At 39.4% G+C, this 231,102-nt stretch overlaps 11 protein-coding genes and 1 long non-coding RNA gene across 16 annotated transcripts; 7 read left to right on the top strand and 5 right to left on the bottom strand.

The window, feature by feature from the left end:
• Positions 1-3,675: 3,675 nt before the first annotated feature.
• LOC144016050 (uncharacterized) lies at positions 3,676-12,145 on the bottom strand. Its single transcript, XM_077516690.1, has 3 exons — positions 11,716-12,145; positions 9,480-10,921; positions 3,676-6,357 (listed from the first exon to the last, which is right to left on the bottom strand). Exons 1-3 carry the CDS (start codon positions 11,837-11,839, stop codon positions 5,107-5,109), a joined length of 2,817 nt encoding a protein of 938 aa, XP_077372816.1. The 5' UTR covers positions 11,840-12,145; the 3' UTR covers positions 3,676-5,106.
• A 1,356-nt stretch (positions 12,146-13,501) lies between these two features.
• LOC144016034 (uncharacterized) lies at positions 13,502-16,700 on the bottom strand. Its single transcript, XM_077516663.1, has 2 exons — positions 16,230-16,700; positions 13,502-15,502 (listed from the first exon to the last, which is right to left on the bottom strand). The coding sequence occupies exons 1-2, from the start codon at positions 16,348-16,350 to the stop codon at positions 13,977-13,979; spliced, it is 1,647 nt and encodes a 548-aa protein (XP_077372789.1). The 5' UTR covers positions 16,351-16,700; the 3' UTR covers positions 13,502-13,976.
• A 4,000-nt stretch (positions 16,701-20,700) lies between these two features.
• On the bottom strand, positions 20,701-26,796 carry LOC144016048 (dihydrofolate reductase). Its single transcript, XM_077516686.1, has 7 exons — positions 26,545-26,796; positions 24,984-25,033; positions 24,284-24,389; positions 24,046-24,172; positions 23,657-23,772; positions 23,123-23,180; positions 20,701-21,289 (listed from the first exon to the last, which is right to left on the bottom strand). The coding sequence occupies exons 1-7, from the start codon at positions 26,649-26,651 to the stop codon at positions 21,233-21,235; spliced, it is 621 nt and encodes a 206-aa protein (XP_077372812.1). The 5' UTR covers positions 26,652-26,796; the 3' UTR covers positions 20,701-21,232.
• Positions 26,797-27,011: 215 nt separating this feature from the next.
• Positions 27,012-36,741, bottom strand: cry1b (cryptochrome circadian regulator 1b). Its single transcript, XM_077516661.1, has 11 exons — positions 36,015-36,741; positions 35,310-35,418; positions 34,899-35,041; positions 34,621-34,805; positions 34,190-34,278; positions 33,247-33,387; positions 32,857-33,168; positions 32,619-32,770; positions 30,736-30,938; positions 30,238-30,372; positions 27,012-28,474 (listed from the first exon to the last, which is right to left on the bottom strand). The coding sequence occupies exons 1-11, from the start codon at positions 36,170-36,172 to the stop codon at positions 28,380-28,382; spliced, it is 1,722 nt and encodes a 573-aa protein (XP_077372787.1). The 5' UTR covers positions 36,173-36,741; the 3' UTR covers positions 27,012-28,379.
• A 2,839-nt stretch (positions 36,742-39,580) lies between these two features.
• btbd11b (BTB (POZ) domain containing 11b) lies at positions 39,581-130,464 on the top strand. Of its 2 annotated transcripts, XM_077516635.1 has the most exons (17): positions 39,582-40,772; positions 102,560-102,700; positions 107,137-107,341; positions 116,436-116,588; positions 117,673-117,838; positions 119,302-119,391; positions 121,478-121,579; positions 123,565-123,658; positions 123,862-123,997; positions 124,591-124,811; positions 124,923-125,101; positions 127,314-127,419; positions 127,687-127,789; positions 127,929-128,010; positions 128,104-128,172; positions 128,374-128,487; positions 129,353-130,464. In XM_077516635.1, the coding sequence occupies exons 1-17, from the start codon at positions 39,917-39,919 to the stop codon at positions 129,560-129,562; spliced, it is 3,027 nt and encodes a 1,008-aa protein (XP_077372761.1). In that variant the 5' UTR covers positions 39,582-39,916; the 3' UTR covers positions 129,563-130,464. The 2 variants fall into 2 exon arrangements, with proteins under 2 accessions (XP_077372762.1, XP_077372761.1); XM_077516636.1 differs by lacking the exon at positions 121,478-121,579 and having other exon boundaries at positions 39,581-40,772.
• Positions 130,465-132,042: 1,578 nt separating this feature from the next.
• mlc1 (modulator of VRAC current 1) lies at positions 132,043-142,849 on the top strand. The gene is made up of 12 exons (XM_077516681.1): positions 132,043-132,411; positions 135,344-135,612; positions 136,787-136,876; positions 136,991-137,044; positions 137,504-137,605; positions 137,713-137,814; positions 137,913-137,984; positions 138,060-138,176; positions 140,905-140,961; positions 141,613-141,735; positions 141,836-142,000; positions 142,237-142,849. The coding sequence occupies exons 2-12, from the start codon at positions 135,355-135,357 to the stop codon at positions 142,312-142,314; spliced, it is 1,218 nt and encodes a 405-aa protein (XP_077372807.1). The 5' UTR covers positions 132,043-132,411; positions 135,344-135,354; the 3' UTR covers positions 142,315-142,849.
• A 1,579-nt stretch (positions 142,850-144,428) lies between these two features.
• On the top strand, positions 144,429-155,277 carry panx2 (pannexin 2). Its single transcript, XM_077516656.1, has 6 exons — positions 144,429-144,525; positions 146,760-147,386; positions 149,860-150,974; positions 151,112-151,247; positions 152,159-152,344; positions 153,446-155,277. Exons 2-6 carry the CDS (start codon positions 147,158-147,160, stop codon positions 153,763-153,765), a joined length of 1,986 nt encoding a protein of 661 aa, XP_077372782.1. The 5' UTR covers positions 144,429-144,525; positions 146,760-147,157; the 3' UTR covers positions 153,766-155,277.
• Positions 155,278-155,347: 70 nt separating this feature from the next.
• Positions 155,348-161,231, top strand: trabd (TraB domain containing). Its single transcript, XM_077516682.1, has 10 exons — positions 155,348-155,423; positions 155,826-155,906; positions 156,104-156,170; positions 156,559-156,725; positions 156,870-157,010; positions 157,481-157,591; positions 157,693-157,832; positions 158,383-158,555; positions 160,384-160,480; positions 160,798-161,231. Exons 2-10 carry the CDS (start codon positions 155,883-155,885, stop codon positions 160,967-160,969), a joined length of 1,092 nt encoding a protein of 363 aa, XP_077372808.1. The 5' UTR covers positions 155,348-155,423; positions 155,826-155,882; the 3' UTR covers positions 160,970-161,231.
• A 3,101-nt stretch (positions 161,232-164,332) lies between these two features.
• On the top strand, positions 164,333-174,297 carry selenoo1 (selenoprotein O1). The gene is made up of 9 exons (XM_077516653.1): positions 164,333-165,026; positions 165,960-166,163; positions 166,247-166,424; positions 166,722-166,852; positions 166,993-167,270; positions 168,151-168,319; positions 169,889-170,074; positions 170,300-170,456; positions 171,919-174,297. Exons 1-9 carry the CDS (start codon positions 164,467-164,469, stop codon positions 172,141-172,143), a joined length of 2,088 nt encoding a protein of 695 aa, XP_077372779.1. The 5' UTR covers positions 164,333-164,466; the 3' UTR covers positions 172,144-174,297.
• Positions 174,298-174,598: 301 nt separating this feature from the next.
• Positions 174,599-180,337, top strand: mapk12a (mitogen-activated protein kinase 12a). The gene is made up of 12 exons (XM_077516683.1): positions 174,599-175,009; positions 175,777-175,906; positions 176,021-176,079; positions 176,165-176,276; positions 176,375-176,404; positions 176,543-176,590; positions 177,189-177,303; positions 178,251-178,322; positions 178,426-178,505; positions 179,359-179,437; positions 179,536-179,709; positions 179,802-180,337. Exons 1-12 carry the CDS (start codon positions 174,891-174,893, stop codon positions 179,867-179,869), a joined length of 1,086 nt encoding a protein of 361 aa, XP_077372809.1. The 5' UTR covers positions 174,599-174,890; the 3' UTR covers positions 179,870-180,337.
• Positions 180,338-190,234: 9,897 nt separating this feature from the next.
• On the top strand, positions 190,235-222,276 carry mtss1la (MTSS I-BAR domain containing 2a). 4 transcript variants are annotated; one of them, XM_077516645.1, is made up of 15 exons: positions 190,235-190,730; positions 195,707-195,768; positions 195,838-195,911; positions 210,510-210,594; positions 210,766-210,857; positions 210,949-211,023; positions 213,734-213,891; positions 213,989-214,096; positions 214,977-215,074; positions 217,158-217,290; positions 217,520-217,594; positions 217,771-217,926; positions 218,218-218,394; positions 219,271-219,436; positions 220,945-222,276. In XM_077516645.1, exons 1-15 carry the CDS (start codon positions 190,662-190,664, stop codon positions 221,733-221,735), a joined length of 2,319 nt encoding a protein of 772 aa, XP_077372771.1. In that variant the 5' UTR covers positions 190,235-190,661; the 3' UTR covers positions 221,736-222,276. The 4 variants fall into 4 exon arrangements, with proteins under 4 accessions (XP_077372771.1, XP_077372772.1, XP_077372773.1 ...); XM_077516646.1 differs by lacking the exon at positions 217,771-217,926; XM_077516647.1 differs by lacking the exons at positions 217,520-217,594; positions 217,771-217,926.
• On the bottom strand, positions 206,198-213,511 carry LOC144016052 (uncharacterized). The gene is made up of 3 exons (XR_013282830.1): positions 213,250-213,511; positions 210,631-210,699; positions 206,198-206,442 (listed from the first exon to the last, which is right to left on the bottom strand). It is a non-coding gene; the product is annotated as an uncharacterized LOC144016052 (long non-coding RNA).
• Positions 222,277-231,102: the final 8,826 nt, after the last annotated feature.

Here is a 231,102-nt window from a genome sequence, read left to right as displayed (position 1 = left end):
AATAAAATAAAAATGTAGGTTTTGGGCTGTTTCATATTTTTGCATGATCCCTGCTAAAATCTGTCCCAAAATTTCAAAATGTCATGTCAATAAATGTTGACATTTTGCCTTTTGTTACTGATTAAAAAAAGGGGTCCTCAAAGTGGACATACTGTCCACTGACTTGTTAATTTTGTATTTATTTTGTACTTGTTAAAAAATAGTGACCACCCTATATTAACTGCCTACGAGCTATGTATGTCTGATCTGTACATATTCCGTATAGTTTTTAGTGTAGGAGCAAGATGGCCGCCCTGTCACTTCAACGACTTGCATGGGCAGGTATGGACTAGTATCCGCTATCCGGTCATATATACAGGTCAGAGTGCTCGTGCTACACTGTAATAGTGCCCCCTTGCAGTCTACGGGTACGCTGATGGGCCAAATTGTGCATTGACTCGCCACTCATGATCAGTTGCGTTTAATTTTTATTTTTTTTATTTTTTTGAAGCACTAACTTGTGCATAATTAATTAACCTAGATTAACGTGTTAAACGTGTATGTAAGGCCAACCACATATGAATGGACATTTACATGTAACATGACAGATTATAGCCGTCAGTTAAAATCTGCAGCTCCTTGTCAGGCTGATGTTACATTTTAATACAAATTCAATTTTAAAATAGGGTAAGACACATACAACACACAATACAAGTACACAGATCATTAATTCATTCATTCAGCAGTAGACATTTCTGCATCATTTTAACTGTAAATTCATAAATGAGATCATATCAAGCTTCATTCATCACTGCTTTTCCCATCAGCACACTTGTGCCTCTTTACTTTAGCGTTAGTTGGGAATCTTTGACCACAAACTGAGCAAGCAAAAGGCTTCTCTCCAGTGTGGATTCTTGTGTGTATTTTTAATTGTTCATTCTGAGCAAAATTTCGACCACAAACTGAGCAAGCAAAAGGCTTCTCTCCAGTGTGGATTCTTGTGTGTGTTTTTAAGCTTCCCTTTTGAGAAAAATTTTGCCCACAAACTGAGCAGGCAAAAGGCTTCTCTCCAGTGTGGATTCTTGTGTGCATTTTTAAATGTTCATTCTTAGCAAAGTTTTGCCCACAAACTGGGCAGGCAAAAGGCTTCTCTCCGGTGTGGATTCTTGTGTGTTGTTTTAAGCTTCCATTGTCAGAGAACCTTCGACCACAAACTGAGCAAGCAAAAGGCTTCTCTCCAGTGTGGGTTCCTGTGTGTAGTTTTAAGCTTCGCTTTTGAGCAAAATTTTGACCACAAACTGAGCAGGCAAAAGGCTTCTCTCCAGTGTGGATTCTTGTGTGTATTTTTAAATATTCATTCTGAGCAAAGTTTTTCCCACAAACTGGGCAGGCAAAAGGCCTCTCACCAGTGTGGGTTCTTGTGTGTGTTTTTAAGTTTCCCTTGTGAGCAAAGTTTTGCCCACAAACTGAGCAGGCAAAAGGCTTCTCTCCGGTGTGGATTCTTGTGTGCCTTTTTAAGCTTCCCTTCTCAGAGAAACTTCGACCACAAACTGAGCAAGCAAAAGGCTTCTCTCCAGTGTGGATTCTTGTGTGTATTTTTAATAGTTCATTCTGAGCAAAATTTTGCCCACAAACCGAGCAGGCAAAAGGCCTCTCTCCAGTGTGGGTTCTTTTGTGTGTTTTTAAGTTTCCCTTTTGAGCAAAATTTTGCCCACAAATTGAGCAGGCAAAAGGTTTATCACCAGTGTGGCCCATCGCATGTCTTCTCAAATGATACTTGGAGCCAAAAGTTTTTCCACACTGAGAACATTTCCACCGTTTGCCATCAGTGTGACATGTCACAATGTCACACTGTTCATCATCGTCAGTGTGAGAAGAGTGTGACGTGTCTTCACCATCTGACATTAGAGCTAACCAGCTGTCTGCTTGTGATCCTCCACGGTGGTCCTCATCATCTTCTGTTGTTATTTTTTGTCTTGAACTGCTGCTTAGAGACTCCGTCCCTTTGTTGTCTTCATATTGACATCCATCTTCAGTCTGCAAATGGACACCAATCACGGACAACTCTGTGAAGTCCTCCTCTTTAATGTATGGTGGCAGCTGCTCCTCTTTTTTTATGTTGGGAGGCTGTGGCTGCTCTGCTTCTTTAACTTGACAAGGCTCCAAGTCCTCCTCCTCTTTCACGCCAGGGAACTCTTGCTCCTGACGCTCAGGACAAAGATATTTTTCACTGACATCTGCGAGACACAAGATACACATGGTTTGGTAAAGTCAATTTATTGTGATGTTATGTATTTTATATTTAAGTTTTTTTTATTTATTTATTTCTATTTATTTATTTTTTAGTTTAGGTTTTGGGCCACATAAGTGAAAGAATGAAGAACAAATCTGGCAAACGTTATGTCTCATCTGCATTCTGTCCCAGAAATCACTTCACATAACTCTTTCACCCTGATTGTTCCGGACATAAAAATATTACATTGAATATTAGGAATGAAAACACAAATTTCAGAAAACAGGTTGCTCATTGGTTGAATTGATTTTTGATTAGTAAAAGTTAATATTTGCGTAGGGGGAAAAAAAAAAAAAAGTCTCCTGGGAATGTATAGAAATATGTTTGACGTATTGTTCAACCATGTTCTATGTTCATTAGCACATTATACAATGAAATAATGCAAAAATGTTGTGGAGTCAAGGTGTGAGACAAGGGTCAACTCAGAATACATTTTGATGAACATGACATAAGCAACTAATATTGTAGGAAACAACAAAATTGTACATAGTCATTTGTATCCAGCTTGTTTTTTTTATTTTATTTTATTTTTTAAAGGTCAAACTGTTTTATGCTGTGTCCAACTGACGTGAACATTGAACAAGTAGCTCTGAGAAAGAAATCCAATTCTCATCTGAGAAATGTACCAAAGCGACTGAGGAAAAACTGTAACTGTGTAACGTAACAAAGTGGTCCGGTGAAGAGTCCTTTCAAAATAAATACGGACATATTGTTGAAAAGTATTTATGAAACAAGTGACAAACCTGCTCTGTTCAAAACAACTCGAGGCTGCTTGTAAACAGCGTCCAGCAGTTGACGTTGTCGCTCGTTCTCCTCCTGTGCTCCACAAAACTGCTCTTCGTACTCGACTTTCGTTATTGTGATCATTTTGCCACGTTAATCACGACACTTTACGCTCACGATTGAAGTCTGCTGAGCCAATTTGTCGATAACAAACGCGTCTCTTATTTGGCGGCTAGCAAGCAAAGCTAAGCTAAACTAAGCTAAGACAACGAGAGCCGAGAGATGCCTGATACAATTTAACCAGACACGAAATGTAGCAAATCTGTTTGATTTCAATAAAGTAGTGACAGAGGCAAAGTGTTGATGTGTAAGTTCGTTCCGTGCGTATTCAGGAAGAATTATTATTTTCCGAAGACGAGCACGAGTGGCAATGGAAACGCTGCAGGAGCCTGGAATCTTCTTCTATCACGTGACGTAAAATCTACGGTATCTGCAGTTGGACAAAACTCGCGAATAATAACAATAAACACTTCTTCAAACCGAATTTGGACTTAGAAGAAACATCTTTATTGTTTACTTCCTGTACATATAAGCGCCAGTTATTTTTTTACGTCCGTGCTGTTTTTGAGTACGTCAGCCTGCGAATCCACCCCAGAGTCCTTTTTTTTTTTTTTTTTTAATAATAATAAATCTTTGAGCCAGGACAGAATTCTAACCTTGGGGCGGTAAATTATATTTCCATGCACTACACCTTTTCTTTTAAGGCATGGAAAGTAAATAAAATACACCTACTCACTACGGTCGCATTTTGTGTTTTCTTCCCACTTTTGTTTTTATTTTCATTGATTCATTGATTGATTGATTCATTCATTCGCCTTGACAAAAAGTCAGGCGGCTCAATTAGGACCATCAGCAGTCTCTTGTGGCCCTCCTCAGCTTTAGGTCCTCCCTGCATGAGAAGACAAAGCGCACACAGCAAGGCTGACGTTTCTTGGCGGCGGGGGGCGGGTTTCCTCTCGTTTGTTTCCATTACCCAAATTAACAAAAACAAAAAAACAAAACAAAAAAAAAACTAACCAATGCATGGGTGGGCATCGGACTACTGATTAAAACATTACATAATTCAACACCAACGCCATTAAAACAAACTAAAAATTGTGTCAATTCTTTCAAAAACAGAACAATACAAAATGTTATAAATGGTAAAAACGAATGGTGGGGCTACATTCACACATATAATTGACTTGTTTTCAACATTATGTGGTGCTTATTGTTCGGATTGTATTTGATGTGAGTTGAATTCATTAAAAAATACAAATAAAATAAAAAATGTAGGTTTTGGGCTGTTTCATATTTTTGCATGATCCCTGCTAAAATCTGTCCCAAAATTTCAAAATGTCATGTCAATAAATGTTGACATTTTGCCTTTTGTTACTGATTAAAAAAAGGGGTCCTCAAACTGGACATACTGTCCACTGACTTGTTAATTTTGTATTTATTTTGTACTTGTTAAAAAATAGTGACCACCCTATATTAACTGCCTACGAGCTATGTATGTCTGATCTGTACATATTCCGTATAGTTTTTAGTGTAGGAGCAAGATGGCCGCCCTGTCACTTCAACGACTTGCATGGGCAGGTATGGACTAGTATCCGCTATCTGGTCAGTGGTCATATATACAGGTCAGAGTGCTCGTGCTACACTGTAATAGTGCCCCCTTGCAGTCTACGGGTACGCCGATGGGCCAAATTGTGCATTGACTCGCCACTCATGATCAGTTGCGTTTAATTTATTATTTTTTTATTTTCATTTTTTTGAAGCACTAACTTGTGCATAATTAATTAACCTAGATTAACGTGTTAAACGTGTATGTAAGGCCAACCACATATGAATGGACATTTACATGTAAACATGACAGATTATAGCCGTCAGTTAAAATCTGCAGCTCCTTGTCAGGCTGATCTTACATTTTAATATAAATTCAATTTTAAAATAGGATAAGACACATACAACACACTACATAAGTACACAGATCATTAATTCATTCATTCAGCGGTAGAAATTTCTGCACCATTTTAACTGTAAATTCATAAATGAGATCATATCAAGCTTCATTCATCACTGCTTTTCCCATCAGCACACTTGTGCCTCATTACTTTAGCGTTAGTTGGGAATCTTTGACCACAAACTGAGCAAGCAAAAGGCTTCTCTCCGGTGTGGATTCTTGTGTGTTTTTTTAAGCTTCCCTTCTCAGAGAAACTTCGACCACAAACTGAGCAAGCAAAGGGCTTCTCTCCAGTGTGGATTCCTGTGTGTAGTTTTAAGCTTAGCTTTTGAGCAAAATTTTGACCACAAACTGAGCAGGCAAAAGGCTTCTCTCCAGTGTGGGTTGCTGTGTGTTTTTTTAAGCTTCCCTTTTGAGAAAAAATTTGCCCACAAACTGAGCAGGCAAAAGGCTTCTCTCCAGTGTGGGTTCTTTTGTGTGTTTTTAAGCTTCCCTTGCGAGCAAAATTTTGACCACAAACTGAGCAGGCAAAAGGCTTCTCTCCAGTGTGGGTTCTTGTGTGTGTTTTTAAGCTTCCCTTTTGAGAAAAATTTTGCCCACAAACTGAGCAGGCAAAAGGCTTCTCTCCGGTGTGGATTCTTGTGTGTTTTTTTAAGCTTCCCTTCTCAGAGAAACTTCGACCACAAACTGAGCAAGCAAAAGGCTTCTCTCCAGTGTGGATTCTTGTGTGTATTTTTAAATGTTCATTCTGAGCAAAGTTTTGCCCACAAACTGAGCAGGCAAAAGGCCTCTCTCCAGTGTGGGTTCTTGTGTGCATTTTTAAGCTTCCCTTGCGAGCAAAATTTTGACCACAAACTGAGCAGGCAAAAGGCTTCTCTCCGGTGTGGATTCTTGTGTGTTTTTTTAAGCTTCCCTTGCGAGCAAAATTTTGACCACAAACTGAGCAGGCAAAAGGCCTCTCTCCAGTGTGGGTTCTTTTGTGTGTTTTTAAGTTTCCCTTTTGAGAAAAATTTTGCCCACAAACTGAGCAGGCAAAAGGCTTCTCTCCAGTGTGGGTTCTTTTGTGTGTTTTTAAGCTTCCCTTGCGAGCAAAATTTTGACCACAAACTGAGCAGGCAAAAGGCTTCTCTCCAGTGTGGATTCTTGTGTGTATTTTTAATTGTTCATTCTGAGCAAAGTTTTGCCCACAAACTGGGCAGGCAAAAGGCCTCTCACCAGTGTGGGTTCTTGTGTGTGTTTTTAAGCTTCCCTTTTGAGAAAAATTTTGCCCACAAACTGAGCAGGAAAAAGGTTTATCACCAGTGTGGCCCATCGCATGTCTTCTCAAATGATACTTGGAGCCAAAAGTTTTTCCACACTGAGAACATTTCCACCGTTTGCCATCAGTGTGACATGTCACAATGTCACACTGTTCATCATCGTCAGTGTGAGAAGAGTGTGACGTGTCTTCACCATCTGACATTAGAGCTAACCAGCTGTCTGCTTGTGATCCTCCACGGTGGTCCTCATCATCTTCTGTTGTTATTTTTTGTCTTGAACTGCTGCTTAGAGACTCCGTCCCTTTGTTGTCTTCATATTGACATTCATCTTCAGTCTGCAAATGGACACCAATCACGGACAACTCTGTGAAGTCCTCCTCGTTAATGTATGGTGGCAGCTGCTCCTCTTTTTTTATGTTGGGAGGCTGTGGCTGCTCTGCTTCTTTAACTTGACAAGGCTCCAAGTCCTCCTCCTCTTTCACGCCAGGGAACTCTTGCTCCTGACGCTCAGGACAAAGATATTTTTCACTGACATCTGCGAGACACAAGATACACATGGTTTGGTAAAGTCAATTTATTGTGATGTTATGTATTTTATATTTAAGTTTATTTTTTATTTATTTCTATTTTATTTATTGTTTTTAGTTTAAGTTTTGGGCCACATAAGTGAAAGAATGAAGAACAAATCTGGCAAACGTTATGTCTCATCTGCATTCTGTCCCAGAAATCACTTCACATAACTCTTTCACCCTGATTGTTCCGGACATAAAAATATTACATTGAATATTAGGAATGAAAACACAAATTTCAGAAAACAGGTTGCTCATTGGTTGAAATGATTTTTGATTAGTAAAAGTTAATATTTGCGTAGGGAAAAAAAAAATGTCTCCTGGGAATGTATAGAAATACTCTTGACGTATTGTTCAACCATGTTCTATGTTCATTAGCACATTATACAATGAAATGATGCAAAAATGTTGTGGAGTCAAGGTGTGAGACAAGGGTAAACTCAGAATACATTTTGATGAACATGACATAAGCAACTAATATTGTAGGAAACAACAAAATTGTACATAGTCATTTGTATCCAGCTTTTTTTTGGTTTGTTTATTTTTTAAAAAGGTCAAACTGTTTTATGCTGTGTCCAACTGACGTGAACATTGAACAAGTAGCTCTGAGAAAGAAATCCAATTCTCATCTGAGAAATGTACCAAAGCGACTGAGGAAAAACTGTAACTGTGTAACGTAACAAAGTGGTCCGGTGAAGAGTCCTTTCAAAATAAATACGGACATATTGTTGAAAAGTATTTATTAAACAAGTGACAAACCTGCTCTGTTCAAAACAACTCGAGGCTGCTTGTAAACAGCGTCCAGCAGTTGACGTTGTCGCTCGTTCTCCTCCTGTGCTCCACAAAATTGCTCTTCGTACTCGACTTTCGTTATTGTGATCATTTTGCCACGTTAATCACGACACTTTAGGCTCACGATTGGCGTCTGCTGAGCCAATTTGTCGATAACAAACGCGTCTCCTTTTTGGCGCCTAGCAAGCAAAGCTAAGCTAAACTAAGCTAAGCTAAGACAACGAGGGCCGAGAGATGCCTGATACAATTTAACCAGACACGAAATGTAGCAAATCTGTTTGACTTCAATAAAGTAGTGACAGAGGCAAAGTGTTGATGTGTAAGTTCGTTCCGTGCGTATTCAGGAAGAATTATTATTTTCCGAAGACGAGCCCGAGTGGCAATGGAAACGCTGCAGCAACCTGGAATCTTCTTCTATCACGTGACGTGAAATCTACGGCATCTGCAGTTGGACAAAACTCGTGGATAATAACAATAAACACTTCTTCAAACTGAATTTGGACTTAGAAGAAACATCTTTATTGTTTACTTCCTGTACATATAAGCGCCAGTTATTTTTTTTACGTCCGTGCTGTTTTTGAGTACGTCAGTACGTTCCTCTCGTTTGTTTCCATGACCCAAACTAACAAAAACAAAAAAGCAAACAAAAAAACAAACAAACAAAAACAACCAAATCAATGCATGGGTGGGCATCGGACTGATTAAAACATTACATAATTCAACACCAACGCCATTAAAACAAAGTAAAAATTGTGTCAATTCTTTCAAAAACAGAACAATACAAAATGTTATAAATTGTAAAAACGAACGGTGGGGCTACATTCACACATATAATTGACTTGTTTGCAACATTATGCGGTGCTTATTGTTTGGATTGTATTTGATGTAAGTTGAATTCATTAAAAAATACAAATAAAATAAAAAATGTAGGTTTTGGGCTGTTTCATATTTTTGCATGATCCCTGCTAAAATCTGTCCCAAAATTTCAAAATGTCATGTCAATAAATGTTGACATTTTGCCTTTTGTTACTGATTAAAAAAAGGGGTCCTCAAACTGGACATACTGTCCACTGACTTGTTAATTTTGTATTTATTTTGTACTTGTTAAAAAATAGTGACCACCCTATATTAACTGCCTACGAGCTATGTATGTCTGATCTGTACATATTCCGTATAGTTTTTAGTGTAGGAGCAAGATGGCCGCCCTGTCACTTCAACGACTTGCATGGGCAGGTATGGACTAGTATCCGCTATCCGGTCATATATACAGGTCAGAGTGCTCGTGCTACACTGTAATAGTGCCCCCTTGCAGTCTACGGGTACGCCGATGGGACAAATTGTGCATTGACTCGCCACTCATAATCAGTTGCGTTTTATTTATTTTTTTATTTTTATTTTTTTTTGAAGCACTAACTTGTGCATAATTAATTAACCTAGATTAACGTGTTAAACGTGTATGTAAGGCCAACCACATATGAATGGACATTTACATGTAACATGACAGATTATAGCCGTCAGTTAAAATCTGCAGCTCCTTGTCAGGTTGATGTTACATTTTAATACAAATTCAATTTTAAAATAGGGTAAGACACATACAACACACAATACAAGTACATAGATCATTAATTCATTCATTCAGCGATAGAAATTTCTGCACCATTTTAACTGTAAATTCATAAATGAGATCATATCAAGCTTCATTCATCACTGCTTTTCCCATCAGCACACTTGTGCCTCTTTACTTTAGCGTTACTTGGGAATCTTTGACCACAAACTGAGCAAGCAAAAGGCTTCTCTCCAGTGTGGGTTCCTGTGTGTAGTTTTAAGCTTCGCTTTTGAGCAAAATTTTGACCACAAACTGAGCAGGCAAAAGGCCTCTCTCCAGTGTGGGTTCTTTTGTGTGTTTTTAAGTTTCCCTTTTGAGAAAAATTTTGCCCACAAACTGAGCAGGCAAAAGGCTTCTCTCCAGTGTGGATTCTTGTGTGGATTTTTAAATGTTCATTCTTAGCAAAGTTTTGCCCACAAACTGAGCAGGCAACAGGCCTCTCTCCAGTGTGGGTTCTTGTGTGCATTTTTAAGCTTCCCTTTTGAGAAAAATTTTGCCCACAAACTGAGCAGGCAAAAGGCTTCTCTCCGGTGTGGATTCTTGTGTGTGTTTTTAAGCTTCCCTTCTCAGAGAAACTTCGACCACAAACTGAGCAGGCAAAAGGCTTCTCTCCAGTGTGGATTCTTGTGTGTATTTTTAAGCTTCCCTTTTGAGAAAAATTTTGCCCACAAACTGAGCAGGCAAAAGGCTTCTCTCCGGTGTGAATTCTTGTGTGTTTTTTTAAGCTTCCCTTCTCAGAGTAACTTCGACCACAAACTGAGCAGGCAAAAGGCTTCTCTCCAGTGTGGATTCTTGTGTGTATTTTTAAATGTTCATTCTGAGCAAAGTTTTGCCCACAAACTGAGCAGGCAAAAGGCTTCTCTCCGGTGTGAATTCTTGTGTGTTTTTTTAAGCTTCCCTTCTCAGAGTAACTTCGACCACAAACTGAGCAGGCAAAAGGCTTCTCTCCAGTGTGGATTCTTGTGTGTATTTTTAAATGTTCATTCTGAGCAAAGTTTTGCCCACAAACTGAGCAGGCAAAAGGCCTCTCTCCAGTGTGGGTTCTTGTGTGTGTTTTTAAGCTTCCCTTTTGAGAAAAAATTTGCCCACAAACTGAGCAGACAAAAGGCTTCTCTCCAGTGTGGGTTCTTTTGTGTGTTTTTAAGCTTCCCTTGCGAGCAAAATTTTGACCACAAACTGAGCAGGCAAAAGGTTTATCACCAGTGTGGCCCATCGCATGTCTTCTCAAATGATACTTGGAGCCAAAAGTTTTTCCACACTGAGAACATTTCCACCGTTTGCCATCAGTGTGACATGTCACAATGTCACACTGTTCATCATCGTCAGTGTGAGAAGAGTGTGACGTGTCTTCACCATCTGACATTAGAGCTAACCAGCTGTCTGCTTGTGATCCTCCACGGTGGTCCTCATCATCTTCTGTTGTTATTTTTTGTCTTGAACTGCTGCTTAGAGACTCCGTCCCTTTGTTGTCTTCATATTGACATTCATCTTCAGTCTGCAAATGGACACCAATCACGGACAACTCTGTGAAGTCCTCCTCTTTAATGTATGGTGGCAGCTGCTCCTCTTTTTTTATGTTGGGAGGCTGTGGCTGCTCTGCTTCTTTAACTTGACAAGGCTCCAAGTCCTCCTCCTCTTTCACGCCAGGGAACTCTTGCTCCTGACGCTCAGGACAAAGATATTTTTCACTGACATCTGCGAGACACAAGATACACATGGTTTGGTAAAGTCAATTTATTGTGATGTTATGTATTTTATATTGAAGTTTTTTTTATTTATTTATTTCTATTTATTTATTTTTTAGTTTAGGTTTTGGGCCACATAAGTGAAAGAATGAAGAACAAATCTGGCAAACGTTATGTCTCATCTGCATTCTGTTCCAGAAATCACTTCACATAACTCTTTCACCCTGATTGTTCCGGACATAAAAATATTACATTGAATATTAGGGATGCAAACACAAATTTCAGAAAACTGGTTGCTCATTGGTTGAAATGATTTTTGATTAGTAAAAGTTAATATTTGCGTAGGGAAAAAAAAAATGTCTCCTGGGAATGTATAGAAATACTCTTGACGTATTGTTCAACCATGTTCTATGTTCATTAGCACATTATACAATGAAATAATGCAAAAATGTTGTGGAGTCAAGGTGTGAGACAAGGGTCAACTCAGAATACATTTTGATGAACATGACATAAGCAACTAATATTGTAGGAAACAACAAAATTGTACATAGTCATTTGTATCCAGCTTGTTTTTTTGTTTTGTTTGTTTTTTAAAAAGGTCAAACTGTTTTATGCTGTGTCCAAGTGACGTGAACATTGAACAAGTAGCTCTGAGAAAGAAATCCAATTCTCATCTGAGAAATGTACCAAAGCGACTGAGGAAAAACTGTTACTGTGTAACGTAACAAAGTGGTCCGGTGAAGAGTCCTTTCAAAATAAATACGGACATATTGTTGAAAAGTATTTATTAAACATGTGACAAACCTGCTCTGTTCAAAACAACTCGAGGCTGCTTGTAAACAGCGTCCAGCAGTTGACGTTGTCGCTCGTTCTCCTCCTGTGCTCCACAAAATTGCTCTTCGTACTCGACTTTCGTTATTGTGATCATTTTGCCACGTTATTCACGACACTTTACGCTCACGATTGAAGTCTGTTGAGCCAATTTGTCGATAACAAACGCGTCTCTTTTTTGGCGGCGAGCAAGCAAAGCTAAGCTAAACTAAGCTAAGCTAAGACAACGAGAGCCGAGAGATGCCTGATACAATTTAACCAGACACGAAATGTAGCAAATCTGTTTGACTTCAATAAAGTAGTGACAGAGGCAAAGTGTTGATGTGTAAGTTCGTTCCGTGCGTATTCAGTAGAATTATTATTTTCCGAAGACGAGCACGAGTGGCAATGGAAACGCTGCAGTAGCCTGGAATCTTCTTCTATCACGTGACGTGAAATCTACGGCATCTGCAGTTGGACAAAACTCGCGAATAATAACAATAAACACTTCTTCAAACTGAATTTGGACTTAGAAGAAACATCTTTATTGTTTACTTCCTGTACATATAAGCGCCAGTTATTTTTTTTACGCCCGTGCTGTTTTTGAGTACGTCAGCCTGCGAATCCACCCCAGAGTCCGTTTTTTTTTTTTTTTTTTTTTTTTTATAATAATAAATCTTTGAGCCAGGACAGAATTCTAACCTTGGGGCGGTGAATTATATTTCCATGTACTACACCTTTTCTTTTAAGGCATGGAAAGTAAATAAAATACACCTACTCACTACGGTCGCATTTTGTGTTTTCATCCCACTTTTGTTTTTATTTTCATTCATTCATTGATTGATTCATTGATTGATTCATTTATTCATTCATTCGCATTGACAAAAAGTCAGTCGGCTCAATTAGGACCATCAGCAGTCTCTTGTGGCCCTCCTCAGCTTTAGGTCCTCCCTGCATGAGAAGACAAAGCGCACACAGCTAAGGCTGACGTTTCTTGGCGGGGGGCGGGGGTCTCTCGTTTGTTTCCATTACCCAAATTAACAAAAACAAAAAAACAAAAACAAAAAAAATAAAAAATAATCAATGCATGGGTGGGCATCGGACTACTGATTAAAACATTACATAATTCAACACCAACGCCATTAAAACAAACTAAAAATTGTGTCAATTCTTTCAAAAACAGAACAATACAAAATGTTATAAATGGTAAAAACGAACGGTGGGGCTACATTCACACATATAATTGACTTGTTTGCAACATTATGCGGTGCTTATTGTTCGGATTGTATTTGATGTGAGTTGAATTCATTAAAAAATACAAATAAAATAAAAAATGTAGGTTTTGGGCTGTTTCATATTTTTGCATGATCCCTGCTAAAATCTGTCCCAAAATTTCAAAATGTCATGTCAATAAATGTTGACATTTTGCCTTTTGTTACTGATTAAAAAAAGGGGTCCTCAAAGTGGACATACTGTCCACTGACTTGTTAATTTTGTATTTATTTTGTACTTGTTAAAAAATAGTGACCACCCTATATTAACTGCCTACGAGCTATGTATGTCTGATCTGTACATATTCCGTATAGTTTTTAGTGTAGGAGCAAGATGGCCGCCCTGTCACTTCAACGACTTGCATGGGCAGGTATGGACTAGTATCCGCTATCCGGTCATATATACAGGTCAGAGTGCTCGTGCTACACTGTAATAGTGCCCCCTTGCAGTCTACGGGTACGCCGATGGGCCAAATTGTGCATTGACTCGCCACTCATAATCAGTTGCGTTTTCTTTTTTTCTTTTTTTTTTTGAAGCACTAACTTGTGCATAATTAATTAACCTAGATTAACGTGTTAAACGTGTATGTAAGGCCAACCACATATGAATGGACATTTACATGTAAACATGACAGATTATAGCCGTCAGTTAAAATCTGCAGCTCCTTGTCAGGTTGATGTTACATTTTAATACAAATTCAATTTTAAAATAGGGTAAGACACATACAACACACAATACAAGTACATAGATCATTAATTCATTCATTCAGCGGTAGAAATTTCTGCACCATTTTAACTGTAAATTCATAAATGAGATCATATCAAGCTTCATTCATCACTGCTTTTCCCATCAGCACACTTGTGCCTCATTACTTTAGCGTTACTTGGGAATCTTTGACCACAAGCTGAGCAAGTAAAAGGCTTCTCTCCAGTGTGGGTTCTTGTGTGTATTTTTAAGCTTCCCTTGAAAGCAAAATTTTGCCCTCAAACTGAGCAGGCAGAAGGCCTCTCTCCAGTGTGGGTTCTTTTGTGTGTTTTTAAGTTTCCCTTTTGAGAAAAATTTTGCCCACAAACTGAGCAGGCAAAAGGCTTCTCTCCAGTGTGGGTTCTTGTGTGATTTTTTAAGCTTCCCTTCTCAGAGAAACTTCGACCACAAACTGAGCAGGCAAAAGGCTTCTCTCCAGTGTGGATTCTTATGTGTATTTTTAAGTTTCCCTTGCAAGCAAAATTTTGCCCACAAACTGAGCAAGCAAAAGGCTTCTCTCCAGTGTGGGTTCTTGTGTGTATTTTTAAGCTTCCCTTGAAAGCAAAATTTTGCCCACAAACTGAGCAGGCAAAAGGCTTCTCTCCGGTGTGGGTTCTTGTGTGTGTTTTTAAGCTTCCATTGTCAGAGAAACTTCGACCACAAACTGAGCAGGCAAAAGGCTTCTCTCCAGTGTGGGTTCTTGTGTGTGTTTTTAAGCTTCGCTTTTGAGCAAAATTTTGCCCACAAACTGAGCAGGCAAAAGGCTTCTCTCCGGTGTGGGTTCTTGTGTGCCTTTTTAAGCTTCCCTTTTGAGCAAAATTTTGCCCACAAACTGAGCAGGAAAAAGGCTTCTCTCGAGTGTGGGTTCTTGTGTGATTTTTTAAGCTTCCCTTCTCAGAGAAACTTCGACCACAAACTGAGCAAGCAAAAGGCTTCTCTCCAGTGTGGATTCTTGTGTGTATTTTTAATAGTTCATTCTGAGCAAAGTTTTGCCCACAAACTGAGCAGGCAAAAGGCCTCTCTCCAGTGTGGGTTCTTTTGTGTTTGTTTAAGTTTCCCTTGTGAGCAAAGTTTTGCCCACAAACTGAGCAGGCAAAAGGCCTCTCTCCAGTGTGGGTTCTTTTGTGTTTGTTTAAGTTTCCCTTGTGAGCAAAGTTTTGACCACAAACTGAGCAAGCAAAAGGCTTCTCTCCAGTGTGGATTCTTATGTGCATTTTTAACTTTCCCTTCACAGAGAAACTTCGACCACAAACTGAGCAAGCAAAAGGTTTATCACCAGTGTGGCCCATCGCATGTCTTCTCAAATGATACTTGGTACCGAAGGTTTTTCCACACGGAGAACATTTCCCCCGTTTGCCATCAGTGTGACATGTCACATCATTGTCACACTGTTCATCATCATCAATGTGAGAAGTGTCTTCACCATCTGACATTCGAGCTAACCAGCTGTCTGCATGTGATCCTCCACGGTGGTCCTCATCATCTTCTGTTATTTGTTGTTTTGAGCTGCAGCTTGGAGACTCTGCCCCTTTGTTCTCTTCATATTGACATCCATCTTCAGTCTTCAAATGGACACCAGTCACAGGCAACTCTGTGAAGTTCTCCTCCTCTTTAATGTATGGTGGCAGCTGCTCCTCTTTTTTTATGTTGGGAGGCTGTGGATGCTCTTCTTCTTTATCTTGATGATGGTCCAAGTCCTCCTCCTCTTTCACGCCAGGGAACTCTTGCTCCTGCCGCTCAGGACAAAGATATTTTTCACTGACATCTGCGGGACACAAGATACACATAGTTTAGTAAAGTCAATTTATTGTGATGTATTTTATATTTAAGTTTATCACATGCGCCACATGAGTGAAAGAATGAATAACAAATCTGGCAAATGTTATGTCTCACATAACTCTATAACCCTGATTGTTCCGGACATAAAAAAATATGACATTGAATATTAGGAATGAAAACACAAATTTCAGAAAACGGGTTGCTCATTGGTTGAATTGATTTTTGATTAGTAAAAGTTAATATTTGCGTAGGAAAAAAAAAAAAAAAGTCTCCTGGGAATGTATAGAAATACATTTGACGTATTGTTCAACCATGTTCTATGTTCATTAGCACATTATACAATGAAATAATGCAAAAATGTTGTGGAGTCAAGGTGTGAGACAAGGGTAAACTCAGAATACATTTTGATGAACATGACATAAGCAATTAATATTGTAGGAAACAACAAAATTGTACATAGTCATTTGTATCCAGCTTGTTTTTTTTATTTTATTTTATTTTTTAAAGGTCAAACTGTTTTATGCTGTGTCCAACTGACGTGAACATTGAACAAGTAGCTCTGAGAAAGAAATCCAATTCTCATCTGAGAAATGTACCAAAGCGACTGAGGAAAAACTGTAACTGTGTAACGTAACAAAGTGGTCCGGTGAAGAGTCCTTTCAAAATAAATACGGACATATTGTTGTAAAGTATTTATTAAACAAGTGACAAACCTGCTCTGTTCAAAACAACTCGAGGCTGCTTGTAAACAGCGTCCAGCAGTTGACGTCGCTCGTTCTCCTCCTGTGCTCCACAAAACTGCTCTTCGTACTCGACTTTCGTTATTGTGATCATTTTGCCACGTTATTCACGACACTTTACGCTCACGATTGAAGTCTACTGAGCCAATTTGTCGATAACAAACGCATCTCCTTTTTGGCGGCTAGCAAGCAAAGCTAAGCTAAACTAAGCTAAGCTAAGACAACGAGAGCCGAGAGATGCCTGATACAATTTAACCAGACACGAAATGTAGCAAATGTGTTTGAGTTCAATAAAGTAGTGACAGAGGCAAAGTGTTGATGTGTAAGTTCGTTCCGTGCGTATTCAGGAAAAATTATTATTTTCCGAAGACGAGCACGAGTGGCAATGGAAACGCTGCAGCAGCCTGGAATCTTCTTCTATCACGTGACGTGTAATCTACGGCATCTGCAGTTGGACAAAACTCGCGAATAATAACAATAAACACTTCTTCAAACTGAATTTGGACTTAGAAGAAACATCTTTATTGTTTACTTCCTGTACATATAAGCGCCAGTTAATTTTTTTACGTGCTGTTTTTGAGTACGTCAACCTGCGAATCCACCCCAGAGTCCGTGATCTTTTCTTTCTTTTTTTTCTTTTCTTTTTTTTTTTTTTTAATAAATCTTTGAGCCAGGACAGAATTCTAGCCTTGGGGCGGTAAATTATATTTCCATGCACTACACCTTTTCTTTTAAGGCATGGAAAGTAAATAAAATACACCTACTCACTACGGTCGCATTTTGTGTTTTCTTCCCACTTTTGTTTTTATTTTCATTGATTCATTGATTGATTCATTCATTCATTCGCCTTGACAAAAAGTCAGGCGGCTCAATTAGGACCATCAGCAGTCTCTTGTGGCCCTCCTCAGCTTTAGGTCCTCCCTGCATGAGAAGACAAAGCGCACACAGCAAGGCTGACGTTTCTTGGCGGCGGGGGGCGGGTTTCCTCTCGTTTGTTTCCATTACCCAAATTAACAAAAACAAAAAACAAAAACAAAAAACAAACAAACAAAAAACAAACAAACAAAAACAACCAAATCAATGCATGGGTGGGCATCGGACTGATTAAAACATTACATAATTCAACACCAACGCCATTAAAACAAACAAAAAATTGTGTCAATTGTTTCAAAAACAGAACAATACAAAATGTTATAAATGGTAAAAACGAATGGTGGGGCTACATTCACACATATAATTGACTTTTTTTGCAACATTATGCGGTGCTTATTGTTCGGATTGTATTTGATGTGAGTTGAATTCATTAAAAAATACTAATAAAATAAAAAATGTAGGTTTTGGGCTGTTTCATATTTTTGCATGATCCCTGCTAAAATCTGTCCCAAAATTTCAAAATGTCATGTCAATAAATGTTGACATTTTGCTTTTTGTTACTGATTAAAAAAAGGGGTCCTCAAAGTGGACATACTGTCCACTGACTTGTTAATTTTGTATTTATTTTGTACTTGTTAAAAAATAGTGACCACCCTATATTAACTGCCTACGAGCTATGTATGTCTGATCTGTACATATTCCGTATAGTTTTTAGTGTAGGAGCAAGATGGCCGCCCTGTCACTTCAACGACTTGCATGGGCAGGTATGGACTAGTATCCGCTATCCGGTCATATATACAGGTCAGAGTGCTCGTGCTACACTGTAATAGTGCCCCCTTGCAGTCTACGGGTACGCCGATGGGCCAAATTGTGCTCGCTTTGCTGGACCGCGGTTGACGGCTTCTTTCTTTGGTGGTGGTCCTTATGCATGCCAGATCCATCGCGCCAGCATCTACTGAAACTCAAACAGAAGTTGCCTCTCCCTCCCACAGCCCCTTGAATCAGTGGGTGCTGGTGTTTGTTGATCTCACTTTGCTTTATCTATCCTTCCCTCCTTCCTCTCTTTAGTTTTTCCTCTGGTCACTTGAGATCTCAATTTATTGGAAGTTTAAGGTTTCTGGGGTTGGCATAAGACTCTGGTTTTGTAACCACGCAGGAGGGGTTTGGTTGGTGCTGGATTTCACTTTGATGGATTGGATGTACTGGCTTCTATGGATCTCACTCTACCTCATCGATCCTTTCCTCCTTCCTCTCTTTAGTTTTTCCTCTGGTCTCTTGAGATCTCGCTAATTTGCTGGAAATTAGAGGCTTCCGGGGTTGGCGTAAGACTTTGATTTTGTAACCATGGGAAAGGCAGGAAGTGTTTGGTCGGTGCTGGATTTCACTCTGATTTATCTTTCTTTTCTCTTTATTTTTTCTGACCTTTTCTCTGGTCTCCTGACCATTTGAACCTCACGACTCTGGCAAGATTCTGAAGTACCTGGTTAAGGCGAAGGGTAATGGGATATTTATAAGGTTTTAGGTGAATTAATGAGTATAAATTTATACGCATTTGCACGCACACGCACGCGCACGCACGCACGCAAACGCACACACGCAAACGCACACAAAAAAAAAAGAGCAATGATGATAAGACGTTGAATCTGTAAGAATACCGAATGAACAATTATGAGCTCTTAAAAAAAAAAAAAAAAAAAAAAAAAAAAAAAAAAAAAGGTTAGGCAAGTGACAAACCTGCTCTGTTCAACACAACTCGAGGCTGCTTGTAAACAGCGTCCAGCAGTTGACGTTGTCGCTCGTTCTCCTCCTGTGCTCCACAAAGCTTCTCTTCGTACTTGAATTTCGTTATTGTGAACATTTTCACACGATATTCACGACACTTTACGCTCACGATTGATGTCTGCTGAGCCAATTTGTCGATAACAAACGCGTCTCCTTTTTTTTGGCGACTAACAAGCCAAGCCAAGCCAAGCCAAGCCAAGCCAAGCAAAGCAAAGCAAAGCAAAGCAAAGCAAAGCAAAGCAAAGCAAAACTAAACTAAACTAAACTAAACTTAGATAAGCTAAAATAAGCTAAACTAAGATTAGACAAAATAAAGAGGGCCGAAATTTAACAATTATGTTTGACTTCAATAACGTAGTGACGGGGGCACAGTGTCGATGTATAAATTCGTTCCGTACGAATTCAGAATGGATTATTTTTATCGTGAAGCCGAACGCAAAGTCTGAAATGGAGTTTTTTTGTTTTGTTTTTTTTTTTCAGTCTGAAATGGAGGTTTTTGTTTTTTTTTTCAGTCTGAAATGGAGTATCTCCTTCTATCACGTGGAATCTACGGCAACAACAGCTGGACAAATCTCGTGTTGCGAAAAATATAGCAGAAATGGCAGAAAAAAAGTAGAAAACACGCTTAATTTTAGTTAATTAATGTATTAACAATAAGCAAATCTTCTAAGCTGCATTTGGACGAATAAGAAAAATGTTAAAATGTTTATTACTTCCTGTACATATGAGTAGCCCGTTTTTTTTTGTTTGTTTTTTTTCACTCACACGTTTCCCCCACAAAAAAAAGAGCTAAATACCATATGCTAATAATGTAAAACAAATACACTACTTGTCTCGTTTATGTTTTAAATGAATTTGAATGATTTTGAAGATGAGAAGCCTGTCCCCACCAATCCTCTATCATTAACTATTAATCGAAATCTCAACTGCACTTGACTTTCCCTCTCTTTTTAGATCTTTCTTGTGTCATTATCCACATCCTTTGCTTTACTTTGTCATTGACAAGGCGAGGACAAGTAGGACTCAGACGCAGGCGTAAGGTAGGCCACCAAGGCAGCAGGTTTATTTCCGGCCAACAAAGGTCTCCTCTCAAACTGAGAGGAGAACAGGGAGGGGAAAAAGTGGAGAACAAAAAGCGCTCCACTAGGGAGAAAAAAAACAGGCAAAAGGTACTGGGGACAACAGAAAGCGCTCCGCTAGGGAGGAAAAAGGGCACAAGGCAAAAGGGGTAACTAAAGGCGCTCCAAAAGGGAGGAAAAGGCACAAAAACAAGGCAACAACGCTAGGCAACATGAACAAGGTCATAAGGACTGTGGGACGCTTCCATGCACTGACGGTGACACTTCGGCACTGAGGGGAGAATGCAGGTGGCTTTTATTGCAGTAGGTGATTGGTGGCAGGTGGTGATAATCATGAGCGGGGACCGGTAATGAGTGAGCGGCAGGAAGGGCAAGTGACCTGGGGTGAGAGGAGAGTAAGGATTTCAAAGTAAAACGGGAAACAGAGACACAAAAATAAAAGCATGAACCGCCACGCCTGGTGGCGGCGTGACAGTCATGTTGCTAGGTTGAAGCCTCCGTTGTACACTCATGGAAAATAATCATACAGATCATCTTCAGAATTTAGTAGACTGTTATATAAATAACAATGACATATTTTTGCAACTGAGTCCCATTTTATATGAACATTTTTTATTTTTATTTTACAACATAGTGATATCTTAAAACATCAAACACATTTATACAGTTATAGCAAACCTAACATTTCAATCAATGACTACTTTGTTCTCCTGAGCACATTTTGGAGCTGCCAATGGAAGCTGGTGTGCAAGACCTATACGTCGGCTCCAAAACGGCAATTCCAGCTGTGTTCATTTGTCCTTTACTGACTGTCCCTTAATGGCAAAGTCTAGCCAGAGAGGTTAATAAGGGTGAGCATAAATTGTCCTTCATTTCCAACATGGCACAGGTGACATTAGTCGCGCTGAACTTATTGCCTTTATGGGGCATATCTCAACAGAAACAGATGACATCTCCAATTAAAAGCAATGAATTCCATCTGAAGTGCATGTACTGTGGTAATAAATCCCTCATATTTGAAGTCAGTTTAGGTCTTGTTATAACTTACTGTAAGTACAGTCTTCAAATACTGCAGTAAAATTGAATTTCAAATGTATTGAACCATATGCTGACCATTATAATACACTGTACTGTAGGAAGCGTAGAAAAAAAGTTGGTTGGTCCCCATTTGCAGGTATATCAAGCTCGACTCTTAACTTTCTGCAAATCATTGGAAGGTCTGCGAGAGTTGCTTTCCTTTCATCAGAAGAAAATTGTGAGGTCCGACGTCACTGATGTTGGACATGAGTTCCAGTGCATCTAAAAGGAATTAATAATGTTGGAAGTTGAACCATAAAATTGTCCTCAAGGTCTCGTTGAAGAGTTAAGATTAATTCCTCATTGATAAATTAGCATGTTAGTGTGTGTTATATATTGCATGTTTTCCAGTAGGAATTTGAATTTTATACTGGACTATTACTACGTACTGCTCCAACTACACGATGTAACAAAATACTGGAACATACAGAAAGAAACAACAATTTTATTTAATATTTATATTAAAAGTCATAATTTAAGCACATTTAAATCAAACACTCTGAGTCAAATACTTCCTTTGTGATTACATTTATTTCATTTGTTTTAGATTTTGAATGTGAGAATAATAAATGGAAATGGTTAAAGCAAGAAATTGAAACGTCTAACGGAATGTCGAGTCTAAGCATTCATCACTCTGAAACCTTTTTAAGGAGACACATGTAAAAGATGGGTGATGGGATGCAAAAGGGGGTTCTGCAATTCAGTTCATTTACACTTAAGTTTGTTTTTAATCACATAAATCAAGTTAAAGAAAAATAAATAAAAGATAAAGAAAAATAAATAATAAAAATAGAATAGTAATCAGTAAATGGTAATCAGTGTCTCATGAGTTTCATATTTAATTAATTAGAATAGTATATACACCGCATTTGGTTGAAAGCTATTGCTCTATGAAGCATTTTTTTTTTCATTATGATTTGTCCGGAATTCATTAGCGCAGATTTCAGTGTTTTAGTGCTTTCCCGCCCTCTTGTGGGGATGACGTTCAACTACAATTTCATTTAAATAACGGCACATCAAAATGTCACATTTGATTTGATATCGCATAAGTTTAAACTTTCCACATTGAAGCTATTACCACACTACTACACTTATCTAAACAAAAATTACTCCAACTTGTAACAAAACAAACCTATGTTGAGTCCCCTGGTGCCAAAGGTATAAGAAAAATAACATTGATAATCCGTTCCCACCATCTGTACCTTCAATTGACTAAACCAGAGCTCTCCAAGTTCGGTCCTCGAGAGCCCCTATCCAGCCTGTTTTCCAGGTTTCTCTCAACTAACACACCCGATTCATGATCGGGATCATTATGAGGCTTCTGCAAAGCTTGCTGATTAGCTGATCATTAGATTCAGCTGTGCTGAAGGACGGAGACATGGAAAACAGGCTGGATAGGGGTTCTCGAGGACCGAACTTGGAGACCCCTGGGCTAAACTGTTACCTCAATTTAGTAATACGTACTTTAAAATTAGCACATAAATGAGAACAACAACAACAAAAATCCATGAAGAAGAAGGGCAGTGTCATGTTAAATGGATAATATTTAAACAGCGCCTAGCTGTGCTAAATTGTAAATAAAGCAAAGCAAAGAAAACAAATACAGTACTGATGCCTGAGAATATCACAGTGACCAAACCCAAGTGTTTGGAATAGGTATAACAAACAGCGGCGACTGAAATGCTGTGAAACTTGACAATTTTTACCGGCGGCTCACACAAAGCAGCTAGCTGCTAATGCTAATGTATAGTAGCCAAGACCGTGAAGCATTTTGATCTTGCTGTGATCTGCAAACTTGTACAGTGTTTTGTTTAGCTTCCACAAACTCTTCAACTGCCAGGAGAAATGAGTAACGGTATTGTGAGGAGGGTGTTATTTGTTTTCGTAGCAGTCACAACTAACACGTAACATTTGTGTATAAAAACTGGAATGCTAAAGTTTCACAGTGAAATCAAAAAACGAAATGTTACACATTATTTAAAATGGTCAGTTAACATCGCCAAGTGTCATTTAAAACATTCTCTTCATTTCTTCTGTGTGCATCTTCTTGAATACCTGGAATTCATACTTAATGCCATTCTCCTCGTGGATTCCACTTGGTACTGCAGCAAATCTTATTTGGAGACAAAATAATAATCAAAGTCATCAATATATACAGCCGCTTATAAAAATCAATACATTTAGTTAGCAAGTGTACCTCCGCTGTCCCATGTATATGTCTTGATGGGGAAACAGAGCAAAATTATTAAGTTTTAGTATTTCTGTTGCTGTTTGTAAACACAACATTCAAAACTGACGCTCGAAATAGCTGAGGACAGCAGCCAATCAGGAACGAGCGTGAAACCAGTCCACCAATCAGAAGCAGAGGTTCGTACAGTAATGTTTGCATATGCCACTGATAGGAGAGCGTGCCTCCGCGGCTTGGCTGGGGGTAAAACATCCGAGTCTCCTTCCAAAAAACATCCCGGTCAGGCCAAAACAAATCCGACTATATCTTTTAATAGAATTTAACTAGTGTATATGAGAGCACACACTCATTCATGTGTTCAGGAAAAGTTGAAGAACAAGCAGGGATGAGGACGCACGCACCTTTCCTGTTTTTTGAAGACTTGTGGATCCATCTCAGGGAAGAAGACATCACATTCAAATTCAGCCATAATATTTGTCAGGAAAACCAAATCACACCAGGGATGATCTAGTGCATCCTGTAAAAAAAATAAAAATAAAATAATAATAAAATGACAGATTCAGATTAATGCACAATGATAGCAACATGTGGCAAGTGGTATATGAAATGTTTGCTCTCTGCCATCAATGCGTGTTTAACAAAATCTGGGGTTATCTTGATTAACTTAACATGGCCAGTTGTACACTATCACTACTGTTTTTGCTCCATTGACGGGGGTTTTGAGACAGGAAATATGCTTTCCATTCCAACACCTGGATTGGACTTGGCTCTCCTCTACCCTAAAATGTACCTTATAGACCCGAGTGCCTCCAACAATCCAAATGGTCTCAATCAAGTCTGCGAGCGGGTACTGCGCAGCCAAACGGACGGCGCTTTCCAGGTCCTGACACAGGAAGTGGGCATGATCTGGGACTGTCCTGTGAGACAGGTGGAAAAGGAGAGACACAAGGTACAGTAAATGAATATAACAGAAGGTCATAATGACTACCAGCAAGATGCATTTTGTATGAAGATGACGTTGCACTCACTCCAGTGTTTCACTCAGTATCGAATGTAAAACATTAGCCATTGGGAACATAGTTGGAGGGTTGGAGAACCAGCACAGTTTGCCCCACACCAACATGTTGAACTTTCCTGTTTACAAAATACATAAATAAATAAATTTTTAAAAAAAATTAAGAGGCATAACAATAACTCATTTTAAAGTGAAAACTTTTTTTCAGCGATTCAGGCATTCTATTCCTAATTTGTGGAATCTATGTCAAGATCAAATTCTGATATTATTATGCCCCCTATTATCTACAATATACACAGAAAGTACATTTGTAATAAATAATGGCAAACATATTGTACAATTGAATAATCATACTCATTCATAATAAGTCAGAATGAAGTCCAGCAATCTATTTTCTAAACCACTTTTCTTCACAAGGGTCGCGGGGGTGCTGGAGCCTATCCCAGCTGACTTTGGGCAGCTGAACTGGTTGCCAGCCAATCGCAGGGTCAGAATGAAGTATTTTAAACAAATTATAATAAACAAAAAAGAATTGGATCACTCAAACAGCAGGCACAATCTGCCTGTCCACATGGTCCAGACATGACCATTTTAGTAACTTGTAGTAGTACTATACAAAAATTACGTAAACATTTGAATGTAATGTAGCTGCATTGTCATGTAACCTATCTAGTTCAGGACACGTCAGAATTTTAGATTGAAGTTGACATTACCTGGTTTTGAGACTTGTGTAACACTGCGGAGAAAGTACTGGAATTCAGATCTGAAAATTTGATTGCAAGAAACATAAATACAAAAGGTCAGTTTCAGAGGCTCCAAGTTATTGCCGATAAACATGCCAATGTATAGCCATACTCAATTTTAAAATGACAAAATGATCATTTCTAACCAGTATGTGGTCTTATTTTTTTTTTTCAATTTGAAATATATGCACAATTTGCACACGTAGGCTATACGACTTGGTAGTGATTTAATAAAACAATGCCCCCACACTACAACTGGAATAATGTAGCTGGGGAAAATGTGGACATTGTACAATGAGTCACAGTTACCCAACAACCTCGGAACTTGGCTTTCAACTACAAACTTGTATTTCCCCATTGCATGTGAGAGCAAACTCATGACAAAGCCACAAGCGTTTAATGATTCAGGATCACTTTTTGAGGTCAGCGGGGACATGGTGGTTAGCACATCTACCTCAGGGTACACAAGTTTCCTCCCACAATCCCAAACCATGCTTCTTAGGTAAGTGAAAAACTTAAATGGGCCTGAGGTGAATGTAAATAGTTGTTTATGCAACCAGTGCAGGATGCACCCCACATCTTGCCTGAAGTTTGGGATACCTTAAGGAGACAAGTGGTACATAAAAATTGATGGATGGATAGGATTGCAGGGTATTTTATTTGTTTACATTTGAATGTACTGTATTTCTACAAAAACTACAATTAATTATCAAAAGTTGAGCCTGAGGTTTTGTAATAGGCCTTTGATTTTCAAGAGCAGCTTTAGCCTTATCTGCTGGTCAAATGTGAAAGAACCATAAAGCAAAAAAGTAACGGGCTCTTGTCATGAACCAGAAAGACCACTTAATACAAAACTGCCACACCTATGTTTAGACGACGACATTGTGTTAAATCGCCATGGGGGAAGTGTTAAAAAGCAACCATGAGATCAACATGCTAAGGAAAATATTGTAGGAGTTTTGCGTATGGTCATGAACTTGTTCTGTGAAGTCATTTTTCAAAGGTTGTGGTGCAGTTATGTATTGATAGAATATGATTACGGTACTCAAAATTAACTAATAATATGGTAATACTCATTATTCCCTATGTCAATGAGACAACATCAATTTCCAAACTGGACAGGTTTTTTTTAACAGCTGTGTGATAAGTTAGCCAGTTAATGGCATAAAAACAAACAACACCTGAACGTTGACACTGGATTCGTACAGCTTTCGCCTTTTTCTCCCTTAGTGTTGGATAAAAGTCACTATTAGCAACAATTTGCCCTGGAACTTTATATTTCTATTCTATAAACCCCATACTGCAATTTGCGTTTGCTTCCTAACAAATAAATCTATCTGGTCAAAAATTGTGCTCGAATGAAGCACTATTGCTTCATGGCATGACGTTGCAAAAGAATTTTTGTACGTTCCACCACATTGAATTTTAGAATTGTAATTGATAACACGTTTTCCTAAGTGTAAGTATTCTTAAAGTATTTAGTATTTCAGCGAAGTGTGTTCAATGTTCATGTGAGCCGAAAGAGTCTTACGGTAGATTCCAGGGCAGTGTGCCATTTTTCCCGATGCCGCGGTCTTTGCACATCGCCGCGATGACGCGGAGGGGTTTCTTCTGCACTTTTCGGTGACCCTCTTCCATCTCCAGAAAAGCCACACTACAAGTAGACTCCACCAAAAGCTCGGATCCTGATCCGATTTTATCCACCAGAAGAATGAACTCTTCTGACTGACACCGCCCACCTAGCCTCAGTTGCGATTGGGCTGATTTGCTAATGTGAGAGTGCTGTGGCATGTACAAAGCAGCCTTTGAGCATGCGCCCGGCTCGCACCTCTGCATAATCATCATGTCACGGGGTGGAATCCCGGAGGCATGTAGGCTAAATGATGCATTTAGCCTAGTTATTAAGGGTTATTAAAGTCTCTTATACATAGTTAATTGAATAAAGCAGTCCGATTAAAATACACAAAAATAAGCACGTTGCTGTATTCCTAAAACGGGTTACATCTGGTCATTCTTTATTTAAAAAATAAAATAAAATCATGTCATAAAACTGCAAATTAAGCTTGGTAATGACGAGCTACTTACAAAAGTAGTCGCGAAACACTAAATATACCCCCCCCCCCTTTTTTTTTTTTTAAACTAATCTTTTCTTGTTAAATAGGCGTGGTGGGATGCCGGGGGTGATGGCAAATTTTTATTTATTTATTTTTTGCCATATAATAATACTGTAAAATGAAATAGCATATCAACAATAGGAGGTGGCAGTGGCGCTCTCATTGTCAGAAAGTGCGCATGGGAGTTCCTAGGCAGAGGTGAACTTTCAACAATGTTTTTTTATTTTTTATTTTTATTTTTTTAAATAAAAAAAAAAAAGAACTTTCAACAATTTTATAGACACATAAAATTATTTATCGTCACAGAGTGGAGAGTTGGATGTGGGGCGGGGGTGAAAGATTTTCTTCTTCATGGGATGCAGGTCATAACAAAAAAAATAACAATTGAGTAGCACTGACGGAAGCAAATATTTACAACATGCATGATCCCATCTCATGGCCTCAGTATCTTTAAGTTTTCTTCACTTTATCAAAGAAAACATACATTTACCCTTTTATTACATATCTCTGGATTTGATCCTGTCGTTTTCCATAATATAATACAGTAATCCAAATTGAAAAAAATATATACATATTTAAAATATTTTGGTCAAACAGAATCAACATGCTTGTGTAAATTAGATGAAAGAATTCCATACAGCTCAAAAGGAATACAAAGTACAGTCAAATGACAGTAACATTAGTTACTTTGTTCAGGGTTATTGTACAGTATTATAATAATGTGTGTGAAACCAATGGAATATAAATGTTTTGATAGTTTAGCTTACTAATGGAAGTTGGTTTTTGAATTTTGACAGTGGTGGGTGTTTCAGATATTAAACAAGAACTTTTTACTTTGCTGCGTTTTTCATAGGCAGATGCGTACCTGACCATTTATAAACAAACAGTTGGGGAAGGAACAATATTGCTTCATTGTCTATTGACTATGCAAAAGGTTAGCCAGCCTTTGTGGGAAAAGGCAACCAGGGCAAATTCCCGGAATGTGTAACTTGGAGATTGGTTGAAGGTAATAACTGAATGTGCTGTAGTGCTTGTGCCTAAAACACATTATTTCAGATTGCAATTACAATGGTATTGGGTACTCATAACAAATTCAAAGTCGGTAATGCAGAGATCTGAATCCATCACTTCTTGGTGTGACACCACCAAGGCCAGTTTCAGTTCCAGTAAACTGAAATCAGCTGAAGGCACAATGGGAGAGGATGCCATTCTGGTTGACTGGGTGATTCTTTGTATCTTGTCTTTTGCAAAACTATTTGCTTGTCCTTAAGGATTTGGAGTTGCTCTCGGCTGGGCCTTCTTCACCCCGTCGCTTCTGCCTCGACTGTCTATCTGCATTCAAACCACCTAATGGGAACAAACACATTACACATGAGCAACAAAGGACATTTGGGTGATATGATCTTCCAATTTTGGTGTGTACTACAAAATGAGCTTTTGTAGGAGAGGATATGAAGAGAGAGGATAGGGATAGAGGACTCATATCTTCTGACACAGCACAGGTGCTGCTGTTAGTCTACTAATTTTTATCTTAAGATCATGATGTGATTTCAACTCTGTCCCAGCACTGAAACACAATATATCATTTAAGTGTTTATTATCCATTCATTATCCAAGGTGGATCACAATTGGCAAATTAAAACCGAGTAATGACTAACAGCGGCTACGTTTACATACCGTTAATATTCGGGTTGAAGTTAAACCTCCGGTGACTGAAATATTTGGAATAACCCGTTTTGTTTCTCAGTTTTGCGATTCAGTGCGTTTTGAAGAGGCGCAAAATGCAAACTGCGATGCAAAACCGCTTATTTCAAGCCTTGCATATGCAGAGGTGGGCCGTCCGTCGTAATGTCCGTCGGTACATCGCCGACGGACCCACGTTTTTCTGGCGAATGCTGAATGACGCAAGGGTGGAAAAAAATGGCAGACAAAGTAAAGACGGAAGTGGTTTTTCATGTCAGTGCAATCGTCATAGGTAGGCAGTCCGTCGGGTACGACGGTCGCTAGCTAGCAGCGGGGTTGCTTGCTTGTTTGCTTTCATTGCATTGCGTTGACTGTATACAGTTCTGTATATGGAAGGCTTTGTGCTGCCTGTACAGTAGGTGGCGGTCTATACATCAAAGAGCTGTAATCAGCCACTAAACTAGAAGAAGAAGAAGAAGAAAAAGAAGAAGAACGGAAGACGAAAAAGAAGAATGGAAGACGAAAAAGAAAGATGAAGGAGCTTGGTCCATACAGAGCGCAAAACTGGCGCCAGTATAACATTTGACGACAACGCCCTTAAATTTGTGCTGGAAGAGCCTCAGGACACGGGGAAGGAGGTGACTGCTAGTCACAGAGGCCATCAGGGACCTTAAGGGCGACCTGAGAAACTGCGAAATGTAAGTTGATCTTCTTGAATAATCATTTCTAGGCCTGCGTAATGCGACAATTGACTCGTTTCCACCAATACTGTTGACAGCATTACGGTGTGATTTTGTTACACAACCTTTGTCTGAGCTTCTCTCAGGAAATGCGCTCTGGTGGTTTAAAAATGTGATCTGTGTCTATTTTTTTAGTGATGACATAGTGGAATTTCCCCCTGTCGCTTCGTTTTTAACTTCATTTTCATGAAGTATTTCTTTCTATGCTTGTCGGCAGACTCGGCAGACTCAATAACTCCTCTTTCACCGCCCCAAAAGTGTTGAAAGCTGGCTTGTTTTATATCTCACCAATTTTTGAAGTATTTGAAGACATGTAGACGAAGTTGCTACAGTTAACTTGGTTTATAAACGCAGGGGAGTTTGCCGGCTTATGTTTTCTTCATAGTCACAGCTGATTGTATTCAGGGTGTAAGAAGGGGGAGTATCAGTGCTTATTTGTGTGACTGACACAGTACTGACGGAATGCCCACTTTTGGAGGTCGTTCCTCAAATAGCGGTGAAGACGGAAGGTGGGTAAAATAAAATGGCGGATCGATGATTACAGGTTGGTTCGACTTAAATAAATGGTGGACTGACAATGACGGAATGGGGTGCTAGACGCAAACAAATGACGGACTATAAAAAATATGTAAAATGCCCACCTCTGTGCATATATAACAGGGATGCTGTCAACGGCAACCACTCTACCTTGTTGAGATGTCCCCTTCTGGATTGATGCATCTTCAGAGCAGCCTGGTGGCCCCTGACAAGTTCCTGCGTTGACTCCTCCCACGTTATCGTTTGTCCCGCTGTTGGGATTATGTGGGACCGTTGCCAGCAGACCTGAATCCCATGCAATGTAGCAGAATTAAACCATAAAGCACAACACAATTTAACGAGGTCCACAATTCACTACACATTCAGATATAAAATCAATAAGTAATCTACTCGCTTGGAAAACAAGCAACACATTCAGAATCATCCACCCATTCATTTCCAAAAGTGCTTGTCCTCATTTTGAGTTTGAGCATAGAAAAGCGTTTAAAGTCTAACATCACTCATACAGTTAAACTCTTATAACCACATTTGAGATATGTAAATCAGATTATTTAGGAGTGCATTCCCATTACAACAGGATAACTTTGGCTGTGTGTAATTGAGTTGCTCATCCAAAACATCAGAATCAAGTGTGACAGTAGCTCTTACATAGTCCTCTGTAGCAGGAAAGCTGCTGATAAATTTGCTTCATCCGCTCTATGTTGACGCGGCTGGCCTCAGCATGGTTCACCATGGGCTTTGGGTAGTGGACTCCAATGATACACTTGGCAGCCTTCTGGAGTTCTTCTGGGGCATTCCACGGATCATAGATATATTTGGCTGGAAAGCCTCTCAATATTGGCAAGTAACGCCTAAAAAATAAAATAAAATAAAATAAAATAATTTAAAAAAAGATTACAAGATGAGGTATTTTGGTATTGCATTGAGAGAAAAATTGTAAAAAAATAAGTTTCAAATGTTGTAACAGTGGCTTCGCCACCGTCGGAACTTTTCAAATTTATCTTGGGAAAATTCAGTTTTGCCATTTCTCCACCAAAAGTGTCAATGTTTTGAAAATTTTAGACACATTTTGTGAAAATGCACAAAATGGACATGAGATTTATGCCCGTTTCCATCAGTACTTCTTTTGCAAATGTGCGCCGCTAGACGACATTGTAGTGAGGGATACATAATTCACCCACGGAACTTTGGGAAAATGGGGAGTTCCGGGTGGGAAGGTTGGTTTTGACAGACTGAACGGAAGTAGTTTGTCTTGTTGGCTTCCCTCACTCATGTAACTGAAGTGTGTCATTACATTGAGAGCTGATTTCAATAAAGCAATCTAAAATTGCAGTCATGTTTTTTTTTTTTCTTTAATTATAAAAACAATCGCGTTTCTTCGTCTCCCCAAATATATCTTACTTTATCATCCGCCATTTATTCTGACCGCAAACGTGCGTGTGACATAGTATTGGTGGTCATAACCTGCAACGTATATACGGTCTTGTAGTCGCTTATTCGCAAAAGCTGTTTCCATAACCAAAACGCACATTTTCCTTTTTTCGATACGCTTCAAAATCCACCCCCTCCAAGCATAAAAACTTTTTTTTGTGCAAATTTTAGGCCTTTTTCGAATTTCTGGCATTTCTATTCAGTTTCTTTTTCGCACTTCTTCAAAATTCAAATAAAAATATGTGGATGGAAATCCACCCAATTAATGCATTGTAAAAACATTTTGAAAAAGCGGCATCCTTACGTCATCGATACAGAACCATGCTCATCTGCACAGTAAATTACTCTATTGAGCAGGGGCAGCCATCGAGGACTGAAGTCCTGCAGGTTTTGGAGGTTTCCCTCTTCCAACACAAGCTGATTCCAATCAACAGATTTGTTATCAGGCTTATGCAGAGCTTGCTGATGAGCTGATCATATGTCAGCTGTGTTGGAGAATGGTAACATCCAAAACCTGCAGGGCTCCGGCCCTCGAGGACCGAGTTTGCCCAGCCCTGCTGTAGAGTAAATTTGGCTCTATTTAGAGTGGGACCTAATAGACTCAGTTTCAGAGTAATAATTACACTTGGAAGAGAGTAAAATAATAACTGAAATAAAATAAAAGTCACTCAAGGGTTGAGGAACGAACTCACGACCTGCACCCTGGGAGATAGACTATCTACTCCCTGAGTCACGCAGCTCCTGCTGTGTGTTAGTATATCGATCGTGTCAACTGGAATCTTCCTAACTCCAAGAAATGGCCAAAAATGTTTTGTTTTTTTCTTCTCTTGGAGCCAAGCAAACAGTAGGAAGGGCATAGCTCAGGTGGTAGTGTGATACACGCCCAAGCTGAAGGTTGTGAGTTTGTTCCTCAACCCTTGAGCAACTTTTCTTTTTCATTTCAATTCTTTATTTTACTCTCTCCTAAGTGTAAAAATGAGCCTACTCTAAAACTGAGTCTATTTGGTCCCACTCTAAATAGAGTCAAATTTACTCTACAGAATTTACTGTGTGTGTGCGGGGAATACAATTACAATTGTACATTTGAGAAATCTACACACCTAATGTAGTCGCCATTGGGGTCGGCACGTCGCCCAAATCCCACGGGGCAGTAGCAGTGGAAAAACTGCTGGAAAAAGGAACTGCAGGAAAGCCACATCCAGCTGCCAGCGTTTACACTCCAGTCCGCATCTAAAAGCAACTCTTCAAATACCTGCCGGGATGCGGACAAGGCTCATTAAGGAAAGAAGTAAGGCAGCATGCAGACAAGCGATTCCAAGTGAGCTTTTGTGTGCCTACCCTCACGCCTTCTTCCCAGCTGATCCAGAGGTCGCCCCTGGTGAGGAAGCAGGCCACAGCGCATCGGGCCAAATGGTGGATCCAACCCTCCTGCCGCAGCTGGGTCATAATCGCATCGATCCAAGGAAAGCCTGTCCGTCCTTCTGCCCATTTGGCCAGCGCCTCTGGATTTCGTTCCCAGGGGATCAAGACGCACACGGGGTTTCCCTCCATCTTATCAAAACACGGGTTGTTGGTTGCGGTCGTGTAGAAGAACTCCCTCCATAGCAGTTGGCCATACAAGGAAAGTGGTGGTGTGCTGTTCTTTTTAACCTATTTGACAGACAAAGTTTAAAAAATAATAATCTTCTGTAGTGATAGGTTCCATTTAAACAATAATTCCCCAATTACCTTAATGTACAAGTCAGTAAGCTTGAAATAAAAGAGTCGGCAAGACAGGCATCCGAAGCGAAGGTAGGGGCTGAGGCCTGTAGGACTTGCCAGGAGCGAGTTGGCGCTCATTCGAGGACGCTCAAAGTTTGCGACCCATGCCTATAAAAAGAAAAGAGGAAATAGCACACAAATGGTTTGCAAATTGCACCTGATATATTCTGTTCACCAAAAACATTTCATACACAACACTAGAATTGTTTCCAATTTGTCTCAAATGTACAAGGAGGGATTCACCAAATATCAACATGAAAATTGAAGCTGAACTATCCTTCCGACTGAATGACTGTTACATTTAATATAAGAATCAAATTTGAACCTTGCATGTGATAATCAGGCTGAAGGGAATATGACAAAAATATTTTGTGCATCCACACAAAAATTGACATTCTAAATATGATATGCACATATCTAGCCCCACTAAAAAGTAGTTTGACTTTTTAGTTTAAGGAAAACTGTATGGCATGGCCATTATAGTAAATGTGCTTTTGGACATCAGGTATTGTCCTTTATAGGGATGCACTGAAATGATTGTTTGTTTGTTTTTGGCTGAAACCGAAAATGAGAAACACTTGGCCAAAATCCGAAAAGACAGAAAAAATAAGCCAATTTTTTTTTTTTACTATCATTGCATTACTATCATTATATAACATAACACACTGTGAAACGCCAGCGAGTTTAGCAAGTTGGACACTCACCCCCGCATTTGCTGTTTAATTCAAACAGACGCTTACTTGCAGCGATTTTTTTTTTTTTTTTTTTTTTTGCTTGCGTCACTACAACATCCTATTTCGAACATTTTGTTTTGGCTTTAATTTTATTTTGGCCGGTTGCCGAAAATGCCCATTTTAGTCATTTCCGGCCAAATATTTTCGGTGGCCCAAAATTCGGTGCATCCTTGTACCTTTCTCTCAAGATGTCTCTCAAGTCTCAAGAGAGCTTCTGTTTCTCCACCTGGCCAAACTGCTGTTGTTAGGCCCTCAGTCTCAAAACCTGAGGAACAAGCAAACATGTATAAGCAGAGTCCCTGTTGCAGGGATTATTCACGTTTTCCTTATTTAAAAACTTGAAGCATTTAAAACACATTTCAAGTTATCTAACTATTCAAAGAGTTGCTAAATTATGCATATTAAAAGACTATTTACTAATAGTTATAGGATGAAGGAATCAAAGAACAGCACATTCAACATTTTCAACAGAAATTTCAAAAATAAATAAATATTTAAGCATCTATTGCAAAGCAAAGACTGTGATAACATATTTTTAAGTTACACCACCAGCATTTATTGTACATGCAGCATCAGCAGCGGACATTCATTAGGCTCAAAGTCTTACCAAGTTCCTCTAGTGACGGCACTGCAAACTTGTCGTCATGGTCCTCACTGATGGGTGTTGCGCAATTTTTGAGGTCTTCTGATGTGATGGTCTCCGCCGGAGAGCCCACAGCATCCATACAACTGATGAGAGCTTGGAAGCGCTTGTATGTAAGAGGAGGCTGGCCACCGTTAACTTCTATGATCCTTTTGGAAAGGAATTAAACACAACATACCTCATTAACTACTTCAAACCGGCAGACGCAAATGGAAAGTGACTACACTTGTTTGACCACTCACTTGTCTAGATCATAGAGGGTGTGCGAAATCCGCACCATGACCTCAACCCCTGCCTCGGTGGCGAGCTTTTGAATAGCAGCATCACGTTCCTTGCCAAAAGGCTCCGAGTCATATTCATAGGATAAATGAGTTATCTGCCATTCCTGAAGAGAAAATATAACAAAAATAAATTTTGCGACCTTAGACATGCCAAGGTTGACTAGAACTCCATGTTGGTTTGGAAGTCATGTTCATGGTTCCAAGGGCAGGATAATATACAAAAAAAACAACAACACAACAGAAGAAAACATTCTATCCACCCATCCATCCCTCTTCGAGACGCAGCTGTGTGCAACAATTAAAAAAACAAAATACATATTCAACTGTACCTAGAGAATTGCTACATTGTCTATCTCGTTTAGTCAATCCTACCTTAAACAGTCTGGGGAAAACATCTGTGGGTTGACCCCGAATGACAAAGAGGCGTGAGTTGAGTTTACGGAGACTGGCATCCAAGTCCTCTAAGCAATGTAACAAAAACCTGCAAACAATCAGACAGGATGCCTCATATGAAACCCCAATGACAAGCATTTTAGAAAATGGCTGACTGGAATGAATGGTAGGAAAGACTTGGGCTTTAAGAACCAGAAGTTTGAGTGCGGAATAGTGTTAAAAAAAATAAATAAAAAGTTGTTGAGGAGATACTAGTCTACTTCCTAACTACTGTTCAAGTGTCCTTGAGCAAAGCACCAATCCCCGACTCCAGTTTATGAGGTGCATCATTATTTGCGTGTATCATTCACTCTCACGTGGGTGATCTGGTTCCCAGAGTGCAAGATATATGCAGTAGAGTGAGCTGAATTTCCCATTTCCCATTAAATCGTTTATAAAATAATATAAGACATGTAAAAAAACCCCCAAAAAAAACACCTACAATGCCAAGAACCGTATATTGATTTGTCTATATACGGCTCAGCAAATAACACAACACGCACGCCCTCGTGTGGCTGTTCAGAATGACAAGCTTTGCTACAAGGAGGTAAAATTGTTTCAAGGCTGTAGAATGGCCATTCAGCAATCAGTGTTTTACCAACAGAATAAGCAGACTGTCCCGAAAGAACCTGTTTGTAAACTTACCTCCACCTGTTGATGCCCACGTTTGACGAGCCTGCAAACCAAGGATCCAGGATGTAGATGCAACGTAAACTGTGCGCCGCCCGGATAGCGTCCTTTAAAGACGGGTTGTCGTGCAGCCTCAGTCCCTTTCGGAACCAGTGGACTGCGTTGGCCACCATATTGACAACGCGCACTGTACGTATATTATATCGGGTGGGTTTTAGGACGGAAACGGGAGGCCCCGAACAGTCAACAGACGAACAAATCTCCCCCCCTGCGCTGTGTTTATTTAGGCAGCACAATCGCCTATACGGCCCGTTTAGCTCGTGTTAACGTTAACCTAGCTCCATTAACCTGTTAATTCTCCTGGACAGTTGTGGTCGCATGTGTGTGGACGGCAGAAAACCACAACACACGAGGAAAATAAAACGCCAAAACAAACCGTTTCCTGTCAGTGGCAGCGACGACGTATGCTGTAGAAATGTAATCCCAACATATGTGTCTAGTTTCTGAAGGCGAACATTAATCTTACATAAAACCTTCCATGATCCCCGAAACGGACGTCGTCTAAATTAGACGGCATGCACTTAATCTAACGACCTATTTGTGTATAAACGGATTGCGCGAAGCTGTCTGACCAACCATGCAAAGGAGGAGTCCTTTCCTTGTGTGTCATTGGAATATTCAGGCAACAACGGGGCACTGTGATTGGCCAGCGCAGGCCGTTATGCAACTCTTTCGCTGTCACGTTTCAGTAGTGTGCTTTTTGAGCACCGCTTACATCTTTTGTTCGAGTGACTTTTAACATCCACAGACGTTGACTTTGGGGGTTATTCGCGAAACAGCGTGACCCAAAGTAAAGTACTGGAGACCGCTGTAAAAATGAAAGATTTTAAAGCTACGCTAAAAGCAGCCAATCAGGAGGTTGGCGTAGCTTTAGGTGCTACGCCCAAAAGTACCCGGATGAGCAGATGTCGCCCGCGTTGGCTCGGATAGGGTGTGCTCGATTTGTAGTCCTGTTTTACGCTCGATTTTATAACCACACTATATTTACACAACCACCAATCGTCCCTAATGAGTTCCGTTACCTGTTGTGATTTCCTTATAAGTATTTACAAAATATCAGTTGGTGATCACTACTTTTGCATCATCTTTTAATTCATACACTGTGCTGAATTTGGTCACTTTTAATGATCTAATGTGACAATGGTTATTTATTTATTTATTTATTTATTTATTTATTTATTTCAAGGGTACAGAACACTGGCAAAGCGGCCAACTGGTTATGAGGATGGGGGATTGAAGCTGTGGCCTTCCTTTGTGGAGTTTGCATGTTATCCCCTTCTTGCATGTTTTCTCTATGTACTCCAGGTACTCCAGCTTCTTCTCACAACACCAAAACATGCATATTAGTAAATTAAATGTCTTCAGTGAGACACTAAATTCAATTGTCCATTGTAAAGTTGTGGAAAACAAAGTCTGGACACACTTTGAACTCAACACACTGCTGCACATTGGTTAAATCCACGTGACGTCACATGGACGTTACCAGCATTGTTTTCGTTGCCAGCATTACCTTTCAGCCTCAGCCTCAGATAGTTTTTCGCCTTTTTAAATGGACACTTGGTGATTTTGGGCAAAATTCCTGTTTTTGGGTTGTTCCTCTTCTCCCAGATCGTTGTCTTGGATGCACACTTGGTGACAACGGTGCCGTGCATGCCACTGCCCAGACTTTTTCTATCTGACTTAATTGGCTGTGCCTTGCCGAAGGGAACCACAGGAGTGGAACCTAATCCATGCAACTGTCCAGCCTCTACTTTTCTCTCTCAATTTTTTTTTCCAACAAAAAAGGACATGCCATGTTCACAATTTCCTTACCAAGCTATTTTATGTCAAAAAGTCAAGGATAAGTGACTGTAAAAGAGAACATTATTGGGGCATACAATGAGAACAACGGGCTCTAGTCCATTACCAAGGAGCAATTAAGTCAATGTACCGTAAAAGTCCTTGAAGGTAAGACAATGGTATCTTAACAGAACATGGCATCGCCCAGTCTGCTCAAAATGATTTTTTTTTAACACACTAAATTTAGTTACAATATCAATGTGTAACAGAACTCAGAAAATGACATAGTGAATCAAATGATCACTTCCAATCAGTACTAAACTGACAGTTTTTTTCTTCTTTTTAAAAAAAAAAAATCCTTTCTTAATATCTTCATTTACATTAGTCACCATGAAAAGGAGAAATGTTAATGTTTTGGCACTCCAAAGGAGATCTGAAAAAGCGAGTATTTGCTCCAACATCACCTTAAACCCCAAGAGTTTTTTTTTTTTTTTTTTTTTTTTTTTTTTTTAAACACAGGCTTCTTGATGTACTGTATATTCTCCATAAAGACTGCCTAGAACATGCAAAGCAATTCCATTAGGGTCAGTGGGTGGGCTGGCAGGATTCTACCTTTATTCCCAGAATCCTGACTTTAAAGAATGCTCAAAGTCAAAAGTCAGAATTTTGACAATAAAGTCAGAATTCTAAGATAAAAGTGAGAATATCATGCCAACCTATTTTTCTTCGTCTCTCTCCTCTTCCATACGATCCTAATTCTCTTCCACCTTCATTTGATCAAACTGGGTGAACATGTGATTTGCCTACCATACTAAAAAGTAGCCTACTTAATAAAAAACAAAATTAACCAGCAATGAAAAGTCTTCCTGATCATTTAAGGATAGATGTCATTGAATTAATGTTACTTTCTATTATTATCTGGCTGTATATTGCACGAAATCAAAAAAATTAAACGTCATATTGCAGTTCGTATATTAAATTGACAAGCAAGTTATTAATCACCCCTAAATCCGTATTTTTGGAGTACCGCTCCGTGCCATTGGAGGTCACTGTTGCTCCAGAAAGATTTTCATCACGTCCCTAATGGTGAATCTTGCTGCATGCAAAAAAGCTCTGAACTGTACTGCGATTCATTAATTTATATTATTTTTAATCCAGGTAATTTTTCTTAACATGACGTAATGTTTTAGTCACATAACTAAAGTAATGCAAGTTCTAATTTAAAACACAGTTGTATAAGCCTAGTCTAAAAACAAAAACTACAAATAATAAAATAACAGAGTAAGACGTATGCATGTTTATTTATTTATTCACGTTGTCAAGTCAAGTGAAATACACAACGCGAGTCAGACAGAGTCTACAAGTTACAAAACAAAGCATACAGGTTAGACCCTGAAAGTGATCCCAATGTTGCAAATGACCTTGGAAATACTTCTTCTCAGGAGGTAACATCCACACACAGACACAATGATACATTGTGCCTGTCATATATTATTAATGGCCTTGAATCATGTTACCATCAGGCATAGGCCTGGAAATATATATTGTTAAAGGCCTGATCCTTCTCAGCCAACCTGCCTTGTGTTAAATGAAAATAAATGAAATTAATTTGAAGCCATTTATGATCATGTATTTCAGCCTGAAAACGTAATGTGGCAATCGTTGATATTCCACTGCAAATGGATTTAATCCTACATTCACTTGCGACTGAGATGTGTATCAGATGGGAAACTGTTGTTTACAGCGCATTTTTATTAATAAGGCTCACGACGCACCTTATTAGTGACTTTCTATTGAGAGCTACGGTTCATCCAATCAAATATAGTTAATGCCTAGCATCGCGTGTCGATTGGCTGTCAGCTTGGCGCCATGACCCCGCCCCCAACTGTCAGGCACTGCGCTGGTCAAGCGGTTTGACGGCTGGTGCACTGAGCTCTGAGTCTGACTCTTTTAACTTTGTATTTTATCATCGGACTCACTTCATACCCGTCCAGAAAATACCATTTCCTGTGCATGGAGCGCGCCTATCTCCACTCGTCGATTCTCTCCACTTTTCCTTGTCGCTATGAAGCACAATTATGGCAAGGAGTAGCAAGTCAGCAGCAGCGAGGACCCTGGAGGATTTGACTCTCGACTCGGGTTATGGTGGAGCCGCCGACTCCTTCAGGTCTTCCAGTGCGTCGCTGTGCTGCTCGGAGGCACATGGGGGGAACTGCTGGCAACTAACGGACTCCATGCACAGTCGAAACAACAGCCTGGACACTGTCAACACCGTCCTGGTCGAAGACGCCGAGATCCTGGAGTGCACCGGCCAGTGCGCCAAACTACCCGAGCTTGAGGATGTGCCGTGGAGCCTCGGGGAGGTGGCGAGAAGCCTGCAGAGAGACGAGGGAATGAACGCGCCGAGCCCACCGCAGGACGTCCTGCTGCGGCTCTCGGCGCTGGCCAGCCGGGCCCTCGTCAGGGTCGCCAAGGAGGCGCAGCGGTTGAGTTTGCGCTACGCCAAATGCACCAAATACGAGATCCAAAGTGCCATAAAGATGGTCCTGTCGTGGGTCGTCTCCGCGAACTGCATCGGCGCTGCCCTCGGCGCCTTGTCCCTGTACAACATGAGCACGGAGGAGGACAAGTTCGGCCGCGGCAAGTCCGCGCGCTGCGGGCTCGTCTTTAACGTGGGGAAATTCTTCAGGTGGATGGTCGATAGCAGGCTCGCGGTCAGGATCCACGAGCACGCGGCCATCTATCTGGCGGCGTGCATGGAGAGCCTCTTCCGCGAGATACACGGGCGAGTGCTCCGCACTGCGCTGCTGGAGCGGGACAATAGTATCCCCAAGTTCAGCGTGGAGAGCCTGGAGCAGGCCGTCAGCAGTGATGCCGAGCTCTGGGGGTCACTGCAGCACTGGCAGCACCTCATGTGTGGGAAGAATGCGAGTGGTGAGTAACCGCTCTTCAAATGAAACTAGTGCATTTTGAGTTTGATTGATGGCTTGATAATCCACGAGGCCGTGTAGTGAAACCCTCAAAGGTTAATTGAGTTTATGTGCACACTGTCCTTTATTAGCGCTTGCAGTTTTTAAGTGATTTAATGTGTGTTTTTGCAGTTTATGTTTTACCATGACGTCACACGTACTTCCAGGTGGCAAAGGCCAACCTCACCAATAGTTCACCAATAGTAAACAAAGCATTTCACGTCATTTGAGCAAGGAAATTGAAATGGCTTGATGATATTAGTGTTCTTTACTACTGCTGTAGTTTATGTGTAGTGTCAGTCGAAAAAGATGTTACGGTGAAGTAAATGATTTCAAAGGCTGAATTTGTGTCAATAAACTAGAAGAAAAAAGCAGTTGACTGCCACATTTGTGTTTGTTAGGTATCAGCCATTGCAGGCAGCATGGATTCAGAGGGTCTGATTGGAAGTGTGAATGGTTGTTTCAAGAAGTTCCCTGCTAGGGACTTCATGGCGACCAGTCGTTGGCCCTGAGGATTCTCGATTTTGCCAAGGAACTTTTCTTCCCTATTTTTTCCTAGCGAGATGACCTGGAAGTATACTTGGAAGATAGGCCATTCAAATTCTAAAATGTTTAGGAAAAGTGCTTGTTGGCAACCATTAAGCCACTTTTAGCGAATGTTATTACTGATCCAACTTGAGTGCGCTGTGAACAGGCTTTCCTCCAGCGTTTTATTAGCCCAGCGACCTATCAGGCTTTTCTCGCTCCTAAACCCGGGATTTCTTTACATCTTTTTCAATAGTCTGTGGACCTAAACTACTTTGTAATTCACTTTCCATAATTAAATGAAGGGAATGTGCCTTAAATTGCACTTTTTCATTATTATTATAAAAAAAAAGATCAATAGAACAATAGACATTTTGAGTTTTTTTTTTTTAATTTAATGGGCAAAAGCTTTTACTAAATAAATGAAGACAAAGTACTAGGTATTTATCTTTTATTTATTTATTTATTTATTTATTTATTTATTTTGCTTTTTTTGCTGAAAATCGAACTGGTCTGTGATTCAAATCCGTGATCCAATCCGAACCTTTTATGATCCATTGTTAAGTATAACACTTTGCCGTTGTGAGTTCTGGGCATGTTCTATCTACCTGTTTTGCATATATATATTGTTCCCAGAATGCATTGTGTGGCACAGTTAAGGAAGTTCTAAGGATTTTAATCTTTGTCATATGTGTTTGTGTTACCAGTAATTCAATGTGTGTGGAATTGAGCACGTTTATTTTTGATTTATGTGTTGTTGTTTTTTTGTCATTTAAACAAACCGTAATTTTAGGTTGTGTGTAAAATAATTTCATCCAGCGCAATTTTGTGTACAAGTATTGCTTGTGAAATTTTTAATTTATATTTTGATTGTGGCCGGCTGATTAATACTCAATACTCATTTTTTTATTTTACAAAATCATCTCGTGGGCCGGATTAAACCCCTTTTGAGGGCCTGATCCGGCCCGCAGGCCGTACGTTTGACATCACTGCTCTAAAAATACTTGAGATGTCATGCCGTGCAGCTCGATGTACGTTTTAATCTTCCCAAATCAATGGCGGTACGTACATGACCACGTGCACGTGCTTATTGTGATACTGACAATAACCCCCCTTTGTAGTTTCTATCCTGGCTTTCTGGTTTCACTTTTTGTTCTTGTCCTTCATTGTATTCAGACTTTATTGCTGCGTAACTGGCAATACATCAAACACACCACTCTAGTACATAGTTGTTGTTTTGATGGATGCTGAAAAACTGCTACTGTGACTCGTCTTGCAACAGGTTTACATAATGAAAGACCCTGGGGGACCTATGTGCTATCATCCATTATGCAGAGCAGTGTGAATAAAAGTGGGTTTTATGAGGGAGGGAGATAAACAGAGTGAAAGAGAGAAAGTTTGAGAAGCTGACTGTATTGATGCATCACCAATGAAAGCCAGAAGCCCGAAAACATTATTTTTTTTTTGGTTCACCCTAGTTTGTTTAGCTTCTCTAAATTTGTTATATCAACCATGTTCACCACATTGGTGGCAGGGTTCGTTTCAGTACAGCTGAGCAGGGGCCACGGAAATTTGCTTTCGTTTGCAGTTTTCACACAATGTCGGCTATTCTGACTTCAACCTCCCAATGGAATACGTCCGTCTGAGTGGCAGAATATGCTGCAGTGTGTCAAAGCGTGTGTCATACAGCTTTGACACCCTGCATGTTTTGGCATGACGGTGGTGAGGATGGAAGCAACTGTCACCAGATTCTCTTTTTTTTTTTTGTCTTACGTAATGCAATCACAGTGTAAGAAGTGTATTTTCTAAGCATTAAGCATTTGTCATTCTAGTTTGAATGTACAGTAATTGCCTAATGGAGTCTAACAAAGCTTTCCAATTGTTGCGAATGGATTCTAGCTGAATGCTAATGCTTCAGCTAATTTCCTGCTATTACCCTTACAACTACTTCCAGATACATGATGCCACATGCTTAAAACCTCTTACAGTGTAAGCTCGTCACATATCTCCCACCTTTTGTCTGGGAAATTAGTACAAAGACTGAAGTGACATGCAATGTATCACTACACCAACATGATCTGTATTGCCCAATCAGACAGCAGATTGAGGAACTGTCTAATATTGGAAAGTACATTCTTGGCAGTTTTATTACAGAACACATAGTCCACAAAGTCGAAGGCAGGGTGACCATAAAACATCACACTGCACTGTATGACCGTATGTTTAATGCCAATATTGTGTCATATTGTGTATTCAGTCTATTTGGCATTGAGCGGGCCTCCAGCTGCATAAGAGGTGTGGCAAGTGTTTAGCAGAACATTACTCTGCCTAGAGTTATGAGGAAGAAGGTTGGAAAGCTGATGTAATGCATGCTGGAACACTAGCATGTTGTGTGGTTCTTTAACCGGTGATTAAACCTGACCGTAGTATCGTAAACTGGCTATGAGCTTCCAACTGGTGAAATCCTTACAAACTGTAGATTATCCATGTTGGGATTCTGGGAAGGATTTCATTTTTAGTTTGACATGAAAGATGGAAATCTCTTACGTAGAGGAGTGACAAGAACTACTTTCTGCTGCATTGAAATTGAATAATCTATTTTGTCCTCATGAATTTGGAGTAATTGAGGTGATTTTTATATTTTATTTTTACTTTTTTGCCAGCCTTTGTTAGAAGACCTACGAATATATTTATTATGTCCATTCCATCAACACTTGTTTCCCCCTATGTTTATCACAAATGCAATAAGGCAGTTGGACTGATTGTTTGTCTTTATTCCCAGCCAGGTACCTCTGCAATGAGTCATCATTTTTCCAAACATGAAAATGTTTCTACTTTGTGTTACCACAGTGACATTATATCATCATGACACACTGCAACATGCCAATTGACTATATGACAATGCATTTCGGTTGTACAGGCTCAGCCACTGTTATTATTTCCGCTCTATCGATCTTCAAGCGAAATGAATTGCATTCTTCACAAGAATCTTGGGAGATACTGAAAACTTTATTCAATGACGTGACATGATTAATAAAACAGATCTATCCATTTCAGTTGTCCGGAAGGACTAAGGCAGCTGTGTCCAAACTCAGTCCTTGAGGGCCTGAGTGCTGCAGGTTTTGGATATTTCCCTGCTCCAACGCACCTGTTTCCAATGAACAGATCGTTATCAGGCTTATGCAGAGCTTGCTTATGAGCTTCAGGTGTGTTGGAGAAGGGAATCATCCAAAACCTGTAGGACTTCGGCCCTTGAGGACCGAGTTTGGAAACCACTGGATTAAGGCTTTATCTTTGGGTCAAATTGTACTGTATTCATAAGTATGAATATACGCTCCATGATCGAGGTAACTCTTACAAGTTAAGAAACTCAACTCTGTTGTAACCGTTTTTTTATTTTTATTTTTATTTTTATGTAGATCAACTATTAGATGCATTAACTTTATGCGTTACTCATGTAAATTGTAGGGATGTAATGTAACAATAGCCAAACATCACAATATAATATTATCACGATATGAAGTTCATGATAACGATATTTATTACGAAATTGTGGGGAGGTCTGCGATATAAAAAAAACGTCACGTTGTAAAAAAATTAGCTCATACTAAACCAGAAAGCATAATATAGTGCTTTTGTACATAACAGCAAATTTGTACTCCTTACTGGTTGTCTGTGTTTTTGGGATCCACCTCTACGGAAACACAACAAAATTACAGCTCATTGGGTTTTTTTTGGTGTTTTTTATTTATTTATTTATTTTTTGTATAGGAAATGTTGTGTATCAGAAGTACTAGTGGAATCGGTGTTTGGTATTGGTGACTACTCAAGAGTTGCGTGAACGTACTGGTATTAGTCTTAAAAAAAAAGTGTTAACGGACATCCAAAGACACAAGACGATGAATGCTAAGCCTTCATTTTAATGACAGGTTCTTGATCTGCTGTCTCAGCTTGGGAATTTCCTCTCGGAGAATTGTGATTTCGTCTAGCCCCAGGTTGACAACGGTTGGATCAGGACACACGGCTGATTCGTGGTCCGTGCGGACATTCAATTGTTTGGCCAGATGTGTCTGTGCTGGCTTCTGTCTCTTCCTCCGGAAGCGATCTTGTTCTTCTTTCCCAAACACAAAATTATGAAGGGCAAGAGTCACATGGGTTGAGGAATCCTAGCCTCGAAAGTAAAAACCCTGAAACAGTTTGGCTTAGCCATTACCTGCCAGTTGAGTAGAGGCAACTGTGGCAAAAGCCAAACTGTTTCAACGTTTGTACTTTCGGGACGAGGATTCCTAACCGTGGAGAAGGAGCAGTTAGTCCATTCGAACAAGACGGGGACAGTATGTCCTTTTTAAAATGCCGGCTACACACCTGGGTGTGAGGTGTTATGGTAAATTTGTCTCTGCCAGTGGTGACAGTCTAATCTGGTTCACCTTTTATTCATGTTCTATTCATTTGTAACAATGGTTGTGGAGGCCCCTGAAGGCTAAAGGTTGCTGTGCTGTTTGTTATGTGTAGGAGGCTAAATTACTGAGTGTCTTCAAGCCTGAAAATGTATAGTTTTTTGTTTGTGGAGCAGTTTTTGCAAGTGAGTGACATCATTTAAGGAGAAACTTTCAATTTTTTTTTATTTTTTATTTTTAATTTTTTTTTTGCGGTTGGCCAACCAGTCAGAGTTTAAGAGTCACAATTTTTACTGCATAACCGCAAAAAGCCACATCATACACAGGTGCACACACAAACCGCTCCCATTGTCCCCGCACTCTCCTGCTTCCTGAAGTAACGTAGTTATTTTTTGTATGGCTTTCTATCCAATCTAATGATTCAAGCAAGTTGACAAGATGTAAGCATTTAGGTCTGAGTTTATTCATTTATTTATTTTGGAACAGCTTCTGCTTTTCTGACCTTTCAAAGTGACCAACTTGTACTCATGAAGTTGGAACTGAACTGAAGTGCCACTTGAAGATGCCTGTCATATAAGGCAGAATGGTGTTAAACAAACAAACAAACAAACAAACAAACAAACAAACAAACAAACAAACAAACCCTCTTCTACTCATTCAACATCTTTTCAAGGAATACAGTGAAGCACAAATAATGACAGCAAATTCAATACAACAGTGCTTCAAGTAACATTTAGGAATATACAATTTAACCAGAATTTTAGCAACATAAGTTTGTCATCATAATCTGCATCTTAATTGGTATATGAGAGGACTAACATGAACAGAAAAATTTTCTTTCATGCATGTCATTTCGTTCCTGATAGAAAAAGGCCACAAGATCGGCCACCATCGCGAGCACCCGATACCAGGATACAGATACTTGGTATCAGCAGGCTACTCGCCCACATTCCTACTTTTAAGTATTTCATACGTGGCGGCAACATAGTGAAGTTTAAGTCTATGGTAGTGTGTTGTGTTAAGAATTACTTTGCATCTCCCCTTTTCTGCTGACAGAATGGTGATGTTTTCATCTTTGCTCAGCAATGTCAGCTTTTCTTTCCTCGAGGGCAGGGGTCACCAACCTTTTTCCAACTGCTACTTCTTGACTACTGAATACTGATTCATGTGAACGAGATACCAATTTGAGACACAATTCTGAAATAACACATTTTCTCAAAGTACCTTTAACTGTATGTTATTGATAATGAATGATTCATCTATGTGACGATACTGATCATGTTAAGGATTTCTCGCAATAATTCGCAACAACATACTTCCTACTAGGGCTGGGCGATATGGCCAAAAAATAAAATCTTGATTTTTTTGCAGTCATTCAGGACGATTACGATTTTAATCGATTTTAACCTAATAAATCCGACAAACGTTTACTTAAAGGTTTCATTTATTCAAAAATAATTCTTGTGCAAAATGTTCAGACACCAGTAACGTATACTGATTCTAGATCAGTTTTAAGGCAAAATTACATCACATAAAATCATTTGGATGTAACAGAACATAAGAACAACATTTTTTAATCATCCAGAAGACAAAATTCGATTTCACGATTTAGCAAATTTTCAACAATTCGATTTTTTAAAATTTCGATGTATCGAATTAATTCGATTTATTGCCCAGCCCTACTTCCTACTAAGGTAGGAAAGGAAACATCCATTATTTCATATCAATACATCTCTGCAAGTGTTTTGATCACTTCTACAACATTCCTAGGAAATCACAATGTTCCATCGCTGCTAGACTCTGATTGTGAAAGAATATGGCAGTCTCTTCAGAGTGTATCAAAAAATAGAAAGTCAGTCGTGAGATATGCGTAATTCCCTGCAATTATTGGTGCAACTTTACCTCATATTGCATATTGGTTTGGAAGGATTCATTTATTTCTATAAGTGGTCCTTTTTATGTAACGCGTATCATTCTTGGTTCTTATGACCTGAACAAGCCTCAACAAAACTGTCACCCAATGCTTTCGTGTCTGTTCTCACCTGCTGCATCAGTTCTGCAATGGCTCGACTAGCATATGGTGAGCCTCCTACACACTGCCTCTCTCGTTCGCAGACGCGCACACACACATGCGCACGGATGCACACACTTACATCAAGATGTCAGCGGCTCCTCTCTCAATGTCTGACTCAGTGTTAGTTGCAGGTGGGTGTTGGGTTTCCCTTCTATGGTGGCGGCATCCTGTCAGAACAGGAAACTACTGTATATGCTGAAATATTTCTTACAATTCCCGCAAATCCCAGGAAAAACAAGGCTGTTTGCTTTTTAGCAATGGCAAAGGCGATGTTTTGTCAATCATGATATCCAGGGCTCAGGAATAAGCACCATTTTTTATTTTATTTATTTTTAATATACAGCTTTGTTTTAGTGATGGGCTCTTTAAATCTGGACAAACTTGCTTGGGCTTAAATATCTCATGAAAAATGTCACATTAAGCTTTAAAACTATATGTAGTCTATCTTGTATTTTCAGCTATTCAGATGGAGGGATAAAAAATTTGATCCCTGATCCTCACTGCTGCTACAGATTAATTGGATAATGGGCATATGTATCAGTGGCGGCTGCTGGAGTTTTCTCTGTGGGGCGCTAGTGTCAACAACGGCCTCTTGGTTTAACAGAAAATGATGTCCAGTCCACGTAAAACACCGTTTGTACAATAACTGTCAAAGTTTGTTAGGTGCAGGATTGGCTGCCATTTTATTTCACCGCCAGTAAATGACATTGTAACGCAATCGACAGACAAATACTATACTATAAATACTATAATAAATAAATACTATCCAAATAAGCATGTGTTTCCTGTTGTTCCGTTGTTGATGCAGTGATACAAGATCATAGGTCTCAAGAACTCAGGTCCTCGAGGGCCGCAGTCCTGCATTTTTAAGTGGTTTCCCTCCTCCAACGTACCTGAATGAAATTATCAGGATCGTAATCAGGTTTCTGAAGAGCTTGCTGCTTAGCTGAATCTTTGGATCAGGTGTGTTGGAGAGAAACCTCTAAAACATGCATGACTGTGACCCTTGAGAACCCAACTTTTCTTGACCTATGGACTGGATATACTTCAGCAGGCTCACAGTCATACCAAGTGGCAGCGATGTTGGCAGTGGTGACAGTCCTACTAAAGGCAATGCATTGATATGGCGGCCATGTTGGCTGACACACAGAAAAGCAATTGAAAGCATGAACATCGCCGTAGAAACCAGAGATTGGAAAAGTACTGACATTCTCTACTTGAGTAAAAGTACAATTAACTTGTGTAAAAAAACAACTTTGGTAAAAGTACTCACTCAAATAATTACTCAAGTAAAAGAAAAAAAAGGCTCTGAAATGTACTTGATGAGTAAAAGTCAAACAGAAGTTGAAGGGTATTTAGCTAATGGAGCAAGACTTGCCATTTTTTGGCATGGGTAGACATCGTCCAGTTGACTCGCTCCGCTGACTTGTCCAGCGTTGAGTCCACAGTGTTGAGTTAGTTGAGTTATGTTGTAATTATCCTCTGTAGGTGGCACGAATTGTGTTCATATTTCTGAGTCGTTCTAATCTAGCCAATTGCACATCATGTCATAGCTTGATGTGGAGCCAATCAAAAGCTGGCATGTAGAGGACCGGGTCTATGCAAAGTTTCATAAAAGTTGAATAAACTATCATCATAATTGTCTTTATTTTTAAAAGAAAATAATTCAGCATACGAGCAGTTTCTTGCTGGTGCAATATGCTGCGATTTGCACATGTGATTAGTCGACTAATCGCAGCACTCACATTACTCACAGTGACACAGCTTTTTCCAGGAAATGAGCCAGAAATGAAACAGATGATGTTGCACAAGCTAGCTTCTGGAGTTGCTTAATAAAATATGTCTCACATATAAAAGAGCTAAGAGCAAATGACTTGGAATCACTCCAAGTGATAATATGGTTATACTTTCAAACTCAGTTTTTTCTGGGAGTGCCCATGCAGACCCCTTTGAGAGCTGTAGCAACCTAGCTTGGTGCTAGCTAACTGATAGCCAGCAGGCGACCAAGTGCGTTTCCCACCTCGAACCAGGGAGGCGGTGTGGCTTCACAGCTTCTACTGGGCCAAAATCCACTAAGAATGCGCTGCGTCTGCTGATAGTGCCACAAAGTGCTCTTCATATGCACCTGCAGATTGCTCCGTTAACGTCCTATTCACCAATGATACTGTTCTAATCATATACCAAGACAAACACGCCTACCAAGTTTGACAGTTGAGTGCAGTTTGCACCTGATTTATCTCACATGACCATGGATTTGTGGGGGGTTACGTCATGTCTTGTAGCCCGACATCACACATGGACATGGGGAGTTGCTGGCTTGCTGGGTTCATCTTTTGTATACCTGCGTGGCTCCATCATTGCCGTTTTGGAACTGGGGTACGACACGTTACGATGGTATTAATATTACATACAGCACAGGTCCATAGAACCCCATGAATAGAGTCTTTATGTAAAGTTATAAGCACAACTCTTTGTGCATCATTCACTGTTTCAGGTCTTTTGTTCCCAAGTCAATAGTTAGCGTAGCTCTGTGAGTTTGGGGCCTGGTGCACACATGCTGTGGGGAGTCAGACAGGAATTAACAGGACATGCAATAGTACCACTCTGTACCGGGGGAGACCAGTATTCATTAATCCTGGCTAAGATATAATACACCATCACTCTGGGGGAAACCCTGTCACAGCAGCCTCTTAGCACTAGCAGGCAGTGATAGACATGAAGCGGCACGCGCATGCAGGCAAGGGTGCACATTTTCCGAGTCACACATTCTGTAACTTGGGAGCTTTGTGGGAATTATTTTAATTGTGGGATTTGGATGGAAATGTGGAAATGTGCCGATGTTACTTGGATTTGGGTATGGTGCAAAGTATATTTGATTTGAACACTATTTTCTGCAACCTGTGTTCCACTTTCGTTTCACTGACAGTTGTTTGCTGATAAAAACAATTAACTGTCTTGAAAGTAGGAGTAAATCTTGTGACGTTACACCTCTTGAGATTGTGAGTTTAGAAGAAGAGACACTTTTTAATTGTTGCTGCTTTTCTTTCATTGGCCAAGGTTTCATGTCCGGACGCTACAATCCATAGAAGTGTTGTCGAAAACATAAATAATCAAAGGGCTCTATCCTTATTGTTTTACTCTTGGGTTAAATTAGCTCGCAATTAATTGCAAATGTCTCTGGAGCTTATAGTTATTAAAAACAGCATGCAATTTCTTTTGACTTGAAATCACAGTTATTCATAACTCTGACTGGTGAACATGCCATGTAGCCCATATGACAGATTGTGTCACAAGTTCACAACAACTGCATAGGTGATTTGATGGAGGTTCTCTGTATTTTTTCTGAATTTTCTCATTTTTATGCATGACCTTTTACACTTACATGCAGTACTCCATAATAGCCTTGGTAATGTCAACACAGTAAGGGCACACTCATTATTGGACAATTTTTCTGCATAGTTTATTTGGTTTCCTGGCTATTAGGAAAACCCAAAGGTATTTGGCCATATCTGCTTTATTCAAAATTTAGTGAGCTGTATGAATTTACCAGGATATTAAATTAACATAATTTACAAAATACATATATTATAATTAGCAATTATTTCAAGTTTTGGTAGGAGCACTTTATTTTGGTCCACCTTGTGTCAGCACATCCCCGACTTCTTATTTCATAATTTACCCCTAACCTCAGAACAAACACTGTGTATTTTCATTGTTTGACTACAGGGACGTTAATAATAGATACATTCTAACTTATTTAATTTCCTGCTAAAATCCTTTTTTTTAATAGTTTGCTTTTCATATGAAATGGGGGTCTTTGTTGAGCATCAACTGTAGCTAATGTCATGATGTATAGACTGAATAAGCCATTCGGAAAATGGATGAATGGATGGATGCTATAAAGTGCACTATTAATCAATCTTTGTAATTAACATATTCATAGTCAGCAATCAGTTATCACTATCATGCAATAAGAACATGTCTTCATTTGGTTGCTAAAATGCTGGTAGAGATTCCAATTATTGGTTATCAGCTGAGTATTGGAATTGTTCAATCAATCAATCAATCAATCAATCAATCAATCAAACTTATTTCACTCTTTGAAAAACTGATGTCTGCCCCTAATCAACACACACACACACACACACACACACGCACCCCCCCCCCCCCCACACACACACAAAATTAACACAAAATGAATGACAGATGGTCAAGATGCTTTTAGTGTATACTACCAAATAATTTAAAAATAATTCAACTGTATGTCCTTGTGCTTTTATACATTTTTTAAAAATACAAATAGATTGAGAACATTTTGTTTTACAATCAAAATTGTTCCATAGACTGTCACCTTGAGTTGAAATACATTGTTCTTTTTGTTTTGTTCTGTATTTAGGTTTGTAAAAAATGTCTATTCCTCTTAATTTATACTCACTTTCCCTTTTTAGAAATCTGGTTTGTATATTAACTGGTAAAATTTCATGATGGACTTTATACATCATTTTAAGACGGTTAAACTCCATCAATTCATTGAATTTTTAAAGTTTTTAGTTGTATAAATAATGGAATACAGTAGTGTGGTCTCTGTAACCACAACCAAATATGACACGGATAGCACGTTTCTGTATAAGAAAAAGTGGTTCGCTGTAGGTTTTGCCAGCACATCCCCACACTTCGATGCAATAGTTCAGGTATGGAACAATCAATGAATCATCTAACAATAACAAATCATCCTTGTTCAATGATTCTTTAACCTTGTTTGTGTGAATGTTGCTGTTGAGACAAACTTGTTGCTTGAATGCAATAATTCAGCACCATTCTATTGCAGGGCAAATGAAGCATTGAGCAAAGTTAAAGTAATAACTGCCTACTCTACCTTCCTCTCATACAAACAAAAGAACATCTGCAATTCAACAATGTCTACATTCTTGGGTTACCTTACATTGTATAATGAATGAAATAAGGTGTAGAAATTGATGTCAATTGTCAAATATGACTTGCTTTCTAAATTAATTATTGGACTCTTTCACTAAGCTGCTGGGCTGCAAAATGTGTGGGAATTCACGACGGCATGAATCTGCACTACTTTTATTTCAGCCTTTTCAATACCAATGAGGTTTTCCTCGACACATGACTAAGTACACAATTCAGCTGGAGGCTATAAATACAGAGCGGATTTAGTGCGGAAATAAACAACCTCTTCTTTTGGCATTGCAGTCCTCCTATTGAATAATTAGAGGCCCAGACGTTCACTGGAAGACATCATTATCCTTGAAAATAAAGACATCAGTGGGCACCCGAGCAGTCTCTATTGTCATCATTGAATCTTGTGCTGCTTGGTGGTTTGGAATTAGGCCAAAATATAATGCTGCCCCACAAAATCCAACATAAATTCTAGCATGAAAAATATCCTAACACTTTATCACTACCCTACAATTGTTCTCTGTACCCACATTGTACCTAGCGAACTACTGATGTCTTTAAATCTATTTTTTAAGGCGGGATGTGCAGTACAAAAAAAATGGATGGATGGTGGACTCACTCCCACCCACCTTTTTTTTTTTTTTTTTTTTTTTAAAGCTTCTTAGAACTAGTATACTCTTCCCTCTGTCTTTCATTCACATATTAAGTTTTCAGCAAAAGTTATCCATAACGTGTGTTTTTGTTCTGTCACATTTAAATTTATTTATTTATTTATTTATTTTTGGTAGAACATGTGTTCCAATTTTTAAAAACCTAATTTATAGCTATAACTTAATGTGTACACGTACCAAATGTAAATATCTTAACCACAGAGTGACTCCGCAAATGACAAGAGAAAAAGAGAAAAAAAATACATTGTGTGTTCGTACTGCTTTTATTGTGCGTGGTGTTGTGAAAATGACTATCCCCGCACACCACACCCATAACGGTAACTTCACCAGCAATCATGAATTTCCTCCTCCAAACCACATGTTTATTCAAGTACTAAAGCTGCGTGATATGGCCTAAAAGATATCTCAGATTTGTTTCACAAAATAAATCGGTTTACATTTTTTGACTGCAAACAACATAGAATCCAATAACTACAAAAATAGAATCTAATAACTACAAAATATAATCGAATAACTGAAAAAGTTTTGCTTTTATTTAATCAAAAACAAAACAAAACTAAGCTCAATTTCTGTCCAGGAATAAAAGTGGTAAACTTCTGTCTAATAAAATACTGATGTAAACATAGCACAATGTAGGGGTGTTAAAAAAAAAAATCGATTCGGCGATATATCGCGATACTACATCGCGCGATTCTCGAATCGATTCAATAATCGGCAGAATCGATTTTTTTTAATTTTTTTTAATTTTTTTTAAATTTTTTTTAGGATTCACACCTTGAGCATGGAAGAATGTTATATGAATGCAACATTAAGCCTTAATATTTTATTTTAATGCTGTTCAAACATGAAACAGATTACAACCTCTATAAGACTGAAATTTCAGATAAATAAATAATACATTTTCATATAAATGTTACACTCTACAAGCTTACTGATTAGTATTTTCTAAATTTGAATGAAAAAAATCGCAACAATCGACTTATAAATTCGTATCGGGATTAATCGGTATCGAATCGAATCGTGACCTGTGAATCGTGATACGAATCGAATCGTCAGGTACTAGGCAATTCACACCCCTAGCACAATGTATGAAAATAAATAATCAAGTCACTAAGATTGATAAAGTAAACTTAAAACTTTTCTTAAGCTTTTGATTAGACAAGACAACAAACAAACAAACTTGTCATTTAGGTGCATGTGAGGTCTGTGCTTGTTGTCTATAACTTTAATATACTGTGTTTTTGGCAAGGAAGAGCAGTGAGCCACTAGAAAGTAGAGACAAATACTCCGCAGAGTCCAGTCATCGTTGATAAAGTGCACTGCCATACTCATAAAAAGACACTCCCTCTAGCGCTCTGCTGGTTTCCTCACGAGTACTGTTGTACTGAAAATGGTGTAAAGGCAACTTAAGCACAAACTTGCGTCAAAGTAGCAAATAGCTGGAGGCCACTCTAGCTTACACCGCCACTAAGAACCTTTTGGAAGTTCAGGATTGCTTTTGGGCGGCAGCTTGGGGCTTTAAAGAGCACAAATATAGACAGATAGGCATTAATAGGTACGTTTGAAGCACATCCTTGGGGTGTAGAGTTTTCAGCAAGTGGATAAAGTCAGTCTTTCAACTGCACATGGATGGCCATGAGTTTCCATATGTAGGGTATTTCTACTTATGATATCTACACTACAGTACATAGGGTATCTATCTAGGGTTATATGACTTTTGAGATACATTATACAAACACTCAACACAATCAGTTGCACATTTTTGGTGAAATCCAGAAACAAGGCAAGTTTCAGGTCACTTTATTGGTTGGCTATTAGGGGTGTGAATTGCCTAGTACCTGACGATTCGATCCGAATCACGATTCATAGTTCACGATTCGATTCATTACGATTAATCCCGGTATGAATTTACAAGTCGATTGTTGCAAATTTTTTTTTTTTACTCAAATTTAGAAATTACCATTCAGTAAACTTGTACATGTACACTGTAAGATTTGTATGAAAATGTATTATTTATTGATCTGAAACTTCAGTGTTATAACTGTGAGCTACTGTATTTAACAAACAGGTTGTAACATTTTTTCTTGTTTGAACAGCATTGAAATAAAGTATTAAGGCTCAATGTTCCATTAATATAACATTCTTCCATGCTTAAGGTGTGAAAGTTCGATGTTTTGTGGAATATTTTTCCATCAAAAATGGATGTTAAATAATCGATTCGGCTGCCAATTGAATCTATTCGAGAATTGCGTGCTATAGTATCGCGATATATTGCCGAATTGATTTTTTTTTAACACCCCTATTGGCTATCATTACATTTTATGTCTTGAAGTCCATCAACTTGACCACGCATAACAATTTGCTGTTGCAGGTCTCGGAGGGAAAAACCCCCCCACCTCACATCACAGGATAATCACTCAAGATAACCTGGAACATACAACAGATCATAATTTCGAGATCAACGCAGAATGTTGACAAACTTAATGCAGTTCGCATGGGACATGGAAGAGACTTCCACCATGATGTGCTTTTCACACTCTAAAGCATTTTTAGTTCAACAGGGACCGTTTTGACATTGCAAAAAAAAGACTGAAATGTTTACTAGGTCGTAGTCATGTACATAAATCTATCTTTCAATTAAGAAGTCAATGTCAGAGATTTTTTGCTTTATTTCCATTTTGCTTAGACACGTAAAAAATGTGTTAATATCTTAGTTTGCTTTGATACCATCACAGGAAAATACCACACAATACAGCAACAAGAATTTCTAATTACCTCAAACTATTGCCATTTTGTCAGAATCCTCCCTTGTGAATTGCAGAGTGAGCAAAGGCCTGAGCAATCAAATAAGCCCCGAAGAAGAAACCAATTGCGACTTAGAGAGCTCGAAGAAGCTGTGAATCCGCTCGTGCTAGTGATTCTTTTCCACTTGAGCGGGATTTCATTACCTCCACTGAGACTTCACCGCGCTGACCTTCAAACACGGGTCATTGCATGTATTTAGTGGATATACGCACATGTGAGTTGCTGTGAATAAGTAATTTCACCTCAGGGTGCAAATCCAGGACCTTAAATATTTAACAAGATCATTTTAGTACAATCGTCGCCATGTGAATAAATGGTGGACTGCTTTTCAGTGGTGTGTTTTTTTTTTTTACCTGTACAACCTACTGTCTTTGCACTTTATTTTTTTTAATCGCACAGCCGACACAAATCATTTGTGATCCCAAAACTCTAGCAGATGCAGCAACATAGATCAGCCGAATTGCTCAGACTGCTTGCTGCTAGGCAGAATGCATCAAGCGCAATCCTTCGTGCAGCACAGGCCAACGGAAAAATTGGCATATTTTAGTCATGCCCAGCACTACACTGTTTGAATGCTGAACTCGGAATTGACAACGTTATGCATCATAAATAAGGAACAGGAACACCCACACTACTAAGGAAGTCACTCCAAAGGTAACGTCAGGAATAGGAATTGTGATTTTCTTGCAGTAAGTCTACACTGAAGTTTTCTTTTCACTGTAACTGAATGTCTGGAAAGTAGTCGTTCCATTGGGCTAAAAATGGTGGACACCGCGAGACGGCACACACACTGCAGTCAAACATAAAGTATGTGTCCACCATGACAGATCACCTCCAGGTCGATCTGCAATTTGTGAAAGGGAAGTGCTGGGGGAACGTTACATGAGAGACAGTCATCAAGACAAGTGACTGCTCGAGTACATAAGCTTGCTGTCAGCAATGAGTGTTTGACGTCATCTCAATTTCTCCACTGCCCCATTGCTAGTCGAGTCCAACAATTTCGACATTTGTTTTGAAATAGTTGTGAGCTCCATCTGAGTGAGTTTGTGCAACCCTCGTCTGAACTTAGCATGTGGTGCAGATTACAACATGAGGAGGTATTTGGTATATAGGTTCATCACAATTTTTATTGCTAACATATGCTGCCTTTTGCCTGCCTTGTTTTTTTTCATGTGGCTCCATAACTGGCATAGAAAAAGCATAGTGGGAAAAGGTGCAGATGCAGATTGAATGGAATGTTTTGCCCTCACTTAAAAAAAAAAATGTCTCCACTACCTGAAATTAGTAAGGCGAATACTTTTTTACATATAAGTCAATGAAGGTGTAAATTTCCTGACAAAAACACCAACATGGCTTCACTTGTACACTGGCCCCAACCTTGTCATGTTGTACTAATAGACTTAATGTAAGAAGGCCCAGTGACTCATAGGAGTGAGCTGAGAGTTGCCAAAAACATAAATCCATTGCAAGTGCATCTATCGATTTTTGTACCTGTGATGTTAGATCCACACGGTGTTATACAGAACTCAAATTCACATGATCTCACAGGTAGAAAATTGTCTCATACGTTAAAACCACTGGGTGGATAATTCAGATGTTTTCATTGGTACAGTTCAGTTCTGTCATGCCAAACCAAAAAACAAAATATATACACAAAATTGATTTCCGATTCGTGTTACTAAAGTAAGTGTTAAAATAATGTTTTCTTTGAGGGCTGTACAATTAATCGAAATTTAGTTACAATTTCAATTATTACACTCCACAATTACAAAATCAGCATAATCGTAAAAAAAAAAGAAAAGATTATGAATAATAATTTTTGAGTTGTTTAAATTTATACATGTGCACATTTTTTTAAAATAACTTATTTAATAAAAATTGTTTCATTCAAAAGGGACTTTCATAATTATAGTTTTTCAAATAATTGTATTTTTCTTATTTATTTATGTATTAAAAATAAATGATCGTCCTACTGCACAGTGCACAAGCTGCACTCCAACTTCAAGTTTTTACCAACATAAATAAATAAATGAATAAATATATTATTATAAATATATATTGTCATAAATTCTGTTTGGTCTAAAAGGAATTTACATAATTATAATGTTTTTACTTTTTTAAATTGGTCTTATTATTATTATTATTATCATCATCATCATCATCATCATCATCATCATCATCATCATTATTATTATTATTATTATTATATTTTTAAATGCTTATTTTCTTGTGTTGTACCAAAAAATAATCTTTTGAATAATTGATTTCAATTATTGTCAAAATAATCATGATTATTATTTTTCCCATAATCGGGCAGCCCTATTTTCTTTACAGGAGAATACCTTTCCATGCACATTTTACGAAAAGGTATTCAGAAAGCAAAAATATGAAAAATCATCAATTTATTTTGTGCGATTATGATTTTATAGTAGGTACAGTAGTGGCTTACCTGTTTTCTGAAGTTGAGTCGTGATGGTCATTACTTGAGACCTGAGCAGCTGCGGTGTCATTTTAAGTCGACAGCAAGTGTTAAAATGGCCGCCACCTGAGATGGATAAAAACCGGTGGATTTTGTAGCTTAACTCATATTCCACAAATACAATATTAATCAGAATACTGTGTTTAGACTATATGGGTCACATACAATATTATTGTAAAGATTTTTTTTTTTTAAATTTTCTTGGTTGACTTCACTTTTATAAAATAGTGAACCAACCATATGACTAATAATAATAACTGAAATTATTGCTGGTCTGAGGTAATGCGATCAATAGTTGTTCATTCTTTTTTAGCACTTCCACTCGCATTTGTGTCGACACTATTAAGCTTTTAACTGATCCCAACAGCAAAGACAAGAGATAAAATTAATAGCCTTCCGAAAAGTTTCCTTACTTTCCCCAAAGCACCACTGCTGCAAGGCCTGTTTTATTAAGACGACTGACGATGACTTCTGACTCCTTGATTGCATCTTTGTAGTGAGGCAGTGTCATCTGTAACAAAAATGAATAGGAGAGGCCCTGAGATCAAGCCTGTGTCCTTTGCCCTCTCCTATCTCGCGGTTAGCAATAACAGAAGCAGAGCTCCTTGGGGCTGATGAGTGATGTTGACCGAAGTGTTACCCCCGGAGGGGGCAAAAAAAAAAAGATAATCATCACAGTGTCTGTGTCAGGGAAGCTGAGGGGAATGATGAGTAATAATGTACCTCGGGAAATGACTTAATCCATACAGGCAATGAGTCGACCGTTCATTGAGACTATCACATAACTGTCTTTCTGCTCGTCTTCATTATTTCTTGACGACCTGTCATCAATGAATATGAAACTAAGCAGTGAAATTCTCAGTGAATTCATTTTTAATTGGTAGAACGATAAGGTCATATTGCAACTTCTGACATCACCTTTAGAAAGTTTGAATAAGAGTGAAATAGAGTTGCACTTGAGTCATACTTTTATCGACCTTTGCATGTTTCACTGTATTTGCGATTCATAATGTACAGTAGGCTGCAGTGAAGGCAGCACAGCACCTTGCTTTCATGAGAGTCGACAGTTTATAAAGTGAGATCAGCCGCGGAGATAGCGCGCTCAAAGACGCTGTAGGCTTTGATTTTCCTCTGCGGCTCAAGATTACCACTCAATTTGAAACAGATTGAAGTCATTTGCATTTTCGTTATAGCGGGATGAGAGTTGACCTGCTCTGCCTAATTTAGTTCCAACGTACGGAATATTGCATTTCTGACTTGTCTGAAAAGAAATTTACCGAGATATCTATTTAGGTGGGACATTGTGAAGGTTAAGAGGGAACAGAAGAGTGATGCTTGACAGTCAGGAAGGGTCATTTGAAATTAAATTAAAGTTGCGAAACCTCCTGAGGTGTGCGTGTGGGATTCAAGCAGTCAACTTCTCACATGAGGTGTGCCTCGTACACCCTTAACAGGATGAAAATGAATAAGGCAAGCGGCAAAGTTGGCTTTTTTATGGAAGGTCACACCAATGAATTATGACAAAGCGTACGAGTATTTTGTTGACTAATATTGCAATACAAGTGAAGTATAAGATGAGTTCAATGAGAGTGAGGGGGATCTCCTGTTGCGGTATGATGAAGTTGATGATTGTGTTTATATGCACTGGCTGTTTGACACCACAAGTTCTCTACAAATGTGTTTGGTGAGCTACAAAATACTTTTATTATTCTTAGGATTCTTTCTGTGCTGCTTCCACAGGCTCAGCGGAAAATTAAGCATCATTAAAGAAGCATAAGAAAGTCACTGTAGGCCTTACTTGAAAGTATTCGGCTACGTAATGAACAGCAGGAGCTCCACTTTGCTGTACATGCCTGCCAGCATGAGCACAGCTTATGCTGAGTTACACGGAGGGGAAACCCAACAAGTCGTCTTCTTTTGGGTGTCTTACATTGTTGGAATGGTGGATGCTGGGAAAACTTAACAACGATTTGTATTGGAATTTACTCAAATGGCTTGGCATTGTACAGTCAGAAATGTTGCTTATAGGTCATCTTCTGTGTGCCTCCCAACACTGCAAAAAGGACAGTAGAAAAAAAAAAAAAAAAAAAAAAGTAAAATAAGAAAATTACTACTTCAAATAGGCAAAATTATCTGCCAACAGAATAAGAAAAAATGACTTAAATTTACCTGTAAGATTTAGAAAAATAAAAACAGCGGTCTTGAAAATTGTATTTTTATACAACAAAACAAATTATGTTGACTTTTTCCAAGCTGTAATAAATAAAAATTATTTTCTTTATTATTATTTTTTTTTTACTCTTGGATAACCTTTCCTGAGTGTCAAGCAGGGAAGTAACAGGTTACATTTTTAATATTCTTTGGTATGAACCCAGGCCGGGATTGAAACCACAACCTTCTAGTCTGAATATTGTGAAGATGATTAATGAGCTAAGTAAATATAATGAAGCCACAAACTTGCACTTTTGTCTGATTGTTCATACTTGTAATTTTTCCATTTATCTTATTTCTAGATTATGCAAAATCTTAAAATAGGAAAATTCATCTTATGAAACCCCAGTTCAGGGCCTTTGATGTTGGTTAGTTGTCATCTTAAAATGTGGAAAATGATTGTTTTTAGCCTTACAAGTACTAACTGGCTGTTAACACTCAAGGCTAAGACTGCTTGATCAAAAAAGATAAAAGTGTCTAAAAATAAGCACAATGATCTTGTCTTTCAACTTCATTTTAAGTAAAAAATAACTTGTCAAGACAAAATAAGCAAATTTAGATTAAATTTAGGAAATTATATCTTAGTTAAGATTTCGGTTTTTGCAGTGCATCCCACTAATTCATATTCTTAAAAAAATGAAATGGCCATTCTCTCCTCTAAAAGCAGCATCACTCTGCAGCGACGATATCGAAAAGGCTGCAGGAAGCAGTGGTCATTAATAATCATTAACTACATTGTCAGAACATGACAGAACGTTCACTGAGAACTTTGCTGATGTAAAGTATCCCATGACATCACAACAGAGAGGTCCATCCTTGGCCTGTTTGAATGAGAGCGCACGCTGAAATGAGAAAACCCTCATGGCTTGTGGTCACGCCGGTTTGTGGATTTTTCAGCTCAGATTGACATGAAGGTTAATGATCACATTGAGAAAATTCGATGATGGGAACAAAATTCCCTGACGCAATCGCAACTGATGATAGGCTGCCATATTGACAAACATGATCTTCAACACATCCATCTTTGGATCCATATCAGAGGAAGGCTGTGGTAGCCGGGGTTGGATTTAACACAGTCTGTGATGCTCTTCATTGCCAAGCTTCCTGCTAGTCAAAGTGCAGGAACAGGATGGACCAAGCACGCATTATTTTCATGTGGGGGGAGGATTTAGACAGTGATAGTTTACCAGTCCAGTGCTACCTTGATTTATGAGTGAGATATTTGGTTACCAAGCTTATCCATATTGCAAATATATTTTCCGCACTGAAATAAAGTGAAATTGTTTAAAAAAAAAAAAAAAAAAAAAGTGAGAGATAGCATTATTGTAAATTAGGGGTGTGAATTGCCTAGTACCTGACGATACGATCCGTATCACGATTCATAGGTCACGATTCGATTCAATACCGATTAATCCCGATATGAATTTACAAGTCGATTGTTGTGATTTTTTTTTACTCAATTTTAGAAAATACCATTCAGTAAACTTGTACATGTACACTGTAAGATTTGTATGAAAATGTATTATTTATTGATCTGAAACTTGAGTCTTATAACTGTGAGCTACTGTATTTAACAAACAGGTTGTAACATTTTTCAAGTTAGAACAGCATTGAAATAAAATAGTAAGGCTTAATGTTCCATTAATATAACATTCTTCCATGCTTAAGGTGTGAAAGTTTGACATTTTGTTGAATATTTTTTCATCAAAAATGGATGTTAAAAAATCGATTCGGCTGCCTATTGAATCGATTCGAGAATTGCGTGCTTTAGTATCGCGATATATTGCCGAATCGATTTTTTTTAACACCCCTATTGTAAATCTATATATTTTCTATTTTTGTTGCATTCGGGTATCATGAGTCTGAGTGTCACCAAGCGACCTCAGGTCCTTGTTCTTTCTGACCCGAATTTATCCGTCATGTCAGTGAGTGGATGAGCCAAAACTTCCTTCACGTCAATGCGGAAAAGAAGCAAGTCATTGTTTTTGGCTCTAAAACTTAAAGGCCAAAGGTTAGTGCTCAATTTGACTCTGTCAATGATGGCCACAAATCAACTGAGAAATTGTTGGTGCAAACCTGAATTTTAGAAGCCGTGACTAAAGCTCACTGAACACCACTAAAGGCAGTCAAGTATGTGCTAATTATCAGAAGCTAACGCTGTTTGCTAATGCTATCCTGTGCATCCAACAAACTCATTGCAGCTCTGCTTACCTTTTGGTTTCGGCTAGTTAGCAGGAGCGTCACGCCATGTGTTTCTGCTTGTAAGTGCTTCTGCTTTGTACTATTTACACAAAAACATATAGTCTGGCGGCCAGAATGTGGTTGCGGCTTTAAAGTGGTTCGACTTGATGTGGGTGGCAGTTATTATGTAAATTAGCATCCCTGTTATGTAACAGTGGGGCTGAAGTGAAGAACAGTTCCCTGACAGACACTTTTTCAGAACTAGGTAGATAACAATTGACTTGTTTAATTCCACCATTGATGAGTGGGCATGCACTCCAGAGAATCATCTACAGTATTTGTATACAAGTCATTAAATGCAAATGATACCACTACAACTTACCTTTGTTACATACAACTTCTATTAAACCACTGACAGTATACTTTGGGCATCAGTAGCAGGAAGATATTCGCGAAACACGTAACACGAAACTAATAATATATTAGTTAGGGGTGTGAATTGCCTAGTACCTGACGATTCGATTCGTATCACGATTCACAGGTCACGATTCGATTAGATACCGATTAATCCCGATACGAATTTATAAGTCGATTGTTGCGATTTTTTTTCATTCAAATTTAGAAAATACTAATCAGTACGCTTGTAGGATGTAAGATTTATATGAAAATGTATTATTTATTTATCTGAAATTTCAGTCTTATAGAGGTTGTAATCTGTTTCATGTTTGAACAGCATTAAAATAAAATATTAAGGCTTAATGTTCCGTTCATATAACATTCTTCCATGCTCAAGGTGTGAATCCTAACCCGAAGTCAGACGTTTTGTTGAATATTTTGCCATTAAAAATGGAAGTTTAAAAATCGATTCACACACACACACACACACACACACACAAAAAGGCAATGATGATAAGACGTTGAATCGGTAAGACTACCGAATGAACAATTCTGAGCTCTTAAAAAAAAAAAAAAAAAAAAAAAAAAAAAAAAAAAAAATCTATATATTTTTTTATTGAATCGATTCGAGAATCGCGCGATGTAGTATCGTGATATATCGCCGAATCGAGTTTTTTTAACACCCCTAATATTAGTGTACTATATTAGTGGTTACTAGACGTATGATTTATATATTTAAAAAAATGTAAGTTGATGTGATACAACTTTTTTTTCCCGCATATTATTAAAATCAATAGTGGGTTTTTAAAAATTGTTATTTCACCACTAAATGGCATTACACTAGATTACATACTGTCACTTTAAAAATTACTTGAAATTTATGGCAATTTTCTATTAGTTTTTTTCCCTTTTCAACTGTGGTGTCTCAGTCTGAACACTGAGCGGCACCGACGTAATGATGTACATGGCTAAGACAGAAGAATAAATACAGTTGTGCTTTTAAGTTTCCATACCCTAGGGCCTATAGGCATATGTAAAATTATGGGCGCACTGTATGGCGAGATGAAGGCTTAATGACCATAAAATCCAAAATACTGTGGCAATTGTTTTGATATTTTCAGAGGTTGACGTTGATATGAGATATGCATGTGAATGTTGGTGACGATTTATAGCATTTTTGTGTTATTAAGTAACATTTAGGTTTTGTTCATTTACAGTTGTGCTGCTAAATTTACAGGTATGTAAACTTTCAAGCACAACTGTAAGGCATGAAGAAGAAATCTGACATCATGCACAGTGTGCTGAGCTTTGCGCCGATCGATTGCTTCCACTTGCGGTGATCGGAGAACAGTGATGCTAGGTGCTGATGCTAATTGTGTGGACACGTTCTATTACGCCAATGATCGGCAAGCTATTATGTGTCACAAAGTCGCGCGCGCTTCAACTGCCATAATACGACAGGCAGGAGCAGCCTAGCTCAGCAATGATCCTCAAAGGCAACACATGTGCATTTAAACTAAGTAATAACTTCTGCATTTCTCAACCGATTTTCATGAATTTGCCTTTTTTTGGTCAATGCCAAAATGTGTGATGTCAATACAGAAATTGAATTTTTGATGTTAATGCCATTTGCTGTGAGTCATGGCTTACGCGCATCTACTGTTTGATCAAGATTTTTAGTAATCCACTTGAGTCTGTTCGTGCCTTTGAAGACTGCTTTAATCACCAACAAACAGACGTGTCTCCGCAGCACAATACTGCCTGAATGAGCTTTTTCCCCCCCCCTACAATGCCTTATATGAAAGCCCCTAGCTCGTCATAATATTAAACTGTCTAAAGAAAATACTACAAGGATATTACTGACATAAAACAATGACTGGACTTAGCTCTTACACTTTAACTTTCTTTTTTCTGTGACATCCACAAATATATGGTAATATTTTACCTGAACGAGCTTTAATATTGCCATAGCCGTGGTCATGCCATTTCTACCTATTGTTCATATTTATGGTAATGACATAGCCACTAGGTTCCCAGAATGCATTGCATGGCAACAATTCATTAATGACATTATAAGGACGTCACTCCTTGTCATGTGTTTGTGTTACTTATAGTTGAATGTGCCATATTGAACTGTCACATTTGTTTAATTTATCTTGCACTGTTTTTAGCTGTTTTTTAAAAATAAACTATGACTTTAGGTTGTGAAAATAAATAAATAAATAAATAAATAAATAAATACATAAGAAAATAATACAAATGGAATAAATAAATAAATAAATTTATTAATTAATTAATCTGCATAAATATAAACCTTATAAAAATACATACATACACTTACAGAAATGGCTGTGCGTCCCCATTATTTTACAAGAATGAAACCCAACGATTTCCACAAATTGTCATGTTTACATTATTTTATTCGAAGGGTTAAGTAAGTGCTGCGATTGGCTGGCAACCAGTTCAGGGTGTTACCCCGCCTGCTGCCCGAAGCCGGCTGGGATTGGCTCCAGCACCCCCGCGGCCCTTGTGAGGAGTAAGCGGTTAAGAAAATGGATGGATGGATGGATGGATGGATGGATGGATGGATGGATGGGTTAAGTAAGTGATAGCCAGTATGTTATTTGAATAAACAAAGGATCATATAGACTTTTTCAGCTCACCGATCATTCTTTATTGGGTAGTAAGTATTATGAATCATGTGATAGCAGCTCAGTCAAAGTGTTTGAATTATCTTCTCCCACCTGTTGTGTTCTATTGGTGTCAGATTCCTAGAAGGATGGAGATTAATGTGTCACACTGTGTCTCTGATCCTTTACCCTGTGTGCACTCGTCAAGCTTTGTTGCCTTTCGCCCGCAGTCACATCTCAATTGAATGAACTCTGCTTGTGCCGAGCAGAACTGGAGTTATAATATAACATAAGAAGCATAGTGTCAGGTATAGGAACTTTCGAATGAGCTTTTGTATTACATTTGTGAGTTTGAGCTCAAGCAGCAGGGAGTAATTTAAGATGAAAGACCAATTCAGCACAGTTTGTTTGCTTAGGAATCTACAATTGTCACTGAGAAAGCAAATGAATGAAACACCCTCCTTTTCAGTAAGCAGTACACAACTGTTTAATTAGTGCATTTGATATGAATGAGGAATGGTGCTATGAGTGTTCAGCTGTGTTGGGATCTTAATGTTGACAGGCTCAGCGAGGGCTGCAGCTAATGATTATTTCAGTTATCGATGAATCTGTCAGTTATGTTTTTCCTGATTTTTGCACCTTGCAGGTACCCTGTAATGTAGATGAGAATGTTGAACAAGCGCAACAGCACTATAACACAAATACCTTCCATCATAAACAATATAGAACAAAGCACAGACTGACCACAAAATGAACAGTTAATGGGCAGAAAAGACAAGTGAATTAATGATGTCTTTCGTCCACCAAGGCAAGCAAAACAACCAGTGCTCTCTCATGTCATTCACAAGCTAACGCTAACATACTTTTAACTTACGTGCTTGTTAAACTGGAACTATCTAATATACACCAGGACCAAGGCAGACTAACATTACTTCTGATTCCGTAGTGATTTACTCCATTGCTGGGCTTCTGTATTAACAGTGTGTAACAGCCGCTTAACTCATGTGCGCTCCGGGACGTTTGACGTAGCGCAACTGACGTAATCACGCGACACAATAGATAACAAAATTTGTTGTCAACTATTTTAAATATCAGTTTTTATTGTTATTATCAAGCCGCTGTTGTAGCCCTCCTGACAGCAGCCAATTAATGCACCTTGACAATGAGGCATTACTTTAAAAATGGAATTGTCTATTTAAATTGCGCTCGTCTAATTCTGTTTGCTTTTCACAGGCACTGGGGGCATGCGATATGGAAACTGTTATGTTACAACTGTGAAATATGAAGCAATCGTTAGGGTCAATTAATGTATTTATTTTGTAAGTCCTCACTACAAAAGCATTTTCAGCGTTTACGCACAATTTCGAGTTTCCCTGCTATTTTTTGTTTTGTCTCTTTGATGGGGACTCACTCGAGAGCGTCAGGACGGCTTGACAATTAAGTGAAATGAAGCATTGTGGAAAATCACAGACAACAAAGTGTGTGTGTTATATTGAATGATGTCACTGCACCTTTCCAGATCATGTCACTGTTGATTGTAGTACTATGTTTGTTTAAACTAATCTCATAACCTTCTTGATTTTCGTAATCAATCCCGACCTATCTCATTAAACATTCATTTTATATATGGTATGAATAGAATCCTTTTATCTTAGATATGATGTAGCTGCGTTCATTTAAGTTTGACAGGTGGTCATGTACATTTCCGGGGTACAAGCTGTTTATCATTCGAGTGGTAATTTTCAAGTGCTTCAACTTTAATTATGCAGATCAGCCTTGATTATGCAATGATGAGGATCTGTAGTTTTTACCACAGAAAGAGAAAGATGCAAACTTGATGCATCATCCTGCCTGCCCCCCGTAGCCAAGGCCTGTCGAGCATTTTGCCTTTTAAGTTTGATTAAGGGCAGGAGCTGCTCTTTACGCCCTTGGATGCCTGCGGGTCAGAACCTACGCCTATAAAGTGTCTTTGTGCAACCCTTTGACCTACTTTATTACCCCCCTTGTTCATCATTTACCTTCCTCTCTGCTCGATTATATTTCCGTTTTTTTGTCTTTACCGGTGTGTTCAGTGATGCTGAATCCTGCCGGGAGTAATAATGATTTCAATTATCATCTCCCCTGCTTCAGTTTCAACAATGCAAGTATTTAAATATCGACTCAGTAATCAGAATTCCTTTTCTATCTGCATTAGCCTAACTTCCATCCAAGGGTGTCAGTTCCAAACTCATTTCAGCTGCATTGCTTAATTTTCTCTGTTCATAAAAAATCGATGGCTGTTTGGTTAGTGATGAACAGAGTGATAGAGAAGACTATGAGGAGGAAGAGAGAGGGACAGGGGAGTGCTGTAACCTGCTGTATGGATGCTGTAGTCAGTGTGTGCGGTGGGGGGGTTTATTGCTTCCCACTCACGTTAAGTCAATCCAGCAAATGACTCTGCTGCCCTCACTCCTCTCTGTCCATGCACAACTGTTTTGTCTCTGCACAATCAGTGCAATGTTCTTGTTGGATTGAGCCAGTGGTTGTCAGCCATCTGGATGAGGCTGTTCAGTATCCCTGAGACAGCATGAGGGTGGAGCTGTTAATCTCGGATGGCTGCGAACCAGTGGCAAGGACAGCCTCAAGCTCGTGATGTCATTGGGGCTTTTGTGCTCGCAACACCCGAAGGATGTGTGCTGCCGATTAGTTGTTTGTCTCTATGGGGTAACAGTAAGTAAGTCCCCAAAGCTTGAACCCTTTTTCAAGGATTTTTGTTCATATCATTGCTGTCGGGCGGGATCCTTGCTTCTCCAAAAACATTACTTTTGAAGAAATAAAAAAAAACTATATTGTCTTTCCAGTTATTCAATATTGCATTGTTTAATGGCCAAGGCCTTCACATATGTTTTTTCTACCATCAACTTTATAATTCCGCTCTTTTATTATTTTTCGACATGCTACTCCATCCACATTTTTAAACCCATTCTCACCATTCCAACTTCAGTATATTCCAAAAATTAACAACAGACCTGCTTCCATTTTTCTCATTCCAATAATTCAGTTTTCCCCATATTCAAAGTTTTAAACCATTCACCATTCTTTCCCAATGGCAGATTCAACATTACACATTTTAATGGTTGCCATTTAAAATTCAAAACATTCAGCTCATTCTTTTCACCTTGGGAAGAATTTTAATATTCCAAAAATTACATATACCAAAATTTTTTACATTTTTCCAATTATCGTTACATCCCTACACGATACAGGGGTCACGATTAGATATGTATCACAATACATATGTATCCGAATACATGATCTTCAAGGCGATACGTATCCCGATATTTTACATTAATTGACTTGCGTTTTTATTATAACAGTCATATGTTTACGGAAATGATATGTTTATTATGCTGGATGGCAAAAATGTTTTTGTTAGCAGCTCTACTGGTTTACCACCAAGCGGCATGCCTGGTCTGAATGTGTGCGCACTGCAGAGCAAGGAGCAGCTTTCACAGACACACCGGGAAACTTTATAAATAGGCATGGGCCGGTATGAGTAAAAATGTCAAAATATTAAAATTACAGCTCTAAAATCTGCTTATTTGAAATATTTGGGGAAATAAAAACAGCATTTTTTCACTTAACACATTCTATTTTTTTTTTAAATGTAGAATAATTGGTACATTTAGAAACATGTACCATGTTAACTTTATAGTCAATAAATGTTGATATTCTTCCATCTTAGCAAGACACAGTATCCAATCACTGGTGGGCTATTTTTAAAACAGACTTTACACGTACATTAAAAAATCTGCTCCCCCACTCCGCTCCTCCGCTGGCTCATGCGATGTGGACTAATTGAAGGCAATTAACTTCAAAGACGCTTCTTGTTAAGTACAATTAAAGCTGCAAAGGCACCCGTGTCTCTTCTGCTCCCCACCGCATCTGCTGCCTACTGCATGAGGGAAACATCTGCTGTTCCTGCACAAGCAACCTTGCTTTAACTCGATTTAAAATTAATGAACAATATCGATTCTGACGCCTGCGTATCGATACGTGTATTGTAACGAGGCCCGCGATGATGTATTGCCGTAACGATTTTTTGAGCACACCCCTCTTGAAAACACAGGCAAAAGTGTACCCGTAGCTTTATTTATATCCTGTAGGCACAAGTTGTTTCTTGTGTTTGACAAATGACCAAAGGCCACTAAAGAAAATTGCCGCAGTCTTATATCTTTTAGTCAATCAAGGTTTTCGCCTCGACCTTGGGTAAATTTTGCATCAATTTAATCCCCTCGGGGCACGTATGACTTTCTTGCCAATCAGTTATTGGCAAATAAAAGATCTCTGGCCAATATAAACTTCCTGCAGGGGCTTAGTGGCCCCGATGTGGCACAATCTGCTACAAAATCCACAGACTATTTCCATTTACAGGATGATGATCTCTCATCACCATCACATAGAACCATTCTCCCATACTCAGCCATCTGAGCCTTCCAGTATTTATGATTCTCATGCTTCACAGTTAAATGTTTTTTTTGTTTTGTTGTTTTTTTAAATCATTGTGATATACTACAGAGCTGAAAAGGCAGTTACAAGGTTATACTCTTTATTTTTTGGATTTCGTCGTCTACTTATTCAGCTGTAAGCTGGACACTCTTTTCTGCCTGTGCCTGTTTGCTGAATAGCAAATTGTTTTCATTTGTTTTCTTTGTTCTGATTTGTATTGATAGCAGACTTTTTGTCAGTGCTGATGGCAGCTGTTATTGGGAGGAGGGACGGATGGGAGTGAAAAAGTGCAGAGTGGCTCATTGTCACAACAATTCTCTATAATTGGTATTTGTCAACATCCAATGCCTTTTTACTTTGAATGAGCAGAACTTAAAAAAAAAACAAAAAAACAAAAAAAAACATGCACGCACATGCACACACACACACACATACAATACAAAGATTTGAGTCCAATGGTTTGGTGATGATGTTGGATTAACTTGATATACAAATTGTCTAAATCAACAATACTGAACAGTAGTAGGACAAGTTCTAATTTTGTATGACACCATGTTACTGCATGTAAAAGTATGATTGTATACATGATGTGTCAGTAGGTTCACATTCGCAACCCATGTACAGCTTCAATTAATGTGGTCTGTTTCAAATTCTCTTGGTAAATAATCATGCTAATGCAAGATGTATATTAATATTTAGTCTGAAATTACAGTGGTCTTAATGGAATTGGATTCTCCAGTCACCACCGATCTTGCTCGATTGGATCCTAACCTGAATGCAATATCCAGTGTCACATTATTAACTGTAAGAAATCTTTTTTGCCGTTCTTTTAATATTATAAAGGCTCCCCTTTTAAACTGTATATATCTGTCTGTCCATCCAGCCTTCCATTTTCCTCCGCTTATCCTGTTCAGGATTAACAACTCACCATATAAAGTAGCAGCAATCCCTTTAAGAAATCCAAAATCATGGCAAAGAATCTCTCGAACCGACAGTGACGTCAGTACTTGTCTGAGATGTGGAGCCAAATAAAACAGCCCTCTTTGGAGCAATTATTGCAGGTGTTATCAATAAAAGAAAATAAATAATGTGGTATAATAAAGAGATAATAAAAAGGCTTGACAGCTAACTCAATGCAAAAAAAAAAAAGCAACATGTCACTAGCTAGTTATATAGATGCCTGTGTTGCAAACTGGGGACATGTGACGTCACTACTGTTTATGCGCTGATCTACACAGATCTATGTGGAATGAATGAATCATGCGTGAAATAATTCCTCCAGCCCACTTAGATCACATAATTATTTGTGCATTAAGTGAATGAAATCATTTCCTTTTTACCAGCCTGAACTTGTGCGGTGGTGCTTTCAGTCAAATGTGGGTGCAATTAATCTATGGCTGCAACTATGTTTGGTTTCATTTCAGTCTGTTGGTGTTGTCTCAATAATTGTTCAATCTGTAGTTTCACATTTCTTTTATGTATGCACGGTCAGAGCAGTGCGTAAGTTTACGCATGTCCTTGCATGCAACTACAAATCGATCAATCCCATAATTTGCATAGGAATGGTCGTACACATACACTTCATAATTGACGTCGATCACAGGTAACAGATAGAGGTAGATAGCGAATAGGTACGATAACAGCAATATGGCGATACAGCGATAATAAAATGGCCACAATATTGTCATCATCATGTTACGATATTAAAAGAAGCACATATGTTAAAAAAATGCCAGGTGTTTTTCCATTTGTGCAGTTGAAGCACAGTTTAATTTTAATTAGCCATATTTTAGCTACATACGTTTAAGACCCACGCTAATGGCCAGTAGGGAAAGCAACACGTTTGAGTTCCTCCACAAACTCGATTCACAACGTAGTGCGTGCATTAGCAAGTAAGTGCCTCAATACTAAGCACGACGAGGTCGTTGATGTACATTGCAGTAAATGTTACCATTTGAACTATATGTATAATTATAACCTCAGATAATTAGCACTGTATAGATGAGACATTGCACACCCCTTCACAAGAAAATTAAACACTACAAATGCCTGGTCTGATTTTTGATTACCTGGACAAAACTATCTTCTAACAAACATACTGCAGCAGTATAAATCAGACAAACTTTTTCAACATCTCTGTTAAAAAAACATTACTTTTTGACCGTTTCAGCCAAAACCAGCATTGTGAACTCCATAGGCCATGATACGTTGTGCCGCTGAGCCAATAGGAGCACGTTATACACACATATTTGTGACTTCTAGATACTCTTATGTACTGTACATCAAAGTCAGCATGTGGTACTGTAGGTATCAACATGATAGCCTACAATAAAATGTGTGACTATTAGATGTGTATGCAAACTGTAAACAAACCATCATTGCATCAGTTCTTACTTCATGATTTTTAAATGCTTTAAAGGCTTTTGTACCCTGCCAAAGCTTATAGACTCCCAATTGCTACCCCGTTCACATGAAGAGTTTCACAGTCATCGATTGCCTTTCATCTTCCAGTAAGGCTCTTAAACCAAGGAATTTGATCAACATTAAAATGGTTGATTGTCACACCACCTTCCGCTATACTCTCCCCATTGCTGCAGAAGTGCCCGACAAATTACAACACGTCTCTTCCAAACAGTAAACATGGCTCTGTGTGTATAATGTCATTTCCTCCAGCACAGACAATAACTTGAACCACAAACATATTCTAATTTCCCAAAACACGCACTTGCCAAAAATTCAATGTAATATCTTTCTCGAAGTGAACAAACTAATTTCTTGCAGCACATAGTCATACTTAAACAGGGCTACCAAAAACTAGGCCATGTCCCAACATACTGTAATACTTAATGAAATGTTGCATTTTCACACTGTTGTTGACATCTATAACTAATCAAGTTTGCTTCCCTCTCTCATGAAACCAGCCTGCTGTACTATTCCTCCACTTTCCTCTTTGGCCTCAACTTATGATGATCATGGTGACATGCAGAATGTACAATCGATCTTGTGCTGCTTCTCAATATGTATTTTTGACTGTATGTGTTGACATTGGGGAATCTCACCATTCACCAAGCAGCTGCTGTTCAAATTATACATATATGTAATGCGCCAAAAGTGGTTCTGTCCATAAAGCATCAGATGTGAACTAGTGTGATCTTTGCCACCCATATGAGGAATTGCACAAATGTTACTGTTCTAAACAATTAAAACGCCTAACCCTAACCCTAACCCATTTTAAGACAGTAAACAGATGTGTATATATTTCCATCATGAAAGATTCTGAATGGGGATCAAAGTAATCCATCCATACTGCAGCCCGTTTTGGCATCTTTTTTTTGGGGTCTGATCTGCGGCAAACTGAGTGGAGCTTGCTATACTGCGCTTGTGTAATTGTCTGGAAAAGGACGTAAAATAAAGTGGAATCAAAGTGGAAGAACACAAATGTGTTTTCTCACACTAACCTTGTCTCCTTGTAACAAGCTGCCACATTGTAAGAAGATGTAATATTGGTCCCTGTTGTTGTCATACAGTATAGCAGTGCAAACTTACTCGTCCTTGCTAGGCACAGATTTCACACAAATCACATTTTGCATCCAATCAGAATATTTTTCATCCATTTCCCACTTTATTGGCATTTGTGACGTTACCACTTGTTTTTTGGTGAATTTTAATTTTAATTCAGTAGTCATTAATCATCTTCATTCAAGTTTCGTAGCATCACTTGTAATTAAAAAGGAATTTAAAATATTAAATTCCATCCTTATTACTTTCACATTCATGTTTGCATTCTCATTCTCACCTGCATCTAATCGCGAGTAGGCGTATTTTTGTTATACTGGAACGAGAACTACTTGCTTCTGTGTCTAACAATCATGGGAAATGTAGTCCTACTAGCCTAGTGCCTCCGTCACCAGTCGGACCCAACGTGAGCTAAGATTTTCTGGCAGTTTATTTCCAACATTACATTGCGGGACCCGCACAAGGTAATCTGTGCAGCCAGCTTCCAACAGCGAGCAAAAAATATTGGGTAACAGTGATTACAATGACTAATTGTTTAGTGACACGAAGCGAGGAGGTAGGACTCAGACGCAGAGTGTAAGTTGGCCAACAAGGCTGCAGCTTTAATCCAATGAAACAAAAAACACCTCTCAAGGAGGGAAAAAAGGCAGAACAAAAAGAGCTCCAAACTGGAGATAAAACAAGGGCACTCAAAAACAGGGACAACTAAAGGCGCTCCGCTAGGGAGGAAAACAAGGGGCAAACTAAGGGCGCAAGACAAAGCAAGGCTAGACATCGAACGAGGACTGTGGAACAAGGACTGTGAGGACGCTTCCATGCACTGAGATGTGACACTTCGGCAACGGAGGGGAGAATGCAGGTGGCTTTTATGTCCGGGTTGATTGGGAACAGGTGGTGGTGATCATGGGCGTGGACCGGTAATCAGTGAGCTGCAGGAAGGGTAAGTGACCTGGGGTGAGAGGAGAGTTAATACTTTCAAAATAAAACGGGAACCTGACTTTGAAAACAAAAGCATGAACCGCCACTCTGGTGGCGGCGTGACAGTACCCCCCCCTCAACGGCCGGCTCTCGACGGCCCAGGAATGTCAGGGTGCTCTTCATAGAAATCGTCGATGAGGGAGGGGTCCACGATGAACCGGGCGGGCACCCACTGCCTCTCTTCTGGCCCGTAACCCTCCCAATCCACCAGGTATTGGTGTCCCCGGCCCCGCTTTCTGACGTCCAACAACTTTCTCACTTTATAGACCGGGCCCCCCTCCACCATCTCCGGAGGGGGCGGCGCGGGCTCGGGCGGGACCAGGGAACTGTCCTGGACTGGCTTGACCTGGCTCACGTGGAAGGTGGGGTGGGTGCGGAGGGATCGAGGCAGGCGAAGGCGCACGGCGGCAGGGCCTATAGTCTTTGCAACTGGGAATGGCCCCACGAATCTCGGGGCCAACTTTGGACAGGGAACTTTGAGATGAAGATTTTTTGTTGAAAGCCATACCTTCTGCCCTGGCTGGTACTGTGGCGCGACCCTCCTCCTCCGGTCAGCAGCTCTTTTCACCCTGTCGCCTTGACGTTGAAGTGCCAGTCGAGCTGCTGACCAGATTCGGCGACATCGGCGGATCATGGCGAGGACCGAGGGGACTGAGGCTTCCTCCTCCAGGTCCGCGAAGTACGGTGGATCGTATCCGTGAACACACTTGAACGGCGTGATTCCTGTGGCAGAGGTGGGTAAGGAGTTATGCGCCAGTTCAACCCAGACCAAGTTCTTGCTCCAGGAGGACGGATTTTGGGAGATCAAGCATCGTAGTCCGGTCTCCAGCTGTTGGTTGAGCCTCTCGGCCTGTCCATTGGCCTCTGGGTGGTAGCCTGAGGTCAAGTTCGCCTTTGCCCCTATGGCTCTGCAGAACTCCCTCCAAAAACGAGAAACAAACTGGGGACCGCGGTCCGACACTATGTGCCGCGGGAATCCATGGATCCTGAACACTTGGTCGATCATGACTTCGGCGGTTCTTTTGGCTGAGGGAAGCTTGGGTAATGGGATAAAGCGGGCCATCTTTGAAAAGCGGTCGACAACTGTGAGTATTGCGGTTTTACCATGTGAAGTGGGAAGTCCAGTCACAAAGTCCATAGAAATCTCTGCCCAGGGTCTTGAGGGGATCGGCAGTGGTTGGAGGAGACCCATCCGGGGTTGGTTTGATGTTTTATTTCGGGCACAGACTGGGCAGGCCTTGACATATTCATGTACCGAGGTCTCCATTGAAGGCCACCAAAATCTCCGGGCGACGACGTACAGGGTCCTGCGAGTACCTGGGTGGCAAGAAAGACGAGAGGTGTGTGCCCAATTGATCACCTGTGCTCGTAGACCCTCCGGGACGTAGAGCCGTCGTGGTGGACACTCCTTAGGAACGATCGTGTCTTGGAGGGCCTCCTTAACATCCTCTTCAACCTGCCAGGACATGGCTCCGATAATGCAGTCTCTAGGCAGGATGGGTTCAGGTTCGGTTGCTGTGGTTTCCGGGTCATGAATTCGGGACAGAGCATCTGCTTTGACGTTCTTGCTTCCGGGTCTGTAAGTTAGAGAAAACGAAAATCTGTTAAAAAACAATGACCACCTGGCCTGTCGTGGGTTCAGTCTTTTGGCGTGACGTAGGTATTCCAGGTTGCGGTGGTCTGTCCAGATGATGAAGGGGTGTTCTGCGCCCTCCAGCCAGTGCCTCCACTCTTCTAGGGCTACCTTGACCGCCAGGAGTTCCCGGTCTCCCACGCTGTAATTGCGCTCAGCCTTGGAGAGCTTTCGGGACAAAAATGCACAGGGGTGCACCTTCCCATCTTCCTGGCTCCTTTGGGATAGGACGGCCCCGATACCCAGATTGGAGGCATCCACCTCGACCACGAACTGGCGGGTAGGATCAGGAACTCTGAGTATCGGGGCCTCTGTGAATCGTTTCTTGAGTTCATTGAATGCAGTGTTGGCTTCCGGGGTCCAGTTGAAGCGTTGCTGTGGGGAGGTCAAGGCATGGAGTGGAGCTGCGATGGTGCTGAAGTTGCGGATGAAACGTCTGTAAAAGTTGGCGAATCCCAGGAATTGTTGCACCTTCTTCCTGGATTCAGGTGTGGGCCAGTCCCTGACTGCGCTGACCTTCTCTGACTCCATCTCAACCTTGCCCGGGGAGACAATGAATCCCAGAAATGAGATGGTGTCGGTGTGGAAAACGCTCTTCTCAGCCTTTACATAGAGTTGGTGGTCAAGCAGGCGTTTCAAAACTTGAGTGACATGATGCTGGTGGGTTTTTAAGTCCGGTGAGTAGATCAATATGTCGTCCAAATAAACATATACAAACTGGTCGATGAAGTCCTTGAGCACGTCGTTAATCATGGCCTGAAAAACTGCTGGCGCATTCGTGAGTCCAAAGGGCATGACTAAGTATTCATAGTGACCTCTGGGAGTATTGAAGCCGGTCTTCCACTCATCCCCTGCACGAATACGGACGAGATGATAGGCGTTTCGAAGATCTAGTTTGGTGAACACCTTGGCTTGCTGGAGCTGGTCAAATACTGAGGACATCAGAGGCAGAGGATAACGGTTCTTGACTGTGATTTCATTTAAGGGGCTGTAGTCAATACAAGGGCGTAACGAACCATCCTTCTTGCCCACAAAGAAAAAACCGGCTCCAGCTGGCGATGACGAGGGCCGAATAAGTCCGGCTTTCAAGGAAGTGTCTATGTACTCGTTTAGGGCCTTGCGTTCGGGACCCGAAACAGAGTACAATCTCCCCTTGGGGATGGTAGATCCAGGAATCAACTCGATCGCACAGTCATAGGATCGATGTGGGGGAAGCGACATGGCCTTGGTCTTGCTGAACACCTCCCTGAGAGGATGATAGCAGGTGGGAACGGTGTTCAGGTCCGGGTAATCCTGGTCATTCACGAGAGACACCTGTCGGATGGCAGCGGGAGGTGCCTCTGCCGCTGGCCGCTCCACCCCATGGTGTTCACAATCATCTCCCCAGTCCAGGACTCGCCCCGATCGCCAGTCGATGCGGGGGTTGTGCAACTGCAACCAGGGATGACCCAGGACCAGTGTGTGTGATGGGGAACGGAAGACATGGAAGCGAAGAAGTTCTCGGTGCTGTCCAATATGGATCTCAAGAGGCTCTGTGACATGTGTGATGAGGAATAAGTCTTTCCCATTGAGCGCCCTGGCCCTCATATGGGTGGAAAGTGGCTCCGTGCCTGCCTGCAATTTTTCCACCAGACCCCAATCCATGAGGCTCTCGTCCGCTCCGGAGTCAATGAGAGCTAGTAGGTCTGTGGAAATGGCATTGCAGGAAATCTTGACTTGCGTGAGTTTTCGGTCCTTGACCGGTTTATGAGTCTCGGACCTCACCGGAGGGCCTCGCTTGGTGGGACAAGCTACCACCAAATGTCCTCTTTCTCCACAATAGTAGCACCGCCCCTCTTGGCGACGTCGCTGGCGTTCATGGTGAGTCAGTCGGGCGCGGTCGAGCTGCATCGGCTCCTCGCCAATCTCGCTGGGCCTCCCCGCGGTGGACGACTGGAGAGGTGCCTCTTGTGGTGACTCCTTTGCTGCGGGGTGCCGAAAGAATTCGGAGCCGGACCCCCGATGGTGTCCGCTGGCCTGCATGAGATCTCGCCGTCGGTGATCGGTGCGGATGGCCAGCGAGATCAATGAGTCCAAGTCGCGAGGTAAGTCCACGGGCAGTAGGAGTTCTCGCATAGCGGCGGAGAGCCCCTTCAAAAAATGATCAAAGAGGGCTGTCTCATTCCAGCCACTCTTGGCCGCTAGAGTTCGGAATCGGATCGCATAGTCATTAACCGATTCTCGGCCTTGTCTGAGATTACTTAGCTCTCGAGTCTTTTCCCGATCCATGTTAGTGGGATCGAAAACAAGACGAAGTGCCCTGCTAAACCCGGCTGCAGTTGAGCAAGTCGGGGAGTGCCGTGCCCATTCTGCGGTGGCCCAGTCTCTGGCTCGTCCCGTCAGGTGGGAAATCATGAAGGCCACACGGGAACGGTCGGTGGGAAAAGCCTGTGGCGAGAGTTCAAAGTGTAAGTCGCATTCGGTCAGGAATGCCTGACATTGTCCTTGGTCTCCCGAGTATCGCTCCGGGGGAGCCAGTCTCAACCCAGCCCCGGTCAAGGCTGGAGTTGGGATCGGTGGTTCTGCGGTCTCTGGTTTCGTGACGGTCGGCTTGGAGAGTTGTAGGTAGCTCACCAGCTCCTGCACTTGTCCAGCAAGTTCCCCCATCCGGGTGTCCATGGCTTGCTGGACCTTCTCCTGGTGCGACATGCGAGTCTCTTGGGTCTGCAGCCAGATCTCCAACTTCTCCGCTGGGTCCATGCTGGCCGAAGTGTACTGACACGAAGCGAGGAGGTAGGACTCAGACGCAGAGTGTAAGTTGGCCAACAAGGCTGCAGCTTTAATCCAATGAAACAAAAAACACCTCTCAAGGAGGGAAAAAAGGCAGAACAAAAAGAGCTCCAAACTGGAGATAAAACAAGGGCACTCAAAAACAGGGACAACTAAAGGCGCTCCGCTAGGGAGGAAAACAAGGGGCAAACTAAGGGCGCAAGACAAAGCAAGGCTAGACATCGAACGAGGACTGTGGAACAAGGACTGTGAGGACGCTTCCATGCACTGAGATGTGACACTTCGGCAACGGAGGGGAGAATGCAGGTGGCTTTTATGTCCGGGTTGATTGGGAACAGGTGGTGGTGATCATGGGCGTGGACCGGTAATCAGTGAGCTGCAGGAAGGGTAAGTGACCTGGGGTGAGAGGAGAGTTAATACTTTCAAAATAAAACGGGAACCTGACTTTGAAAACAAAAGCATGAACCGCCACTCTGGTGGCGGCGTGACAGTTTAGCGCTGTTAAACTTTCTCACAAGATAGCATTTAGCATTAGCTACATTAATAACAGAACCACCGGCGGTCACTAGATTGAATAGTGACTACATTTCTTATAAATAATTCCTGGTGAGAATTTGTTGTATACTAGATTTTCAGCAACATTTTTAGTGTTCCGTTTTTGATTTTGAAAATCTTGTCGGCTAGCGGGAGAAGCTAGTGAAAAAAACAAAAAACTAGTAAAAGCTTGCGAGAGCAAAGCAGAAGGTGACAAGCGACAGTAGCCCGAATCACGGGACTCGGCGACAACCACCTGCAGGCCCCAGCTGTTTTCAGGTAAACGGCGGTTGACCCATTGTGCCCGACACTTGATGCACGCACCTCCTGGGCTAAATACTTTCGCGGAGTTGTCCTTTCGGCATCTGTAGCAGGACAATGGTGGTGAAACATGTCAGCCATGTGATGTAATTAGTGATTAGTGACCTAGAATTATCTAAAAAAAATGTACATTGATGTGCTAGAACATATGTTTTTGCTTATTATTGAAATTAATAGTGGGTTTTTAAACTGAATGAATTATTAGTTCACCACTAGATGGTGTTAATGATTAGACACTGGCTTTTAACTAGTGAAAATATTTTAAGGGGAGCCTTACATTATTTGTGGATTATTACTTTAAAGTAGGTGTTTTACTGTATTATGTTACTCCTTAGTTGTTGAACTAACTGGCAAGTGACACTCTATCCTACTTCATACTGCTTACACATCATGGTTGAAATACAAGCTGGATCAGGGCTGATTTTTTTTTTTTCCCATGAAGCCAAATCCATTAGTTGATTTTTTTTCACCTCATCAAAATACACAGCACAATTACATTTTATTTGATTATTCTAAGGTGTTGTAAAGTTTGACACAATCATCTCTCTCCTGAAAATATTCTGACATTTGAAGGCAGTCTGTCTTGTTCACATTTGTATAAGTTGACATGATGCATATAACCTTAGCCTTTAAAAACAGCTGATGTCATTGAGTGGTTCCATCTATATGGTTGTTGATGGTCCTTGACATGTTTAAAGGTAGCTAATGTGACATGGCATGACATGATTCATATAGACTACTACCACACTGCCGTGCTCATGTGATCTGAAAGGAGTCAAAGGGTGATTTACAGTGTTGTGTGGAGACAGGGTAATCTCTACTAAAGCAGAAAACATAGTAATGCTCACGGAGGATGCTCGCGTGCTCTGAGGCTCTTCGTCACCAGCGCACGCTTCACTGTCATCGCACACATGCACAAATATCAAACTTACACAAGGGCTGCCTACTACCTATAGGCACTGTACTCAGAAGGATACAGTGTTGGAGGAAATGAAGAGAAAACAAGTCTACATATCTAATGGAGGAAGCTCTTTGATCCACATTCTGATTTTAACAGCCAGCTGAATGTTTTGGAAAAGTCTAGAGGGTGGATTTCAGTTTGAGGCCTCTGTGCGCATGCCCTCCATCAAGACCTTGACTGTAATACCCCCGGCAGCTAAGTCAGCATTATATAATGCATACAAGAGTGTCTATTGTGAAAACAGAAGAGGCTGTTCTTGATGGCTTAGGGGCGCAAAGTAACATCAACGGTGGGAGAAAATCAATTATAGAACTCATTATTCTGAAATGTGGCAACACGAGACAAAAAAAAAAAAGAAGAATCAGGAACAGTTTGTACAAAAATCTCAAGCTTATTAAAACTCGGGGAGATGTAGACTTTTTGACAGCACAATATTAAACTGTGGCAGGCCAGTGGGCATTACCGCTCTCACTTTGCAGAACAAGGCACAGGACTCATAAGGATGGCACAAAGCGTACAAGTCCATGACTGTTCAAGTCATTTGCCTCCTCACGGCAAATTGCGCTCGCTGCCTAAAAGATGCAGTCATCAACATCACCAAACAGTCTTTGATTGAACAATCCTGGTTGGCGGCATTTATGCAGTAATCTTTACTGAAGCTCCCTGACTTGCATTAGGTGCTTTTAGGCTTTTTTGGAATCCAGAATTTTCCTTGAGGGGACAAATGAGACAAGCAGAACATTTGGAAAGCAAGTTAAAATGGCTCCCATTTGGGATCGTGCTTGATGTAATATAAGTCATGCTCACTTCACAGCTTCACTGTGCAGCACTGACATACCCAGAAGGAATGACACTGTTTCATACAAATAGTGCTGCAGTTGAGTTGAGGTAATAATGCATGCAGATAAGATAATGGACAGAACAAATTTTAAATGAGTTTTTTTTTAGAATAACAGGTCTGCAGGGTTTAAAAAATATTAGATGGTTTTAAATAAAAAAGTGCAACGTTTAAGGCCATTAAAAGATCAAGATGTTCAATATAACTCTATCACAATTTCACTGAGATTTTGATGGCAGTCAAGAAATTGAAATATACAATTTCTTGACTATCAATAGCTCAGTAAATGTAGTTGTCTTGACCAGCTCTGTTTATTTTTATAAAGTTGAAAAAAATAGAGATTAAGAGATTGTAATTCAATACATTAATGGCATTGACAAGCTAAAGGATATTAAAGTCTAATATATTTAATTTAAGGCGAAGTCAACGCTAAAATTTACTTGACAATATGTTATTTGCAGCCCCACTCGTCTAAACACGGCATTGTCTTTAATATTGTGTTTGTCGAATATTAAATGATGAAAAATCACCCATTTTTATCTATCTTAGGGGGGCAGCCATTTTGCCAACCATGATGTTGATTTTCACTCGACTGCAAGTGTCAAAATGGCTGAAATGGATAAAAACGTCTGGATATTGCTGTTTAACTCATATTCCACAAATGCAATATTAATCAGAATGCTGTGTTTCGACTAGTCGGGGCATGTACGCCATATTATTGTCGAGAAAATGTTTGAGTTGACTTCCCCTTTACGTATTTCTGAATACACTCTGGTTAATATGTGTAATCCTCTGAATGGCCTTATTTTAGAAAGACTTGTATTCTCTGCAACGATACTTGAATTTTCACACAAAATTTGACACTGCTTTTTGTAAGGTCATTTCTAAACATGAAGCTATTTGAAGCTGGCCATTTTCCAGCTCTGGCTATGCAGCCAAAATACGTCAGGCTGCACAGATGAAGTGCCACAGCCACCCAAGCAGAAAAATAACTTGTGTTTGCCCGGCCTACCACATGGTTTGGCCTTGGCTAAGTTTGGACTGCATCATGCCTTAGAACTCTCTTGAGCTCAGTTTGAGTACCGAGCTCATGATGGGATTAGGGTATAGTATATACTTTGTTCTTAATGGGGCACAACTTCACTGGATTGAACGCTGCTGCTGAATGATCACTCTGAGGATAGAATATAATCATTGTCATTAATAAATGCTGGTGGTTTCCAGATGTTTGCTGCTTCATGTCAGAAATGTTTGACACAGTTTTAGCAGTGTACAATTTTTTTTTTTTTTACTTTGAAAGGCTCCACTATTCCATTTTTGCTTTTTCAAAACTTGGAAGTGAACTCCACCTCAGGAGCTATGCAGAGGTTTTAACTTCAAACGGAACAATGACTCACTTATTGAATTTTCTCACAAGTGTGACGTAGTGCCATATTAATGCAAGACATTGCATGTATGTGTGTGTCCCCCCCCCCCCCAAAAAAAAAAAATGTATAAATTTGCAACTGTGTACAGTAACAGTAAGTAGTATATTATACAATGTGTGAGTATGGGTGTATACACCGTGAGACTGCCACAGTTTGTAACACCATATTTGGGTTGTGGAGCAAAGTGGATTATGCAGGGTTTTTCCCGGCCTGCCAGTCTTTCCCACCCACTGCGCTGTCACATAGAGCCTGTACGGCTGAAGGAAAACGTGCAAGGAAGGAGTTACGGGGGGTGTATGACTTAGCATGGAGAGAGATACTGGAAGTAGAGAGCTGGTGCTACGAGGGAAAGACCCAGCTGGAAGGAACTGTGCGGCTGCATGAAGAATTTCTTGCAGGAATAAAGTACCAAAGAGAAAATTATAGGAACAATAGTGGGTAAATTGTATTGTACACACTACTAGGGCTGTGTATTGCAGCCAACCTCACGATACGATACGTATCACGATACAGGGGTCACAATATGATACGTATCGCGATACATACGTATCCCAATACATGATCTTAAAGGCGATACGTATCCCGATATTTTACATTAATTTACTTGCATTTTATAATAACAGTCATATGTATACCTAAAGGATATGTTTATTATGCTGGATGACAACAATCTTTTTGTTAGTAGCTCTTCTGGTTTACCACCAAGCAGCATGCCTGGTCTAAATGTGTACATATTCCAGAGCAAGGAGCAGTTTTCACAGACACGCCAGGATATTTTACTAATAAGCATGAGCAAAAATATCAAAGTATTCAAATGACAGCTGTAAAATGTGCTTATTTAAAATATTTGGGGAAATAAAAACAGCATTTTTTTCATGTAACACATTCAATTTCATTTTTTTAAACAAAATATAGGAAAATTGGTGCATTAAGACACGTGCCATGTTAAGTTTATAAGTAAATAAATGTTGATATTTTTTCTCTGCTTTAATTTTTCTTAGCCAAGATAGTGTCCAATCACCGGTGAGCTATTTTTGCATTAATTGAAGGCAATTAACTTCAAAAACAATGCTGGTTTTTATTTTTTTGGTACAGTGCAAGCTGCAAAGGCAAACGTTAACTGGCTGTTTAAAGTTAACAAGCAATATCGATTCTGACGCCTGCGTATCGATACGTGTATTGTAATGAGGCCTGCAAAGATATATTGCCGGATCGATTTTTTTGGGCACACCCCTACACACTACTGTACTCATTTTAATCAAATCCATCCATCCGTCCGTCCGTCCGTACTATCCAGACAATACGTTGCTACTTTGTTCCTACGCTTTCAACACTGCAGCTTTAAATGTGATTTGGTTTATTTATAACTTTTTACGGACAAGCTTCACACTGCCAATAGTTTTACGCATAGTCTTGTCACATCTTACCAAATGAAATCACAAAAACGTCTCAGGGGACTAATGAGTCCACCTTCATACTGAATTTTCATATTTTGCGTTTGGAGGTGCGCATGCGTGAAGGAGATGCAGCCTGCCTGAGAGAGAAGAGCAGTGGGGCGGTGTGGTTCAGTGATAGAGTGGCCGTTTCCCAACCCAGAGATTGTGGGTTCGATCCCATAACATTGTGACCACGTCGAAGTATCCTTGAACAAGATACTGAACCCCAATTGCTCCTGATGCTGCATCATCAGTAGGTGAATGAGTAGTCGAATGTAAAGCACTTTGAGTGCCTTAAAATCTGTGTAGGAGCAATTGAGAGCAAAGTGAAGCATCTTGAGTTGAGATTCATGAGCATAGGGAATGAGTGCCAAAAGTAAAGCCATCTCTACAGTCTGTTACTCTGTTGGCTACCAAACTCGCACCATCGCTCGCAAATGGCCGCAACTCCGTCACTGGATTGACATCTACCCTACGTCTCCTGACCAGGAGAACCTTTCCTCATCAGGAAAGGTGAACAAACAGCCTTCCAAAATACTGCATTGCGGTGTGACGAAGACTGCACGAGCTCGTCGGCAAATTTGCCTCATGCGACAAGACAGTCTGAGAAATTAGCTGCGGTTGGCATTGTTTAGAAAAAAAGTGATTACCGGTGTTGAAGCTAATTAAATGTTTAAATAAATGCAATGTGTGACCTGTAGAGGTGGGCGTGTCAATGAATTTTGAGCCTCCGTCATTTGTCAATCGTCAACAACAGTCAGGACACGCTTAGTGCGAAAATTACAGTAATTATAGTGACAAGCCTCAGGGGCCAATAAGCGAAGTGCGCATTAAGTTCGCGCATGCGCGAGGGAAAAAAACGAGGCTACCAACTTCCCTATCGATTTGAATGGTGGAGATTAGAGTGATGACAATCTTTGCCTAACTGTACACTATAAAGCTTGCAAGTCAACTTCCCCGATATCAGTAAACCACATGCTATGCTATGCATGTTAACTGTTTGACTGCCAAAACCGTTTAATCACGATTAATAAAATCACGATGTATACCGCCATAAACGTTAAATGACGTCAACTACTTTTGTTATTTTTTTATTTTTTTTTATTTTTTTATTTATTTATTTTTAAAGCAATGGGCAGTGCAACATCTAAGTGCAGCGCTGCCTGGTCAATGGGTTGTAGAATCGAAAACACTCACTAACTATGGCCACCAGATGGCAGCATTGTGTCACTTCAATGGGCTGCCAAATTACAATGAAAGATGACGAAATCTGATGAAATAGAATGGTTTCAAGGATGGCGTGAATGATAACGTTTTGATAACGTGTGGCAGTAAAAGAGTTAATAAAAAAACAGCAACTTTCCACCCTTGAAACGTTTCTATCAGAGCCGATTCCATCGGATCCAATTCATTTTCAATGACCGTTTGGTAGTTTCGCCTACCCACAATGCACCACTCCGCTACCCATAATGCACCTTGAATTTGAGATGCGCACTTCGCTTATACTAGCAATACTCAGGTGCAGCAGCTGGGAAAAAAACCAACAACAAACTAAAATAGTACTTCAAATCCCCAAAACAAATCATCAATCACTCATTTACAAATCAAAGACAGTATATCTTCTGTGTAAAATACGAGAAAACGTCTTTCTCGTCAGATTTCATATTGAATGTTGGCATTCCAATTCAACTTTTCCCACATTGTCAAAGTGGCAAGGATATTTGCTAAAGTTGGCCCTGAACAATGAGAGTCCTTCCTCATGTGCTGGAGTCGTGGGGGAAGAAATAAGGAGCAGCACACGGCCACAAGCCTCATCAGTCTCTGCCAGGTATGGCCCACTTCCAGTCTGTTTGGACGCTCTGTACAGCGACTGCGCGCGGTCAGGATGATAGATTACTCTAGGTGAGTTAAACAATTATTGGGCAATTTGTAGCTCAATGCATCATATTTTGCGGGTCTCCCAACCTGAAACCACTCAAGGAGCAGCAGCATTTGAAGAAGAAAGTTCAATGAAGGTGTGAAACAAATTACTTGCTGTTAGGAATTGGAAAGGAGTACATGGACCATTGTTCTTACTGCCAACTTTGTTATAGCATACTACATGGTAATATATTGTGCAATACAAAAAAAAAAAAAATCCTACACATTAACACAAAGGCAAAAGAACACTCATATTTCAATGATGCATCCAAGCAAAAATATAGTGTTGTTTTTAAAACTGTGCCAGACAGGTGTGGGTTCATTTTTATGGTTATTTATTTATTTATTTATTTATTTATTTATTTATTTATCTGTTTAACTGTGCCAAGTAAAGTAGCTGAAAAACTGACGTTATGCACAGAAGCAGTAGAGAGGGGTAATAATTTACACTTTGCCTTCCCAGAGTGACTTCAAGAAAATGGCATGAAGACATTTTAAATGAGGAATGAGAGTGCAATCACATCTCAATAGTGATGCACGACTCAGCAAGCGTCTGTTTAGTCGGCTGGGCTGATATCTCACTGACCACAACAGATTGTTTCTGCCAATTTGCAGACGTCCAACCACGAGGAAGAGGAGGCAGGATTGAAAATCAATTCAGACTAATTTTATGCCATCCTTGGTGGGCTTTTGGTAGTCTGGCTTCAATCCAAAAACATACATGTTGGGTAATTGAAGACTGCAGATTAGGGTCGTGGTTAGCAAATAGTTTGGTGTGAGTGATGGGGTGAGGGTGGGGTGGGGTGTCTGTATGGGAGGTTGGGGATTAATCATCGCTAATGCTAAATGCTATCTTGGTTGATAATTCAACAGCGCTTAACAAGCAAGTCCATCATTATTCAACCTTTTTTGCTCTGTCCCGACATCTATTGGAAGCTGGCTGTGCTGTTTACCCCGCGCCGGTCATGCATTGTACTTCTAGTTTTGGTCAACGCCTACTGCCAGCTATGGATTATGCTGCATTCAAGGATGGTCGGAAGTCGGACTTTTCCGAGTTCAAACCGGGAAGTGTGTACGGAAACGCCCCCTTGAACTTGGAAATTCCACTTGCAAAGTCAGAAAAAAAAGGACCCCGACTTCATCGACGGACTACAAGTGACGTCACTTTACAATGGTGACGCCTTTCGAAACACAGTGAATGGTAAAACACAATTTACTTGAGTTTAAAACTTCATAGCTTTCTTCATTCATAAATATTCGACATAACTTCACGTAACACAACGTACGTGACAGTATACCGCTATCTCCCTGCATGAAATTATACGGTGAACTCTATGGAACAATAAATTACCACTTTCCACCATTTTGGTTGTTTACTTTCACCTCAAACGCTTTCAGGTCAGAACTGGGAAAAAAACAACTCGGATATTCGACTCCGATACTCGGACTTCCGACCATCCTCGAATGCAGCATAAGACTACAAACATTTCCCATGATTCTTAGATGTGAAAGCAGGAAGTACTTCTAGTTCTGGTCAATGCCTACTGCCCGCTATCGATTAAATGCGGATACGAATGACAACGCAAATGTGAATTTGGAAGTCAATAAGAAGGAATTTAACAGTTAAATGACCTTTTAATGGGTTTATCGTATGAATCGCTATGACAACTGTGTGATTGTCATACATAGCATGGCAAAAAAAACGGGACTCCGCGACAGGACATAACGGAATATCGGGACAGAACAATGAGGTTGGCAAAATCCACCGGGACATGGGACCCAATGCTCAATAACAGGACTGTCCCTGCCAAAATGGCGGGATGTCTGGTCACCTTCTACATGGGCCATTTGAGCGCTGCTAGCTGCTAACACTGAGAGTCGCTAACGCTGGGAACAGCCGCTAAACGCTGGAAACAGGTGCTATAAACATACAATGTCCTCATAATTGAGTATTTTATTAGCTCCCTTAATTAATTGGCAGTTGAACATGATTTCAGAACAATGTTGTGTTGTTGACATGGTTGACAACAGTTTGTGACGGCAATATAAATGCCCCAAACATCGGGAACAACTTCAACATAAAAGCATACCAAGGCAATTGCTGCTCATATAATTTGATAAGGAAACATTTATTTTGAAGGTGACGTTCTCAATGTGCTGGCGGCGTGTTACTGACATGCATACTGTGAACAATTGTTGTGTTTGGCTTGACTATTTCTCCTTTAGAGTGTACACGTAAATAAGCGGGTATACGAGGTAGAAAAAATTACTTGTGCATTTTTTTTTTAATTGAGGTACTTGAATTACTTGAGGATTCATTTCATCCCTACTCTAAATTCTCCATCGGCGGGTAAAGTAAACAACAAGGATCGACTCCAGCTCACTCATCACAACCCTACTAAAAACAAGTACAGTAGTTATAGGTTAAATGTTTTGTGACCGGTTGTTTTTAGACCTTGTCTTTGTGTTGTTGTTATTCTGCAGTTTAGATTTGTTTACATTGTCCACGTTTGTCATCACTTGTCACATCAAGTGCTCTGTTTTTCCTAGAAAACAATGAATCATACTTTTGTCTCTCTTTCTGGAAAAATGTTCCCCCTCTCATTCTTTTCTGCTTTTGTCAAAGTGTTAAAGTACAGCAATATTTTATTTAGACCTATTTGGTCTGATAAAAAGCAAAAAGTCAAACAGAAAATATATTTATTGTAGGCTCTCTTTATAGCAGCAAATGTTTTAGTGAACATTAGCATTAGTTGTTGTCCTTTGTAGTGGCTGCTATCACTTCCTCATTTCATATAAAGTATCATCACCCTCCTAATATAATAGCCTAAAAAATATGGAAAACTGAACCAAGTACTGGTTATATTATATGTATTAATAATTTAGTTTCTGGGGTCGTGATGGCCAATATCCAAATATTTTTAGTCAAAATAGTAAGGGCTATTATTTTAAGAGGGTGGCGATATGCAAATGTAGACAATCATAAAGACACAAAGTGACGCAGACACACAGACGTAAGAACCACGCGCCCGTTACGCACAGCCAGTGACTGTACCTTTTCTGCCTGGAGGCGTTACTGTCTTATCTGTTTTGCACTTTGCTTCGTGTTTGTGCTGCTGAGTTTTCATATCCACGAGTGGCTTCGTTTAAAAGCAGCCCGTGTTTACAAGCAGCTGGGTATGATGTCATCCCCGGCCTGGAGGAAAACATCCCCTCGTCGCAAAATCCCATTTTCATGGCATTAGTCATATTCTTTAATTACTGGAGTGCCCTCAGTGCTAAATGAGCAATTACATCAAAACATTGTTGCATTTAGCTGGAGTGCTGGGACCTTCTGTCAATAGAAGCCCTCCAAATTCACCATGTTTTGTCCTTTTGTTGACTGCAACAGACCACACAAAGCATGCGTCTTTTACAAATCTGACGACATGGGAGACATCTAGCAACACGGCCTTCATAGAAAGGTAGGCCTTGGTTTTGCATGGCTCTGTGACTTAGCAGTTCCCAACACCCCCCTTGTTGCTCGATTAATTTGCCAGTATTCTCTGCAAAGCATCCCACGGGAACCGCACTACTGGTGGGTACTACACACAGACCTATTACCCTTCGCGACAGAAAAGAGATGAAAAAGAATGAAATAATAGCAAGTGAGCTGCTACCTTGAGGCTGAGTAACACACACCCAAGAGGGAGACCGGTTTCCCTCTGATTGGATATGATTACGTAATAGTTGTGCCCTTGTTGTGCGCCGGTCACCCGTCACAAGTCATCTCTGTGTGTGCTTGCTCTATTGTGTGATGATGAACTGTGTTCTATTTATGTGTATTTTTTCCTTAACGTTACCATAACTGTCTTATTTTTAACCGCCCATTTTCTTTGTGTTTCTGAGCATATGCAGACAAGGCTGTAGCATTAGGTACAACGTTCTATTACATACAAGAACTACATGAAGAATTTTGTCTTTTCAAATTTGGATTTGTTAGAAAGAAAAATTTAAACATACAGGATGTTCCTTTTTTTGTAGATAATTTGGAAAATGAAAGCAACCAAATGTAATATGTGAACAAAGTTGGATGGGCTTCTTGTTGAAGGTTAAATAATGTTATTCCATCCATCCATCCATCCATCCATCCATCCATCCATCCATCCATCCATCCATCCATCCATCCATTTTCTTAACTGCTGACTCCTCACAAGGGTCACGGGTACTGTAATAATCCAAATTCCAACAACAACGTTTCTAATGGATTTCACAAAGGTTCAGTATGCGCAGTGCCAGTACGAAACTCCCTTTTTCTCTATTACTTAGAATTTTTGGAAAAGTCTGTGGTCCAGTTGGTGTTTTTTGTTTTCACAAAAATTCATGTAGAGCTGCTTGAACATATTCTAAATCACATGCATATTTTCATTGATAGTAAATGCCTGTTTTCATCCAGATAAAGACAAAATATTAAACTTAAGTTTAACATCACTTTTTATAAATCAAATTGGCTATGTTGTAATATTATGAGACATTAAATGTTTATAAACACCCTCTCAAAGCTCAAAAAGCAAATTCACTTCGCAGTTTGCGAATCAAAATGCACATTTTGCGCCTCCATCAAACACATTGAAAAGCATTCCTGTGAACGGCCGTTTCTGTGGCAAAATGCAGAGCTGCGATATATTACGAAAATCACTGAACACATCCACTGATTCGTGAAATGTTTCCATAAGACGGGGAGAGCAGCCGCCTTGGCTTATTTAATAAAACCCTTCAAGTACCTGGGAGGATGTGAGAGAACTCAGACACAAAAAAGTAACAGCAGATATGAGAATGACTTATTTGTTGTGAACGTATTAGATTCCTTGGCTGGAGGGAATGCGTGCAGGTCGAGGCCGGGAGGAAGTCAGGTGCGAGGCAGATGTGCGGCAAACAAAGGCGAAGACGAGCAGGTAGGATTAAGATCACTATCTCGTATGCTAGTAAGAATTTCCCGATACAACGAACTCGACATGGAGTGTAGAAGCTCTGGCAGCATGGTGGCATCCAAAGCCATCTTAAAAGGGCAGGTGATGATTAACTGATGAGCTGCAGCTGCTGAGTAACTTCACCAACCTACAGAGACATTAGACCTTGACAAAATTGCTCCTCAAAATTAGAAAGCTGCTCCTTAAAATGATATCAGTGATTAGCAAAAATACTCCACAAAGAAGAAAAGTTATTTTGAGGCTTAGGAAAATGACAACCAGTCACTGAGAAGATGACGCAGCATATCTAGTGATTAAAGCTATTTTAACATTATTTCAGTGACATTCGCCGTCTGTGGTCTTAGTTAATGAGATGCTATTATGATATTTTTTAATGCAAATAAAATGGTTTCCCGAATTTTTTTTTTACCATGTCGATCACAGAACTACGCGAGCACTATTACTTTGTGCTTGGATGGTCGAGGATGCGGAGGCGGAACTTCTGCCTGCCACTGCAAAGACTTTCAGCTATGCTAAATGCGATGAGGTTAAAAATAGATCAACTTTCGGGCTCACACAAGAACATCCGCGGAGTGAACGAGAATTTGTTTGCTGTAATGTGTTATTTTGATTATCCGATCAATATTAGGCGTTTTTCCACCAACAAGCCCAGGAACTTTGAGTTCTGGGTAAAGGGAGTTCTTGGTTCTAAAAGTTCAGCAGGGAATTTAGAATTATGTTTCCACAGCGGTTTAGAGTTCTCTGTAATTAATTCAAAGGAGTTATATTGAGCCCAGCTGATGTAAAAAACGCCCCCAAATTTGACCAATCAGCCGTGGTCATTATAGCCCGTCCCCTCAAAGTTCCTGCCTGGCTCAGCAAGACCCTGCTGTTGAGATTGTACTTGGATGGCCCCTGGGGAATTTAATTACCCTGGTAATTGTTGTTAGTGGAAAAACACGCAAATTGAATTTTACCAAGGTAAACTGAAAAGTTCTCCAAAAGTTCCAGCGGTGGAAATACACCTAATGTCAAATTTGAAAAATTGGCCGATCATATCGTTTGTAAAGTCTGATTTCGAACCTTCTACATTTATCAGGTTTTCCAAATATTACAAACATACCTCAGTATGTCACAATACATTAATAGCTGTCAATTCATTTACCACCTGGCCTCATTAGAGTAACAGGTCAGCTGAAGCCTATCCCAGCTTTTTTCAGACAGTGGCCTTAACATCCTGGACTTGCTGACTATTCTCAGTCATCCAGGTCATTTTATTGTCACTTAGTCACTAAGTTCAGTTTCAGTTTTGTGCGGGCATATCGGCAAATATTGTAATGAAACATTCATTGGTAATGAACCAACCGCTGCACTGTTTCATTACTTTCTTTCTCATTAGCTACTTATTAGATGCATAAACTCTGAGTGGTTTCTTAACAGTCTCTTTGGGACGTTACTTTAAAAGGATCAAAAAATTACATTATTTCTAATTACAGCGCAGCCTAATTTTATGTCCAAATGTTTATTTCTGCAATTAAACACATAAATGGTAGCAATCATTTGGAGTGTAATGGTGGCCGTCACGCTTATTTCAAGAACGGTGAGACTTCCATCATCTAATTGTGAAGATATATGGCCCATTAGCAGCTAAATGCTCCCTGGTGTCCATAAATAAGCAGCGTTTCACTGTAGTTATTAGGAGATACCCTTAAGTGAGTTTATTAGTGCACTTTATTGGAATCAGAGCATCCATGGTCACAAAGTGTGAGCATGTAAGCAAACCTCAACTTCAAAAATTTGCTATTTCATTTATACTTGGTCTACTGTACATAGGAATAGGCATTTGACTTTAATTCCACTGACTGACGACAGGTCAATAAAAATCATATTTTTGTAGATAGCTTTTTGGGTTGTGACAGTCTCTGTCTGAATGTTACAAGCTCCTGTTTCATTCCAGTGTCATAATGATGAGAATATTGCTATCCCCATAGATGAGACTGCATCAATGGCATGGCACGTCTGCTGGTGGCAACCGTATAATACAATCTGTTTCGCCTCCATTGCTTCAAGACATGATTATCAATTCCACGTGTTCAGCTGAATACAATCGCAATTGTATACCATAATGAGTCAATATCAAAGAGCTCCTTATGTTCTTTCCGCGTAGGTAAAAGAATGCAGCTGAGGTAAAGCTAGATCAAAGAACAGCTGCTTTGCTTGTTTGCATCTTGATTTCTAACCTGCTTACACAAAAGAGTCTGTGACAGGTGAGAATTCAAACAAGCAATTTCTTCACGGGCACAGTCGTGCTGTTCCAGAAAAGGCCATTCCTCAAAATGCTCCCACAACAATAGAGGTGATTGTCCAAAATGTTGTGTAAGATGAAAAATTGAATGAGACGTTTACCCATTGACAATTCCGAATATCCAGACATTTCTGCTATTTCCACAATGCAACGCTTCATTTCCACGGTGTATTGTATTGCTTTTGCCTGTGGCTACTGGCTAGCATACAAACCGGACATGTTGTTATTGTAGTCAAACATTTTTTTTCACATTTTCAAATCAATATAATCCTCATAAATCAAATTACAACGATCCAAAGTCCAATATTTTTCAATGAGCGGAGAGCATCGCTTCATGAGGAAAAATGCTGCATTTGAGTAAAGTGGGATTTATCCCACACAGACTGTCTCAGTTAGCCCTCAAAGGGTTTGAGGCAAATGTAAATACAAGACATATGTTCACATGACACAATGTGCTTTGGAATGACTGTTAACTAGAATAAACAATTTATCGGAACCAGCCATCGTTATTGTTTACAAGATGGAACTGGGATCCTGCGAGTGGGATAAATCCGACTTCAAACGCAGCATAAAACCACCATTTTAACTTGTGACGTCATTTTCAGAATTCTCAATAGCCCCAATTAAGAACTATTTCATAACATTTTGACAACATTTTTTCACAACAACTATTTACTTAGCTGTTTACTTATATTTATCTAAGAACACATCTCTTTTAGTCAGAATGTTATCTTAACTCTTTGACCGCCAAAAACGTTTAATGACGTATTCTAAAATCCTAACGAATCCATCCAAAAACATTAATTTACGTTTATTACGTTGTTGTTGTTTTTTCTGTCTCAATGGGCAGCGCAACGTCTTGTGCAGCGCTGCCTTGTCATTAAACAAAAAATATTAGTGTCAAAGTCACTGTTGTGCAAAAAAAGTGTATATTTTCACAAAAATCTTGTTTTTCTCAATATTTTTGCATTTTCGTTTATGTCACTCAAATGACCTAATTTCAAATGTTGATTACTAAAGAACGGAATAAGGTAGAAACATACTTTTTTTTTTTTTTCATGAAAGAATTGAATCCAATCTTTCATATGGTGTCCACCATGTTTATGTAGTCATACTGTACAATATTCTGGTAAATCTAATGCATGATTGGGGCGGCAGGTAATGACTCTTGTGTAGCACAATATAATGGAGTAAGAGTAGCATTTCTTCTTCACACATCGACTCAAGTAAAAGTCAAATGTACGATTTGGTAAAACTACTCTTGGAAGTACATTTTTTTCAAAAAGATACTCAAGAATGTATTTGTAGTTTATCTACCGCTCGCATGGCTTCTGTTTGTCCCACTTTCTTAATTTTAGCTGACATTTCCTCATATATTTGGATACTTCTTGCTTTTGTGGCTGACATACGACTAACCTATTACAGGCTTGTGGTTAAATCAGACCAAACTGGTCACCGGAGAATCCAAACCAAAATATTCAGTCTCCTCTGCCATAATGACGTTATTTGTATTGCGGGATCCCCTGTTTACTTTTCCCACCGTTATTCCTACCACGTGACACAGATGATCAGGAATATTTAAAGCGGCCATGAAGTAGGAAAGAAACTATGACACGCCACATGTCAGCCTTCCGTGTTGCTATGTTTCCCTCTATGATCACCCGCTCGGATACATATGGTAGCCATCTGGCCTGGCACAACAGAAGTGAGCCCAGTACTCCATGTTTCCATGTCCCGTAACATAATTAACTCTTTCGTGCCTGTATTTGCAATTCGCTTTTTCCACTTCTCTGTCCATTTATTCGCTTGTCTTCATCCATCACATAACATCATTGACCTTTACTGTTCATATTGCCAAATCAAGGGCACTTGACTGTCTGACTCTGTATATGTTAAGGCACATCCGCTGTCAGTCGAGAGCGGCAGTGCAATCGAGGATGTGTGCGTCTCAGTGAGTCCCTCCAAAATAGATTTTAAGAGCAGGGTAGGAGCCACAGCGAGGTCGGCATTCCTGCTCTACTGCTCTAGTCAACCCTGACACGGTGCAGAGTGCATCCAAATGCACACAATGACGACAACCAGTGACCAAAAATATCGCATTGATTCATGTGTAATGTCTAAAAGTGTCACAAAATTGTACAGTATGGCTCATTGCAAGCAAGTGCAGATTTTCACACTCATATAGAAGGGGTAAATGAACTGTTAACTGTATTCATGCTAGTGTTGGACAGTGCACACAACCTTATCTGTGTGGTTGCCTCTGTTGTCACAGAGACTGAGGACGGTTCTTTGAGTGACGTCTTAATGGGGGCTTCTGCACATTATTTATTCTTCAGTAACGATGACTTGCCAGGAGCAACTTTCAGCCTCCTCACGTCTCGCCTGCCATTCGGTTTACAGGCTTTGTAACAGCAGCTTTGAACACGGTTTTGGGAAGGTTTTGTTTTCTTCATATATAATAATGTGTAGTGCATTTCCTCAAAATGACAGAAATATCTTGAGTTTTTGCCCGCATGTATGTTTGTGTTTTTACAGTGTGCATTTGGGGACAAAAACGCACGTGTTTTCTATTATCATCAGCTGTGTTAAGAATCAGCTGAAGCTGCTAGAAGATGCCGGATCAATACTCATTGCTTGCCACCATTGTCTCTTGCCAGTGTACTTCCCGTTTGTTTAACCATCTGCTCGGATCTAAGTGCTAATGTGATTTTCTGTTCATTATCAAAAAGCCCATTCATCAATAGTATTTTTCTTTCTTTTTCTTTAAATAGCAATTTTCTTTCAACTGAGTCAATATGCAGAGTTTGTGAAAAGTGGTTTCATGTTTTGTTTGAGTATAGATGGGTATACAATTTTTTTTTTAAATTAAACTATCAATTAATGGTTACTTTTAAAAATATAATGGAATGTTGTAATCTCCCTCTGAATGTTCTGAACTCCTATTTATATATGCCAAAGTTGTAATGGGAAGAATAATGCTGTGTATGCAGATGTGACTTATAGTGGAGGTCTGTATTCATATGGCTGACTTCATGTTTTGTTTCTTTAGACCAGCAATTCTCTACCAATGTGCTGGGGCACATTAGAGTGTCACATAGACGTGTCTAGCCCATTTTTGAGGGCGATGAAGCACCCGTAAAGCAAATCCAAGCACCTCAGAAAGTCCTTGAGATTTTATTTACAGTATAGAAACGTAATATTTTACACCACATGAACCAGCATGCACTGTGACTACTTTTATATTTTCTGTCTATATGTGTTCCTGCACTGTTAGTTCAAATTTATTTATTTAATTGTTTATTTATTTTGTAAATGAAACCATTTTTTTTTATTATTTAAACCTGAGTTGAATAGGATGCATATTTTTGAATGATATGAACACATGGAAAAGTTATTATCCAAAAATGTACTTCAAACTAACAAAATTAACTTATCAAAATAAATATCTCTCAAATAGAAACCCTTCCTGCTTAACTTAAAACTGTATACATTAATATAAAACTAATTAATAAGCAGAACATTCATCCTGTAACTTATGTTCAACTCATGGCACATTATGTGACTATTTTTTTCCCCATGTATTTTGTCATCGTCCTTCAGTGATCTGATCAGTCAACCTTTGAGCACAGCCAGCTGAGTTTAAGCTCAACCTATCCTATCCATTGGACCTTAAGTGCTAATGCTAACCTCGCGTAATTCTCTTTGATTTATGTTTACTTTGACGGTAAACTTAGACTGAGAATGGCAATAAACTGCTTAAAGCCACTTTTTTGGACGAATATTTAAGAATTTTGTCTGGAAAATGGTGATAGTATCAAGTCATCACTTGATACCTTTTTACTTTTTTTTTTTTTCTTCTTTGAACTATGGTTGCTGCTCATATCCGAAAAAAAAAGTCGTTTCACTTGATATACATGATTTCACACGTAAAATTTACATCTGTTCAATTTATTATACTCTGCTGAATATTTTGTGTTGCACGCCGCACAGAGAACCGGTTCCCACATTTGCAGGCATATAAGGAGAGCTGTCAGGGCGTGCAAATAATGCTGAACCTCGTCAGCAGGGGAAGTGGGTGTCACTGCCTTTCTCAACGGCACTGGTTGGACACCAGTGCAGAAATAAAGCAAAAATGTTTTGCTAGTATTTATTGTAGCAAGCTAAAGTAATAAATACAAAAGAGCAAACACAGGGGAGCAGAAAGCATTACCACACATGTAGGAATGGATAAATTACAAAGTCCAAGCAAATAGAGATTCATCAAAAAATAAGTCAATATCAATACCAGGGGGGAAAAAACAAAACAAAAATGTACTATAGGAACAAGGACACCAGAGTGTAACCAAATCAGAATGTGCACAGCAAAGAGGACGAAGGAATGATGCAACAACATGCAGGTGTGCTGGGGAGCCTTAAAACAAGGAACTGATTACCAATTGCCCCCAGATGTGCCCCCTTGGGCTCACTAACAGGTTTCAGGAAAAACTTTGAGAGGAAAAAAAAATCACATAACCAAGACACAACATAACAGTCATGAGGCAGACGAGCATCTCTTCAACATCGAGTTGACTTCTTTGTCCGCAAAATATGATTTGTAAGCTCAAGTCCGTACAGATTCACTTCAGCCGTATAAGAAAGGAAAACAGTTGCTTTTGTATTTGCATGAATATAGCACACATTATTACGCACGTAACATTTTCTTGCTCATGACTCCCCACTAACGTCTTGCGCAACTTCACATGAGACAGAGAGCTCTTGCACAGACGGTGACAATCAGGACGTAAGATGCCGGCAACTTATCTCATGGTGCAAAATGCACGCAGACGTTGGCTGGCTGGCATGTAAGCGCTCCTTCAGTGACTCCCCGAGGGCACACAGTGCTGTGCATTAGGAGAGCCACTGAGTCACCTTGCCTCAGTCCATCCTAAGAGCATTCAGCAATTCACTGTCAGTTCTGCTCTCATTATTATGCCCCACAACCAAAGCGAAGGAGCTCGGCAGCTAAATGCTCTACTTTTGTATTTATTTTTGCAGATTTATTCATAAATGACATTAACAATCGCTTTGTTAGATTTAAGTGTGCCAAACTTGACAGCACAACACTGTCCCAACAGGCCTGCAACTAAGGATTGTTTTCGAAAACTATTAATATTAATAACTGCAATTGGCTGGCAACCAGTTCAGGGTGTACCCTGCCTACTGCCCGAAGCCAGCTGGGATAGGCTCCAGCACTCCCCGTGACCCTTGTGAGGAGCAAGCGGTTAAGAGGAAATAGATGGATGGATAGATGGATTAAAATGAGTAAGCTTTTGTTTGTATGTTTGTTCATTTAATTGACAGAACATTTTCGCACTCAACAATATGAATACTGATGTAAATATTTATTTACAAGCAGTGTTAAGGCCTTTATTTTGTAACTTGTGTTGCTATTTCAACTATAACTGGACTAAGTGCAATTCTGGAGAAATTGCGTCGGAATGCTTAAAGCTGAATCCAATATGCACGATAATGCTAATGAGATGAAATGCGAGCGTTGTCTCAAAAATTCTTCCTTAAAGACAAGACTGGACGATAATTCAATATCAACATGTATCGCAATATTACTTGTTGACAAGACATTAAAAAGTCAATGCGTCAGATTGGCGTTTTTTTTTTTTTTTCCTCACCATTAGGATGACAATACAGTCTCCTCCGTTATGCTGGTTGACCTCTGATTTGTTTATTTTTAAAGCAAAGGTTTCCATTGAGAGCGGCACGGTGAGCTAGTGGTTAGCGTGTCTGCTTCATTTCTTTTGGTTTTGGGTTTCCTATGGGGAGTCTGTATATTCTGTGCGTGTTTTTTTTTTTTTTTTTTTTCCCCTTGGTAAAACGGGTTACACTTACATTCCAAAAGCATGCATGGTAGTTTTTATAGAACTTTAAATTGTCCATGGGTGTAAATGATTGAATGTCAGAGTGTGCCCTGACATTAGTTAACAACAAGTCCTAGGTGTACATGACCTCTTGTCAAAGTCATCTGGGATAGGCTCCAGTTAACCCACAACCCTAATTAGGACAATCGTACAAAATGGATGCATGTTGCCATTAAAATAAATTTTATTTGGAATATTGTCAAAACTGTCACTGCTACCGCATAAAACCTTTATTAACTGTACAGGATATTATTCACTGCCATTTAAGGATAATTTACATTTATATCATACATTATCATTGTTATTTTTTTTATTTATTTTTTTATTTTTTATTTTTTTTAGTGTTGTCAGACAAACGTAAAATGAAATCAAGGTCAACACAGCGCACGAATAATACTTGACCTGCTGCTAACGCGTGATAAGCATAATGTCAGTGAGCAAGTCTAGCAGGTTGTGAGCGAAACAAGCTAACAACACAAACTACTTCCTCACCCACTGCTCTTTATCGTCAAATAGCACTAACAAATTAAGAATATATAAATCTATTCCATTATTTACGAAAAAAAAAAAAACGTCAACACTGTTGTTGAGAATGGCCGTCTTTCAGAAGTTGTCACAAAACGCTTTGAGTTTTTCTGAGAGACTAATAGTGCATACGGTTATTTATTTATTTATTTATTTATTTATTTATTTATTGTCACATATTATGCGATATTTAAAGCATATTCAAAAAAAAATTGGGTTAGACTTAAAAACAATGCAAGCTTTATGACATTTGGGAATTGAGGAACATTACAACGTACAGTATTAATCCTCAAGCATGAGCACCGGGCCAAATAATAACAAACTAATTACATTCCTGTCAACCTTGCCTTGATAATTAATGGGGAATGGCGAGCATGCGGTTGTTAGGAGCAGGACGATTGCTCACAGCACCACTGTCCACCACAGGGCACTGTGCTAAGTAAATACTGAAAGAATGTGCAAGGTCCCCCTGTTGATTTAAATGGATGGATTTACTTGATCCTTACAAAAAAACAACAAAAATAAGAAAGCAATAATCCCCTTAGTTCTGCTCTGTGGTTAGCGAATAATTGCTATTTTTTCTTTGTCATTGATCTCCCAGACTTGGCTGGGAAATTTGGATTAAATATGTAGTTGTTCACGACACCTGACACTTGCAGCAGATGGTAGTATCTCGTGTTCTTTGTTGCATGTCGTCAGTGGGTGTCATCTCTCAGGTCTGATGCTCACCTAAGCAGCTGCTTTGTGCTTTGGATATGCTAAATACCTTGTTATTATCATTGAGCAGAATGTACAGTACACCTAGGGGCATTTGTGCCAAAGAGGCATTTAGAGAAGGGGTCGTCTTTAATGGCTGTGGGTGGTCATTATGCCTCACCAGCAGTTAGTAGGAATCGTACTGTTAATCCTGCAGGAGCACATTTTAAGAAGAACTTGTAGTCCGCCAATCTACACTCAAAAAACGTGAACTCAGGGGTGTTTGGTCAACAAGCTATAGAAATATGTTTAAAATGTATTATCAATCATGTCCCCCCCCCATTGCATTAGTTATCTTGTTGGCTGAATTGCAACATTGCCATAATCAATTAGCAGTGAGTACTCAAATGTAAGTACTTGTACTCATATGTCCAAAACTGCAGCACTAACCATTAGTATTCCTGAAGGGCTGCTTCTGTTATAGGAATCGGTTTCTTCTAAACTGAGATCACATTCCAGATAAGTAAATGGTACACAATAATCTATAGATTTTATTATTTGTTTATTTTTTTAAACATATTTCAGTTTTCACTTACCTACTCATGTTGTTGGGGCATTACCGGCTCAGCTGCCAGACAGTTTACAATTGTGAACTGCCATTCGGGAACATTCCTTGAGTCTAGGCTCCCAGACTTGGACCTTACTTAGACCTTTATTTCAGAATTTTCAAGCAAAAAAAAAAAAAAAAAAAAAAAAAAAAGTAAAAAAATAAATAAATAAATAAATAATAATAAAAGGTAAAAAACAAAACAAAAAAACAATAGTAACCAGAGCCCAAATTCTTTCATTCGTGTGTGAATGATGAAGCTTCTTGCTATAGAAATACATATGTAAAGCTACTGTATCAAATCACTGCGGAAACTTCTTGAGGACTGAAACCCTCATTTGGAGGACAAAAATAAGTCTATATCAAAATATCATAATAGCAATAACATCATTATTATAGAGCAGGGGTTCTCAATTACAAATGTAAAAGGTCTAGAATCCAGATTTTTTATTTTTTTTTTCAAGGAATTTATTTATTTAAATGAATGTATTCATGTATTTATTTATTTATTTATTTTTTACTGTTTTTATGCAGTGTGGGGCTGGGTGTACTGTACTTTACAGTAATAATCAGAAATTCCTATTATTATTATTATTATTTTTTACAGCTGAATCGCTTACCTTCTCGCTCTTTTCTCTCTTTCAGGTGTGCTGAGCCTACCTGAGGGTCTGACTCTGCCACAGCGAGCAGGAAAGAATGGGGAGGGAAACGCCTACAGCCAGTCTGAACTGCACTCGATTGAACAGTGCTTACTGGCCACACGAGTGGGCAGCATCTCTGAACTCAGTGAGTGATTGCGTGTGTGTGTGTGGCATGAACTGTAAAATCAAGGTGCCCCTTGAATAAGCCAATTAACTGTCTAACACTTCAAGTGGCGCGACTCAGTGGTCAACAATGTCAAACGCTGAAATTCACGATCGACAGCTCAACTCGGAGGTTGTGCTCTGAGAAAAAAAAACCCACACACATCAGCCACAACATATGGTATAAGATGAAAAGGCAGAAGATGTGAAATCCAATGCATGATTTGCCGAACATATTCTGCCTTTACAAACTAGATAACAATCATTTTTTCTTACCTCGTTCAAGGATGTTGTAATGCAGCAGTATGTTTATCATTGTGACTGTAGGACTGCGTTGCATCATGGAGGGGGGTGTCTAATATGTCCCCCTCTCAGTAAAGTAACAAATTTGTAAAACGCACTTCAGTGCTTTGCACCGCTATAAACTGTAACTACCAAGTATAATGATAAACATATTGTTAAATCTTAGTCACTATCACGACTGCTTTAAATCTGAAAATCAGCAGTACGGTTAGCCAATAAACCCTTGTAGCATGCAACAAAGTTTGTACAAGCACTCTGCACAATGCACTTAAGCACTGGCAAACTTTATAGATCACTAAGGTAGGTGATCCATGGTTGCCATGGCAATAGCAGAAATGCTACTTTTGTTATGTGAGCCACTCCGACAACAAAACAATTTTCAAGCTCTGATTTTTTTTTAACTCTTCACTTATGTGTATGCTGACATTACTGACTGGCATGCTAATATGAAGGTGGCATAATTCAGCTATGCCCAAATATTGTCCCTCTGCATTAGTAAATCTGTCACTAATGAGGGTGCATTTGAATGTGCATATTAAGCAGAAATGAATCATTGGGAGTTGCTGTGTCATTAAGCCACAGCTGATAAATAAAGCCTCTGTCTAAACTATAACTGGAGTCTGCCATTCACGATGCGCTCATTATAGAAACAATAATGAGCATCAGATTACTTTCTGCTTGTGGTGTTGGCCAGGGCCAGCAAGGTCTTGTCTGTTGACCTGAATACTATCAGGAGCACTGACCTACATTTACAACCAGCTAATATTTGTTTATTTATTCATCCATTCCCAACAGTCTATTCTTCCAATTTTGGTAATTTTGTTTTGTTGTTTTTCTTGGCTTCTTTGCTTCCAATTCATGTAGACGATGAGTAATTGTGTATGTTAGAACCCCACGACGATCAATCACATTTCACTCTCAATGTGATGCAATGCCAATTGAAACTGCCCAGCTTATTCAGAATCAGTTGTGCTGGGCGATGTGACTCAAACTATATACCGTATTTTCCGCACTTTTAGGCGCACCTAAAAGCCTTCAATTTTTTCAAAAGCTGACCCTGCGCCTTATAATCCAGTGCGCCTTATATATGGATCAATATTGAGCCGCAACAGGTCTCCCTGTCAAGACGCTATCGGTGACCCTGCACGATCGGTGACGCGCATGCGCAGAAGATCCCGCCATCTTGGATCGCTAGCTAATACTAATACTTTACCTCAGAGAAAATAATAAAACAGCTGTTTATTCTTTTTGGGACTGAATGGAGTTGTCAGAAAGCTGGTTTGTAATCTATTAATATAGTTTGACTGACCTATCTGACTGTTTTGTTGACATTCCCTTTAGCGCAGCACCATCTAATGGATGCATAACGTAACCCCAGCCTCTACTGTAGCGCCTTATATATGGAAAAAGTTTTAAAATATGTCATACATTGAAGGTGCACCTTATAATGTGGTGCGCCTTATAGTGTGGAAAATACAGTAAGTAACGGGAGTGTTTCTTTAAGAAATAAGCCCACTATCAATCAGCATTTTTCCATCCTCTGACTGACTGCGCCGAAAAAAAAAGTTGTTTTAGTAAATTCCATCAGTCAAATTGGTTTGGCTTTTCATTATAGTTAGTTTTTATTTTGTGTATTGCTTTCAGTTAGTTGTATTTTATTTAGACTGGGTTTGTTCTTTTTTAATTAGTTTTAGTATATAAGTGCTGTCAATGTTAAAGTGTTAACTAATTAATTAATCAGAAAAATATTGTGTTATTCATGTATTAACGCAGATTAATCACATTATTAATTTTCACCGCATCATTCCTAAATAACTGTTTGACTTTCCTCATCAGTACGGCTGAACAGCACTCTTGTTTTTGTTGTCTTTCATTAACAAAAATGTTTTTATTTTTTATTTTTGTTATTTTAGTTTTATTTTGTTGCTTTTCTTGAACTATAAAAACCTCGGCCTGTAGCGATCTGCACTTGAATAAATTTAATAATCAGCATCTGTGGTGATCTTTATGTATTTAATTAATTAAACTTTTTTTTTTTTTTTTTTTTTTTTTTTTTTTTTTTTACATGTTATTTGATAATGATTCTGAAGTGTTCCAAATGATGTGTGTGGCTATTGTTTTTTTTGTGTAATATGGATGGCTTCTTACCTGACATGATACACAGTAAATTCTGTAGAGTCAATTAGACTCAGTTTTAGAGTTATATTTACACTTGAAGAGAGTAAAATAAAGAATTCTCAAGGTAGGAACAAACTCACACGACCTTCAATTTGAATGACAGCCAATCTACTCGCTGAGCCACACAGCTCCTGCCTTCTGCGAGTATATCACTCATGTCAGCTGCAGCTGATTCCATGATTGCATGGAATCTTCCTATGGATATCGTAAACACATTACAAGAAAGATCAGGAGTGAAGGGCATCGATAGGGCTTCCACAATCTCTATTTGAAAGGAAGCAAGATTGTGGTTGGTAAGAATTAAAAAGATGATTGTGATTTGTTGGGAATGCATTTGAGAATGAATTACTCCACTCTTCTATCAAATTTGCACCCTGCTCAGGGAGAGTCACTGGCATTTGGCTCACTTGTGGCACATTACTTTCAACTTGCCTCTTTGTAATTTTTAATTTTCTCTTCTGCCAAAAGGCCATATTAGCATATTTGAATTGAAACCTTGTTATTATACCTACAGCTGTTATTAACACTGTGAGGAAAATCACTCATTCATGCCAAACAAAATTGGGTCCGTCTGGCCCTCACTGTGTTTCTTTGTAAAGATGCGTGTTTTTGAATTGAGCGAACGTTCTTGGAGCACGTGTGACATACGTGTACTTTTTTCTTTTAGTTTCCTCTGTTTGTTGATTTCCACAAACTATACATGGCGAAGTGTGCCGGTAGAGCTTTACTGTCTGTGCTATTTGTCCTGTGAGCCTCCGCTCTGAGGACGATGTTGACTTTTAATACAACAGCATGTCATGTGGAGGGAGCATCCTCTCCAAGGAAATAGAAATACTGGTGTTGTTTTCCCTCACTGTGGGGCTTATACTTAAAAATGAAAGAGGTGAAGCAATTTAATGATAATAAAAAAAAAAAAACTTAAGCATTCAGTTCAGGTATGATGGATGGATGGATGGATGGATGTCAGTAGATAATACTGTTTTCTACAGGGCCCAACACATACTAAGAAATTGTGCTATACAGTTTTCATGTATGTAGTCTGTAATGTTATGAATAAAAGTCATGAAAAGCACACTCTCTTAAATAACAACAGAGAGGTCTGCGCACAGCTCATAACTCCATTTTTTCGACTCACAAAATGATGATGATGTCCAGTACAGGTTCATGCTGCTCCTGAAGGAGACAGACAGCTTCATTGTCAAATTGTCGCCCCGCATCCCTTTAACACTTGTCTCTCACGTTGTTCTGGCTAAATGGACACTTGGGAGGAAGCAAATAGCACAATTTAGGAACCAAACAAAGGCTTTGTTCGCAGGATCAACTGTTTGAAGCAGCACTATAACACACACGCAAACATGCACACAATACGCATACACAGAAGTAGTCTTGAATTTATTTAGACATGCAAACAAGAGCAATCACGCTCTGATACGTTTTGCAGCAAAATGGAAATGCATCAAAATGATAAGAGTAAAGCGATGACAATGGGTTTCATTCAATGGTAAACTATGGCTGTTATTTGCTGATAAATCAGATTTATAAAGGATTCCAGTATTTTTACTTGGGAAAACATTTGCTGCCTCCTCATGACAATCCTCAATTTTTCACACCTATGAATAATATTTTATGCACATTTGAGTCACAGCATAAAGTATTTCTTATTGCCTTTAATAATTCCATCATTTTACATTTTCTATTGGGACAAACTGGTACACACTTGAAATGCAAATGGAACCCACGTTAAAAAAACCCCAATGTTCTCCTTTCTAATGGAAAATATACTGGAATTCCATTTATTTGTAAGCAAAGAAGATTCAAATTAGAAGAAAACTAAGGCTAGTTGGACACTAAAAAGTAGAATGTACTGAAGTTAACCCTAATGTCATGTGCCCTTTTTTATTTTCCCCTCTCTATGGTGCGAATGTGTTGGGTGTGTAGGTGATATGGTGTCACGAGCTATGCACTACCTACAGCCACTCTACACCAAGAACCACAACAACGGGACACCCATCCACCAGAAGAGTGCAGCGATACACTGGGCCCCCGAGGCCATCTACACACTGTGTTACTTCATGCACTGTCCCCAGATGGAGTGGGAGAACCCCAACGTTGAGCCATCAAAGGTTTCCTTGCAAACTGAGAGGTAAGATGCAAGCATGTATAAGTTAGTTTGTTTTAGTGCATCGTTTTTTTTTTTGTGCATCACTTTTTTAGTCTGTGATCATGCAGAACCACCACTCAAGAATGTGGGTAGCATTTTAATTCATTTGATCCCCAAAATGTATAGATATGTTCTATTTTAAGTGTCCAAAGACGGTTTTATACATTTTTCATGTTTTTTTTTTTTATGCTAGAGCTTACAGAAAGCTTTGATGCAACCTCTCAACTGTAGAGAACGGTTGAAGCAATGGTAGTAATTTCAAAACACCCAGCAGGTGGCAGCAGAGTATAAGAGATCCATGTTGAAAACAAGCTGATTTCCCCACAATTCTAAACAGATTTGTGAATAATGATGAAATTTAGCTATATTCTAATGCTAATTGCTGCAACATGGAAACAGATAGATTTTCCTGATGAAAGAAGAGACTCTAATCTTTCTTTTGGTAGGTTCCATGTTTTCATAGCAATCGAACACAATTTTCTGTGGGCCTTGCAAAATCAGTCATAATCCAGTAAAACAGCTGAGAGCAAAGGGGACTTTTTCAGTGAAAAAGCCAATCATCGCTGCATACGACGTACCGTACAAGGAGTAAAAATCAGACATACAAAATCAAAGACAGTTAAAATAATAAATTAATAACAACCGAAACAGTAAAATCCATAAAAGACTAAAACATGGAAAGAAAAGGGGCTTGCATAACATAATTAGAGGTCATTTCAAAGAAAGGGACCAGTAGAAAAAAGCCTCAATCCCCTCTGAGCCTCTGCTTTGTCCCTGTTACCTCTGGTAGTGTGGGGGAGTTTAGAGAGCTAAGGTGGGGTGAGACCATTTAAAGACTTAAGAACAAATAAAAAAATCTTAGAATGAACTCTAAAGGGATAGTACAAGGAGCCAGAGAATGGAACTCACGCTTAATGTTATATGCTCCCTCCGAACACCAGTTAGAGGCGAGAAGCAGCATTTTCGACCAACTGAAGACGCTTGAGGGAGGGCTACCTGACGCCAAAATAAAATGCATTACAGTCATCCAGCCAACAAGAATCAAAGGGACTGTTTAATGTTTCTAAGTGCTGTTGAGAAAGGAGCGGCTTGTCCATTACCAGCTGCCTAAAATGAAAAAAGGTGGATTTAATAACAGCTCCAATTTGCCGGTCCAATTTAAACTCACTGTCTGGCATAATAAAAACAACTTTCACCAGGTCAATAGGGCGGATTGTGGAATAGCTATCGAAACCAAACACCATAACTTGTGTTTTCTTGTCATTGAAATTCAACAAATTCAGCCCCGTCCAGTCCTTGATTTCCTCCAGACAGGACAAAAGTGGCATAAAGGAGGAAGCATCCTTTTTGCTCAGCGGGACATAGATGTGACTGTCATCAGCACAGCAGTGAAAGGAAATACTAAGCGTTCTTAAAATGGAACCGTGGGGCACAAATTCGATGAAAACAACAAAGGCCCCAGAATTGAACCCTGTGGAACACCATGTAACAGAGGGGCAGAGCAGGACTCAGAGCAATCAAGGCTGCCAAATGGGATCTAAACCACTTTAGAGTGCTACCACTAATGCCCACATGGTGCTGCAAACAAGCCAAAAGAATTCTGTGTCCACCAAATTGAACACTGCAGTCAGATCCAACGAAATAGCCATGAGGTCATTGAAAACTTGTAACAGGGCTGATTGACTGTGCAGCATTTTAAACTTGACTGGAAATCTTCCATAATGATATATTCATCCAAGAAACATTTCAACTGAGTGTACACCACTTTTTTTTTATGAGAATTTTTGAAGTAAAAGGCAGTTTTAGAAATGGGCCTAAAATAATTCAACAGCACACCTTGATCAAGATCCGGTTTCTTGAACAGGGGTTGCACCAGAACTTGTTAAAATGTTTGGTGAATACACTAGATGACAGACTGCTGTTGAAGTGTTCTTTTAGTTTAGCTATATAATAATAATAATAATAATAATAATAATAATAATAATAATAATAATAATGCATCAGATCCATATAGCACTTTTTCGGACACTCAAAGATGCTTCACAGTACATTATTTGTGTACCGTATTTTCAGCACTATAAGGCGCACCTTCAATGAATGGCATATTTTAAAACTTTTTTTCTTATATAAGGTGCTACAGTAGAGGCTGGGGTTACGTTATGAATCCATTAGATGGTGCTGCGCTAAAGGGAATGTCAACAAAACAGTCAGATAGGTCAGTCAAACTTTATTAATAAATTACAAACCAGCTTTCTGACAACTCCATTCACTCCCAAAATGAATAAACAGCTGTTTTATTATTTTCTCTGAGGTAAAGTATTAGTATTAGCTAGCTGTGCTGGGCTACAATTGTGGATATAAGTTATTGAATCACAAATCATTTGATTCGGGTGTGCGTCTTGACCTCCACCGAACCCTTGAGACTGACTCACCGAACCTCTGGGGTTCGATCGCGCCCAGGTTGAGAATCACTGCAGTAGACATTCCATGACAATAAATATTTTTAGTTATGTCCTGAATATTAGCTTTGTTTTTCTTTACTGTGTAGTGAGTCACACACGATGATTTGTGTGAAACCGTACATTCCCCATGCATGTACAAGCGATAAGGTGCAACCTGTGTGTTTTGGACTTCAAAGGCTTGCATGAACACAGTCAGCTTGATTTGTCACATTGTACAACAAAACACTTTGGGAGGCTGCTGTTTGCTCCTATTCACTCTTATTAAGATAACCACAGCAACAACAGAAGGCAGCATTATTTTTTTTATACCACATTTCTGATACTAACAATTCTAAATTACCATTGTGATAAAGAAAAGGGGAAATATATCAAAATGTTAACTCTTTGACCGCCAAAAACGTTTAATAACGATGAGTAAAATCACAACGTATGCCGCCATAAACGTTAAATGAGGTCAACTATGTTTATTTTTTTATTTTTTATTATTATTATTTTTCTCAGTGCAACGTCTAAGTGCAGCGCTGCCTGATCAATGGGTTGTGGAATCAAAAACACTAACTACAGCCAGCAGATGGAAGCAATGTATTTCCGTGAACGATCAAAAGCCTTTGTCATATCAAAAAAATTTTTTGATAACGTGTGGCAGTAAAAGAGTTAATAATAATAATAATAATAATAATAATAATAATGGCAAACATCTTGACACATTTAACTCTATGTGGATTGTGGTTTGTTAAAAAATAAAAAGAAACGGATCGAAGACTCAGTATCGTAATTATTAAGCACGTCATTGGTCAGAATCGCTGTTGCTGTTATGGCAGAATCTTCCCAAGTATGTTGTCGCATTCAATCTTTCTTATCTCAAATAAAACATCAACATGATGCAGACTGAGTTTTTATGAAATCATCCTCATTGCGGCTGATATTGATTTATCTGTCCAACCCCTGCTCCCCATCTTGTTTCTTGTAAAAAAATAATTTATGTTTGACGATCACCAGGATAATAACTTAACACCAGACAACAGCAGGGGGATTCTTCTCAGTGCTACAATTTACACCACTGCATACAGTAGCACCCCTCTCACCTTAGTACATAGAGTATATAAAAGTAGAATCCATTGGTAATTCTCCTTTATCACTTCACAGTGCTCATGCACCTCTGCAAACTTGAGATTTTATTATTTTCTTTTTTCTTTTTCAACCGCTCAACCTCCTCCCGCAGTGGCTGACCAGTTTTATCCTAAGGACTCAAAGATTAAAAGTAACTCAGAAAATTAGAATAAGTCCTTTAAATGTCCTGAAGAGTTGCAGAAGGAGTCATTGCAGCGGGCCTTGCCGATGCGGTCGGTATTGATTGATGCTGCAGTTGCACCGTCTCACTATGTCAGAATGATGTAAAGCTAAAGCTCTGGCAATGTTTTCATGTTATTTCCCTTGATTGCTAGTTTCTAGACAAGTCATTTAGCTCAAAATATTAATTGTGTTTGTGGCTAAGGCGAGCACAGGACAGTCCTCATAACTGGTGGAAGGTCAAATGTATAATGTTATTTTTTTGGCGTTTATACGATACCTTGAGCTACGATAGCAGCGTGTGCGGCAATATAACGGAAGCTCACGTCAGCTCGCAGCATTGTGCATGATACAAGGATGACAGTTGAGCGTGAGCAGGCCTCCGCTGCGACCTCGGGCATTATTGCTGTCAAATAATGAGGGATGTCCAACTTGAATTTGCTTGAAACTCCAACAACATTTAAAAAAAAAAAAAATGCTTGTGGTTTCTAAACACATTGGCATTGCCTCTATTTATTTAGTAGGGCTGTGCCAGCACATCAAGACCTTGAACTGTTTATGAACTTCATTTCCTGTCGGACTTGTGATCCAGCAGACGTGTTCTTTGCCTCTTGATGAAGCATTCCGCATTGTTTTGATAAGGCTAGCGGAGCTTAAATGGCTTTGCTTGATGTGTGAAAGTTGAACGATACGTCTCAACTCAGAGAAGCAGTGACAAGTGATTAGATAGCAAGCATTGACACATTTGTTACCACGTGCACATATCAAGCTCTGTACGTGTATTATCTTCCCTATTAATATGGAAATCATACATCTCAAGGGGAGCAGATCAAGTTTCTTCAAACACATATATTTATATTATAACTAGTAGGGGTGTGAATTGCCTAGTACCTGACGATTCGATTCGTATCACGATTCACAGGTCACGATTCGATTCGATACCGATTAATCCCGATACGAATTTATAAGTCGATTGTTGTTGTTTTTTTTCATTCAAATTTAGAAAATACTAATCAGTAAGCTTGTAGAGTGTAAGATTTATATGAAAATGTATGATTTATTTATCTGAAATTTCAGTCTTATAGAGGTTGTAATCTGTTTCATGTTTGAACAGCATTAAAATAAAGTATTAAGGCTTAATGTTCCATTCATATAACATTCTTCCATGCTCAAGGTGTGAATCCTAACCCGAAGTCAGACGTTTTGTTGAATATTTTTCCATTAAAAATGGAAGTTGAAAAATCGATTCACACACACAAAAAAAAAAAAAAAAAAAAAAGGCAATGATGATAAGACGTTGAATCGGTAAGACTACCGAATGAACAATTCTGAGCTCTTTAAAAAAAAAAAAAAAAAAAAAAAAATCGATTTTTTTTTATTGAATCGATTCGAGAATCGCGCGATGTAGTATCGCGATATATCGCCGAATCGATTTTTTTAACACCCCTAATAACTAGGGATGTTCGATACCACTTTTTTTCAGACTGATACCGATACCGATACTCAGACCCTCAGTACTCACCGATACCAACTGCCGATACCAGTAGTACATTTTGACAAATAAAAAAAATCACTAAAAGATATTTTTAAACAAATATATTTCCTTTAATTTTGACCAAAAAAAAAAACAGCACAGTCACTCTTCAATAGTCTTAACGCTCAAAATAAAACACAAAAATGCTCTTTTAGTTTAAGATTCACAATTTTGAAGTATTTCCAAACCGGTGAAGTTTTGGTGAAAAACTGCCGCAAGCTAGCGCCAGTTACAGGCAAGGAGGACTCGCTTAACGTCTTCCCCTTCTGCCATCGGTCGCTTGTACTTGTCTGCGTCACGAGTACTCGAGTACTTGAAAAAAAGGCTGGTATCGGCCCGATACCGATACCTGGTATCGGTACTCGCCCATCCCTAATTATAACCATATGAGAGCTTACAGAAAACACGCAAATAGCTTATCTATCAGAGCATGGAACAGCTACTAATATCAATGTTGGTGCTATAATGTTGAATAGAATACTGGATATTTACCTACATGGGATCACTAACTCGATTATGTGCATTTTTTTATGGCCACATTGAACTCATGCCTCACTAATAATTTCTGTTTTAGAATACAAAATGAATGTAATGGAATTAAGTTTGGCTGGAGGCACTTGGGATTTTATGTTTCTAACATGTTTTGGTGACGGCTCATTGACTTTCCTAAGTGCAATAAAGTGCACATTAATATGCATAACATGCTGTTAGTACATCAATGATGAGCGAAATGCAACTCCACGCATATATTCCGTTAGATGGCTGTAATAAAAACTGAGGATGAGTAAATGTGTCAGATTAGTGGAGCGATGCACGTCATTTATGTGTACGGTATGTGTACTTTCAAATGCATGAATAAGATCTTTTCCATTTTTAGTTTCTCTTTTATTTTTGCATTATAGGTTGCATTTACACTAGTATTTGAATTCAGGGATACTCCTCATCTTTAACAGCGTAAAAACTGGGGTCAGGATCAACCATATGGTTGTCATTTTCTGCATCTGTCTCAGCAGGACTGCTAACAAGTACACCCTTACCACCTTACAACACAGTATGCTGGCATGTGATAAAGATGCACTCCATCTGTTTGTTTGGCTTCTATTACAGCGTGTCCGTGTGGTTGTGTAATCCCATCACATTACAAGAATGTACTACAACAACATATGTATTAGGGCTGCACAATATATCGAAAAAATATCGATATCGCGATATTGGCCCTTGCAATATGCATATCGCAAAGGCACGCAATAAATTTTATATGGAATTTTATGCTTTTTATATGAATTTGACCAGTCAGATGCTAACTAAAATGTGCATCGCCATTCAATAGTTGAAAATTATCAAGACATAATTACAATTAATTAACTAAGATTACATGAAGGTTGCTTATTTGGCCCCATGAAATTTTTTTTCTTTCATTAGGTAATAAAAATGTAATTTCTTTAGGTAAATTTTAAATATAATAATAATATGGATATCGCTATGTTCAGCAAGTATATCGCATATCGCATGTTTTTCCAATATCGTGCAGCCCTAATATGTATTATATTATGATTATCTTTTCTTTTTTTTTCAAAGATATGATTATCAATGGCATCTTTACGCATTATATACTACAATTGCCATATTTTGTAGATACAATTACAAACTGTTGCGGTGATCACACTTACCCCGGGTTTTCACCGGATGCGGTTGCGGTGCGGTTGTGGTGCGGTGTGTCTTGACTGCGTGCTCCGGACGGGTCAATTTTTTTGTCAATCCACACCGGCTCCGCACAGCTGCGGTCCGGCAGCTCCGTCGCCGCCCACTTCCCAACGTGTCTCGCGGGACGCGCGCGCGCGCGATCATGTGGCATTTCACAACGAGAGGTGGACTTCTTTTGATTTAACCTTTTCTTCTTCTTCTGCTATGAGATTCCATGCAGCATCCTTTTTTTGGTTGTCCTTGTAAAGTATATTAATAACGAGAGTCGGGTCAGTGCGGGTCCACTCTTTATTTCTGTCTTCCGGGTCCGGCTGCCGCTCAGTACAGCAAGCGAGACGGGCACAACAAGCAATTGCGAACATCAAACTCACAATACATTACAGTCCTTATAAAAAGGATGTGCCGTGTCATATATTATTTTGTGGTTTTCCACCTCCAATATAAACCTCTCCTCGTCCATGTTCGCTGGTGTCTAAACCGTGAATGAGCACATGGCCCGGCGACGCCCACGTCACGTTTTGCTGAAAAACTTGCGAAATAGGAGCTGGCGAGTGTTTTATTCTGAAAGGTAAGCGGAAATTTATTTTGAAACTGCCTCGGTCTTCCTGTCCCGCTCGATGTGTTTTGTGCTAGCTTGCCATTTGCCGGAGGCCTACCGCTGCGGCGTCCGGCAAAAATAGAAAATAGTCTATCCTTGCGGAAGGCTTGCGGCACGCCGCAGGCCTTCCGCAGTCGACACGCAACGCACCCGCAAGCGGTGTAAACTGCACCATTCGAATGAATGGAATCTAATTGCTTGCGTCGCCGGACCGCACCGCAACCGCACCGCAACCGCACCGCAATCGCATCCGGTGTAAACCCGGGGTTAGAGTGGTGCCTCCTATGGTGCAATGGCCTTGTTGTCATCGGGGTGCTGCAGGAAATGATTCATTTAAAAATAAATTTATCAATTAAAAATAGACCTTTTTTTTAGGGCTGGGTATTGATTCAGATTTCCAAAATCGATTCGATTCAATTCAGAAGGGCCCGATTCGATTCGATTCACATTGATTTTCGGTTCAGTTAAAGCAGCTATATGGATTTAAAATTTCAAATCGCTACTGCCACCTGTGGCCGAAAACAAACTGCACCCTCGTACACGCTGCGCGCACTCGTACGTGCACGACCTCAATACTGAAGACTGGGCTCTTCATATCCAATGAAACTATGTTTTCAGAGGTAAGAAGTTTTATAATGTTACACAAAGCTGGCCACTTCACGGGATGAGACTCTCGATCCTCACTAAACAATCGATGTCGACGGGACGGGCAGATCATTTTGCTTTAGTCGGTCGAAGTCCAGTCCTGTGCTGTACTCCAAAACGATGTGCAAATTACGTCAATTAATTGGACCTCATTCCAATGTTAATATGCAGTTACATATTGTAGTCACCCCGCTCGACGGACGTCAACCTGATTCTAGTCATTATTAGTGTATGTCGCCCCCAGGCTAGCGTCATTGTGCGTTAGCCGAACGGTGGGCTGTCATTTATGGAAATTGACGATTGTGAAAAACATATAGACCCATTCACTACATTCACGACTGACTAAAGAAACTGGCGACCATTGCAGGGTGTGACCCGCCCCCCCCAACGCTTCAAAGTCAGCTGAGAAAGGCCTCTGGCCCAGCTTTAATGAGCATAAGCCATATAGAAAATGGATGGATGGATGAATTCCAAGTTGAGTAATCAGATTTTTTTTTCCTGCTTTGACTTTGCATAAAAGTGCAAAATCATGAAAATTTATGAAAGATCTTTTTAGCCACAGAGTGGATAAAGCTGACTACGTGTCAGCACAAGAGATAATCTTCATGAAATTTTCTCATCCCATCATATCGCTATATGAGTTATTTTTTCTTCTTTGATTTCATTTTCTTAGAAGGGGGTCATCCTTTACTCAATCTCAATTTCGCTGGGCAGTAGGGCTAAAATAACATGCAAATTGCATCTGAGGTGAATTACTTTTTTTTTATTTTATTTTTTTTTATTAAGTATGCATTGGAGTGTTTGCCTGATGATGCGCGCGTGTGTCTCTATCTCCCCCCACAGGCCGTTCATGGTGCTGCCGCCTCTGATGGAGTGGGTGCGTGTGGCTGTTGTTCACACTGAGCACAGACGGAGCTTCTCTGTGGACAGCGACGATGTTCGGCAGGCTGCCAGGCTGCTGCTGCCTGGAGTGGACTGCGAGCCCCGCCAGCTCCGGTACAGCTGCACTCCTTTAAGGCTTCACGGTGCACGCACATGAATGCATGCACACGCCTTCCTAAAACTCAACTCATGCTAGGAAGGAATTATATTGCTTGTGAAACAAAAACAAAACAAAAAACATCTTGTAAAAAAAATTAACTTTGTGTTTTGGTTGAGTTGCACATTGTGCACTTCAAAAAACAAACAAACAAACACATGAATGCATCCACACGCCTTCCAAAATTCAACTCATGTCAGTAACAAATTATATTGTTTGTTAAAAAAAAAATAATAATAAAAAAAAAAAAAAAATTGTCAAAAAAAAATTCTAACTTTGTTCTTTGGTTGATGAGTTGCATATTGCGCACATAAATAAATAAATTGAGTTTGAGTTTGGTTTATTAAAAGGACAGTGTGCAGTAACATTAAAAAGATGGCTGCACCAGATTTAGCAAAATGCTAATTTCCATCTGTAGTCCTCATAAAATAAAATTACATAACAGTTAAAAACTACAGACTACTACTACAAACTCCAAATAAATAAATCCACACATGAATGCATGCACACAAAAAAAATGAAAAATAAAAAAATAAATAAAATTCTTGTAAAAAATTCAAACTCTGTGTTTTAGGTTGATGAGTTGCACATTGCGCATATCAAAAAAAAAAGAAGTCTTTTAAAAAATGTAAACTTTGTGTTTTGGTTCAGTTGCGTATTGTGCACATGAAACATAAATAAATAAATAAAAATACACACATGAATGCATGCACACACCTTCCAAAACTTCAACTCATGTTAGTTAGGAATTATGTTGCTTGTTTAAAAAAATAAAAATAAAAAATTGTAAAAAATTCTAACTTTTTGTTTCGGTGAATGAGTTGCGCACTTAAAATAAAATAAAATAAAATCCACACATGAATGTATGCACACACCTTCCAAAATCCAACTCATGTCAATAAGGAATTATGTTGCTTGTTAAAAAAAAAAAAAAAAAAAAATCAAGCTTTGTGTTTTGGTTGATGACCCGCGCATTGTGCACATAAAAAAAAAAGAAAAAGAAAAATCCACCTAACTCACTTGGTGCGCTTTGCCCTTCAGAACGGATGACTGCTTCAGCGCCTCAAGGAAACTGGATGCTGCCTCAACCGAGGCAAAGTTCCTGCAGAACTTGGGCTTCCATATGCTCAGCTGCGGACGCACAGACCTGGTGAAGCAGGCTGTCAACCTGCTGGGGCCCGACGGTATCAACAGCATGAGTGAGCAGGTTAGCGACAGTCAGCTCACTTGACTAATTCGTATGCGAGCACATTTGCACTTGCTGAACGTGCACAGAAAGTTGTCACACTTCCTGTGGAGCAGAACAAAAGTAAACGGTGGCTGCTTCATCTTGAGCATTATGCAGACACGCAAAAAATATGATATACAGTAGGTATAAAAAGTCTACACACCCCTGTTCAAATGCCTTTTTTTTTTGTGATGTGGAAAAAATAAGAGCAAGATGAGTCATTTCAAAACTTGGAATGAGGATGCATTGTAAATTACAAACTTGGAAACAGATGCCCCATTTTAGATTTGAGATCAGCACAGTTTGCAAGTCCACTGGGAGAATCAGCAACCTACCTTTTTTTTTTTTTTACTGCTCATTATAAAAGAATAGAAAAAAAGCAGAATCAAAGATTCGGCAATCATCGAACACAGTAAACATCTGCGGGTGTTATTCTTGAAAATGTCAAACTGCTCTAAAATGTCTGCCAGTGAATGACTTATTGTGAACTTTAAGTTGCACAACTTCTTTAAATCCTTTCATGAGTGGAACTAAAAAAACAAAAAACTGAAATAATGTGATTTCAGAATTGTGGGTACCCTCGAAATGGGAGTGCCTCTGATTAACCCCAAATAAAGTTCAGATGTTCTAGTAGGCTAACATTGCCTCCTATTTCAAGCGGTTCATAATTCCCTCCACCTTGTCTAAGATCCTTGTTACAGCTGAAGACAAATGCTGCCTCTACCACACTTCACTGTAGGTATGGTGTTCTTTTAGTGATGAGCAATGTTGTGTTTGCGCCAAATATTCATTTTGGATTTATGGCTGAAAAGTTTGACCTTGGCTTCATGCCGCATAACAAAATCTGTGTTATGGTCCAATCTTTGGAAGGAGACAATGTTTAGGAAGCGGCCCGGGTTGAAAATGAGTCCGATACTCAACATTTCACAACCTGCATGGCTTCCAGTATAAGTACGTCTCTGTGCAACATATACTAGTAAAGAGATTCAATAAAATAACTATAACCTAGGTTTAAAAAAAAAAAAAAAAACTTTCTCCTTATGATTAATTGCTTTTCTACACATCTATTGGACCTCTGTCAAGTGCCAGGGTCGTATTAAGAACAACATTTTAAGTTTTTGACTTTGGTCCAAAGGCAAAGTACAGAGGATGTGAAGTATTATTTTTTTCTTCTCCTTGAAACTTCCATATAACTTTGGGTGCGGTGTTTCTCAAAACTGACCTTGTGATTGTAAATTATTTGGACCCTAGTTTCATAGAAACTGGCGCGTCTTCATTTTTGTAAATCATCTTCCCTGTGTTTGGGAATTGTGCTACAACTCGCTGAGCATTCCGTTGGACCAAGAGAGTTTTCTATGTGTTGGTCATGCTATGCTAAAATGCCAACATTACCTTCAGATGTGACCCGACTGCTCTTGTGTCCGGTGCTTGTGCTCATGCAGGGGATGACCCCACTCATGTACGCTTGCGTCCGTGGAGACGAGGCCATGGTGCAGATGCTGCTGGACGCTGGAGCTAATATTAACAGTGAGGTTAGTACTTTGGTTGTAGTGTAAAAGTATTACAAGGTTAACTGCAACACAGTGTGTACCCAGAGTACCTATAATTGTGGTGAGAATAGCATGTGTCATGGTTAAACCAAATAAGTTAGCAGAACTAAAAAAAAATTTAAAAAAAATGAGGTCATCGATTGCCTCACTTTTTTTTTTGAGTTGATCAACTCAAAAGTTAGTTTTCCAGAACTTGAATGGTTTGATTACACCCAACTTAATTTTTCTTTGATACATAGTTACTTAGAAACGTTCTGTTACAGCAACTCAATTATTCTCAGTTATTAACTAAGAAATTTTAGTTTTAAAAATAAGGCTTTAATCATGAAATAACTAAATAACTTTTTAAGTTTTGCAGATAATGTATGTTTTTAAGTGATCCTTACCCAAAACTAGTATAGTTCAATTTAATAAAACAATTAATTATAATTAGTACAAATTACTCATAAAAGCATACAAACTTACACCAACTTAATAAAGTTAAGTTAGTAGTAGTTTTTTTTTATTTTACATATATATATATATATATATAAATTTGAGTATTGTGTACTTAATCTAGTTGATTATTTTTGAATGTTTGGGTTTACAGTGTAGCACTTTTCTAGGTATGCAAAAGCACAATTAAATTATTTGTACAATTTTTTTTTAGGAATAAACACAGTTTCTCTTCAGAACATTAAATGGCCCTTGCGTCCTGCCCAAATTACATTTTTGACAATGACAAAATGAAAACAGAGTAGAACTTTGTGGCAGAAATTAAAGAATGCTCGTTTTTTAAATGATGCATTTGGAAAGACAATTCGTGCGTGACTTCAGCTTGCAATAGTGTTGAACTGCACTGCACAAATGATGTACAATATAAGCTTAATTCCTGTATTTAAATACATGAGTGAACAAAATCTTACAAATACCTCTCAATAGATACAGTACAGTGAAAACTAGAAGCACAATAATAAAGACATATAACAATGAATGTCCATCAAAATAGAAGATTAAGCAGGATCTGACAATTTTAGGCAATATATACAGTATATAAACCAATTTATTTGCAAAAGTGGCACCTACTTTTTTCAACACCCTCCTTCTTACTTTGTACATCTCCAATTTTGTATTTATTTATTGTTTTATTTTAACTGTCAAATGCCATTTTTAGCGGGCCACTGAAAAATGGATGGCGGGCCGGAAAATGGCCCCCGGGCTGTAGTTTGGACACCACTGCTTTAAAATAAACAAGACAATAAGAGTAGTTTTTCCAAACATGGAGTTCCACCCGACATTGTTGACCACACATCCAGTGCTTTCCATTGATTTCTTTTGAATGTGCAGGTAAAAAAAATAAATGCTTAGTGGACTTCTCTATTGAGGCCCACACTTTCTTTTGGTTATTTGATTTCAAAGAAGATAACAGTGATGCCATTTAGCTGAGGTAACGTCTCACAGGATCCATAGAGGAGGCGAGATGTATGGCGATGTCGGAGACAACACAAATTTAAAACCTCTTGCTCGTGTCCATTATCACCTCAGCAACATGCATCATCAACCATCGTGCCAGCTTTGATTTGCGGTTCACCGACTCTCGGCCAAAGCACAAAGACACGCTAAGTGCAATTTATGCATCACTTAGCCTTTAATTGATTAGCTAGCTAATCAAGTTAAGTTCTTTTTTTTTTTTTTATCTGACCAGGCAATCACAGCTGCGGAAAATGTGTTCATAGGCATCAAGCATCTCAGTTTGATTTGTTGCATTTTCCCATACTCGAGAGATAACCCTGAGATAGGTCAAAGCCTTGTCAGAGAATCCACAGTGGAGGGAGGAAAGATCAGAGAAAAGCCATTAGGATGCGACCTAACTAGACAGATCAATTTATTGTGTTCATTAGAAGGTCAACATGCTGGCAGGTGATTACACACAAAACGCTTTCTGTCCTCCCTGTAGTAGCTTGTCTTGTGCTTGCTTGGCCACGTTGTCGTTTTTAATGGCTTCATGTCTCTCTCCTTCATCTCCCTTTCACGTCCCACCCCCCCCCCCCATCCCCTCCTTCAACTACCACCTATGTCCATTCCCCAGGTGCCAAACTCAGTGCACAAGCACCACTCAGTCTTCCCCGAAACGCGCCAGGCGACGCCCCTCACTTTTGCCGTGTCACACGGACATGTGCCTGTGGTGCAGGTAGTGATGTCATCTCTCATCTGTTCACTCTCTCTGTGCTTCAGCTCATGGTTGCTCATCATGTTCATATCAGTCAATGGTCATCTTCTGTCTTTTGATTTCCATTTTGACATGATTTTGTTGCGGACAATTGGACGTCCATTTGACTTTTCCGGCAAATGGAACAGGGTCCATTAAGTAAATGGAAAGGTGAACCGCAGCGGACTAATTGTAATCGAACTCATTTAACTAATTCAGTCTGCCCTCTAAATAATGTGCACACTGGGATTTGATGTAATTTAATTTGAACGGGAAATGATTTAAACATGTGCCCGGGCGTTTTGATCTTGCTTTGAATAAATAGCATTAAAAATTAAAAGGAGCGCTACAACACGAAAATGATTTCCCAAGCTTTTCGACTGTAAAACGTTTTGTGTTTAATGATAGCAGCACATGGTGAGATGTAAGATAGTTATGCGCTATCAGACATCAAAATAGATGTGTATGCATTGTAAATGCTGCCTTATGTACAGATTTGGATTTGAGGTGGTTTTCAAGGTTATTTTAGTTAACTAAAAGTAACAAAAAAAAACTACAACTAAAATTAAAAAAAATGTTAATGAAATAAAATAAATACGAACATGCTACAAAAAAAAAGGAAAAACTACATTTCATGTTGGCAAAACCCAACTAAAACTAACTAGAATTATAGCAAAAATTATTTGGTTATTAATGTAATGCATGAATGAGCCTTTGGGGATGATTTTAAATGTGATTTTAAGTACGGTAGCTGTATTTTGATATTACCCGCCGGATTAAGGACGTTTGTAAGTGTGTTGCACAGAAGTGACATCATCGAGCAGCAGCCAGTAGAAAAGCACCTTCAGATGACGTCGCTCCCATGGGGGTTTTTAAATATTGCGCACAAGTAATACACATTTTTTTAAACTAATACTGAAACTAAAACTAAACAAATCAAGCATTTATTAACTCATTCAGAGCCAAAAATGTGTAAATATGTTTTTAATACTATGTCCTTCGCTACCAAAAACGTATTTATACTTATTATTTTTTATTTTTTTTTATTATTATTTTTTTTTTTAATACTAGAGCACACAGAAGGTTTTGATGCAGCTTCTGACCTGAAGAGGTGGCTTTAAGCAATGGTAGTTATTACAAAAAAGGCCAGCAGGTGGCAGCAGAGTATAAGAGACCAGCCAACAAACTGTTTTTGCAAGTGTTTGACAGGTTTGTGAATAAACAAACAAATGAATCTTAGCTATATTCTAATGCTAATTGCTGCAAAATGGAAACAGAGAAATATATACCCTTTTTCTTTTTTTTTTACTGATTTTTCTTTTAGTAGGTTCCATTTTTTTTATAGCAATAGAACACAATATTCTGTGGGCCTTGCAAAATCCAATTGCTTCAGTGAAAATAGCTGGGAGTGAATGAGTTAAATAAATAACTAAAACTAATACAAACAGAACTACCCTGAAAACTAATTAGAACTAACATTTAAAAACAAAACTCAAAACCAAATAAAAACTAACTAAAATGAAAATTCCAAAACTATAATAACGCTGATGGTGTTATGTAAAATAGTTTATTCACTTTCTGCAAGCAAGGTGCATGTGCAACCTCATATTTATTTTTATTTGTCTAACTCAGGGAAGCTGAATTTTGTTTTTAATGTGGACAAGGGCAGTTATTAATTATAAATTAATCTGCGGATGCTGAGTGCATCTCTTTGCTTTGGCTCACAGTCTGCCCGTTTTGTGCTCGGCTAAAGATAGTGAGTGGCAGCTGGCTTTAGTTCCATTCTTAATGAAACAAGAACAATTAATTCCACGGCAGCCTGTATTCTAAATTAGCAATCAAACATTCATTAACGTGTTAGAGAAGCTCAAAGTCACCGAGCTAAGTCTTCTTTTTTTTTTTTTTTCACCCCTCTCCATTTCCCTTCCCATCATGCCCTCCTGTGTCACCCCACCTGAACTCTGCAGCTGCTTCTGGATGCCAAAGCCAATGTGGAAGGCTCCCTGCAGGACGGCATGGAGAACTACACTGAGACCCCGCTGCAGCTGGCTGCTGCTGCAGGTACACGCGCACAACCCACATCCATCCAGCTGCTCCTCCCCAATCCATTTCCAACGGCTTCGCCTGAATGTCATCTTTGGCTGACTCATGCCTTTAAAGGCGAACGCGTCCTCCAAGATGACAGAGACTCTATAATCTGCTTCTTTTTTTTTTTTTTTTTTCATTCTGTTGAGCGTGTGCACATATTTGCTTTTCATGCACAGGCAACTTTGAGCTTGTGAGCCTGCTGCTGGAGAGGGGGGCCGACCCCATGTTGGGAACCGTGTCCCGCAATGGCATCTCCACTGCGCCGCAGGGGGATATGAACTCTTACAGCCTGGCGGCTGCACACGGGCACAGGTGATGTAACTTTACGGCGAAACCCAATTTAAATGTCCAACCGCTATTCCACACCCACTTAGGAGTCAGCAGCACACGCTCGCTCACTGTTGAGCCTTCTCTGTGTACACTATAAATTGCATATTGTACATTCTACAAACTCACTGAGTCAGCAGTTTAAAAGACCATAAAATTAACAAATGGAGGATGTTTGTTTTTGTCGGTCATTACGTGATTAACATTCTGTGACTTAAGTGCTGTTGTTTTAGGACATTTTGTTGTTCTCAACGTTAAAAACTTTTATCACATTTAAATGCTATGAGTTGTTGACTGTGTAAAAGAGGGATGAGTGTGTGCTGATTCCAGGTCAATACCAGCCCTTATTTCAAGGTATCACTAACAGCAGCTGATGCCAGTATTGTTTTACTATCCATACAGGTCTTTCTTTAAAATTATGTGTCGTTTTATGGGGGGAGATTTTATCACTATTGCCTTGTTTTTGTGCTACAGCGCGATAGATAGCCTATTTTTGATTTTATTGTCAAATAACAGAAGGTGTGCATTAATTGAGAAGTAAGGTCAGTAAAAGTTTTTTTGTTTTTGTTTTCTTCCAGAAATGTCTTTCGGAAGCTGTTGTCACACACAGAGAAAGGTAAAGGTGACGTCTTATCCCTGGAAGAGATTCTGGCAGAAGGATCAGAGCTGGAGGGAAGAAGTTCATCTGAGACGGACTTAATACGGACAGGGAAGGCCAAACTCAAAGCTTTAAAAGAAGCCATGTACCACAGTTCAGAACATGGACATGTAGACATCACCATAGACATACGGAGCCTCGGTTAGTTAGCTTATTAATAACAACAAAGTCTCAATTACTATTCTCTTTGTCATAATAGCCATTGTCCGGTTGTTTTTTTCTTGCATCATTACATCCATACGTCTCGTCCAGGAGTGCCATGGACTTTGCACACATGGCTGGAATCTCTGCGCACGAGTTTCTCCCAGCACCGCCGCCCACTGATCCAGGGCCTTCTCAAAGAATTTATTTGCATTGAGGAAGACGAGTACACTGAGGAGCTCATCACGCACGGCCTGCCTCTCATGTTCCAGATCCTCAGAGCCAGCAAGGTACGAGCTGTCGCGTCATGGAGCAATCACTCTTTATAGTCTTTGTCAAATGTATAGAATGACAGTGGACCCGCAGGACTCACATGGTTTGGCAGTTGAACAACTACAAACATGGTCCAAAATTGCAGCTAGAATCCAAAACCTGAAAAAAGGGGGGATTTGGGGCAAGTAGTGATTTCATTTGCTTCCCAGTCTGATTTTTTGGGTTTTTGTTTTTTAGATGCAAACCTTGACAAGGGTATCAATTGATGATAATAAGCCAATGAGGGAAACATCAGCTGTAGAAATTAAACCGCAATTTATTATACTGGAAGCATTACTTATCAAAATGGTAGTTTATTCCATGTTTTATTGGTTTTCAAGTTAACTATTAAAGGGGAACTGAGTCAACACAGCAGTTTTCTTTACAATGATATGTTGCTTGTCTAAACGTGGTCTTCTGAGTAATAGTTTGTTTGTGGAATATGAATTAAGCAGCAGAATCACCCATCTTTATCTATCTCATGGGGCGGCCATTTTGCCACTTTCTGTTGACTGAAAATAAGTTAACAGTTGCTCAGGGCTTACCTATTGGCCGATCACTCAACTCAACTTTATTTATATAGCGCTTTTAAACAGCCTGAGCTGTCACAAAGCGCTTTACATAAACACAAAAAACAAATACAACATAAAATAAAACATTAACACCAATACAATACAATCACAACAAATCAACATTCTTCCATCCCTACATACGCTTTGATGTTCAGCTTACGAACATCACATGACCAGACTCAGAAAACAAAACAGGTGAGCCGTGATCTGATAGTTATCGGATCCCTGCGCAACTGTGATGTAATTGTTAGTCGACGGCAAGTGGCAAAATGGCCGCCCCATGAGGTGGATGCAAACAGGTGGATTTTGCTGCTTAATTTATATTCCACAAACACAATATTCATCAGAATGCCATGTTTAGACCAGCGTGCACAAAAAGCATTTCACAATAATTAACAGCATTATTTTACAGTAATTTGTTGTAATTATGTTCCCATGTAATAACCCAATGAACACCTGAATAAACCATGGCGTTTCGTTGATTTTACAGCATTTAAAAGTTATTTTACAGTGAAATCCTGCCATCAAGAAACCCTGTTATATCATAACAAGGTCTGTAATATCACAGCAACACAGTAAAAAAAAAAAAAAAAAAAAGCAAGGATTTCACATTATTCAACTATATTGTGAACGTGTAGTATATTTATTCAAATATTTCCTGGTCACATGAAGTAACCGAACTCGGTACTGAACCTGAAGACGCCCAGGCACTTCCTCCAAAAGTATCAACACGATCAATTTTGTAGTTTCTTGCGTGATCAATGAAATATAAATCAACAAGAAAGCCTCTCCCGTTATAGCTTCTGAAAACTTAGATCAGTGAAAAAGGGGAGAAATATTGTCTTTTGGTCTCGTTTCAGTTGTGACATGAAATCCAAATTTATCATCAATGAATTCAAAATATAAATTTTAAATTGAAGAAAGTCATAGTGTGCTAAAAAGGTTGACATAAAAGTTTTTGGAAAAAAAACATAATTAGAACAACTACACAAGAGCAGCCGTGTGACATCATAGCTTTTGCTCGCTTGGAGTAACTGCAACCTGGCCCAAATGGAGGCATGGCTCAGTGATAGAGTGGTCATCTCATTGTTTTCTAAATCTTGTACTGTTTTCTAATGTTGAGAAACGTCAACTACTGAAATTGGTTCTTTCTGGTTGATTTTTCTAATGGGGAAGTGTTCAATTGAGCAAATTGACCCTGAAAAGGCCTCCTGGATTTGATTACGTTTGATATCGAAGGCTCCAGTTGTGCTGTCGTTTGACTCCATGTACAGTATAGACAAACCTATTTATTCCTCGTGGATGTTACTAGCTGTTTGCTGGTGTCATGCCTCATTAAGAGCAAACAGCCTTACTGCACACAGGGGGGCTTGTAGTGAATTGCACTGTTCCTCCTTTCCCCTTCTGCTTTGGCAACTCAAAGACATAGAGGAGAGCTGGGACTAACTGTAATAGGGCCCACGCAGTTCCCGTTTTTCTCTTTTCACAGCGTTCCACGTTCCACTCTTGTCTTAGGAACTTTAGGTGTTAAACATATCTGATATATGTCCAACACAAATTTGTATGTGTGAAATGAAATCCATGTTTGCTCTATTGTGTATTCTTTGCCTTTCATCAGAATGAAGTGATCAGCCAACAACTGTCAGCCATCTTCACCCAGTGTTACGGGCCCTACCCTATCCCCAAACTGACAGAGATCAAACGCAAACAGTCATCACGCCTCGGTGAGAGCCTGTCATCGTGTTTTTAAGGAATATCTTTTTTCTGATGAATCCCGTTGCACTTGTAATGGAAAAATCAAAACAGGGTTTGAGCTGTGAAATTGCAAAATCTCCATAGAATTTGTTGGGTCAACTTTGAATGCTTAAAGAATGGAGAGAGGACAGAGCGCCATCTTGTGACCAGAAATAGGGAGTCAAGTGTAATTTCCTTGTAATTAAAAGTGCTGGCTATTTTCAAAACACAAAATGAGCATTACTTGTGTCTTTTAGATCCTCACTTTCTGAACAATAAAGAGATGTCAGATGTGACATTTTTGGTGGAGGGGAAGCCCTTTTATGCCCACAAAGTCCTGCTTTTCACAGCCTCCAACAGGTAACTTTCAACAAGAAATATCTATTTGTGTATGTTTATTATGTTCAGAACCAATAATGTCATTAGAGTCATGGCAATACAGATTGGACTTTTTTATTTCATATAAAATGATTTGCCATATCAATGTCTTTTTGTCAAGGTTCAAAACTCTTCTTGCAAATAGGCCTTGTGGTGAAAACACCTGCATTGAAATAAGCCATGTGAAATACCACATTTTTCAGGTAATTCCTGGACTCCAAACTGTATGTTTATTCATGCCCTTTGCTTGTGTTCATCATGTATATATTCATGATTTTGCTGTTCTTCCCTCTCAGCTTGTGATGCAGTACCTCTACTGTGGAGGAGCCGATGCTCTGCACATTCGGAACCCGGAGGTTATGGAGGTTAGCTCACTCTTCCCTTACAATGTATTATTGGGGACTTTTTGAGAAAATAAAATAGTCTACTGGTTGTAAATGTTAGTTATAGCGAGCATTGATTTTTCTTCAATCATGTCTAGATTTGTTTTTTAAATAAAAAAGAAAAAACATGAAAACTGCTGAAATACTTCCAGACCAACCTAACACATTCACTCTTTATTGCAGCTCTTGTCTGCGTCTAAATTCTTCCAGTTGGAGGCACTGCAGAGGCATTGTGAGATTATCTGCACAAAGAATATAAACACAGATACTTGCGTGGAGATCTACAACCACACCAAGGTACAAAAAACAAAACAATCTGTCATATTGATAAGAACTCTCAACACCAGCTAACAGCATTGGCCGCCCTCTTGTGGCCATTTTACAATCAGAAACTTGGAATTAGAAATTACAAGAATAGAAAATTGCCATAAATGTCATGCAATTTTAACTCCTTTGCTCCCAGAAACGTATAAATACGTTCTTTTTAAATTGCGTGTCCCAAAGACGTATTTATATGTTTTTTATGTTTTTGTTTTTTTTTAACTAGAGCATACAAAAGACTTTGATGCAGCCTCTCAACTGCAGAGAATGGGTGAACAAAATGGTAGTAATTACAAAAACGGCCAGCAGGTGGCAGCAGAGTATAAGAGCTCAACAAGGGCCATGATGAAAACAAGCTGTTTCCCCACAATTCTTAGCACATTTGTGAATAATGATGAAAATTAGCTATATTCTAATGCTAATTGCTGCAAAACGGAAACAGATAGATATTTACTCTTTTCCTGATGGAAGAAGAGACTATACTTTTTCTTTTGGTAGGTTCCATGTTTTATAGCAATAGAACACAATATTCTGTGGGTCTTGCCGAATCAGTCCAAATCCAGTAAATCGGCCGGTTGCTTCAGTCAAAATGGCTGGGAGTGAATGAGTTAATGAATAATCTTACATTGGGATTTAAAGGTTGCTCTTTAAAATTACCTGTCATTGATTTTTTGGAGGAAATTTTATGTATCAAAAATACCAGTGGTATCAATACTTGGTATTGGTATCAGTGACTCTCAAGAGTCCAAAAATAAAAAAACGTGTTATCGGAACATCCCTATTGATAAGATAAATGGACATTTGAATACAATTTCAACCTTTTACTTCCTTTTTCCCTCAGTTTCTAGATGCGCCAGACCTAGCATCCTACATCGAGGGCTACTTCCTTAAGAACATGGCCATGCTGATAGAGCTGGAGCCGTTTAAGCAGCTGCTGTACGATGTACCTCCGGATAGTCCCAGCTACAACATCCTGCAGAACTTGGAGAAAACTTTGGCCGTTCGCATCCAGTCCATCCACTTGTCCTCATCCAAGGGATCGGTCGTTTGAACTCCGAGAGACAATCACAGACTTGGAATACAAGGGTGCATCCGATTGGAGGATCTTTGCAATAAAAACATATAAATGTCTGGTCTGCCTTGTTGCATTTTCAGATAGTCAGTTCTGATGGAGGTTGTCTCCTAGTGACAGTCATTCAATAGCTATACTTTCCCACAATTTAACAAAACAATACTAGTTCTCATCTCATCACTGATGGAGCGTTTGTTCGATGTTGATCTACAGACACTGACAGGAAGGATGTGGCACCATCTTTGGAGATGTTTACAAGGCTTTTTGTAATCAAATATACCACTGATGATCCTTGCCAGGCTGCGTGTATGAGTTTCTGGTGTCTAATGTTGTGATTACTTGCTCACTCATCCATGGTGTGCTAAGTAATACGTTTGTATTGTCACTCCTGATGATTACTCTTTAAGGCCCCCCAAAAAAAATGGACCCGACAGAGTGGCATCCATCACGTTTTATGTGGAAATCAGAGCTTCACTCCTCACTATTCTGTAAATATTGTTGATAAAAGGAGATCTATCAATAATGTAAGTCACTGTATATATCCGCAGCTGTTTTCTCATGTGTCTCACTGTTGAATATTGCTGTTCAAGAGAAGCTATCTATGTGTAAATGTTGCATGTCAACGGGAGCGTGTCGGAAGATTAAGGCTGTCGCTTTGTCTAAGAGTGGTAATTGAATGAGAATTGATTTGTCATCATCAGCATGAGTCGCTAAATGTGTAAAACTCTTCACGGTGTTGTCATTCTTCGTGAGAGGCTCAAGGTGTGTTTAATCAAGAAATGGAGATGCTGTCAGCCGTGATAGGGAATTGTGATGCCACATGCGTGTATGTGTGCGTGTGACTTGTTATCTTTTCCTCCATAAAGAGTAATAATGTGCAACAGTCTACTGTTTTTTTTTTTTTTTTTTAAAGGGAAAATATACCACAAGGGGGCATCCTTTATTCTGTTTGATGTACAAATGTGTCTCACCTGCTGAAAGTTTACATCACATTTGAAGAGATCACGTTTTACAAAACGTGTAGTCTCAGTGCTCCTGACTACTGAATAGCCTTAAGAAAAATAAGAGCGCAAAATAGGAAGAGAAGACAGAGGTGAAAAAAGTTAAATTCTTATACTCAGGTTACTGAATGGAGTAAACACCACTATCGAGTAAATGTTGATTTCAATTCAAAGCAAACATTATTTTGTAATCACATTGACATCTATTGTATGTTGTGTCCGTATTTCTCATTTAAACATAAAAACATCTCAGATCTGCAGCTCATGTGTCTTTTTGTCACACCGTCCAACAAAGGAACTAAAACTTTAACAAAATGCCAACCAGCCAGTTTATCAGTCCTTTACTTGCTAGGTAGTGTGTCACGTGAGGTGTGGAATTTAGGACTCAAGCACAGACAAAAAAAATACATAAATGTTGGAAAACTGAGTCTTTATATATAAAGCGACAAAGGGGCTGGATTTAGATGGCCTTGAAGAAAACACTTGATGGAGAAATCTTGATTAGTAGGAACCTTGCACAGGCTTGATGCAGAACTCAAAAGTACAAAGTAACCAGAATGAGCATTGCTAAATGCACAACTCGTGGAAGAAACCTTGATGTGCAAGTTTGGGGGGTTGGGGGCATGCCAATAGCTTTGGCTGGAAAATTGAGAGGGAAAAAAAACGACTGAATTTGCCGAATCACACTTAATCTTTTCTTGCTGCCATCCAGCAAATCTTGCTGAGCTAAAATAACAAATTCATGCATCACACCGTGCAAACAAACATGTCCTCTACGGTCAGTGAGCATCAGAGAGGATGACATCATGTTTTGTGCTAGTGGACACGTACGTCAATGCTGCATGATTGTTGACTGACTGTCTTGTTTTCTCACCAGTCAATTATTCATTCAAGGATACGCACACCTATTAAGAGAAGTGGTGGGGGGAAAAAAAAAATCAAGTGGAGCTTACATAGAACAGGCCAACCTTTGTTCGGAAGGCACCCCCCACCTCCAAACCCCCCAAAAAGTGAAACATAGGTCAGGCAACTGCTGCAGTGAATGAAAGGCTGCCAAAATAAAAGCAAACATCTGAGTTGACTTATTTACTGCCTAAGTATGATTTGCGCACCACATGGATGACGGTTCTATTTTCCACTTCCACTCTCATGGTTGACATTTGCAGCGAGCGTGTCTGGCCCAGAAGCTGTGAGGGAAGGGGTGAAGGCCATTGTTAAGGTGTTGCTATGGTTACAGCAGCACCCATAGACAATGCTGCATTAAAGGCTGCATTGAATCCTGAGGTGTATGTATACTGTGCTGTGGCCGCTCAAGTTAGTCACGCAAAAGCATTTGCTTGAAGCTCAGAATCATTTTCACATTAAGGCTGCGCGTGGAAATTGTACTTCCACTTTGATTCGTGTCTCTTGTGTTGGAATTCCTGAGTTCATAACTTTCTGGGTTGGTCTGTTCTCGCTACTTAACAGAGACATCTTTTCAGTATGAGGTTCAGCGGGAGTAAATGAGAGAATAAAAAGGATGTTTGCCCTCGTAACTCTGCCCCCAGCATGAGCCCCCTCATACCACCCTTGTTGTCATGCACAGGCGCTCGCCCCTTTGGAACAAAAACTTGGCTGGCAGGACAACAGGCATGTGTTTTAGCTCCACACTTTGAAAAACTTTTTCAGTTGTGTGTCTTTCTGAGAATGGGAGCAAAGAGGAGGGGAAGTGGGTGGCAAAAGTGAGATATGGAGTGGAATAGGACCTGCAGACGAGAACCAGCTATCTGCTGATTTGATGTTCAGGATAAATCTGGTGGACATTCAACAGGGTATACGGAATAGCAGGTAAGGGCACTCTTTAAATCATCAGTTTATTTTGTGTGGTCCACAATTACTAACTCTAATTCTTTAGCCACCACTGGCTTGTTTGCATGACCTTTTCGCAGAAGTCATGTTGACTTGGTAAAACGGTAAATGGTAAGACAGGTACAGGTGTTAACTCTTCTTGGATTCCATTCCAGTTAAGTTTCAGGGGAGCTGCTTTGGGCAACTCGGCGTTCAAGTCTTTCATTCATTTATGTGAAGATTTACTTTAATCGTGAAACTGGTTAATTTCATCCTGCACTCTGAAGGAATGAGGGACATTTCATTGCATGCTATATTCTGTAACTAAGTTTCCAAAAACAAATTGTAGATTGAAAGAATGAATAATCTATTTCAAACACGAGTGGAAAGAGAAATGTGAAAGAACAGCTAAACAGACATAAAAGTCAAATTTAAAATAAAACAAGATTTTATATACATTATTTGAAAAAGATTTGGAAGAAATGACACTTATTTACTCTTGCTTGTAACCTAAATTATTATTTTTTAATAAATATAAATTGAATAATAATTGATACAAAATATCCACAAGTGTATAGATTATAGTATAGTATAGTATAGTATAGATTTGTAAGAAGACTTTTTTTTTTTTTTAAACCAAATTACTATATAGGAGGTTCCGGTTGTAACACAATAACACAAACATTGCAGTGTTTTGTATTTGTTCATCGTTTCAGCTCAACACTCGGTCTGTTCCACAGTCTCACTCCATCATTTGTTATGCATTTTTTATTGTTATTTATATAATTTTTGGTGTGCTTCTGCATAAAATATTCCATATCTTTTTATGCCCCCCTTCATTTTTGTAAAATATTCCCAACTGAAAATTACTTGGTAAAAAATTATCCCTGACTTTGTAAATTAGTTACGCTGTTTGAAATTCCACAATATCATTCATTTTTAATATTTTAGGCTTTAAAAATAGCTGATTAGTGTGTTCTAGGTAACCTACATTATGGACCATTCTTTGATTTGCTTCAATTTGTATTTAATCACAACAATAAAAACAGCATGATAGAGAGAGGTAAAACCAAGGAAACAGTAAAGAGTGTGTAGCGATATTTTATACAAAATGTGTTTTTGCTTTGGCTATTACAGCGAGACTGTTAGAAATCAATCAGATTTTGTCATGTAATACCCAAATATTGTCATGTAATATTATCCCAAGGAATTTGATTTTGTGCATAAATATGAGTGCCTTAAAAAAAATGCAGTTGCTGAGAGCAGTTTGGGCACATTTCGAACTCTGATCTTACAAAGAAGATTCTTTTCACCAATAGTTAATTTCCATTGTCATCAGCAAATTACATGCTCTTTATATCACTAAATATCAGAGTTATAGTTCAGAAAGCCTGTTTATGTCATTTTTGAGTGGTGCCCCTTTTGTGACCTAGATAGATTTCTGAAATGAGCAGCACAAAAGTGAGTACGTGCTTGCGTTCATGTAAACTGTGCCAAATGTTCACTGCCCATGCCAAACTGCTTATTGTCCTGTAGATATTAACTGTTGTTTGGTGTTATTTGGCAGATTATGTGATTACAGTCTTCAATAATAAAGACAAAGCCAGCATTTTGGCATTTTTGAGTTTTTCAACTTTTGTATTCATTCTTTGTAACATGTGGAGGAACAATTGACAAACTGCTGGGGGATGGCTTTCCACTAGTAGTCGTAGCAAAGTGGTTGTTGAACATGAACAGCTCGCCCAAGCTGATCCTACAAGCGTTCAATTGGGTTGAGGTCAGGATGGTTGGCAGACCACACACAGATCATCGTTGAGGAGTTCTGTCCTAGAACGGGGAGGGCCGCGATTGTCACTGGTTGTAGAATGTCATCAAGCTGTCTATAAATTGTCTTGAGTGATACTAAGTTTTGTCTTCCAGTGATGGAGACATGCCCAGCATCATTATTTCACATCCAAAACTGGTTACACGATCAGTGCAGAATTTTTTCCATCTTCCATTTCGTGTTTATACACAATAGGTGGCGGGTGCCAAAATACTTCTGAGTAGCAGTGCAAGTGACTACCACTAACTTGACTGAAACCCACTATTAAAAACAGATACCCCAAAGTTTTTTTATTTTTATTTTATTTTTTTATTTTTTTTATTTTTTCGTGGAACCTGTGTGTGTGGACGACAAATTAAGTAGCTATCTTAACTAATTTTCTCCCTAAAACGTATAAAACCGTTCTATTTTAAATATTACCATGGTCCTAAAAACTACCAAAAATATTTATGTTTTGTTTTGTTTTTTTGTTTTGTTTTTTGTTTTTTTCCCATGCTAGAGCATACAGAAGGCTTTGACGCAGCCTCTGACCTGAAGAGGTCGCTTAAATCAATGGTAGTTATTACAAAAAATAACGGCCAACAGGTGGCAGCAGAGTATAAGAGATCAACCGGTGCCATGTTGCAATAGCTCTATGGGCTGATATTTGTGCCACCAGAAACTGAATCTGAATTATTTAGATTTGAATTTGAATCGCTAAAATTTAATCTGAAGTGTTTATGGTAGGATTAATGTATGTATATTTACAACAAAATTTTCTCTTTCAAGTATTTCAACAAATTTGTGAATAATGATGAAATTTAGCTATATTCTATACAAAAGATTTTTTTTCCCTGGCGAAAGAAGGGACTCTAATCTTTATTTTGCTAGTTTCCATGTTTTTATAGCAATAGAACTTGCAAAATCAGTCAAAAATCCATTAAAACAGCCCGGGGGTTGCTTCAGTTAAAATGGCTGGGAGTGAATGACTTAAATAACTGTACAGAAAAGATCACAAGACTGGCTCATTCCATGAAGTCCTTTCCCTTGCAGTTTTAAAGGAGACAGGCTAACGCCAAATTTGCCAAACACAAATTTCTGAACTCGTATATTTGCCATATCGACCAGCATTTGCAGTGATGCAGCGCGAGGAGGTGTCAGCGCGAGAGGAGTTCACCTACAGCCCCATGTCCACTCTGGAAAGAGGCAGCGGCTCGCTGGGAAGACGAGGCAGCAGGGGATCGGAGAGGAGATTGGACAGGGGGGAGCAGGATGTGACGGAGCGAGACAGCTACACTGTGGATGTGAGGGCCAGTGACCTGCAGCTGGCCCAGCCGGAGCCTCTCAAGCACCCCTGCTTCAGCTACAGGGCCTGGCTCTATAGTGTCCTCATAGGGGTAAGAGGAGGCACAGGATAGGATTCACTCTCTTCTGACCATTACACACAAGTTTTAAAAGATTTGGGATGGCCTCTTTAGATGAGAGACAATCACAGTCGGGAAAATTTGGGTGTGATGGTGATGAGAATCTTATTCTATGCTTCCTTGTTATCATACATACTGTTGTGTGAAGAAGTCATATACTTTAGATAGATAGATAGATAGATAGATAGATCTATTAGCTAGCTAGCTAAGCTAGCTAGCTAATAGATACATAGCTAGCTACAGCCATGTCCAAATTTTTGCAGTCATAAATTTAATAATAGTGCATATATTTGTGGAGATTGGGGTCAAGTTGTATTTTGTCATTTAAAAAATGTAAAGAATTTTACAAGTTATGTTAAAGATTAGATAACTCTTAATATGAAAAGAAAAATGGACTGAGCTGTCACCAATGCCTTGGAAATGCAATTATGCCATCTAGTGGCAGAAATTCGACCTCAACACAAATCAATATCACACTTTTTTTTACAGTACATCTTAATTTTAACTCAAGTTTATAAATTATGAAATTACTGCATCAATGATTAAAAGATGCACCCATATTTCTATTAGTTTAACATTTCTTCCACTTTTACGTTAAAAGTATGACAAATTGGGAAAAAAATATTGTATTGTTCATTTTATTGTAAATTTAGAACAGATATAACATTTTAGATTATTTGTGAGTTAATTATTGAAATCACGCGATTAATTACAATAAAAAATTGTAATCGCCTGACACCCCTTGCCCTTACCCAAATGATAATTAAAATCATTTTTATTTCAATTTTTTTTAATTTACTGAAATAGTTGCACTTTAACATACTGACTGTGCTTATGATTTTAAAGAAAAAGAAAGCTCGTATACGTCCCCCCCCCCCCCCCACACACACACACACACACACACACACTTGTGTTTCCTGTTTCCAGTATAGGCTAACCTTCAAACCTTCAATCAGGAAATATTCTTTAAATATACATTAATTCCTCCAAATATTCCAGTAACTCCCATACATTTTCAATGTAATGGTTGCATTCATAACAACTTATAACTTATTTGTGACAATGCTGAAAGTGCAATTAATACAATATTATCTGTTACCTTTTTTCATGCATATGCACCCCTCCCCCCCCGGGTGTGTGTGTATAGGGCAGTTTGCTCATCACCTCTGGGTTCTCTTTGTACCTGGGAAATCTCTTTCCTGTTGCCATGGACTACCTGCGCTGTGCTGCAGGCTCAGTAAGTGAAATCACATTCTTATTTGTTTATATTTTGACCTCAGTATAAACAACTGCTGAAAGGGGAAAATATGTATTATGCATTTATTTTGAACTGTGTGACCTTTCTTAACAGGGCTTACCAGCAGCAATTGCTAGCTTTGCCATTGCCAAGAACAGACATGTTGCAGTAAGTTATACAACTTTCCATCCAGATGTCTTATTGGGGTTAAGGCATATGTTTACATTAGAAAAATCTCAAGCTGCGCAACAAACAAAAATGTTACGTATACTTAAATCATTATGATATTGTATCAATATACTCCCAAATATACCTACTAAGTGTGAAAGCTGGGCCTAGTTGAACCAATGAATATTCTGTTGTATGAACAGGCAACAGGTGGATGTACATAGTCAATTGTGTATTCTGCCATCTAGTGGAAGAGCACTGAATTATTCTGTCACTCACTACATCCCTTGCAGGCTGTATGTAGAGGAACAAGTCAAGTGTAATTCATTAGTTGTAAATATATAGTCATTTCTGACAAATTAAGTGGAATTAAATACTTTCCTCTGAGAGTACTAATGTGCATTCAATCAAGCGGTACTTATATCACACTTTTATTGTATGTTTTCATATTTTTCATAGGTGTCAGATTTCCAGGTGGTATATGTGTCAACCTTTGCAGTGACGACCACGTGCCTGGTTTGGTTTGGATGTAAACTTGTCCTCAACCCATCAGCTGTCAATGTAAAAATCATTTTCAGTGATACGAATATCTCTCATTGAAATATGACTCCGTTTTTTTTTGTTTTGTTTTTTCCATTTGCAATTTTATTTTGTATTCCACTCCCTAGATCAACTTTAACCTCATCTTGATGATTTTGCTGGAGGTGTTGATGGCTACTACTGTCATTCTGTCAGCTCGCTCTGGAGAGGACTGCTGCTGCCACAGAAAGGTGTGTGTGTGGGTGTGTGTGTGTGTATCCCCATCTGATGTCACCCTCCATAAAGATCACACACTTCTGACAATTTTATCTTTTCATCTTTCCACCAGTCCGAGACAAACCAACGACCTTTGATTACAAGCCCTGCAATATTCCCCACTCGTCTCCTCAAAGTATATTCTGTGAGTAGCTGCCAGCCAGGCTGACACTCTCTGGGTCCTCCGTGGCTCTTTGTGACTGAAACGCATCTGTAACAGGTGATTGAAGTCATCGTAGGAATCTCCGCTGTGTTTGGGGGGATCATTGCGCTCAACATGGATGCCTTGCTGCCCGGCCCATACTTGTCCGTCACTTTTTTCTGGATCCTTGTGGCTGTAAGCTCTGTCCGCTTTTTACAAGAAAACTGTCAACAGCGACTGTATGTTGTGGTAACAAATAGGTAGAGAGAAATTTTATCATTTTAAAATATAAACCAATATGGTACTAACATCAGATCAATTAATTGATCTGCACTAGTAGACATCTCACACAACTGAGAACACCCCTCACATTTTTTTGTAAATATTTTAGATCTTTTCATTGAACGCCAAAGAGTGACATTGCTAAAGAAGAATACATCACAGCAAATAAACAAATTGGATTGCAGTTCGTTTTGAGACGGTCTGAAATCACTTTTAACGGACGAGTGACCAGACCAATTTTCTTTTGTTCAGGAATGTGGGTGTGGCTTGCCAGGCTAGAATAACTGCACTCTATTTGTCACGGTTCGGTTTGGTGGGGTTGGGTTTTTGTTTGGTTTTTGGGTGTTTATGTTGTCTTTTGTCTGGTTTGTCTCCCCTTGTCTCGTCATAGTTAACCTCGTCCACCTGTGTGTGTCTCCCCTCTCCGTATGTGTTACCAATCAGTGCCCTCTGCCTATTGTGTTCCCCAGGTGTGTCTTGATAGTGTCTCATTAGTGTGGTGTATTTAGTCTGTACTGTGTTAGGTTGCTTTGTGGTATGGCCTGAGTTGTCACATTAGGTTCTGGCTTGGCTTGGCTTGGTTTGGCTTAGCTTAGCTTGACTTGTCATAGCCAAGTTTCCCCACGTCGTCGCAGTCAAGTTTCTCCATGTCCAAGCCAAGTGTGTCTCGCTCCACGTCCAAGCCAAGTGTGTCTCGCTCCACGTTCTAGCCAAGTCTCCCCTTGTCCAGCCAAGTCTTCCCCATGTTGTCAAGCCAAGTCTCTCCCACGTCTTGTCAAGCCAAGTCTCTCCCACGTCTTGTCAAGCCAAGTCGCTTCCACGTCTTGTCAAGCCAAGTCTCTGCTACGTCTTGTCAAGCCAAGTCTCTCCCACGTCTTGTCAAGCCAAGTCTCTCCCACGTCTTGTCAAACCAAGTCTCCCCCATGTCTTGTCAAGCCAAGTCACTTCCACGTCTTGTCAAGCCAAGTCTCTGCTACGTCTTGTCAAGCCAAGTCTCTCCCACGTCTTGTCAAGCCAAGTCTCTCCCACGTCTTGTCAAGCCAAGTCTCCCCCATGTCTTGTCAAGCCAAGTCTCTCCAACGTCTTGTCTTGTCAAGCCAAGTCTCTCCAATGTCTTGTCTTGTCAAGCCAAGTCTCTCCCACGTTTTGTCAAGCCAAGTCGCTCCCACGTCTTGTCAAGCCAAGTCTCTCCCACGTCTTGTCAAGCCAAGTCGCTTCCACGTCTTGTCAAGCCAAGTCTCTGCTACGTCTTGTCAAGCCAAGTCTCTCCCACGTCTTGTCAAGCCAAGTCGCTTCCACGTCTTGTCAAGGCAAGTCTCTGCTACGTCTTGTCAAGCCAAGTCTCTCCCACGTCTTGTCAAGCCAAGTCTCTCCAACGTCTTGTCTTGTCAAGCCAAGTCTCTCCCACGTCTTGTCAAGCCAAGTCGCTTCCACGTCTTGTCAAGCCAAGTCGCTTCCACGTCTTGTCAAGCCAAGTCGCTCCCACGTCTTGTCAAGCCAAGTCTCTCCCACGTCTTGTCAAGCCAAGTCTCTCCCACGTCTTGTCAAGCCAAGTCTCCCCCATGTCTTGTCAAGCCAAGTCTCTCCAATGTCTTGTCTTGTCAAGCCAAGTCTCTCCCACGTCTTGTCAAGCCAAGTCGCTTCCACGTCTTGTCAAGCCAAGTCTCTCTCATGTCTTGTCAAGCCAAGTCGCTTCCACGTCTTGTCAAGCCAAGTCTCTCCCACGTCTTGTCAAGCCAAGTCTCTCCCACGGTCTGGCAAGTGGCGCCCACGGTCTGGTCTCTGCACCTGGGTCCATCCACCACATCAATGCACCCCCCATCCTGACACTATTCCGGTTTTCGTTTACACTAAAATGAAAAAAAGTCACACAAATGCCGATGTTTACACACAAGGAGTAAAACACTTGTCCAGAGTTGCACAATAGGCACAGACTCAGCTTCACACATTTTGCAAAAACGTTACACGCAGGGATTTGCACACATTCTCATACCTTAGACACAGATAAGGATTGTGAGGTTAACATAGTCAACCTTATCATGTTTTTATTTATTGTAGTCTTTATTTTAGTCCAAGAAAACATAATTTTATTCGTCTAGTTTTAGTGAACAAAAACTGAGTATCTGCTCAAATTGGGTTGGACCCTATTTGTCGGTATTTGTACGGTAGATTGCACATGTGCCACCTCTACATGCTAAACTGACATTTATCCTACCTATCTAATCACATAATTGGAAACTTGTGTTTTCAATTATGGGTTGTGTTTGAAAGATGACAGCTGTGTTCATATTCTGCTGCCAGTGTTTAAAATTTTGCAACACACGCGTATCACCGTGTGAAAAGTGTTTAGGAAAGGTAAGTGTGAAATGTGTTTAAGGTTTATCAAAAAAAGAGTGGATGAGTTTTGAGAATTGGGTCTAAGCCTGAATTAATTTGAGAAATTATTCTCGGAAACTGAGAATTTGGTGCAGAGGTTGGGGTGTACGCAGTACAACTCTACATCACTGCCAAAACGCTTAAATTCCAGTATGTAATTCCATTGCTTCACATGCAAGAATGAATAGACAGAAGCTGAAGCTTACGTCAGTCTCTTGATTTCTTTGTCTCTAATTGTACATATTGGATGTGTTCATGTTTGCAGTGTTTTCCAAGTGCAATCGCCAGTCATGTTGTGTCAGAATACCCCAACAAATGCCTGGTGAGTACAATGTAACATTACAGTAGTAAGTCATAATCATGTTTCATGCACTTTAAGTCTACTTAAAGTGTGGCTGAAAAGCAAAAGTCTAGCAACCAGCACATCTTGATCTGATACACAATCTACTGGGCTTCAAGGGTACAATTCATCCATCCATCCATCCATCCATCCATCCATTCATTTTCTTGACCGCTAATTCCTCACAAGGGTCGCGGGGGGTGCTGGAGCCTATCTCAGCTGGCTTTGGGCAGTAGGCGGGGTACACCCTGGACTGGTTGCCAGCTAATCGCAAGGGTACAATTCAAGGGTACAAAAAAAATAATAAATAAATCTCATCTTGATGCATCTTTTTGGCACAGTCCTCCAATTAATACGACCACATAGGTCGTTTTGAAATGCGCCAAATTATGACCAAGTGATACATAATGTAGTTTAACAACCCCGTATTGGCCATGTAAATATTAAAAAAAAAATAGTAAACTGAACCTTAACGGGAGTTACTGGGACTCAAACCCGTGTTGTAAGGTCGGAAGAGGAGCGTCTATCTGACTTAGCTAACAGGCCAATAATTGTGGCTTAAATTAAAGTATGAATAATACACTTGAATATTTATTTTTCTTCAGATTTTGCTCTCTCTCTGGTGTCATTCAGGTGGAGATGCTGATTGCCATCAGCAGTGTGACGTCTCCTCTCCTCTTTTCAGCCTCCGGCTTCCTCTCTTGTAGTGTGATCAGCTTTATTGACATTTTTCTACATGACGTGCCTACAGCCAAGGTGATTTGTATAAAACTATTTGTGTCTAAAGCCACTTTAGAAGCACAAATCCCGACTAAGTACAAATAAGAAACACTTATTTCACATGGCCATGCCCCAGCAATCCTACGACATCTTGCTGCTGATTCTGCTGGTGTTACTGCTGGTGCAGGCCATTTTAAATTCTGCCACTGTGGTGCACTGTGCCTCCTACAAGAGTCAGCTCCGCTTAAGGGCATCACAACAGAGTGACGACAACATGGGAGCCTCCAGACAGTACTGTGGGGTATATACATTGAACACAAAATGTCCTTTCTTTCTTTCTTTCTTTCTTTCTTTCTTTCTTTCTTTCTTTCTTTCTTTCTTTCTTTCTTTCTTTCTTTCTTTCTTTCTTTCTTTCTTTCTTATGCCTCTCGCTTTTGCTTCTAATGTAAGATAAAATGTAGTTTATTCTTATTCACACCCCAGGTATTATTTGTTTTGCCATATTAAAGCATGTTTGTTTACACTTTATTCTCGCAGCAACCATCCAATGGAGTGCTACAGAACTTCAGCAAAGACAGAACCCGGAAGGCCGTGATGGTGCAAATCACTCAATGAACCACAATACATGAGAATAAAACTTTGGTGGTATGAAAGTGTAAAGTAAATAAAAAAAGGAATTTGTCATGTAAACAGAATTATGTTACTGTATATTGTAAGTAAGAACCATTGTGGCTAAGTGAAAGTTGATGTATTTTTAGTCACCAAGACTACATTGATTAAGCTCTTTGGTTCTACATTATGTCATCCATAATAGATTTAGATTTTTGTTTATTTCCAAATAAAGTACAACTCATTTATTTAACCTGCAGCATCTATTTTTGTGTGTGTGTGTGTGTGTGTGTTGGAACAACAGGGTTATGAAAATGATGATGTTGTATAGTATGTTTTCACTTTTCGTAAGGGCATGGTGTAAAGCACAATATTACTGTAGTTATTGTACTTTCTTTGTATTTGAGATCTTTAAATAAGTTTTTTTAATTCTTCAATATAAGGTAGAACGTATTTTTGCAGCCTACTGTAAACTGTGTCATTATAATTGTGTTTACATGCACAAATAAACAAACTGGGAATGTCCAAGTTTGGATGTACAGTATGTGTGTACCAGAATATTTTTGGTTTATGGTTTACTTATACTGTAGGTTGGACTGTTTTGCTGGAAGAATGTTGTATCGCCCTTGACCAGAATTTCAGTTCTACTATATTATTATTATTATTATTATTGTTATTATTATTATTATTATTATACGGAAAACGGGAAACAAACAGATTTCCGTTTTTTGTTTTGATGTATATGAACAAATAACGGGAAATGAGTCGTCTCCCGTTTTTGTTGAAAGTTTTAGTTGAAATAAAAATGAAAATGAAAAACTGGAAACGAGCCTTTATCTGATGTTCTATTATGTGTTTATTTAGCACAAATCGGGAAATGAAATGTGGCCGTAAACCGTTTTTCGCAAGCTGGTTTCTCCTTGACCCGGAAGACGTTCATCTTTTGCCGCGCGTCACTGCGGCTGCTGCAGTGGAAGTGGAAGCTTGCTGCCCCCTAGTGTCTACGACTCGTTTCCCGTTATTTGTTCATATACTGTACATCAAAACAAAAAACGGAAATCTGTTTGTTTCCCGTTTTCCGTATAATAATAATAATAATTATACTACTACTACTACTACTACTACTACTACTACTACTACTACTACTACTACTACTACTAATAATAATAATAATAATAATAATAATAATAATAATAATAATAATAAACAAAGGGTGTCTGTCTACGAAAATATATTTTCAAACACTGTACTATAATGTATAGCTGGTATAGAGAAACCTACCAAGAAATGGGTTCCTGTTCCTGCTCCTATGCCAGTCATCTTGAAAAATTAATGATCAAATTTGATTAATAATTGTATGGCAGCAATGTTATAATTTTGCTTTTGCCTTTGCAGTTAAGGTGTCAAGTCAACTATAGCAACAACAAAAACAACAATAATAATAATAATAATAATAATAATAATAATAATAATAATAATAATAATAATAATAATAATTATTATTATTATTATTATTATTATTATTATTATTATTATTATTATTATTATTATTATAATGGATTTTCAATACCAAAAACCATCATCATCATCATCATCATCATCATCATCATCATCATCATCATCATCATCATCATCATCATCACCTCATTGACAGGGTCACCCAAAACAGACCCAAACCCCATACGTGATACGAAAAATAATGTGACACTGCCATTTAATGCAATTATGAGACACAAAAGCTTAATTTTTTTATATTGTACTGTTCAGTTTACCTACTGCCTCTCTTTAGATGGTTTACCATAGCCTATTTTTTTTTTTTTTTTTTTAATGTTAGCGTAGACGCATCGGATCTGAATGTGACCACAATGAACGTGGAAAGCCGGAAATATGGGCAACCGCAAAAGGAAATTGGTCATTGTAATTTGGGAATTGATCATCAATTGGCACCACCCCTCACAATTCACTTCCTTACCAGCGCCATTAGGTCCGCCAGCTTGTTGTGTGATGAGCTACAGAATGTTAATGTGAGATGAGACAAGGAGATGGAGACTGGAGAGGAGAGTGTAGTTGACGGGAGGGGGGGTTACTGGAGGTAGGAAGGGGCGGGGGTGGATTGGGGGGTAAAGGCGGAACAAACCGGTGTGCGCGGCTACATGCTGTAAACTGCTCGCCCGCACTGCAGATTATTAACCCTGCTGAGAGATGCTTCCAGACAAGGTGGGTGAATTTGATCTATTTAACTCTTCACCCACATGTACTGACATGCACAAATTGGGCGCGATGTTTTTGTTACATTGTAGCATCATGTGTTGAGCATCTTGACAGCGCGCGCGCGGAAGCAGCTCCTCACATGCTCACAAAGGGATTACACACACTCATACACGCACACACACGCAGCTAGTTGGTGCACTTTTATGTTTTGTAGCTGCATTGCTCTATATATGCATTTATTTCACCCGGACCTGTCATGTACTGAGATGCATCTAAGCCACATCATCAGCTAATAAGGACATCATGATGTTTACCCAATTACAGTAAATGTACGTTTGGATCCACATGACCGTTGCATTTTGCCAGTGTGTTACCCTGAGTACAAGTGTCATTGCCATGTGGACTTAAAGTTCCTCTTTCCTTGCTCATAGTCGTACTCCACTGAATGAAACAATTTGCTTGTCATTTGAGTGAAGTAGTTGAACATCCAGAAGGAGGACAGAATTGAGGGATTTCCCTGTCTAAAAATGAAAAGTGTCATCCAATTGTGAGACACAATCTGTCTGAACGGGCTGGAGCCAAATGACTTGAAGACACCAGTGATTAAAATGCCATGCTGCCCCTTTAAATTGAAATTAAACAAAGTTATTACTTGGCTTCTTCAACCTCCACCTCACACAGCATTTATTAACGTGTGGGAAAAAGTTATTTTGGCAAAGTGGACGTCACCGCAGAACTATGCAGGGGAGAGTCCCAAGCTTCTCATCTCTGAGCCATTCAAGACATTTTCCATCCCTGCAAAGACAAATGGGATCGGCTTCACACGAGCTCATTTTGCATAAAAGGAGGAAAGTGAGAGGGCACGACAGGTGGACAAGGACAGGCTGCCTGCCACACAAGGCGCATGCACACAACCTTCAAGAGAGTCTGCAGCAGTTTAAAAAATGCATGAACATCATGTATGCATGAATAGACATGCTCAGAAAGAGTCAAGTCATCGCAAATGCTAAAATTCATCTCACATGTTTTGTAGAGCACATGAGCAGTAGGCGTCCAATATGGTAGCAAAGTGGTCTGACACATTATTTGTGACAATACTGTACATGTTGGAAAACCGTATTTTAGTTCTGATTTTTGGCTTGTTTTTCTTTACAGATGATTTACTGTATCCCTTTTATGTAAGCGTATTCTTATATAGTAGGGGAGACCGGGGCTAGTTGTACCTCTTTTTATACTTTTATATATTTCTTGGAATCAATACATCAAATATAAACAAAATGTATATGAGATGAAAGACAAAAGTCTTAGGTATATTTTGTCTTTATGTTCATACTTTGTGTCAGTACAGAGTTATAATCCATAAAATAAAGGGAGTGAACATGTGGCATGTTGTCCCACCAATGGCTAAGTTGTCACACACTATGGGGTAAGATGTCACACTGGATTTTGCAACTAATAAAGCAACTGTTTTTTGTTGTTGTTTTTTTTGTTATTTTTTTTTTTACAGCCGGGGAAAACGTTGATCATTGATCTTGGAAATTTACTATAGTCATTGAGCAAACTTTATCATAAAATATTATGAAATAGATTAAAGTTTTTAGGAACTGCTGGTATGCAGGTCATAGCTCTCAGCCTCAAATGGCCATTTTGTTTCCCTTAAACTGGAAATTTGAGATTAGAATTTAGATTGTATTTAAAAATAATAATAATAATAATAATAAGCATTTCGGTTCACGGATGGATGGTTCATCATGAAACTTAAACCAGTCCTGACATGTGGGCATACTTTGCATATGTGACAACAAACCCCCAAATGGCTGAGACAAGTTGCCCCAAACTACCATGTTGGCTAATACAGTACTTGCTCTAGTTCACATTTGTCAAGATCCGGTCCTCGAGGGCCAGAGTCCTGCATGTTTTCGAGGTTTCTCTACTCCAACGCACCTGATTCAATTATCAGGATAATTATCAGGCTCCTGCAGAGCTTGCTGATGAGCTTAAATATGAATCAGCTGTGTTGAAAGTAGCAAACCTCCAAAACCTGCAGGATTGCGGCCCTCGAGGACTGCAGTTTGACACCTATGCTCTAGTTCAAACCTCGCTTAAAACAGCAGTATTTCTTGTGGAGGTACTTCATGACATATTTGTGAGATGTTAGCTCTGTTATTCTGTTTTTTTTCCTGTCATTTGAAACTCGCATGAAAAGCCCATGCTTGTTTTGTTTTCTTGTTGTCTTTCAGGAAGACGGCGAGGAAGGTGTCTCTTTACCAGCTCCCTCAGGATCTCAAGGACAAATCCTAAACTAGGCCTACACTCACACAGTGTGAACTGAAGCAAGGGCTGTGGCGCTACAACAAAATGAAGAGATGTAAGCTGAAAAGGCAGAGAAAATAGTGTGCTCCTGGAAATTGACGTTAACATGGAACTGCTCTGAGAAGCAGCAAAATCACATTTTGAGATAAAGCAAGAAAGACGCAACGGGAACCGATCCTTGCCCTTCAAATGGCGACTGAGGCTCAAGTTGCCCACCGATTGTTGTGTGGGTGTGCACCAGACTGTGTTATTTAAGCCCACATGCAACAGTGCGGTCGCCCCTCGAACCAAGACGGGCTTGTAGTGTGTGTCATTTCTTTCCCAGATGCAGAACATCCTTGACCAAAACTTAGACATGGCTACAGCTCTACTAGCTGGTGAGAAACTGAAGGAGCTCATCCTGCCGGGCTCGTCGCAAGATGAAAGGGGCGGCGCGCTGGCCAGTCTAATGGTGCAGCTCAAACTGGAGCTGCCCTTTGATCGCGTTGTTACGATAGGGACGGTGATCATCCCCATCCTGCTGGTCACCCTCGTCTTCACCAGGAACTTTGCAGGTGAGCGTGTTACGAACTACTTTGCATATTTAAGGTAAACTTTGTAACAAAACATGAATTTGGATTTGGACTTCTAAGCCAGAGAGGAACATTTCATTGTGGAGCAAGACTGAATGTTATGGATAGCAGTGATGTTTTCTCACTGCTGAGTTAGGCTTCTTGAAGAAAACATGCTAGATATTATAGACTACCTTGGGTGAGTTTTTGTCGTAATGCCTTTGGGCAACATCATTTCTATTAATTTGGCTTGACATGAGGCAGCACGCACATCTGCTACACAGTCAAGAGGTTCTGCTTTCAGATCTTGGCTCAAGCATTCTTGTTTAGAGTTTATTTTCTCACCATTCTCTGGCTTCTTTCGGTTATTTCACAGTCACCCAGTGATTGGTGACCAGCGTGGTGTAATAATTACACCAATTGACCTTACCGTAAACCACGCCCGCATGACCTAGTAAACCAATCAAGACGCAAGATGTCTGTGACAACACATACGTTTTGCTGTGGACAAACAAAAGCAATCTCGCTCCCGGTAGTGCATTGCATGGTTGCTCAAATCCAAGAAAAAAAAATCAATAAAATGGTTAAACGCTGTAGTCATGGCTTGTGTAAGAGTGATAGCCGTTTCCTGATTGACTAACCGGCGTCCTGCTGTAGTCACGGCTTGTGTAAGGGAGACACGAGAGACCGTCCGGTTTATTCCCTTCCTTAATTAAACCCTCAAATTACGAAAAATGTCTGCACTCAAACTGTTGTGATCCCACACACGACCAGTCGAATCCCTCCAAAATGACCAGAAACTACTACGTCTGCAGTTTTTAGCCAAAGGCTAACGATAGCTCCGGGTAGCTAACCGTCCACATGTTTATTGACTATTTATATAAATGCCAACAGAACAAACTTTGCACACATGACCAGTTGAATGCCTCCAAACTGAGTAGAAACCACTACGTCTGCGCTAAGGTAGTGTTCTCCATTAATGTTTTTAGCCAAAGGCTAACGCTAGTTCCAGGTAGCGAACTGTCCACACGTTTGTTGACTTACTATTTACTATAAATGCCAACAAAACATTGAAAGTATGAGGTAATATAAATTCATTCTGACCTTGCTTGACAGGATTAATGTCCAAAAACTTCGGTTTTGCCGACAATCGGTCGAATGTGAGTGAGGCGACTCAGTCTTTTCATTACGATACGTATTTCCTTTTGTTTTTTTGGCAAAATTACATGTTGAGGGATTGAAGATACCCTTAACTAAAAAATTTAAAGCCCCCTTTGCTTGCTTCGAAGAGAAATATTGGCGTCCTGAAAACACCTGACCGAGAAATCACAAGGAAGATCTGACAACTTTTTCATTACAGCGCCATGGTGTTTCGCTAATCTTGCCCGAACAATGTCGGAGCCAGGTACGTGTCACGTAATGTGGGTGGGGAGCGGCGTGCCACAGTAAGGTCAATTGGCCAAAGTCAACAGGGATGGGCTTTGTAGAACAGTGATTCCTCATTTGTTGAGCCAAGGAACTAATTTCGTATTGAAAAAAATATCACGGTACACTTCCAAATGTACCTACTCAGTGTGAATATATTTGTGTATATATATGTATATATATGGCAACATGTTGGCTGAGTAGTGAGCACGTCAGTCTCCCAGTACTGAGCAAGATCGAGTCCGGGCTCCGGCCTTCCTGGGTGGAGTTTGCATGTTCTCCCCGTGCCTGCGTGGGTCTTCTCCGGGTACTTCGGTCAACTCCCACATTCCAAAGACATGCATGGCAGGTTAATTGAGCCCGCCCTCACTCGAATTGTCCCTAAGTGTGCTTGTGTGTGTGGATGATTGTTCATCTCTGTGTGCCCTGCGATTGGCTGGCAACCAGTTCAGGGTGTACCCCGCCTACTGCCCGAAGCCAGCTGGGATAGTCTCCAGCACCCCTGTGACCCTTGTGAGGAACAAGCGGTTAAGAAAATGTATGTATGTATGTATGTATGTAATGCATCACTTGCATATAGATAGATGAAAAAGCAACTGCAAGATAGATGAAAAAGAAACTGTAACAAAAACAGACAGGTGAATGGGTAGGTGATAGACAGCTGTTTTGGTGTCATCTGTTCCGCCTCCATGTTCAATACTGACATACAGTATTACTGTAACTCACATTTTGACGATGCATTGGAGGTATTTGAGAACAAGTTCAAATAAGATTACATTTTTACATGCATAAAGACAAGCACTGTGAAATATGTACCCTCTGGAGTGATGACATCTGTGACGAAATTACACTTCACACATTTAAATTACATATAGTAAAATACTCGGATTGCTTGGTGACCAGTCCAGGGTCTTGCCGAAAGTCAGCTGGGACCCTAAGAAGGACAAGTGGTATAGATGGATGGATACAGTCAAATAAAAGTAGAAATACAGTGAATCTCAGTTATTGGACACAATTTTTAAGTGTTGCTTATGTGGTTTTCTATCCTCAGAGGAATCCATATACTGTTACACACCACACAACTTCACCCGAGACCAGGCACTGTACGCAAGAGGCTACTGCTGGACGGAGCTGCGTGATGCTACACCTGGTGTGGAGTCTCACCTCTGGCCTTCACTATTTGAGCACAAGTTTCTACCTTACGCCCTTCTGGCCTTTGCCGGTATCATGTACATCCCCGCTCTGGGCTGGGAGTTTCTTGCCTCTACTCGGCTCACGTCAGAACTTAATTTCCTGCTTCAAGAGATTGATAACTGTTATCATCGAGCTGCTGAGGGCCGTGCCCCAAAGATTGAAAAGCAGATTCAATCCAAAGGACCCGGCATCACTGAGCGGGAGAGGAGAGAGATCATAGAGAATGCAGAGAAAGAGAAGAGTCCCGAGCAAAACCTCTTTGAGAAATATTTAGAAAGACGAGGCCAAAGTAACTTTTTGGCAAAGATTTACTTGGCACGCCATCTGGCTATTATCTGCCTCAGCTCAATCCCCATTTCCTACCTTAGCGCCTACTATGCCCGACAAAGACAGAATGAATTTACCTGTGCTCTTGGCGAGCTCCCGGACATCAGCAGCTATTCAGAGCTCAAGCTTCGGGTCAACTGTAAGCTGCCTGCTGTGCAGCTGCAGCGAATCATGGCTGCAGTCGATATCGCACTGCTCTGCACCATGAACCTTATTATCCTGCTTAATTTGCTGCATTTATTTGTGGTGCGAAAGTCCAACTTTGTATTTGACAAGTTGCATAAAGTGGGTATCAAGACACGACGTCGTTGGCAGAAGTCTCAGTTTTGTGACATCAACATCCTGGCCATGTTTTGTAATGAGAACAGAGACCACATTAAGTCCCTCAACAGGCTGGACTTCATCACCAATGAGAGCGACCTCATGTATGATAATGTGGTCCGGCAGCTGTTGGCTGCTCTTGCACAGTCCAACCATGATGCAACACCCACAGTGAGGGACTCTGGGATCCAAACAATAGATCCAAACATGGATCCCTCTGATCTTGGAGTGGGAGATATGCCTACGGAGCCGCTTGTCATCAAACGACCCCGCAAGAAGATTAAATGGATCCCAACCTCCAATCCTCTTCCGCAGTCTTTTAAAGTAAGTTGGGAATTGCATGGTTAATAACACTGAGAAACATTGACAGTAGTTCACAAATACTTAACAAAGCAGCGTCAACACTGCTTTAAACATTGCTATATGATGTAAATTGTGACTGTTATTTTTCTTCTGTGAAGGAACCTCTTACTCTGACACGTTTGGAAAATAACGCCAAGCCTGAAAAACCCAAACCGCTCAGACGAAAGACGGTAGCAGACAGTTTCATTGCACCACTTCTGGATAGCAAGAGCACACAGTATCCTGCAACAAAAGGTTTTTCAACTTTCTTCAAATGTTTTACATTCCTATTTTCATAAAGGGTAGTACGGTAGGGTAGTGGGTAGCAAGTATGCGTTACAGTTGAGAAGTTCTGGGTTTAATTCACAGCTTGGGCTCACCTGTGTGGAGGTTGCATGTTCTCCTTGTGCTTGTCTTGTGAATACTCTTGCTTCCACCCATATTCCAAAAACATTCATGCTATGCTCATTCAAGTCTCCAGGTTTTCCAAAGGTGTGAATGTGAGTGTTTGTCTATATGTGCCTTGTGTTTGACTGCGGATTGGTCCAAGGTGTACTCCACCTCCTTCCCAAAGCATCTAGGCTCACCTGTGACCCTAAGGAGGAAAAGTGTTATAGAAAATGGATACATGGATATTTTCATACAAATTAAAAATTTGGAGTGTAGAGTCCAACGGCAGGCAGTGGTTTTCAGACCTAGACCTTCACTCAACACCACATTTGCTTCCCCCTCAGCACCAACATAAATTTCAATCATCTGAAATTCTGTTTGGTGAAAATGCTGAGTGGCTAGTAATACATTAGCGGAACAGAAACCATGAGCCACAGTGTCTGGTGACAAAAACAAACAGTCAAAGTGTTTAGCGTCCATTACATCTGTCTATTTAACTCCATTACATCGGTCAATTCCAAATCTCGTCACAACAGTATAACAGTTCAGATTACAACCTCAGCTCCTGTCCTATATCCTTACTTTGGGCTCGGAGTTCCCTTCTCTATGCATCCCACTCTGAGATTAGTTTCCTACTTCAAGAGATTAAAAGGGCTTCTGAGAGTGAATCACATCAGCCTAGTTTATCTATAGAACAGAAGGAGAAAGATCATTGAAATGCGCTATCCCTGAGTACAACGTTTTAAGATCTTATCAATGTCTTCATGTCCTTGTAGATTTGAGTGGGATTGAGAAAAAGCACACTCGCAACTTCTCCCTGGATGTTCACCCATACATGCTGACCATTCGTAAACCAAAAGTGGAGATCACGAACACAGACCCTCTTCCCTCAGAGCACAACATGGATACTGTATACCTTGAAGGCACGCACACTATTGTTCATGTTTCTAGTGCAATTACAGGTAAGATTCTTCAAGTCACTTTCTTCAGATAACAGAATATACTATATCCGCAGCGTAGCTATAATTTCAGGATGTGAAAAGTAAGACTCTTAAACCCGCACTCTCATGACAGGCCTGGACAACTTTTGTTTGCAAACGCTAGGACAGTACAATTACAAGAAGTTTGATGTACTAGTCAACATAGAAGTAATTAATAGGGATTGTCATTTACGTGTAACACAGGCAGTTGGTAGGGTTGTAACGATGTCCAAACATCACGATACGATATTATCACGCTATTGTGGGGAGGTTGATGATATAAAGGTCACAATATTGTACAAAAAAAAAGAAGCTCATACAAAAAAAATAAATAAATAAATAAATAAATAAGTGCTTTGTACATAACGCATATGCATATAAACGACCTACAATCTTTAATATCATTTGGCATTTACTTGCTCATGCACACATTGATTTCCTCCACATATTGACTCAGCTCACAAGCATATACGTTCCCCTTCATCTAATCATTAGCGTGGATTTTAAACATAGAACGGCCAAAACATGAAAATTAAAATTAAACTGCACTAAAAAACTATCCACCAGAGGGTGCGAGAACTGCATAAATGGAGCTCAACCTGGCCTGCTTTCAATATCATGACATGATGACGACGATATATTGTGACAGTTTTAATATTGCGATATCACGATATGTCGTTATCGTTACATTCCTAGCAGTTAGTGAATTTGACTCTCAACTAGTGAGACGGTGTCTGTAGGTGTTTGAAACCCAGGTGTAGCTGGACAGCACAGGAATGTTACAATTATGAAAGCAGTATAGAAAATGTATCTGACATTAATTTACCTGCTGTCGTGGGATTAATCCCCACTCAGTGTCCCATTTACAAATACCCTGTGTGAAGTCTCCCATTGGTACTAAGTCATTTGAGATGGCCTTTGATCAATACCATTTACAGGATAAGGGTTGTAAAAATGTTCACTACAGTACAATAATGAATTTGGTTACTATTGTACAAACAATAAATTGCTGGTCAACATTTTTTTTTAGATTTGAGAGCGGAGTTCTTTTATGCTTAACACTATATTGCATATGTTTTCCAGAGAACAAGGTTTGCTCTCCAGAATCTACCACGACTGCCTTTTCAACGGTGACCCTGCCTACTAGCACATACGTAAATGGTGGTAGCCCCAACCCACCATCGAGTGAGGATCCCCTCAGTCCCAAACCCTCTCCCCCTCCCATGGAGCCCATCACACAGGTGGAGAATCTTGAGGCTCAGCCACCAACACTCACCAGAGCCCCTACACACCAGCTGCTGAGTCTTCATCATACTCTCTTTGAGGAAGAAGAGGATGAGGAAAACCGGAGAGACAGGCTGGCAGGGAGACCCGGGGAACTCATTGCTGCAGGGGAATGTTAAAGGAAGAGATGGATTTCCTTCATGATTCAGTTCTAGTCAACACTGTTCTCGGCACACATGACCACTACGTCTATCATGTCTTCTCTCATGAAGTCACACACTTTTTTTTTTTTTATGCTGGCTCATTTGAGTGTGGTAGTACTGTACTATAGAACTGACTTTGAGACAAGTTGTTGTATATGGCGATATTAAGCAGTCTTACTATAAGAACCGATGTCGCATTCATATCTCAGGATGACTGTGTACAATTCATCACCCACTAATGAAACCAGCAGTGATCAAATTCAACAGGGTGCTACAGAGCAGGGGTGAAACAGAATGATTGGATGAATGACTATAAAGGGTGAGTGATTTTTCTTAAAACACATGCAGTGTGTGCAAAGGAGACTGCATTGTGTCTTTAAAAAAATGTTAAATTCATATATCGCTTTTTCCCTTTACAACGATAGCCAAGTAGACAGGTAGTTCACGCAATACAATCTTCGATCTGCAGAAGTAAATATGCAAAAGATCACAATATATTTGTGGCAATAATGTCTGCGCTTACCACATCATTTGTTACAGTAGGTTATACCTTAACCATGCATAGGCACTGTATTAGATGATGATGTGCTTGTGAATTGTGAAGCTGTAAAGTGCATCATGGCTTTGTCACTGACATTTCTTCACAAGTAAGGATTGCTTTTGAACACTTGAGTATATTTGCACGGCATAAATGATAGATCATGTATTGAGGGACAGCAAACGAGCCAATTGCACAACACATGATTTTCAGAGGAACTTAATATGTGAAGTTATTGATGCAACACGTCCTCAGAAGTTGGGTTTTGTGGGTGTATTTCAAATGAATTACTGAAACGGTGGATGTAGATCAGATGGGTCACTGGTACATTTGTTTGCTTCCTCCAGGCAGGACTGATATGAAACGGGGGAAAATAGAAACTCATAGTGTACTGTACATGTCTTCTAAATTTGTTTCTTCGATGCAACCTTTTTCACATCACTCACCCACCATATCACCACCAAGACCAAGGAATAGAGAGGAAAGGGACAGAAAAGAATAATGAAAGTTTCACTTGTAATTTGTAGTATAGTAAAGTACCAGTACGCCTACATTAGCACTTTACATCAATTACAACGAGGAAAACTAAACAAACAAACAAACAAACAAACAAATAAATAAATAAATAAATAAATAAAAGCCTCACAGAATACACGTTTATCATAAGAACGGGAGTATGACATATGACATCTATTATTGGAGACAAAGTCTTACGTTTAGCTCATTAAAACTTATGTGAAGTGAGTCAGTTTTGTCAATAACATCGGATAATACGAATCGAAAAGCACTTTAATTAACAAGACCTGTCGCACGAATTTCAAAAGTTCAAGAGTTCAAAAGCCTCACGCTGCCATGTGTACAATTTACGTTAGGACTGTGGTACGGAATTAATTATACGGCAGGTGTTAACGCTAGTGTCTGTGGATAAATAATCATATTGGTAACTGTAAATTTCTAGGAATGAAAATAAATTAAAATCATTGAATACGAGTCGCATATTGGTGATCCATAAATAACTACATTGCCCATAATGCATTGCGCACGACAAAACAGGCACTGCTACGAAAGTGGTGGCAACTGACGCCTGATTTGTTCAGTAAGTGAATTTTGTATAGCAAATGTGTCTTCTAGTAATAATGATTGTATTGGTAATGTCTTTTTTAAAATACTCGTCCATTATCGTATAATAACTTAACATTTTGAACTTGCTAGCACACCAGCTGTTGTTAGCGTCAGTATGAGTATCACCATTCTTCTACTGAAACCGAGATTATGCTCGAGTGTTTAGCTAGCTTACTGCATTAGTTCCTTCTGCTATCTTCGCGTTTTGAGCTGATGATGTCCTTAGCGTGACCGCCATTACTTCAGTAAATTACCTTTTGGTAATATTGCGAAAGAACCCAAAGGCTGTTCGCTGTGTACACACGTCAACGTTGCTGTAACGCGACGTCAGCAGGCAGACTTGACTCACACTCCTGACACATCTCAACTTTTACAGTTTGCTGTTAAATTTAATTTTGCTGGCTTGTCACGGGCAGCCTGGAGAGTTTCGAGTATGGACCAAGACACCAATTCTGAGGTTTGTGTACATGTGTGTGTTTTTATATGCCACATGCTAACATTATGCATCATAAAGTGTTAACCATTTAAAACGGAACTATTATACTAATCGTGTTTGATTATTTTCTTAAAAGCCACGCGCACGCACGCACACTTGCTGTCAAACTGGAAAGACCTGTGACTATCTAGATTTAATCTTTCTCCTAATTGTCACAGGACGAGTCTATAGGACCACCGGAGGATCCTTCAGAAGAGGCACTACCACCTCGTCCTCCAGGACTTTGTAAGATTTGACTTTTTAACCTCCCTTACAAATTTGTCGTCTGTTGGTCTGAACCAGAAAATATAAAAAGCTGATTGATTGTCCACTGAGGTTGAAAAAACAAGCCAATTTTGACGAAACAAACGATTAGCATGTTCAGCTTCGGAATCTGTTTGCAAATCTTAGCTGGAGGACATTTTATAAGGTGTGGACTGTAGAGATACATTTAATTGTACATTTTATTTCAAGGTTATTTTAGCATCCCGAAGGTTTGACTGAAAATGGTATTTATTCATCATCCAAAAGTCCACTTGAGGATTTAATGAGGGTAGTGAAAAAATCAAAAATGAACATCATCATATGATGAGACATTCAAGCTTTCTGTTAACTGTCAGTCATCTTTTTCCAGCTGACAGTGAAGCAATGGAACTACTTTGGCAATATAGAGCCCAGCGTCGCCAGTCATCACCTGAACTACCAGAGACGGTGACACGTCTCATTTCCCCTGATGGCAGCCTTCTGTACTTAGTGGGCACTGCCCACTTTAGTGACAGCAGCAAAAGAGATGTGGCTTCGGTGAGCCTGTTTCACTTTGAGAATTTGCAAGCCATCATTTTCCCTGATTTGTGTACTGTATTAATTTCCTGTGTCAGTAACCATTTATATTCTTTTTTTTTGTTCTGTCTGTATTGTTTCTTGCTCTTTTGTACACTACTGCAGACGATCCGTGCTGTGCAACCAGATGTGGTTGTGGTGGAGTTGTGCCAGTACAGGGTATCCATGCTGAAGATGGATGAGAACACATTGCTGAGGGAAGCCAAAGAGATCAACATTGAAAAAGTCCAGCAGGCTATCAAACAGGTGAGCAAAAGATAATCCATAACGCTTATAGGCCATTTTCCCACAAGTTGTATAGTTTTATTCAATGACAACACAAATTTGTAAATACAAAACGTGCCTTTTCTTATTTTCATGTCACGTTTTTGCAATTTACAGCTGTTTGGCAAGAAAAGAACACGCAAAAATATGCATTCCTTGATGTCAGAGTGCTCGTCTAGGCAGAATTCTTTGGCAGTTAGGACTGTTGCCTTCGTATGATTTTTGTATTAATTATATAGCAATTACAATTCCCAAGCCACATCAGGGTTTAGCGTTATAAAAACAAAGAACACAATGATAAATGTGTACTGCATACACTAATCAAGGTACAGTACTAGTACAAATGCAGTATTCACACACATGCAATGCAATTTCTGCAAAAACAGCTTTTGCAAATGTGCTGTCAGCTGAAGAAGGCATATCACTTGAGTTTGTTCCTCTGGGTTTGTCAGAATGGTGTGATGTCTGGCCTGATGCAGATTCTCCTGCTCAAAGTTTCCGCTCACATCACCGAGCAGCTCGGCATGGCTCCTGGTGGGGAGTTCAGGGAAGCCTTCAAAGAGGTGAAAAGATTGTCACTATACCACACGAAACAGTTTTGATTTTGATCCCCCTGGTAATGCATCTTGTGTTTTTTTTTCCCCCTTCTTCTAAATAAACACAGGCTCGGCGTGTGCCATTCTGTAAGTTTCATCTTGGAGACAGGCCCATCCCTGTGACCTTCAAGAGGGCAATTGCTGCTCTCAGCCTGTGGCAGAAGGCCCGTCTCGCCTGGGGTCTTTGCTTCCTTTCTGACCCAATCAGGTGCATTGCACACTGTTCACTTTTTAAAATTTAGAAATAATAGAGAGAGATGCAAGATTTCGTCGTCGTTGATTTGGTGTTATATCACATACATAAAAGTACTTGTGCATTTCCCCCTTAACTAGTTACTTTTTCAACACATAGTTTAAAGCAATGCACCGTTTATTAAAACCAATCAACTTTTGCGTGAAATGGTTAACAATTCTTCCCTGAATGTAACGTGACATATTGCAACACATAGATCACATAGCTCTGAATGAAGAATGAAGCGTAGTTAGGTTTTGCATAGTACGATAATACTTTTTTAGGGGCCTTATATAGTATACTTCTTGAAGCTATTTTAGTTGAAGATTGTAAGCGCAGTTTAAATGTGTGCAGAAACAATTTTTGAAAGGTTGTAGGGATTTTATCAAGCCCATCTTATTACTTCCAGTTCCTCATTTTTTTGGAACTGAATGCTACAAGAACCACAAAACTGTACATGTTCAAGAAAACTATCGTTAGTATGTGACACTGAACTCATCATGCTGCACATGGTGCCACATTTCAGCAAAGAGGATGTCGAGAAATGTAAACAGAAGGACCTGCTGGAACAGACCATGTCGGAGATGATTGGAGAATTTCCAGCTCTTCACCAGACTATCGTGGCTGAGAGAGACATCTACCTCACGCACACACTGCGTCAGGCTGCATGCTGTGTGGAGGCTCCCCCTAATGCCCAGAGTAGGTGTTACACTGTGTAATGAGCATGACTGTGTAGAAAGCCCATGCAGTGTGTACTTACAAAAGTACCTTGAAGCCCAGTGCATTTTGAAGTGTGGCTCAATGTGGAGTGGACGGAAATCTGAAATTTTTTACTCCAGTTGCACGAATTCTTGACCTCTATCTTCTTCTTCTTCTTCTTCTTCTTCTTCTTATTCTTCTTCTTATTCTTCTTCTTCTTCTTATTCTTCTTCTTATTCTTCTTCTTCTTCTTATTCTTCTTCTTATTCTTCTTCTTCTTCTTCTTCTTCTTCTTCTTCTTCTTATTATTATTATTATTATTATTATTATTATTATTATTATTATTATTATTTGTATTTTATTTTTTTTTAATTAAACTATTGCTTTGGAAGCTTTAATGATTTATGACAGCACACTTACTGTTTTAACACTTTTTTTTTTTTTTTTTAAATGTTGAAAGTGACAAACTGACCAAAACCCAAATATTAACCTCAACCATCCAGGGAGTGCACCATCTGCTGGGAACACGTGGTACTGCATCCATCCTACTAATTTCTATGTGAAGGACGTCTTTTGAACCCAATGGCCCAGAGTCAGACACTTAGAACCAACATTGTCTCTCCCTTTCTCAATGCCCCAGAAGACACTGGATGTGTTTCTGTGGCTCAACGACTAAGAACGGACATCAAAACCGTTTCGACCACTTCCGTCAAACTGTTTAGTTAGCGCTACCCCGACTGACTGGTTGAATATTTGTTATTTTGATACTCCATAAAGTGTTAAAAAAATAAAACAATAAATGTGACGTCATGAGACACCACATCATTAAATACGTGGTTTGCCTTAAATGGCAAAACATGATTTATGTGATTCTAAATTTCTTTATTTTAGCATTAATTCAGTTATATTGTACAACATAAGTAACTTAACATACTACCCAATGTGATTTGGACTGACTGCATTAACCAGAACAATCATTTATGAGAATCAGCCATCTTTGTTGTTTACATTTTCCTCGAATGCTTTGAGGTCGGAACTGGGAGAATCCAGGTGGGATATCTCCAACTTCCCACCATTCTCAAATGCAGCATTAAAATCCATGTGGGTGGAGTCAAACGTTGATGTCCACCCCATGTTGAGCCATGCCTCGAAGTGCACTGCAGCCAGGGCTACTCGTGATGTCATGTTAATGGCTTTATCCTGTCAGTGGTTGCTATGCAATAGTTATATTGGATGTAAAAGTGTGTGTATGTGTACTGAATGAGTGAGAGCTAGCGGGGGACATTTGGTGGCGCCTGGTTTATCTGCCCTGTTACAGTGTCTCTAATACAGATGAAACGTAAATGTAAATCTCACTCGTTACAAAGCTCACATGGCCCCATGGAGAAACTCACTCATGCTCACACTTGCCATGCAAACACTTTATTGATTATGTAATAAATAATAATAATAATAATAAATCATACTTCATATTTTTCAGTTCGGTTATGATGTAATGCGATGTTATGATGTATGATGTTTCACACTGTTTTACAGTGAATGGTGAATCGTTTTTATTTTTATTTTTTTTTATCCAGCACTGTTGTGCAAGGTCTATGTAAAGCCACACTTTATTTTTCCAAAATGAAGAGTTGTTTCCTTTGTTTTAGTTTGCATCTATCGTCTCAGAAATATTTCATCATCAAATTACATCTCTTTGATTGGACTAAAATACTTAAATAACATTTATTGATGAGACTTAAGTAACAATAGTATTCCAATATCATTCATTTATTATTCAGTAATGTGTCCTCTATGTATAATGACATCATACCGTACGCTCTTGTAGAAGTGCCTGCTGTTGTGGTGGGAGTTGTCGGAATGGGTCATGTGCCTGGCATTGAAAGAAACTGGGATAAACATCTCAACATCAATGAAATTATGAGGTATGTTTACTTTTTCATATTTACTGTTACATTTACTTAAGTGACTTTTTGGATTAATTGTACTAGTAGTTTTAATGTAACAAACATATTACTTACTCCAGTGTATTTGTCAAAAATAAATTATACCCATATTATTGCATTACATTCCACTAGCTTGCACAATGCATTTTTGTGTGGCAGCGAGACATCTGTCTCTCATTGCAGAAACTACAGAAGACACGACATGTGACTCTTATTCAATTCTGGCCTCACATTTCAATCTGTTTACCTTTTAGAATATGAGAAAAATTTACTGTATTTCTCCTCTTCTGTTGCAGTGTTGCGCCCCCGTCTCAGTTTGGCTGGGTTTTGCACACTGTAGTTAAAGGTGTTATGATGGGCATGCTGGGGTGCGTCTGCTACCGTGCTGGACGGACTTTAGTTGGAGCCCTGTTGTCTTCATCTGCTGTCCAATCAGTTATGGACAATCTACGACTATCTCCTGCTTGACCTCACAGGTCAGCTGAAAGCCATCACTGACTGACACAACAGTTGCTTCATGAAAACAGTGCATCTTTTCCTAGTGGCCTTAAAAGGAGGTGCAAAAGGCTGAAAGGAAGGTTTGCTCAGCCAACAAGGACCCTCAGGGTCAGATGTGGTGCCCCAACGGACATTGTACGGCCTTACAGCCAAAGAAACCAACCTACACACGATTGCTTTGGAATTTTGTGGAAAGGCTTTTAAGGTTAAAAAATATACTGTGATTGCAATGCTTCAAAGTTTATTCCTTTCAAAAGCAAAGAAAATTTCATTTTATTATTAGTCAAATCTTCAGCCAAATGCCCCAGCAAAATTTCCACAAGATCTTCTCCTCTTCTTTCCTTTCTCCATTCTTGTGCCAGTTTTTGGTTGGCAATCATTTTATATACTGGTACATTAACAAAAAATACAATGGGGAAAAACACCTGACGCTTATACCAAATAATATAATGCTACCATAAATGTTTTTTTGTTTTTGCAGCTTTTTACTTTACATTTTAAACAGTATTGGTACAGTGAGTTGCGTGATTAAATTCTTACCAACTCGACATTGGCATGTATTTGGAGACTTAAGTTGGCATAACAAAATTTTCCATGTTCACAGTCTTGCCTCTGCTAACAAGTGCCTCTCAATGCATCAGCAAGTGTATATGCATTTTTGACATAGGCTACTATATTGCCCCCAAATGGTCATTGCAAATGTATGGTTATAAAGGCATATTTTGTAAGTAATTATTTTAAATGTATACTTTCAATATGTGGATACATGGATTTCAAGAGAACCAGTACCATGGCACCTAGATTCATTTGAGACTCATTGCAGGGAAGGCTTATACATTTCTCAGGGTGAGTAATGTATTAATAATATTAATGTTCATCATTCAGTCACAAACCTGCAGGACGACAACGTGCCGGATTTTGCCATCAATCAATTGGACCTCAATCTCTGGTTAAACTTCATTCTTGACTTATTTTGTGTGTGTAGTAACTCATCTTAAAGCCGTGTTCACAATACAACATCTAACATTCCCTTCACCAGCTCTTTGTACTGCATATATTCCCTTCCAGCTGTAATTGTCTTTAAATGTGTAAAATCTGCAGTACTGTATAATTGCTTCTCGGTAGACTGCAAACTTGGCTACTTTGGCTGCCTTTGATCGTTTCATTGCTTCGTATCATGATTCTCTTTCAACCAACAATGAATCGTATTCATAATTCAGGTCATGGGTCATTCCATATCTTAAATAATTCTGTTTGCAAAATTACCCTTTACAGTATGTTAAGTTATATGGCCCTTTTTAGAATGTTATTGGACCTTGAAACTGTTCTACTCACGAAAGGCATCATTGTCTTTCAATTGATGTTTACATGAAATTGGTACTCGTTCATTACACTACAATCAAATGCTATAATGTAATTCTGTGTGAACTTTACGGCGATGTCTCGTTAACAAGTACTTTCAATATACTCTCATTGCAAACCCAACATTAAATCTAAATTAATTTCTTTTTCCAAATAAAAAAAATTAGTATTTGCTTGAATACTTGATGACAGCAATGCTCCAAACAATTTCTTAAAAAGGCAAAGTAAAGTTTCATACTGTGCTATACACTGCAGAAACAATGTTTTACACAAGAAAAATCTCTTGGCACATCAAACAAAGGTCACAAAATATATGTATATTGAGGCAATGATGATTCTCATCATTTTTCCACAAATTTACTAACATGAAATATGGGTCAGTAATTGAACAATTAGCTGATATGCTCGCAGGAAGCCATGACTAATTCTGTTGAATTTCAACAGGTGGATACACAGGATTATTGTACCATTTACCAGTTCTTTAATTGAAGAACATTTAATTGTTCTGCCTGTCACTGTTATGTCACTGGCAGAAAAATGCAAACATTTGTAACTGATTAATAATTTTGACACAAATTTGGTAAATTTGAATGATTTCCAGAGGCCCGTAGTTCGGGCTGGCAAAAGCCAGTCTCTTATAGCGTCACCCGTAAACAGATTAATTAATGAATTAATTGGTTTTTTTTTTAACCCAGCACAAAGACCCCCCCAAAAAAAAACCACCCCCCACCCCCACCCCAACTCTCTGTCACGACTATTAGTAGAATCATTTGTCTATAGTATTTTGTAAGTACACCTCTGCAAAGGCGCAATTACTCACTGTTATGTGACCAAGACGGTATGAGTAGAAGCCATTTTGGTCAGCGGCCTCCTTCCGCATCCAGCAGAAAAGGCTCCACAGTGGTGTACTCTTTCTGGATCCAGTAAAATACTACACACCCCTGTTGAAATTACAGATTTTTGTGTTGAAAGAAAATGCTTTCAAGATAAATATTTAAAAAAATATTTCCACCAATTTGTGACCTATAGCCTGTACAACTCAGTAAAAGGTAAATATTTAATGGTAGTCAACAAAAAAAGTAAAAACAAATAAATAAAAAATTGAAATGTGCTTGTAGAGGTGCACACAAACATAACTGAGAATGTGGCTGTATTCAGAATTAACCTATCATAGTCAAACTCAAAAGTGGAGTTTGTACATAAGTCTACCTCGAATTAATCCCGCAAACTGAAGTTCGGATAGTCTTTTCACTACAGTCTTCCCTCGCTATAACACGGTTCACTTTTCGCGGTCTCGCTGTATCGCGGATTTTTTTTTAAAGTGCAATTTTGCATATTTTTTTACAGTAATATACCCATTTTATAAAAATTTATGAAGGTTTGAACATTGTCAAAGTTTAAACAAGAGAGAAATGTGAGAACATGTAAATGCCTCAATGAGAAAAGTGTATAAATTGTGCGGTCGGGGATTTTAGAGCCTTAAAAGATTTATAAGAGTTGTAAAACATAAAGCTAACTACTTCGCGGATTTCATTTATTGCGGGTATTTTTTGGAACCTAACCCCAGCGGAAAACGAGGGAACACTGTATAAGGTTTTGTTTTGTTTTGTTTTTGTGACTGTTATAATTTACTCGCCTAAGACTGATATGCTACAACTACAACCACCACTTTTGGAGATAAAAAAAAAAAATGTCTTGTAGGATTGTGGCCAATTCGACGATACAGCCATGTATATAGATAATGTTAATTAAGCAATAAATGTCAGCTCTCTGCATCGTCATTATGAACGTGTCCACTCATGAAAGATACGTCAAATGATGTTGTTCACACACAAAAATCGCTTATCTCTTGCTCTTGTTAAATTACAAGCGTAATATTTCAAAGAGAAAACGTCTGTCACAACAAACGATAATTCAGATGCGGAATAAAGTACTGAAATGCTTTTATTCCGTCTCTTTTACATGTTCCAGTGGGACGAATAATAATGGGACACCACTTGTACACAAACATCCGCTGTTACTTCCGGATTATGAAAGCATGACGAAGAAACTCTTCTAACTGCGCCAGCCAGCCAAAGTAGATAGATGGGCGTGATCTTAGTTTGATGGCTCTTGTGGTTCATCGACTGAGATCAGGTACGTCACGTATTTTTAGCCCAGGCGTGTCCTTGTTTCGATTCCTAACTTCTGTCGGTATGGACGAAATGGGTCTGGCCATGAGTCGTTCTCCACTGGAGCGACTCCACTTTGACAATGTCGCCCTGAAGAAACTTCCCTTGGACCCCTCCGAGGAGCCCGGCGTGCGACAGGTGAAACGAGCGTGTTTCTCCAGGGTCATTCCGCAGCCGCTGACTAAGCCTCGGCTAGTGGCGGTGTCTCACGAAGCTTTGGCTCTGCTCGGGCTCAACGGGGATGAGGTCACTGACGACGCACTCGCGCCAGAATATCTGAGCGGCTCCAAAGTAATGCCTGGATCCGAGCCTGCTGCTCATTGCTACTGTGGCCACCAGTTCGGCAATTTCGCTGGTCAGCTGGGTGATGGTGCGGCCTGCTACCTGGGGGAAGTCAGAGTACCACCCAATCAGGACCCCAACCTGTTGCACGAAAACCCTAGTGGCCGATGGGAGATTCAGGTGAAAGGAGCCGGACTTACCCCCTATTCGAGGTACTAAAATGTTTATTTTCCATTTGCATGATTGGCATCCATACTGGGACACAATCGTATTACTGTGATGTATTGTGCATTTGCAACGATCATAATGCTCCGTTTTGATTGCCAAATTTGACACTGCCAAATAAATATGAATTTGTGATTTAAACCTGCACACTATGTACTTCAAATTTCAAATCATCCACGCAGAAAAATAGTTGTCCTCACTCCTGAGACAAAATGTAGCTGTAGTAAAAGTGATTCATAAATCATATTTACAATATCAAATAGCCATTGAGCGCCCCCTAAATTGTATTTTGTACATGTTCCTCTCTATTAATTGGCAACCTACATAAAAAAATATTAGATAAAACGAGTTTTAACCCATTTGCAGTGTACAGTTTTGTGACTTCCGTTTAACTTAAAATGCATTTTGTTTTATTACAGACACATTTTAAATAGTTCTATTTATCTTCTGAAGTTGTTTCAACATAGCTCAAACCCTGTTGTGAAAAACTCCTACAGCTAGACAAGAGGAAGATAGTGAGCTACATGACTCAGGAGAAATGGCAACCATTAAGCTAATTCTTTTGAGATCCTATTTATAACAATTTAATATTTTTTCAATATTTTCAGACATAATGTGGTGTCACTCAAACCAACACAACGCCATTAACTCATTATTAGAACACGTGTTCTCTGTCTCTTCAGCTTTAATCTTAAGATATAGCTTTTGTTACTATTTTTAATCTTAAAGCACATCTTTTTTTAAATTATAATTATTTATCTTTCAATGTCAGTATAAAATTGAAGATTTTAATCTGTATGTTGACAATTTGTTCAGGCATGTGGAAAGTCACTGCTCATTGTAGTCATGTGTTGACAAATGAGAACAGGTGGAGCCGTAGAAATTTGACAAAATACAGCTGTGTGGCTTTCTGTCAATAGACAAGCCGATGGCCGTAAGGTGCTGCGCTCCAGCATAAGAGAATTCCTCTGCAGTGAGGCTATGCACTTCTTGCGTGTGCCCACCACGAGAGCGGGCTCTGTTGTAACGTCAGACAGCAAAGTCGTAAGAGATATCTACTACAGCGGACACCCTCAATATGAGAGGTGCTCAGTGGTCCTCAGGATCGCACCAACCTTTCTAAGGTGAGTCGTCAGTGCCCTTGACCGCATCACATGATCCTGTACTTCCTGGATTTGATGGTTGCTGTTGTTCACCATCTGAACAGGTTTGGTTCTTTTGAGATATTTAAGCAGGCAGATGAGCTCACAGGTCGTCAGGGTCCCAGCTATGGATATGATGAGCTCCGAGGACAGATGCTGGATTATGCCATCGAGATGTTCTACCCAGAGATCCAGCAGCAGTACTCAGATCGGGTGGAGAGGAATGTGGCTTTCTTCAGAGAGGTTGGAGCACTTTATTGCAGTCATATCTCACAAGTGACTTTTAAAAGATGTCTGTGCAGCTTTAGCAGCATTATGACATGCATTTAAGACCTGACGTCACAACTGTAATAAATGACTCAGTGACCTTATGTGCTGAGTCACTGTGTCCTCTCTCCATTTTCGCTGGGGAATCTTAGAAACTTTGAAAGCAAGGTTAGACAGAGATACTAACTAACATTTGATGACATATTTTTTTTTGTTAATGTTAAGAAATTAAAAAGAATCCCATTGTCACTTTTCATGACTTCTTGTATGAAGGTGATGCATCGGACGGCTCGACTGGTGGCTCAGTGGCAATGTGTCGGATTTTGTCATGGTGTCCTGAACACAGACAACATGAGCATCCTCGGACTCACTCTGGACTATGGTCCCTATGGCTTCATGGACAGGTGAGATTTTTATGAAATAGCCTTGTTCAAAATCCAACTCCACTGTAAATGACCCATCCGTCCAATTCACTGGTAAATGAAGTGCTCATGCACAAGACGTGTATTTTCTCCTTTTTCATTCTTGTTTTAATTCCCCTCAGGTTTGATCCAGACTTCATTTGCAACGCTTCAGACAACTCTGGACGCTACTCTTACCAAGCTCAGCCAGCTATCTGCCGCTGGAATCTTGTCAAGTTAGCAGAGGCCCTCGATCCAGAGCTTCCACCTGACCGGGCAAAAGCTGTTATGGAGGAATATTTAGATTTGTATAACAGCTTCTACCTTAATAATATGAGGAAGAAGCTGGGTTTATTGAAGAAAGAGGAACCCGAGGATGAGATCCTTATTACAGAGCTGCTGCAAACCATGCACAATACAGGTCAGACAGGAATGTTCAAGTCTTTGCTTTACCTTCTTCCGTTACTTTTTTGTTTGTTTGTTTTTTAAGCCTTTTATGGACAGTTAATATATTATCTACTCTCTTCTGTAGATTGGTTGTTTAAAAATATTCAATACAAAAAAAATCCTAATATTGCAGATATTGCGAAATAGAGAGACAGCCAGACTAGTATCTATCCAACCCCCCTAATATTCTTTATTCTGAGATTTTGCGCAGAACATTATCTATACAGTCAGAGTTTTAGTGTTGTTCCAATTAACTCATTCACTCACAGCCATTTTCACTGAAGCAACCCCCTTGGCTCCCAGCTGTTGTACCGGCTTTTGACTGATTTTGCAAGGCCCGCAGAATATTGTGTTCTATTGCTATAAAAAAAAAAAAGGAACCTACCAAAAGAAAGGGTAGAGTCTCTTCTCTTCTTTCATCAGGAAAAAAAAAGGTTTATTTCTACCTGTTCCTGTTTTGCAGCACTTAGCGTTACAATATAGCTAAGTTTCATCATTATTCACAAATCTGCTTAGAATTGTGGGGAAACAGCTTGTTTTCATCATGGCCCTGGTTGATCTCTTATACTATGCTGCCAGCTGCTGGCCGTTTTTGTAATTACTACTATTTTTTTCACCTGCTCTCTGCAGTTAAAAGGCTGCACCAAAGCCTTCTGTATGCTCTAGCATAAAAAAAAAAAACATTAAAAAATGTATAAATATATCTTTCGGACGCTTAATATATTTAAAATAGAATGTATTTACCGTATACGTTTTTGGGAGCAAATGAGTTAAAAATTATTCTACTGTAAGTGATGATATCTGTTTTCCGATCGGCTTATCTTCTTGTTCACTTGTGGTCTATTATTGTGCAGGAGCTGACTTCACCAACACGTTCCGCAGTCTAAGTCGGATCCCATGTCCCTCGGAGGGAGAAAGTGACAGGGAAGAGGAGCTTGTCAAAGAAGCTGAAAACCTCTTGTTGGAGCAGTGTGCGTCTTTGGAGGAGCTCAAAGCTGCCAATAAACCCACCATGGACCCACGGTGAGTTACTTAGGCCACTGCAGGCTGAACATTCACCAAAGCATGTACAGATTTGCAGCAGAAATTTAGTTTAGGGTTGATGAGATTTTATAATCTGACTGATGGCAGACTAAGAGATTTCTAATTGGATGTTGTTGTGTATGACCTTTTTAGGACTAACTAAAGTAGTTCCAAACCCAAGTTTTACTGTAATCAGGAATGTCATACATTTGAACTTCTTGTCAGATTTCCCAGTCTGATTGTTTACACAACATACAGTTAGGCCCAAAAATATTTGGACAGTAACACGAGGTTTGTTATTTTAGCTGTTGGCAAAAACATATCCTGGATACATTCATATAATCAATATAGAATTAAAGTGTAGACCCTCTGCTTTAATTTGATAGTATTGCCATCCAAATTGGAGCTGGTGTTTAGGAATTACAGCTTTCTTTCTTGTCTCTTTTTTTTTTTTTTTTTTTAGGAGGCAAAAAAAACAACAACAACCTTTTGTAAACACAATTTCAAACACTGCTACTAGCATAGTGCATAGAGTATCTGAACTATTCAGGACTTGAGAAGAAAAATAAAATTAATGATCAAAGTTAGTGATGTTTGATATCACTTGTTCACTTTTTTTCAGACTAATACCAGTACGAGTACTCAAACTCTTGAGTAGTTGCTGATGGAAACTAGCATTGTGCTAAATCTGGTACAGCCATCTTTTTAATGTTACTGCACACTGTCCTTTCAATAAACTAAACTAAACTCAAACTCAACTCAATTAAGTACTGATAGCTCTTGTACATTTGATACATAAATTGCCCCCCCACCCCCCCAAAAAAAAACAAAAAACAAAAAACAATTACAGATCATTATAAAGAAAGACCTATATCAGGTCCGGAGTCTTTCAGATTTTAGGTGTTTCCGCCCACTAGCACACCTGTTTCATATAATCAGCTAATCAGCATGCCTGATAACGATACTGATCTTTAGTCTCAAGTGTGTTGGTAGGCGGAAACATCCAAACCTGCCGGACTTCGAGGACTGGAATTGGTGAACCCTGACCTAGATATGTTCCAACATTACATTTTTCCTTAAAATTGCATGAAATTAATGGCAATTTTCTACTCTTCTAATTTCAACTTTGTAGTTCCTGCTGGTAAAATGGCACCAAGAGGGCTGGTGATTGGCTGCCATCGCTCATACCAATACCTTGAAATAAGGTGCCAGGTATTGGCACCTTAAACTTTAAACTGGAACATGATTACAATGTATGAAAGTGTATAAAATATACAAACAAATTGATAAAGGCCTACGCTTCACTACGCGCCACACATTGGGGTGACATGTCCTTTTGATGATTTAGTGTGGAAGAGCCTTTCACCTCACAAATGTTCTCTTAGATGAGTAGTCTAAAATATCCACAGGCCTACTCCAGTTTTTTGTAGAAAATCCCCCCAGGTAAATGGAAGCAACTCTGTCATGTTACTCCCTTATTCCCATTTGTGCTTAATATGGAGATGGTAGCTAGGTGTTCATAATAGTTAAACACAGTGGCTATTTTTATATTCTGCATGCTGTCAACAGGGAGTTGTCGATGCTGCTTTCTCTGGCCCAGAGCAACCCAGCACTCTTCCAGATGATCTCAGACAGGGTGACAATAGGGAGGCAGCTCAGCCGACTCAGCAAGCTGAAGGAACTGATGGAGACCAACGAGGAAGAACTCAAAGCCAAACAGACTGAGGAGTGGACCTCTTGGATCGCACGCTATAGGTGGGATGGAGGGGGGGAAATGGACCTAGGCAGTCATGGGGGAAAAAAAAAAAAGTTGCTTGTAAAATTCACATAAGGTGCTTAAATTGCTTGGCCCGGATGAGCGATATTCAGGTGGGAGTGTTACTGATAAAGTGGGCAGGGAGTGTCAATTAAAAACAGGAAATGGGCTGTTGGCTGTTCCGTTACTGTCCTTATGTGTGCTCTTTGGTATCACCGCTACAGGAAGCGTCTGGCTCAGGAACTGGAGGGCAGCAGCGACGTGCAGGCTGTGCAGGAGGAGAGGGTGAGGGTGATGGACAGCACCAACCCACGTGTGGTGCTCCGCAACTACATTGCCCAGAATGCAATAGAGGCTGCTGAAAGTGGAGACTTCTCTGAGGTATGGTCACCTGATGCTTGTGGTTTGTTCACAAGCTCAAAAAAGACAACTATTATACTACTACTACTAAGGATATGGATTTACTAATATTAAGAGTCTAAAACACAACTCCCAGATGACTGGTTTGCTACTGTTACAACTATTTTGTTTTGCTAAGCGCAAATATGGCGGAGTGATTTAGCATGTCTCCAGACCCAAACCCTATTGAGCATCAGTAGTACACCCAAATGGAAGGTGGAGGACCACAAGGCCTCTAACATTCACTTTTTTAATCATCTTAGTTTACGCACTAAAGTATATCGTCCAGATTTGTTAAAGGAGAAACCAATAGGGATGGGTACCTTTCACGTTTGAACCGGTACCGTTCCAATTCTCGCTACCTGGAAATCCATACCGGTACTCAACGATCAATTTTCGGTACTTTTTTACTCTCTCTTTTTCACACACTTTTTATTTTTATTTTATTGTATTTATTTATCCATCCATCCATTTCCTTCACCGCTTAGTCCTCACAAGGGTCGCGGGGATGCTGGAGCCTATCCAAGCCGTCATCGGGCAGTAGGCCTGGTACATCATGAACTGGTTGCCAGCCAATTGCAGTATTTATTTATTTATTTATTTATTTATTTATTTGTGTGGTAATAAATGTCCATTGCTTATTTAACAGTGAAAAATAAAATAAAAATCAATTTAACAATTACTTTTCAACATTTAAAACTTGACAAATAAAGATTTAAAATCTAAAACAAATGAGCCAGAAAGGAATAGTAAAAATAAAGTGGTAACATTTTTACAATTACAGAAGTATAATTAACACACATAAATTAATATTACAACAAAGTGTGAAGCAAAGTTCTATGCAATGAACAACACAAGGAATGAAGTTAAATTGTAAATATAGAAATTAATAATTTTTGTTACATGTGCATCCATCCATCCATTTTCTTGACTGCTTATTCCTCACAAGGGTCGCGGAGGGGTGCTGTAGGCGGGCTACACCCTGAACTGGTGTTACTTGTGCATTTTTTTTCTTTTTTTAAGTCCACGTTGGACTTATTTAGCAAAAAAAAAAAAAAGAAGTTGAAGTGTTTGAAGACGAACCTCTCGGAGACTGTCATACTTCATAAACTGTATTTGTTTGGCTTGGTGCTGCATAAATTTCGCTAGTTTGTAAACCAAGAAATGTATTCTTAGCGTGTGAAATCCTACGCGAGTGGGTGACGTTGCGTTCAAGAGCACCTTGGAAAATCGGCAACTGTTCTATTCCCGCACAATCACAATTTAGAAAGATGTGCTTCAGAACCAAAACATGGCACCGTTTTTAACTTTACGCGAATCGGTGCTCAGAAGCACCGACCCAAATCGGTCCATACCGCAAACATTGACCTCACTTACTTTTGCTCATATAGTGTGAAAAAGTATCATGTTATGTTGTGTAATATCTAGCAATACTGTATTCCAGGTGCAGCGGGTCCTCAAAGTTCTGGAGAAGCCTTTCTCCTCCCAGCCGGGTCTGGAGGCGCCTGCTTGGGTGGGCCAAGGTGGTGCCACCCAACAGGGGGAGAGAGACGACGGCGAAGAGCATCAGCAAGCGACGGCATCTTCCTCGACAGTCCACAATCCCGTCCCGTATGACAGCAAACCTCCAACTTGGTCTCAGGCAATCTGTGTCACATGATCTTCGTAATAACTTCCCTGAGCTTCATCATCTGGCCTGTCAAAATGTGAGGGAAGTGTTAGCATTTGACTTCCGTTTTTAATTGTCTCGATTATTTGCACAATTCGATCACTGTGTGGTGGGCCGGTGTCAGGGAAGTGAGTCTGAGGTTCATCACTCCATAGAGAACATCAGTGACACAAGGCAGACAGGGAATAAGTTGGGTTTGCTGCCACAAATATGACTACTGTCATGACAGCTCTTGCAGACACACAAAAAAATAGTATTATTATTTTTGGAATCCTACACATTATAAAGCATCACCCATCTCGTTCCCTGTCTGTTTGGTGCCTGTTGACTGTTAATGACGGCTCAGACGGAAAATCTCACAAGGACCTGTTTGAGGCTGATAAACTGTGGGGGTAATGCCTGAAAATATACCAAATCGAATTCATTAAGCCTGTTTGATTGCTTACATTTACATCGACCAGCCACGACATCATGAACATTTGATGAATGAGAGCCGGTACAACTATGAACGGAATGGTGCCTTGAGATACGAGTTAAATTTGTTCAGTGACCACGCTCATAACTTGCAACACTCATCTCAAATTCCCCCTATTGAAGTGAATGGAAATGCCATTAATCCGTTCCAGCCTCCCAAAATAAACAACCAAAATATTTGTAGCACTCTATAATACTGAACTTTATAAAACAAACAAAATTACGTAAAACATAAAGAAATGAAACTGTTTTAGACCCCCTTTTTTTTTTTTGTTTCAATCTAGTGTAGATTGTGCTGCTCCTTGCATCCTGGCAACCTGGTGACAGCGCAATACAGGCATGCGGGTATACACTGTCCATGGAGCTGGTCTTGGCTCCTCAGTAAGCCCTAGTAATATAAAGTCATTCTTTTCAGAGGATAAATAATATAAATGTCATATGTCTGTGTTGCTCCACCTTTTGTGTTTAAATGTCTGTTAACAGGGATTCTATTTGTTAGCCCGTCTATGGTCTTCCCCATTATGTGTTGTGGACTTTAAGGCAAAGTTATGTCGTTTATTTAAATACACAATGTGTAGTTCTCTAAGTTTTATGTTTAGTTCGACTGTAATGCTTGAAGTGTGAGTGTCAATAAGCAACCTAACGCCTCTTTTTCTTGAGGATTTGTTCACTCGCTTCCAAACTGCTGTTTGTTGTTGAGGTGAGTTCACTGCCACAGTAGAGTGCTTGTATCAAGTTTTTGCTCACAAGTCAAATCAAAACAAGCAGTCGAACAGTGGCTGGTCAGATTCGTATGCCGGTTCACTTGTATCTCAAGGCACCACTGCATGTATCATACAGAGAAGTTAACTGTAGGAATAATAATAAGCATCGTGATTCATAATTCCACTAAAACGTACTGATTTTCTTTGGAGTTTTTTTTTTTTTTTTTTTTTTTTTTTTTTTGCTACAGTGCTTGTATTGGATCATAGAAGGTGGAGATGGTGCAGGTGTATCTAAATGTTGTGGCCAGTTTATGTTTAAATGTTTTCATGTGAAAGTTACTTTAACGCGGTATTCCAACACATAATACCGTTTGTAGGTCAATCACAAGGTTCTAATCATGATCAGTTAGAGAACAAATTGACTAAGTGTGTTTATATGTTTACCTCGGAATTTAGTTGGAATGTTTTGCTAAGATAGTCCAAAGTTGTAGTTTTTGGAAGCTATTAACTCATTCACTCCCAGCCATTTTCATGTTCTATTGCCATAAAAACATGGAACCTACCAAAAGAAAAATGTCTCTTCTTTCATCAGGGGAAAAAAAAAAGGACGGTATATTTTTTTTTTTATCTGCTTTTATGTTTTGTAGCAATTAGCATTAGAATTAGCTAAGTTTCATCATTATTCACAAACCTGTTGAAAATACTGGGAAAAAAAGCTTGTTGCAACATGGACGTGGTTGATCTCTTATACTTTGCTGCCACCTGCTGTTTTTTTTTTTGTTTTTTTTTTGTAATAACTACCATCGCTTTAAGCGACCACTTCAGGTCAGAAACTGCATCAAAGCCTTCATACAAAAACTCTAGCAAACAAAAACCTAAAAAAATGTATCAATACGTTTTTGGGAGTGAATGAGTTAACTCAAGGGGCACATTTGCTTGCATGAAATCCTAATAAAGTCCACATACTAATCTCAAATACCCTCTGCCTCTTCATATTTGTGTTGCATAACTGCGAGACTAGAAATGAATGGTCCTTTTACCAACATAAACATATCTGTTTGTATTAAGGCCACCTAGGCTGATCTTATGCAAGCAGACATTTTTTTTTTTCCTGGCACGCTCAGAAGACGAAATGATCTTGCCCTAGCAAGCCCTAAAACTTGTGCACATGCTTGCACTAAGCCGCATCGACAGCCAACCTGACAGTCCTCTCATTACTGGAGACTTTAAGCTGCTTTTTTTTGTGCATTGAACGTACGATTTTTTTTTTATTTTTTATTTTTTTTTTTTTTTTACTGCTAGTAGTGTCGTGTTACACACATTCCAGGTGTCTCACCTTTATTGGCAGACGTCCAAACTGGAGTAGGGAGTGGCTTTGTGCGACTTTAGGTAGGGTGCGTCCTGAGAGCTCCTGACGCACGCGCACTCACAAAACACACGAACACAACACAGGCGCAATAATGATCGACGCACAGGAGCTAGAACAATGGACGAGTAACCTTTGAAGGGACTGAACCACAAAGAGGAGAATAATCCAACTTTGATTTTCTTCATCTTCTCACAACAAGTATGTCTCGACGTGTCAGACCGGGCTACTATCGGCAGGAAATCAACAAAACCTCATGGGAGGTACCGGATAGGTACCGTGAGCTGAAGCAGGTGGGGACTGGAGCATACGGGACGGTCTGGTGAGTCAAATGTGACAATTCGATGTAAAAGTAATTGAGTCATTGTGTGGGCGGCGTGCTTGTGACAATAGAAAGTGGTAGTGAAGATGTTAAACAGCAAGCAACCACCACGTACATGACTCGTGTTTAACAAAAGAGCATCTTTTCTTGACACGCCGCTTTTTCGTATAGAAGTTGAATGGAAAACAAAACCACACCGAGCATCTTACAATAATTTTGTGTCGACGTATCTAAGCGATCCATCCCTCAAACATTAAGGTGGAGGTGCAGAACATGAAGTAGCATTCAGTGTTTATTGGACTGTAAATGGTTTACTCAGTGGGCGGGCCCAGTGCGAGCTGCCGTGCCTCAAAAACACCCAATGACCCTTCAACAACACAACCAAAGTTGTTGTTTGGTAAATTGGTACCAACCCGAGATGGAGCCTCCATCTATGTTTAGTGCAGCCATTCATCACATTAGAAAAGATACAAAAGATTGAACGCAATGCTCATCATACTTTACATACTTCTTCTGTATTTATTGTAGTGTGTATTTTATTTAGATTTGGATCTTAAATATCCATGCACTGCGATTGGCTGGCAACCAGTCCAGGGTGTACCCCGCCTACTGCCCAAAGCCAGCTGAGATAGGCTCCAGCACCCCACCATGACCCTGAAGACAAGCGAGTCGCCAGACACACCGGCGCACGCCAACTTGTCGAGGCAAAAATAAATAAAATAAAAAGGTACTATTACATTTTGTAGCTATTTTTTTTTCTTCTTTAGCTCAGCAGTGGACGTCAGAACCAGAACCAAAGTGGCCATCAAGAAGCTGAATCGACCTTTTCAGTCAGAGCTGTTTGCCAAACGAGCCTACCGGGAGCTAAGACTCCTCAAACACATGAAGCATGAAAATGTGAGCCCGACTCTTTCTTTGAATCTTCTTCTTCTTTTTCTTTTCTTTTTTTTTTTTAAACTGTAGTCTCACATATTACATGTATAACCATACTGTATCCTCTCTCCGCTGCAGGTGATCGGTCTCGTAGATGTGTTCACTGCGGATCTCTCTTTGGACAAATTTAATGATTTGTAAGTGAGAATCCGTACATGATTTTTTTTTTTTTTTTTTTGAGCACATTGCTTCTCACCCTCACAATGATCCTCGACCCTCAAGTTACCTGGTGATGCCGTTCATGGGGACAGACCTGGGCAAAGTGATGAAGGTGCAGAGGCTCTCTGAAGAAAAAATCCAATATTTGGTCTATCAGATCCTCAAAGGGCTCAAGGTAGAGAACTCTCATTTGACCTGCTGTTGTGTGCCATTTACAACCTGTGGGTGCCATTGTTCTGTTGACTAAATCACACTTATGCTCTTTTATTACAGTATATTCACTCTGCTGGGATCATTCATAGGGTAAGTTAGCTTTTATTGTTTTGTTTTGAGTTATCTAATCAAACAAGGGGGCATTTTATGAGCTATGACTTACTTTCTTTACTTCTCCCTTGATGGCTTACGTCTTCGTATTTACGTCTGCTCATGTGAACTTTTTAGGACCTTAAACCAGGGAATCTTGCCATCAACCAAGACTGTGAGCTCAAGGTACACACACCCTGATAATCAACACAAACTCATACGTCATAAAAAAAAAAAAAAAAGTAAATATTTGTTGTCAATACTGTACTACATTTTTTTTTATCAGTAATACTTTTCTTTCGACATGAAAAAAACATGAGCCTAAACTGCAAGGTAAAGCGCCTTATTCACCGATAGCAAGTATCAATACCACTATTTTTTGATACATATAAACCCCACACCCTTAAATTTGCTAAATTTTAAATAAAATTTTTCCTTAAAATTGCATGGTATTAATACCAAGCACAGGTCGTCAAAAATGCATCGTGACTGAAGCCTCCAAATGACCCATATAAGGTGTCAAAATGTGTTTCTGCCTCATTATTTGCTAGCAACCAGTCGAGAGTGTAAATTTGTGCACAAGCACATCCACAACCCTCATGAGGATATGGTAAAAATATAATAATAATAATAATAATAATAATAATAAATAGTATAAAAATAAAAATGTGATTTTGTTCCAGTGGGCGCCTAAAGGGACTTCCTGGGGATCGTCTCAGTATCACAATCCCACTTTCATGATGGCATCATTTATGATTTCACCTGTCCTGTCCTGTCTTGTCAGATCTTGGACTTCGGTTTGGCACGTCAGACCGACAGTGAGATGACGGGCTATGTGGTGACTCGCTGGTATCGTGCCCCAGAAGTCATCTTGAGCTGGATGCACTACAGCCAGACGGGTAATAAGATACATTTATGAAGTGCACTCATTTAATGATGTTTTGGCGCTATGCATATGCAGCATGTGTTGTTGACTCAGTGCTTCTCAACACATTTGTTAAGACAAATTTTCATTTACCACCAAACAGACTCAGATGTGACGTTGATCATTGTATCTTGCAAGTAAACTCAGTCAAGCGGCTTCTTTTCAAATTTGGAGTATAAAGCCAACCAATTTTTTTTTTTTTTTTAACCTGTAGCATGCGGGTAGTATAAGGTCACGAACTACCTCATTTTCATTTTTTCCCCCCATTTCACTACACTTCAAGAAAATGTGCATACTTTGCGTTTTTAAAGATCCAATTCAATGTGATTCATCACAAGAGCTTGATTATGATTTTGACACTCATGTAGCTGAACACAATTTCAGAAGTAGCCACCAATTTGATGCAGTGACTGCAAATGACAATCACAAAATTAATTAATAGGATAAAGGATAAACAATAACTATTATTTTATTTGCGATAGCCGGATCTTTTTTATGTTGTTTTATTGGCTCTTATTAAAGTTTTTATGAAAATGATTAGTGCCATTATTGATATAATGATATTGTATAGCTGATTTTTGTTAAATCATGAAATATGACAATCAATTTTTGTCCCCATATTTTACAAGTAGAAATTAATAAACAAAGACTAAATTATCAGCAATTTTTTCTCTTTTTTTTTTTTCTTTCTTCTTTGTTTTAGTATTATCAAATGGATATTTGATGCATTAACACATGCATGAGTGGCTCTAAAAAGGTTTATTATCTAAGTAAGGGACAATTTTTAAATCTGCTTCGTGACCATGTGCCGTCACTTATATTCCACGAGAGGGCGCTCGCTCACCATTCAACTTGTTGATCCATTTGAAGCAAAGCGTTCAAGTTATATTAATAACGGCCTGTCTTGTACTTGTTCCACAGTGGATATTTGGTCAGTCGGCTGCATCATGGCAGAGATGCTACAAGGGAAACCTCTTTTTAAAGGGAATGACCGTGTCCTTTTCCACTGTTTGTCCACAACATGTTCATGTTTTGCATTATTATATTATTGTTAATTGGACATCGCCTTTTGATCCCTTAACGGCAAGTTTCTCAGACCTCGATCAGCTGACTGAGATCATGAAGATCACAGGGACGCCTTCTCAGGAATTTATAGCAAAACTACAATCAGATGATGTGAGTTTAAATCAGACAACAGCAAACTACTACAGACTTGATTGATGATCAGCTTGTTTTTTCATAAGAAACCTTACAAGTGACCCCAGAATAATTAATTAAAAGGGATACTTGACTCATTGAGCCATTTTAATCAGTAAAAAGTTAATATTTTGTCTATAATTAATGTGGTAACCTCATTATATTTCAGGTACAGTATTTTTTGTACCTGCTGTCGACTGATGATGACATCATCTGTGGTGAGGAAGTAGATAACGATAATGCCTCAGTTTACTGACAAAACCCAGAAAAAAGATGAGCCATGATTGGCCGTTACCTACTTCCCTCAGCACAGGTGATGTCATCATCAGTCAACAGCAAGTAGAAAAAATACTTTTTAAAGGTAATGATTGTACGTGAAAAATAATGAAGTTATCACATTAATTATAGACAAATTAACTTATTTTTCATTTACAATTAATACTTAAAAAAAAAAAATTCTACTTGCTGTCCACTGTTAATGACATCATCTGTGCTGAGGAAGTAGGTAATACAAAGGCCAATAATGGCTCAGTTTACTGACAAAACCCAGAAAAAAGATGAGCCATGATTGGCCGTTACCTACTTCCTCAGCACAGGTGATGTCATCATCAGTCGACAGCAAGTAGAAAAAATACTTTTTAAAGGTATTAATTGTACATGAAAAATAATAAAGTTATCAAATTCACTGCTGAAAATTGTTCCATGAGTCAAGTATCCCTTCACTACCTCTGTGTACAATCTAATTGGAACTTCACATTCTTCCATGTGAGTGTCCATTTCGACTTTTATTTCGACTTTTCTTTGAATTAAAATGTAAGCGTTCTATTTTCAGGCCAAATGCTACATCAAAAGTCTCCAAAAAGTTGAAAAGACAGACCTTCAAAAAGTGTTCTCCAAAGCCAACCCACAGGGTAGTACATGTTTACTTTTGAATCAAATACAGTATTTTCCTCACATTTCAACTGATTATTATTATTTTTTTCTTTCCTGTCCCACCTCATTTCTTCAGCCGTATCTGTGCTGGAACGCATGTTATTACTGGATCCGGAAAGCAGGTCAACGGCGGCGGACGCCCTCTTGCTGCCGTTCTTCGCAGAGTTTCGGGAACCTGAGGAGGAGACGGAAGCTCAGCCGTATGACCACTCGTTGGACAACACAGAGCTGCCCCTGGAACAGTGGAAACGTAAGGCTGAAGGGCAAATCAAACATGAATCAGCAACTAGAAATATTTACCTTGGTTGTGTGCGTCGTGTTGTTTTCTCTGTTTTTCTGTAGGTCACACCTTCACAGAGATCTTAACCTTTAAGCCTGTTGTGCCAGAATCCAAGGAAACCTCTCTGTAAGGCACAAAAAGTGCCCACATTGTATTTGTTTTTTGTCGAAAGAAATAATATGATGATTTTATCACGGGTTTTGACTTTACAGTCATTGTTTGCCTTATTCGGTCCAGCATCTTAAAGCCTCGCTGCTCCTCTGGTACCTCACTTTCATACATTTGTACATAATTAACTTAAGACAATCAAATCACAACATTTTGCGCTTTTCTTTTCACCTCAAATGTCAATATGTTTTCGGTTAGAGGTACACATGAGACCAGATCAACACAACGTACTCTACATAGTTTTGTGTTTGTAGAAAATGGAAATTAGTCTTGATAGATTTGTTCAACTGAAATTGAACGATCCAGATTCAGTATCTACGGAGCCCCTAAGGTGACATGGTAGAAAAAAAAAAAAAACATTTTGCGTTCCTTCGCAATCTTTGCGTTCGAACGCAAAGTTGTTGTTTTTTGCTTACCATGTTACCTTAGCTGCGCCGTAAACACTTCCGGGTCATCTTCCATGCGAACAAAAGCGACGGATGGAAGATGACCCGGAAAGTGTTTACGGCGCAGCGAAGGTGACATGGTAGGCGAAAAAAACAACTTTGCGTTCGAACGCAAAAATTGCGTTCCCTCGCAATCTTTGCGAGAGACCGCAAAGTTTTTTTTACGAGGGCACGCAATCTTTGCGTTGCAAAATGTTTTGCGAGGGAACGCAAAGTTTTGTTTTGTTTTGTTTTCTACCATGTCACTTTAGGGGCTCCGTAAGTATCATATTTTGGTTGGGATTTTTTTTTTTCTTTGTAATAAAATGTATTATGTCTTGCATTCCCTATTGCCTTGTTGTAATAATATTGGGTTTTATGTTTGTGGGAGATTTATTTGGTTCTTCTTTATAATGACAGCCACTATCAACCCACTTTCAGGAACTCATTTAAATGTTTACACACATTTGCAACTGTATTTGTGAACGTGGTCGTGCATTTTTAATTTTGTAGTGTCTCTCAGAAAATTCGAGGCAATATATTAGCCAGACTTGCACAGAATTTCAGTTTAGATGTTTATCATTAGCAGAGCTGACATACCGAAACACTGAAAAAAACATGCTGAACAGAGAGCAAAACTTTAAAAAAAAAAAAAAGCATGCAAATGTACATGGATGGCTTCGTAGTTTTTGTTAATAAAAAACATACAACAGTTGTCGACCAGGCTGCATTGTTTTACATACCATCAATTGTATTAGAGCATGAATAAAAACACGTTTTATATTTAACTCTACTAATCAATTGAGAGTACACAGACGACAACAATCATTTATTAATAATTGATAACTGAATAGAATTCCTCAATCTCAAACCTAACTGCTCACCTAAAACATTTAATAACAAACTAGACTGACAGCTGGAAGAGCCGCTGGTCAAAAACACAGGAAGAAAATTACAATAAGACCTACCTGCACTGGAATTTCAAAAATTTGAATTTAATTTAGCGCTTTGAGAAAAGCAGAAATCTTACTTATTGCAATGTTAGAAAGCGAAATCCAGATATTTATTCTGGCTGTACAATACGATCCAGGAAAAACAAAAACATAAGACATCAATAATAAAATGGAATGTACACCATAGTCTTAATGTGCAAACTGTCTTGAATACAAGCAGTAGTTTTTCTCTGTGTGTGTCTGTTAATAGTGACTTGCAATTTAAGATGACTGACGACCTGAATAAGAGTCACTTTTGCCTTCTTTCCAAATTCTGCTCTGCTGTTTTGCGATCTGCCGATTGCTTCACTTTGCATTCTCCTCTGGTGGCTGTTGAATTTAACAAGCTTCTCTTGCGTGACCTCCGGGGTCCGCGACTCTCAAGGGGGCACTTCCTTTCCTTGGGCCTGAGTTCCTCCAAGCCGATCTTTGTGTTGCTTGTTCTGTCTTCCCAATCACCCACACAGTTGACAGTTCACTTACAAGTCAGGGAGTTCTGCTGTTCCCGCTGCAGACAGAAAAACATTCCGCGCGAGTCCTCCCCTTCCAACACACAACAGCAGCACATCTTTCTGTCATGACCCTGCGGTTTATTTTCAGAAGGTGTCAAGTCGCATTTTTTCCTCACGGCGTTCACGTGCGTATCCGCGCATGCACACACTAGATATGTACGGCATTCGCATTTGGACACAGAGCTCACATGGACCATTCATACGCTGAGCTCAGGAGGGAGTACAGTAGATGTGGAATTGCAGCAATGCCCAAACAACTGATTTGACCCGGGTCAGCGTAAAGACGAATCTGAATCACCCTGCTAAGAGCATCAACACTAGGGGTGTGCTCAAAAAATCGATATGGCAATATATCGTTGCGGGCCTCATTACAATACACGTATTGATACGCGGGCGTCAGAATCGATATTGCTTGTTAACTTTAAACAGGCAGTTAACGTTTGCCGTTGCAGCATGCATTGTAGCTAAAAAATAAAAACCAGCAGTGTCTTTGAAGTTAATTGCCTTCAATTAATGCAAAAATAGCTCACCCGTGATTGGACACTATCTTGCTAAGAAAATTTAAAGCAAAAGGAAGGATATTCATATTTATTTACTTGTAAACTTAACATTGCACATGTCTTAATGTACCAGTTTTCCTATATTTTGTTTAAAAAACGAAATAGAATGTGTTACATGAAAAAAATGCTGTTTTTATTTCCCCAAATATTTCAAATAAGCACATTTTAGAGCTGTAATTTTAATACGTTGATATTTTTGCTCATATCGGCTCATGCCTATTATATACTATATATTATATACTATGTGTCTGTGAAAGCTGCAAATTTAGACCAGACATGCCACTTTGGTGGTAAACCAGAAGAGCTGCTAACAAAAATATTTTTGTCAGTCAGCATAACAAACATATCCTTTAGGCATACATATGACTGTTATTATAAAATGCAAGAAAATTAATGTAACATATTGGGACACGTATCACCTTGAAGATCAAGTATTGGAACACATATGTATCGCGATACGATACGTATCGCGACCCCTGTATCATGATACGTATCGTATCGTGAGGTTGGCGGCAATACCCAGGCCTAATCAACACCATCTTTGGTGGGATGCTTCATCCTTTGCGTTAATCTTAGTTGAGCTTCATGCAACACTTCATCTTGTTTGTTGAAACTATGTATGCTTTTATAATTAAAACGATCTATCATTTTAATTAGAATAAATCAAAATGAACAGCATCAACTGCGACGCTGTTTATTCAGCAAATCATTCGGGTTGTCATGTCCTGGCTATCAGATAAACAGAACCAAGGACTCTTGCCGAGTTGCAGTCGATATACATGAAAACTCTGTCCTTGCTGATGTCAAGGCTTTACGCTGATTTATGTTTTGACACCGCAGAGTATTTGTGTACATTCTGTTCGCTTGGTTCCAGATGTCAGTTTGAATGCGATTTGTTCCGGCTGCTCCGTGTGGAAAGCGTACAGATGTCTGCATTTGCTCACAGCGGCGGGCATGTGACACGGGCATTTTGTGTGAATGTTGTGAGAGTAGCATTCACATGACGCTTTTTACCACTTCAAATAAAGCCAGTGCTCAAATATACTTGAAAGGACAAAATGTGATCAAGACAAAACACTTGACACTCACACTAAACTCTAAATTGCCTGCAGACTGTGACTACGTTCAGATGCAGTGAATAATCAAATATCAAAGTTTTCATATTGACAATATTTGGGTTTTGAAAGGCCATGTAAAAACATGAAAAAACTTTTCCAACTTGAATATTATTTTGGTCATTTAGTAAACACATACTGGGGTACCTCTGAATGAAACTTAGTTGTGAGTCCTGCGCACGTTCCATTCACAAGGAATAACTGAACTATTTGTAGGTGCGGCGGCCATTTTATGTTGCCACTCGCATAACAAGCCTAACTTGAATTTATTGATTTCTCCACGGTGTTTTCATATCATTTTCTGTCCTCGCCACAGTGTGCATACTATATATATTCTGTATACACACATACTAAGTCAGTGCATCTGGCGCACAACATACCAGAAATACACAAACAGAGGTAAACAAAATGGCGACCTAGCACAGAACCATACTTTTGAAGCAAGGAGCAAACAACTACTTTATTAGTGTGGTGAGTGACGTGAATAAAATGTCTTTTATTGACCTTTGGAATTTAAAAGCGGATATAACATCTATTTGCTGAACGATTAGCATATCACCATTTTAAAATTGCCACAATATCGTAGTCGTTATGTCATGATATCAAAAGCAGCACATCTGTTAAAAAGGTGAGGTTGTATTCCATTTCATGCTTACAAGGTCCTGAAAAGTTCACCTTAAGTAGACCGGTTGCTAAAGTTAGCAAATTGGATGACATGATCTCATTCATTAGCCATTCAACCATATTTGAAGATGTCTGAAAAATATGCAGTGCAAATAGTGCACACAGCTGATTAGGATCCGTTTTCCCCAAGATAACACTGTCCATCTGTGATGTGTTGACATGTCGAGCGTTTTATCTCAGGAATGATGAGGAGGGCCATCCTCTCAACTACTTGTCATTACTGTACAGTGGTTTATATTTATCAACTTTCAGAGTGTCCTTGTGAAGCAGGACATCCATCATCACTCTGATAAACGCTGCCGTTTACAGTATTGCTCTATTTTTGTCCTCAATCTTTTTGAATGATTGTGCAATATCGATTCTGACGCCTCCGTATCGATATATGTATTGTGAAGAGGTTTTTGAGCGGCGATTCTAGGACCAAAGATTTAGGGCTGCTAAGCTCTCGACAGTCAAGATAAATGTCACTGTTTTGCATATTTTAACACAATTTCACAGTATGAAAATAATTTCATAGTGAGCACTAAAATACCAAAAATGGACCTTGGTCTTTTGCGGGAACTTTTGTATGAGATGTTACATGTAAAAGACGATAACAAAAATTGACTTGTATTTTCACCTCCCTTTCTTCATTGTAATTCAAACAAAAAACAGTGCTGTTGTCTCAAACAATCTGAAATGTTTCCTACCTAGAAAAAATATAAACAGTAAGCTTCCATTAAATTCAGCAGTGTTATGTCTGGGGTCACGCCAGGTTTAAGTTTGAGTTCATGACCTGTTAAGTTTGGGTTCACCGTGAGGTCAAGTGTCTGTTATGTACTGATGTAACAAGTGTCTGTTTTGAACTGACGCAACCATCATCTGGTATCAACTGGAAAAATGGTATGTGATTTTCAACTGGTTTTAATGCTATGTGACATCATTTTTTTTTTTTTATCTCCTTTGCTCTGCTGCCACCTGCTGGCCGTTTGTGTAATAACTACCATTTCTGCAACCGTTCTTTGCAGTTGAGAGGCTGCATCAAAGCCTTCTGTATGCTCTAGCATAAAAACAAAACAAAAAAACGTATAAATACGTCTTTGGGACACTTAGAACATTAAATAAAACGTATTTACATGTTATTGGGAGCAAATGAGTTAAGTGGCTCCTAAGTGAACTATGAGGAGGATAAATCCTGATTGATTTTGTGCTCAAGTGCCAGCAAGACCTGGTGACCTCCACGGTGACTTTGGCGGAGGTCACGCCTTCTTGGATTTGATCCTTCGCTTGGGAAGATAAACCGGACAAGACAAGCGCTCCCGCTGAATCACGGGTAGAACCTTGCTGCAAGGGGAGAGGTCACCGTATATCAGGCGGACTGTGTTTCTCTTTGAAGGCAGACACTTCTGGGCAAGGCCAGTGTTACTGGGAACAGTTAATACCCTTAAATGCCATCCAGAGGGAGGTGCAAAAGTTTTCATTGTGCAAAAGTAGGCAAGGCAAGAAAACTAAACAGGCGTTGGCAGTTTGCAACCTTACACAACATCAGGCTACAATATATTAGCCTATGTTTTGCAAAAACAATCTACTATAAGAGCAAATGTCAGATTACACCCCACTTCCCTTCTTGTGCTTCATTTGCTAATAAAGTGGCAGCGTCCTTTCTTTGAATAGGGTGAAATGCGGATTCTTTTCGAAACAACAATCCCAAACGTCAGCGTCTGCAAAGTTGGTTATATAAACCAATGAAAATCTTCGGCTTCCCACCAGCCTGGTGTGTTTGAGGAACATGATTGCTTTCAGTTACTGCGAGAGTGAGACGAAACAGAAACCATCCTTGCTGAATTATGGAAGCACTCGCAAATTCGCACATGTATCAGCGGTATGGCAAAGAGCAGAACATGCTGTTTTTTTCCAGGGGGGTGGTGGTGATGGTGGTGATGAGGAATGTCAGCATCTGTGTTTTGGATTTTTTTTCCCCCCCACTTTATGGCTCGTTTTTCCTGAGATGCCAGCACGTGGATCACACTTCTAACGTGGGCTTCCACGTGGCCAACAAAATCCTGAAAATATGGACTGGTATTAATTCATGTATAAATACAATTTTTTTTCTCTGGCAATCAATATGATTTCAGATCACTAAATGACAGAGAGAAAGCATGCTATTGAAATATTTATTGATGGTACTCATTGTGATGTGATGTAATGATGTGGTAGTTTAGCATAAAGATGAGTATTTGTAACCTCAAAATCTGTGGACGGGAAGCAAAAAAAACATTAGCGAATCGATCTTAGAGGTTGTACTTTTAGTGTAGCAACCTGGTGACTCAATACTTTAGTTCATGAAGTGCATGATCAGAATAATACCGACAGCTCGTCAGTGTAAAACGGATCCACATGTTAATAATAAAAATGATAGAAAATGGCTGTTTTCTTTGTGGTTGTGTTAATCTTTTGTCTAATGTTACAGTTGAAGTCACGTGTTTCTTCACTTGTTTGGTCCTGCTCTGATTACACATAGTTGAGGATTGAATTCCCCCTTAAATACCCTGAACAGAAGTCATGTTTTTCTTTGGAATGGGTCTAGAAGGCATATAATTACATCAAACAACCATGATTAGGGTACATAATTATCTGTTGTTAGCAAAACTTTAGCTAAACATAAAAAACAAAGAGGAAAAAGAAGTTGGAATAGAAAGTCACGTGTGGTAAGAACTAATGTGTGAAATATGACAAAGGTTGTATTTTATTCACCATGGAATGTGGTTTTATTTAGTCATAGAAAAAGTGAACCAGGAATTCTGTGTGGTGACCTAAGCTCCCACATTGGCAGCGGTGGCCTCGAAACCGTTTTCACGCAGACACAGTATGAATCAATTCATACCGGTGAACAACAAATTCACTTAGCAGAATCAGAAATTGTTGTTTAAAAACAAAAGATGTTTACTAGAGATTTCAAAGCTAAAACAAAACAAAACAAAACAAAACAAAACAAAACAAAACAAAACAAAACAAAACAAAACAAAACAAAACAAAACAAAACAAAACAAAACAAAACAAAACAAAACAAAACAAAACAAAACAAAACAAAACAAAACAAAACAAAACAAAACAAAACAAAATGATTGAAGTTTCCTTAAAGTAACCAAACTATTTTGAGAGTTTTCTTAGCACACTCTTCTTTCTGTACGGACCCTAGTCTCAAACAACCACTCAAACCTTTATAATAATAATAATAATAATAATAATAATAATAATAATAATAATAATAATAATAATAATAATAATAATAATAACAATAATGAACAATATGTCAAAAGGAAATGGAGTCATTTTATGAGGGGCGTGACTATTTCCCTGGACAAAAGCAATGACTTCCTGACAAATAGTGAGTGCATCCTGTCTTAGCATGACCTCACCTGTTTTGTGGGTTTGAAATATGACGTTTGCATGCTGAGACCTTAGGCTGGCACTTGGATGTTATTTTCAATTTACAGCATGTGTCACGAGAAGCAAAATCCGCGAGGTGGATAAAAAAAAAAAGAAAGAAAGATATTTCTGCTTAATTCATATAAATTCATAAAGAAATGTTATGATGTTACTTCCCCAATAACAAGATCAGTATCTAATCACAAATGCATATCATTAATAATATTAAAAACATACTGTATAATATTAACATTATTAAAGGTAATTTGAGTGATTTTTATTTATTTATTTTTTTTATTTCAGAAGTCTAGCAAACTGCTAGCCCAGGGGTGTCCAAACTTTTTCCTTTGAGGGCCACATACGGAAATACAGATCCAGAATATGCAGAATATAGCTGCAAAGGCCACTTTTTTTTTTTTTTTTTTTTTTTTAGTTATTTATTAAACATGGTTAAAATCAATGCAGCAATTATAAATTGTTGATATAATGTACAGTTACTGATTGAAAACTGCTAACAGTCACAATGCATAGTGACCCCTATGTGCCACTATAATAGATACGCCGCTCTACTGAGCAGCAGCTGAATCCCAACTTCACATTCTGAACCCTAACAAGAACAATCGGTAGTAAACTGACCACACTTAAGAACCATTAATTTAATGTGATGTTTTCGCAAACTGGACCTTGACACTAAACAACAAGTAGATGAAACTATTTTTATTTCTGAAACTGATTAGCTGCAAATTTGTGTCTTTGCGTAGGTAGAAATGTTTCATCCACTCTCTTTTTTTTTTTTTTTTTTTAAAGCAGCATTGAAAAATTATTTTTAGTATTTACCGCGGGCCGCCAAAAAAATGTATGGCGGGCCGCAAATGGCCCCCGGGCCGTAGTTTGGACACCACTGTGCTAGCCCTTCTCATTATGATTATTTTCAGTCTCTTAGGTACATTTCACTAACCATGAATGACAAGTCTTTGTGTCATTGTGTAATACAGTCCAATTGCTTAAATTCTCAATGGAACAGTGGGCAGGGATGCTCTGATGTAAACTTTGGATAAAGTTTTGATGACCATTTTTCTAAAGCCTTTGTGCAAGTGGAAGACTGATTGCAAGAGAGAGAACACACTTTTACAGTTTGCAATGTATAGTAATTGTTGACCATCTCAGTGTGATCCAGGGCCCTTTCATACAAGGTCGCTTTGCAAGTAAATGCTCCAAAACATTCTATCGGAAGTGCCTTTCGTTTTGAGGGTGATGGCGTTTTGGGGGCTTGAATAAGCAAAAATTTGAAACCTGCCTCCAAAGTGGAGAAGTTATACGCGTCCCATTTCATTCCCATATAAAGTACATGGCTCAATACTCAAACCTCAAAACGGATTTGCTCATGTCACATTTACATCACATACATGTTCCAGTACAAGAAAGTAAACAAACATGTCTGACGAAATCCATCCGTTGCTCTGTCCGCTTTATCGTCTTGTCCAAATAAATTTTTGCTAGTAGCCATCATCATTTCATTTTCATTTGCCTTCTCATCTCAGATTCTCATCCATATCGCAAACAATTTTCTGTTGCAATGACCTACTTAGGAAAACCTGGCTGAATATTGGTTCAACTGCTTTATGCTTTACTCATTTCCCTTCATTAGACAAAGTCAAGATTCACCTGGGGGAAAAAAAAGTCTGGTAGAAATGTATAGAAATATGCTAGATATACAGTACAGTACTATGGCAACTTGTTCAACTATTTTGCATGGAAAGACCTAAGTGATGAATTAATGCCAGCATGTTGGAGGGTTTGTGAGACAATTCAACAGAGAACCATTATAATTTTCATGGATGTAGCAAAGCATTTGCAACTTCTTCAAATAAACTGTCCTGAGAAAGGTACCAGCGCGACTGATAAAAGTACCTAATGTAAGACCGGTGTCAATTTGTTTTAACTAACATTTTCCTTTGTTATTCAAATGTAAGTTAATCTGATGTTAAGAGATGGTCATCATACCCTGAAAACAATACAGTGTTCCCTCGTTTTCCGCTGGGGTTAGGTTCCAAAAAATACCCGCAATAAATGAAATCCGCGAAGTACTGTAGTTAGCTTTATGTTTTACAACTCTTATAAATGTTTTAAGGCTCTAAAATCCCCGACCGCACAATTTATACACTTTTCTCATTGAGGCATTTACATGTTCTCACATTTCTCTCTTGTTCAAACATTGACATTGTTCAAACCTTCATAAATTTTATAAAATGGGTATATTACTGTAAAAAAAATATGCAAAATTGCACTTAAAAAAAAATCCGCGATACAGCGAGACCGCGAAAAGTGAACCGCGTTATAGCGAGGGAAGACTGTAACAAGATACTCATTAACGCGTTCAACACGCACGCGCGATCGCACACGCCCACAAACACAGAGGGAATCCTGTTTTGCATCTCAGTGAGCTGTCCAATAGGAACACGCAGCTTCACTTTTGTTTGAGTGGGGTGAAGGGTACTTTGGGGGAAGAGGAGGGGTATTCCTCCTCCTTGTTCCCTCCGCCTACTCTTCAAACCCGTGAAGATGCTTTAAAAAAAAAAAAAAAAAAAAAAAAAAGCCTTGACCCGCCCCCCTTTCCATTCCCATGGATCGTGTTACTGGAGGCTCTTCGGCATCTGCTGCTCCCGCTAACAACAGAGCGCGCTCCCGCGTCCCGAACCCGCGCGCGCGGCACCTCCTGCCCTCTTCCCAGGACCACTTGCGCTCTTCTTTTCTGTGCGTCCGAGAGATCATGTGGAGCCACTGTGCATGTGCACCCCACGTTTCCCGGCTTTAGTTCTCGCCTATACGGAGGACGTGCCTCCCGGTTCCGCTCCACCCAGTCCCGTGCGCCTGACCGAACCCGAGCCGGGTGCCGCCGAACGGAACACTTGTGTTTTTGTGCGCCCCCCGCAGGCTTGTGGGTTTGCGTCCTCTGTTTGCCCCGCGAGAGGACAACTAAGGACGGATGCGTGTAGCGGAGGTGTCTGATGTTTCTGCGGGCTGTTTATAGTGCTTTTTAATTGAAATTTCTGAGAGCATGGAGTCTGTGGAGAAGGAGTGCGGGGCGCTGGGTGGATTGTTTCAGGCCATCGTCAACGACATGAAGGTAAGAGACACATTGAAGTAGTCTGTGATCTTGTTGCTGCACAGTTTCTGATCAGAAATCATTTTACTGCCTTTGTGTCTTTCTTCGCACCCCCTCCTCCACTTCTCCAATGCAAACAGCCCTGCAGGACAAATTGGGATATGAAACACGTTTTCCTTTTTGTTACTCTATTTGCATATTGTGCAGCAGGTTTCACCCCGTGTATGATAGTTTTGAGAAGTACTTTTGAACAGAGGCATGTTAGGCTACATATATATATATATATATATATATATATATATATATATATATATATATATATATATATATATATATATATATTAGGGGTGTTAAAAAATCGATTCGGCGATATATCGCGATACTACATCACGCGATTCTCGAATCGATTCAATAAAAAAAATCGATTTTTTTTTTATTTTATTTTTTTAAAGAGCTCAGAATTGTTCATTCGGCAGTCTTATTGATTCAACGTCTTATCATCATTGCCTTTTTTTTTTTTTTTTTGTGTGTGTGTGAATCGATTTTTAAACTTCCATTTTTAATGGAAAAATATTCAACAAAACGTCTGACTTCGGGTTAGGATTCACACCTTGAGCATGGAAGAATGTTATATGAATGGAACATTAAGCCTTAATATTTTATTTTAATGCTGTTCAAACATGAAACAGATTACAACCTCTATAAGACTGAAATTTCAGATAAATAAATAATACATTTTCATATAAATCTTACACTCTACAAGCTTACTGATTAGTATTTTCTAAATTTGAATGAAAAAAAATCGCAACAATCGACTTATAAATTCGTATCGGGATTAATCGGTATCGAATCGAATCGTGACCTGTGAATCGTGATACGAATCGAATCGTCAGGTACTAGGCAATTCACACCCCTAATATATATATATATATATATATATATATATATATATATATATATATATATATATATATATATATATATATATATATATATATATATATATATATATATAGTGTAATATTTTTTTTAACACACATAGGCCTATACTGTATATTCTGTTTATAATCACTTCAGAGGTTTATAAAATACTGCAAATTATTTATAACATATTACATAATATTTTGTACTTTGATTATTGAATATTTTGATTAAAATCCCTAAAAAAAAAGGCATCATACTCTCTGTAGTTGAGTAAATAAAAAAGCTGGGCATTATGTGAAGAAATAATATTGTAAGAATTTTTTTTTGTTTCTTTCAAGGACACCCTCATCACGATTTGAAATTGAATGGATATACAATCAATTAATATCAAAAAAGTAAAATAAAGAATAACCAATTTTTAACTTTATGCCCTTAAAATGTAAATAAATAAATAAATAAAAATGTTCTTGTAGTTGACCTTCGTCCTCTTTTATCCTGACTGGTACGTTTTTACTAGATTAAAATCTCATCCGTGGAGGGATTCTTTTAATAATGTAACAACACTCTACATAAAAAGCAGCTCAGAATATTATATAATGTGCTCTTTGATGTAATTGATTTGACATGCCTATTTTTTTATTTTTTTTTGGTTAGAATATCCAAACACTTAAATGAAATAGTTTCTAAAGCAGCAAATGTTTGCATCCCATTATGACCGGCCCAGATTCAAGCGTGTGTTTGTTGTGTGCTGGAGGAGGGTTCAAGTGAAGGAAGTTGAAGCCGGGTGGTCCGTGGTTGTTCACAACAGATGGAAAGTGCGAACGCGTTCATTAGCCATGAGAGACGGCCCTCCGAAAAGCTCGTCTTACTTTATGTTTACAAGAGCTTTACAAGTACGTCAAGCATGTAACAGAATTGTTATTGATCGCTTGCTGGCAGGGCCGCGGTGCCTTTGGACCGACTATTTATGGACCCTCTGTCAAGCTCCAACCAGCTTAGCTCTCAGCAGTTGTCAGGCGCTGGTTTAGTTTCATGCGTTTTCTTTTCTGTCGACTGGACAGAGCGACCAGCCCAGTCCAAAAGTATTGAAAAGCAGATGAATGAGGCTGAAGCCCTGAGTCAGCACTGTCCGTGTCCACTGTCCTACACAGAGATGTGACCTCATTCCTGCCGCCTGGCTGGTCAACACAAGCCTGCCAGACCAGCTTCCCCCCCCGGGGGCTGCACAGACCCACAGTTTCCTGTGGTGATCTCAATTGTGTACATAAGACTGATTAATGTTACTGTCTATTGTAGTGTGGAGTGCTCCTACATGAAAAGGCACACAAAATAAAATTAATTGAACGCACGGGCAAATTGTCTTGATTTTCGGAGCACTTGCTGGTTATGTGACTATAGTGATAAGAGAAGTGGAAACAAAGGGGGTGGAAGAAGATGTTTAACCGCTCCTTTTGCCAAGTTGTACTGAGCAGCCAGGACAGAGCACTTTTCTCATCATCACACTTCTCAACTTCAAGGCTTGTTGTGTGACTTAAGAGATGTCATTTTTTTCAACAAAACTATACAACCTGAGGATCATTTGATTGAAGAGGTTCCACTATACCATACTCATCTCGAAGCATCACATCGGCATCCTTCTCAAATGGCGGCTGTTAGGTAGGGGTGTGCTCAAAAAATCGATACGGCAATATATCGTTGCGACCCTCATTACAACACACTTATCGATACGCAGGCGTCAGAATCGATATTGCTCGTTAACTTTAAATAGGCAGTTAATGTTTGCCTTTGCAACTTACATTGTACCTAAAAAATATAGACCAGCAGTTTCTTTGAAGTTAATTGCCTTCAATTAATGCAAAAATAGCTCACCAGTGATTGGACACTGTGTCTTGCTAAGAAAAATGAAAACAGAGGATGAATATCAACATTTATTTACTTATAAACGTAACATTGCACGTCTTAATGTATGTAATGTATTTACATGAAAAAAATGCTGTTTTTATTTCCCCAAATATTTCAAAAAAGCACATTTTAGAGCTGTAATTTTAATACTTTGATATTTTTGCTCATATCGGCTCATGCCTATTAATAAATGTTCCCGGTGTGTTTGTGAAAGCTGCAAATTTAGACCAGGCACTCCGATTTGGTGGTAAACCAGAGAGCTGCTAAGAAAAATAATTTTGTCAGTCAGCATAACAAACATATCATTGAGGCATACATATGACTGTTATTATAAAATGCAGGAAAATTAGTGTAATATATTGGGATACATATCGCCTTGAAGATCAAATATTGAGACGTATCGCGATACGTATTGTATCGCGACCCCTGTATCGTGATACGTATCGTATCGTGAGGTTGGCGCAAATACCCCAGCCCTAGTGGCTGTGGATGAAAAGGGATATGACATCGTCCACCTCGGCCGTTTGTGCACATGCCCCTTTGCCCATATCCTTTGTCGCCTCCTTCAGCTGTCTTGGCATCACACCCGTCCTTCAATCGGGAGTTGCAAGCCCTGCAAGATAATTAGACACCTGTTAGAGAGCAAGTGTGGACAGCATGAAAGGATGGTGACTTGCAAAGACTTTTGCTTGAGAGCCCCTAAATCATTTTCCAAGGCAAAATATACATACAATTGGATTTTATTTTGTGAGAAACCCAAGGCAGGGTCTAAAATGTATGCTGGTGAATTATGGAAATATTCCCAATAATTGGAGGCTTTCCATGGGAATCATCGGATTCCACTGGGAATTGAGCATTTTTTACATTCATCATAAATATCAATTTTGTTTTGCCATAAGCAGAAAATCACACAAAACATGTGAGGGGATTACAGTATTTAATTGCTCCATATTTTTCTCACTTCACTCAAGTGGTGGTGTATCTGTCGCTTATTCATAGGCCTACCTCAAATTTTGGCTCCCAACCCAAAACAAAATATTCTACCAATGAGTAGCCCATAACTTAAAAAAAAAAGTCTATATAATGGCACTCCTAAAGTGTAGGTACCACTATACATGCATAAAATCAGGTTGCCTTTGTCAGGATTATATTAAAATTTACTTTCCCTCACTTTTTCCCTACTTTTTAAATTACCTATTAAAATCCAAGCCCTCAGTTCTCATTTAGTCCCATAAATTGCCATCTGCAGCTTGGAAAATGATCAGAATTTTGTAAAATTATCAATGATTGTCACAACTTTATTAGTTGGTTTTATGTGTTTGTAAACAGGATTACTACAGACGTGAATCAAACTTTGTGGAAAGCAGACACTTGCCCCGCCCCCCCAATGAAGGAACGATTAAATTTTGCTTCAGCAGCTAGTGAACAAGTGAAAAGACAAACAAAAAATTTGAAGAAAAAAACAACAACAACTAAAAATCTATTTTTCACATTTGCTGTTTAGGTCACAATGGAGCCTATTCCTACCGCCTAAGAGTTAAAAATGGCACATTTTATCGCCATGCTTTGTAAACCAGGAAGTAGCATGTTAACTCCTAAAACAGATGGCCAAACAAACACAAATGTGGCCCGCCACTAATGTATTCAGTTCTGGCAGAATTCTTGAGCTGCACTGATGCATTTCTTGTGATCTTATAAAGGCAGAATATTTAATGTTTTGGCTCTGATTAGATGTTGTTGCCTGTCAGTAAAAAGTGAATCTTTCCCTCTGGGGGATCCGGCCTTGAATGTGTTTCATGTTTGCCTTCTGTTCTTCCAGCTCAAGGCAATAACTGATTAACCTGGGCTAAATCCACTGCAGTTTTCTTTAAAGACTTGCATGGAGGCACATAATGATAGAAGCGCTTATGTGGATCTTACAGTAAACAACAGCCATTTAAATACCAGCTCACAGCTATAAAAACGGAAGCGGATATTTAAGTTTCTTCACTGACCTGCTTCCTGCCTCAGGGGAGGAAGTCGAAGACTGTTTGCACGGTTATAGCCCCATTTGAATTTATTTCAACCAGTGTGAAACTGAGCAGGCATAGTAATATAACAAGATGACACAAGATGATGTTTAAGAATATTTTGTCTGACTCGTTTCTTTTTCTTGTTCTGTCCCTTATTAGAGCTCCTACCCAGTGTGGGAAGACTTCAGTGCCAAGGCTACAAAACTGCATTCTCAACTCAGGTGAGGAGGACTTTTTGATCTTACTGTATTGTTATTGTGAATTCATATATTATCATGAAATATTTTCAGGACAACAATTCTGGCAGCCGTGGCCTTTTTAGATGCTTTTCAGAAAGTGGCCGACATGGCTACTAATTCAAGAGGTAAGGCTGTGTTTTTCTTTTTTATAATCCATCCATCCATCCATCCATCCATCCATCCATCCATCCATCCATCCATCCATCCATCCATCCATCCATCCATCCATCCATCCATCCATCCATCCATCTTGACCGCTTCCTCCTCACTCGGGTCGTAATGATCGTTAATTTTTCCCATAGTTAAATCCCCATCCCTAGTGGTCACTTTGCATGCACATCACATGAAGAGGCGGAATGTCATCAAGAGTTGTATCAGCTCTTTCAACCTTTCATGGCCAGTTTGATTTCTCTCTCAACGCTAAACCCGTGCTTTGCTGCCACGCTGCCGACTGGGATAAACAGTGCCAGGCTGCGCTTTGAAGTCGAGAAAAATGTTCTCTCAGGAAAGTGATCAGAGGTCCGCAAGCCTCCGAGCGTGGGATTGTATGATCCTGAAAGCTCTTGTTACAGGGATAGAAAAACCTACAATAACTTTCTGCACTAGGGGGAACTATTTTATGGCCAGTGCTATCAATCTTCAAAATAGCATGCACTCTCTTCATTTTTACTAGAAATGTTTGTGACCTTTGTTAGGAAAAAGTTAGATATATACCCATCTAGACATAATTAAGGCTATTAGTTGATCAGGGCAGAAAACATTTTTTTTTATTTTCTAATTTCTTAATTTTTAAAAGTGACAAAAGAATCCATATTTTAGTTTTATATTACACAATGTAAAGCATTAAGGGATCAGAGGGTCCTCGGTTGGAAAAAAAAATCTGACTAGGACATCCGTAGTGTTTACATAAACATACCGTATCCCCAATAGTGCATTTTTTTTTTTTTTTTTTATTCTTATGGGTATATTCACTAAGAATGCGCTGCGTCCGGTAATAGCGCGAAATATTGCACTACAACTGCAACCGCAGTCTGCGCCCAGTTACCCACCTATTCACTAAGGATATTGCTCTAATCATATACCGGCGCAAACACGCCCACAAAACTGACAGCTGGGAACAAATTTGCATCTGATTTACCACACATGGCAATGGATTTGTGTCAAGAACATGGTTGTTATAGTAACAGTTGCGAGAAAGATGACATTATCAGAAAGCGAGGTTGGACCGAGAGTAAGCGTTTATATCGCCATTAAGCTGACAACGACGTCATTCATTCATAAAGTACAAATTATTGGTGCAATCGTTTTTTAAAAATATATTTTCAGAGGTTGGCGTGGGCGTACAGTATGCATCTGGCAGGTAAAAATGATCGGAAAATGCCTTCCTGCCATTGCCGATCAGCCCGGGTTACGTTATGTGTCCTAAACCAACATAGAAAAATAGGTCCCCTCTCTCTCTCTCTCTCTCTCTCTCTCTCTCGCTCTCTCTCTCTCGCTCTCTCTCTCGCTCTCTCCCCCCTCTCTGCGTGATCAGCCAGAGAGGGCCGTGCACCATGCCATGCACTGCTGTCATGATCGCGGGATCGAGGTTGCAGCAGGTTAATACATGCTTTCCATAAACGTTATTTACGCCACGCAAACTCCGTTTGGCTATTTGCGCTGGCGTTAGTGAATTACACGCTGTATATTAATGAGCCTCATTTTCATTGGGGTGAGCATATTTTGCATCAAATGTATGCAAATTACCTAATTTACATATGCACAAATAACACTGGCGCACCGTGGCGCAATCTTGTTGGCAACACAGTTAGCGACGGATTTCCCCATCTGCGCGTGTTTAGTGAATTAGGCGCTTCCTGATTGCTCCATTTTTACCGGTTCGCGCCGTGCATAGGCGACGCAAACCTTTAGTGACTATGCCCCCTAGTGTTTGTGTGACTTCCTTTTACTGTCAGCTCTCTCTCAAAGTGCACCGTGCTGTCGGCCTCTAGTTTGTCGCTCACACTGGTCGCGTCTGACATATGATGTTCTTCTTGGCCCATGGGGCAGCTATGAACGAGCCTGTGAACTCTGCCTAGCAACAAGTGAGCAGGCAAATGTGCTATAACAAGGAAGAAGAACTTACTACTACTATACTTTCTGTACATTTTATTTCGTACTGTAATGAATAACAAACTTGGACGACAAATTGTTGAGCATTTGACAGAACTCTACTGTGTGCCCAACAAACACCAGTGACTACCATGATCACAATGACCGCAGTTGGCTTTACATGACCCCCAAGTCACAATGCTATTAGGATATCCAAAGTTCAGGGGGTAAGGCTGCTCAGAGAAGTGACAATCCAAGCTTATTGTTTCTTTGTCCTAATGAGGTCTGCTGAGCTCTTTGTCACCCAGCTAGCAGCAGTAGCAGCAGGCAGACTAGCCACACAGACACAGCTGATTAACACAGATTTCTTATGTTGATCGTCGAGAGCAATATGTAGGTCAAAACCTCCCTGCATGAGTACAGACGAGTGTGTAAACGCTCCTGGCATGCGCCCACATGCGTTAATGAAACCGTAGTAACAATCACGCACACATGCTCAAATATAAGGCCAACAGCTGGTAGATGGATACCTGATCTTTGTAGGTCACAAGCTCACATGCTTTTAAACAGCCTGTATTAGTAGTTCCACACTGTCCACTTGCTGCCGTCGTGTGTTTTCACATTGTCGCGTCTACGTTTTGTGTCGCCACTAACAGTTTTAGGTGAAGGGAAAATGAAACAAGCTTCTTTGGGTTATGAGAGATGGTTGAATAGATGTATAAAATCCCCTAAAAGTGTGTCACTCAAACGCCCACTCAATCCACTAGTCCCCTCTCAGGAACATGAGCTTTAGGATTAGTATACTCGCATTCTCATGAGGCATAATTTGGAAAAGTTGTGGAGACGAGAACTATAACAAATGTAAATGTCGACAGGTTAATGACATTTAGTGGATGCTAATGGTCCGAGCTGGAGTTAGCACTTGTTGTGTACTGTGTCAACATTTCACTCGGTTGCATAATTAGAATGGTATATGCCACAGTGACATCACACTTTGGATTATCGACCACTACCTTTACGTTTCCAACCTAATTGAGTCTATTCTAGGATTTACTACCACACCCGAGCATGCATCCTCCAGTGGTGCGTAACTCATATGGGATGTGGAACTGCTCTGCTAGATCTGATGTTTTTATGAATTATTATTATTATTATTGTTATTATTATTATTATTATTATTATTATTATTATTATGGGGCAGAATGGCTCAGTGGTAGAGTGGTCGTCTCCCATCCATGAGGTTTTGAATTTTGAATAACATTTGATTTAAGATGGCTGCGGTAGCTGAGGTCAGGGAACATCTTCACATAAATTTAAACTTCAATGTAATGTCTGGCTAAATGGAAGAAGACTTAAACCTTTCATATAATATAAACATATTTGAAAATGCATGAGAAAAATAGACATTTTCTTTTGGAGTTGAATGTTTTGACGCTATGACGTGTTGAATATTACAACTGAAGCAAGTTCACCGGCACATCTTTGGCTTCACTTTTAATACTTGCATCCACAGTACCTTTGACTTACTCGTCTAAATTCAAGTACAGAGACCCCCACTACCACCCACACACACCTACACGCACACCCCCCCCACACACTGTGGAATGAACACATGGTCGCCAATAAAAGCAACATTTCCATTCATTAAGAGTTTCCCTACTGCAGCTCCAAAGAGGGAGAACAGTCTATAAAGAAGGATTTTATGATTTCCCCCTTTTGACTTGTGCAGCTTTTCCTACCAGTAATAACCTTATTTAGAGTGCCTCATAGACATTGGCTTCTACTGTGTGTGTGCATGTGTCAAACTGCCACGCTCTGTGTCCCATGGTCACCGCTTCCTCCTGCCTGTGGAGTCCATTTATGGTTTATGGTCATGGCTGTGTGTGTTTTATGAAGACTCAGGAAGAAGTCAGATTGCAGGCTTAAGGTGCCGTCACGTCGATGGATCATCTGAAGAACAATCGCAGCTGGCTTCAATTAAAGTGCATCAACCACAGCGCAGAAAGTTGTGTTTAGAGAATTTAGCCATTTTGAAAGATAAAATGGTTCATGTTTCAACACCAGTTTTTCCTTGGATTTAAGCCTGAGGCCCACTCTTGGGGAGGTTATATTTTTAGGTTGGTCGTTCTGTTGGTTTCTGTGGTGACCGTTTTTATCCGTCCGTATTAAACTGATGCGAGGTCAATTGTAAGACTTCCGCAGAGTGCTGCTGTCTGTGTTTGCTGTTTTGCTGTTGCTATGTTTGATAACATATGTTTTTGTGGACTTGACTTCCAATTTGGACATGGTTCAATTAGAGAGCGGTCAAAGGGCAGCTCGTGGAAGACTAATGTTCCGTCAGGGTATGGCATAAACGGTTCGTCTTTTCACCAAGTGGGGTGAGTCTTGTTAGGGTGGGGGTTGTGGTTGCAGTGGGATTTCCACAGCTCTTCGTATCCAGGCTCGCCATAGGCGTTTCGCTAATCCTCTTAGACCAACTCTATAACACACAGACTCAGACTGGCCGCTGGTCCCTCCTGAGCGGCCACCCCCAGGTTTAACAAAATTTGCACATTGGGATCTTGAGGCAGACTGCTTTGCAAGTTTGTGTTCTGGCCTTTATTTTGACATCTGTGTGCCAGACAGTGATGGTGGAGTGCTAACGGGTACAAAAGTTCCCCTTGATTCACTGCAACCCAATGCTTTTACTACTTCCTTGGTGCATATCGAGTGGAGGCATGCTAGTAGATCAGTGTGTCAGTGAAGTAATAATCTGCTTGTACGCTGTACCTCTCTGGGCTGGCAGATGGGACGGATATCCCTACCCGCCATCTGGACAAGCTGGCATGGACGAGTTGCAACCCTGGCCTCGTGTAGAGCGAGATCAGCGGATTACTGTTTTCCACACTGTCCTAAACACTGTAGCTATTTTTTTTTATAGGCATGTCAAATAATGAGTGTGTATGCATGTGACCAAGATTGACATCCATCAAGCTTGGCATGTCATGTTTGAAGCTTGGGATGAGGATGAGTATTGTCATGTAAGCACCACAGCTGGATAGCTATAGCCACATCCTATGTCCCTTTGACTTAGTGAAATAATTTGGGGGGATTTTGCACGACCGGTCGCTTAAAACGGAAGAACCTTCTCTACGGTCCCATGTCTGCCAATCTAATGCAACCCCCAGCATGTTAAGCCTCATTTCCAAGAGGCAGACTCCAGTTTGGTTTGGATCAGTAAATCCTGATAATGTAGCGCGTCGGCAGGCTACAATGTGACATCATAAGCGCATGTCAATGAATTAACCATTCAGTAAGCATGGCATTTAATGTTGTACAACTTGTCTGTAAAACGGATGTGAGAGCACTCTGGTAGATTGGTCACATAATTTAGTAGTCATAAAATCCTACACCAATGTGTTGTGCAATACTATTATGACCACTATTCCAATAAAAGAGAACTGTTAACTAGTTAGGGGTCAGGTATTTTGGGAGCGTTCACTCTAGAAATTTCACAAAATATGTATGAAAATGAACAAATGCAGGAAAGTTTCCCAACATAATACCCCATGGGTCGTATTTTCGTGCCTTCAACCCCCAGTTGTGCGTCTGTATATGATGCCCCCACAAGCACAGCTACTACTACTACTACTACTACTACTACTACTACTACTACTACTAATGCATTCAAGGAATTTATTTCTGGAATGATTCAAACGGTTCGATGCACACTGATGTCATATTCATGAATGACATACGATGACATCCACCACACATATCAGCGGAGCGCAGAATGTGCCTGTCCTGTGCCACAACTTAGACTTGATTTCACCAAGTCTAAAGTCTAGTCTAATTTCTGTCACCCAAACACGAGAACGCCAAGGAAGGTGCAGGAAGGTCTGCCAAATTCCCAAATTTGGTAATCTAGATTTGCCCTGGAAAATATGCCAATTTTTACGCCGTTTTACACCTGTCTACGAAAATAGAGCGCCATGCATGTTTAATTTCTCTCGTTTGTTTGGCCCACAGTTATTATGACGAAAGCAAAGCGTAAAAAAAGAGTCAGGAACAGTTGTGTAAGGAATAGGCGAAAGGGGAGAATAATAATTGAAGAGAAAACAAATCGTCAAGTTTGGCATAGCAATCATTCTGAGGCTGAATACCAAACTAAGAAGACAAACATAAGACTTGAGGGGAACACTTTGTTCAGAAAGATTTGCACATGAACTGGATGGAAAATGACACAAGTGTGAGAGGGCTGGAAGAGAGGAATTTGAAGGAGGAAAGAAAACATTATTAATAAGCATACTTCAACTGGTTATGTAAAAAATACATCAATTTTTTTTAGGTAACACTTTTTTAAACTATTTGCGAGTACATTTTATTCATTTAGTTGATTGTTGGTTCACCCCCTTTCTGTCTCAGGTAGAGGCAATGAAAGAGGGCCCCTTATCTACTGCTATCTATTTGGATACATTTACATGGCAGCTTTTGTGGTGACCCCCATGGTTTTAAGCCGTTATGAGCAGATTTTGGATCAATCACTTTACTTACTTGATGAACACTAATCACACATCAGCCTGTCATATACTTAATTTATTTATTTATTTATTTATTTATCCACAATTTTAAAGCAGAAATACTGCATGTGAGCAGTCATTGTGAGACCACCTTGTAACGAAGATCAATTTTTCTGCTCGTGTTTTTTCTTTTCCATTCTTTACACCGAAAGGTATTTTTAATCAATCAGTTTGCATTTACTGTACTGATAAAGCACTTTATAAACAACAGCTGTAGAACAAAGCTGTACAAAAACAAAACAGAGACATTACATTGGATGAGGAACAAAATCAAATAAATAAGTAAAATAAAAGACACAAGGACAGCTGTGAAGAAATTTTTTTTTTATTTATTGCTAAGTTGAAAAGGCAAATAATAAAAGTGTGTTTTTAACTCATTCACTGCCAATGACGACTATAGACGTCAAAAATCCAAGAAAATAGCCAGTGACAAATTTTGACAAGAAATTTGAATTTAGTTTTAGTTATTCATTGTTTTCATTCATTGTTATTAATCCCCATTGTTATTAATAACAACAATGACAACAATTTCATTGCTAAGTGCTACCGTCGTGCATAGTGATCGGTCTTGGTCTTACTGAGACCACAAACTGGGTCTCGACCTCCAGAAGTCAATTTAGTCGACTAAAATTGCTCCTTATTTTTGTTGACTAAAGTTGGATTAAAACTCAAATACAATCAGGTGACTAAGTTATGACTAATGCTTTAATTATATTTAGTCAGAACACTATAACTAAAACTAAATTGAAATTTCTTTTTTTTAATAAAAATTTTAATTTAATTTAATTTAATTTTTTTCTAAATTAACACTGGCTGTTTGCTTGGATTTTTGACGTCTATAGTTGTCATTGGCAGTGAATGAGTTAAATTAGATTAAAAAAAAAAAACTTGAAGGAGCTTTTAATGTGTAGTGGCAGTTTTGTTAGGTGAAGGCCTCATCTTGAAAGCCATTTGTCATCATCTGTATAATTAAATCTGGGCTATTATCAATCACCGTGTTACTTGCAAATGACTTTTTTTTTTGTATTCTGATTTAATCATGAATAATAGTTAATTTGAATCTTTTTAGGACCGTGAAATTATTCCGTTAAAAATCTTCGTTGACCTTGCTTGGATCATTCACCTTTAAACCTCATGGTTTAAACTTTCTCGTGCAAAGAGGGGGGCCGAGAGACAGCACCGGTCTGTTTGCAAATTAGCAGCACAGTTGAAACTGCGAAGCGTAACAAGGTTGGACGAACTATTGTATGTCAGAAAGGGTGTGAAACAGTATGGTGATTCTAGCATTTTCAGCTGTCCCAATACTTTGTTCTATTTTGGTACATCTGGGTTCATTCTATGACATAAAAAGGTCATTCAGTGTATTTTTAAATGTCTGGGGATGGAGTGTAAAAAATCCCGTGGGGATATGCGGCTCCTTAGATTTATTGCGGAGTATAGTACCGCCCCTTTCAATCTCAATGAAAAACACATTTAGACCAGGAGCTGACTTTATTTTTAGAAACGTTTATGTTCCTTCACAGGAGGTTCCACCTACAAAATATCGCCCCCCCTTTGTTCCCCCTTCCCCACATAATACTCTCCAGAACACGGTTACACCACATAACAGCACAACTGAAGTCTGTCTGCGTTTCAAAGTGCCTCAGGTCATGACTTGGGAGGTGGAAATTGCTGTGCATGCTCTCTGGCCCAGACAACAATAGGATGAGTGTGTTTGACTCCTCACGTGTGGACTAAAACAATCGTCGCGGAGGTGGTTTCCTCTGCCTTTCAATAATGTTGCCGCTGGTAAGAGAAGACAGATGCAAGGAAGTGATGCACAGGCTGGATAGGAAATACAGCACATAATTGCTCCCATTCTCTTGCTAAAACAGTTTTGGAATTAATAGGATTTAATCGAAAGTAAAATGTTTGAGTCTTGAATCTGGAACTGGTACTTCAAATGCTGATACATTTCACAATGTACATGTGGGTAGATTTGATTTTATGCTGAACTGAGATTCCATAGTTATGCCAAACATTTTCCAATATCATTTGCACAATCCCATTCCATAATTTGACATGCTGTGTTTTTATATTTTATGTTAAAATTACACAGTCAATCTTACTTATTTCAAGTTGAGCCTTAATATATCGCTGATATGCTGTTTTGTTTAAGTCTCACGCTGTGTCCATCATCTTCAATATAAACTCCAAAATCAGTTAGATCACTTGATCAAATGAGCAGCCATATGACTTCAAAATATCAACTGCTTGGAACTGATCTAGCTGTGCTTTGAAGCATGTTTTTGTTTTTGATGTGAAAGAAGAACTTACAGCTGCATATTTGCTAGGGGTGTTAAAAAAAAATCGATTCGGCGATATATCGCGATACTACATCGCGCGATTCTCGAATCGATTCAATAATCGGCAGAATCGATTTTTTATTATTTATTATTATTATTATTATTATTATTATTATTATTATTTTTTTTTTTTTTTTTAGGATTCACACCTTGAGCATGGAAGAATGTTATATGAACGGCACATTAAGCCTTAATATTTTTATTTTAATGCTGTTCAAACATGAAACAGATTACAACCTCTATAAGACTGAAATTTCAGATAAATAAATAATACATTTTCATATAAATCTTACACTCTACAAGCTTACTGATTAGTATTTTCTAAATATGAATGAAAAAAAATCGCAACAATCGACTTATAAATTCGTATCGGGATTAATCGGTATCGAATCGTGACCATTCGTATCGGGATTAATCGGTATCGAATCGAATCGTGACCTGTGAATCGTGATACGAATCGAATCGTCAGGTACTAGGCAATTCACACCCCTAATATTTGCACAACTGGGAAGTAAACAAAATCACTGAAGCTAGCAAGCCGTTTCTAATTTAAAAGGAGTCAATAAAATGATGTGTTTTTGTGGCATAAGAAGAACTAGCAGCCGTTATTATTTACTGTACACATACACATGTTGCAACTATAGCTGCACCTGCCCAGTCTATTGAGATCCAATCTAATGTATCATAAATGCTGCATTGTGGTTATTGTGTATCTAGTTTACAATAGGAATAAAAAAAAAAAAAAAAAATGTAGTAAATTATAATGTGCTGAATGTCGAGTCAAAGTAGATTAAATGGTGACATAATTTATAATTTGCGTGGGCACGAAAGTGTGAAATAAACTTTTGGTAGATGAAAATAGCGGTTAGCCTAGCTAACTTTTGCTATTTCTATCGCTGCTAATCTGTCATGATATTCAAGTCCAAAATTGTCTTTACATATCTTTTGTGCACCACATTTGTGTAAACACAGCATTCTGATTAATATTGTGTTTGTGAAATATGACTTCAGAAGCAAAATCCACCCGTTTTGATCCATCTCAGGGTGCGGCCATTTTGCCACTTGCTGTCGACTGAAAATGACATCACAGTTGCCCAGGGCTCTGGGAACGACCAATCACAGCTCACCTGTTTTCTGAGTTTTGTCATGTGATGTATGCAAGGTGAGCCTCGATTGGCCGTTACTTGAGCCCTGAACAACTGTGTGTGTGTGATATCATTTTCAATCAACAGCAAGTGGCAAATTGGACGCCACCCTGGAATGGATTAAAACGATTTTGATGCTTAATTAATATTCCACAAATGCACTGTTAATCAGAATAATAATGTGTTTAGACTAGCGAGGGTGAAAAGAACGTGTTATTATTGTAAAAACATTTTTTTTTTTTTTTACCTGATTTCCACTTTAAAAGTTATTGACCATCGGGACCTTGGGACTGGCAGAGGGGAATATGGGTAGCTTATGGCACCAAGTGAAACATCTTCATCTGCATTTGTCCACTGATGGCATCAGATAAGCGAGTTGGAAGTCCTCTGTGAATTGGTCGGAAGGAAGACTAAATGCCAAAAATGCGGACTAAGTCTACAAATGATAAACATCATTGTGGAAGATTAAACACGACTGTTGTCATCCATACTGGGATGGGTTCTAGCATTTTGCCCCTGCAAACACAACAACAACATACTTGATTAGTGTTGCTGTCACAATGTCAAACAAAAAAAGGTCATTATTATCTTTTTGAAGGCAGAACTTGTCGTACAGATCTTTTAGTGGCCCTCCCAACATGGCAGGTGTAGCACATTTATCGGGCTTTATGTTTGAAGTCTTGGCTGTGCCTGTTGCACCTGCTCAAGTAAGCCAAATATCTCCTATGCCTGATGACCAGTTAAAGCCAGCAAGCACTTCAGCATTAGTGCCCTCTCTCGTCCTCCCCTTCGTTCGTCTCTCATCACACCAGCTCCTTTCATCCCTCAGGGGCCTCCACTGTGTGCCAGCCAATTGACGTTCAGCAACACTTTAATAGGGTGAGAGAGGCTAAAGGCAGCCGGCTTGACTGTCTCTTCCAGCCATAGTCAGCAAGGTGCCAATGTGAGGAACCGCAGTTTCTCACGGATGATGGAAATTCCTGAGCACGGCAGCTGTTCTATAAGAGCAAATAAAATACAGTTGGATTCTTGTGGAAGTGAACCATGGAGCATGTTCTTTGCCTTTGCTAAACACTTTCTGTTGACACACGAAGTAGAACAAGGGGGCAAGTGTTTAACTCAGACTGCAGTCGAGAGCTTGAAAGTACTGGTTGCAAATCCTGAATTGATGCTTGCTCCAAATCAGTTGTCCAATGAAACCTGAGAGAGAGACAGTTCACCAAAGCTCCCATATTGAAGACATCAGGAATAAGGCGCTGTAGCTCCTGGCTCCTTGGCAGGGGAGTCCGCGATATAGCGGGCCTATTAAAATGACTCCCCTTTCCCAGAGGAATTAGGGAAGATAATCAGAACCAGAGCTCACTGTCTTTAGACCACACTTAGCTGGAACTCAGTGCTGGAGCTTTGCAATTTTCCCACCATGGGTTTCACCCTACTGTCAGCAATATCAAACAGTAAGCATAGGAAAGCTGATGGAAATTTGAATTTTGAAACAGCACCCAGTGTGCGGTTCTAATGAACTGCTGAGTCACTACCGGATGCCAGCTGTGCTAAGATAAATGACAGAGTTGCACAACATCTTGCCTTCATTCTAGCCTGTTTTTGACTTTTCCATTTATATGTGGGTGTTTGCTACGGCTTCCTCTTGAGCCACAGAGGGCAAGAGCCGCTAAATAGTAACCTTACCGCCTCCTCTGTACAAGAAGTCATTTTTTTTTTTTAACTCTAAGAAAGTCACACGTGCGACAGCTGACTGGCTTTGTTATTTTGCCATTACAAAATTCTCAACTTCAGTCCTCTTCTTGTTCGTGTGTTTGTCACATGCGAGGGAGCTTTGGGAGTGATTCATACTGTCCCACTCCATCCGGCGGGGGCCGGAGACCAGAAGAGCTCTCGGATAGGGCCAGGAAACCTCTGGACCTCCCCAGGATGTGGCTGTCAGTTGATCCTCCTCAGGGACGGAAAGGAAGAGAGGAGATGGGTTGAAGAGAATATAGGGGGGGATGCGCAGGTGTGGGTGAGACATTAAGATGGGGGGCAGTGACTTTGCAAAGATCTGTTAAAGAGATAAGAGTCCTCATTTGCCTTCCTGGCTCGTGCTATGTGACGAGGTATTTCACAGCTGCGCAAGTGCGCATGCCTTGTAAATGTTAGCGATAGATCAATGCATGACCTGGTCCACATGTTTGCACGGTGCATGACACAGTCTGCTTGCCTTCAAGTTTATTTCCTTATTACAAAGAGGTCAACAATTCCTCCTAGCCAGTACATCATCTATCTCAAAGATTCTGCTCATATTTTGCTTCCTTTTCTTTTCTTTTATACCATATTCAAAACCAGCTTCATTAAGATGTAAACAACCATTAACTTATGTAGTTTATCTCTGTAAAAGGGGAAGTCAACCCAAAAATGTCCTTAACAATGTTGTATGTGCACCCTACGGAGCCCCTAAAGTGACATGGTAGAAAAAACAACAACTTTGCATTCCCTCGCAACGTTGTTTTTTTCCCCCGACTATGTTTTCTTAGGTGCTCCGTAAACACTTCCGGGTCATCTTCCATGTGACCAAAAGCGACGAGGATGGAACGTGTAAACAAAGCAGTGGGAAAATACATGCTCCATTCTAGTCGCTTTTGGGAAAGCTTTCCCATTGCTTTGTTTCATGTTTACAAACGTTCGATCCTCGTCGCTTTTGGTCACATGGACGATGACCCGGAAGTGTTTACAGAGCACCTAAGGTGACATGGTTTTTGTTTTGTTTTTTCTACCATGTCACCTTAGGGGCTCCGTAGCACCCACTAGTCTAACCATCTAAACACAGCATTCTGATTAGTGTTGTGGTTGTGGAAATTGAAATAAGCAACAAAGCCCACCTGTTTTTTAATCCATTTCATTGGACGGCCATTTTGTCATTTGCTGTCGACTGAAAATGACACCACAGTTGCTCAAGTCTCAGGTAACAAACAATCACGGCTCGGTTTCAGAAAACAGGTGAACCGTGATTGGTCGTTACCTGAGATCTGAGCAAGTGTGATGTCATTTTCAGTTGACAGCAAAAGTGGCAAAATGGACACCCCTTACGATTACAGGTGGATTTTGTTGCTTTACTCTGGTGGTGGTAAACGACATATGTAGCTACAGCTGCCCTGGGGGAGACTGTTGTAAGGAAGTATGGCTGCCAATGTGCTCCTATGACCCCTCTGTCCACCACAAAACATTTGCACCATTTTTATAACAGTGTGAGTGGCACTGGAGGCAAAATATGTGAAGTGCCTTGCCCAAGGACACAAGAACACATGACCGGCTCTAAAGTCTGAGTCAAAATGTAGCTTCCATATGCTAACACAGACACAATATTGTAGTGTTTAATGCCTGATGACCTTTCAACTCCAACAATTCTGAAACAATCAATGAAGAGGAATCCAGTATCATCTTTGAACTCGAATGTGGTGGTCTCGCTTCGTAACGCTTTTGTGATCTAACTACCAGAAAAGAGCACATATCTCAGTGGACAGCAATCTGGAGCACAATGCGCTCCTTTGAGTTTATGGCCTGATTCTGCAGGGAGGTTTCGAGTCACTTTCTGTCTCTCCACCCAGCATGAATGGTGTTTAGGAAACAGAGAGAACAGGAAAGGCAGCGCAACCAAGGAAGAATAGAGGGATATCCCCTTACGTTCCCTCCTTTTTCCTCTGGGATAGAAAGGCTTGAGAACGTTGGGACGAATGGGGGGTTGGTTAATTGCAGCACCTGTCCATACAGAGGCGTCAACATCTGTATGGGGGACCTGTGCACATACATTTGAAAACGGGCATGCCTTGGCCTGGCCTGTATGTCTGGTAAGGGACTCTTAAGATTAGCAATGTGTGGCCCAGATTACAAGAGGATCAATGCTGCCACATACTGCACTAGCCTGTGAACCATCAGTGAGACACTGGCCCGTCTGAGCTTTAGGGCTTAAGACTCCATTTAATTACACTTCAGCAGAGAGGAAAAGTACAGTAAGAAATTCACACAAGCTGTCATTTACACTGTGGTGCGGATCACATCTGCAATCTTAGTATATCAAGGCACAATGTATATTTCATCCGGAAGATGATATACTTTTACTTTGCGCATAATGTCATATTTGCTTTCACCACATAAATGTGACATTTATGGTCTCTGGTTTTACAATTGCTACCTTGTGGCCGCAGGAAAAAGCCATCTTGTGAAGGGGAAAAAAAGCCATGACTTACATTATATCACATCTTTTCAAAATGTGTTTCTCATGTGTCACATACTGTATATCATCAGCATTTGTCAAAAGATGAAGATCAAGCTGCTACTTGTTACTGCCATTATTTTATGAGTAGCAACATTCAGCAAAAACCTAAGGCTATTCTGTTGTCCTGGCCGTCCTTCAATTTCCAGCCATCCATTGTCTGTACCGCTTGTTAGTATAAAATAAGCTGCATCCCTGTCATAAATCATTATTTCTATAATTTCAATAAAAAGTGTCACAAAAAAGCCAAAGAAAGAGTCTGTGAAGTTTTGTGGGATTTAACAGTCTAAACGTTTCGAGTTTTCTGTTTTGTTTGAAGGCGCCACCAGGGATATCGGCTCCGCTCTGACCAGGATGTGCATGCGACACCGCAGCATTGAAGCCAAATTACGCCACTTTACCAAGTACGTGTCATCTGGATGTTGTTTGTGTCCTCTCACCTTGAGGGGGATTAGTGCTCCCAGGTTCCTTTCCATCTCATTTGGCCTTCATCTCTCCCTGAGTGTTTCCTGCAAGACAGATAAAGCAATTGACAACACGTCCTTCAATTTCTGAGTGTCATCTTATCACTGTAGTGCTCTAATGGAAGGCCTGGTCACGCCACTCCAGGACAAAATAGAGGAATGGAAGAAGACTGGCAATCTGCTGGACAAGGACCATGCCAAAGGTGAATGGCATGGAAGCAAATTTAAATACATTTTGATTCAATCCTATACCGTTGATGGGTTTTCTCTCTGTGTGACTTTTCTGCTCAACAGAATACAAGCGGTCTCGCCAAGAAATCAAACGAAAGTCATTAGACACCATCAAACTTCAGAAAAAAGCAAGAAAAGGTGAGAATCTCTGATGAGCTGAGTCTGACTGCCAGATCTTGTGTATGAATTGAGTTGAACTAGCTCCATCTTGTGTTAGATGCAGGTGGTACAACAGCAAGCAAGCTGATGGGGAAATCTGTCACATTTTCAGTCTGCTTTCAATCTTTGCACTCCTTCTCAGCTACTATTCTATGATAAGAAAAAAAACAAACAAACACTTCTATTAATGGTCGTGCATTAACTCTAAATCGTACCACTCTTCCTGCATCATTGGTGCAACTTTTTCAATCACAATGTGTCCTGATATGGCTCTGCTAACATTGCTTGTTTTTCTCTCCTCCCCTCCCTTACCTCCGCATACCCCTCAACCCCTCCCTGATTTTTTTCTGGTTATGTCCTCCGACATTAGAACTTCTCGGTACGTCTGCTGAACTTACAGTAGTTTATAACCAATGCATGTTCTTCACGGCATCACATCCATTATAACACTTGACTGCCAGTCAGAAAATGTGTCATGTTGGTATATGTTCACTAAGTGAGAATGAGAAATCCATCCATTCTCTGTAATCCGCACTGGAGCCAAGCGTGTGCTAGAGAATATCCCAGCTGACTTTGGGCTCGAGGTGACCCTGAGTTGGTCAATCACAGTAATTGAGAAATCTCATACTCAAAGTATTTGCCCTCAATGTCCATTCTTGATGACTGTTACTAGGGGTGTGAATTGCCTAGTACCTGACGATTCGATTCGTATCACGATTCACAGGTCACGATTCGATTCGATACCGATTAATCCCGATACGAATGGTCACGATTCGATACCGATTAATCCCGATACGAATTTATAAGTCGATTGTTGCGATTTTTTTTCATTCATATTTAGAAAATACTAATCAGTAAGCTTGTAGAGTGTAAGATTTATATGAAAATGTATTATTTATTTATCTGAAATTTCAGTCTTATAGAGGTTGTAATCTGTTTCATGTTTGAACAGCATTAAAATAAAAATATTAAGGCTTAATGTGCCGTTCATATAACATTCTTCCATGCTCAAGGTGTGAATCCTAAAAAAAAAAAAAAAAAAAAAAAAAAAAAAAAAAAAAAAAAAAATCGATTCCGCCGATTATTGAATCGATTCGAGAATCGCGCGATGTAGTATCGCGATATATCGCCGAATCGATTTTTTTTTTTTTTACACCCCTAACTGTTACTCATAAATGATGGCCATAGAACCAGAAATTGAATTTCAGTACAATATGGCTAAATAGACAATAAGTCAACAATAGTACTAAAAGACACATAACAGAATGTACCCCATACATAGATAGGACTTAAATCCCAAACAGTACAGTTAATAAAGGTTTAATGATAGTGTCATATTTCCTATGGGAAAAAAAAAAAGAATTCTTAATCCCAGCAATTTTAAGCTTGGCCCCTGCAACTAATTGTGTTTGACTTCAGGGATTCCACCACAGTATAGGACAATATGGACCGTGTTGGTCCCAACATTAGGTACCCTTGCACAGTTTAAATCTACTTGGGTCAAAAAACAAAACAAAACAAAATAAAACGAACAAAAGGGGTCAAAAAGGGACGAACCCAATTTTTTTGGGAGTGTTTTGGACAAAAGACATATTGGGTTGGTAAAACAATCCCAATATTGGATTGTATAACCCACAAAACAACACCCCAAAATTTGGTTGTTAAGCAAAACGCACAAACAAAATTAGGTGGCTATGTACTAAAAAAAATGAATGAATGAATGAATGAATGAATGAATGAATTAAATAAATAAATATACATTGGGTTTTATTGCAGGCTATTCATTCAACCCAACGTTTTGGGTTAAGTACCCAAAAAGTTGCGCCCAATTTAGGTTATTTTTGGCCAAACTGTTTTTAGAGTGTTCATAAAAAATGCACTTTTAATACTGTATTTGAGGGGTAAAAACAAAACAAAAAAACAACACATTTATGGGTCCAAAGTGACTTACTGCTACTTCTATGGTGGGGAAAAAGTTTGGCCAAATTGACCTAAATAGCAGCTGGTCCCTTTTTGACCAATAATTGGGTTATATTTTGCTCAACTGTTTTTCAAGTGTAATAAAATCTGTACAATCTGTAAAATCGGTCTAACAATAAACCGAGAGGTTCATAAATAATACAGGCAAACACATTGACACTGACATCAGTAAATCTTAGGTAAGACAAATATATTACTCTCAACATCAGTTTGATAACTACTCACATGAATAATATATTTCTGAAGGAAACTTCGTCTTCAAGTGCATGAAAGTGGCTCCGTCCGTTGTAAATCAAACAGCTGGCATCTCATCACATCCGTCTTTCATTCTTCGTTGCTTCTGTTCATCTATCATAGTGTCAAAGTAGAATGTACTGTGCCCTTGATTAACACTTTTCTAATGGAATTCATTCAAGAGTTTTGGAGTCATCACCAGTAGCTCCGCATCAAGTCATTATCTCTGACATGCTTCATTGTCCTCCCGTTGCCATGTACATGAACCCATCAAATAAATAAACACTTTCTCATTATGTTTTTCTAATCATCTTTCATTTTTGACTCTCCCCCTTTTTGCTGCACTGTTGACACTCTTATCTCCCCTCTCTCTAATTTTCTATCGTGTTTTTCTCCTCCTTCTCTCTTGCCTCTTTGCTCATCCTCCGCAACCTCCGTCCCTTCCTCTGTGCCTTTGTGCACACACGCATCACAGGGCGAGGAAACCTGCGCCCGCAGCTGGACAGTGCCATGCAGGACGTCAGCGACCTCTACTTGCTCATGGAGGAGACGGAGAAGCAGGCCGTGCGCAGGGCGCTTCTGGAAGAGAGAGGGCGCTATTGTGCGTTCATCAACTTGCTGCAGCCTGTTGTGGTGAGAAACCATGAGCAACACTTTTGTACACAACAGCAAACTTGCTATGTTTACATTTGTTTTTTTTGTTGATGTAAAATCCTGTTTACTGTTGCAGAATGTTGAGATTGCCATGTTGGGAGAGACAACACACTTACAGGCCATTGTTGATGACCTCACGCTGCTAACTGAAGACCCACACAAACTTCCTGCAGCTAGTGAGCAGGTATCAGACACTGAATTATTGAAAGATTCGTACCAACCTTGTCGTCTGGCATCATAGTAGTGATGGTTTGCTTTGTAGGCCCAAATGTTGTGCTTTTAAACAACACAAGCGGACAGTATTTTTTCAAAAGTAACTCTAATAATTGATTAGCAACCTATAATTTCTTATTGAATATAAGACCCGAAACAAAACTTGATGGATTTTAGACATGGTCATATGACAGTATGTTCATTATTATCTCATTCACTCCCAGCCATTTTCACAGAAACAATCCTGTTCGCTCCCGGCATTTTTACTGAATTTTGACTGATTTTGCAAGGCCCACAGAATATTATGTTCTATTGCTATAAAAGCATGGAACCTATCAAAAGAAAGATTAAACTCTCTTCTTTCATCAGAAAAAAGTATGTTTCTATCTGTTTCCATTTTGCAGCAATTAGCATTAGAAGGGAGCTATGTTTCATCAGTTTTCACAAATCTATTTAAAATTGTAAGTAATTGAGCTTTTTTTCTAGATGGCCCTGGTTGATCTCCTTTGCTCTGCTCCCACCTGCTGGCCGTTTGTGTAATAACTACCATTTCTGCAACCGTTCTTTGCAGTTGAGAGGCTGCATCAAAGCCTTCTGTATACTCTAGCATTAAAAAACACACACAAAAAAACGTATAAATACGTCTTTGGGACACTTAAAACATAAAAAAAAGCATATTTACACGTTATTGAGAGCAAATGAGTTAAGGTTGTAGTTTGCATTGCTGTCACCCTATTTATGGTATCTACACAAGCATCAGTAAGAACTAAATTAGTGTACTGTATTACTCATTTAGGCATTTTTCGCCCCCTACAGTTGTCACAACCATCTTGTTGTGTGTGTTGCCACAGGTGATCCGGGACTTAAAAGGTTCTGACTTTACCTGGTCCTACCAAACACCTCCCTCTTCCCCCAGCAGTGTCAGCTCTAGAAAGAGCAGCATGTGCAGGTAAAATGTCAACACACACATCTGTAATCAACTATAGAGCTCCCAAGCCAATAATCGCAACCACAACTTGTTGACAATGTTACACTTCATTCTCATCCTGACATTATGAGTGTACAACTCTTTTTTTTTTTTAAAGAAAAAAAATAAATACAAATGAGTGTACAACTCAACACTTGCCATCAAAACACATCATCACCCAGTTTCAGTGCGACTGTAATAGTTTGTGCTCAATTAACTCGGGATGTAACAAACATCACGATCCGATATTATCACGATATGAAGGTCATGATACGATAATTATCACGATATTGTGGGGGCGTTGGCAATATTTAAAAAAAGATCACAATATTGTAAAAAAAAAAGAAAAAAAAGAGAGCTCATACTAAAAAAAAAGCACAATATTGTGCTTTTGTGCACAACCGCAATGCATATAAACCACCTACAATCTCTAATAACAATATTGAGGCACTTACTTGGTAATGCAAGCACACGTTGATCGCTTCACAAGCAAATTAGGTTCCCCTTCATCTGACAAATAGCATAGATTTTAAACATAGAAGGCCAAAACATCCCTAATGAAAATTAAATTGCACTAATAAGCTAGCCACTGGAGGGTGCTAGAACTGCACAAATGGAAATCAACCTGACTTTTTTAACAGATGTGTTCCTTTTAAATATTGTGAACATGACGACGACGATATTGTGGCAGTTTTAATATCACGATATCACGATATTTTCCTTATCGTGACAACACTACAATTAACATTGTTGCATTCTTGAATCTATCCATCGACTCATCTATTGTCCCAGTGGTTAAAAAAGAAACCATGAAACGGTTCAATTAAACAAAGTTGGACTTACTATTGTGAATTTTTTTTAGTTTATCTACTAGGTAAAAGCCTCATAACCTTTATATGAAAATATGATTTTGCACCATGATTCAACATGTTCACAATAGGTACTCCTGCAAGCCTTTAGCCAATAGTTTTCAGACTGGATTCGGGTTCGAATTTTCTGCCCTGTCTGCGGATGTGAGGTCATGTGTGCTTTGTTTACGTGAAGAAGGGTGTGGTGTGTGCAGTTGATTTATTTTTTAACAGGTGGCAGTAGCGATTCTAAATGAAATATTCTGTGTTCAGTAGCTTTAGGGTAACATACGGTATAGCTGGGAATGAATAAGAGAAGCATGTTATCAGTTTTCGCACGACAGTCCCCAATGTGCAACACAGGGTAGGTAGGCCTACATATTGTAAATGGATGAATATGGTGTCGAATAACCTTGACCCCATCAAACACTTTTGTGATGAACTAGAACAGAGATTGTGAACTTTTGGATGAACAGCCAAACATTCCCACAGTTTAGGAGGGCAACACCATTACATCATCAATCAAACAGTAATGTAATTTTAATGCTTAAAAAAAAAATAATTAAATGTGCGGACACACAACTGGGGACATTTTAAAACCATTTTAAACCATTTTAAAAAAATGTTTAAAAGTAAAGTTCAATATTATTATTTAAATCAGATATGAGTTAAGAAGATTGTAGAAATGATTTATTCATTTAATTATTTTTCTTTGATGTATTGATATGAGTGTAATGAAATTTGTATATATGTGTGTTACTATTGTGTATTTTTTATTTTTCTATTTATTTTATTTTTTTTATACGAGTAGGATTATATTTTCTTTTATTAAAATGTAATTTATTATAAATAAGTGATAGGATATGAAGAATAAGGGGTAGGACTGGATAAGTTTTCAACTTCTTCCTACTCCCTTGAACATATACATCGATATTTATTGGATGTTTCTTTTATTTTTTACTTTTAACTTTCTTTATTTGTTTATGTGTTTATATAATTATATATGTATATATGCATATGTTCAATAAACTTCAAACTTCAAACTTCAAACTTCAAACATCAGTTTTCAGTTCCTAGATGAATACGACCAACAGCCCCAAAATGAGAGCTGTAGAAGGAAAATAAGACTCATGTGGTGAACATTGTAGTGAGGTAGAAAACAAGAAAAAAAAAATCACAGAAAAGTATTTTCTTTTTTCTAAACGTCCTGTCAACAGTCTCCTCCAGATGCCCTCTGCCGGGGCCCATCGACTCAGCAGCGTCTCCTCTCACGACTCGGGATTTGTCTCCCAGGATGCCAACGCACACTCGAAGCCTCCTTCTCCCATGCCCTCTGACATCACCAGCCAGGTAGCAGTCGTTCCGTCATTTCTTATTTGCATCTCTGAGCTCTTAGATGAAATACAAACAGATTTTTGGTTGAGAATGTTGACGTTATTTGTGGATGAGTTTCTTTTCTTTTTTTGTTCATCAGCAGTCCTCTCCAATTTATCCTTTTTGCTCTCATCTCCTACACCTTTTCCTCACTCACTGAATTTTCATCTCTCCCCCACTGTTTCTACTCCATCTTCCTTCCCAGAAATCAACAAGCTCAGCCTCCTCTGAGGCTTCAGAAACCTGCCAGTCTGTCAGCGAGTGCAACTCGCCCACTGCGGTTAGTTGTGCATGCGAGTCGCCAATAAGCCGAGCTCCTTGATAAGCCAGTCGCAAATATATACAGTACAGTCATTGTTAGCTCGAGCTTAAAAGAGGTCCACGGGCGGCCTCAGTGCAATTGGACTATTTGTGGATGGTGAGCACTCTGACTCAGACTTGTGTGTCATTCTGCAGTTTGGCTCATGCTCATCCTTCGGCACCTTCCGCCCTGCTTTCTCTCACACTGGCACCATCAGGCCTCTGTCTGTCATACTTCCTGCGTCCCCCACATGTAACCACTCCCCCGGATCCAACACCCCCTCACCCACATCAAAGGTTCCTAACTGGAAGGTTTGTTTTCATTTGCAGTTTTAATTTTGGGTTCTCTCTCTTTCAACTTGGTTGCTTCTTTGCTTCTTGTGTTGCACATGTTTAGATTAATCTTGCAGTCACCTTTCTGTTGCTCATCAGGTTCAGTTTTCTCATCTTTAGCCTCATAAAGATGTGGTAAACTGAGGCGGCTCGCTCATTTAACAACAGCTGTAGTCTGCCCAAATCTACCTCAACATAACATTCATGAGTCAGATCAGAAGTTTTAATCAAAAAGTATCTAAAGTCTTATTGTTGCATGTGCTTCTCCAGGATTGGGGGAAATCAAGCCAGTGTGAGCCGTCATTGGCTAGCACTTTGCAGCGCAGGAGAGAGTCGCTAGATAAAATAAGAGACATGGAAGCTCCGCCCAGTCCGAAGGGGTATTCCGGGAACCAAGGAGATGATGCACACAGAGCAAGAATCGGACCAGGGATGATTACAGCTAAGGTAAGACATCCTGTGGAATGCAAAAGCATGACAAGCTCGCAACGATCAAGAGTTAACTCCAAAATCAATAAGTACTATTATGTACTGACAGTAAATGGTGGTTTTGCAGTTTACTATTGTGCGCTACGTTGCTGCTTGAGGCCCATCAAATGTCAATAAAAACAGGACCCCACGATGCTAAATATACAATGGGGAATCTGCATGTGTTGTTCTACAGCAGTGGTGTCAAACATAAGGCCCGCGGGCCGGATCAGGCCCGCAAAGGAGTCCGCGAGATGATTTTGTAAAGTAAAAAAAAAAAAGTTGTAATGCTGGACTAATTAATCAGTCGGCCACAATCAAAATATATAAAATATATAAAATTTGTAACTTCACAAGCAGTCCTTGTACGGGGAAATCGTCCTGGATGTCATTATTTTACACACAACTTAAAGTTACGATTTGTTTAGTTATTATTATTATTATTAGTAGTAGTAGTAGTATTTATTTTAATCATAGACCAACAAACGTGTTAAATACGAATTACTGGTAACACAAATATATGATATGACAAGGATTAGCGTCCTTATAACGTTATTAACTGTGCCACGCAATGCATTCTGGGAACAGTATATATGCAAAACAGGTAGATTTAACACATCCAGGACTCAGTGTTGCCGTGTTCCATTTTCATTTGTATTATTTTTTTGGAACAATATGATTATAATTGAGCTCCGTAATTAAGGGCTGGCACACAATTAGAAGAAATCTGCGTATAATTGACGGCAATCATTTTAAAGTTATATACCGTTATTTTACCGACGCGGCCCATTTGGTAAAATATTTTCCTCCATGCGGCCCCTGAGCTAACATGAGTTTGACACCCCTGTTCTACAGCATGGGGAACCCCTGTCGCCAGCAGCCAGTACTCTGGCAATGGTTTTGACCAGAGGCCTAAGCATGGAGCAGCAGAAAAGCAGCAGAGACTCACTGCAGTATTCAAGTGGCTACAGCTCTCAGACCAACACTCCCTCGTGCTCTGAGGACACCATCCCCTCCCAAGGTGAAACTTCACACACAGTCACTCATTAAAAAATGTAGGGAAATTCGGCTTCAGTTTTTTAGTTCTTATTGTACAACTCTAACAAGAGCTGAACAGCAAACTGGTGTAATTACTTTCTGACTGTTGTTTACACTGCACGAAATTAATGTCAAATTTTTATTCTTTAATTACTAGCTGATCACAGCAAAATCGACAGTGTTAGATTAACACTGAGACTGTTAACTCTAACACGAGAAAAGTGTGTAAATCTTACACTCTTCAAAGTGTTACTTTTTTTTACACTTAACCATTGTTTAAACATTTAATTCTGCCAAGCTACACTTAACTGTGGCGTTTAACTCATTCACTGCCAGTCATTATAGAAAATGTTTACATTTCCAATACTCACGTGATATTCCATTCAATAATTATATATAAACCGAATCTACCAAATAACAGAATAGACTCCCTACTTTTTGTCCCGTCCCGTTCTTTTATAATTGACAGCAGAAAAATGTAGGTTTGCCAAAATACAGCCATTTCTCCCATGGACTCTGATACTGTGTTTATTTCCTATAAAATGGGGCAATGATGTCATCTACCGGTGGTTGGGCATCAGTAAAGTTGTTTCCAAGTTTGATATTTACAGTGGAGCATGCTCAGATTCGCCCCCATTTAGCACCGCTCTAAAAAATACAATTGACAAGTATACTTGTCAAAGGCAGTGAATGAGTTTTAAACACATGAGTGTATTGTGTTAAAAATGTAACTCAAACTACAGTTTACTCTGGTAAATGGTAACGTTCATCTTCCTTACAAGGCCCTCAAAGCACTTCACATTTCAACTACTGATGACATGACATTAGGAGCAGTATCTTGTTTAAGGATACTTTGACATAGTCACGCTGGGCTGGGCAATTTCTCTTTCTCTGGAAATGAGGGTGTGGTCAATTTAACACTCAAGGTAGTGCTATATTCAGGTTACACCCGTCATACACCCCAACACTCAAGGAAATTTATTCTGACAGTGTTAAAATAACACTCCTTACTGCATACAGTATTTGATTTAACACTGGGAATTGAACACTGACTGTTTTGCTGTGAATTGTAAATAGAATAGAAATAGTAAACAGAGTAGTAAATAGGCTGAATGTCATGCAATTTTAAAAACAGTTCTATATTAGGGCATACAGTGGTCCCACACTACTTCACTTATCACAGCTGCACTGTATCACGTATTTAGGTCCAAATTTCATACATTACGGGGTTTATTTGTTGTTGTACCTCAATGTTTCGCGGCTTTGTCAGAGAGGATGTTCTTGTAAATGTATTGGTGGTTTCAAGGATCATCTCCTTGTTAGAGAACAGCAAGTTGTGCAAACAGAACTGAAACGTTGAACACTTGGACATGTGCATTCAAAAATGTTGAGGGTGTCAAATTAAATGCAAATAAACAAATCCCAAACGTTTTATGGGCCGCGTAATTATGTATCGTATACAACCTGATTTTGAGTTACTATCATCCCTAGGTTCTGATTATGAGTGCTATTCGCTTAATGGGGATGCTGACACCGAGGCACAAACGGAGTTTGACAAGTCTTCCACCATCCCGCGCCACAGTAACATCGCCCAAAGCTACCGCCGCATGATTCAAACCAAAAGGCCTGCCAGCACAGCAGGCCTTCCCGCAGGTAAGAGCCTGCAGGGTGCTGCCAACGGCGCCGGCGCTAGCAACGTGGCAACGATTGCCTCCGGAACGGCCACTATTCGGCGGACGCCTTCCTCCAAGACCCCCGGGGTGAGACGCACGCCTTCCGCATCTGGCCCCATTCCCATACGACCTCCCATTGTGCCGGTGAAAACCCCCACTGTGCCTGACTCGCCGGGGTACGCCTGCCCATCCCAGCAGCGTGCATGCGGTGAAGAGTTGCTCCACTCGGATGATCCATATGCAAGTGAATACTTAAAGCAAAGGAGCCTCTCTGACACAGCGTGGGCTTGTGGAGGTGCAGACCGGACTTTTTACACCCAACAAGCCCAAGGCATGGCCGCCCACAGTGCTGAGGAGGACTCAATGCTGGCCGCCAACCGTCATAGTCTGGTGGAGAAGATAGGAGAGCTGGCGGCCAGCGCCCATGCCCTCGGTGAGGGGCAGTTCCCCTTCCCGAGCTCATCATTAGAGGATTCTGCAAAGTGTGCACTCCAGGAGAACTCTTCGGATGCCCAAGAAGGCGTGGACATGTTGGTTACTATACGTCGGGGTATTAAGCTCCGCAAGACAGTCACTGATGATAGGTCAGCCCCAAGAATCCTGCGGTAGCTCAGAAAAGAGTGTTTCGGAATAATTAACACAGCACATAATACATCAACTAAGGCACAAAATACAAATAGGATGGAATATGTCCATAAAGTGCAAGTCATGTTATGTATGTGTTACATACATATGTATAAAGTAGCTCCATTTTTTTTGTGTTATTTTTGTGAGCCTTGTGGCTGTTGATCTCTACTCCCTCTCCCCCCCTTTCCCTTTTATTACTCATGCTCCGGTTATCACAAATCTTAACTGACGCATGGAAAGCTCTATGTCTCTGTTCCCTCGTGCTCTTATGATTAATATAAAATTCCTTTCTTCCTCAATCACGCAACCGTCATTGGAAAGTGATGGTCGAAGAGCTCTGTGAGCCTCTCTCTGTGTCGTGTTTCCTATCTTTACTGTACAAGAACCGTTATTACTGTTATATTTCATAAGAGGAGAAGCAGCTGGGTGATTCATGTATAATAGGAGCAATATGGCAGTGTTTTTTATCACTGTACTGTACTGTCAATATATTCTGCTATTAAAAAACGCTTTTTACTGTTAACTGTGTTATTGTCTTTGACGCAAAATGCAAAATCCATAGTTATCACAGTTATGGCTAATATTTTTACTTTTTTTTTTGTTCATAATTTACAATTTAGCAGTATAATACGGGCAATAACATTTAATTAGCCCCTTGAGGTAAAAGGCAATTCAGTGATGAATACAAAATGGTCCATTTGACTGACACTGCAAAACTGTATTTTAACAGTTTTGTTGGTTAAGTAGAACTGCAGTATGAAAAGGAATACAATATGTCACTAACATGTCTGCAATACTGCGGAGTACTGAAGAGCAGTTCTACACCACAGAAAAGTCTACAACCACAACAATAATAATTAAAAATATATATATATATAAAGGTGGACGGCACGGTGAACGAGTGGTTAGCACGTCCGCCTCCCAGTTCTGAGGACTCGGGTTCGAGTCCAGGCTCTGGCCTTCCTGGGTGAGTTTGCATGTTCTGCGTGGGTCATCTCCGGGTACTCCGGTCTCCTCCCACATTCCAAAGACATGCATGGCAGGTTAATTGGGTGCTCCGAATTGTCCCTAGGTGTGCGTGTGAGTGTGGATGGTTGTTCGTCTCTGTGTGCCCTGCGATTGGCTGGCAACCAGTCCAGGGTGTCCCCCGCCTACTACCCAAAGCCAGCTGAGATAGGCGCCAGCACCCCCCGCGACCCTTGTGAGGAATAAGCGGTCAAGAAAATGGATGGATGGATGGATATATAAAGGTGCCAATACCACTAATTCTGTTTTTGAAACAGGTGTTAAATAACCACACACTCAAAAGACACACGTGAAATGTCCAGGAAAGCCTAATTGAATCGCATGTGAATACTGCAATCGTTCAAAAATGCAGATGAGGGCGCCAGAGATCCTTGACGAGCTGGCCAAAAAGCAAGCGATGGGCGGATTATGTTTTTTCTTTTCTTTTCTTTTTTTCCCAAAGCCGCATCACTGCTCCAGGGAAGACGTTTGGCAGGTGTGAGAGACAATTGATGCAAGGAAGAACAGAGGAGAAAATGTATACCTTCCTGGACCGACACCCGCGTTGTTGTCAACACAAAACTGCTGGAGTGTGACAGCATACAGAAATCATCAGACGTACACCAAGAAACCACTGCACAAAGCTGTTCACGCAAGCTGTCAAGAGGGAATAGTTTCAACAAAACGGACTAACCTAGACGAAATGGAACAGCTTGAAAAAACAACAACATAAAGATACTCATGAATGGAGTAGTTGAATGAGCAGAAATCTCTTGAATTATAAAACATGTCTTTATGGACAATTTCACTTGTAGAATTTCAGCATTTGAAATAAATTGCACTTCCACTCCCTGCTCAAACACACGGGGGATCTATTTTAATCCCAGCAACGGCAACTCATCCCTGACAGTTCTCTGTGAAGAAATATAAGACTAAATGAGACGCAGACAGTTGGAACGATAGCTTAACCACAGCTAATGAGGTGTGGGGATGTGTTGGGTCTCATATGTGAATGATAGAGGGCAGGCGATGCTGCAGGTCCACCACACCAACAGCAATCCGTTCTCCTGACTTCAGTTTATTTAAAATCTCTCGTTTGAATGTTCTTATTACCCTTGAACCTAAAGTGCAACATCGAAGGGGAAACAACTGCTAAAGGGATTTTGCATGCATGATTTGCAACCATTTGCACATTCTTTGAAATCAAGTGACCCTGACCCTGTATGTTTCTGCATTCACGAGCTCCTTTCTGACTTAATCCTTTCATACCAGTTCTGGTTTATTTTTTTTTATTCAGTGTGTTCAAGCAAGCAAAATACAGTACGGACTCTATTCAATGTGCCATTTGAAATAAGCATATAAACTGTGTATGCACAATAATGACTTGGTCTGGCTTGAAAGTGTTTTTGTGTAACATCTTTGACAACGTTTTGCTGCACTGGATGATTATTTGTGCAAGTAAATCCTAAACCTGGTTGCACACATTGCTCCATAATTCATAACGCTGCTGTTTTCAACTCTAGCACAGTTTAAATACTACGGTGGGTGGTAGAAGCCGTAGGGGGATCACAGATCAAATCTAATTAGCCGTACCTAATACATTGGAGAGATGTCTTTATATTTGTCGAGCTCCTTAACTGCTTTTTGCCTGAGGACCTGATGAGAGAAGATGTCCTAAGGGACTCATATACGCAAGATCACTACAATGAACACTTCAGTGTTGTTGCTCCTGTCAGCGTTTTGATGGTGCCAGAAATGACTCCTTGCAGGGGAATGCGTTGCGTGCTTGACTTTTCCAAATATCACTGTTATCAGGATGCAGATTGTCTTGAAACGAGAAAAACAAACGTTGAATACTTTATCATGTCATTTACGGTTTTCCGACAATCTTTCGCAATTTTATTTGTGAGATTACACCCCCAATCCCCCCACCCCCGACTATTCTAGGCACACCCATCAATATGGGTGGGGCCATACACCTACGATGTCAGCATTGAGTATACCCACTTCTAAATCCCCCCCATGCACACTGTTCAGCCGTGGCCGATTCTCCTCTGCCTCTAATTGGCTGGTACCCGCTTACCTTTGCTAATTAGATTGGCTAACTTTTGAAATGAGGACTGATGAGCCAATCAGAGGCAGAGGAGGACGACTCATGACAAGGAAAAGAATCCTTCAAATTGTTTTCCTGAACCGCAACGGCAACCCAAAAATTTAGCTCCTATCATTAACTGATTTTTTTTATACACGGGACACTTGATCGTAATATAAGTTTGATACCCAGGGTGGATGTTGCTGGTTACACTCTAGTTTTATAGTAGCTAGACTGGTACTTGATTTTAAATTAGTGCTGTCAAAGTTAAAGCGTTAACTAATTAATTAATCACAAAAAATGATCGCATTAATCATTGTATTACCACAGATTAATCACACTATTAATTTTGACCGCAGATGATCCTTTTTAGCCGACAGCGGATGGTTACGTTAAAGGTAGCTGTTGGAGTTTGAGCAATAAACATCTACAACTACATGCATTAAAGTAAAGCATTTAATAAATGTTTACATGTGCCGTAGTTCATTTTCCCCATTTTAAATTATATAAATAATTAAAAAGCAGGATGAGCATATGCAGTAGATATAATTTTTTGAAGACGTCATCATAAATATAGTCTTAAAGTCTTATAGTCTTAAAAAATAGTCTTTTTAAGTCAGTGATTAATCACGATTAATCAAAATTGTAAGATGTGATTAATCTAATTAAAAAATGTAATCGTTTGACAGCTCTATTTTCAAGTAAGTTAACACAAGAACGGGGACAAATAGTTTGAATCAGACCAAAACAATACTGAAGTCTAACCAGAGTGTTTTCACTAATACATTTTAGGCCTATATTATTTCAGGTGGCTTGTGTTCCCATTAGTACCGTAACTACAAACTGTTCTTAACAAGTATGATAATTTATTATTGTGAGCAAGTACAAATGACTGATTTTTAATTCTTACATGTCACCATTTCTTAAAGAGGATGTTTTTATGGACTTCATGGAATTATTTATTTATTTATTTATTTATTTATTTATTTATTTATTTATTTATTTATTAAACTTGTAAAAATTGAGAGTATACCCACTTCTCCAGGGACCACGACCCCAATGGTGTAGGGCAGGGGTGTCAAACTCATGTTAGCGCAGGGGCCGCATGGAGGAAAATATATTACCAAGTGGGCCGCATCGGTAAAATAACGGTATATAACTTAAAAACGATTGGCGTCAATTATACGCAGATTTTCAGTAGTTGTGTATTCCAAAAAATAATACAAATGAAAATAAAACACGGCAACTCTAAGTTCTGGACGTGTTAAATCGACCTGTTTTACATATATATTGTTCCCAGAATGCATTGCGTGGCGCAGTTAATGACATTATAAGGACGCTAAACATTGTGATATAGATTTGTGTTACCAGTAATTGAATTTGTCTCGTATTTAATATGTTTGTCGGTCATGGTTAAAAAAAATAAAATAAAATAATAATAATAATAATAATAATAATAATAATAATAATAATAATAATAATAATAATAATAATAATAATAAAACGTAACTTTAAATTGTGTATAAAATAATTACATCCAGGACGATTCCCCTGTACAAGTTGCATTGCTCATCTGAAGACTGCTTGTGAAATAACAAATTTAATATATTTTGATTGTGGCCAGCTGATTAATTAGTCCAACATTTTTTTTTTTAAACTTTTTTTTTTACTTTACAAAAGCCTCTTGCGGGCTGGATTAAACACACTTTGCGGGCCTGATCTGGCCCGCTGGCCTTATGTTTGACACCCCTGGTGTGAAACATAATAATAATAATAATAATTATCTGACCCCCCCAGGGCTGAGGTCTGGCAATGGGTTTGATTCTAGGCCTACTCTCATGGGTAAGAAAATTACATGTCCACATCTCATCTCCTGATTAAAACGATTTCCACAATTTCTTTCTATTCATTTATACAACTATATATTTGTTACATAACTCATCAACCATTAATGTCTCAAAAGAAAGCAGAATGTGGTGTTATTCAAAATCACTACATGTTGACCATGAAATGCTTGTCTTGATTTGAGTGAAAGGATTTGGTCAATTATTCATTCAGAAAGCATGAAGCTTTTTTATGTTTATGGGCCGCTTTCACCAGTATATTCGCGTAATGCCCTCTGGCTCTTCGTTATCTGTTTGAAAAGACGGATGATGAGACTGTTTCATGTTTTCTGTCTTAAAAGAATAAAAAACAAATCATTAAGGCTTTGTGGTTCTTGTATGCATGTTGGTCTTTCAACTGATAGCTCTCATGTAAACCAGCCCTCATTCTTGGGTCAGATTGAATGTGATTGAATTAGACTGTTGTTACTGCTGAGATAACATAAAAATAGATGATCTGAATCGCGTTCATGGAATAGTTGAAAGAAAAGTTAAGCGTGGCTGATTCCACAATGGCGGAGATGCTTTTACATAATTTCACATTAGTATGACAATGAAAGTACAGTTGAGTACGGAAGCGGGGAACTGCCAATGTGGAATAAACACTTTTGACTGTTGCTGTGTTATTCAAACGATCTGCAAAGTCGTTCGAACATGTTCGAACTTCTTGATGAAGTCGTTCAAAAGTGCTGCAAAGCTGTTCAAACGTATTGATAAACATTGACATTTTCCCATTATGGATTGCTTTTCAAATGCGCTATTGTGGCATAGCAAAATGCTATGTTTTTAGCATTTGGCCTACTTTTCTCCTATCGTTCAAACGATTTTACCAAGACATTCAAACAACTTTAGCAATAGGTTGCAACAACGTTATCCAGCTGTTCGAACGAGTTTGCAGTATGTACGGGCGTCATAGCCCAGCCCAAATTTTGTACTCCACAATGGCAGTTGAACAGTTCCATAGTTGAGGTCTTGTGGTCATTTCTCATAGTCATAGTTCACTCTGCGGTTATTGCAGTCATTTTCATCCACAGGCCCGTACTTGTAAAAACACCAATGAAGGTGGGGATGCTAGTCTGTTGTGGTGACTGCACACAGCTTGTGCCATGTAAAAGACCGCAATGATGAACCAATATGAGCTTTGTGCTCCAGCTGCCGCCTGTGATGCAGAAATATCTCGGGGCTCACTTCTGGTTATTGCCTTGAAAATAACAATTTGTTGCTGATAGTGGATTCGACGAAAATTGTGGTGATGGATTGCACTTTTGCATTGATATGGAATTTGCAGCCACCACTGATAAATATTCAAAGCAAGTACAGATGAAGAAGAACTTTGTATGGAATTGACACATACATGCATATGCCATACAACACTCCCCTCTCAAGGCATATTGATCTGCACATGTCAAGTGAGAAGACAGGATATGTCTGACTCACAGATGTGTCTTTGTTTTCTCGAACTCAACATCCCCTCCTCTGACAATTTGTTCCATGTAATATTTGCACTTACTATATACCGTATTTTCCGCACTATAAGGCGCACCACATTATAAGGCGCACCTTCAATGAATGACATATTTTAAAACTTTTTTCATATATAAGGTGCTACAGTAGAGGCTGGGGTTACATTATGCATCCATTAGATGGTGCTGCGCTAAAGGGAATGTCAAAACAGTCAGATAGGTCAGCCAAACTTTATTAATAGATTACAAACCAGCTTTCTGACAACTCCATTTACTCGCAAAATGAATAAACAGCTGTTTTATTATTTTCTCTGAGGTAAAGTATTAGTATTAGCTAGCGATCCAAGATGGCGGGATCTTCTGCGCATGCGCGTCACCGATCGTGCAGGGTCGCCGATAGCGTCTTGACAGCGAGACCTGTTGCGGCTCAATATTGATCCATATATAAGGCGCACCTGATTATAAGGCGCATGGTCAGCTTTTGAAAAAATTGAAGGCTTTTAGGTGCACCTTATAGTGCGGAAAATACGGTACTATAGTATATGCGACTTGTCACATAGACTCTCTCGTTTTGAGTGAAACACATTGATGCAGTGTAGTTGTACACGAGTAAATGTACAGTTACTGTGTACTGGATGTAAACATACACTCTGAGGATAAATACTCTTGAATAAATTAGGTTTACTGTAGTGTGAGGTTTAAATCTCTTTAAATCTTCACGCTTCCTACCAAGACATTTTGCTTCCGGCCTTATGAAATGGGGAAGGCACTGCAACCTCACAAATTGTCTCCCACACAAAATGGGAAAAAAAAAATTCTACATTCACACTCAAATACATTATACATCACTCCATTACTCCATCAGTGCATTAACAGTGCTTCCAACATCGCTAAATGACAATTCATCACCGCTATTTTAGGACCGTTACGTCAGCGACAGCCAATTGGTGTTGAGAGCGTAAACGTAAACACACCGCCATATAGTTGAAAAAAAAAAAAAAGCAGACGCACGCACCCAATGTTCAGTTTCAATTTACAAGCTTCAGTAACTCACTTAGTCGAGCTAATATTGTCCAATATACATTATGCCCATTCTCTTCCTTCCGATTCCGAGTGACGATTCCGGTGACGGATGAAAACCCACTTCCGTTGGTCTGTCAATTTTTTGACGTTTCCCATCATTCCTCAACCTCTGCAAATGTATTCATCTTGTTAATTTATTTATTTTAACCACTTTCGGTTTCTGTCGAGATGTTTCTCAGACTGATTGCTAAAACTCAAATTATGCTAAGCAGTAGATCAAAATAAATAAATAAAAAAAAAATAAAAAAAATAAAATAAATTGGATACTAATCTGACCATTTAAGTTTACATATATATATATATATATATATACACACACATACCAGATTATGGGAGTCTTTTTTTTTTTTTAAATGATTCCATGTCTTCGTTTTTTTTTCTTTTTTTTCTTTTTCCTGTCAGTCTGCTTGGTCGCGCACGATGTTTGATCTAGATAGCTTTTTTTTTTGTCACACCGGAACATTTTTTGTGTGCACCAGAAGAGTTTGATATATTCTCCTGTCACTTTGGTTATTTACATTTTGATGGATATTTATCGAAAAGTCAGTGGGATGAAACGAGGTTTAAGAAGGCCAACGCTGACAGAAAAGAGAGAAAATAGCAAAAACACAAACAAAACAATGGCACAATGGACGTATAAAACAGTATGACTCATATAAATGCTGCATAGGAATTTTTTTTATTTATGTTAGTTATGTGCTATACCCTGTCAGGAAGGGACATAACTACAGCAAATGACAGGAGTAGACGGTGCTAGTAAGCCAGGCAGTGCTCCTGGTGTGTGGTGGGAATGACTGAACACCTGGTGGAACCTAAAAAACAAAATAATAATAATTTAATATCATAAGGGTATGATGTGTAGATATAGCGTAGCAATGAGTTTTTTTCTGATAATCTGTTTTCCCTGTTCTTCAATGCTACCACAGGTGTACAACTTTTTTTTAAAACCATTGGTCCTCTCTTATGTGTCCCTCATGTCTTCTTTCTTCCAAATATTTTTTTTTTCACATACATTAACTCATTCACTCCCGGCCATTTTCACAGAAGTAATCCTGTTCGCTCCCGGCTGTTTTACTGAATTTTGACTGATTTTGCAAGGCCCACAGAATATTGTGTTCTATTGCTATATAAGCATGGAACCTATCAAAAGAAAGATTAAAGTCTCTTGTTTCATCAGGAAAAATAAAGGGTGTTTCCATCTGTTTCCGTTTTGTAGCAATTAGAATTAGAAGAGCTAAGTTTCATCAGTTTTCACAAATCTATTTAAAATTGTCAGTAATTGAGCTTTTTTTCTACATGGCCCTGGTTGATCTCTTTTGCTCTGCTGCTGCCACCTGCTGGCCGTTTGTGTAATAACTACCATTTCTGCAACCGTTCTTTGCAGTTGAGAGGCTGCATCAAAGCCTTCTGTATGCTCTAGCATAAAAAACAACAAAAAACGTATAAATACGTCTTTGGGACACTTAAAACATAAAAAAAACGTATTTACACGTTATTGGGAGCAAATGAGTTAATTGCCAATGAACCAAACTGTTGATTTGTCCACTATGAAGGTTTTTGTGTTCTCTAACTCTGCATCCTGAACTTTCTTTTTAAGCCTTCTTCACTTCATAGAAGAAGTACTAGTTTGTACACAAACACTAACAATAAATATGCTCAAGAGATGTAATAGACTATCCTAGAGCAAGGTGCAACGAAGCAAATTTAGGGCAGTGCAAGTCCATACAGCTCTTTACAAGAACATATGTGTTTGCTCGACTTGCTCATCTGTGACAGTCTGAGTGATTTTCCCTCTGTCGAGAACATTTTAATCTCAGGGCGGA

This window comes from Festucalex cinctus, chromosome 3 (genome assembly GCF_051991245.1).
Source record: "Festucalex cinctus isolate MCC-2025b chromosome 3, RoL_Fcin_1.0, whole genome shotgun sequence".
In the NCBI taxonomy this organism is placed as follows: Eukaryota; Metazoa; Chordata; class Actinopteri; order Syngnathiformes; family Syngnathidae; genus Festucalex; species Festucalex cinctus.
The sequence above is the reverse complement of the archived record's forward strand: the minus strand, read 5'-3'. Positions and strand labels throughout refer to the sequence as shown.

What these genes read in the sequence shown, in the direction of transcription:
- LOC144016050 (XM_077516690.1), bottom strand. Translation starts at nt 11,839, where the DNA reads ATGATCACAATAACGAAAGTCGAGTACGAAGAGCAATTTTGTGGAGCA. An exon ending in AGTTGTTTTGAACAGAGCAG is followed by an intron (nt 10,922 to 11,715) that starts GTTTGTCACATG and finishes TGTGTCTCGCAG; the next exon opens with ATGTCAGTGAAAAATATCTT. An exon ending in AGAGGCCTTTTGCCTGCTCA is followed by an intron (nt 6,358 to 9,479) that starts GTTTGTGGTCAA and finishes AAATGTTCTCAG; the next exon opens with TGTGGAAAAACTTTTGGCTC.
- LOC144016034 (XM_077516663.1), bottom strand. Translation starts at nt 16,350, where the DNA reads ATGATCACAATAACGAAAGTCGAGTACGAAGAGCAGTTTTGTGGAGCA. An exon ending in AGTTGTTTTGAACAGAGCAG is followed by an intron (nt 15,503 to 16,229) that starts GTTTGTCACTTG and finishes TGTGTCCCGCAG; the next exon opens with ATGTCAGTGAAAAATATCTT.
- LOC144016048 (XM_077516686.1), bottom strand. Translation starts at nt 26,651, where the DNA reads ATGGAAGAGGGTCACCGAAAAGTGCAGAAGAAACCCCTCCGCGTCATC. An exon ending in TACACAAGTCTCAAAACCAG is followed by an intron (nt 24,390 to 24,983) that starts GTAATGTCAACT and finishes TTTTGTAAACAG; the next exon opens with GAAAGTTCAACATGTTGGTG. An exon ending in GTCTTCAAAAAACAGGAAAG is followed by an intron (nt 23,181 to 23,656) that starts GTGCGTGCGTCC and finishes TCTCCAAATAAG; the next exon opens with ATTTGCTGCAGTACCAAGTG.
- cry1b (XM_077516661.1), bottom strand. Translation starts at nt 36,172, where the DNA reads ATGGTGGCCAACGCAGTCCACTGGTTCCGAAAGGGACTGAGGCTGCAC. An exon ending in GTGGGCATCAACAGGTGGAG is followed by an intron (nt 35,419 to 36,014) that starts GTAAGTTTACAA and finishes GATTGTTTGCAG; the next exon opens with GTTTTTGTTACATTGCTTAG. An exon ending in GAAGGGGACATCTCAACAAG is followed by an intron (nt 28,475 to 30,237) that starts GTAGAGTGGTTG and finishes TGTTCCCATTAG; the next exon opens with GTGGTTTGAATGCAGATAGA.
- btbd11b (XM_077516635.1), top strand. Translation starts at nt 39,917, where the DNA reads ATGGCAAGGAGTAGCAAGTCAGCAGCAGCGAGGACCCTGGAGGATTTG. An exon ending in AGATCCTCAGAGCCAGCAAG is followed by an intron (nt 125,102 to 127,313) that starts GTACGAGCTGTC and finishes GCCTTTCATCAG; the next exon opens with AATGAAGTGATCAGCCAACA. An exon ending in CTTTTCACAGCCTCCAACAG is followed by an intron (nt 127,790 to 127,928) that starts GTAACTTTCAAC and finishes CTTTTTGTCAAG; the next exon opens with GTTCAAAACTCTTCTTGCAA.
- mlc1 (XM_077516681.1), top strand. Translation starts at nt 135,355, where the DNA reads ATGCAGCGCGAGGAGGTGTCAGCGCGAGAGGAGTTCACCTACAGCCCC. An exon ending in TCTATAGTGTCCTCATAGGG is followed by an intron (nt 135,613 to 136,786) that starts GTAAGAGGAGGC and finishes GTGTGTGTATAG; the next exon opens with GGCAGTTTGCTCATCACCTC. An exon ending in TTTTCTGGATCCTTGTGGCT is followed by an intron (nt 138,177 to 140,904) that starts GTAAGCTCTGTC and finishes TCATGTTTGCAG; the next exon opens with TGTTTTCCAAGTGCAATCGC.
- panx2 (XM_077516656.1), top strand. Translation starts at nt 147,158, where the DNA reads ATGCAGAACATCCTTGACCAAAACTTAGACATGGCTACAGCTCTACTA. An exon ending in CTTCACCAGGAACTTTGCAG is followed by an intron (nt 147,387 to 149,859) that starts GTGAGCGTGTTA and finishes TTCTATCCTCAG; the next exon opens with AGGAATCCATATACTGTTAC. An exon ending in TGTTTCTAGTGCAATTACAG is followed by an intron (nt 152,345 to 153,445) that starts GTAAGATTCTTC and finishes TATGTTTTCCAG; the next exon opens with AGAACAAGGTTTGCTCTCCA.
- trabd (XM_077516682.1), top strand. Translation starts at nt 155,883, where the DNA reads ATGGACCAAGACACCAATTCTGAG. An exon ending in ACCTCGTCCTCCAGGACTTT is followed by an intron (nt 156,171 to 156,558) that starts GTAAGATTTGAC and finishes ATCTTTTTCCAG; the next exon opens with CTGACAGTGAAGCAATGGAA. An exon ending in AACATCAATGAAATTATGAG is followed by an intron (nt 160,481 to 160,797) that starts GTATGTTTACTT and finishes CTTCTGTTGCAG; the next exon opens with TGTTGCGCCCCCGTCTCAGT.
- mapk12a (XM_077516683.1), top strand. Translation starts at nt 174,891, where the DNA reads ATGTCTCGACGTGTCAGACCGGGCTACTATCGGCAGGAAATCAACAAA. An exon ending in TTGGACAAATTTAATGATTT is followed by an intron (nt 176,080 to 176,164) that starts GTAAGTGAGAAT and finishes TCGACCCTCAAG; the next exon opens with TTACCTGGTGATGCCGTTCA. An exon ending in CAAAACTACAATCAGATGAT is followed by an intron (nt 178,506 to 179,358) that starts GTGAGTTTAAAT and finishes TTCTATTTTCAG; the next exon opens with GCCAAATGCTACATCAAAAG.
- mtss1la (XM_077516645.1), top strand. Translation starts at nt 190,662, where the DNA reads ATGGAGTCTGTGGAGAAGGAGTGCGGGGCGCTGGGTGGATTGTTTCAG. An exon ending in CATGGCTACTAATTCAAGAG is followed by an intron (nt 195,912 to 210,509) that starts GTAAGGCTGTGT and finishes TTTTGTTTGAAG; the next exon opens with GCGCCACCAGGGATATCGGC. An exon ending in TTCCTGCAGCTAGTGAGCAG is followed by an intron (nt 214,097 to 214,976) that starts GTATCAGACACT and finishes GTGTTGCCACAG; the next exon opens with GTGATCCGGGACTTAAAAGG.